Source organism: Oryx dammah, unplaced genomic scaffold (assembly GCF_014754425.2).
Source record: "Oryx dammah isolate SB20612 unplaced genomic scaffold, SCBI_Odam_1.1 HiC_scaffold_12, whole genome shotgun sequence".
Lineage (NCBI taxonomy): Eukaryota > Metazoa > Chordata > Mammalia > Artiodactyla > Bovidae > Oryx > Oryx dammah.
In genome coordinates this window covers 4,806,879-5,043,410 of record NW_024070196.1, presented here as the reverse complement: position 1 = coordinate 5,043,410, position 236,532 = coordinate 4,806,879, and the positions used below count along the sequence as shown (strand labels likewise).

Here is a 236,532-nt window from a genome sequence, read left to right as displayed (position 1 = left end):
TGCTCTCGTGGGGCTTTTGCAGGAGGGAAATCTGTTTATCTGTTTTCAACACCTGGAGAGCACTAATGAAACCTCCTCTTTGACCATCTTCAGCGATGGAGAATTAGTCTGGCTAGGGACAGAATAAGAGAAATCTCATCATCTTCATATACAAACATTAGTATGTTGAAAAAACAGGAAAGTAATATGCTTCTGGATAGACCACTAGAAGATAAGATCCACCAGGAATTAACAGTTATCTCTGGAGGGAGAAGGGGCTTCCCTGATGGCTCAGATGGCAAAGAGTCTGCCTGCAATGTGGGATTTGCAGGTTCAATCCCTGGGTTGGGAAGATCCCCTGAAGAAGGAAATGACAACCCACTCCAGTATTCTTGCCTGGAGAATCCCATGGACAGAGGAGCCTAGTGGGCTACAGTTTACAGAGTCGCAGAGTTGGACACAATTGCGTGACTAACACTTTCAGCTTTTCAACTTTCTAGAGAGAGATGGTGAAAGCTGGGCAGGAGGGGCAAGGAGGAGGAGGAGAAGCCAAGGGGATAGATCTCCTTTAATACATCTTGGTACTATTGGGAAAAAGTGTAATACATGTGTTACCTTCTTAATATTAAAAAACAGAACAAAAAAGATGTGTGAGGGAAACAATGAGACCCTCAATAGGTCTGCAGGTAGGTTGGAAAAAAATGTGTATTTTTAAGGGAGATTGTGTGTCAAACGTAGAATTGTTTAGTAAATAAAGAAGGATGAACGAGAAAAGAGGAAGTGTTTTTGAGTTTAGCACCCAGGAAATGATGTCCTCTTCTGGGAGATTCTGTGGATAGAATCCAGAGAAGCTACTAAGTCTGCACGTGGGTAAGTGCAAAAACATCTTTATAACAGGTTGGCTCAGAGTGGGGAAGGCATTGGATGTGGAATTTTTTAAAGCTCTGCTCATTTGTTGACCACAAAAGCCTACAGACGGGGCTGAGGGAGCAGGGTGGGGAGAAAGATGGAAGGGAGACCAGAACCCAGCTCTGAAAGCTCGCCCTACACCCAGTGCTCTCCCCAGGGATGTTTGGCCGTGTCCACTTTGGGTGGTGCTGATGGCATCTAGTGAGCACACATCCACGCAGGCCAGTGCCCCACCCGCAAAGAATCATCCAGCCATCCGAGATGTCAGTAGCCCTGAGGCTGAAAACCCCTATGCTAAACTAACGTGAGAGCTGAGATTTACTGAGACGTGAATGCCTGTTTTCACTTCCATGTACTCTTCATCCCAAACTCTGAGGAAAGCAGGGCAGGCATCCTTATTCCTCAGAGTCAGCTGAAGAAGCAGAAGTCCGGGACCCGAAGTCTGGGACCAACCCAAGGTCCCTCGGTTTGGAACCCAGGCTCTGGGCTCCAGCTCCATGCTCATCTGACTCTCGTGGAACCCGAGGGACACTCCCAAGTCCTCCTGGAACCAAATGGTTGAGTGAACACATGCTGTCCTCAGGGAACGGGGCTGCCATTGAAGGGCATGGGTGGAGGGTCCCTGTTCCTGGCAGTAATGATTGGAGAAACTGACGGAAAATCATTCAAGTGTCAGTGACGTAACTACAGAGTCTTCTCCTTACCATGGTCCTGAAAGGTTGTTGCTGAATGAAAAGACACCGGGATTCTTGGCCTCCGGAGGAGAAGACTTCAATCGAAGGCCAGAGACGAGGCTTGATCGCTCAGAGCGATAATAATAAAGTTTTTATTAAACTTTATTGTGTAATAAAGTTTTATTAAAGTATAAAGGAGATAGAGAAAGCTTCTGACATAGGCATCAGAAGGGGGCAGAAAGAGTACCCCCCTGCTAGTCTTCAGCTGGATGTTATAGAGTCACTAACAGTCAATCAAAGAAAGGAATGTCTTAAAACTCAGAATGACACCAGGCCCCTCACCCATAAGTGCATTTTTGGATAATCTTGGCACCAGACGATTCATCCCGGGCCATGACATGATTAACTTGAATCTTGTAAAAGGGCAGATCACCATACAAATAGTTTTATTTACACAGATTCGTGAAGTTGCTCAGTCGTGTCCGACTCTTCGTGACCCCATGGACTGTAGCCCACCAGGCTCCTCCATCCATGGAATTTTCTAGGCAAGAGTACTGGAGTGGGTTGCCATTTCCTTCTCCATTACATAGATTAGGGGAACAATGGCAGAGCCTACCTGACGAACCAGTACGTCATACTCAGATAGCACATAGCTTACATAGGGGAACAATATCTGAGTATAACATACTGGTTTGTCAAGTAGGTTCTGAGCCATTAGGCAGAACTGACTTGAAGACAGAGTCTGGGGTAAATGCATAGTACACTAACATAGCTTAAGACAAACATTTCCATAAGAAAAATGCATTGGTTATCTCAAGGTTTGAGAGTAGTTAACTTCAAGTGAAGCCAGGTGTCATTATGGCAACAGAGTATTTTAAGAGAACCCTCCTTTTAAATTTGTATAGAGAAGAAAAAAATATCGCTAGTTTGTTTCCTCCTGCCGCTTAAGAGAGAGAAAAACGTCTTAACACTTGCAGCCTATTTCCTCTGTTGGGAGACCCCTGGCCTTCCTGCCTGTTACTCTCTCAGTCCTTGGCCACACTCAGAGGACGAATATTTTAACATACAGAGATCAGAAAATGCTGGGCTTACTCAGGAAAGGGCAGTCTCAGATGGTCAGAAAGAGGCGTGTACCAAGAGATGTTGGAGAGGGCTGGAGAAAACGTTGGGACGAGGGCTGGAGATGGAGCGGGGAAGAGAACTGCATGCTGTCAGTGACGAGGAACTCTGGACGTTGTTAAGGGCGGTGGTGACATGGCCTGACTGGTATTCAGTCAACCCACTCCTCAGAGAACACTGTCTTTTAAAGCACATTTATTCCTCCTGCCCTGGTACAAAGTGGGTTGCTGTTTAAGTGGCTACATTTGACTTTGGTGGGTTTTCATTGGGGACTGAGTGCTTAGATACAGTCTGGATGAAACCGCTTACCCGAGACTGGAGGCAGATGAAAATAGCCTTGCACAGCTGTCCATCTTCTATTTAAGTACATGGTGAAGTCACCGCACAAACGCTCACATGACCACCGTCATCTGCCACTACCCACACGGGTTTAGTACCTCGATTCTAAATTCAAATGCACCAGAATCGGCTCCAGTGTTTCCAGGGTGTCTCTGCTATCTCCATGTGCTAACCCTGGAATGGAGATCGTCACCCTCAAAGGCACTAGGACGGAAGCCTCTGTTTACTGACGGCGCCATGCTGGCTGCTGCACCAGACAAACTGCTGTCTTTTCCTTTCAGTTGCTTATAATTCATATATAAAATACCACCCTTAAATTTTTCTCAGGTGATACATTCTGACTGTAAAAACAATAGAAAATGCAGATAAGTAAGGGGCAGAAAGGGTCACTCCCTATTTCTTTCTAGAGTACTTTTCAAATTAATATGGATAAGTTATCTTTTGCTTCCAAGAATTTTCTCCTAATAATTCTGAAATTACATGTGTTTTCCTGTCTAAAACTTAAAATCTTCCATTGAAGTGATTATATACACTATCAGGTTAACTCTGCTTCTTCCTGGTTAAGTTCATGCCAGTGTGATCACCTCTCTGGAAATATAACCACATGTCCAGGAGTATCTGACCGTATAAAAACTACAACATTGCCTCATACCTTGCTTTTCTCTTAACTAGTTAATTTAACATTTCCAAGTATTTTTAGTCCTTCAGAAACGATGACACTGTGGGTGATTTGTTCCTATGGAACACGTTTTTCTTCCAGCTTTGATAATTCAGTTTCTATTTCTTTTCCCCAAAACAGGTTAAGAATCATGGATGCTTCTACTAAAAGAGAGACTTTGATTCCATTTTACTTCATGCTGTAAACCTGTGGTGGGCAGTCGTGCGCCTCACTCAGTCACAGCTCTGCAGGACGTGGAGACGCAGGGGGTGCTGGAAGGTATCAGACCGCTGACAGAGAGCCTAACTTCACAGTTATTTTCCTTCTTTCGTTTTTAAAAGTCTTTATTGACCTTGTTACAGTATTGTTTCTATTTTTTATATTTTGGTGTTTTGGCCGTGAGGCATGTGGGATCTTACCTTCCCGACCAGCAATGGAACCCATACCCCTGCGTAGGAAGGTGAAGTCTTCCCAGCTGGCCCATCAGAAAAGTCCCTGGAGTTATTTCTAAGCCATCCTTTTAGAGATCCAGGTCACAGGGCCTTTCATTCCTAAATTCCTCTTATAGTTTCAAGGAAAACACATCAGAATATTTTATTGTCTAGAGACTGTCACTGTCACTCAAATGGACACACGATCTAATGCTGTCCCGTGACCCAGAAGGTAGTGGGCTTGAAGGCTTTGACCCTGTAAAGGTGATCATAAGCTAATCAAACTTTTCCTTCTGAAATCTGGACTAAATGATGTGTGATCTCTTGGTCAGTGGGTAGTGAAAGAAGGAGAATTCACAAGCAGAGAAAGAGAGGCACAAACAGGAGACCACATGGGTCAGATAAGCTGGAGGCAAGGAGAAGATAAACTGAACTGCGAGTGGTCCATCCGCTCGCATCCTTATAAGACACAAACTTTCTCTTTAAAAGGTTGAAATGCCCTGTTTTTGTTTTGAACAATCAAAAATGCTCCAAGCTTGTTTTCATTCTAGTGTTCACAGTGATTAGCATAAGCTCGACACAAAGTAAATCTTAATGTTTATGGAAATAAATAATTCATTTGTTTTCTCAAACAACATTGCATTCAAGACTTTGGAAAAATTCCACATAAAATGTCATGACTCTGAAGATAATCTCAAGAGAATTAGCAGACAAGACCCAGACTGAGAGAAAATACTTACAAAAGATAAAGGATCTGCTAAAGGACTGCCATCCAAAATATACAAAGAACTCATGAAACTCAACAATAAGAAAAGAAACAGCTCAATTAAAAAGGGGGCCAAAGACTTTGACACTTCACCAAAGAAGACACGCAGGTGGCAAATAAGTGCATGGAAGGAGGCTCTACATACGTCATCAGTTCAGGGCAGTTCAGTCGCTCAGTCGTGTCCCACTCTTTGCAACCCCATGAATCGCAGCACGCCAGGCCTCCTTGTCCATCACCAACTCCCGGAGTTCACTCAGATTCATGTCCATCGAGTCCGTGATGCCATCCAGCCATCTCATCCTCTGTCGTCCCCTTCTCCTCCTGCCCCCAATCCCTCCCAGCATCAGAGTCTTTTCCAATGAGTCAACTCTTCCCATGAGGTGGCCAAAGTACTGGAGCTTCAGCTTTAGCATCATTCCTTCCAAAGAAATCCCAGGGCTGATCTCCTTCAGAATGGACTGGTTGGATCTCCTTGCAGTCCAAGGGACTCTCAAGAGTCTTCTCCAACACCACATTTCAAAAGCATCAGTTCTTCAGCACTCAGCCTTCTTCACAATCCAACTCTCACATCCATACATGACCACTGGAAAAACCATAGCCTTGACTAGATGGACCTGGACCTATGGTGGCAAAGTAATGTCTCTGCTTTTGAATATGCTATCTAGGTTGGTCATAGCTTTTCTTCCAAGGAGTAAGCGTCTTTTAATTTCATGGCTGCAGTCACCATCTGCAGTGATTTGGGAGCGTAAAAAAATAAAGTCTGACAGTGTTTCCACTGTTTCCCCATCTATTTCCCATGGAGTGATGGGACCAGATGCCATGATCTTCATTTTCTGAATGTTGAGCTTTAAGCCAACTTTTTCACTCTCCTCTTTCCCTTTCATCAAGAGGCTTTTTAGTTCCTTTTCACTTTCTGCCACAAGGGTGGTGTCATCTGCATATCTGAGGTTATTGATATTTCCCCCAGCAATCTTGATTCCAGCTTGTGTTTCTTCCAGTCCAGTGTTTCTCAGGAGGTACTCTGCATATAAATTAAATAAGCAGAGTGACAATATACAGCCTTGATGTATGTCATTGGAGAAATGCTAATGTAAATAACAATGAGAATCCACTACACCCCTATTAGAATGACCAAAATCTGGAACACTGACAGCACCATGTGCTGGCAAGGATGTGGAGCAACAGGAACTCTCCTGCATTGCTGGTGGGAAAGCAGAATGGCACAGCTACTCTGGAAGACAGTTTCTTAGAAAATGAAACGAACCCTTCTTAGCGCATGATTCAGCAATCATCCTTCTTGGTGTTTACCTGGAAGAGAAAATTTAAGTGCGCAGAGCTACCTGCACAAGGATGTTTCTAGCAACTTCATTCATAATTGCCCAAACTTGGAAGCCATCAGGATGTCCTTCAGCTGGTGAATGGATAAATAAACTCTGGTATATCCAGACAATGGAATATTATTGAGTGCTAAAAGGAAATGAGCTCTCAAGCCATGAAGAGACATGGAGGAACCTCAAATGGTTATCACTAAATAAAGGAGGCCAATCTGGAAAGGCCATTCATACTCTCTGATTCCCACTCTGTGCCATTCTGGGAAAAAATAAAACTATAGAGACAGCAAAAAGATTGGTAGTTGCCAAGGTTTGCATGGGGGAGGGATGAATACATAGAGCACAGAAAAATGTTTAAATCAGTGAAACTACTTTGTATGATACTATTAAATATCATGGTGGACTTATGTCATTTACATTTGTCTAAGCCCATGAAATGTCCCTGGAGAAAGGAAAGGCAATCCAATTCAGTATTTTTGCTTGGAGAATTCCGTGGACAGAGGAGCCTGGCAGGCTGCAGGCCATGGGGTCGCAGAGTCGGATATGACTGAGCGAATAACACACACACACACACACCCATAAAACGCACAGCACCGAGAGTGAACTCTAAGGTGAACTGTGCTCTTTGGGGGATGATGATGGGTCAATGTCGATTCCTTATTTGCCGTTGTACAGTTGGTACACTGTTCCACCTGTAACAGAGGTACCACTCTGATGGGAGATCCTTTAATGGAGGTGAGGGGTATACATGTGTCAGGGCAGGACTATATAGGAAATCTTTGTGCCTTCTTAATTTTGCTGTGGACCTGAAACTGTTTTAAAAAATACAAAAAAAGCATGATTCCCTCTCAAGGAATGTATGAGATACACACACAAATATCTGCAGACAAATAAAAATACAGTAATTTTAAGATGGCTAAAATAACATGTATCATTTAGGATGCTTTTGACTTCAACAAGCAGAAGACCTAGCGTAAATGGCTTGAACAGAGAATCTCACATCCTCAGGATCTGGAGATAAGGCAGGTCCAGGCCTGGTTAGTTCAGTCAGTCTCAACAAGTCTCGGGACCGAGTTCCTCTCATCTCTGGGCTCTGCCACCTTCAAGGCGCTGATGTTGGTCCTGAGACTTGTTCCCTCATGGATCTCCTCCCAGGAGCAAACCTCACACGACAGTCTGAAGACTGGTACAGAGAATGTTCTGAGTTCTGGGAAACTCTCCCAGAGACCACCCAGCTGACTTCCTTTCACATGTATTGCCATTTTTATAGCAGTCACTTGCAAGGGAAATGAAATTACCTTTATTGGTTTAGCCTAATCAGGAGTCACAGCTGATTACACTGTATTATATAATTGAAATTTGCCAAATGAAATGTTCCCTATCTGTCTGTCTCTCTCACACACACAAGATAAATATAGAAGATGACAGATGGTTAATTAACTAGATGAGAACCCTTTCACAGTGTATACGTATATCAAATCATCACTATGTATGCTTTAAGTATCTTACAATTTTACTTGTCAATTATACCTCAATAAAGCTGAAAAGAGACTTCAGAGGAGCTCATGAAGCACTATTGTTGTTTAGTTACTAAGTTGTCCTAAGTCGCTAAGTGCAACTCTTTTGTGACCCCCGCCAGGCTCCTCCCTCCATGGGATTCTCCAGGCAAGAATACTGGAGTGGGTTGCCATCTCCCTCTCCAGGGGATCTTCCCGACCCAGGGATTGAACCCATGTCTCTTGCATTGGCAGGCAGATTCTTTACCACTGAGCCACCAGGGAAGCAACATGCCACGCAGCTAAGCCCGAGCACCTTAACTGAAGAAAGCCCACACGCCACAACAAAGACCCAACACAGCCAAAAAAATTATAAAACTAAAAAGATCAACAGGCAAAAAGAGCAAAATAAAAACCAGCATTGGGACCAGTCCCCGGGTAATGGCCCTCTGAGCCTCTTTAGCAACCCCCGCCCACCGCCCGCCTTTACATCCCTTCCTGATTGATCACCTAATTAGTTGCGCAGCCAAAGCTAAAATCAGTGGCTTTCTCCCTGACTATGCTTTAGAATCACCTGGAGAATATTTAAATAAAGTTTATACTTTGGATCCCACCTCAAGCCAACTAAGTTGGGACCCCTAGAGGTGGGGCCCTGGCCATCTACATTTTTAAGAAATCCTTAGGTGATGCTCTTGATGCCATTGCTTTGACCTACTGGCTTAGAGCCTCTGAGCTGACAGCTGAGGGTCAGAGAGGCGTCCTTCTCTCCGTGGCGCCCATGGCCTCACCTTTGCAGCTCGTATCCCAACAGCCTGGCTAAGAACGTTTAGGAAAAAAGAGCAAGCCAGCACATGTGCAGCTCATTTCTTTAGCAGGTCTACATGTCCTGCCCTACTAACACTCATCTGACCCTCAAATAACCCCATCTGAATCCCAGGTTGCCCTGTGTGGAAAGCACAGGCCAAAGCTGAAGTCCTTGCTGTCCTCTGTGCTTCCTAAACACCTGCTGGGAACACAGCGCCCTCCAGCAATGCAGCATCAGATCAGGGCAGCTGCTTGGGATGGAGGTTGGGCGTGGCAAATAAAAGCAAACTACAGTGGTTGGCAATTCATCCAAGCGCTCCCCCGAAGAGTGCCCTGAGCAGGCTGAGCTGGAGCTTCACTCTCCCTCCAAGAACGCAACACCCCTTTTATCACAGTCCTGGGCAGCTGTAGTAGCCAGTTATCCTTCCCGGCTCATTCTCATCCCCTCTCACCTGATCCTTTAGCCTAAGCTCTGACGCCAGGGTCCACGGCCCACACCACTGACCTCTCATTGATCAGCAGTGCCTACAAGGTAAGACACTTCCTGTTCACCTGGAGAAAGATTCCTGGAGTCCTGAACATCAGACCAGAATCCCGGCCTCTGGTCCTTTCCTGAGTCATTTCCCCGAACTTCAAGACAGATTTCTTCTGCCTGCACCCCTTCCTGCCTGTCTGCCTTACCCACTCTGCCCTGGGATCTGCTGACTCATTTCCCCCACGTGTCCTTCCGTCAGTGAACTTGACCTGCAGGATCCCCTTATCACACATCCTAAATGTCTGAATCAGTGACTCTTGATCATGGCTGGACTCCCTTGAGAAGATTACATGTATATATACGTATCGATAGTGCTTTGTGGTAGTGATGGTGAGTGCAGAGGGGAAACCAAGAAGGGTCTAAGGGAGGAGCCTAAGGAAAAGTAAGGAATTTATTTTATACATATTATAATTATCTATAATATATAATATATTAAATAATTTATATAATATGTATATAATGTATGTACAAAGGAATTTATGCATGTCATGACATGTAATAGGTAAGTTTATATTAAAGAATTCATATATATAATTAAATATTATCTATCATATATAATTTAGTATTATATTGTTTATGTTATATAAAATTCATTTATATATTATATAATCATATATATACATGAGTTTCTAAGAAATTATATATAATGCTTATAAGGTTCTTATAATTAATATAATATGATATATTAATTATATACAATTACATATGTAATTATATATAAATTCCTTTAGATATTATATCACTATAATATTATGGTGACATGATTTCCTAATATTATAATGATACAATATAAATATTATAATGATATATAATATCTAAAGGAAATTTATATAGTATTATAATACAATAAATGAGATATTAATTACATATGATTATATATTATTGTGTATATAAATTCTTTATATAAATTCACTTATACTGAAGGTAATATATAAAAAATTCTAGCTATTATGCTTGTTATTTTATATAGCATATATAAATTATTTTATATTTATATTATATATGTATAAATTCCCTAACTTCCCTTTTTAGAGATTCTGATTTAAGCAGTCTAGGGTGAGATCTGAGCATTCTAGAAGTTTCTCAGGTAATCTTCCTATGCAGCCAGGATTGAGAACCATTGATTTAGAATGAAACGTTTGTAAACTCAGATTTTTAGATAAGATAAATATACATCTTTAAAGCAAAGGGAGGAACACAGCTAACAAAAGTCCCCACGTGATTCATGTCCGGGGAAGAAGTTGTGGCCAGTGGCCTGCTCTGCCCTCACCCTCTGCAGAAGCCTCACAGAGACACTGTCAGCAGCCTCCACAGCCACGCGGATGCCCCCACTGAACCTGCGTCTTCCATCATGGCCCGAAGGTTTTGCTCACACTCCCCAGCCTCAGTAGGGAACCCTTTACACCTGCCCCTACTGCTGAGTCTCCCTGGAACCAAACACGGCTGATGATCCTGAGGCTTCTTGTCTCTAAGGCCAGCTTTGCTGAACCTCCTGGTGCTGGCAAAGTGAGACTCGTAAGAGAAATGCCTCGTGGGCACCAGCAGGCAACCACAGTGGTTCAGCAGAGAAGAGGGCTGGAGGCAGTGACCAGCTGTCCCGGCTTGCTTGTCTCAGTGCTATTACTGGGACAGTCTAGGACAAGCCAGGTCAGTAGGCCACGCTATGGCTTTGTACCCTTCTGGAATGGAAACTCCTGTGGGGCAGTGAGCCTTCCTTAACACAAGCGTATTCTGTCTTCTTTTTGCTCTGTACCCATGCAGGAGTTAATTTTCCAATTTTGTCTTTTTGTTTTTCAAAAAATTAAGCAATTAATGTGTCAATCATAGAAAAATTTAAATATCCAGAGAAGCAAAAGAAAGCAAATGAAATCATGTGTAATCTCATTCCCTAGAGTTAACTGCTTATTAAGATTCTAGCATTTCTCCTCCTCTTCTTTTTGTGCATATGTATTCTAAATTTCTATGCATATATAAATATTAAATTAATTTTTCTATTATATAAATTAAAGATACTAGGAGAATAGAAAAGACCGTCGGGTGCAAATAAAAGGTGGTACACCAAGGAAATATAAAAATGAAAACATGAATGACTAGGTAAGTTAGAGTGGAGTGCATCTGAACCTTGCCGGAGCTGCAGCCTGCCTTGGAAGCACTGGGGTGGTGCTTTGTCCGTGGAGGGAGGTGACTAGAAGCATGAGGTCATGATCCACGCATCCCCTCCAATGGGGACCAGGGTTCTGTGTACGTCCCAGGCTCTAGAACTCAGGGGACTGGATCGCACTTTCCTGAGAGGCTGTTGCCATATATAGCACAGGGCAAAGGCTTAGAGAAGAGAAGCAGAGATGACCCAAGGGAGCACAGTGAAGCCTTTTAACAGAAGCTAAAAAGCAGCCTGGAAAGAGGAGAAGTGAGGAGACGTGAGGAGCAACTTAATAGCAACCTTCATGGATATGAAGGGTTTGCCTCACAGGATGACCTGCCGTTCTCCAGCTTTGCTAAGGACCAAGAAACGAAAACAAATAAGGGTACCTCTCACGTGTAGGGGCTTTTTACCTTGCTCAATGACTTTTCTTTCTTGATAGAGTCCTCAGAACATCTCTGAGATGCTGAAGGAGCTCACACAGGGATTTAGGTTACACAGGAGAAAATGCTGTTGAGGGTTATAAAAGCATCCTGTGAGATTTCCCATGGAGGTCACAGACTCTTCTTTGAAAGGTCAATAAAAATAAAACCATTTTTCATCAAATAGGGGTGCTTTATACACCACCCTGCCTAATCAGAATACTGGGTTGGCCAAAAAATTTGTTTGGGGTTTTCTGGCAAAACCTGAATGAACTTTTTGGCCAACCCAGTATATGCTACATTTTTGTATCTCTTTCACCTGCCTAAGTTCATTCAGTCCATAGAAGAATCATTTGAGGTCACAAAGAGATGTTATTTTCCCATTTTCCAGATGAGGAAAATGAAGGTTGAAGGAAAGGAAGTGACTTGCCCCAGGCCCCCAAGTGAACTGGGAGGTGGAGTATATTCTAGACCTAGTGGCTCTTGGTTTCCAGGCCTCCTGCTACACTAGTGGTTCTCAGCTTTGAGCACACATCAGAATCCCCAGGAGGGCTTGTTAAAACACAGGTCACTGGGCCCACCGCTGCAGTTTCTGATTCAGTGAGTCAGAATTTGCATTTCTAACAAGTTCCCAGGCACAGCTGATGCTGCTGGGTGGGAACCCCACTCACACTGTCCAGCCAGCTAGACTAGCAATAGAAAAAATTTCATAACGGCCTTAGATCCATAGAAGTGGTATTTAACTTGAAACATCATCTCCATGGGAATCATCAGCTTCTGACTGCCTTTACAACAGGCCCCTGGGTGATCAGAGCACAGCAGCACTTGCGTCTGCTCACAGCGCAGGGGGCCACCCTCCTGCCTGAACAGTGCCGCAGAGCAGTACAGCCCGAGGGCCGGAAGTGATGCAGGAAACAGACATTTTCAGCATCTATTCTATTCTTCTCTAAAAATTATTTTAAATTTATTTTTTAATTTTTAAAATTATTTTTATTTATACCTATTCTATGACAGGCACTCTTTAGGTCTTTTATAATTATTTTACATTTGCAGTTACTCTTTGATATAGACACAATTATTCCCATTGTACAGATTTAAGAGACTGAGGTTCAAAAGAAGCTATGCAACTTGCCTAAGAAAAGAATTAGAACTTCCAAGTTCAAAACTACTTTCCTTTGGCATCATAGATTTATTTTAGATTCATTACGTGATTTCTATTATTCTCAGCCTAATTTTTGTTAGGTCCTTTCCCCTGTTATGGTTCTTTCCCCTATTCCACATGGTTAGTTATTTTCCCCAGCCTATGGCATTGTACTTAATTTCATTCTAGTTCATAAAGTTCTTGAAGAAGGAATTCATAGGGCCTGGACTCCATCTTAGGCCTGTTCATGCTGATCATGCTCGGCCACCTTTCCAATGGACTCTGAACTCTGGGTTTAGTGCCTAGGAAAACAACAACAGAAGGCTAAGACCCCTCCAGACTGGGGAACCTTGAAGATCGTATCTAGGTTACTCATTGCCTAAGAGAAAACATACACTAATCACCCCTTCCTCCAGACAGGCCATAAATTTTTCTGTATCTACCAAAGTGTAACCTTAGGTTTATTGATTATTGGCTAATTGTTTGACTGGTTGAGCACATGAGCACATAGCACGTGAATCATGGGGTTATTGGGATTGTATTTTCCTTGGTTTATGTAAGTCTCAAGGAATTTGGAGTGGTGGGTTCAGACACATACACATGGGGTATAAAAGATTTTCACAAATGCTGGTCGGGGTCCTTGGCTAAGAGGAGACTCTGCCTTGGGCCCGCTGGAGTAATAAGCTGCACTCCACTATCTGCATTGTCCTTTTGAGTGAGTTTGTTTCCCGAAACGCGTGGCTACAACATTCTTTCCTGGACTTTGTAGCCAGAATCATCTAGAACTTGTTAGCTGGCTGATTGCTCCTGCTGCTAAGTTGCTTCAGTCATGTCCGATTCTGTGCAACCCCATAGATGGCAGCTCACCAGGCTCCCCCGTCCCTGAGGTTCTCCAGGCAAGAACACTAGAGTGGGTTGCCATTTCCTTTTCCAGTGCATGAAAGTGAAAAGTGAAAGTGAAGTCTCTCAGTTGTGTCGGACTCCTAGCGACTCCATGGACTGCAGCCTACCTGGCTCCTCCGTCCATGGAATTTTCCAGGCAAGAGTCCTGGAATGGGGTGCCATTGCCTTCTCCAAGCTAGCTGATTAGTTTGATGCAAAAGATATACCTAGGAGGAAATTAATTAGGAAATTGTGGTATAGCCATACTGTGATGTCTTATTTAGTACATATTGACAGGACAAGATTGTCATAGATTTGATTTTTTAAAAGCAAGTTATGAAACATGCATAGAAAGCTGTTTTGTAAAAGAAAAATTGTATGTAAACACACATATGCATATGCAAGGGCTGCTGCTGCTGTTAAGTCACTTCAGTCGTGTCCGACTCTGTGCGACCCCATAGATGGCAGCCCACCAGGCTCCCCCCATCCCTGGGATTCTCCAGGCAAGAACACTGGAGTGGGTTGCCATCTCCTTCTCCAATGCATGAAAATGAAAGGTGAAAGTGAAGTCGCTCAGTCGATATGCAAGGGCAAATACTCACATTCCAATATATGCACTTAGAGCAAACGTCAAAATGTTAATTAACTCAGAATCAGAGGATACTGGGTGACTTTTAAATTTTGTCCAATTTGCTTCTCTGAATTTTATAATTTCTCTTCCATGGGTGTGTATTATTTTTTGTAAGAAGGTCCTCCTTGCCAATCCTTAAAATTTCCCTCTTCTCTCTCCACACTAAGTTCTTTATGCGTTCCTGGTGTTTGTTCTCCTAATGAAATATTTAGCTCTGTTATTCTCTATACCAGAAAATGAGTTGTTTTGGGAGCAGAAAAAAAAAAAAAAACCAACCATCCTCCCACCTGTGTCTAGTTAGTACAGACAGTCTTATTTACAAAGCAGAAACGGAGTCGTAGACGTAGAGAGCAAACGCGTGGATCGCAAGGGGAAAGGGGGGTGGGGTGGGGTGGGAGGCAGGGATCAATATGTGCATATGCTATTGATGCTCTGTATAAAGTAGCCACCTAATGAGAACCTGTACAGCACAGGGAGCTCTACTCAGCACCCTGTGGTGAGCTGAGTGGGAAGGAGATCCAAAAAGGAAGGGATATATGCGTACATATAGCTGATTCACTTTGCTGTACGGCAGAAACTAACACAACATTGTAAAGCAACTACACTCCAATAAAAATTAATTTAAAAAAAGAGAAAGCAAAGCAGCCGCCCTTGGACTCCCATTTTGTACATGCAGGGAGAGTGCGGCTCAAGGGCATTTAAGGGAAGAGCATGTGTAATAATGATTTCTCCAGGTTCCAGGGCGGGGCAAGCTATGCGTAAGAATTTATTCATCATTTCGACTTACTTGTAAATCTAAATGATTAACGACAACAGCAAATACACCATAATAAATAGTTACAGGAATCAATGAACTAAACTTATATGTGGCAGCAATGCCTAAACAATGAAGAGCTGGTATTTGAAGCCTCTATAGAATAAATTCTCTAGCAACTCTCCACCCAGGTAACTCTGCTGGAGACCCCAGTACAGTAGGGGCCAAAGCTGTGTAGGTTTGGAGAAGGCAGATTTTGCAGTGTGAAGCCAGGGCCCCTTGAGGAATGAGCCCCAGGTCCAGGCCTCTTCTTTTTTTAGTATTAATTTATTATTTGGTTGCGCTGGACTTTAGTTGTGGTAGGCGAGGTCTTCACTGCGTCGCGTGCATTTTTTGTGGCGGCTCACGAACTCTTTAGTTGCTGCACATGGGTTAGTTGCTCCTCACCATGTGGGATCTTAGTTCCATAATCAGGGTTCAAACCCACATCCCCTGCCTTGCAGGGTAGATTCTTAACCACTGGACCACCAGGGAAGTCCCCAGGCCTTTTCTAATAATGACCATTTTCTGGTGAAACGGGAATGACCATCTGATGCCCTGGGTCAGGGAACCCAGTCACACCTGATCCTCTGGGTTAATCCACCCACCCAGTTAAAGGGCGTAGATCATCAGGAACAGAATCACCTTTAATCACTGAGGTGGTTAGAGCCAGAAAAGGGAAAGAATGTGCCTTCTTTCGTATGAGTTTATAGGAAGGACAGCGTCAGGAAGTGGGGAGTGAGGGGGCAGGGAATTATTCACTGTGCAAAGAGAAATGTTTGAGACTAGGTTGTCTCTAAGCCTGCAAATAAAAAATCTATAAACCTTCAGAACAGGATTATGAGAGTGAAAGTAATTTCTGGCCCAGGTCCCAACCTGTAAGTGCTTCATGGGGACAGTTTTCCTGAGCAAAACAAAGACAGTGAGTGACCCACTAGGCCTGTGGGGCCTGGCCTGGGGGCTGGTTGCTTAACGCTGATTGTCTTATAAAGAGCTCTGCAGAGAGCAAAAGTCTTCTCAAGTTTTCTTCCTGGGAGAGCCAGCCTCTGGACTGTTGCCATTAAACAGGTGCTGTAGGCACAGGGTATACAAAAGGATGACCACAGGCCCTGCCCTGCAGGCTCGGGACCAGCACAACTATCTGCAGGAGGGTGTCTGGTGCCCAGAGCAAAGTGCCCCGCTGCTGCACTTCCACAAGGCAGATCCCACTTGAACAGATTCCCTCTGCCTCCTCTCTTGGCTCTGTCATGGATGAATGTACCCCAGACTCGCTTGCTGTCTGCGGTGATCTTTGGGAACAGATGTGCATGGAAGGCATCCGCTCCTGGCCCAGTCTGCCTGCCTGATGTGAATTAAATCCACATTTCCAGCCCCACTTTAGCAATGCCCCGGGCTGTCCGTGGCTTGTTCCTTCTCCCTGTCCCAAGACTCGGAGGGTCTGCGCAGACTGAGGCCCCAGGAAGGCGGGCTGGGCAGAACAGCAGGGAAATAAGCCACCTGGTGGCCCCCTCACACCCTGAGTCCTCAACCGAAACAGCACTGAGATGTTTCTTGAACAATCTAAGCTAGGACGTAAATGCACAGCAATCATGGGAACGTCTCCGCTTCAGCAGAGAAGCAAACCATCACCTCGAATCCGCCAAGGAGGAGAGAGCTCTCAGAAACAGTCTTTAGGGACCTTGACAAGAAGCTAAATACCATGAGGCTGAATACAATGTCATTTTCTAGCCACATTTTTTGCAGTTCCGTATTTTGCGTTTGTAATTCCTAACCACTCACTTTATCACTGTGCCTCCCACTTCTCCAGAAAGGTCCAAGGAAGTGGAGTCTCACTGAGCTGACTTCCAGAATAGCAGTGTTTCTTGCCATCCATAGGCTAACTGTACATTTCCTCCTCTGCAGAACCGGGACCCCTCTTCTCTACCTGACCTCCTCCACGCAGGAGAGCCACCGAGAACTCATTCCCTCTGCCTTTCTGCAGTTTATCTAAACACCATGGCACTGATCCTTCTGATGCACTCTTCCCTTCCCCACCTATTTCTCAGGGTGCACTGCTATAGTCAGTGTTTCTAAAACCGCTTGCATCGACAGCTACGAGAGCCCTGTTGTACAGAGCCTCAATCTCAACTACTAAGAATGAAACTAGAGCAAAACATTTGAATGGGTCCCTTCAAAGCTAGATGGATGGCAAACAAGCATGTGACAAGGTGCTCAGTACCACTTGTCCTTAGAGAAAAGCAAATTAAAGCCACACTGAGATACCACCATCTATTAGAATAGCTAAAACTAAACTACACCAACAATACCAACTGCTGGTGTGAAACAAGTTGGTTTTGCAACTGAGGATGAAACCATCCTCCAACTGAGGATGTGAAACAACTAGAATGTTCACACACTGCTGGTGGGAATGTAAAGTGGTACAACCATTTCAGAAATCAGTCTGCCAGTTCCTTATAAGGTTAAACACACACCATACGACCCAACAATCCCAGTCTTAGAAATAAAAACCTATGGACATATAACAAACTTGATGTGAATGTTTACGGTAGGCTTATCCAAAACTGCCCAAAGCTGGAAACAGCCTTAAGGGTCCTTTCGCTGGGAATGGATAAACGATGCTGTACCCATGCAATGAACTGTTACTCAGCAACAAAAAGTAAGAAACATTTTTAATAATACATTCTACAACAGGAATGATCCTCAAAACCCTTATACTAATAAAGGTCACAGGGACTTAAGATTCAGCATTCATCTCCGGTTTCTCAAACTATGAATGTTGGTGGTCTCCAAAGGTCTACCATTAATGGTGGCTGAGGAGCAGACAGAGGCAGGTTTGGAAGAGAGTGTTAGATTTGGAACGTATAATTTAGGTTTTAGCATTGTGAAAATAATAAGACTTTATGTACCAATTAAGTGGGACTACGATGACTATAAAAGGCAAAAGTATAGACATAGACCTTTGTCCACACTGAGACATATACCCACACAGGGACAGTGAATGGGTCTTTGATTTGCCACTCATTTTGCAAGACTTAAAGCCAAAACAACAGATTTTCAGATTGTTAAAGTATTATTCTGAGGAAACAAACAGAAAAAAAAAAAAAAACCATTACACTAAGTGAAAGAAGTCAGACTCAAAAGTCCACATGATGCCTGCTTTTCCTCTATTATGATATTTTCATGGGAGTCTTGCAAAGGCAAAACGTTAGGGGCAGAAAACAGACCTGTAGTTGCCAGGGACTGGGGGTGAGGAGAGGGGCTGGCTACAAAGTGGCGTGGGGAGATTCTGGGACTGGTGGAGGGTTCTAGACCCTACTTAGATCCCACTTAGGGTGGTGGTTCCACTACTGTACACATTCCTCAAAGCCCACCAGAACTTTACAGTGAGGATGAATTTTGCCCTATGTAAATTGTGCCTTAAATTTTAAAATTCGAAGCCAGAGATGGACTCTGTCTCTAAGCCGGCTGCATAAACATCCACGATGACACATTCCCAGTCAGCCTCTCCTGAAGGGCCACGCCACTGCTTCTCTCCCCACAACCGGATGAGAAATGTCAGCCTGTCGGCGGCATCTTAAGTGTATGTCTAGTCGTGTCCTGCTCCAGTATTCCCATCCAGGAAATTCCATGAACAGAGAGTCTGGTGGGCTACAGTCCACGGGGTCTCAAGAATCAGACACGACTGAGTGACTAAACTACAACCCCATCAGGAAGCCCTCACAGGAATCGAGATAGAGAAGCTGTCGCCCCCAAAGCTTTCCTGGTGCCCCCTCGGTAGTCCCTCCTCCTGCCCTTGCTGGCCCCTGGGTCTCAAGAGCCACTAACCTGCTGTCGCTATAGGTTAGTTGCATTTTTACAGTTTTACATAAATGCAATCATACAAAATTGCTCTTTTGAGGGGGAGGGTCTGGCTACTTTCAGTAAAATCATTTTCAGATTTATCCATGTTCCCACATGCATCAAAAATTCATTCCATCTCAGCCATGAGATGGTTGGATGGCATCACTGACTCAATGGGCATGAGTCTGAGCAAGTTCTGGGAGACGGTGAAGGACCAGGAAGCCTGGCATGATGTAAAGAGTTGGACACAGCTGAGTGACTAAACAGAAACAAAGGATTCCACCATATGGCTACACCACTATCTGCCCCCGCTGCTAAGTTGCTTCAGTTGTGTCCGACTCTGTGTGACCTCATGGATGGCAGCCCACCAGGCTCCTCTCTCCCTGGGATTCTGCAGGCGAGAATACTGGAGTGGGTTGCCATTTCCTTCTCCGACACCACAATCTAGTTATCAGCTCTTGATGGACATTTCAATTGTTTCAAGGTTTGAAGCGGCCTTTCTCTTGAACCCGTCAGGCTGGCGGTCCTTTAGGAAACACCCAGAGCTCTTCACTCTGGCTCCTTGCCTCGACCTCCTCCTAACCTGCCCCACAGAAACGGCAGGAATCATTCCGAAGCAGCAGATAGACAGGACCCAGGTCAGCCTGCTGCAGCCAGTTTCACGCTGACCCTTGAAGATAAGGATCAGTGGGAATGACGCACACTACTGGGTGAAAGACAAAACAGCCCTCCACAGTGGCCTCAAGTTTGTGGTCGAGAGGATTTCCCAGACTGACAGGTGCACAGGAAGGGTCTTAAGACATCTAGTAACCGTGGTTCCTTCGTAATATCATTACAATATCATTAGTATTGTGGTTTTGACACACACACCCTTGTGGGTTTTGTTTCTGGAAAGGTTCAAGATGGCCCTTGGTGGAAGCCCAAATAAGAAATTATAGATAAGATGATCATAGGGGAGGGGAAAAGGGAGTCACCCTCACTTAAATCCTGGAAGACTAACTCCTTATTAATAACCTAAGCTTCCTCTGTAGGCGTGTCTCACTCTGCAGGTTTGCCAGACCATTATCCCACATGTACTGTACTTCTCATAAACTCCTTGTCTGCTCTGCAATCTCGGTCACTTTAATGAATTCTTTCTTCAAAGCAGATGAGCACCTTCACCTGCAGAAAACAACTCCACAGAGCGTGAGAACGGCAGAGGGGAGCACGGGCATCTCTTTAGGGCCCCTCCGCTCCCTCCTCCTCCCCATTGCCCTCGTTCCAGTGGCCTCTCAAATTGCAACTGCCCCTTGATTTGAGCCAGAAAGAGAGGCGACCCGGTGAGGGCTGGGGGAAATGGGGCAGTTCAGTAGTGACTCCTCCTCTCTGCCTCTGCAGCGTGGCTGGTCGCTGCATTTCTCTACCGGCTCTCAGAACACATTTTTAAGAGCCCAGCATAGAATGTCCAATGGCAGTCTTCTTAAACTTTGATGTGAACGGAAATCATTATAGAATCGTGCTAAAATACAGATTCTGACTCAGGCCTGGGAAACAGGACACAGATTCTAGATTTCTAGCAAGATCCTAGATGACTTGATAAGGTGGGCCTCACACCACCCTCTTGGGAAGGGGTCAGCCACAGGTGTGTAATCATTTAGTAATTGCTTTTTAACAAGAGTTTAAGCAGTACCTGTAAAACTCCACTAAATACAGGCTGGTTGCAGTCTTCCTCTCTCCTGCAGAGCCCCACGGCTCTTCTTATCCAGCCTGGGCTTCCTACTAAACACCTGCTATGCTCCCTCGAAGCCAGGAGGCAGAAGGACTGGATGATGTCAAATTGTAGAGGGTTAAGAACAGCATCCCTTGTTGGCAAAATATCTGCTGCTTCTCTTCTCCTCTGCCTTGTACAATAGTTCCTTGGAAATATCAAGTTCAGGAACTAAGATTCTGTAGAAATGGGTTATAGGATAGGCTGAGAGACAGAAAAAAAGGGGAAAGGAAACCAGGATATTCAGAAGAAAGCCAGGAGGAACTCCTAAGTATGTTCCCAGGCTGATCCAGTGTCAGACCAAGGACCGAACAGGGAATCAGATGTGCTGTGAGTTTAAAACCTCAGTCCTCAACAAAACTTTCCAAACAGGTCTTAACTGCTCCGCTGTCCCCATAAATGCCCCTCCCCTTCCTCTCACTGGCCCTCAATAACCCCCATGTCTGAGCTTCCTTTGGCTCATTCTTTAGATTATATACACTTGGCACACAGAGCCTAATCCTAATGGAATCTTTTTTTCCATAGGGACCAGCCATCACAGACCTATCTCAGGTGGAGGTGAGCTGATAATGGTTACTATGGAAAAATCTCAGATCTCTGGGAGAAAAGTTTCCATAAAGTGATTCACTCAGTCATGCAAATGAACACCCATCTCCTCGAATGTGCCGGGCACTGTGGACACAGCGCTGCCCTCAAGAGAAGACATGACGTAGACTGTGGTATCTCCACTCCTTCGTGTGGGGAGGCACAAACAAGCTTCTTAGGAGACCAGAGAAGAGAAGACTGCTTCGAACCATGGTTACAGGGACGGCGGCCTCGGGCAGATGGCACTTAGCTGGTGAAAGCTAGGGAGAGGGTTTTCCAAGACTGAGTTACCCAGGTGAGAGGCCCGCTGTCTGTGGAGAAAGGAGAGGAGCGGGACAGGGAGATGTGGCCTGAGGCCTGAGGCCTACCTGAGCGCTCAGTCACTTCAGTCCTGTCTGGCTACTTGGGACCCTATTCACTGTATCCCACCAGGCTCCTCAGTCCATGGGATTCTCCAGGCAAGGATGCTGGAGTGGGTTGCCATCTCCTCCTTCAGAGGATCTTCCCAACCCGGGATCAAACCCATATGTCCTGCATCTCCGGCTTTGCAGGCAGATTTTCTTGCTACTCAACTATATTTGATGACTAACTGAGGATACAGAAGTGACAGAACCAAAACGGTTCAAGGTTGATTGGCCCCAACGTGCTTGGATCAGAGAATGGAGAGTCGGGAGGTGAGGAGAGCAGTTAGGAGGCCTGCGTGTCAGTCCAGGTGGAAGGGCCTCAGCCTGGAAGAGGTTCTGAGAGCAGAAAAGTGGTTTGGATGAGCGGTAGCAAAGCAAGACGCCCCCGGATCGGGCGGCTGCATGTCAGATGTAATGGAGAGCAGCTGCGAACTTGAGTCTTTCTGGGAGAATGACCATTGTGAACCGTGAGTTTGGCCTTAGGGACATTGAGACATTTATGTGACTGTGCCCAGTAGGCAGTTAGAAACACAAACCTGCAGCTTTGTGAGCCGCAGCCTCCTAGAAATACACACTTGGGTTGCTCAGGCCGAGGTCCTTCTACAAGCAAGCAAACAACAGGAGAACCTCCAGTACCCCACCAGTGCTGCTCACTGGGGCTCAGAGTGAGTCAGAAAGCTCGTGGAATGCTCGTGTTTGTGGAGGGAACAGGCCCCTCTGCAGTAACAAATCTGGGACCGAGCACGGCCCACAGCGGAGGTGCATGTAAGGCTGTGGGAGCACAGCTTGTGGCGGGGGGAGGGCAGGCTCTTTTCTCTCAGGCCTACTTTTCCCTGGTGCTTACAACGCCAGGCCCTGGATGAAGCTCGGCTAAGTGCAGACTCACCCCAGTGGGTTCTGTCTGCCTTCTGTATGCAGAGCAGAAAAACTAATCCAAGAGGGAAACAGAAGGAAACAGTCCCAGGGGCAGGAATTCAAGAAGCTGAGATGCCCCTGCAGTCAAAAACAAAACAATTTTAAGTGACAGCCGTGCTTACCATTGTCAAATGCTACCAAAAAGTCAGAAAGGAGAAGAACTGAGCAGAGGTGACCAAATTGGGGACTTACAGGCCACCGCGACCTTCGGTAGCAATTTCAGAAAGACAAGAACAAATACTGTATATTAACACATATCTGGGGGAGGAAATGGCAACCCCCTCCAATATTCCTGCCTGGAAAACCCATATACAAAGGAGCCCGATGGGCTACAGTCCATGGGGTTGCACAGAGTTGGACACGGCTGTGCAACAACCCACATATTAATGCACATATGTGGAATCTTGGAGAAGGGAATGGCAACCCACTCCAGTATTCTTACCTAGGAAATTCCATGGACAGAGCAGCCTGGAGGGCTACAGTTTATGGGGTCCTAAAGAGTTGGACTGGAGGAGGAAATGGCAACCCACTGCAGCATTCTTGCCCGGAGGATCCCATGGGCCAAGGAGCCTGGCGGGCTACAGTCTAGGGGGTCGCAAGAGTCGGACACAACTGAGTGACGAAGCACCGCATACGTGGAATCTAGAAAAGCGGTACAGATGAACCTATCTGCAGGGCAGGAATAGAGACAGAGATGTAGAAAAAGGACTTGTGGACACAGTAGGGAAAGGAGAGGGTGGGATGAATTGGGAGAGCAGAACTGACGGAGAGACGCTACGACGTGCTAAATAGATAGCTGCTAGGAAACAGCTGTGTGGCTCAGGGGGCGCAGCTCAGTGTCTGTGACAACCCAGAGGGCGGCAGTCGGGTGGGAGGCTCAAGAGGGAGGCGATGTGTGTACACATAGAGCTGGCTTACTTTGCTGCACAGCAGAAACTAACGCAACATCGTAAAGCGATTACGCTCCAATAATAAAATTAGAAAACCAAAATGTCAGCATTTTAAAAATCATATATATGTGTGTGCATATATGTATTTCTATACATATATGTGTATATAGGAAAAGTCTTCTTTAAAAAGTCAATAAGGAGAGCTGAGCAGAGGCCAGTCCCACCTGGGGACTTAGAGGTCATGGTGACCTTTGGTAGCAATACCAGTTAAGCTTCCAAGAAAGCCACATTCTAAAGAATTAAGGTGGAGGAGGGACATTGCGTGTAGATGTCTTTTTGAAAAATTTTGGTAATAAAAGAGACAATGCGTGCTGGTAGTCAAGTGAGAGCAATGTAGGATTCCTCTTTCTTTTACAATAAGAGAGCTTGGGGCAGGTTGATATTCAGAGGAAGAAAGAACCCACAGGATGGGAATGTTCAAAGATGAAGGAGGTAATTAACATACTAGATTCAAGAATGGAAAACTCTGCCAGACCACCGCCTCTGGCGGCCTTGCCCTGCCCACAGCCCTCAGTGGCAAAGTGGGGCCCCAGCCAGCATCCCTCTGGTTGGACCCCGAGTCCGTTCTGGAGCCACCCTGCGGGTATCTGTGGTTTCTCTCTTCTGCTCTATTTCCCTGGCAGTGAATCATTGGCCTGAAGCCCAGTTTCCTACTGGTATTAATCCTGCGTGTTCTCACCTGCAAATAAACTTCTGCTCAGACCCAAGATCTCAAGAAACGGGTTTTTCTAGTCCTGAACACCAGAATCCCCTGATATCCAGTGACACCTCTTTAAGTGCTGACCACTCATCCACCTCGATCTCTATGAACTCCAGCTTTGTGAATGTGAACACCCAGGATTTGGGACTTGGTTTGGAAATTTTGCTAGTTGTCTTTTTCCCAAGAGACCTCACCTGGAAAAACACCCTTTTAACCCATAACTATCGAATAGCTTGCTTTATTTGCCCCAAATAGCCAGTGTTTGCCTTTCTCCAGCTTGGGCAGCCTGCTGTTGCTTGCCGTTTGGGGTTGAGACCAGGAAAAACTGCTCTAGGGCGTGGGTGGGGGTGGGGTGAGGGCTGGCACACCCCTCCCTCCAGGAAGTTTAAAGGAGGGGAGAGTTCAAGGAATTCCAGCAGGCCAGCCTGAGCTCCCCAAGCTCCCCAATCAGCCATCAGCCTGTCTGTCCTTTAATTCAGACTCTGTAGCATCCACTTCCCTGTTTGCCAGAAAACGTTAGGGAAACACCCGCAACATGCCAGGCTCCAGAAACAAGAGAAATAAACACCGAGAAAGCCTCAGGAAAGACTGAAACTGGCCCATCAGTGACTCAGAGACCTAGACACGCCTGAATCTCCCTGCTTTCAGCCAAAGAGAAAGGGGAAAACCTGTTTTATCTGCAATCTCAGCACTGGGGCTTCCCTTAACCAATAAGACCTCAGGCCTCTCTCACCCCCCCGCCCCCGACCCTAGTCCTCCCGTAGGAGGTGGAGGAAGCAAAGCCATCCCTGGGCATTGCTGCCCACAATAGCCAGCACAGGATGCCAGGCATTTAAACACTGCAAGCCTAAAGGTGAGGGTTAATGAATGCAGCCTGCCTGATCATTCTTGCTGTTCATCATCGCAACAGGAACATAAGCATGTAAAAATTTTTTTATTTTGTATTGGGGTATAGCCAATAACAATATTGTGAGAGTTTCTGGTGAATAGCAGAGACTCAACCACTCATATACATGTACCCATTCTCCCCCAAACTCCCCTCCCATCCAGGCTGCCACATGACAACAAGCAGGTTTTCCTGTGCTGCACAGTAGGTCCTCGTTGGGCGTCCATTTTAAATATACCAGTGTGTACATGTTCATCCCAAACTCCTTAACTATTCCTTCCCCCTATCCTATACCCCAGTAACCAGGTTTGTTTTCTAAGTCCAGAGTCTGTTTCTGTTTTGTAAATAAGGAGCATGAAGAGTATTTTGAATGTTTGAAACTCAACTCAAACGCCTGGCCCTGCTCCAGCAGAAGCCCCATCCCCAGCGGCGTCTCAACCTTCTACTATTTAGCAGTTAGCGAGCAGCAGGGGCCCCCACATCGGGGTCCCAATAAAACAACCATGAAGAACCATTTCCTTCGTAAACTGCTAAGAAAAAATGAATTGAACATCCTTGAATACACAGTTTTGCACACATGCTTAATTATTTCAATAATTCCTGCTGCTGCTGCTGCTAAGTCACTTCAGTTGCGTCCGACTCTGTGCGACCCCAGAGACGGCAGCCCACCAGGCTCCACCATCCCTGGGATTCTCCAGGCAAGAATACCGGAGTGGGTCGCCATTTCCTTCTCCAATGCATGAAAGTGAAAAGTGAAAGTGAAGTCACTCAGTCGTGTCTGACTCCCCGAGACCCCATGGACTGCAGCCCACCAGGCTCCCCCGCCCATGGGATTTTCCAGGCAAGGGGTCAAAGGAAAAACTTACTTTTGATAACAACTTATATTCTACATATATGAAGGTATGACTTTTTAAAGGATGCTTACCAAAGCCGGGTATTTTTTCTTAGCAATTTACTAAGGAAGTGGTTCTTCATGATTGTTTTAATGTGCATTTCCTGGTGGCTCAGATGGTAAAGAATCTGCCTCCAGTGCAGGAGACCAGCATTCGACCTCTGAGTCAGGAAGATCCCCTGGAGAAGGAAATGGCAACCCACTCCAGTATTCTTGCCTGGAGAATCCCACGGACAGAGGATCCTGGTAAGCTATAGTCCATGGGGTCACAAAGAGTCAGACAAGACTGAGTGACTAACACTCAATTTCCTTGTTTACAAGTTTTATAGAAATTTTTTTTCACAAAATTTTAGCTAATTGATTTTTTCTTATAAATACCCATTTTGATTGTTAACAGGTTTTTTTCTGTTATTCTATTTTGATTAGAAGAGTTTCTTGTATATTAAGATTTTAAACCTTAGATCTGCTGTGTGTGTTGGGAATATCATTCAAGGTTGTCATTTGACTTTTAATGTCGTTTTCAGTGGTTTTAAAAAGATATAGGCATGTTTAGTTTTTACTGTGTCCAATTCACTGCTTTTTCCCCTGATGTTCTGTCTTTAACGTCATGTTTAGAAACCATTTCTCTACCTCAAGAGATTAATGTTCACTTATATTTTCTTGCAGTTCTTTCTGAACAATAACATTTAATGGCTTTATTATCCACTGAGGAAAACTGAAGAGAATCAGAACAACTCTCCAATGACTTGATTGAGTACCCAGCTCAATATCTACTTTGCTGTCATTTAAAAGATGTCTCTCTTGGGAAAGGACAGGATTCCGTGGCATTTCGTGAGCCTCCTGGGACCTGCCTAGCATTCTGACTCCGGAAATTTTCCCGCATCCCCCGAGTCCTCATTTCCCGTCTCAGAGGTTACCCACTTGCGTCAAGCTGATTTCTTTGCTGCTGTTGATGGAAGCCATGGGTTTACCATCTGTGTGCACTTGGACCACTCATCTTCCTCTCCAGTCTCCTCCAAAGAATATGTTTAGGAAAAATAAACACCTAGGGCTCCCAAAGACACTGAAAATTGGTCCAAGGACTGCAGCATTTCCTTTCTTAAAAAAGAAGATCCTCGCCTTTGTAGACCCTCACTAAATCTTCTTCCTGCAGAACAGCCCACCCAGGGGACCGCCTCTATCTGGCTCCGATCCTCACTCGGTAAACTTGTTTTCCAGGCTCTCTAGGGCGTTCTTGTGGAGTGGCAGAAGACTCGGGTATTCAGCAGCACCATCTCAGCAGCCACCGGAAGTGGGAAAAGAGCATCTAAGTGCACGATCATCACGCACTGCGGCACAGAGTGTCCGCCTAGACGAACTTTGCCAGGTGGGGAAATGCCTAAGCAAGAAGCTGACAGTCAACGAGACAGTCAAGCGAATGGACCACTTGTGAGTGAAGAGCCGGGGGATTCCCGAACCTTGTAATATTTCTCCCTCCTTATTGTGAACAAAAATGAAAAAAAATATTTTCTCTGCATAATTTATCTTCATCCCCTCATTTCACCATCTTTTCCCCTTGTATTACAATTATTAAATTACTGCCGTTGTATTTTTTCTCTTGTATTACAATGACTAAAGAAAAATATTTTCCCTGCATAATTTATCTTCATCCCTTGACTTCGCCATCTTTTCACCCTCTGTTACAATTACTGCCAGGGTCTCTCAAGAGTCATCCCAGAGAGCTATAAGGACAAAGGTAGAAAGCAGAGGCACCTTGGCTGAGACAGGGATGAGGGACTCTGTTCAACCCGACCGGATTCTTAGGAAACAGCCTCATTGAGCTAATCCAGGTTTTCTCCCTGCCCTCCTGCACGCACCCCAGGAAAGTGCAGGAGGACAGGGTGTCTGCAGTCCCTGCCGTGGAAACTAGCAGTGGGTCTGAAGCTGGCTGCATCCTGCTCCTTCCTCTGAAACAGAAGAGCTTCAAACCTAGGAGAGAAATAAATGCCTGAGAAATACCAGCTTTCAGGCATGTACCCTTTCTTCTCTCAGAAACAGACTTAAACAGCCAAGGAGTGCAGGACCGCTGGGGGCAAAAGAAGGCTGCAACAGAGATGAAAAACCCTAAGACTCTCAGCACAGCACACTACCACACTAAATCCAACCATCAACAGCTTGCTTTGTCTAAATACACTTTCCTTTTTAGAGTTTACTTTCAGATTTACAGAGTTATTGTGAAGAGAGAGTTCCTGTATACCCAGTTTCTCCTATTATTAACATCTGAAGTTCGTATGGCACATTTCTTACAGTTAAAGAACCAAGTATTGAGACATCATTATTAAAGCCATACATTATTGAGGTTCCTTGGTTTTTGTTTAATATCTTTTTTCTGTTCCAGGTTCCTATCCAGGACTTCTCCCCCAACCATTGCATGTATTTGCCATGTCTTTTTGGACTCCTCTTGGCTGTGGGTTTCTCAGACTTGACTTGTTTTGAGCGCCTTGACAATTATGAGAACTGGTCAGGTATTTTGTAAAATGGCCTTCAGTTTGGGTTTGTCTGATGCTACTCTCAAGATTATACTGAGTTACTCCATTTTTAGGAGGAAGATGACAGAGGCAAGGGCTCTTGCTTGTCACATCCTGTCAGGAGCACATACCATCAATAGCTTCCCCACTGTTGGCATTATCCTTGATCATCTGGCTTGAGGTGGTATGGGGCAGGCTTCTCCACTGCACAGTTGCTCTTTTTCTTGCCCTTTCCATCGACTTCCCTGGGGGTCCGATGGTAAAGACTGTGTTTCCAATGTAGGGGGCATGTGTTCGATCCCTGGTCAGGGAATTGAAATTGTAGCGTGGCCAAAAAAAGGAAGAAAGCTATTATGCTGAGGCCACACTTAAGGAGTGGGGGAGTTGTGCCCTGCCTTCTTGAGGACAGATTGTCCACTTTAATGATTTGGATTTCTTCTTTTCTTCCACATTTATTTATTTTATTTTTATCACTATTAATAAGATTATCATCAGTTGAGTTCAGTTCAGTTCATTCACTCAGTTGTGTCTGACTCTTTGCGACCCCATGAATCGCAGCACGTCAGGCCTCCCTGTCCATCACTGACTCCCGGAGTTCACTCAGATTCACGTCCATCGAGTCCGTGATGCCATCCAGCCATCTCATCCTCTGTCGTCCCCTTCTCCTCCTGCCCCCAATCCCTCCCAGCATCAGAGTCTTTTCCAATGAGTCAGTTCTTCATATGAGGTGGCCAAAGTACTGGAGCTTCAGCTTTAGCATCATTCCTTCCAAAGAACACCCAGGGCTGTTCTCCGTTAGGAGGGACTGGTTGGATCTCCTTGCAGTCCAAGGGACTCTCAGGAGTCTTCTCCAACACCACAGTTCAAAAGCATCATTATAATATATTTAAGTTCTAAGTTACATATGTTATAGTATAACTTTAGGTTATACTTCAATATGACTTTAACCAAGTTTTTTTTGTTTACTTTTTAATTACAAAATATTTTGAATATATATACAAAATTTAAAAAAAAATAGTAAAATGAGCCCTCACATACCAGCCACCCAGCCCCAATACCCTTTAAAAATGGCAATTCTACCCCCCAAATATCCTTAAGTATTTCTATATATATCCCTGATAGACAAGGATTTTTTTAAAAAATAACTATGATACAATGAGCACAGCTTAAACAATTAATAAATTCTGAAAAGCAAATAGTCAAAATTCAAATGTTACATTGTTTCATAATTGTAAAACTTACAGTTTTTCTTGCAAATCAAGATCTGAATCAGATCCATACATTGTGATTCATGTGTGCCCATTAAGTCTTAAGAAATCTATAAATTCCCTTTTTATCTCTCTTTTTTTAAGTTTTGCAATTTATTTGATTGAGAGAACAATTGTACATCCTGAGAGTTTCCCACACTGGTCAGGCTGATGCTATTACTCAGGTGTAGTTAGCGATTCCTTCAGTCTCTGCAGTTCCTTTAAATTGGTAGCTGATGTAAAGCCACTGCTGGTTTTCAAAGCTCCATCAATCTTTAGTGCATAATGAGACAGAAGTTGTCTGTCCTTGTTAGTGAGACCAAGCACACAGAAGCTGGTCCGGGCAGGGTCACCTCTGAGCCTTGAACCCGCGTTGCCTTCAGGTGGACGTGTGCCACGAGCCTTCAGAACCCCATCCTCGCCTGAAGCCCCCTGCAGGATGCCTGCTGGCTGGCTGTGGAAATGGTGGCATGCTACCTTGGCATGAACTGCGACAGAATCCCCCTGGAATTCAGGTTCAAAGTGGTCTGCACAGACCTCAACCTCCTGTTTCTATTAATTTTTAAACGTTTCTGAGGTTCTTTATAGGCAGCAGCTGATACGCTGTTTCTTTTTAAAATTTATTTATTTTTTAATTGAAGGATAATTGCTTTACAGAATTTTATTGTTTTCTGTCAAATCTCAACATGAATCAGCCATAGGTATACGTATGTCCCCTCACTCTTGAACCTCCCTCCCATCTCCCTCCTCATGCACCCCTCTAGGTTGATACAGAGCCCCTGTTTGAGTTTCCTGAGACAGGAAAGTCCCGTTGGCTATCTATTTTACATATGGTAGTGTAAGTTTCCATGTTACTCTCTCCATACCTCCCACCCTCTCCTCCCTTCTCCTTGTGTTTGTAAGTCTGTTCTCTATGTCTGTTTCACCATAGCTGCCCTACAAATAAATTCTTCGGCACCATCTTTCTAGATTCCGTACATATGCGTTAGCATATGATGTTTATTTTTCTCTTTCTGACTTACTTCACTCTGTATAATAGGCTTTAGTTTCATCCACCTCATTAAAATGGTCTCAAATGCGCTCCTTTTTATGGCTGAGTAATATTCAAATTAACTATTTAAATTCCTGTGCCCTGTGATCAGAAAGATCTACTTAATAGGTATGAAGTCTAGGTTTTGAAGAGGTTGGGATCTCTTGTTCAAAAGTAATAAGAATTTCAAGATGGCAACAGCTAGCTTTAAACCAAGTGCTGGGCCCTTCTGAATGGAGGACCCTGTGTGACTCCAAGATCCAAGAAGCCCTTTCTGCCTGAGATAATCCTTAGGAGGTAGATGGGGAGATGGGTACTCTTAGCATCTCGATCCCTTATACAGGCTGAAGGAAAGGCAGCTCTGCAGACAGGCCACTTCCAGCCAGAGCCCTCCAAGTTCTTTGTGGCACACCCAGGATACCAAGACATACCACCCTCCAGGGCAAAACCCTCGTGATCTGACTCAGGGACACCATCAGCAAAAGCGTTGGCTCTGCATCCAGGCAGGATGGAAGAGTTTTGGGGCAGGTTATCTAGCAGACAAGAGCAAAACAGGACTCCATGTTAGATCTATCTCTTTGACTTTAACCTTTGCTTTTCATTACTTTTGTTATTATAATCATACATCATGGCCTGCCTCGGGGAACCCTGCCCTCATGTGAAAGCCTGCGGTAAAGAAGAAATTAACACAACCCCTCCCCGATGCTGGCCAAGCCAGACAAAACTAATGGCCTTTTTACTTTACTTCCTCACCTCCTCTCCCTCTCTGTCCTATAAAAGAAACTGGCATCCAGACCAATAAGATGGCTTTGGGGGACCCTAGTTCGTAATCTTCTCTGTCTGCTGGCTTTCCAAATAAAGTCATTATTCCTTGTCTCCCAATTTATTGGCCTGTTGTGTGGTGAGAAGAGGAACTTAGTTTCAGTAACAGTTACACTTCTTGGCACCAGGGAGTTCAGATTCCAAGAGCCCTAGCTTTAGTGTTGTGATTATGTGGGAAATGTCTCTTATTCTTGAGATAAATGCTTAAGTATTTCGGGGTGAAGCATTAAAATGCTTGCAACTAATTTTCAGGGGATTCAGGATATATCAGATTAGCCAAAAAGTTCACCTGGGTTTTCCATAATATGGAAAAACCCAAATATATATGCTACATACATAACATACACGTAGTAGTAAGGGAAGGCCTCTCTAAGAGTATGTCAATTGGAAATCTGGGGAAAGAACGTTCCAGAACAGAGAACCACAGGAGCAAGCCTTGAGCCAGGGTGTGGTAGCCAGGCAACCAGTGTGGCAGAGCTAAAAGCTTAAATTGAGGGTTTCAAAACCGAACTAGTACCCCCCCCCAGATCCCACTGTATTCCATCACAGCATTTGTCACTGGAGGAACTCATCCTGCTCCATCATCTGCTTGTTCCCCCCTCCCCCATTCAGCTAGAAGGGGAGGCTATTGGCGAAGGGAGCTTGTGTTCCTTACACTCCCTGTCCCACCAGGGTCCCAGCACCCTGAAACTGGGTTGCACCTGGAGGAACTCAAGGTTTGTCAGCTGGATGACAGTGGATGAATAAGTGGTCAAAACGAGCGTTTAACTCAAGAACATCCCTATACCCGTTTCTCTTGTCCTCCCAGCACTGCTGGGAAGAAGGGAATCAGTGATGTCAATCACATTGACCCATCAGGGCTGCTGCAGTGTCTCTGGAGTGTGAGACATTTCAAAGAAAGCTAAGGAGAGGAAAGTGCTTTTGCTAGAATGGCCAACATCTGTGGCAGAGCCGGTTGGGATGGGCGGAAGAGGTGGGTGAACGGGGAGCTTTCCTGCTGCTCAAATCATTCCACATAAACAGAGTTTGGGTCCCTTCCTTCCTTTCCTTTTGTGGACCCTGCTAAAATGTGGGGGGTGGAGGAGTCACCACGCTGTATTTCATCTTTGCTCAGCAGCCCTCTCATATCAGAAACAGGAATTCAAAGGCCCCAGGAATAAAATACCATGACGCCCCCTCACCAGGCTCCCCAGGGCGCTTCACAACCTGTTTGAATTAATCTCCTGATTAGACATAAACCACAGACAGAGGTGACTACTAGAATTTTTCAATCTGGAAAGACACAGAAGCAGGTTGATTTAAAGGGAGATTTACATTGACCTGCTTAGAAAGATCTGGCAGAGTTACAATGGAATTCAGGGCCACATTTTCAAAATAATTTTTAGCAGACGGGTGTAGTCTGGTGCCAAGAAAAAGAAAACAACTGTCTGGGAGATCAAATAAAATGATAATTCCGGACGTTGAGAAGCAGAATTGGGTACACACCATAGAGCTCAGCACTCTCGTTGAACATGTTTTAACAACAGCGGGTTTCTTAAAAACACCCCCACATGCAGTACTGAGCAACCTGTGAGGTTGCTTCCCTGCCTTGTGAAAATGTGTGCACGTATTCATTCTAAAACACCCCGAGCTTGTCAAATATTAAAAAGTAAAAAATAGGACTTGTCATGTCAGACAGGATTTGTGAACCAAATATGACTTGTACATCAGAGAGTAAACAGAAAAAGCATCTGAAGAGCTAGAAGTTTGAAAATCTGAAGTCTTTTTCCCCATCATTTCCCAAAGCCAAGCAAGCAAAATAAAAATTATGCCAGATGATTCCAGTGTTTGTTTCTGTTGGTGAGTTTAAAATCTTTTTAGGGAACAGTCCATCTGTTTAGACAAAAGAGCAGCAGGCCCTTAGCTTTGACACAGGTCAGACTTCTTAAGAGACTTGGCCCTTTGCCTCAAATAAAAGCTAGACACGCCAAGTCCATATCAGAAATAAAAGTGATTCCCTTCCAGAAATTAGTTCAGCCATTTGGCAAATGAATAGGTAAGTGTCTTGTTGGCAGACAGATAAAAGTGGCTTGAAAGTTTCTGTAGCTTCTCTCACAGTCAAAGAATAGAATGCTGGTGAAATGAACCAGACCATTATGGACTAGAAAAATTGGAATTAAGTATTGTATTGCACCAGAGCTTGTATCATACAAATAACTAATCTAACCAATCAATCATCTAACAATAATTAGAGATTTGCTTAAGAAGAATTGTCCTCTAAATCTTCATCGTAGGTCATCATAAGTTTTAAGAACAAACTTAAAAACCACCAGCAAGGTCAAGCAAATCCCTCCAGATGGTAAGCAAGGGTTTAAAGATAACCTAGGAAATAAACGTAAGGAAAGGCCAAGCTCATTGTCTTACTTTTCTTTGGGTCTTTACTTCTGCTTCTTTTGCTTTCATACTGAGGCAAGTCCTTTCTTAACAGCATCCAGCTAATGTCTTACAAACTAAACCAGTAAGAACTGATACAGGGAAACATGCTATTGAGATATTCTCCAAAACACATTGTTTAAATAATAAGTGTTTTTAAAAATAGTTTGAAATCTGAAACTATTTTCTGCAACCTACGTCTAAATATTAGCGAACTTTTTAAAAGACCAACATTTCATGAATTCATTTGGGGAAAAAAGTCTGTTACATATGAATGTGTTAGTCACTTAATCATAGTCTTTGCGACCCTATGGACTGTAGCCCACTAGGCTCCTCTGTTGGTGGAATTCTCCAGTCAAGAATACTAGAGTGGGGATTCTCTCCTCCAGGGGATCTTTCTGACCCAGGGATCAAATCCACGTCTCCTGCATTGCAGGCAGATTCTTAACCATCTGAGCCACCAGGGAAGCTTGTTATATATGTTTACCAAAACAACATCTTTAATTTTTAAATCTCGGTTTCTTTATTCATATAAATGAAGTCCTTATTTCTATCTTATGATTGCTACTAGAGAGGAAAACGATTATATACTAAGATTCTCAGCAAAGAGGGCTGATTATATGATCACGTGTGCAGCTTTGGTCTTTCTTGCCTATAAGGAAAGACAACACTCATCCTCAATTTTCTGAGACTCACTATGTGCACAGAAATGCAATAAAGGCTTTGGTGCACACAGAGATGGCTCAGATGCAGATCGTTTTGCTCGAGGTGTATAGGACAAGGGACACACAGAGTTAATTAAAGGATTGAATTCTTGTCCTAGGTCTTCCGCCCACTACCTGACTCTTGGCAAATCAACCTCTGGAGGTTTCATTTTCTTTATCTGTAATAAGAGAAAGAAACTAGATCAGTATTTCCAAACCTGGGGTCTATGGCCCACCCCCCAGGTGTCCGAGGATAATATTCAGGGTTATTTAACTTGTGCAGGGGGAAAAAATGCATTATATTTCCACTAACTGAAAATGAACGTTTCCTCCCATTGTGAATGCAGGTAACAAGCCAAGGTAGTGTTAGCTATAAATCAGTTGTGCTTTGTCACCAGTAGAAACACAGATATCTTCATTTGGCAATTGTTGCAGATATTTTGAAAAATTGCTTAGGCCCATTATTACTTTGAAATTATGGTAGTTATTAGACCAGCTGCTAGAAGTTTTTTAACTATCATCTTAATAAAAAGCATATATATCTATTACTATATTACAATTTCATTTTTAAAATATGTAGAAAACTCCACTTTATATCCATTAGGATGGTTACTATTCTTTAAAAAAAGAAAATAACAAGTGTTGGTAAGACTGTAGAGAAAGTGGAACACATATGCACTGTTGGTGGAAATGTAACATTAACAAGGTGCAGACACTGCGAAAAGTGGTATTTTAGGGCCTCAAAAAATTAAACTTAGAATTACCATATGATCCAGCAATTTCACTTTTTTTGAGTAGATAGCCAAAAGAAAGAAAGAGCTCAAACAGTTATTTGTAAACCCATATTCATAGAAGCATGATTCACAATAGCCAAGAAATGGAACTCAAATGTCCATCAATGGATGAATGAACAAAGTATGGACTATACTTACAACAGAATATTATTTGGCTATAAAAAGGAAGGAAATCCTGACACATGCTACTACATGGATGAACATTGAAGACATGATACTAAATGATGGAAGCCAGCCACCAGAGGGCAATACTCTCGATTCCCGTTTTTTGAGGTACGTAAGAGCAGTCGACTCATTGGAAAAGACTCTGATGCTGGGAGGGACTGGGGGCAGGAGGAGAAGGGGACGACCGAGGATGAGATGGCTGGATGGCATCACTGACTCAATGGATGTGAGTCTGAGTGAACCCCGGGAGTTGGTGATGGACAGGGAGGCCTGGCGTGCTGTGATTCATGGGGTCACAAAGAGTCGGACACGACTGAGCGACTGAACTAAACCGAAGAGCAGTCAAATATATAGAAACAGGAAGCTGAAGGGTGACTGTTGCTTGGGGCAGGGTTGGGTTGGATGGAGAGCAGAGTGTTTGTTTCATCGGTGCAGAGTTTCAGTTTTGAAGGTGAAAAGAATTCTAGAGATGGATGGTGGTGATGTTTGCACAACAATGTGAATGTACTTAATGTCACCGAATAGAACATTCTATTAAAATGTTTAAGATGATGAATTTTATGTGTATTTTATCTCAATATAAAGAATAATACTATATTGATAACTATATTTCAATGTGGTTGGCATTTCTGGAATCTTATGCATTTTATTTTATGCATTTAAAAATATTGTCCTGAAAGGGGCCAGTGGGCTTCACAAGAATGCCAAAGGGATCCATGACAGAAAAAGACTAAAACCTCCTTAAAAATCTCCAAAGTAGTTGTCAGTCTGGAAACTCTAGAATTCTCTGAAATGGAAAAGGGAGCAAGAGAAAAAAATTAGCTGTTTTATGAAATGAAAGAATGCAGCCCTATAAATATGGAAATCTTCACTATAAAGTATTTTTTCCTAATAAAAATTTTAAGCTGGATTCAGAAATATTTAAAATGTTCTTCAAGTCCCAAGAAAGAACAATCACATTATAAGCTGCCCTTTTCAAAATGCTCACCTTGGGAATCTTGTCAGGTGCTCTATGAATGATTTTAATTATCAATTAGAACTAATCAAGCCAGATTTCTTTTTAGCATTTATCAAGATACTGTAGCAGGCTAAGGACTTTTATATCATTTTGCATGTAGGAAAAAAAAATGGGAAAAAAATCTCCTTTCCCTTTTTTAAAATCTTGACTTCAAACAGGAAGAGGATAGTAATTCAAATCTTTAAGGCAGTTTATCTGCTCATTCATTCTGATGCCACTGCTATGGAAGCTGGCCCTCCCCTTGTCGGGCTCCACTGGTCCCACTGCAAAAAGCAGGCCAATCTGGGCAAAGGTCAAAAGGAATTTCCTTCAGAAGAAGCAAAGTCCACTCTATCAGTTCTATTTCTCTTACCCGGTCGCCAAGGTTTTCTCCAGTTACTGAAGGTCATTTTCAGTTGTGAATGACTTTTATATGAATGGCTCAATAGCGTGTCCTTTGTGCAGAGGTCTGTCCTGCAGAACGTCTATCTTATCTCAGTCATCCTGCTTTTGTCCCCCAGGGGACGCTGGCCACAAGGGTCTTTGATTACTGGGACTTGGGGCGGGGGAAGTACTGACATTTGGTGGTGAATGGGGGCCAAGAATGCTGCTACACCGTGCTGCAACACACAGGACAGCCCATTACCCCCAAGAAAAAGTCATCCTGCTCCAGCTGTTGTTCTTGTTCAGTCGCTAAGTCACATCCGACTCTTTCCGACCTCATGAACTGTAGCACGCCAGGCTTCCCTGTCCTTCATTGTCTCCCAGAGTTTGCTCAAACGCATGTCCCTCGAGTCAGTGATGCTACCCAATCATCTCATCCTCTGTGGTCCTCTTTTCCTCCTGCCCTCAATCTTTCCCAGCATCAGGGTCTTTTCCAAACAACTGCAAAGTTTTGGTGCTCCGTCTTCAGCATCAGCATCAGTTTTTCTCATGAATAATCAGGGTTGATTTCCTTTAGGACTGACTAACTCAAAGTGTCTGTAATGTTAAAATTGAGAAACCCTACTTTATCTGATTTTGTCCTAAAGCAAATTAGTCTCAGATGTGTCTTGGGAGCCGTCTTGGGGGTGAGGCAGTGGGCAAGGAAGGAGAGCAGAAAGTCATACTAAGCACTTTAGGCTTTACTTACAAACATCTGTCATGCTGAGACTGCAATCACGTATCAAATGAAGAAATAGGCTCTGAACAAGCCTCTTGTTGGGGCTGTAATGTGACAGGTGTAGAATGAACTCGGGCCAGGCTGGCCCCAAAGCCTAAGAGTTCTCTATTGCTTGTGATCTAAGTACTGAAAATTCAACTGGAGTGTAATAGGATGAAATCTCAAAAACCCAGGTCCCCAGTCTTTATTAAACCCTTATCATGTTAGGGACAGAGATCTAGGATCTCATACGAGACCCCATCCCATCTAGCCTAAACTTCTGTTGCTAAAGCAGCTTACCAAAGAAGTATTAGATTGTCTGAGTGGGGCAGAAATGAACTGAGGAGGAAAAGAATGAATCCATAGGAAGCTACTAAATAGCGCTTCCTGTGGCTAAGTAGCACCACATATCACAGCATAATGTATTGAACTGAAATAATAGCACAGTGTATGACAAGAGTTGAATTATTTGGCATCAGCAGTGTGTGTGATGGGAGCCGAGAAGGGGCGCCTCCCGTGTGCATGGGTATAGACAGGATGGTTTGGTGAAGGAACGCTTTCAGAGAGCACAGGCTTTGAAGACAGAGTTAAATTCGGGAGAGTAAGGTAATTTCCCTGGTGGCTCAGACACTAAAGAACCTGCCTGCAGTGCAGGAGACTTGGGTCCAATCCCTGGGTCGGAAAGATGCCCTGGAGAAGGGGATGGCAACCCACTCCAGTATTCCTGCCTGGAGAAACCCAGGGACAGAGGAGCCTGGCGGGCTACAGACTATGGGGTCGCAGAGTCGGACACAACTGACTGACTAACATACACACACACAAGGCAACCAGCTACTGTGATGAGTCTGAGGTGCTTTGGCACCAGATCCCGTAGGTTTAAGTCCTTCTTCTATCACTTAATAAGTGGTGTGACCTTGGGCAAAGCGCTGAAACTTTTGGTGTTTGTTTGTGTAGAATCCAAATACTACAAATCTAAACTAGTTTAGATTGCTAAGAGAATTAAGGAAGATAATGCATGTAAAGGCTTAGCATTCTGCTCACCCCATGGTAAATGCTCACTGACTGTTAGCTAAAAAAAAAAAAAAAAGACAGGGTGTGTGTGTCTGTGTGCACACACGTGTGCATGCACCATGCCGACAGGGATTCTTATTTGAAAGCAGCAAAACTCAAGCTAACCTAAGCAGGAACTAATTTTGCTAGAAGGCTACAAGGTCCCTTCAAGGATTGACAGAAGGCAGGAAACCTGGATCGAGAAGCCAAGGGCAGCTGGGTCACTGAAATCACAGCCCCGATCGTGGGGTGACGGCCCTGCCTCCCACCATGACTTACACAGGAGGGCGTCCCTCAAGGAGGAAGGGGACGGGGAAGTGGGGTAGCTTCCCAATTAGCAAATATCTACTAAGGTGGATGTTGTGTTTTGGGGGAAATAGAATAGATTTTAGGGGGTTGATGATGAGGGGTAACAGAAGGAAAGCCTCAAATATTGAATGGGCACAGGGTCGGGGGTGCAACAGAATCTTCCATGGGTGCCTGTAAGAGCAAGGAGAATGAAAGGAGGTGTCAGTGGAGGGAACTCAACTTCACGGCAGGTGAAGGAGAATGAAGTCTTACCTCTGACTGACCAGAGCGAGCAAGCAGAGGGACCTGCCGCAAACGCAGAACTTCTTTTAAGTGTCCTGTTCGGTCTTTAAAGTTGCTATGAATTTAACCTTCTTGTTCCTAATAGGTTGGTTTTAATATATAATATGATTTACCTAAATTTACCTATACTAGTTAAACTTTTTAACGTTTTCCTCCCAAATCTCCGAGTAAAATGAATGTTTACAGGGAAATACATTTTATCCATGTGTCTTCACACATCCGCACCTAACCTGGCCTTTACTCTCCTGGGGGATACTCACAGTTTCAAGCATTCCTTCATCAAACGTTGATTAAGGCCTGCCTAAGCAAACAGACGTGAGTAGTAACCAGCGAGGCTCCCACATGGAGTGATGGTCTAGGTCAGGCTCTGGTCTAAGGAGCACGAATCCTAGAGGGCTGTGAATAAATACAGCTGGAGAAATATGGATGAGGCCGACCATGGAGTTGATCTCAGTTCAATAAACACTAACCCTTAAATAGAAAAACAAGTTTACACCAAACAGCAGTGGCAGCCAGGGAGAGGAGAAAATTAGAATGTGGGCAGAATTACCTAGAAAGACTTGTAAATGATGCAATTCCTGATAGAAATCTCTATAAGCAAGAGAGATGGCACGGAGGAGGCAGAAAGATTCTGCAGGGAAGGAGCTCTTGGCCTTAGTTTTGAAGAAGCTGTCCAAACAGACAAGGAGGGAAGGGCCTTGCAGGTGAGGAAGACTGGCCTAGTGACCCAGCGTGGGGTCTTAGGGTATTTTAAGTGTGAGGGAAAAAATGGAGAGGAGACCAGGGACCAGACAGTGGTCTCTTTGTCTGTCAAATAAACGCTGAGACTTAATCTGAAAGCAGTGGGGAGTCACCGAAAAGTTTTATAACAGGGGAATGAAATGATCAAATTTGTTTTCAAGAGACATAACTATGGAAGCATAGGGCAGGTCCAAAGCAGGACAAGTCAGGGACTGGAAGACAACTTTTGAGACTAGTGAGACAGTCTAGGCAAGAGCTAGTAAGAGCCTGAGATGGCGAGGATGGAGAGGAGAGGATAAATCCAGCAGTGATGAGGAAGATGATGATAATTACAGCAATAAAAATACTGGATAAGATGAATAAAACTACTACCATAGTCCAGACACTGCTCTAAGGCCATTCACTGAATTATTTCATTTCATGAATTCACTCAATAAATATTTATTGAACACCTACTATCTGCCAGATTCAAAGCCAGGCAATAGGACACGGTGATGAAAAAATCAATACAAATGAAAAAATCAATAAAAAATCCTCTTCTTTACAGAGCTTACATTCTACCAAGGGAAACAGGGTGATCAGCAAGACAATAAATTTAGTAACTTTTTAGATAATGCTAAGAACTCAGGAGAAAAATCTAATGAAGGAAAGGGAAATAAAGTATTGTGAGGGTATAAAGATTTTAGAGAGCAGAGCGGGGCAAGGCCTCAATAAAAGAGGAGATTTGAATAGACTTGAAGAAATGAGGAAACCAGGCACAGAGATGTCTGGGGGAGGGCACTGTATGCAGAGCGGACAGAACGTGTGAGACAGAGGCAGGAGCATGCATGGTCAGTTCCAGAAACAGCAGGAAGGCAGGCTGGTCTTAGTCAACAAGGAGAAGAGGAACTGGAGAATGCTGAATGCAGTGATGGAATTCTAATTTTGTTGAGACTTTGAAAGTCATAATAAGGACTTCGGCTTTTACTCCGAGTGAGTTGGGAACTAGAGCACCTGGTGACATGGTGGGGACTTCAACTTTAAAGGCGTCACTCAGGCTGACTTTTGAGACTAGATCGCAGGGATCAGGGCAGACTCAGAGAAACCAATGTGGTGCTGCCATCCAAGACAGAAATGATGGCAGCTCAGGGATGGCGAAAAGTGATCTGTTTCTGATTAGAATTTGAAGGTTGACTCAATAAACTTTGCTGATGAATCAGATACTCTGTGTAAGAGAGAGAGAGAAAGAAAAAGAGAAGAGAGAGACGACAGGAACCAAGGATGTCTAAGGATTTTGGCTAAGCAGCTGGGGGAAAAAATGGAATGACCTTTGTGGGGAGAGTGGCAGGGAGGTGGATCAGCACTTCTGTTTGGGACCTGATAAATTAGCAAAGTCAAGTTAGCATCTGGATGTGTTGGCCTGGACGTCAGGGGCGTGGTCTGTGCTGGAGATAAAAATTTAAGAATGATCAGCACATAGGGGGTGTTTGAAGCTCGATGATATCAACTAGGGAGTGAATAAATAGGGAAAAAAAAGGGTTCAAGGACTAAGCCTTCTGACAATTAGAGGCTGAGGGGCTGAGGAAGAAAAAGAAACTCTTATAGCAGACGAAGATGGAGCAGCCAGAAAGCTGGAGGGAGAATAAGGATGTGTGTTGTCCCGGAAGCCAAGTGAAGAAAATGTTTCAAGGAGGAAGGTGTCAGAAAGATCACCTGCGCGTGACTTGAAACTGCTGGGACTTCAGACAGGGGTAACAGTGGAGACACGGAAGGTGAGACTATCAAAATAATAATAAAAAAAAAAACCCAAAATGCCTGGAGACTCAGTATTCCATCTGAGGACAAGATCATGGCTGAAGCAGAAGGAGGAGGCCTGCCCCACCTCCAGCCCCCGCAGAGGGCGCTGGGGAAGTAGTAACCCCAAAGGACTGAGGCACGGTTCAGTGAGGGAGGGCAGAGACCGCTCAGGAGGGGTGTGGGATGAAGGATTTTGCTGATGATTGACCCAGGTTCCAAAACAATAAAGTCTGTCACTGTTCCCACTGTTTCCCCGTCTATTTGCCAACAAGTGATAGGACCAGAAGCTCATGATCTTAGTTTTCTGAATGTTGAGCTTTAAGCCAACTTTTTCACTCTCCTCTTTCACTTTCATCAAGAGGCTCTTTAGTTCTTCTTTGCTTTCTGCCATAAGGTTGGAGTCATCTGCATATCTGAGATTATTGATATTTCTCCTGGCAATCTTGATTCCAGCTTGTGCCTCATCCAGCTCAGTATTTCTCATGATGTACTCTGCATATAAATTAAATAAGCAGGGTGACAATATACAGCCTTGATGTACTCCTTTCCCGATTAGGAACCGGTTTGTTGGTCCATGTCCAGTTCTAACTGTTGCTTCCTGACCTGCATACAGGTTTCTCAGGAGGCAAGGTCAGGTGGTCTGGTGCAGCACTTTAGCTAAGACAATGAAATTGGGAGTGAGTAGGGGTCGGGGTAAAGGCTCTAAGGTCATGCTGAGGGTTCTGGAGACTGAGGATGGTGACGGGGCATCCCTTTCCCACTGGTTGTTGCTGCTCCCGTGATTCCCTCTCCAGGCCGGCAGCCCAACATCTAGGATGCTGCCTATATGCAGAAGGAAAAGGCAACCCACTGCAATATTCTTGCCTGGTAAATCCCACTTCATGGCAAAGAGATGGGGAATCAATGGAAACAGTAACAGACTATCTTTTGGGGCTCCAAAATCACTGCAGATGGTGACTGCAGCCATGAAATTAAAAGACCCTTGCTCCTTGGAAGACAAGCTATGACCAACCTAGACAGCATATTAAAAGCAGAGACATTACTTTGCCAACAAAGGTCTGTCTAGTCAAGGTTATGGTTTTTCCAGTAGTCATGTATAGATGTGAGAGTTGGACTATAAAGAAAGCTGAGCACCAAAGAACTGATGCTTTTGAAATATGGTGTTGGAGAAGATTCTTGAGAGTCCCTTGGACAGCAAGGAGGTCCAACCAGTCCATCCTAAAGGAGATCAGTCTTGAATATTCACTGGAAGTACTGATGCTGAAGCTGAAACTCCAATACTTTGGCCACCTGATGCAAAGAACTGACTCATTGGAAAAGACCCTGATGCTGGGAAAGACTGTAGGCAGGAGGAGAAGGGGACGACAGAAGATGAGATGGTTGGATGGCATCACCGACTCAATAGACATGAGTCTGAGTAAACTCTGGGAGTTGGTGATGGATAGGGAGGCCTGTTGTGCTGCAGTCCATGAGATCGCAAAGAGTCGGACACGACTGAGCGACTGAACTGACTGACTGGTTGACCCAGGTTCCAGAGGACAGGTAAAAGTGTCTCAGGAGAGGCAGAGGGGGGCCAGATGAGGTCATAAAAGGGATGGGGATTAGACTACCAGGTTTGAAAGATGGCCTGTGAGTCCTGGGTCTTGTGGGGATGGATATCAGTGGGATAAGGTGCATGACAGGGTTAGTCCTGGTGGTCACCAGCAAATAGCAAGGGATCTTGGTGGTCTTTTTTCAAAAAGATTTTTTGATATGGACCATTTTTTAAATCTTTATTAAATTTGTTACATTGCTGCTGCTTCTTTTTTTTTTTTTTTAACATTTTTGGGTTTTTTGGCCTCAAGGCTTGTGGGATCTTAGCTGCCTGCCCAGTGATCGAACCCTGCAGTGGAAAGTGAAGCCTTAACTGCTGAACTTCCAGGGAATTCCTGAATCTGGGGGTCTTGATAGGGGCTGGACAGGTTCTGGGGCTCACCTGATGGCTGCTGGGAAGAGTGTGGAGTCCTGTACAGGGCTGGTCTTACCCTGAGCTGGGCCCTCTCTAGGGCTCTATTTAATCCAAACAACACTGTGATGTGAGTACCTTCATTATTCCGATTTTACAAACAAAGATACGTTCAACATGCAAGGAGGATGGAAAAGCAGCAGGACTTGGTGAATAAAGGCCTCAAATCGCAGGGCGTGTCTGGTCTTAATCATCAGTAAGGGAGTTGAGAAGAGAGGCTATTTGGGTGTGAAAGTGGAGAGAAATGACTGGGAAGTTGATTCCTGTTTAACAGGTTTTGAGTTGAAGCTGCAGGCAGAAATGAGTTGGAAATGAGTTGAAAACAATGGGCAATCTAGAAGCGGGCTTGGCTGATGCATCAGAGCAGGAGAGACTGACTTAGAAGTCATCAGTCTGAGCCAGGGCATGCCTTCCACCCCAGATCTTCCCCAGTAGGGGTCTCACTACCACAGGAAAACAGATTTGTTTTCCAGGGATGAGAAACAAGAGATTAGAAATGGATTTCAGTTTTGAAACGTGATAAAATTTCAGCTGTTGCTCTCAAAATACCCATATAATACCTTCTCACCTGGCATACTCTGAAGAATTTTTTTCTCAATTGTATTGCTGATGTAAGGCTGATGCTTTTGAAATATTGCTGTAACAGTGACCTCTAGTGTTATAAAGAGATCTCTACTAGCCGATGAGGCAGTCTGAACAGGAAAATTCCCTTAACCTAAGAGTCACTGTGAAGATTCGTATTGCCAGAAGGTACCTTCATCAATTATTCAGTTCATCTCTCTGCCTTTAGGGAGGACGTCAGTTGAACAATTCCAGGTCGCTTCCCTTCAAGGCAGATGTAATGGAGCTTGAGAAAGTTCAGAGAATGGCTACCAGAGTAAACAAGGAGAAAAATGTACTTTCCACTGAGAACAGATTTTCTGTAAGATGAAAAAGAATACACACAGACTAGAAAGTTGTCATAGAACAAATGTTCAAGTGTGAGATCTCTTTGAAACCATGAAGAGAGGGCTTTAGGGTAACACCAGCTACCACTTTTGAGAGCCTTTATTATCTCCATTTTACAGATAAGGGAACCAAGGTATAGCAAATTGATTGCTATTGTAATGAACCAAAATGACACAGCTGAAAGGGTGGCAAAATCAGGATTGGAACCTGGCTCCCTGACTCCCGAGTCTGTGCTCCTAACCTGTAGGCACAACAACCCTGAAATAAACGGGAATGCTAATTTAGATATAGGAAGCACGTGAATCGATGAATCAACAAAAGACAAAAATACAAATTTGTTCAAGAAAAACGTGGGTGTGGACACGGCTGTTTGGGAATGACTGGGATGTTCCAGGCATGGATGGTTCCCTTCCATTTCTCACCCAGCTCAGTCCTAGCAAACCCCAGATCTACAGACCCTCAGAGAAGAAACCCCATGCAGACCGAGCTGCGCATTTCAATTTTTTAAAATCCTCATTGGCAGAGAAATTACTCCTGTCTGTCCTCAGTGAAGATGGAAAACACGCGGACAGAAACCTCTCTATCCTTTTCTATATGTGAATACCATTGGTGTCACTCTTAAGCCGTCTGGTCAGCTCACCTTCATGATACACAGGCCCCCATGCATTCCAGAATCTCCATAGGTCTTTGTCTACCCTGAGGCTTTAAGGCATCTTATGGGAGTATTTTTAATCCTAAAAAAGAAGTTTGTGCTTACATACTTAGTAAATCATAAATATGTCTTCCTTCCTAATATTTATGCAGTATTTCTCATTTTCAAAGGACTTCCGTATACTTTATCTTGCTTGATTCCCAAGTGTTTGTCCCCATTTAACAGAAGAGAAAGTAGGGCTCTGGGAAGTGAAGTGATTTGCCAAAAGTCCCACAAAGTTGACAAGAAAAGAGGTTGCATGGTATTTGATGACCACCCCCCCCCAAAAAAAAATCAGAAAGTTTTTTTTAGAAGGCATGTAAGAGTTGGAAAATAACCCTTTTTGTCTGTCTGTTTGTTTTGGTAGCTATTAGCATCTGATAATAGAAATATCTAGCAAGCGAAAGTACAGCCTAACTTTCTGGTCACCCTGGGGGGGTTTTCATTAATATAGCTGGAGCTCAGAGCCTCTCATTCAACTTATGGGATTTAGGTAGCTGCCAACTCAGTGCCACCCAATTATTATTATGGTTCAGGCACTCTATCAACCACCCTCCCTGTAACAATTCATGTGATCTTCACCACAACCCTGTGAGTGAAAGTGAAAATGAAAGTCACTCAGTCGTGTCCGTCTCTTTGCGACCCCATGGACTACACAATCCATAAAGTTTTCCAGGCCAGAATACTGGAGTGGGTAGCGTTTCCCTTCTCCGGGCGATCTTCCCAACCCAGGGATTGAACCCAGGTCTCCCGCATTGCAGGCAGATTCTTTACCAGCTGAGCCACAAAAGTAGAGTAAAATCTGTCTAAATTCTGCTGTAAGCAGTAAGCATCCATCACAGACTGTGATCTGATATGAAGCTGTGCAGACAGGACAAATACGCTTCCTTTGATGCTGGAGGAATTTGGATCTCAGTAAGTTGGTCACACAGCGAGGCAGGCTTCTCCAGCGGCTCAGAGGGTGAAGAATCCACCTGCCGGTCCAGGAGACGGAGGAGGCCCATGTTCAGTCCCTGGGTTGGGCAGAGCCCCTGCAGAAGGGAATGGTTACCCACTCAAGTACCTTTGCCTGGAGAATTCCATGGACAGAGGAGCCTGGTAGGCTGCAGTCCATGGGGTCGCAAAGAGTCAGACACACTGAGCAACTAACACACTTTCACGTTCACGCAGTGAGGCCGGGCTGGTACCCAGTGGCGCCCTCCCATGGTCAGACCAGTTGTCAAACATGCAGGCGGACGATGTCAGTGGACAGGGCTTCCTCCCGTGGCCCACCTGGGAAAGAATCCGCCTGCAATGCTGGAGGCTCTGGTTCGATTCCTGGGTTGGGAAGAGCCACTGGAGAAGGGATAGGCTACCCACCGCAGTATTCTGGCCTGGAGAATTCCATGGACTACAGTCCGTGGGGTCGCAAAGAGTTGGACACAATTTTCACATGCTGGTGGGCAGTGCCGTTGCCTCAAACTCCCCTAGAATCCCCATCACCCCTGCTGCCCAGGCTTCTTCCCTGCAAGCCCTTCAGATCGCGCTACAGTCCAGCGACTCCCCGGCCCCTGTTCCAGGGGTGGTTTTGCCTGGCTCTGGCAGGCTCCCTTTAGGAACTGGCCTCAGGGAGACAAGAGGGGACACACCCGAAGGGGAGGGGACCAGAGAAGAGTCAGGGACAGAAGAATTTGAGGGTTGCCTGCTGCATGGGTGGTTGCATTTCCCCTCTGCATTATTACGTAAAAGACAAAATAGTTCTCGGCAACAGCAGAGGAAGTATTTCTCCTTTGTTTCACATTCCCTGGAGAACTCTCAGAGTCTGAGCACGGAAGCAACCCTGTCTGTGCCCTGGAGGCCTTAGAGGGGAGAGGAGCAGCGTTTGGAAAGAGCCAGAGGGCTGGAAATGAAGACTAAGCGATCCCTCTTCTTCCTGTTAGTTGGATCCATGATAACGTGTCTGTGTGTGCGCTCAGTCGTGTGCAACTCTGTGACCCACGGACTGCAGCCGGCCAGGCTCCTCTCTCCACGGGATTTTTCAGGCCTGAATGCTGGAGAGGGCTGCCATTTCCTCCTCCAGGCGATCTTCCTGACCCGGGGATCGAACCTGTGTCTCGTGCATCTCCTGCATTGGCAGGTGGACTCTTTGTCAGTAGCGCCGCCTGGGGATCATCCATGATATTACACACACATAAAGCCCTCCTGTACCAGGTCACGGAGAAGACAACGGCACCCCACTCCAGCACTCTTGCCTGGAAAATCCCATGGATGGAGGAGCCTGGTGGGCTGCAGCCCATGGGGTAACTATGAGTTGGACACGATTGAGCAACTTCACTTTCACTTTTCATTTTCATGCATTGGAGGAGGAAATGGCACCCCACTCCAGTGTTCTTGCCTGGAGAATCCCATGGATGGAGGAGCCTGGTGGGCTACAGTCCATGGGGTCACACAGAGTCAGACACGACTGAAGCGACTTAGCAGCAGCAGCAGCACCAGGTCAGGCCCTTACCCAGGCCTCCGTAAATGTATGTGTTTCTTTCTTGACTGCGTTAGGATGTGAGTTGTTTTAGAAAGAGCTGTGGGTCAGATTTCAGCCTTGAATTTAGTAGGGGATTACTATAGGTCCAGAGCAGGCAGGCAGCAGCCCGGAGGGGGTTACCAAATAAGGAGATGCTGTTTGGGTAAAATAAGAAGTCTCTGAAATGGGCCAGTCATTATAAATATCAGTGGCATGCCTGTCTGCTGATGTCAGAAGAAGAATAGTAAGAGCGAGGATGTATTAGAGAAGACCCGAGAGTAACTGATTCTTCTAAGCCATCCCTCTCAGTTCGTTCTCCGTCTCCTTAGCTGTTAACATGGAAAAAAGCCCAGCAGATGAGGCATCCACCCGTCGGTACAAAGGCGCTCTCAGAGCACAGGGAGACAGAAGCAAGAACAGAAGCAGATATTGCAGGGCGAGGAGTCCAGATGGTGACAGATGACTGACGAATGGAGCCTGGAAACCAGCAAGGGTTTGTGAGGAAGCGTTCCTTAGCCCACAAAGAGAGTCCACAAAGATTCGCTTGTTGAGCTTAATAACCTGCTTCTGGCCAAGGGTAGAGCAGAAAGAGAATTGAGTCAAAAGAGGCAGAAGATGTTTGTATTACTCCGCTAGGACTGCTAACTTGAGACAACAACAAAATTTTATTCTCTCACAGTTCCAGAGCCCAGAGTCCAAACTGAAGGTGTTGGTGGGGCCGGGCTGCCTCTGACGGCTCCAGGGGACGAGGCTTTCTTGTGTCTTCCAGCCTCTGGAGGAGCCAGGCGTTCTGTGGCTGCTGGCAGCATCGCTGCTGTCTGCCTCTGTCTTCACATAGCCTTCTCCTTTGCATGTTTGTGGGTTTCCTTCCCTCCTTTTACTTTCTCTCTCTGTGTGTGAGCTTTTCTCTTCCAGTTCTATTGAGATATAATTGAAATACAGCAGTGTGTCAGTTACAGGGTCATGATCTGACTTACATAGATCATGAAATGATGACTATAATAAATTGTGAATATCCATCACCTCGTATACAGAATTAAGAAAAAAAAACTTTTCTCTTTGTGATGAAAATTCTTTAGATTTACTCTCTTAACAACTTTCACATATAGCATGAAAGTGAAAGTGAAGTCGCTCAGTCGTGTCCGACTCTTTGCCACCCCGTGGACTGTAGCCCACCAGGCTCTTTTGTCCATGGGATTCTCCAGGCAAGAATACTGGGGTGGGTTGCCATTTCCTTCTCCAGGGGATCTTCCCAACCCAGGGATCGAACCCGGGTCTCCTGCACTTCAGGCAGACGCTTTATCCTCTGAGCCACCAGGGAATACAGCAGTGTTGATTATGTTCATCATGGTGTGCCTTTCATCCCCAGCATTGATTTGTCTCATATCTGGAAGTTCATACTTTCTGACTGCCTTCCTCCAGTTCCACTTATCCACCCCCCCAACCACCACTCCCCACCTCTGGTAAACACAAATCTGATCTCTTTTTCTGTGAGTGTGTTTGTTTGTTGAGGTACGATGAACCTACTATGTCAGTCCCAGGCACAACTTTTCCTCTCCTTATAAGAACACTGGTCATTGAATTGAAGGCCTGCTCTAAATCCAGGACGATTTCATTTCAGGATCCTTAAGTACATCTGCAAAGACTCTCCTTCCAAATAAGTCCACACTCTGAAATTCTGGGTGGATATAAATATGTGCGGGGACACATTGTGAAACTCACTACCATGTGGGACCTATTGCAGAAAATGGACAAAAGGGGAGACTCTGCATTTATAATGGAGAAGAGAATGGCAACCCACTCCAGCACTCCTGCCTGGAGAATCCCACGGACTGAGAAGCCTGGCAGGCTACAGTCCATGGGGTTGCAAAGAGTCAGACACGACTGAGCAACACAAACACACATAGACACACCCACCCACACACACATGCTTTTATAAGATGGGAAATTAATTTCCTCTTTGTGATTAGCCTGGCATTCTAACTATAGCCAACTATCTCATGATCATTGACAGTTAAGGGTAAACTTGACCTTTATCTATATCCTGTAGAACGGAGGTTCCCAAATGCTCAGTGATAGAACAGCACTGATCCAAGGGCAATTTTCACAGGCCAAAGCATCTTTGCCCACAAACCCAGCAAGCCCTGAGTTGAAACCCTGGGGCCTCCAGCTGCCCAGCCTCAGCTAAGGGGAGTCACTGAATAGGGGTGATTTGCATGCAGTGGAGAAGGAAATGGCACCCCACTCCAGTGTTCTTGCCTGGAGAATCCCAGGGACCGGGAAGCCTGGTGGGCTGCCGTCTATGGGGTCACGCAGAGTTGGACATGACTGAAGCGACTTAGCAGCACCAGCAGCATAGGCGCCTGGGGGCTTCCCAGGTGACGCTGGTGGTAAAGAACCTCCCTGCTAAGGCAAGAGATGTAAGAGACAGGGGTTCAGTCCCTGCGTGGGGAAGGTTCTCTGGGGGAGGGCATGGTAACCACTCCATTATTCTTGCCTGAAGAATCCCATGGACAGAGGTGGACTATAGTCCACAGGGTCGCAGAGTCAGACACAACTAAAGTGACTTAGCAGGCACGCGCGCATAGGCACCTCGGTCCTCCCACTCCCGGATTCTTCAGGGTCCAGTGAGGAATAAGTATGGTGTCAGAGCTCTCAGTGAACTTGCTTCAGTTTACACGAAACAGTCCAAATTGAGGGAAATGCCGTGAAGAGTGCTACTTCCATTTTTTGTTAACAAATCTTTGAGAAACACAGATTCATAGTGAATGATAAAGGCGAAATATAAGGATAAACTGAAAATTTCTGCTCTGCTTCATGGTATCTCATTGAATATATACCTACAAGCTGACAAATGTGCGTCACACTAACAATTATATAAATGTAATACCGTAAAATAAAATTTCACGTTGCAATTCTCCTAAAGTCAAACACTAGGTACACATTTGTAAAATTATATTTCACCTGTATTTGTTGTCAGGCTATTCCAACTGACCTTTATGTTATGTCCTTTTTACTTTTTATATGTCAAATTAGTATTTCTTTAATGAAATAATAGCAAAAATATATTTCTACCTCACAGAATTTAGAGAGGGCAACTTTTTGCTGGTCTGTACCTTAAAAAAATACTGAATATATTTTACATTTAATGACTTATTAATCTATTGCTTTGCAACACAAAATAATTACAGAAATAGATTTCAGAATATAAGGGTTTTTCACCACAACGAAACATGCCGTTTAAAGTCAAATTTAAAGGCAATATTTGTTAAAATACTACTATCTGAAATGTTTTGCTTTACAGTTTGCACTTGAGGGAAGGTCCTTTGGATGTCCTTTACACAATCAACTCCTGAAGTGCACTTATAACATGATCCCATTTTACATTTCAATCCAAAACTTCAAGAGCATGGACTCTTTGCAAATCAAATGACAGCCATTGGTAGGCAAGATATTTTATCTGTAGCCCCTACCCATCTAGTCAAAGCTATGTTTTTTCCAGTAGTCAGGTACGGATATGAGAGTTGAACCATAAATAAGGCTAAGCGCCAAAGAATTGATGCTTCTGAACTGCAGTTGTTGGAGAAGACTCTTGAGAGTCCCTTGAACAACAAGATCAAACCAGTCAATCCTAAAGGAAATCAACCCTGAATATTCATTAGCAGGACTGATGCTAAAGCTGAAGCTCCAACACTTTGGCCACCTGATGCAAAGAGCCATCTTAGTGAAAAAGACCCTGGTGTTGAAGAAATTTGAAGGTGAAAAGAGAAGGGGGCAGCAGAGTATCAGATGGTTAGATAGCATCAACGACTCAATGGACGTGAATTTCAGCAAACTCCAGGAGATAGTGGAGGACAGAGGAGCCTGGTATGCTGCAGGCATACTCTCTTGACAAAGAGTCAGATATCCCTTATCGACTGAATAACAGCAAAAACTTCACCTGTCCCGCTCACCTGAGTGCTCCCCAGGTAAAGGCTGGAGAGGTGGAAGCCATCCCCAGACTGGGCATAGTCACCGTGCCCAGGGCATTGGGTTTTCTTTTCCCTGGCCCTCTACTGCAGCTGGCCCGCATGTGACAGCCAACCACGACAGGGTCCCTGGATCGTTCTCCCAATCAGTTTCAGGTGTCAAAAGACCCCAGTCCTCCTTCAGAAGGACACCCGCACCTCCTTGTATAAAGGAACCTGAACACCTACTCTGTCCAAGGTGCCCCAAGGGGCGTGGCTTACGGTCTAATCCTGTCTCATTGTCATTTTCTCATTGATGTTTCATCTGTGTAATTGCTTCTGTGCTTCTCTCCCTGTAAGCTTAGGGAGAAAAGTCAAAGCTTTCAGGTGCTTTACTAGGAACTCACTGCTTTTGTCAGCTACTGACAATTAGAAAAGCACTACATCAGGCTGTCATTTAGTCTTTCTGAATAATTTCAGGTTTTTAGAAACCATGGTCTTATTCAGTTCACTTTAACTGTTTCGGAATTACAACCAGAGGCTTTATTCACCAATCTCTAGTGCAAAGAGATATGTCTGTTTTGTGGCTGACTTGCTTTCCGATTCTAACTTATGGAAAACTAACCACATACTTACCTTTGCCGGTATACGACATACTTACCTTTGCCAGTATACGATATATGCGTCTCTCTGGCTGATTACAGTGAACTCTCTTATTCGCCTCCATGGAGGTACATAGTTTAACTTGATGCATCAGACTGCTTGAATCCTGCATTCCAGAGAAGGAGCTGGTGTAGACACAAGGAGATAAGGAGTCTAAAAAAGATGAAAAGCAGTTTCATCTTGGTCTTTTTTATGCTTCTGCAAATCATACATAAAATATATTATGTCCTTGGAAATGGCCCTTTTCTCTCTCCTCCTACCATCGTGTCACAGTCTAATATATCACAGTGAGAGCCAGATATGAGCACCCTTTTGGACTGAGCTGGCCAGTAAATTAACTTATGCTAAACGGCTGTCTGCCCACGACTGTCAACTCTGTCATCCTTGTCAGCCGCCTTTTCCTTCCTCCAGACATTTCATTTCACTGGGGATGGCATTTCATTTCATTCTCAATACCACTTCATCTCTTTGCAATGGATGAAATTTTTCAGTGAACAGCATACGCGCTGACCCTTCTGAAGCCGACAAGGATACTCATACGCCCCCAACAAGTCCAATAATAAAACAGTTTGGATTTCCTTCCAGTCTCTCCCAAGCTTGTCTACACTTTGGAGGCTGAGTTCTTAAAAAGGAGAACCTCTCCCATCTTGCTCAAATTGCCAAACTGGACTTAAGCCTTCATGATAGACACACACCATCAAGAATAATCTGTCACGTGAAAGTCTTTAATAGTGGGCAAAGGTCACCTAGGAATCAGAGATAAAGATACTTTCTGAGCACTTGTAGTGTGACCTTGGGCGCTGGCCTGGTCTCAGAGTATTCTTAGGAACACGTGATCCCCATGTGTTTTATGACAATAAGAGAAGATCTGTATTCTTGGCAAAGCAAATTTCTCGAAGTCTCCTAGAAATATGCTGGGAACCTAAGTTCCTCCCACCTCTTCAGTCCCGATACACAATCACGTTTTCACACAACTATTTACTGAGGTCCTACAAAGTGCCAGGATTAGATATTGTACAAGGCTGGAAAAGATGGGTATGGCTTAGTTCCTCATTGAGCTTATGGTCTTGGCTGAGGATCTAGACAAGAAAACCATGCAGAAAAGAAGCTGGCAAGTATAGAACACTGTGGGAGCACACAAAAAAATCCCTTCCACAGGTCTTGGGCATCAGGAGGGCTTCCAAGAGGAAGCAATTTTAAGCTGAAACCTGAAAGGTGAGTGGAAATAAGATAAGGGAATGATGAGGGGACCAATCTCCTGTGGGTTAAACATTGACCAGGTTTATTGTAGTAATCACTCACATATATACACACACCATTCTAGATTAACTCTAACTGAAATCTTACTATTTCATGCTTGTCTGAAATGCGAGGTGCAATTTCTGGTGTTACTGCCCAATCTCTACAGCGTGGGCTTGACTAAGTCCTCTCCTGGCATCACAGATCAGGAGCTCCTAGGAGGAGCAACATCTAACTCTTTTGTACAGCAACAATTACCAAAATGGCAACGACTCAAAAATCGACAATAACTCACATGTGTTAGTTTCCAAAGCACTAGCATGTGACATTTCATTCGATTCTTGCAGTTTGACAGATTTTATTATTCCCATTTAACAGATGAAGAAACTGAGGCTCAAAGAAGTTAAATGATTAGACCATAACCACACAACTTGTAAGGAACAAATTGGGGCTCATATCAAGATCTAAGATGCTTTGAACAGTGTCTGGCTCATAGTAAATGATACATGGGTGTTGGTTAAATAAATAACCCCAAATGCTTATAAAACAGGCTTTATGATTTCCCAAACAGAGCTTTCCCCTCAATCACAATGGTCTCTCTTGTGTCCTGTGGAGCAGTAGAGCTCCTTGAGGGTTTATTGGAGGTCACCTTAGGGATTCAAGGACAAGGCTGAGTTACTGGGGCTCAAGGCCACCCTACCCCCCACACATACACCAACCAGAAGGACTCCGCTTCCCCCTGCCCCAACAGTTCATCTGCTTGAAGACTTTCCTGGGGAGCAGGGGCAAGCAGGGGAGCCACTTCACCAGTGACCCAGCACGCATATAGTCTTTTTAAACTGAAGTATGTCTTGATGAAAGTGAAAGAGGAGAGTGAAAAAGTTGGCTTAAAGCTCAACGTTCAGAAAATGAAGATCATGACATCCGGTCCCATCACTTCATGGGAAATAGATGGGGAAACAGTGGAAACAGTGTCAGACTTTATTTTGGGGGGCTCCAAAATCACTGCAGATGGTGACTGCAGCCATGAAATTAAAAGACGCTTACTCCTTGGAAGAAAAGTTATGACCAACCTAGATAGCATATTCAAAAGCAGAGATATTGCTTTGTCGACTAAGGTCCGTCTAGTCAAGGCTATGGTTTTTCCAGTGGTCATGAATGGATGTGAGAGTTGGACTGTGAAGAAAGCTGAGCGCCGATGAATTGATGCTTTTGAACTGTGGTGTTGGAGAAGACTCTTGAGAGTCCCTTGGACTGCCAGGAGATCCAACCAGTCCATTCTGAAGGAGACAACCCTGGGATTTCTTTGGAAGGAATGATGCTAAAGCTGAAACTCCAGTACTTTGGCCACCTCATGCGAAGAGTTGACTCATTGGAAAAGACTCTGATGCTGGGAGGGATTGGGGGCAGGAGGAGAAGGGGACGACAGAGGATGAGATGGCTGGATGGCATCACTGACTTGATGGACGTGAGTCTGAGTGAACTCCGGGAGTTGGTGATGGACAGGGACGCCTGGCGTGCTGCGATTCATGGGGTCGCAAAGAGTCGGACACGACTGAGCGACTGAACTAAACTGATTCTGTTTTATGTATACCACATCTTTATCCATTCACCTGTCAATGGACATTTAGATTGCTTCCATGTCTTGACCCTTTTAAATACTACTTCAATGAACATTGCTGCTGCTGCTGCTGCTGCTGCTAAGTTGCTTCAGTCGTGTCTGACTCTGTGTGACCCCATAGACGGCAACCCACCAGGCTCCCTCGTCCCTGGGATTCTCCAGGCAAGAACTCTGGAGTGGGTCAATGAACGTTAGGGTGCATATATTCTTCAAGTGCTGTTTTAGGGTGATGATGACGTTATTGGGAAGCTGTAACCTAAATGTGAGGAAGAGAAACAATAGCTTCCTAATTTCCAAATACTGTGTCCCATGGGGGAGAAGAGTTTATATTAAGGGAATAGTAGGTCAAAGTAGCATTATTTCCTGTGCATAGTGGGGTGGAAGCCAGAACTTTTGAGAGATTTAAATTTAAACCCTGAACCTTCAACTGGCTAGGGTAAGCCTCAGTTTTATCATTTGTAATAATGGCACCAACACATTCCCTTTCTAGGACTTTCATGAGGATGCCCTCTGTTTTCTTCACTTTTGTATCCTGATGCCCAGAACAGTACCCGGCACACGGTGGGTATTCAATGAATAGTGGTTAAATGAATGAACAGCAACTATGAAACTTTCTATATAACCAGCATTTGACTCTTTGAAGGTGCGTTACTTTTTTCCTGGAAAGAAGAATCAACTGAATGGAGACAGAGAATGTTTTTGGAGAGGAAGTAGAATGAGACAATAATAATAGGTAACCCTTACAGGCTCATACACCAGATACCATTCTACATGCTCGTGTGCCTGCATGCTAAGTCGCTTCAGTCGTGTCCAACTCTGTGCAACCCTATAGGCTGTAGCCTGCCAGGCTCCTCTGTCCATGGGACTCCCATGCCCTCCTCCAGGGAATCTTCCTGACCCAGGGGTCAAACCTGCATCTCTTGCATCTCTTACATTGGAAGGCAGATTCTTTACCACTAGTACCACCTGGGAAGCCCTTACCTGTTCACACATATTATTAAATAATACTGTGCTCTTTGGACAGTTACTTAACCTCCCTCTGCCTTGGTTTTTCCAACTCTAAAGCGGAAATAGTAAAAACACTAACCTCGTATGACCTCATAGCCTTGCCGTGAGAGCCAAGTCAGTTAATAATCCATATACAGTTCTTATAACAATTCCTCGTATACAGTAATTCCTCAATATGTTTTAACTCTGATTAGGTTACGAAATCACTACTCCATGTCTTACCAATGTGCTGTTTTGAGATGGGGTCAAGGTAGGCAATGGGAGCACTTACCAGAGGACATAGGATGTAAGCTGGGCCTTCACTCAGGATGGGTGGGCAGAGTGGAGTGGGAAGGGCCTCCATGAGGAGGCAGGATGTGGGAGACAGAGTTAGCCACCTTTTAAAATTCCTGCCTCCCCGCCTGACCACTTACTAGTTTTTCCCTGCGTAATAGCAGGACCCTATCTGCCTCACAGGTTTGTTGCTGTTCGGGTGTTACATGGGATAGGGAACATAAAATTCTGAGCACAGTGTCAGCACACTGGAAGCCTCCAACATAGGTAGCTTGTGTTACTACTGCTGGGCAGAAATACAAGTTTGTGAGAGACCTGAGAGAGTAGCATTGAAACCTGTATATTACCATATGTGAAACAGATCGCCAGTCCAGGTTCGATGTATGAGACAGGGTGCTCAGGGCTGGTGCACTGGGATGACCCAGGGGGTGGGATGGGGAGGGAGGAGGGAGGGGGGTTCAGGACGGGGAACACATGTGCACCCGTGGCTGATTCATGTCAATGTATGGCAAAACCACTACAATATTGTGAAGTAATTAGCCTCCAATTAAAATAAATTTAAAAATAAAAAATAAATTAAAAAAAAAAAAGAAGTTTGTGAGAACCGTGAGGAAACTCACCACTTCCATCTAGGAACTGAGCTAGCCCTGGCTCCCTAGATCCTATCATTAACTTAGTGATTTTTTTCACCTACATAAGACCTATTATTAGCACAAACCTGGTTTAAGTAGAGCCTTCAATTTTAATGGTTTGGAATAGAGGGGTGGCGAGTGGGACCTGATTTTGACTAGACTATTTAGAATAAATCTCATTCTTAACTTGGTTAAGGTTAAAGTTACTGAGAAACGGAATCACTAGCTAGTAAACCCAGCAGTAACTGTAGCGGGGCAGGGAGTGGCGGGGGAGGCAGGGGGTTGCTCTCTCATCCCACCCTTGCAAGCAGGCAGCCTCATGCTCCCTGTAAGTCACCCTGCTGCTTGGGCAGGAAGGAGTAACACGAGCCAGATGCCTTTCCAGCCACTCCTTAACATACTTGATATGAACTTCAAGCTCCCAAAATAATTTCCCTGACCTCTGCATTCTTCTGGACGCGGGTTTTCCTTACTTGATCTTTCAGCCAACCCTACCCTCAGATTTATTATAGAAGCATAAGCTTAGGTCCCCTCTAACTTTTTCTTTCATATCTAGGGCAGGAATTGCTGTTTTGATCATTGTTTGGTTTCCTTGTGAAGATTCCATGCACATATGGAATGGAAGGGCATTTTCTCCTTGGAGCTTTATTGCACCCAAGGATGGCTTCTTGTAGGTTTATCCGCAACCTTTACAAAGTCCCAGTGGCTTCACGGACCTGTCTTCTACAGTCTACATTTGGAGATACTGTATATGTACACCCTTTCCTTCTTATATACAGCACGTGCATGGATGCTAAATCACTTCAGTCATGTCCAACTCTGTGCGACCCTATGGACTGTGGCCCAGCAGGCTCCTCTGTCCATGGGATTCTCCAGGCAAGACTGAAGTGGGTTGCCATGCCCTCCTCGAAGGGATCTTCCCAGCCCAGGGATCAAACTCACGTCTCTTATGTCTCCTACATTGGCAGGCGGGTTCTTTATCACTAATGCCACCTGGGAAGCCCTATATACAGCACAGAAAATAGCAAATTAAAAATCTCTGCATTCTTCCAGCTTGGCTTTATTGCCCTGTATTTCACCTGTCTAGGCCTAGGACCCTCTGCAGGAAAGCTTCCTGCCTAAAGCAGCTCACACCAAGCTCTTCTCTGTACTTTAGGAATTCTTGTGCTGTGCTGACTTGAAACTTAACATACAATGGCTTTATTATCCAGTGTGTTTCTTCTGTCTCCCCAGCCAGATGGCAAAATCCAAGGCAGGGATGAGATCTTCAACGACTCTTTATCACCTCTCACTACCTAGCACAATGCATCGGCAGAGTAGGCTCTCGGAATATCTTCCTCCAACGTGACAGCCCTCCTTCCAGTTCAGAAATAACTCAACTTATAATGATTCTATGATTGAACCGTTATTTTCTTTGCTCTGAAAAAAGAAAATATGTCATTCTCAAGACATTAGCTCGGGGTCTGTAGGGTTCAGTTTTTAAACCTTATGTTTTGGATGCTTCACCAGATGATAATATCACCATGTGTCAAAACGAGCATTTCCTGGAGACAGAGACTCAGCCAGAGACTAATTCTGGACTCTGTGTTCAGCTGCTAGAGAGCCACGGTCTCAGACAGTCCTATTTATTAGTTGGATTTGGCAAGGGGAGCTAATTCCTTGTTAAAATATACAAGCAAGCTATTAAAAATAACATTCAAAGAAGAAAATTAAAAATAATGTGCAAAAGACCAAATTGCTTAGCTCAAATACAAGTTTAGCGAAACAATTCTACTAAAATTTCTTTAAGTATTTATCGGTAACATTGAAGTGTTTGGCAAAGAAAAGTCAGAGCTGTTGGCTCAGTCTCCTCAGAGACTGAGGGTTTGTTTTTTCTTTTTCTAACATGCTGTGTAGCTTCGAATAACAAAAACTTTATATATGGTACTGAAATTTGAAGCAAATTTTGTGTGCATGTCCTGAAAATCCAAAGCTTTATTTGGATTCTTAGAAGACACTATTAATTAGAAGAGATTTTAAAACTACAGGTAACCTTCCTACATATTACTCTGAGTGTAATAGGAGATGTGTAGACACTTCCAAATTACCTTTATTCCAAGTACATCACAAATGTCGATGCATTTTTTACTTCTTTTAAAGTAAACCAAAAAAAAAAAACCAAACACAAAAAAATTCTATAAATTTACAATCTTAAAATTAAAAAGAAAAAAAAAAGAAACCCCCCACAGGTAGTATTTATCCAAAGTCTAAGCTTTTATAAGTTTCCCCTGGGCCTATGGAACTTGACTAGGATTTCTAGAGTTGCTCTCCAGAGCTTTGAACACCTGCATTTCTCATAGCAGTGGGCCACTTAGTCTTTAAAAAGTGTTAGCTTTTTAGTTGGCCTGATTAAAAATATAGTATCATCTCCCTCAGGTCCTACAAAACCCACTAGAAGTACTTAACGGATTTCCCACGCAGTGAAACCATTCTCTCGGCAGTTAATTAGGAGCTGGGCCTTTCCTAGACTCAGGGGCTTTGGAAGAAAGTGAGTGAAAGTCGCTCAGTCGTGTCCGACTTTTTGTGAGCCCATGGACTGTCCCTGGAATTCTCCAGGCCAGAATACTGGAGTGGGTAGCCTTTCCCTTCTCCAAGAGATCTTCCCAATCCAGGGATCAAATCTGGTCTCCCACATTGCAGGCGAATTCTGTACCAGCTGAGCCGCCAGGGAAGCCTGCAGTGCAGGAGACCTGGGTTTGAGACCTGGGGCTTCAAAGGGGAGGACACAACTGTGCGAATAAGCACAACACAGCACAGATGTTTTTGAGCTGATCGGCAAAGTGTGTCTTTTTCATACATTATTGAAAGTAAAAAAAAAAAAAAAAAAAAGGTTGCCTGAACTTGTGAAGAAGATCCTTAAAGATAAAAATCAAAAAAGCCATCTTCTAACCAGGGGCGTTATGTCAGATAGTTTTTAAGAAATCTGGCTTCTGGATAATGAAATAGGTGGAGGTGGAGCACTATGAGAAGAAAAATTTATTTTCAGTGAATGATTTTAAAGATGCCTGCTCCTGTCAATGTGCTCGTCACAAAGCAGTGAGTGACACTCCAGCTGGGAACTGTGGACACACAAGTGACAACCGAATTTGTTGGCAAGAATGTCAAATAGTTCTAAAAATATATATTCTATCTTTTATGTTAAGGATATCTGCAGAATATGATTAAAACAGCAAAGACTCAAGATAAAAAATTAGAGAATGAATTCTATCTGTTGTGTTTTCCATGTCCTAAAATATACTTTTATTCTACACCTTCTTGAGCCCCAGTCTGTAATATAGACCAACACATCTTGTTACTATGTGTATGTCTGTTAGTTGCTCAGTCATGTCTAACTCTTTGTGACCCCATAGGGTATATAGCCCACCGGGCTCCTCTGCCTGTAGGATTTCTCAGGCAAGAATACCAGAGTGGCTTGCCATTTCCTTATCCAGGGGATCTTCCTCACCCAGGGATTGAACCTGGGTCTCCTGCATTGCAGGAGAGCCACCAGAAAAGTTATATTAGATAAGAAAAAAAAAAAGAGAGAGAGAGAGAGAAATCATTTGTTAGACAATCATTTGTTTTTAAACATTTATTTTGCCTTTTGTCGTTGTTTTTCCCCGCCTCAAGTGTTTTCAAATCCTCCTTTTGAGGCTTAAACTTTAAAAAACATGGCTTTCAAATGGATTATTTACTTCTTTTCCAATAGTATTGAGGATGTTTTATTCCAAGGAGAATGTTTATTCCCAATAAGAGCGTTGGCCTAACATAATTCAAGCTGTCCCTGAAAACCACACCTTGAAACAGAAAATTAGGAGAACCCTGGTTATTATTCTACCTGTGCTTCCTAATTACACACAATAGTTATAATATTTATAGAGAAGTGGCAGGAAGGGAATCAAGAATGTTAATAGGAGACTGCTGAAATCTATTTTGCTTTGTAAAGATGGATGTCTTGCGGCATGACCTTATCTATTTGCTCCATAGACATGCTTTTTTCTTCTAGGTTTATCTTAGCATAAAGGAAATGGTTTCACCACTTTGGGAGGGTGCATTGGGAGGAGAGGGGACAGTTTACAGAGATCTTAGATGAGCTCTGTTTCAGTCCTATTTCAGGAAATGGAAAAGCTCTCGTACCCACCCGCTGCCATCTCAGAAGCGTCTAAGGTTCATCCACCCTTCTCTTGGGCAGTTGAAGGCTAGGCTGCTCCCGTGGGAAAGTGGGTAACATCTGCCAAGGTCTTGGGGCTGAGACTGGATCATTTTTGCAAGGTGGTGTCAACTGAAAAAATATTCACAACCTAAAAGTTGAGAATAATGTTTTGTTCAGTAGAAATTTTGGATACTTCAAGCCCAAGAGACAGTATCTCAAGTGACCCTGAGGGAACTGCTCCAAGGAGGCGAGAGGAGGAGCCAGGTTGTATAGAAGTTTTGCAACAAAGGGCAGGGAGTCTGAACATCTGAACAAAATAACAATATTATTGCTAATTAAAGAAAACCAGATAACCCAAGTGAAGGAATTTAGCACTTTTCTATGTAGGGGAAGAGGCAAGAGTCTGGGTTCACTGAAACCATTCCTTTCTTATGCACCTCAGCTATCAAGACAGTATCTTGTGTTTTGACATCCTGAGCTTCCTCTCCTCGGGGTTCACCGTAGGGAGTGGCTGCAGTCTGACGGCTGCTAGATGGCAGGGGTTCTTCTCCCTCCTGAGTTCCCTGAGGGCTCACTGGCTCACAGAAGAGGGTTGCAATAGGTAATGACTTCGACATCCTTGTTTACTGATACGGCAGGAAATATTCCATTTATCAGTTTCCTCTCTTGGCCCAAAATTCAGCCAATATTTGGGAGATATATCATGACCAATTTTTGTCCCACAGTGCTGGGAGGTTCATCTCAGAGCAAGCAAAATTTCGTATTGATGTGCCATTCCAGGTGCTAATTTTTTGACTAGGCCCAATGATAGTTAATAAAAGATTCTATGGATCCTGTCTTACTAGTCAAGAAATGTTTTCTCTTGTTGTGTTTTCCCGTATCTAGAGTTGCACTATTACAATCACTGATTGCATACAGAACTGTATATCTGATCAACTGCTTCAAGTCACCTAGTCATCATTATTGTTGTTGGAGGCCTAAACAAACTTATAAAATAGACAAGATATAAGTAATATAGCTAGTAACATTGACAAAGTCATAGTGTAGCAGAGACACCAGCATAAACAATTTGGAAACAAAGAATAAATTAAAACAATGATTAGTACAACTAGTTGTAATCCAATTGCAATAAACCATCAAGTCCATAGGAGAGCCAGTTAGAGAAGCAGGATCAGGTAGAGAGAAAAAGATAAATGCTTTATCTTGGCTTACAAAGGTATACTTTATCAACTTGTGCTCACAGTATAAAAGTTTTATTGGAAAACAAAGATTCAATCTAGTTTATTTTCCAAAGTCATAAAGTTATAAATTATATTCATCAGTTTATTCAGTCTCATGTAATTGATTCCTATGTCTACATGAAGTAATCAGCTTTTTTAAAATTAATTTTGTCGTTTGTTACCCAGTTCAGTGGTATTATCTACAGGCTATCAGAAACTTATACTTGTTTCAAAAGTTCTTTTTATGAGTTTCATTGAAAATCTACATTTTGTAAAAGCAATGTAAAATTAAGACTGTCTATAAAGGACAGAACTTAATTAGCATGGCTAATGTAATTAGCAAGAAACTTGTATATTTCTTCAACATACAACATTTTAGGATAATAACGAGAATTATGACTAATAACATTGCATCAGGACATATCAGATGTTAGAGATTCCATTTACATTTTGGAATATTTATATTGATGACATTTATCTATGCACTGCAACCTAAAGTTCACCTTCAATCATTTGACAATATTTCTGAATTTAAAATCCCAAATAAATGTAGGTTAGCATTCCTCTCTGAGATGTCTCAGAGATGTTTCTTTGAAGCATCCAGAGTCAGCTGGAGGCTAAAAGAGCTTTACTTAGATTTTGTCATTTGGGAAGTTTGTTTAAAAAAATCATAAAGTTTGATAATGCAACAGGATCATAAGTCACTGAAACAATACTTTTTCATTTAACCAAAGTGACAAAACAATTAAAAGAAAACAAACAGAGATCACTTGGGGACACAGAAACTCACACCATCTGTTATCAGAAAGAGGCACTTTTAACAGAGAGAGAAATCAACTTTCTGTCTTGCATTATTAGCTTACTAAACAAAATTTATTTAGTTAACTTCAAACTAAATTTAATTATGTGATTGTGGTTTTCAGTCTGTCTGCCCTCTGATGGAGAAGGATAAGAGGCTTATGGAAGCTTCCTGATGGGAGAGACTGACTGAGGGGGAAATTGGGTCTTGTTCTGATGGGTGGGGCCATGCTCAGTAAATCTTTACTCCAATTTTCTTTTGGTGGGTGGAGCTGAGTTCCCTCCCTGCTATTTCAGCTCAGTCACTCAGTTGTGTCTGACTCTTTGCGACCCCATGGACTGCAGCACACCAGGACTCCCTGTTCATCACCAACTTCTGGAGTTTACCCAAAGCCATATCCATTGAGTCAGTGATGCCACCCAGCCATCTCATCCTCTGTCGTCCTCTTCTCCTCCTGCCCTCAATCTTTCCCAGCATCAGGGTCTTTTCCAATGAGTCAGTTCTTCCCATCGGGTGGCCAAAGTATTAGAGTTTCAGCTTCGGCATCAGTCCTTCCAATAAACACTCAGGACTGATCTCCTTTAGGATGGACTGGTTGGATCTCCTTGCAGTCCAAGGGATTCTCAACAGTCTTCTCCAACACCACAGTTCAAAAGCATCAATTATTCAGCACTCAGCTTTCTTTATAGTCCAACTCTTACATCCATACATGACTACTGGAAAAACCATAGCCTTGACTAGACAGACCTCTGTTGGCAAAGTAACATTTCTGCTTTTTAATATGCTGTCTAGGTTGGTCATAGCTTTTCTTCCAAGGAGCAAGCATCTTTTAATTTCATGGCTGCAGTCACCATCTGCAGTGATTTTGGAGCCCCCCAAAATAAAGTCTGAAACTGTTTCCATTGTTTCCCCATCTATTTGGCATGAAGTGATGGGACCGGATGCTATGATCTTCGTTTTTTGAATGTTGAGTTTTAAGTCAACTTTTTCACTCTCCTCTTTCACTTTCATCAAGAGGCTCTTTTCACTTTCTGCCATAAGGGTGGTGTCATCTGCAAATCTGAGGTTATTGATATTTCTCCCGGCAATCTTGATCCCAGCTTGTGCTTTATCCAGCCTGGCATTTCGCATGATGTACTCTGCATATAAGTTAAATACGCAGGGTGACAATATACAGCCTTGACGTACTCCTTTCCCATTTTAGAAACAATTTGTTGTTACATGTCCAGTTCTAACTGTTGCATCTTGACCTGTATACAGATTTCTCAGGAGGCAGATAAAGTGGGCTGGTATTCCCATCTCTTGAAGAATTTTCCACAGTTTCTTATGATCTACCCAGTCAAAGATTTCGGCATAGTCAATAAAGCAGAAATAGATGTTTTTCTGGAATTCTCTTGCTTCTTCTATGACCCAATGGATGTTGGCAATTTGATCTCTGGTTCCTCTGCCTTTTCTAAATCCAGCCTGAACATCTGGAAGTTCATGGTTCATGTACTGTTGAAGCCTTGCTTGGAGAATTTTGAGCATTACTTTACTAGCATGTGAAATGAGTGCAATTGTGCAGTAGTTTGAACATTCTTTGGCATTGCCTTTCTTTGGGATTGGAATGAAAACTGACCTTTTCCAGTCCTGTGGCCACTGCTGAGTTTTCCAAATTTGCTGGCATATTGAGTGCAGCACTTTCACAGCATCATCTTTCAGGATTTGAAAGAGCTCAACTGGAATTCCATCACCTGTACTAGTTGTGTTCATAGTGATGGTTCCTAAGGCCCACTTGAGTTCACCTTCCAGGATGTCTGGCTCTAAGTGAGTGATCACACTGTCATGGTTATCTGGGTCATGAAGATCCTTTTTGTATAGTTCTTTTGTGTATTCTTGCCACCTCTTAACATCTTTTGCTTATGTTAGATCCATAACACTTCTGTCCTTTATTGTGCCCATCTTTGCATGAAATGTTCCCTTGGTATCTCTAATTTTCTTGAAGAGATCTCTAGTCTTTCCTATTCTATTGTTTTACTCTATTTCTTTGCATTGATCACTGAGGAAGGCTTTCTCATCTCTCCTTGCTATTCTTTGGGTATAATTCAAATGGGTATATCTTTCCTTTTCTCCTTTGCCTTTCACTCCTCTTCTTTTTTCAGCTGTTTGTAAGGCCTCCTCAGACAACCATTTTGCCTTTTTGCACTTCTTTTTCTTGGGGATGGTCTTGATCACTGCCTCCTGTACAATGTCACGAACCTCTGTCCATAGTTCTTCATGCACTCTATCAGATCTAATCCTTTGAATCTCTTTGTCACTTCTACTGTATAATTGTGAAGGAGTTAATTTAGGTCATACCTGAATGCTCTAGTGATTTTCCCTACTTTCTTCAATTTAAGTCTGAATTTTGCAACAAGGAGTTCATGATCTGAGTCACAGTCAGCTCTTGGTCTTGTTTTTGCTGACTATATAGAGCTTCTTTCTCCATCTTTGGCTGCAAAGGATATAATCAATCTGATTTCAGTGTTGACCATCTGGTGATGTCCATGTGTAGAGTCTTCTCTTGTGTTGTTGGAAGAGGGTGTTTGCTATGACCAGTGTGTTCTCTTGGCAAAACTCTGTTAGCCTTTGCCCTGCTTCATTTTGTACACCAAGGCCAAATTTCCCTGTTACTTCAGGTATCTCTTGACTTCCTACTTTTGCACTCTAGGCCCCTATGATGAAAAGGACATCTTTTGGGGGTGTTAGTTCTAGAAGGTCTTGTAGGTCATCGTAGAACCGTTCAGCTTCTTCAGCATTACTGGCTGGGGCATAAGCTTGGATTACTGTGATATTGAATGGTTTGCCTTGGAAACAGAGATCATTCTGTCATTTTTGAGATTGCATCAAACATTTTGGAGTCTTTTGTTGACTTGGAGGCATAGAGAAATGCAAGTTTCCCTCTAGAAGGCCTTTGTTTAAAGTTTCACCAAGCCAGCTTTTTTTAACCTTAATTTAATTGTGTACACAATAGAAGAGCCCCTCATTTTTAGGGCTTGATTTCCTTTAACTTCCAATTAAGCAAATACTTGTAATTTTTGTACATATATTTACCCAGTTGGGGTATTAGCTGTGCTGTGCTTAGTCACTCAGTCGTGCCCGATTCTGTGTGACCCCATGGGCTGTAACCTGCCCAGACTCCTCTGTCCATGGGGTGGGTTGCCATGCCCTCCTCCAGGGGATCTTCCCAACCCAGGGATGAAACCCAGGTCTCCCACATTGCAGGCGGATTCTTTACCAGCTGAACCACCAGGGAAGCCCTGCTGTTAGCTAGAGGCCGGCAGTCTGTTGTTCTTTTTTCTTTTATTTTCGAACCTTTATTTCCCACTGTGAAGTCAGTTTGTCAAAGTAAAGTTGCTAGTGACGATTGTGTGTGATGGGCCCAGTGCGGTGCTTGAGAGTTTAGCTTTTCTGGTTTTGCCCGAGTTGTGTTAGCCCCCTCTTACGTGTCTCAGATGATTCCAGTGCAGTTAAGACTTCCACAGGTGCTCATGTCGCAGAATGGCCAGTTACCAGGTGAGTCCCCTGGCTGAGCCGGTTAATTAAGTGTATGAGTTTCCTTACAGGGATAACTGCGAAGCAAGAGGTCTTTCCTCTTCCACTCCTGCGTGTTTTCCTGAGAAAGCCATTGCCAGCCAGGAGGAGAGAATCCCTTGTCCAGACCTCAGAGCCTCTCATAAGATTTCAGTTTCTATTAAGGTAACCAATTCTAGGAAAAATGACAGCCAATCTTCCCCCAATAACTCCGTGTCACGTTACTCTGTTTGAGCAAAGTCTTCCCAGTCGGTAAACTGAGGATAACCCCTCAACATTCAAACTAAGTCTTCCCAGTGCCTTTTTCACTGAGGATAACCTGCAGAGGATAACCACTCAGTATCCAAACTGAGTCTTCCCAGTGCCTTTTTCACCCAGGATAATCTGCTGGAGCAAAATTTTTCCAGTGCCTTTCACTGAGTTTAACCTGCTCAGCCACCTATACTGAGCAAAATCTTCCCAGTCCTTCAGCTGAGGATAATCCAGTTACTTCTTCTTGAAAGCAAGTTTCAAGGATAATTTTTCCCCAGTGAATAAAACTTCAGATCCTCAACCATTATGGGAGATCCTAGAACCAGGAGACACTCATTCAAATTCATTTGGACTCCCTGAGGAGGCAGACAGACACAAAAGTATACCTTGATACCTCTATGGGTATCAAGGCTCTGCATCCTCGTAGAGTTCAGGCAGAAGAGAGGAATACGCTCTGGTCCCTTTGTGATTGCTGTAATTGTTGACTTAAAAAATATTCACAACCTAAGAGTTGAGAGTTATGTTTTATTCAGTGGGAATTTTTAGCACGTCAAGCCCAGGAGACAGCATCTCAAGTGAAATGACCCTGAGAGAACCGTTCCAAAGAGGTGAGGGGAGGAGCCAGTTCATTTAGAAATTTTGCAACTAATAGCAGGGAGTCTGAACCTCAAAAGACTATTGTTAAAGAAAACCAGATAACCCCAGTTAAGGAACTTAGTGCTTTTCTACGTATGGGAAGATGCAAGAGTCTGGGTTCACTGAAATCATTCCTTTCATACGCACCTCAGCTAGCTGGGGCCGGCACTCTGTGGCTTCACACCCTGGGCTTTCTTTCCTCCGAGCTCACCACAGAGAGTGGCTGCAGCCTGACGGCTGCTAGCTGGCAGGGATTCTTCTCCCTCCTGAGTTCCCTGAGGGCTCACTGGCTCACAGAAGAGGGCTGCAGTTGATAATGACTGTGACGTCCTTGTTTACTGATATGGCAGGGAATATTCCATTTCTCCGTGGTCACCAGAAAAGTACTGGCTGCTGTCAAAAGAAGATGCCCCAGGATGCCACAAGGAGGGAGGGGTGCTGATGATGCTGCTCCCTGGCTGGGGCAGTAGACACTGCCCACCCCAGGGGCGCTGGGCTGCCTGCAGAGCCAACTCCGCTCCCCTCATTCCTTGACCCTCAAACAATGTCCCTCTCAATGGCCTGGGCTGTAATCTTCCTCATTCCTGTGTGGCTTGCAGGGCCTTTGTTTTCTCCCCACACCTGGAGGAAATCTTTTTACATCTTGAGAGGACACTTCACTTTCCTCACACTCTCTCTTCTCTTACATGGTTCAAGCTTTGGAAAACAAAGATGAGACAACTTCTCCTTTTACTCTTTTTTTTTTTTTTTAATTAGAGAGTGAATGCTTTCCCAGGCCTGCCTGGCAGGCTTGCCCTCTACCTGCCTCATGCCACTTTTCCTCGCCTGAGAGCCTTTCTTCCAGTTCTTTAACCTACTCAGGTCCCTTCCCTCCCAGAGCCCTTGCCCAGACGTCTCCTTTCATCTCCTTTACCTCACTGACATTTATTAGACAAACTTCAGGTCTCAGCTGACACTTCCTTCTTGACCTTGAGATTAGGCCAGTTTCCCATATTATATGATTTTATAGAAGCAGGTACTACTCCTGCAGAGTTTTTAGCATGGTTGCAATTTTATATTTTGTGTGTCATTATTGAGTATAGTCTGTCCCCGTCCCCCCAACCCCACTAGCCTGACAGTTTCATAATGGCAAGGATATTTTTCACTCTCACCGTTACATCCTCAGTGCCTCACATAAAGAGTGTGACAGATTCTTGTGGAATAAACAGCCTTTTTTTTTCCCTTTGGGAGTCACTAGGCTTGAATTGAGTCTATTTGGAAAATTCTCTGAGAAACAAAACAAATTAGGCAATATCAATCTGGACTTTCTGGACTTCCTAGGATTTTGCATGATTTCTCTAACAGAATAATTGAATATGGCAGATAATGATCAAATGCAGGGGGAAAAAATGACAAAGGCTAAGTCTCAGTGGCTGTTGTGAAAGGTTATTAGCCTTGTAATAGACTTAAACTGTGCAATTCAGGAATGCAAAAACATACTTTTTTTTTTTTTTTAAACAAAATTAAACTTTACTTGTCCACAAGCCCTCATTCCCATTAAGTAGCAGGAAGACAACAATCTTTCCCCTTAAATATTAACTTTCTTCTGGTTTAAAATTTAATTTAATTTTAAAATTACTCAGACATTGTAGGGCTTAAACTGTTCAGCACAACCTCTCAAAGAGGGTGCAGGAACTTATTATAAATAAAAAAGGCATTACCAAAGAGTAAACTAGTCAGCAGAGGGTGATAACTTTCCCTTTAAGAAAGTTAGATTAGATCCTTGCCTCTACTACACACAGGATAAATCCAAATATGAAAACAAAACTTATAAGCTACTAGAAGAAAATCCAGAGGACTATTTCATGGCCTTCAAGTAGGGATGAGAAAAATAAAACAGTATAAATTTTAAAAAGCACAAGAGATTTCAATTTTAATAATAAAATGATCTGACTAGAAAACATACTTGAGTTAGTAAGAAACCAATAGTCCTGGAGTGGCTTGCCATTTCCTTCTCCAGGGGATCTTCCCAACCCAGGGATTGAACCTGGGTCTCCCGCATTGTAGACAGACGCTTTACTGTCTGAGCCACCAGGGAAGTCCTTTATGATATGACTAGATATAGTCAAAAGACACTCACTAGTCTCTATACTAGCAGTAGCGCTTCCCTGGTGGCTCAGTGGTGAAGAATCTGCCTGCAGTGCAGAAGAAGTGGGTTCAATCTCCGGGTCCAGAAGACCCCCTGGAGAAGGAAATGGCAACACACTCCAGTACTCTTGCCTGGGAAGTCCCATGGACAGAGGAGCCTGGTGGACTACAGTCCATGGGATTGCAAAGAGTTGGACAGGACTTAGTGACTAAACAATAACAACACAATAGCAGTAATCAGAAAATTAAAAGGAAACTATTACGTTCATAGTGGCCATCAAACTATAAAATATTTAGGAATAAATTAAGAAAATAAAGGACATATATGGTCATCTGAAGCCAACATCATATTATGTAAGTTGGTAGATATTTATATATACTTCCCTATACTTTTATTTATTTTTTTTTATTTTTTTTAATTTTTACTTTACAATTTTGTATTGGTTTTGCCATACATTGACATGAATCCACCACAAGTGTACATGCGTTCCCAAACATGAACCCCCCTCCCACCCCCCTCCCCACAACATCTCTCTGGGTCATCCCCGCGCATCAGCCCCAAGCGTGTCATATCCTTCCCTATACTTTTAAATTAAAAATTAGAGTATATCAGATTAGTGATTACTCTCTTATGAGACTGCATATGAGTCTTCTTTTACCAAGTTTATTGTTGGTTAACTTTATAGCAATTAAAATAGTTGCAGTGCATAGGTCTGAGTCTTTTTTGTTATTATTTGCTTTATTTATCTTAATTTTTGGTAACTAATTTGCTTAATTTAACTTGGTAATTGACTGTTCATTGCACAAACAGTATGAGATTTTCCTAGATATTTAGAGTGTAGGGGTGGGGCAAATATCTCTGCAAACCACTCCAAGTGTTGAGAGAAGTAATTCTGAATCTTTTTTTGGAAGTGGTTGCTCAGTGGGGCAGGTAGTAACATGAAAATGACTCTTATCTCCAGGCTGAGTTATCTATTTTGCAATATGGAAAATAAGGTGTGGCATCAGCCAGCAACACTAGTGTGACTTTGCATTAACAACAGGGGAGTTTAGTGGCATTCAAAGAGGAAGTTAGAGGAAAACAAAACCAAACCTGGTCTTTATGCCTATTACAGGAAACAAGACTATATGTAATATCACTGAGTTCCCCAATTGAGCAAATATTAATCATATCAACAACCTGCTTATATTTAATAGGCACTCTTGGAAAGATATAATGGGATTAAACAGCAGCCCTTTAAAAAGCAAAACATGATTTTGTTGGGATTTGATGACTCAGAAAAAAAATAAGTAAAAGTGGAATGAAATAGGGCTCTTATTCTTTTTATTTTTCTCCCTGATACATTGGCCAAGAGTTCTCCGATCAAGGAAGCGATTTCTTTGGACTTATATTGGGCTAATGCCCAAAGATGAACATGTATTATAATTTATAGTACGTTAAACCAGTAAGTCTAGTTTTTCACCAATTCAATACTATGTATAGTTTCTGTTTTACTTGGCAAGGAATTTCCTAGCCTTGTGGTGACAGTATGATGTTCAACAAGGAGAATCAGAAGATTTTAGTTCCAGAATTTGAAATTTAGAAAAATTTGAATTTAGAAAATATTCAGTTCATGCAAGCAAATTCGCAAACACACACAGTAAAAGAAATTTCTTAAAGTTTAGATGTTGATATTTCATCAGTGTAAACATATATTTAATCAGTTCTCTTAGAAACATTCAGATAGTTTTCAGTCTTTTGTTTTCTTATAGGACTGCAATCTGCTATCTGCATTCTGAAACATGAAAAGCTCTGAAAACCTTTTTGTAGCCTTGTGGTGGTAAAAGCTGACTGACATGAACTTATTTGGCAATAAAAACTATGAAGCTACTAAGCTATTTATAATCTTTACATATCTGACTTCAAGTGAATATGTTTCATTGCAAAATTATTAATGTTTGGTTGTGGGATGCTACCCTAGTATTCCCAAGGGTGCTATATAATAGAAGTATATGCATATATTCTCTTTTTCAAACCAGAGAAATTCTGAAACGCAGATGCCTCCAAGGTTTTGGATATGGGACTATGGCCCCGCATTGCATGTGTGCCCAGTCAGTCAGCTGTGTCCAGCTCTGTGTGAACCCATGGACAGCAGCCCACGAAGCTCTGCTGTCCATGGCGTTTTCCGGGTAAGAATACCGGAGCGGGCTGCCATTCCCGTCCTCCGGGGATCTTCCTGACCCAAGGATTGTCCAAGTCTCTTGCGTCTCCTGCAATGACAGGGGAATTCTTTACCATTGAGCCACCTGGGAATCCCATGGCCCTGTATACACACCCCAACAAATATTCTTGTTATATTCTGTTTTGTTAGGATAAATTTTTATCATGTACAACATATTTCTCAGTCAGGTTTTTAATGTTTAAATCTTCATTTTGTTATTTATTAGCTGTTGTTGTTGAGTCACTAAGTTGTGTATGACTCTTTTGCAACCCCATGGACTGTAGCCTACCAGGCTCCTTAGTCCATGGGGTTTCCTGTAACTGTATCTATACTTAAATTTTCTCATTGGTAAAATGGGAATGATAATAATTGGAATTATTCTGAGGATTGAGCAAGGTAGCATGTGAAACACTTAGAATAGTTCGGTAATTAGTAAGCATTTAATACGTCAGCTATAATTATAGTAACAGTGTATCAATTTTTATTTCTGACAGCAGTGTATCCATTTTTCTATCCTGTCTCTATTTAGTATTATCATTCTTCGTAATCTTTCTAATGTGCTAAACCTTCCCCACAAAGCTATCCCATTTTGCTTGTATTTCTTTGATTTCTAGTGTTGTTGAAAATATTTTCATACGCGAGTGTTTTCTTGACTGTCACATTTTTTATAAGATCTTCTCTATTAAAAGATTTACCTTTTTTGCCCTTAGTGTTTACAAGTTTCTTTCCTTTCTCTCTTCACTTTTTTCTGTGTCCTTTCTTTTTCCTTTCCTCTCTTCCTTTCCTTTCTTCCTTTTTTGCTTTCTTTCCTTCTAAGTCTTTAATCCTTCTAGGATTCATTTTGAATACGACTTTAAAAATTCCTTTTCTCTTAGCCAATTGCCTCAGTATCAGTTACTGAATAATCCATCTTTTTCACCACTGAATAAAAACCATTTTTATCATGTGGAAATTCTTTTTTTTTTTTTTCTAGACATCATATGTCATTCTTTTGATTGACCTATTAATTCTCTTGCCAACATCATATTGCTCAAACTTTTGGTATAGGTAAAATACTACCTATTTTTATTTTTCAAGAATTTCTTAGATATCGATACATTTTTATTTTTCCAGATACAAATCAGAATTATTTTTTCAAAAATTTCAAACAATATTTTGCAAAATTTTCAACAAACCTGCAATGGGATTTTGTTTGAAATTAACTTGGAGGAAATGGGCACATTTCAATATTGAGTCTTCCCATTTGTTCAAGGACATGAAATATGTCCCCATTTCTTCTTAAAGTTTCATAAGCTTTAAAGTTTTTGCTAATAGCTACTGCTAATTAATTAGTTCTGAAATATGCATGTCCTTTTAGTTTATAGCAAATTGAAAATGAAGCTGATTAATATGTGAAAAGTTAACCCTTGAACAATGTGGGGGTTAGGGGCACTGACCCTCCAGGATGTTGAGAACATGTGTATAACTCTACAGTGTGCCCTCTGTATACATGCATTCAACCAATGGAGGGCCAGTGTAGTACTGTAGTACATATTTAGCAAAAGGAATCCACATCTAAGTGGACCCTTGCCATTCAAACCTGTGTTTTTCAAGGATCAACTGTACTTTCATTGGTACAGGGTAGTTGGATGACTCAGAATTCATATGTTAAAGCCCTAACTCTCCAGTGTGATGGTACTTCGAGACGGGGCTTTGAGAACATAATTGGGGTTAGATGAGGTCATGAAGATGGGCCCCTCACAATGAGACAGTGCTCTTACAAGAAGAGACATCAGAGGGCTAGCACTTTCTCTCTCCCTGAACTGACAAAGCAGAGGTCACAGGAGCATCTGGAAGATGATGACTGTCTGCAGCCCAAGGCAAAATTCCTCACCATAAACTGACCAGCTGGCACCCTGATTTCAAGACTGCTGGCCTCTAGAACTGTGAGAAAATAAATTTCTGTTGTTTAAGCCACCCAGTCAGTGGTATTTGGTTATGGCAGCCCAAGAAGATTATAATAGTAGTGCATTTATTAGTCTTTCCCCGGACTCTGAGTTACCCTCAGACACACAGCCCAAGGAAACAGGACAATTCAATTAGCTAACGACAGGCTACTTAGAAAGCTACTTCGCAATGAGTACTTATTTTATTGAATTGCTTTCCATGAGGATCAAATTTTTTTTAAAAAATGAAGCTAAGTCATTCCCTCATTCAAAACAGAAATAATTTTTTATTTCTACAGATAAATGGCATATTTCTAGAAATGTTGACTGTCCTATTTTACTGCACAGAAGAAATTTCAATGAGAAAATTCTCATTGGTGTTTAGTGAGCACAACACCAATACTTGGGCATATCTGGGAGTAGTAACCTGGAAGCACCTTTCAGTCATTCGCTATAGCTGTGGAACACTTCTGAGTTTGCTGAAAGCATTCACATGCAAATTTTTCTTTCATCTGCAAAATAAATTCAAATGAAGTGTCAGTCTCATTTTATGAATGAAGGAAACTGAGATTCAGAGAAATGAAACGTCTTTTGCAAGACAGCATAGGACTATGACTAGATTTAATATATCCGGTGACTGAAATGTTTTCTGAGAACTTAATTGTATGCATACTGTGGCCCCTTTCTCTCAAGAGATCTCCTCCCAGCAGCTAGGGTAGCTGCCTGCACTTAGCCTGGAAAACCTTTAGTGCTGACAAAGATGCAACCCACCACTGGACTCTGAATCTCGGAGCAGACCTGTGGTGCTATCTTCCCTGAGGGCAAACTTCTGTCTGCCAGTTTCTACGGAGCCCCTGCTGGAAGAGGGACTGAAAAGGCTTCTTTTAAAATCTGAGGCATTTGTGTTGCAAGCTCTCCTTTGACTCTTCCTCTCCTACTTTACTTCCCCTTCCAATTTTTCTGCTTTGTATAAGTTAAAAGGGAGGTTTAACATTTGATATTAGGTCCAAATAAGAAGCCAGGCAGGTACCATAAAACCCAACAGGCCTTGATTTGCTCGTTGTCCTCTTTTATCCTGAACCAAACCCCTCACTGATGGAGTGCAACAGTGTCCCAAGTTCAACATAAAATGTATTGCTTGATGAAGTAGAAACAGGCAAAAACATTGTTGAAACAACAGGAATTTGTAAGGAAGAATAATGTCATATTTAATTGAAAAACTAATGAATTGTAAATCAAGTTCTTCTTTGAAAAGACAAGTGACATTTAGTCCCAACTCTGTACTGACCGTGTGTGTGTGTGTGTGTGTGTGTGTGTGTCAGTGGCTCAGTCGTGTCCAACTCTTTGCGGCTGTGTATGGAGAAGATAGATCAGGAGTGAGGCAGACAGTAGTGACTGTCTTAGGGAAAGTGACTTTTTCGTTTTGTTCTGAAAATGATCTAAATCTATATATCTTGTATACTACGTGGAATTGTGTACACCGTCAACAATTTAAAGTTTATCTTTGATTTAAATCTCGGGCACCTTTTTCTTAGTCTTCATAGGAGCCTTGTTTCATTTTATCACCTTGAGGTTTATTATGCCCAGAAGTAAAAAATGGATGATGTCATATAGAGGAAATGAGTAGGTTCTTTCAACACTTTGGGAAGATGAAAGTTGTTTTTAAATATTTTCATTAGAACTCCACCGAACTTCTGTGTTAAAATGGTACAGAGTATCAAATCAGAAAGCCCTGGTATTTCATTAGCAACAATGTCCTTATGAGAGAGGTCTCAATACAGCTATCAGCAAAGACTCAGGTTAGTCTCTGAAATACTTTTGACCTCAGAACCCTAAGTTCAAGGGGAAAAAAACCCATAGAATTTTCTTTTATAGAGTACAGAAAAGAAGTATTGTGGTATATAGTTAGCAGAACACAGGACTAGGTGACGGGCAACTATTGCGTTTTAGTTTTCGTCCTGAGATTTTAACCAAATCACCGTTTCAGGTTTTAATTCCCTCATCTGTAAAAATGGAGATAATAATTCTTATGTTATCTGGAATCATTAAATAAAGTATTTGATATCCAAATGGTATGAAGTGGAGAAAGAGAAAAAAGTTATTGAGGGCTCAGTATTTACCGGGTACTTTAGTTTCAAGTGGGGCTCTTTAAGAGAGATCAAGGTCCACGATTTAGGTCCATGATTCCATCACTTTAAAATTTTAAATCAAGTCATTAATAAAAATGCTTTTAATTAAATATAAACAATCTATATTTTACTCTAAAAGAAACTTTAATATTAATACATTTTTCAGGCTTAACAACTACTAAATCTCAATGCAAAGTAAGTCAACAGTGGAAAATAAAAATACTTTCTATAAATAGTCACTTCCAAATGTGTCTTGTGTTGGCAGACTAATAATTCAGAATAAAAATCATTGGTATAATGTTTTATACTCTTTCAAAATACTTTTCAAAGCGGACACTAAATTAGATATAATAACTTAAATGTATTTAAAATTTAACAACAAAAAAGTCAGACACATTGTTATATTTTTCTACTGTTTAAAGACTATTTTATAGAATATAAATAATTTCATACAATATTTTAAAACATTCTGAATACAAAGCTTCCTCATACAGAAAGTTAATCCAAAATGCTACCCACTGAATTTGAAAAAAAAAAATCAAAATATGCTGAAAGAACAGTTTGTTCTGAAAACAAAAATCAGTAAAATAAAAAAAAATCCAATGACTGTTTCAGCTTTTAAAATCAGAAAACTAAGAATTACATATTTTCCTTTTTAGTAACCGCATATGTTTCTTCACATTTTTAAAGAGTAATCTGACTAAAATATAAAAGAATTTAACACATATTTTAATAATATAATTTTCTGTTAAACACACACACATATACATACAAATATTTAGGAAGAATCCATACCATCTTCTGGTTATAGATGATTTAAGAAAACCTGATAAGGTCATAGTGTTTCATTTGACCTTATATAGAAATAATTTTAAAGTTAGATGCATATTTTTAATCATCTGGGTTTATAATTGGGTCAAATTTTTTTCCAGTAACTTTTCATAATTTTTATTAGGATGATTAGCTAGTCATGAGAAAATAATTTAAAATTAGCACTTGATACTTGAGTCTACTTAGTATATGTTTATAAAAATAAATATCTAACCAATAGATAGATGTTTTGGTTCTTAGACGAGGTAGAAAAATTAAAATATCTTACAACGTGATCTGAACTTGAAAAAAATAGAAAACAGCAATCACCAATTCAACCTGTGTGAATCAAATAGTTGGAGAGTTCTTTTTGTTTTTGACATATATGCCATATATTTCAAATATAAGGCCTGTGAAATTTATTTTCTGCTCCCCAAAGTCTTACTAAATTGAAATTCATGTTTTTCATTTACTTACTTATCATTTAATCTACCTAGGGAACTTTACTCTGCAGACAGACCAAAGACATCTGCAATTAAACCAAAAATTATTAGTTAGGCATTTTTTAGGTTTAAGAGGTATTTTCCCTTTACATACCTTTCCCTTTAATAATAAAATACATTATAAAAAGCTCTATTATCTTCAGATGTTGTACAATAAATAATTACTTAGATGATAAAGAGTTAATAAAAATTTCAAGGTCTGCTAAAGAATTATGAAGCTCATCATTTATATCTTGACTTCTAAGAAAAGTTTTCAGAGTATCTAAAGCAGTTATTGCCTCATTTTTTGATGGTAAGGGGAGTTCGCTTTCCAGAGATCCACCATCATCCTCCTCGTCAGAAGTATAAAATCCAGTTTCATCTGATTCACTTTCTTTGGGGCATACAGCATCACTGCTTGGAGAGACTTGTGAGGCAGCAGCCTCACAAGTCTCTAAGTCATCATCCAGGGCAGCATATTCTTCTACAGATAAGCCTTCAGGAAATTCCACTCCTGCCGCCTGGGCATCGGCAACCAAATCAAAGCCAGTGTCTGTCTCTGCCTCCTCACTTTCTCCCCTTTGAGATTTGAATCCTGCCTCTTCATAGCTCTTAACAATAGTCTCTGGGGTGACAGCCCTCCAACAGAGATGCAACGTATCAACTGCATCTAGAAGGGAAAAAGTAAATTCTTTGCTGCCTTCAACAGAGCTCAGAAATTTCTTAATAAGACAATGTCGATATTTGATTTTAAGGCTTCTAATAACACCTTGTTTCATAGCTATAAATTTGGAAGATAAACATGATGGAAAGAACGCTAATTCAATGGACTTCAGGTTTTTTACCTCTGGGTGTACAGGAGAAGATTCAACAAAAATCACCACTCTTCTTTGCTGAGCTTGAAATCTCTCATCCAGCTTCTGCATCCACTGTTCAAACACATCTGCAGTCATCCATGCCATTTTGTTAGCTTCATAATACACAGGCAATGATTTTATGCCTTTGAAGCAATGAGGATTTCTGTTTTTTCCAATGAGAAGCAGAGGAAGTTTTTCTGAGCCGTCCATGTTTGTCCCAACCACCAGAGTTATTCTGTCTTTGCATAACTTGCCAATTGAACAGGTTTCTCCTTTAAATGCAAAGGTATTTGTAGGCAACATTCGATAAAGCAGCCCAGTCTCTTTTACATTAAAAACATTTTTAGGATGATAATCATTTAAATAATAAGGAAGTATGTTTTGGTGCCAGACAGCTGAAGGGTCTGCTGATACACCTGTGGCTTCTACAGGCTGAGCTCTAAATACTAGACCATACCTGGATTTAAACCGATCCAGCCAACCATTGCTGCACTTAAAATCATTATGTCCCAGTTTCTGGGCAAAATCATTAGCTTTTAGCCGCAACATTGGGCCATTAACTGGCACATTCAGACACTGAGCGATTCGGTACCACCTCATTAGCGCCTCTTCCAGGTCTGTGTAAAAAGCAGTTCTCAGTCTTTTTCTCTTTGGATCAAATCTCAGTGATTCAAAGGCTTCTAGAACCTTGTCTTTATTCTTCATAATAGAAGACAACGAATTTTTCTTTATTCCATATTCAGCTGCAATCTCTGCTTTTTTCTTACCGCTTTCTACTGCATTTATGATGTCGATCTTTTCTTCAATGGATAGACTTTTCTTTTTCTTCACAGTTACAGGCAGAGTTGAGGCATCTACAGGAGCTTCGGCCATCTCACCCTGAGCTTATGTAGAGATGTTGTCTCTCTCTGGGTCTGTTTCTTTAGGAAAATTTATTTTCCAGTATGATACAAATTGCTTTTGAAGCCACTGCATATATTCAAAGTTGGTCAGTGTCTAATAGTCTTATTTCTGTGCAAATGGATGAATAAATACATTTCTTCAAAGGATCTGAATAAGAAAAATATTATCTGCAGCTAGAATATTTTAGAAGAGAAACCTCCTCCCCAGGACCTTGTGCAGTTCAGTTTATTCGGAGTTCCAGAAGTCAAGCTAAAATAGAAATCTCATTATGTCAAACCTGTCCAGTCCTGCTGATGTATTTTTGGAACTTCAATCCTTTAAGATGATCCATTTTATCCATGCGCGCATTCAACCTCCTCTTAATTCTCCACAGAAGCCCTCAGAGATAAGAAGAAAAGCATTCAGAAATTTCATGCAAAACGTCAGCCGCTAATTTCCAAGTCTCTTTAGGGTGGAGAAGAAAATGGTAGAATCCTTCTAAGACTCGACAATATCCTCCGTCACTTGAAACGTTTAAAAAAAATAAAGAGGAATTTTAGCGATGATATGTCAATTTACTATCAAAAAAATATTTGTACTAATTAGTTATGCTTTTAATAATCATGAAAAGAATGGGAACATGTTTCTAAAAATACAGTAACTGAAGCTTCCAGAAGAAATGCTTACCTCCCAAATGGTGTCTCTGTGAAAAGCTCTCGAGCTCTGCTCTGACCCCTTGAGTTCTCACTTGCCTTTGAATGCTTTGTAATATATACTTCTGGAATAAATCAGACAAATTTAGTCTCTTTTAAAAATGTGAGCTTACCAAAATTAAAGAACTAAAAATGATGCTGGGTAGATCTTTGGTGGCTGTTTTCCCCATGAAGTCACAGGCTGCCCCTCTGACTTCTCCAAAAGAAAAACATAGTCAGACAGTGGTCACAAGGTCCAACTTTTAATAGCACATGGGAGACAGTGTCTCCCTTGTAGGAGTCTGGTAGAAAATGCTTCACTAAAAATCCCATCAAGTGATTCCATTACAAATTTTAAAAACTGAAATCTTATTCTAGTTGCTTAAAAATCTAGTAAGTGATTTTTAAAATCTAGAAAGCGGTAAGAAAAAAGCAGAGATTGCAGCTGAATATGGAATAAAGAAAAATTCGTTGTCTTCTATTATGAAGAATAAAGACAAGGTTCTGGAAGCCTTTGAATCACTGAGATTTGATCCAAAGAGAAAAAGACTGAAAAGCAAAGTGATTTTATCACTTTGACACATTGGCCAGATGCACAGAGGCCAGAAAATACTTGACAAAACGCATGGGAATAAACAAATTACTGAGAAGATATAATGTAGAAAAAAACAAAAGAAGGAGAGAGATTATGGTCTCAACCTCTCAGGACCTCTACTTCTTTATCAGTAAAATAAAGGGCTTATCACAGTGGGAGAAGATGGGCCTTGGTGCCAGACACACCTGAATTGACCAGTGACTCCTAGTTAGCACTTAAGGTGATCCTGGGTAGTTCGCTTAAGCCTTTGAAGCCTTGGCCCCCTTTTCTGTAAAATAAAGGTAACTACAGCATGTGGAGTAATGGCACATTCAGTGAGATTCACTGAGAGCGTGTTAAGCACTTAGCACAGTATTTAGCACCTTATAAAGTATTCAATAAATATTTGATGACCTCATCATCATTTTGTGGCTCAGCCGGTAAAGAATCCGCCTGCAGTGCTGGAGACCTGCGTTCAATCCCTGGGTTGGGAAGATCCACTAGAGAAGGAATAGGCTACCCACCCCAATATTCTGGCCTAGAGAATTCCATGGACTGTATAATCCATGGGGTTGCAAAGAGCTGGACATGCCTGACCGATTTTCCCTTTCACTGTGACCGCTGTGTCAATCTATAAAATTCTGAGATTTCATGAAATCCTTCTTCAAATGATAGCAAGAATCCCACCTTAAATATACACTGAAGGCAGAACTCTTCTTAAGCCAAATAGGGCAGTGAGAATGGTCACCCTACATGGGCTGGTCGCAGCCTTCCCAGGTAGCATCTCCCTCACTAGAATCCACAGGCTTTGGGCCTCCTACAGGCCAAGGAAACAAGCTAATCTGATGAACGGGAGTGGGGAGGGTTTGGGCGGGAGGGTTACTTCTTTCCCTGTGAGAGAGTAGACACTCCATTCCTCTAGTTTTCCTCTCTGTCCTTGGAGGTTTCAAGAGAACACATGCATTCTTTTTTTTTTTTTTTTGCACAAAACTTTATCAAAATTCCTCTGCCTTTGTTGTCCAAAACAAAGAAGTAATTTTATTATAGGAAATAAAACCAGTAAAGGAAACTTTTGTTGTTGCTATTATTGCAAAAAAAGATCTTAATAATAATTATGAGAGCCTAGGGTGTTAATTTCCAAACTGCTTTACTTCCTGTATTCCAAACAACTCAGGAGGAAGGTAAAACTGGATTTCAAAGCTCATATGGTTATAACATGGTTGAATGCAGTCCAGAATCCAGGCTTTCCAAGGTCAAGTCCACCATTCTTTTTACACATGGCATGGCTCCTCTAACAGTTACACATTCTATGCCTCCAGCACCAAGCTAAAGATAGAGTTTCCAATGCTTTCCAAACCTATCCCCTTCCACATATGCCCCAAAAGGCAGTATAATGTTTCCACAGGAGAAAAGCCATTATGAATGGGGACATAAACAGAAACTATACCCCATATCCAATTTTAGGGTGAGCTTACTTTGTAAGTAAATAAGATTTGACCATTCAACTAAAAAAAATTCTTATATATGGAAACTACCTGCATATTTTTCTACTATATCCTAAAAATATACCATTATTTCAGAATAACAAATTAAAAATATCTTCCTCTTATTAGGAAGGATACCAACCTGCAGAAACTCAGGGAGCAAGAACCAATTTTTTAAGAAAAGTCAAAACCAAGGAAAACTATTCTCCAAGAGTAAAAGGGACTCTCTTCCTTCTTTCTGTTTGGTTGTTTTTGTTTTTTTTCTTTCTTCCTCTTCTTTCCTTCCATTTTATTTCATTTGTCATGTATAAACCCTATCACCTCAAATAATAAGGATTACAGAAAAAGTGACTTGAATTTTCTCCCATATCCTATCGCAAATAAAGCAATATAATACATACAATCAGAGATGATTATCTTGATCAAATTGAAAATAGTGATACTTTTTTTAGGACGATAATAGGATGTTTTTCCTGAGAGTTCAGTTCAGTTCAGTCTCTCAGTTGTGTCTGACTCTCTGCAACCCCATGAATCACAGCATGCCAGGCCTCCCTGTCCATCACCAACTCCCAGAGTTCACTCAGACTCACATCCATCAAGTCAGTGATGCCATCCAGCCATCTCATCCTCCGTCGTCCCCTTCTCCTCCTGCCCCCAATCCTTCCCAGCATCAGAATCTTTTCCAGTGAGTGAACTCTTTGCATGAGGTGGCCAAAGTTTCAGCTTTAGCATCATTCCTTCCAAAGAAATCCCAGGGCTGATCTCCTTTAGAATGGACTGGTTGGATCTCCTTGGAGTCCAAGGGACTCTCAGTTAACAGTATATATTTCCTTCTAAAACAGTTGTCAAAGTTACAGTTTTCCATGGTAAGATGCAATACATCTTTATTCCTGAAACAACCAAATTTCCAACGCCAAATCAGACAAGCTAGGCTTTTTCCCTAGCAAAGTTAGGCAATACTGCCTAATCAATGAAGCTGAATTCATTGAGAATGGGAATTTTCCATTCTCCCACAGTCCAGTGGCTGGGTTTTCTGGTTTTTGTTTTTTTTTTGCAGGGAATGATGGCAGCAGCTAATACTTCTTAGAAGTAATAATTCTCTCAATCATCTGCTCCTTGAAGATGGGCATGAATTTGAGCAAACTCTGGGAGACAGCGGAGGAAAGAGGAATTTGGTGTCCTGTCGTAAAGAGTCGGACACAACTGAGCGACTGAACAAAAACAACAACCCCTTGAAGATATTACAGCAGAGAAATGCTGTACTACTTACTAGCAGGAGATATTACAGCAGAGAAATGCTGTACTACTTACTAGCAGTTAGGAACTACTTTCTCTGCACCAACGGTAAAGCTAACTAAAGACTAAGACTAGGCAACTCACTAAAATAGACTTACCAACCGAACTCCAAATAAAGAAAACAATTGTCTATTCTACTGGTAGTAAGAGAAACGCCAATCTTCCTTCAAAACAGGAGCTACCCTTTTGTTTTTGCTTACCAAAACAGCAATATCTAGGGTTTGCCAGGATTCAGTAACATACATTGCCGGGAGGCACATAAATTGGTACAAAGCTTGCTGAGGGCAAATTAGCAATATAACATGAAAACTTTAAAAATGTGCATAACTTTTTATCCAGCGAGTCCATACCTACCATTTTATTCCATCTCCCTCAAAATTATAGATGCAAAAATAATCTATCTTACAAATATATTCATTTTCTATTGCTGTGTAACAAATTAACAGACGTTTAGGTGGGCTGCCGTCTATGGGGTTGCACAGAGTTGGACACGACTGAAGCAACTTAGCGGCAGCAGCAGCAGCAGTAGCTTAAAACAATATCCATTTATTATCTCACAGAACTAGCCAGAAGTCCAGGTGGGCTTAACTGAGTCCTCTGCTTAGTATCTTAGAGGGCTGAAATCAAGATGCCAGTCAGGCTGGGCTCTATCTAGAAGCTGGGGGAGAATTTGCTTCCAAGTTCATTCAGGTTATCTGTGGGGTTCCCTGATAGCTCAGTTGATAAAGAACCCACCTGCAATGCAGGAGACCCTAGTTTGATTCCTGGGTCAGGAAGATCCGCTGGAGAAGGGATAGGCTACCCGCTCCAGTATTCTTGGGCTTCCCTTATGGCTCAGCTGATAAAGAATTTAGACTTCTGTGGTTGTAGGACTGAGGTCCCTGGTTTTTTGTTGACTGTGAGCAGAGATTACCCTTAGCTCTTGGAGGCCTCTCTCAGGTACTGGCCTGGGGTCCTCTTTATTTCAGCAACAGAGAACCTTTCTCACGTCAAATCTCTCTCAAGCTTTAAATCTCTCTAATTTCCTCTGCTGCCATCAGCTAGAGAAAACGCTATGCTTTTAAAAGGTTCATGTAACCCAGTTAAACTTGAAGGCTTTTGGACTGCAAAGGAAACCATCGACAAAATGAAAAGACAGCTTACTTGAAGAATGTTGTGACCAAGAAGGGGATAATATCCAAACTATATAAATAGCCCATACAACTCGATATCAAAAACCAAACAACCCAATTAAAAATAGGCAGAAGATCTGATCAGACATTTTTCCAAAGAAGATATACAGACGGCCAATGGGCACATGAAATGATGCTCAACCTCATAATCCTCAGGAAAATGCAAATCAAAACCGCAGTAGGATGTCCCCTCATACCTGTCAGAAAGGCTGTCATCAAAACAATAACAAACGCTGGCAGCAACGAGGAGAAAAGGAAACCTTTGTACACTGTTGGCAGAAATGTAAATTGGTGCAACAATATGGAAAATAGTGTGGAGGTTCTTCAAACAACTAGAAATAAACTACCATATGATCCTGCAATTCAGTGCTGTGTGTATATATATATATATGTGTGTGTGTGTGTGTGTGTGTAGAAAACAAAAACATTAATTTGAAAAGATACACACACCCCACTGTTAATAACAGCATCACTTACAATAGCCAGGATATGCAAGCAACCTAAGAGTCTATCAACAGGTGAATGGATAAAGATGTATATTATGTATAAATACATAATAGAATATTGCCCAGCTACAAAAAAGAACGAAATTTTGCCATTTGCAAAAATGTGGATGGACCTGGGGGGTATTATGCTTTGTGAAATAAGTCCGGGAAAGACAAACACTCTCTTAACACGTTCATGTAGAATCTAAAACAAAGGAATGTATATAACAAAACAGAGACAGACTCACAGATACAGAGAACATACTAGTGATTACCAGTGAGGAGAGGGAAAGGAGGAGGGCAAGGTATGTGTATGGGATTAAGAGATACAAACTACTACGCATAAAATAAATAATCAATAAGGATATATTGCATAGCACAGGAAAATGTAGCTATTATTTTGTAATAACTTTAAATGGAGTCTAATCTATAGAAATATTGAATCACTATTTTGTACATTTGAAACTAATATTGCAAATCAATGATACTTCAATAAAATAAATAAAATATAAGATTCATGTACTCAGTTTAGGACTAGCCAGATTAACTTCGTTTTGAGTAACTCAAAGTCAATGAGTAGTTACTTCAGTTACATCTGCAAAATTCCTTTTGCATATAATATAACATAATCATAGAAAGATATCTTACCATGTTCGCAGAGGAAGGAATTATACAAGGTGAAAGTCATTGGAATTCATCTTAGAATTATACCACACAAGACTGTTTCCTACATAGTTGTTTTATAATTATAGAGAAAACTTAAAGTAATCCAAATCTGTAACAAAAAAGATTAGATAAATAACTTAAGGAATATCTATATGTTAAAATAGTATTGAGCCACTGAAGGAGAATGTTTAATGATATGAGGTAAATTTCAGAATATATCAATATTGTGGGAAAAGCAAAATACAAAATTGCATGCCAACAAATACAACCTATATTGAAAGTTCCTTGAAGGCAGAGGCTCATGGCTATTCCTACAGTGCTTAGTGCCCAGCTAACTGTAGGTTCCCAATAACATTTGTTAAATAAATGAAGAAAAAAATTTGCATAAGATATTGACCAAAATGTTGATGTTAACTGTAGACAATGGAATTATGTTTTTTTCTTTGTAGTTAAAACAATTTTTACTTTATGTTCTACCCATTCTACTTTTCATGGTGTTATTTAAATATTGCATTAATCAGTACCCTTTAATAAAGGGTTTACTTTCAGGGAATTACACTGTGCAATCAGTAACTAAATATGTCTTCATGAAAAGGAAGCTGTCGATAAAGTGATGAAATTACTGTGACACTACCAGAATTCCTCTAGAAAAGACCTGAGGGTCACACCTTCTTCTCTCTTTTGAGGAAATAACATTGATGAGCAGAATACAGTACTCAACATCATAATCCTCAAAGCAAAGAGAAAAGATTATGCCCATTGAATTCACTTATAAAGGGAAAATAACAATATCCTTTAACCCATTGCCTGCTTTTCTTCCTGGTCAATAAATAAAAAATAGGCTGCTATAGTTCCCCTATAAGCCAAGCAAATAAATGTTACCTGATTTTTCTAAAGCTGAATAATAGCCAATAGCAGTGCAAAGGTAAGTGATTAGATAAGCTCCCTGTCATAAGCATATATGGCATGCAGCTATTCCCTTCTTGTTATACTTCTCCAAACACAATGCCAATTAAAAGAAAAATAGTAATCTTCTATTCTTCCCAAGGAGAATGGGCAGGAAGAATTCCCCAAGCTGTAGGGAAACAGGGAGAGAGAAAGCGAGGGAGGGGGAGGGAGGGAAGCAAAGAGTGAGAGAGAATCTCCATCTAAGCCGGATTCGGTTTAAAATAGTCTTTTGAGTCAGCATGAAAAAATTTCCCCAAACCCAAGAATAATAGCTACTACTTCCTTTTTCCCCAAAGAAAGTGCATAGACATTCACTGTTTTCCATCACCAGCTGAAGTAATTTCCAGTGTATCCTTCAGGCCTTCCTACTTTCTAATTTTCCTGGGGGTAGCAAAAATCACAGGAGGATTAATCCTGTGTATAGCCTTGCACAGCATAACACTATGTATTAACACAAGGATTAACTGTGCACACTACCAGAATCACACTGGACCAGAGAGTACCTAAAATGATTTACAGCACCCTCACCAAGTAGAAGTTAGCATTAGTTCCAACCACATCTGAATTTCTATCAAAACCAGCAGCTGCTAAGAAAACGATCCATCGAAGGACAAATAACTAAACCAAGTGTCTACCTTTTTAATATCAGAAATACTTCTGAGCTTAACAGTCTAATAGATAACTTTAGTTAAATGTCCCCAAACTCAAGAGACAGCTGGCAGGAGTCCTTACAGCCCCAGCCAGCCCAAACAGTTAAGTACACATCTTTCTAGCACCACTGAGCACTGTCACCCACCTCTTCCTAGTCATCCTTCTGAAACTCTGATCCTTGTACTTGCTACTAAGTCCTATTCTGTTCCTATATAATAAAAGCAGTAATTATTCTAGATGGGGATCCTTCTCTTATAATTGAGAAGACTAACAGGAATGCTTCGAACCAGAAAATCCACAGTAAACTGTAGAACTAGAGCTAAATGAACGAATATATATATTCATCCATTTCCCCTGGAGGAGGGCACGACAACCCACTCCAGTATTCTTGAATGGAGAATCCCCATGGAGGAGGAACCTGGCGGGCTACAGCACATGGGATAGTAAAGGGCTGGACATGACTGAAGCGATTCAACATGCAACCACAGATTTATGTTTTGGGATTTCATTACGGTTTTTGTCAGAAAGGTGTCCTGGAAATGTCAGACAATAAATATTGGTATTTATTTTTGAAATATTTGTAGTGCATTTACTCTTCACAGATATGGGATAGGTATTTGTACAGGGATGTATGGTTCACTATGCTGAAACTCCCTACAAATCCAGAGAGGCAGAATTCTGCCTTCGGGCACTTGGCCAATAAAAATGTCTTGTCAGCTAATTTGACAAGGCAGGTGAGAAGTCTGGTCTAGAGGGGTAGATTCCACGGAGTGCGCTGTTACCTTTGGCATTTCTGCAGGTGACAGGGCTGTCAAAAGCAGTCTAGAACCTGGAAGGGAGACTAGCGCGGCTGGAATACCGGTACGTACTGTATGCAAATAAGCTTCAAGTGTCTAGCACCACTGCTGAGCCGTTCTGTGAGGGGACAGGCAGAATAGCCGAAGTGCAGGTTGGGGCCTTCACTTAGGAGACTACAACGGGATCCGAGAGGACTGTTCGGAGGTCTCTGTAGACAGGGCAGTGATCTATTAAGCAATGGGGCAAGCAAAGAAAGCAGAAACCGGTCATCTGAGTAAAGAGGATCACGAGAGAAAAGTATCACGGATCCACTCTCTGCGAGCAAGCAGAGCAGAAAGTGATCACAAAGACAGCAAATCATAACTCAGGGATGCTGAACAAGGGAGTCTAGTCTGGTCGTCCAGAAGTGGGTGGGCGTGAGTGGACAGCGGGGAGGTGGCCCTGGGGAAGGAGAGTGAGGCACCCGCATCCCGTCTGCTCCCTAAACCCCGCATTCCCTCCACCCTCTCAACGCCCGCGGAGTTGGAATAACCTTCTGCGTGCTCTCAGGCAGTTGAGAAAGAAGCTTTGGCTCTCCTGGGATTGCGAGGCGCCCTCCCGCCACCGGCTCACCATCTGTTGGGGGAAAGCCTAACGCGTGAGACTGAGGTGTGTGAGTGAGAAAGTTATGCTAAGGGCTCCTGGACCGCCCTGGGGCAAGCTCGGGCAGGTGCATCTGTACCCGGGCTCACACCCCTCTAGGACCTGGCCGCAGCCAGAAAATTACCCGGGCAACGGCGCCGGCTGAGTCCCGGATGTGGTTGCTAGGGCCTCAGTGGGCGGGACGGGGCCCGCCCCCTGGAGAGGGGACCTCGCGGAAGGTGCGCTGGCACCATCGAGACGTGGCTGGGCTGGCCAGATTGAGGGAGAGAGAGGCCGTCCAGGGCCACGGACAACGCTACTTCCGGTCCCCTCACTTCCGGCTCCGCTGCTCCGGGTGCAGGAGCTGTAGGCCGCCGCCGGTGGAGAGGCTGCCGGTCCGAGTAGCCTCGGAGGTTGGTCAGTGTGAGGCTGTGACAGTTGCAGTTGCTCCCCGCCCCGGAGGAGCCGAGGTGCGTGGCGGGAGGGGAAGAAGGAGAAGGCCCAGATCGCGTTTCCGCTCACTTCTGGCCAGGGCTGAGGCGACTTCAGAGAGCAGAGGCAGGGCTGATCCTCGACGTGAGTGCTGCCGGCTTCCCTGCAGACAGGTGAGGGCGGAGCTGCCGGGCTGGGAAGGAGGCGGGGTAAGGCTGCTTGGAGCCGGTTGCCCGGCCGGACACGTTGCCTCTGGGGTTCGCTCTTCCGTACTCTCACAGGGCAGTCCTGTCCTTAGACTGTGTGTGCCATCTGTCTCTACCCAGGTACTCGGCCTTGGATTTCTACCCCCTCGTCCCTCTTGTCACCCTGAGTGTGCCCCCGAAACAGCCGGGTGAAGAGGTAGGACCGGCCCTCCCGGGGCGGCACCCTCCCGGTTGTGAATGCCTTGAGTGGGGAAAGGGACTGCAGGATCCGAGTCTTCTTCGACTGAGTCTGCGAGGGGGCCACCCTCAGGTTTGGTGTCCAGCCTGTATTGCCGAGCTTCTTTCCCTGCATCCGCCACTTCCTCTCTCCCGCAGCGATAGTCCCTGCTCAGAGGTTCCTCAGGCTGTGGTGCAGGGAGGAGCCTTGCCTAGGAAATGTCCCAAGCCTGACTGTGCTGGCGAGGACGTCCGAGGAATGCTGGAGTTTGGGAAGGAAGTTGTGCTGTCGTCTCGTCCGTTCCTCTTTGCCAAGTTACTACTGTTTACGTGTCTAGGAAAAAGGAAAGAGGTTTTTGTTGTTGTTGTTTTTTTAAGAACAGTTTCTAGACGCTTTTCCCTTTTACTTTATTTTATTATTACTTCCTTTGTGTTCTTATTCGCCCTGTTGAGCTCTTTGATCTCAAAAAGTTTGTACTTTCCACTTCCTGCACATCCTTTTTACCATCCCCCTTTTAGGATTTCTGTCCCCCTCCCTTCCTTTTCTCCTAGATTAAAACGTGTAATTTCTGAGTCGGTTCTTAAGGAAGAAAAAGATGGAAGATTTGAAGGGCTTTTGTTAAACTTGGGCTTTCACCTGCTAAAGTGGCAGGTGTGTGTGTGTGTTCCCATTTGCTGTTTTATTAACCTCACTGGTGTGGGAATGTGCACAAGAATTGGTTATGTTAAATCCTTCCTGTGTTAAGGCTGTAGGAGTTGGCCCTTTTCTTGCTGCTCTTTCGATTTGAAGACAACAGATTACATGTCAGTACTTTTTTAATCCCACTTTTGTTTTTCCTTGCTCAACCCTCCCTCCCAGCCACCAGGTCTAACGCTTCTTAACTGAGAAAACAGCAAGTATTTTATTTTTTGGATTAAAATCTCTGCCTCAGTTACTTTCCTTCTTTTTCAAATTGATAAATTAATTTGCCTAAATCCTGGGTCATTCCTTAGGGAGTCCATGGTCTGTGAGTTTCGGGGGACTTCCTCATCCCCACCCCCGAAATTATGGGCAGAGTTTTGTTTCAGTGCATTTTCTCCCCTCTGAAGAAAATTCTTAAATGAGATATATAACCTCCAGTAGATTAAAAACCACTCCTTAGGCAATGTCTTCTTGAAGTTAATGAAAACCTTTTGTGTGTGTAGCTTTTTTTTTTTTTTCTTTTCAAACTCTACATAGCTAGTTTGGGCACCATGGAGAGTAGAATGCAGAGATTCTAGCTTTATAGTGATGAAATCTCTAGGTACCTCCGAATTTCAGTGTTTCTAAATTCCTTTGTAGACCTAGAGAAGGAAGTAAGGCTGCCTACTTATTTAGTTCCTGATTTGTGGTTTTGAGGTTTCTTTTTAGGGATAGCTCTTTGTGGCCAATGTTGTAGAGATCCAGTGGACTTATAAATTGATATGTTTATGATTATTGAATACATATTAAATATCACGAACCCACTGGGTACAGCTCAGTAAAAGTTTAAACTTCTACTGTACTTTATTTTCATTTTCTTATTTTTCACTTAAGGTATCTACTTCGGCCTTCAGCTTATTTAGAAAGGGCAAAGCAGTTTCACTGGTGTGGTCCCTAAGTCTTCTTGCTGCTCATCTTGACATCTCCTTTCTCTCCATATTACCTCTAGATTAAGAATTTAATGATAATTCTCTTTTGTGAATAAATTAGTATCCTTCTAAACTTAATGTAAGTTTAGAGTGCATATTGAAATTTGCTGATTTGATGAAGTGTTTGTTGATCAAGGGTTGACCTTCTAAAATGTTTGACGCCTATTTTATAGAATGTTTAAACTTGAAGAGAACTATACAGCTCATCATAGTCCATACAGAGTGACCAGTGTCTTCTGCTCAAAAATTTATTTTCCCTCTATCTAGCATTCTTACTTTGGGGCGGGGGGGACAGAAAATGTACCTGTATAAAAAAATCAACCATGCTAAATTGGTTTCCTTCTAAGGTAATGAGGAAGCCAGACGACTGATACCTGGCGCTGTACGTCTATCTGCTTGCTGTGGGCCGGGCATCGTGCTGGGTGCTTTGTGTGACCACCCACCTCATCCTACCCTCGCAGCAGCCGTGTAACTCAGCTAAGCTTTTCATTTCTGTAGGTTAAGAGGGGCTTCTCAGGTGGTGCAGTGGTAAATAATCCGCCTGCCAGTGCAGGAGACGCAATAGACACAATCCCAAGGTTGGGAAGATCCCCTGGAAGAGGGCATGGCAACCCACACCAGTATTTCTGCCTGGAGAATTCCATGGATAGAGGAGCCTGGCGGGCTACGGTCCATAGGGTTGCAAAGAGTCGGGCACGACTGAGTGAGCACGCACACAGATAAAGAAATTGGAACTAAATGGTTAACTGAAGCTAATCTGCTCAGAATTACACTGGTGGAGCCCGGGTTGAACCTGGGTTATCTGAATCCAGACTGAGCTACTGAATCCAGACAACAACTGCTCCAGACTGCTTCTAGCATGTTTTGTTTACATCTCCTTTGGTACAAGTTGGAGGTATCTCACCTGATTTTCTCTCAGACATTAAGAAGGTCTCTTCCTTTATTAATTTTCAACAGTTGAACACCTGATTTCATATCAAAAAGTATGACAAAAAGAAATGAGTTTGGAGGAGGCCTATGGAGTGTTATTTGATAGTTTTCCTATGGGGTAGATATAAATCTGTGTGTGTGTGAGATGACATATGAGGAGTGGAAAATGTGAAAATAAGGCTTTAAGTAATAGACTTAGCATTGTAAGAGTCTGGAGGTGTATTTGGGATGGGATAAGAAATAAATTGAGGATGGAGTAAGTAAATTTAATAGGGCATTTAAGAGAATATGGTTATGGATGAAAAACTAATGATATATGTACAGACTGGAAAGAGTAGTTCCACAAAATATTCATGATGATGACTTAGGCACTATAACGGTCTAAAAGTCAGATATTCACCAGCATTAGTTCTAGGAAGTATGAAAAAAAAGACTAAAACAAAGGAACTTGAAAATAATCTTGTTCTCTTTAGTGTCTCCTACTTTAGCCAGTCATGGAAGCCACTGAACAGCTCTTAAAAACAAATCCTCAGCTGTTTTCTACAAAAGTACAGATTTTCGTTTTCTCTTTCCTTTGTGACTTTCTCTTTCACCTTTCCTCCATTACTCCTAAACTTCTGCCTTAAAATAGTTATAGGCAGATACTGCTAGAAATTGCTCAAATGTTTTGTGAAAATTTGGTAGCGTCTCTGCCATACTGTCACCTGAGAGTTTTTGTTTCACTTTTTGTGTATCTGTGTGGCGTTGGACTCGCAGCTCCTTGATGTTCAGGCTTGATCCTTTGTGATCTTTTGGGAGAACTGTGACACCACTGTCTTTGAAGCAGAATCATGAGAATGAGAGAGTTGGTGGTGAGACCTAGATCGTCTAGAGGAAGGAAGCTGCCAGCTCCAAGGTTCTGCCAGCGTGAGATAGTGTGTTAGAGCAGAGTTTCCAAACTTCATTGCATCGTGGCACACATAAAATGATTATTTGTATGGCAGACTCCCTGGCTCCCTGAAAGCTGAGGGGCCAGGGAGTGGGGCGGCAGCGGGGGGTCAGTCAGTATTTCAGCACATCCATAATTCATTCTTGGCACGTTGGTTGGAAAAGCTTTGTCCAAGAGAAGAGGAATATGGTATTCTGGTCAAGTACTTTGTAAAGTACCTAATAAGGGATGGATCAGGAATTCACATCCCAGGTAGAAAGAGTCCCTGGGCTTCAGCCAGGGGAATATAACCTCTAGGATGGCTCTGTGTTTTGTTTCAGAGCTCTACATTAAGTATCTAGGATAGCCCCAGGGTGTAGAAGTCCATAACAGGCTAGGCATTATGCTTTATAGATGCTTTATGTGTTTTAGGTATTCTTATTTTCTGTTAAATGAGGAAGTAGGTGTAGAAACCAGTAGAAGTAATTAGTCCAACGAATTGGACTAATTAAAGGAGACTCACAAAGTTGCTTGACTCCAAAGCATGTACTCTCTTTCACTGTAGTGACTAAATGATTTCATGACATTGTGGTTTCTGGTTAAAGTGTGAGACATTGGTGGCAGAGGGTGATGGTGGTGAAAGGGAGGTAAGCAAGAGGACTATTAAGTGTTTGTTTTTGGCAGCCTTGAAGTGGAGTTCTAGAGCTGATGGCTTTCTCCTAGGATTTCCAAAGTGTTGGGAATGGGGATGGGGGAGAAGAGAGCTGTGATCAATCTCAGAGAGTAGCTGGGGCCATCGGTGCTCCTCCTAACAGAAGGGCTAAAAATGTAGACCCTCTTCATGCTTGGCTGAATGTGAATTGTAGATTGTTTCTTAAAGGTGCGCTTATAGATTACTTTTGTTTTCCTGTATTTCCTCATTTTTCTGTATAGTGTATTATTTACTTTTAAAATTAAGCATATTTTCAGCATTACAACTAAGATATATTCTTGAAATAAAAATTCAGATAATGAGCAAATGGAATGGAAGAGTCTACTTCTTTAATCCCTCTATCCCTCACACCTGCTGTCAGTTAATTCACAAAGTAGACGTTGGGGATTGGATGAAATTCATGAGAAAGCCCTCAACTGCTGCTGTCTGATGGAGTAGCCACTTGCCACATGTGGCTGTTTAAATTAGTTAAGATAAAATAGGGTGGGTAGTCTCCACTTAATTGCCCAGCGCAGGTGTTGAATATTTCCAAAGACATTGGCCAGCCCTGCTAAAACTTTAAAATACTGTATGGTTGGGGACATAATAAATATACCATTGAAATAAGATTTTTTAAAATATCTGTTTCGCATGCTGTGTAGTTTTTGTTTTAGCTGATGAAATATTACTGCCATGTTTTTTTCTCAGCTTTTTGTTTTAACTAAATCCAGATGGTCAGAGTCTAATATTTTCCTTGGATGTTTGGGGATTATGGTTAGCTGCTTTTCTAGGATAAAGATGTCAGCTTTTCTAAGGATGTGAGTGTTTTCTATCTCCTCTGAGCTCTAGATCTGTATATCTTACTTTAAGTTGGCACATCTCTGGAACATATTAAAGATATCTCATATGCAAGGTCTGGAACTAAACTGATGTCTCCCTCATTCCCAACCCCCGCCCCAATATGTTTTTTCCTCTTTCTTTGTTTTTTATTTTAGTGAATGACTCCATTATCTTTCCTGTTCGAAACTCCCGGAAAGTAGGAGTGACCCTTCACTCTCTCTCGCTGATATGTCCAGTCTGTCAACAAGTTTTTATTAGTCTTCCTTTCTAAATATCTCTTAAATCTGTCTAGTGTTTCCCATTTCCACTACCACCACTTTCCTTTGTTACCGTAATCTTGCTTGAAATTTCTACAGTAGCCTTCTTTCTTGCTTACCCACTTCTCCTTCAGATCATCTCTAATCCATTATCCATCCTAAAGGCACAGTGATTTATTTTGAAACACATATCTGATTGTCAACTCTTCCCTCCTCCCTCCCAGTCTTTTTACGGCTTCTCGTTGCTTTTTGGGTAAAAACAAAGCTCCGTAACAGCGCTTAGCCCTCCAGCCGCAACTCTCCGTTTCACCCGCACTGGCCGTCACCAGTCCTTTGCACTCATCTTGCTTTTGCATTACACGGCTCTTGCACATGCTTTTCTCCCTGTCTACACCACTCTTTCTTTACTTTGTTTCACTTACTGGCTTCTATCCTTCACACCTCAACTGAAGTTTTGCTTCTTTAGGACATAATCTAACCTCCCCAATGAGACAGTAACATCGTACATTTACCACAGTTGCAGTTTACATTTATATGTGTGATTGTGTGGTTGTCTTTCTCTTCCACTCTCTACATTTCCATGCACACAGGGACCACATCTTATTTTCTTTGGCTCATTGACTCCCACGGACCTGTCTCAGTTCCTGACACCTAAATATTGATTGAATTTCCAGGTTGATAGTCTGAAAGAGTTCAGTTCATGGAGTTTTGTAATATAGGATTTTAAATATAAATATTTATAAATATAACAGTTAAATTGCCAGTTATATTGTTTTTTCCAAGTGCATAAAAATATTTTAATAGCAGAAGTTTGTATTACTATTAACAAAACAATACATATTATGTAATAAGAATACTATAGCACAATATTCTTTGATTATTTTATAGTAAACTTATTTTAGAATAGTTTTAGACTAACAATTATTATAGAAATAGTGTACAGATTCCTGTGTACACTATTCCCAGTTTCCCACATTATTAACATATTACATTAGTATGGCACATTTGTGGCAATTCGTGAACCAGTATCTATACATCATTACCTAATGTGTGTGGAGATGCCTCAGTTTTCTCCGAACGTGCTTTTTCTATCGTAGGATTCCACCCTGGAATAAATCCAGAGCTTAGTTGTCTTGTGTCCTCTTAGCAGTCTCTCACGAGGACACCTCGTTTTTGACGACAGGTGACAGTTTTGGGGATATCAGGTCAGGCGGTTACAGTGCGGCGTGCGAGCTCAGTTGCCTCAGTCGTGTCCCACTCTGTGACCCCGTGGACCGTGGCCTGCCAGGCTCCACTGTCCATGGGCTTCTCCAGGCAAGGGCACAGGAGTGGGTGAGTGTAGATTGTGCCTCGGTTGGGGTTTGTGTGATTCATTTCTCATTATTCAACCGGCTAACGTGCTTGGGGAGAAAGACCACTGAAGTGAAGCGCAGTTCTTGGATCAAGAGTAGATACTGTCAGTCTTCCTACCATTGTTGATGTTAACTTTGATCACCTGGCTTTTGACAGTGTCAGCTCGGTACATTGTAAAGTTACTCCTCGCTTTTTATATTGTACTTTTTAGAAAAAAGTCATTATATGAAACACACTCTTAATGCGTGGGGTATTATGTTCTACCTCCTTAACCGTGGTATGTACATAAATTTGGGGGATTTTTCTGCAAAGGAGATTTGCCTTTTTTCTCATATTATTTATTCAATCATTTATTTACATCAGTATTGATTGACTCTTGGGTATTTTATACTTTGCATAAAATCCAGTCTTACTTTATATGGTAATATAGTATATAATTTAGTATTTATTAATTTTGTTGCTCAGATTGTTCCAGTTTTGGCCTTTAGAAGCTTTTTCAGTTGGTTCTTATATTCTTTTGAGATTTTTTTGTTGTTGTTCTGTTCTGGTGGGTTTTTAAAAAGCACATTCTTCTTTCTGGCAGTATGAGATGCTCTAGGCTCATCTTGTATATATCCTGCCCCTAGAATCAGCCATTTCTCCAAGGAGCTCCGGTGCCCTTTATTGGAGAATGGTATTAGAAACCAAGATCTGGGCACTGTGTGTGCTCACTGTTGCTAGGGTTGCTTCTAAGAAATATGCACTGATTCATGTAAACACACATATCTATACATATCTATTTCTTTTTTTTAATTTAAATTTACTTATTTTAATTGGAGGCTAATTACTTTACAATACTGTATTGGTTTTGCCATACATCAACATGAATCTGCCACGGGTGTACATGTGTTCCCCATCCTGAACCCCTCTCCCACCTCCCTCCCCGTACCATCCCTCTGGGTCATCCCAGTGCACCAGCCCCAAGCATCCTATATCTATTTCTATATAGCCATCTGTATCTATATTACTGAGCTGTACCTTGATGCTGGGAAAGGTGGAGGGCAGGAGGAGAAGGGGACGACAGAGGATGAGATGGTTGGATGGCATCACCGACTCGATGGACATGGGTTTGGGTGGACTCTGGGAGCTGGCGATGGACAGGGAGGCCTGGCGTGCTGAGGTTCATGGGGTCGCAAAGAGTCCGACACGACTGAGCGACTGAACTGAACTGCTTCTTAGATTATTTACTCTGAGCTTTTTCCCACTGAAAAAATTACCTGTGAATATTGAGTGGTCTATTTTATATGGTGTTGGAAATTAATAACAGAACTAAAGGAACTCTTCAATTCTCTTGCTTCACTTCACTGCTAGTGTTCTCGACCTTAGCTAGCCATCTGTGAAGAATGAGGCCACAGTACATTGAGTAATTTAGAGTTTATTTACAACTAGTTTTCTTTTCAGGGAGTAATTTAGCTTTGAAAGTCTTATCATTTGACTTCTCATTAGTTTCGCTTTAACACAATCTGAATGGGGCAAATAAAAAGACTTCTTCAAACTGTTAATTTTGTCACTTGGTTAGAAGTTGGTGATAATGATGAGGATGAAAATAGTTGAATCTCTGTTATGTTGATTTTTAAATTTTCTCATTACTATATATAATTGAGAATTAACTATATTTTGTCAGAGTTTTCTACTTTTGAATTGGCTAGACTGTGTGTTTATCTTAATGAGCAACATGAACTGAATTTATTACTACCTAAAAGGACTAATGAGTGTCTAACAACATAGCTTTTACAGATACCAGATAGTTATTGAAATAAAGACAGCAGTATAATACATATATATATATGATTTTTTGAATCTTATTTGATTATTCTACTTATGAAAGAAAGTGTAATATACTTTGAACATATTGTATGGTAAACCGCTTTGAGTTCAACATCATTTGAGTTGACTGTAGGGAAAAGGATGCTATCGTCATAAAAAAAAAATTACTATTTTAGATTGTTTTGACTAAGAAAACTAAGTTTTTAGCTTTATAATTTTTTTATTGTAAACCAGTCAGTGCAACTTAAAGATTAATATTGAATTATGAAATAAAAACAAATCTTAACCATTCTCTTTTATTTATCCATGAACAAGAAAAGATAGATATATTTCAATAGATTCTATCTAGAGCAAAAGAAATAGAGCCACTTTCTTTTAATCAGTAACCAGTCTCTGAAATCAGTGACATACTCTATCTAGAGAAGTTAAAGCAAGTTCAGACAAAAGCCCAGGTTTTGCTACTGATTGCCCTCAATTTTCTGTTACCTACCTCTCTAGCATTGTCCATGAGTTCCAGCAGAACTCCTTCATAATTATTTATAGTACTTCTCCAACTTTTTCACTAACGTAATCTACAAAGAATAACTATTCAGGTAGTTCTTTGGAGACTCGTATTTCATCATAAAAATTCAAGAAGTACCTTAGACGGCTTGTATGTATTTTATTCAAGTGAATTTTGTTTTAGATTTCGTAATAGCATACTTATTTTCATTCCAAAATGTAAATTCTCATTCTACTATGCTGTGCTTGTTTATCCAGTTTATGTCTGCCGTGCTTATATTTGCTTTCCTGTGCCTTGAGCATACCTTTTCAGATGCCCTGTGATATGTGAGTACCTTAATTTCAAATGTTCATGTTATAATTTCTGTTCAACTTTCTTTCTTTAGTATTATACTTCTAAATCTTTAACTCCTCAGCATCATGGCAATTGTAAATGCAGTTTTTTCTTGTCTGGTATCCATGGAGTCTTGTGTTTCTTTTTATCTTCCAGGGTCCTGGCAAATCTCTGCCTTCCTGTCCTCTCTTTCATGGGTCCTGAGAAAGATCCTGAATGCATTTAACAGTTGTAGGATATTGAATTCTCCCTCATTAAACTCTTCTGCATTGGGACAGGTCCTTTACCACTGAGCCATCAGGAAAGCCCAGACATAGAACTGGTCTATTCAGTTTGTAGAAAACAAAATGTGATTGTGATAATAAATTAAAAGCAACTCCAAACAGTGGGATGAAGTGTAAACTTTATGTAATATTAATTATGCATTTTTACGGATGCTAATTAGTAATTCACTTTATAGGTCACTGGTTCTTACACTCATTAGTTAATGAATACTCTGGTCAATTTATAGAAGTAGAACCCCAGAGATGACAAGATATATTTGGCATCTAGTATAAACCAGGCTGTGAAGCTTCAATGTTGATGGTAGTTTTGAAATCGTGATTTATCATTTTGAGGATCACTGTTAAATATAACTTTAAATTCATGTAAAGATCAGAAAACATATATCTTAAACAGCACATATTGCAAGTCACTTTTCCCTCCCATAGTCGTAAGTTTATTTTTCCCTCCAGCTTTTTTGAGATATAATTGACATAAAGCACTGCATAAGCTTAAGTTGTACAGCATAATGATTTGATTTACATGCATCATGAAGTGATTGTCACAGTAAGTTTAGTGAATGTCATTATTTTTAAATCTTGTCATTCTCAATGTTGCCAGTTATTAAAGTTATGAACAAATGAACTTCTAAAAAATGTGAAGGTTGGGACATTTAAATAATATGAATGAAACACAGACATCGTACCTGTCTCTGTAATTCTCAGAAATTTGATTCCCCCTTTCCCTATCTGCCAGGAGTTTTTTTTTAAATACTTAGCAGTTTATTATATATTAATAATAAAGGGTATGGTAAAGGACACAGATAGATAGCCAGATGAAGAGATATATTGGACAAGATCTGGAATGATTCTGAGAACAGGAGCTTCTGTCACTGTGAGTTAGGGTGTTCCATGATTCCAGGACATGGATGTGTTCACCACAGAGTTTCTCCAGACCGCGTAGTTCAGGGGTTTTTGTGGAGACTTCCTCAGCAAGCCATTTTCAGCTGTTAACTCAGTCTCAATCTCCTCTCGCCTCTGAAAGTTCCAAACTTCTAACCATGGCGTGGTCATTCCAGTAAGCAGCCCCTATTCTAAAGCTATCATTTGGTCTTCTGAGCTGAGTAATAATGATATGTTTTCCCATTTGGTGCTACTGGTTCATACACGGGAGCAGACAGCAAAAAAGAGCTCCCCTAGCTTTCTTCTGTTTTCCATTCCACGCGTCACTATCTCTGTGGGTTCCTTCCGACTTTCATTCTTTCCTCTCTGGAACAGGTTTCCTCCTTCTGTCTGAGGGTAATTCCTCTAACTTTGCTCAGGCTTCTTTACTGTTCTTAAAAAAATTTTATTTTGATCTGATTTTAGACTTGCAAAAATAGTAGTTTCCTTATACTTTTTACCTTCTTCCCCTGATGCTCACATAACCGTAACATAATTATCAAGAATAGGAAACTAACATTGGTATAATATTATTAACTAAACTACAGCCATTATTAGAATTTCACCAAATTTTCAACGGACTGTCCTTTTTTTGTTTCAGGATCCTGTCTAGGAACCCGCATTGAAATTAGTCATTTCTCCAAAGTCTCTTTCAATATGTACATTTTTCACACTTTCCTAGTCTTTCATGACCATGTCACTTTTGAAAAGTACTGGTCAAGTATCTTCTAGAATGTTCCTCAGTTTGGGTTTGTCCAGTGTTTTCTCGTCATTAGACTGAACTTAATGCGTTTAGGGGACGAATACTGCAAAAATGATGATGTCCTCAGCTCAGCATCTTAGGGATTATGCTCTTGGTATGTCTTACTACTGGTGATTACTTAATCACTCTGAGAGAGATCTGCTGAGTTTCTTTACTGTGAACTATGAGTTCTACATTTACAGTCGTTCTTTTTTCAGTTGAGTAGTTATAGGAGATACTTGCAGATTATGTGAATTCTGTTTCTCCTCAAACTTTTGCCCTTTTATTTTAACATCCGTCTGCAACACTTACTACCCAGGGGACAAAGCTAGGAGGCCAGGACGTCCATGCGTCTGTGTGTATACACACACATATATCACAAACAGTACTGACGGCTGTTTCCAGTCCCGTACAACAGTGCTTATTTAGCATTTCTCCTTTCTTTGTGATTTTTCCTCCCACAGTGAGAAACTTAAGCTTTTAGTACCGACATTCTATTCACATATTTGTTCTGTTCTGTTACACACGTAAAGTAGTTTAAGAATTATTAACCTGTACCCCTGTGAGAAATACTGTATTAATAGGCTTTGTATCTAATTCTGTCTTTAGCCTCATAGTGTCCAGGCAGGATATTCTTTTGTCCTGCCTATCCTTTCTCTCCGCCCCCCATTCTTTCCCTCCCCTTTCTCCGCTTTCTTCTCCTCCTCCTCCCTTTGCCCATCCTCGTTTCCCCCTTCCGTTTCCTGGGTTATTCTTTTTTAATACAGTTAGTTTCATTTGTTATGATTTTATGCCATTTGAATTTCTCTCAAAATTACTGTGGTCCTAAGAGTCAGAATTATTTAAAATTAAATATTCAGATATTCAAAGGAGTGTCACTTGTTCCTTATTCCTGCTACCCTGCTCCCATTTCCTAGTTTTTCACACTCCTTTCTCACCTGTTCCCTGTAGGTAACCTACCTCCGTAGTTTCTGGTTTATTGTATTTTTGTTCCAGTGAGCAGAAGCATGTATTTTCATGTATCCTTTCTGTTCTTACATTGAGACAGCATATCTGTAGGTACTTTTTGCCTTTTTTGACTCATCACTGTGTCTTGGAAAGTGCTGCATATCATAGAGATCTTCATTTTTTTCTACAGTTGTACAGTACTCCATTGTCTGGATGTGCCATAGGTTGGTCAGTCACCTTCCTATATGTAGACGTTTAGGTACCTTTCCCCCGATACTTTACATTTATGAAGAATGCGGCAGTGTGTATGTAGTTTTATATTGCTGGTGATGTATTCTCAGGATGTATTCCTAGAAATGGACTGCTGCTAAGTCACTTCAGTCGTGTCCGACTCTGTACGATCCCATAGACGGCAGCCCACCAGGCTCCCCCGTCCCTGGGATTCTCGAGGCAAGAACACTGGAGTGGGTTGCCATTTCCTTCTCCAAAGCATGAAAGTGAAAAGTGAAAGGGAAGTCACTGAGTCATGTCCAACTCTTCCTGACCCCATGGACCGCAGCCTACGAGGCTCCTCTGTCCATGGGATTTTCCAGGCAAGAGTACTGGAGTGGGGTGCCATTGACTGCTGGGTTCAAAAGTAAGTGCGTGTGTGATTTTGTCAGGCATTACCAAAGTTCCCTCCAGAATGAATGTGCAAATTTGTATTCCCATCAGCAGTGTACATGAGTGCCTGTTTCCTCACATCCTCAGTAACAGAATGTTTTGTTATTTAAAAAATTTTGCTTATCTAATAGATGAGAAATGGTATCTCAGTGTTGTTTTAACCTGAATTGCTCTAACACGAGTGAATTTGATCACTTTTTATATTTTAAAGGCTATTTTAATCTTTTTTTTGTGAATTGTCTGTTCATGTCTTTTTCCTGCTTTCTGTTTTTTTGTTTTCTTCCCTTTGTTTTTAAGAGTTCTTTATGTTAGGACTATTAACCTATTGTTCAATTCAGTTCAGTCGCTCAGTCGTGTCTGACTCTTTGCGACCCCATGAATCGTAGCACTCCAGGCCTCCCTGTCCATCCCATCTCTAGGAATGTACTCAGACTCAAGTCCATCGAGTCCATGATGCCATCCAGCCATCTCATCCTCCGCCGTCCCCTTCTCCTCCTGCCCCCAATCCCTCCCAGCATCAGAGTCTTTTCCAATGAGTCAACTCTTCGCATGAGGTGGCCAAAGTACTGGAGTTTCAGCTTTAGCATCATTCCTTTCAAAGAACACCCAGGGCTGATCTTCAGAATGGACTGGTTGGTTGTCCTTGGAGTCCAAGGGACTCTCAAGAGTCTTCTCCAAACACCACAGGTCAAACGCATCAATTCTTTAGCACTCGGCTTTCTTCACAGTCCAACTCTCACATCCATACTTGACTACTGGAAAAACCATAGCCTTGACTAGACGGACCTTTGTTCGCAAAGTAATGTCTCTCCTCTTCAATATGCTGTCTAGGTTGGTCATAACTTTTCTTCCAAGCAGTAAGCGTCTTTTAACTTCATGGCCGCAGTCACCATCTGCAGTGATTTTGGAGCCCCCAAAAATAAAGACTGACACTGTTTCCACTGTTTCCCCATCTATTTCCCATGAAGTGATGGGACCGGATGCCATGATGTAGCATATGTTATAAGTATTTCCCTAGTTTTTCAGTTGTCTTTTGTCTTTTTAACACGTTATTCAGTTTTAAAATTATTTAGTCAAATTTATCAGTTTTTAAAATTGTCTCTAGATTCTTTTTTTTTTTTTTGATTAGTACAATTTTTTTTATAATTTAACTTTACAATTCTGTATTGGTTTTGCCATACATTGACATGAATCCACCATGGGTGTACATGCGTTCCCAAACATGAACCCCCCTCCCACCTCCCTCCCACAACATCTCTCCGGATCATCCCCGTGTACCAGCCCCAAGGATGCCGTGTCCTGCATCGGACATAGACTGGCGATTCGATTCTTACATGATATTACACATGTTTCAATGCCATTCTCCCAAATCATCTCACCCTCTCCCTCTCCCTCTGAGTCCAAAAGTCCGCTATACACATCTGTGTCTTTTTTGCTGTCCTGCATACAGGGTCATCATTGCCATCTTTCTAAATTCCATATATACGTGTTAGTATACTGTATTGGTGTTTTTCTTTCTGGCTTACTTCACTCTGTATAATCGGCTCCAGTTTCATCCATCTCATCAGAACTGATTCAAATGTATTCTTTTTAACGGCTAATACTCCATTGTGTATATGTACCACAGCTTTCTTATCCATTCATCTGCTGATGGACATCTAGGTTGTTTCCATGTCCTGGCTATTACAAACAGTGCTGCGATGAACATTGGGGTACATGTGTCTCTTTCAATTCTGGTTTCCTCAGTGTGTATGCCCAGCAGTGGGATTGCTGGGTCATAAGGCAGTTCTATTTGCAATTTTTTAAGGAATCTCCACACTGTTCTCCATAGTGGCTGTACTAGTTTGCATTCCCACCAACAATGTAGGAGGGTTCCCTTCTCTCCACACTCTCTCCAGCATTTATTGCTTGCAGATTTTTGGATCGCAGACATTCTGACTGGTGTGAAGTGGTACCTCATTGTTTTGATTTGCATTTCTCTAATAATGAGTGATGTTGAGCATCTTTTCATGTGTTTGTTAGCCATCTGTATGTCTTCTTTGGAGAAATGTCTATTTAGTTCTTTGGCCCATTTTTTGATTGGGTCATTTATTTTTCTGGAATTGATCTGCAGGAAGGAGTTGCTTGTATATTGTTGAGATTAGTTGTTTGTCAGTTGCTTCATTTGCTATTATTTTCTCCCATTCGGAAGGCTGTCTTTTCACTTTGCTTATATTTTCCTTTGTTGTGCAGAAGCTTTTAATTTTAATTAGGTCCCATTTGTTTATTTTGGCTTTTATTTCCAGAATTCTGGGAGGTGGATCATAGAGGATCCTGCTGTGGTTTATGTCGGAGAGTGTTTTGCGTATGTTCTCCTCTAGGAGTTTTATAGTTTCTGGTCTTACATTTAGATCTTTAATCCATTTTGAGTTTATCTTTGTGTGCGGTGTTAGAAAGTGATCTAGTTTCATTCTTCTACAAGTGGTTGACCAGTTTTCCCAGCACCACTTGTTAAAGAGATTGTCTTTACTCCATTGTATATTCTTGCCTCCTTTGTCAAAGATAAGGTGTCCATATGTGTGTGGATTTATCTCTGGGCTTTCTATTTTGTTCCATTGATCTATATTTCTGTCTTTGTGCCAGTACCATACTGTCTTGATGACCATGGCTTTGTAGTAGAGCCTGAAGTCACTCAAGTTGATTCCTCCAGTTCCATTCTTCTTTCTCAAGATTGCTTTGGCTATTTGAGGTTTTTTGTATTTCCATACAAATCTTGAAATTATTTGTTCTAGTTCTGTGAAAAATATCGCTGGTAGCTTGATAGGGATTGCATTGAATTTGTAAATTGCTTTGGGTAGTATACTCATTTTCACTATATTGATTCTTCCAATCCATGAACATGGTATATTTCTCCATCTATTAGTGTCCTCTTTGACGTCTTTCATCAGGGTTTTATAGTTTTCTATGTATAGGTCTTTAGTTTCTTTAGGTAGATATATTCCTAAGTATTTTATTCTTTTCGTTGCAATGGTGAATGGAATTGTTTCCTTAATTTCTCTATTTTCTCATTATTAGTGTATAGGAATGCAAGGGATTTCTGTGTGTTGATTTTATATCCTGCGACTTTAGTATATTCATTGATTAGCTCTAGTAATTTTCTGGTGGAGTCTTTAGGGTTTTCTATGTAGAGGATCATGTCATCTGCAAACAGTGAGAGTTTTACTTCTTCTTTTCCAATTTGGATTCCTTTTATTTCTTTTTCTGCTCTGATTGCTGTGGCCAAAACTTCCAGAACTATGTTGAATAGTAGTGGTGAAAGTGGGCACCCTTGTCTTGTTCCTGACTTTAGGGGAAATGCTTTCAATTTTTCACCATTGAGGATAATGTTTGCTGTGGGTTTGTCATATATAGCTTTTATTATGTTGAGGTATGTTCCTTCTATTCCTGCTTTCTGGAGAGTTTTTATCATAAATGGATGTTGAATTTTGTCAAAGGCCTTCTCTGCATCTATTGAGATAATCATATGGCTTTTATTTTTCAATTTGTTAATGTGGTGAATTACATTGATTGATTTGCGGATATTGAAGAATCCTTGCATCCCTGGGATAAAGCCCACTTGGTCATGGTGTATGATCTTTTTAATGTGTTGTTGGATTCTGATTGCTAGAATTTTGTTGAGGATTTTTGCATCTATGTTCATCAGTGATATTGGCCTGTAGTTTTCTTTTTTTGTAGTATCTTTGTCAGGTTTTGGTATTAGGGTGATGGTGGCCTCATAGAATGAGTTTGGAAGTTTACCTTCCTCTGCAATTTTCTGGAAGAGTTTGAGTAGGATAGGTGTTAACTCTTCTCGAAATTTTTGGTAGAATTCAGCTGTGAAGCCTTCTGGACCTGGGCTTTTGTTTGCTGGAAGATTTCTGATTACAGTTTCAATTTCCGTGCTTGTGATGGGTCTGTTAAGATTTTCTATTTCTTCCTGGTTCAGTTTTGGAAAATTGTACTTTTCTAAGAATTTGTCCATTTCTTCCACGTTGTCCATTTTATTGGCATATAATTGCTGATAGTAGTCTCTTATGATCCTTTGTATTTCTGTGTTGTCTGTTGTGATCTCTCCATTTTCATTTCTAATTTTATTGATTTGATTTTTCTCTCCTTGCTTCTAGATGAGTCTGGCTAATGGTCTGTCAATTTTATTTATCCTTTCAAAGAACCAGCTTTTGGCTTTGTTGATTTTTGCTATGGTCTCTTTTGTTTCTTTTGCATTTATTTCTGCCCTAATTTTTAAGATTTCTTTCCTTCTGCTAACTCTGGGGTTCTCCAATTCTTCCTTTTCTAGTTGCTTTAGGTGTAGCGTTAGGTTATTTATTTGACTTTTTTCTTGTTTCTTGAGGTATGCCTGTATTGCTATGAACTTTCCTCTTAGCACTGCTTTTATAGTGTCCCACAGGTTTTGGGTTGTTGTGTTTTCATTTTCATTAGTTTCTATGCATATTTTGATTTCTTTTTTGATTTCTTCTGTGATTTGTTGGTTATTCAGAAGTGTGTTGTTCAGCCTCCATATGTTGGAATTTTTAATAGTTTTTCCCCTGTAATTGAGATCTAATCTTAATGCATTATGGTCAGAAAAGATGCTTGGAATGATTTCGATTTTTTTGAATTTATCAAGGTTATATTTATGGCCCAAGATGTGATCTATCCTGGAGAAGGTTCCATGAGCACTTGAGAAAAAGGTGAAATTCATTGTTTTGGGGTGAAATGTCCTATAGATATCAATTAGGTCTAACTGGTCTAATGTATCATTTAAAGTTTGCGTTTCTTTGTTAATTTTCTGTTTAGTTGACCTGTCTATAGGTGTGAGTGGGGTATTAAAGTCTCTCACTATTATTGTGTTGTTGTTAATTTCCCCTAGATTCTTAGAATTAGAAAATTTAAAGTACAACTCATGTATGTTTTCTTTTAGCAATTTATTTGAGTTTTCATTCTTTATATTTAGATTCCTAATTCATTTGGAGCTTATTCTTGTGTGTGGTGTGAGATATGGATCTAATTTTGTATTTTTCCAAATGGCTACCTAATTTTCCTGGTATTACTTATTGGTAAGCCCATTTGTAATTAAGTGATTTAAGATGTCACCTTTGTTGTATATTAAATTTTTCTGTGTGTATGGTCTAACCTGGCTTTTTTTTCTGGTCTCTCTGTCTCTTCTTGTGCTGCTTTAATTATAGATGCTTTGTGGTGTGTTTCAATGTCTGACAAATTTAGTCCTCTTGTGATGTTCCTTTTTCATTGTTTTCCTGGCTATTATTGCATGTTTGATTTTTCTGTATCAGCTGTAGTGTAGCTTGTCTAACTGTATAACTTGTTATATATTTTTCTTGCATTGAATTTGTAAATTAAGTAAGGAAGAAATGACTTCTTTTAATATCATCATGGGCTTCCCTGGTAGCTCAGTGGTAAAGAATCTGCCTGCAATGCAAGAGATGTGGGTTCAGTCCCTGGGTTAGGAAGATTCCCTGGAGAAGGACATAGCAGCCCACTCCAGTATTCTTGCTGGGACAATCCCGTGGACAGAGGAGCCTGGAGGGCTGCAGTCCATGGGGTCACAGAAACTTGGACACAACTGAAGTGACTGGCATGCATGCACATATGACATCATGGCTAAGAATACGGTATGTCTTTATGTTTGCTCAGTCTTTAGGATCTTATCAGTTACGTGTTGACATTTTTTTATATAGACTTTATGCAGTGTTTAATTTATTCCTAAGTTATTTAATCTTTGTTGTTGTTATTGTAAATAGGATTTTTCTCTGCCATTAAGTCCTCTGATTATTACTTTTCAATATTATTTCAAAAATTATCTGTTTTATGTACAGTAGTGTGTATATGTTAACCCCAAACTCCTTTTGTAAGTTAATTTTATATCCTACTTTTTCACTAGATTATTCTATTTTTTACTTAGTTTTAGCATTGATTTTTTGGAGTTTTTCAGGTGTACTATTATATGATCTGCAAAAAGAATGTTTACTTCTTTACCTATCTTATAATTGATTTTTCTTATCTCCTTGGATTGGCTAATACCTCTACTTCAGTGTCGAATAGTAGCAGAGATGGTGGGTTTTTGCATTGTTCTTAGTCTTAATGGAAATGCCTCTGTTATTTATTAACTAAGATAATGGTTGTAGGATTAAAGCCTGTATCGTGTTGAAGATGTTTCCCTTAATTCCTTCTTCCTTGATTATTGAATTGTGAATGGGTGTTGAATTCTGTCAGTAGATTTCTCATCTGTGTAGAAAACCATGTTTTTCAGCTTAGATTAATGAATATATTATATATTAAAAGATATTCTTAATTGAACAGTCTTGCATTCCTGGGGTAAATCCCACTTGTTCATGTTGCATTATTTTCTTAATGTGGTACTGGATTCAGTTGGCAAGCAGTAACATTGTTTTAAGAAGGAAATGGCAACCCACTCTGGTATTCTTGGCCTGGGAAATCCCATGGACAGAGGAGATGGAAGGGCTACAGTCCATGGGGTTACAAAGAGTCAGATATGACTGAGTGACTGAGCTTGCACAAAAATTGTTCCCTCCATTTTGTTTCATGAGTTTTTTTGTTTCTGTTTCTCTGTGTTGTGGTACCTGATGTGGTGTTTTGTGCTTATTTATCTATCTCCTTGATTAGACTCAAAGTATGGTCACCCTTGGTATCTGTGGGGCATTGGTTCTTTCACACTCTCAGATAAGAAGGCCTTTGTATAAAATGGTACAGTATTTGCATCTAACTTATGCACATACTCCCATATACTTTAAATCATCTCTAAATTACTTATAATATGTTGTTATTGTTTAGTCGCTAAGTCGTGTCTGACTCTTTGTGACCCAGCGAACTGCAGCATGCCAGGCTTCTAATATGTATTTAATATGTACATATGTATATAATATGTACACATTTGTAGTATATAATGTAATGCAAATCTAAATGCTATGTAAATATTTGCTGGTGTATGGCAAATTCAAGTTTTGCTTTTTGAAACTTTCTGAAGGGTTGTTTTTTTTTTCCTTTTTTAAAAATATTTTCAATCTTTGTTTGAACCTGCAGATATGGAGGACTGACTACTCTTTTAGCTTGAATTAGATTTTACTTTTCTATCTCCTTATTGCTGCTTTTCAGTAACTAAGTCGTGTCTGACTGTTGAGACCCAATGAACTGTAGCACATCAGGCTTCCCTGTCCTTCACTATCTCCTGAAGTTTGCTCAAACTCATGTCCATTGAGTCAGTGATGTCATCCATCCATCTTGTCCTCTGTCGCCCTCTTCTCTTGCCCTCGATCTTTCCCAGCATCAGGGTCTTTTCCAGTGAGTCAGTTCTTCACGTCACGTGGCCAAAGTCTTGGAGCTTCAGTATCAGTCCTTCCAATGAATATTCAAAGTTGATTTCCTTTAGGATTGACTGGTTTGATCTCCTTGCTCTCCAGGGGACTCTCAAGAGTCTTCTCCAGCACTACGGTTAGAAATCATTAATGCTTTGGTGCTCAGCCTTCTTTATGGTCCAGCTCTTATATTCATACATGATTACTGGAAAAACCGTAGCATTGACTCTGCGGACTTTTGTCAGCAAAGTAGTGTCTCTGCTTTTTAATGTGCTATCTAACTTTGTCATGGCCTTTCTTCCAAGGAGCAAGCATCTTTTAATTTCATGACTGCAGTTACCATCTGCAGTGATTTTGGAGCCTAAGAAAATAAAGTCTATCACTGTTTCCTCCCATCTGTTTGCCATGAAGTGATGGGACCGGATGCCATGATCTTTAGTTGAGTTTTAAGCTAGCTTTTTCACTCTCCTCTTTCACCTTCATCAAGAGGTTTTTTAGTTCCTCTTTACTTTCTGCCATGAGTGGGGTCCTCTCCATATCTGAGGTTGTTGATATTTCTCCTGGCAATCTTGATTCCAGCTTGTGCTTCATCCAGCCCAGTATTTCACAGGATGTACTTGTACTCTGCATATAAGTTAAATAAGCATGGTGACCATATATAGCCTTGTTGTACTCCTTTCCCAATTTTGAACTAGTCCATTGTTCCATGTCCAGTTCTAACTGTTACTTCTTGACCTGCAGACAAGTTTCTCAGGAGACAGGTGAGGTGGTCTGGTATTCCTATCTCTTTAAGAATTTTTCAAAGTCTGTTGTGATCCATACAGTCAAAGGCTTTAGCGTAGTCAGTGAAGCAGAAGTAGATGTTTTTTCTGGAATTCTCTTGCTTTCTCTCACTAACAGATGTTGGCAGTTGATCTCTGGTTCCTCTGCCTTTCTTAAATCCACCTTGTACATCTGGAAGTTCTCGGATCATGTACTGCTGAAGTCTACCTTGAAGGATTTGGAGCATAATCTTGCTAGCATATGAAATGAGTGTGATCATATTGTAGTTTGAACCTTCTTTGGCATTGCTTTTCTTTGAGATTGGAATTAAAAGTAATTTTTTTTCTAGTCCTGTGGCCACTGCTGAATTTTAATTCTTTATTTGTAGTTGGCATTCTCTAATGTTGTTGAACAAGTTAGAAACAGAAATAGCCTCTTAAAGTTGTATTGAATGAAATCTGATTTTAGTGTTTGATTTTGACAGTGAGCAGTTACATTTGTTACAGTATTAAAGAGCACTGGCCAGGGAACTGGAACATGTCTAAGTTCTAATCTGAAACTTTGATTTTATGTAGGCCATAAGTAAATAATATTTTGGCTTCATCTTTTGATATCTTGACATCTTTGGATATCAGTTTTTTCATCTGTCAAATCAAGTGGACACTCTGATCTTTTGACTTGTTTCATATCCAAAAGGATTAAATGAAATTATTTTTTAGTCATTGAAGTATGTATTTTTGCATTTTGCATAAAAACTTTTCCTAAATTTGTGTTTGTTTTTAGAATCACCTGTTACAATCAATAGATACTCATATGATTGTAGATAGTTTTGCAAAACAAATTCTGACTGCAAATAAATAATTTATGTTGTGGAATGTTTGTAAGAATATCAGTGAAGTGATACAGTTCTCTTAACTAAATTATTTAATGTGTGCTTAACACATTTTACTTTTAGGTATGTCTGACTGCAGCAATGATACTTCAACTCTTGGTACATCTAAACGAGCCACAGAAGAAGTCAAGTCTATTTCTGAGGTGATTGGGTGATATTTATATTGTTTTTTAAAGTCAACCCATATCAATCAAGTTTAGACTGTCCAAATTGAGTTAGTTTGTCTAACCATGTGCCGTTCTAAATAAACTCTTCGACACACATAGACACAGGAAAGGCGTGGGAAGAAAGAGAGCCATTTCTTCATAATTGTAAGTCAATTATCATTTGCTTTTGGGCATATGAAATTCTACAATATACCTGTCCCATAAAAATGAAATAAAAGTCGAGTCAAACTGTAGTTTTAAATTTAAATATGCAGCGAAGTTTCTGTTGAAGTAATACTAGTAATTGGTTCATGTTTGTGCTCATCTGACCCTGTATTGTCTCTAGTTAATTATACATCAGAATCTAAGTGTAATGTTTAAAAAAAAACTGAGTTCTGGACTTTACCTCAGACTCACTAAATCTGAGTGTGTAGTGCTAGATACTGGGCTGTATGTTTTTATTGTGGTTGTTGTTTTAAATTCTATGGGTGATTCTGTATCACCTCAGAACCACTGTTCTAGCTCATTAGAATACAGAAATATTAAGACATTAATCTTACATTGAATTCAAGTAATCAGATATTTCTTTGAACATTTAATCCGAGTAACAGCTCTCAAATTTATAGTGGTTAAAGATTTACAGAGTAGCACTTTCATATTTTTCTACCTTGCCCCTCAGACTGATTTGATATAATCCAATTAGGTAAGAAGAACAGCCGTTATTTCCCTCATTTATTTGTTGAACATATTTTAACTTTTAGAGAGGTAGTAGCTGACTTCGGGTAACGGGCAGGTCTGGAGCAGGTCTAGGTTCTTCTGACTCCAGTTGCACTGTTAAAAAATCAGCTTGCTGTCTATGTAGGTGGCAGTGCGAGGCATGATATTTCGTCATCGTCCCAAGACATTGAGTCTGTATGACAAGCTTTAATGTAGGATTTAGAGCTAGATAATTTACTTTTCGCTCAAAAGTCAAAGATGAGCTCTGGGTGGCAGAATATATATTGTCTGTGAGGGATTCGGAATTCTTTGTGATTTAAAATAGTTTGGCTGTTTACCATTTGTCAAAGAAGTGTTGTAGTTATATTTAGTTCTGAGAACCTAGGGAGTTATATATACCATATTTGTCTTAACTCGTGTTTTTTATTTTTTACGATCAGATCTCTGAATCTGTACTGTTGAGAGATGATCAGAAGTTTGACACCTGTGAACTATAGGGAGGATTGGCAGCCCAGCCAATGATGGGGCTTATAATTGTGAATAAAATTATTCTTTTTGTGGTTTACCGCTGTGAGTTTCAGCTACTTGAATGTCACCCGGATAGATACCAAACTAGAAATTTCCTGCTCAGTAGAGAGTTAAACCTGGATGGCAGTGATCTGAAGGAATCCACTGCTAAGTAATTGTTCAGAATTTGTGTGTAAATTCGTATTAGACATTCTCTGTATTTTTAGCCATACCCAGGGATATTGTACTTGAAAGAAGAAAAAAGAAAAACCAGGTGTGTGAATATAATCTGAATTTATACCCCAATTTAAAAGGTTTGTATGAGTTTATTACAGTTAACCAAAGTTGGATTTAGGAATATTTTGTGACTTTGAAATTGCTCATTTATTAGACTTCTACTAACTTAAATATTCTTTTTTTCAGTATGCTTGATGAAAACATTTTAGGGCTCAAATTTGCTTATAAGAATTCTTCTTTTATGTACTATAACTCTATTTGTATTTTGGCCATTAACTCTTAAATGTTCTATACATCAAACTTTTCAGTAATTCAGGATAATCATAGCAGAGCTTGGCACATAAACTGATGGTCAATTTGATGAATGAATGAATTCTCACTCTACTAGTAAACGATATATGGATACTAGTTTCTTAGAAATAGAATATGATGACCTGAATTATAGTTTTCATTTCTTTAAAAGCAAAACAAAACAGCAAAAACTCTCAACATTTTGAACTGAGCCAAAAACATCAACCCTGCAAAGTAGAGACTTAAGGTTCATGTAGGTTCTATATGACAGTACTGTGTGGGTCACAACAAACTGTGGAAAGCAAACTGTGGCAGCAGAGACCTGGAAGTCTTAACATCGATAATGAGGAAAGAGCTGAGATTTGAGCATAAAGAAAACTGAATAAACTTAAGAAACATTTAATAGGGAAAAATTATATAAAGACAGAAGCAAGGAAGTTGGGAAAACAGGTGTATTTTTGCCAACAACAACAAAAAGGGAAAGCAGAGTGGTTGCATTAGGTATTTGTTAGTGTGTTTTAGGGTTTTAGCATTACTTTTCTGTCTGCCCTTTGATATAGTAACAGTAATGCATATATTTAATTCTAATATCCAAAAAATAGATATACAGATATTTTCATTCCTTCTTTACATAAGTAACTCAGAGGTCTAAAAGTGAATTTGTTCAGATCCTGCACACAAACTGCATGTTATTAGGGGAAATTTTAAAATAAGTAAAAGAGAGTGTAGAATAATAATGCCTTTGGAGTGGTTCACATGAAGAATTATAGCAGTTCAGGAGGTGTCAGCCAGGAATATCCATGCAGGTGGTCTTTAAACTGTCTTACAGTGTGGGGTAGCATTTGAGCATGTGACTGGTGATGGTCACTACCTGGGCAGAGTCTTAGAGAAAGGAAACAGACGTGTGTATGGGGAAGCATGAGTAAGTTTGATTTAATAGGGTATCTGAAGAAGCATAATTGGTGTTAAGAAGATAGTTCAGGTCATGGAAAGATTGTGTCAGGTGGAGTTGGCTTTTATGTTGTAAATATATTGGGGAGGAAGACAGAAGTGTTAAAAATATATATAACATATACATAAATTATAGACAACAAAGGTCCATCTAGTTAAAGCTGTGTTTTTTCCAGTAGTCATGTATGGATGTGAAAGTTGGACCATAAAGAAAGCTAAGCGCTGAAGAATTGATGCTTTTGAACTGTGGTGTTGGAGAAGACTCTTGAGAGTCCCTTGGACTACAAGGAGATCCAGCCAGTCCATTCTGAAGGAGATCAGTCCTGAATATTCATTGGAAGGACTAATGCTGAAGCTGAAACTTTGGCCACCTGATGCAAAGAAGTGACTCATTTGAAAAGACCCTGATGCTGGGAAAGACTGAAGGCAGAAGTAGAAGGGGATGACAGAGGATGAGATGGTTGGATGACATCACTGACTCAATGGGCATGAGTTCGAGCAAGCTCCAGGAGTTGGTGAAGGACAGGGAATCCTGGCGTGCTGTAGTCCACAGGGTCGCAAAGAGTTGGACATGACTGAGCAACTGGACTGAACTGCAATTATAATCTTTACTGCTGTAAAGCAGGATAAGAGGCTAAAGAGTGATGAGTGCTTATTTGCATGAGTTGGTCAGGAAAGGCCCTTTCTAGGTGAGCAGATACCTCAGTGAGTTGAGGGAGGGGCGTGTGAAAATATGGGAGGAAGAACCTTCCAGAAAGAGGAAACAGCAAGAGCCAAAACAAGATTGGTATGTGTGAAGAATAGTGGTGAGGACTCTGGCTGGAACGGAGGGTCAGTGGGAAAAGAGTGGAAGGAAATGCAGTAGCTAGCTGCTAAGGTTTGCTTGGCTCAGAAATGAGAATGACCGACAGATGATTAGAAGCTTGGGAGGCCTGAAATGCAGGATTCAAGTAGCAAGTGGTTGGAAAATATAAGACAAATAGGTGTTGATACTAGTATATTAAAACATTTGTTAAGAAAAATGTGCAACATAGGAAATAAAAGTGAAGTAGTAAATGAACTCCCATAGACTTATCATCCAGATTATCATTATTTCGACCTGACCACATTTGCTTTACCCATTCTTATGTAGGATCATCTCCCTTTTAAAAACCATGAAATTGACAATGACAAGATGGAATAAAAACAAAAAGAAAGAACTTGGCCAAGACAATAACATTTGTAACCTTATTTCAACTCTGTCTTGATACTGGTCTGTTTTAGAGAAATGTAGTTAGGGTACTGCTGCTGCTAAGTCACTTAAGTCGTGTCTGACTCTGTGCGATCCCATAGACGGCAGCCCACCAGGCTCCCCTGTCCCTGGGATTCTCCAGGCAAGAACCCTGGAGTGGGTTGCCATTTCCTGACAAAGTTAGGAGTAACTGTGCTGGAACTCCAGTATTTGTTCTGTTGGTCCTTAGCTAAAATCAGTGTGCTAGAATTACAGCATCTTTACATAATATTTTTAATTTCCTGAGCTATTTCACATTTGATTCTTTTAATAGCTGTATGAGGTATAGGTGAAGTTAAGAATCTTGTTTTATAAAAGAGGAGATTGAGACCTAGGGAAGGACAAGTGACTTCTGTACAGTTATAAAAAGGGGTAGAGCCAGTCCTTAAATCTGTGTCTCCTGATAAGTTGATTAGTTCTCTTGAGATATCATGGGTGGGCTTATTCGCCTAATGCTCTTGAACCATGTTAAATTAACTTTGCCATAAATACACTAACCATGTTTTCAAGGTCATATTTTTACTGATACAGATGGAAATTTCAAAGACTTTGAATTATGATTTTAATAGAATTGCTTTCTCTTTTTGTAGGCAAAAAAAAAAAGAATCTAATTTCATCTGACACAGAAGGCATTTGTGGTTTTTGATTTTAGAACAGAATATGGTCTCTGTTGACATGCATAATTAGTTCACTGAGCACTTCGACCTTCACTGTCTGAAGCCATAACTAGAGCAATTAGAGCTGAATATTTGTGACTTCTTTTCCTTATTTTCCACACTGCTTGCTTTATTCATTGCTGTTTTGTTTAGGTTTGACTGAGATTAAGAAGTTAATCTTTTAAATTAGAAGAAAATATAACTACTTGATAGCAGAACAAAATACCTACTGATCATTAGAAGTATTTCACAGTGCTTTTATAATGAATTTTCAAATGACATTTAAAAATGGTAGATATAAGAAACAGCTGAAAAACTTGAAGCTTATTATTGTACTTTATTTTTACCTGCTCAGTGGCAAATTAGATTAAACAACAATGTTAAATATATGTGTTTTAGAAGAAGTAATGTCTTGTATTGTTCCAGAAGTCTAACTAAGGCTAAGACAAGTTCTTTTGTATCCTTTCTAGAAAGTTTCTATCTTGTTTCTAATAAGCATTTTAGAAATTAGGTTTTACTGTTCTTAATGTAATACATTGATAACATCAAGAAACTTATTTCCAGTGTGCCTTCTGTTACATTATTAAGATAGACCTTTAGTCTTTGGGTGAATTTTTGTTACTGTTGCATCTTTGATTTTCTGTGAAGTGCTTCCATCATCATAAATTGTTGTTGATTTAGTTGCTAAGTTGTGTCCAGCTCTTCTCAACTCTCTGAACTGTGTAGCTCCTCGAAGCTCCTCTGTCCATGGGATTTCCTAGGCAAGAATACTGTAGTGGGGTGCCATTTCCTTCTCCCAGGAACTTCCCGACATAGGGATCAAACCCACGCGTCCTGCTTGTCAGCCAGATTCTTGACCACTGAGCAACCTGGGGAGCCCTTTTTTTATAGTTTTTGCTTTCCTGTTTTTTTTTTTTTTTTCATGATGTTTGTTTGGTTATTTTGTTTGCTTTGTTCCTCAGGTGGCACTCTACTTTGGTCTTGTTTTGTGGTTTAGTTTTGTTTCTGATTGGTGGATACCTTTTTGGTTTTCTTTGCTCACCGAGTCACTCTCTCGTCCTTCATTTTCTTTGGGCCGTTTTGGTTTCGTTCGTGTGTGTGTGTTCCCTTGTTTTTGTTTTCTGTCTGATTTTGCTTTTAACATTTGTCTGCGTTTCATTTTTTGTTTCTTGGTTGTTGGTGTAGTATTTTTGGAGGCTTTTTGTTGTTTCTGGGGAGCTTGTGTGTGTGTGTGTTAGCTTGTTTGTTTTAATCCCCTTTATTGCCATAACAGATGGCTTGTGGAATCCTGGTTCCCTGACCAGACGTTGGGCTTGAGTTGCTGGAGTGGGAGTACTAAGTCCAGGACACTAGACCCCCCGAGAATTCCTGACCCCAGGGAGTATTAATCAGTGAGCACTCCCACGAAGACCTCCACCTGAATCCAAGACGCAGCAGCAGCAGCACCCAACTGCCCGCAGCACCCAGCGCTGGATGCCTCACCCGAACAATAAGCAAGGCAAGGACATGAACACAGTCGTCAGCAGGCAGGCTGCCCACAGACACCCCAAAGCGTATCACCGCACACAGCCCTGCCTATCAGAGGGAAAAAACTCACCTCCTCATCAGTAGTCATAAATGCTGACTCCAAATGTAAGGCCTTTTACAGTGTTAATCTCAAGGCATATTTTCAGGAATAGAACATATAAACAGTGTGAGAAAAAATTACGTGAGCTTTTTCTTTCAGTTTTGGTCTTCAGCAGCTACAGAAAAGACTATAGACTGGGGGTTGAATTTATAGGAAGAAGAGTTATTGCATCAACCACAGGGGTGCAGATGCAGTGAGCAGGCAGGCGTTCCGTGGGCCGGGATGGAAACCGTCAGAGGAGAATGGAGTCTGAGCGGTGACTGCACGTGGGTAGGGGTCAGACTGTCAGCAGCTCTTTGTTTTTGTTTTTTGTTGTACTGATTTCTGGCTGTGCTGGATCTTGGCTGCTGTGAGGGCCTTCTCTGGCTGTGGGGAGCGGGGGCTGCTCTCTAGCTATAGTGCACGAACTCCTCGCTGTGGTGCCTCCTCTCGTTGCAGAGCACGGGCGTCGATAGTTGAGGCCAGCGGGCTTGGTGATTGTGGCTTGTGGGCTCTGGAACTTGGCCTCAGGAGTTGGGGTGCACAGGCTTAGTTGTTTCACGGCATGTGGGATCTTCCCAGATCAGGGACGGAACCCAGGGCTCCTGCACTGGCAGGCAGATCTTTAACCGAGTACTAGGGGAGCCCCATCAGCAGTTTTTTGAGCCATATTATAACATTGGAGAAGGCAGTGGCACCTTGCTCCACTACTCTCGCCTGGAAAATCCCATGGACGGAGGAGCCTGGTGGGCTGCAGTCCATGGGGTCGCACAGAGTTGGACACAACTGAGCGACTTCACTTTCACTTTTCACTTTCATGCATTGGAGAAGAAGATGGCAACCCACTCCAGTGTTCTTGCCTGGAGAATCCCAGGGATGGGGGAGCCTGGTGGGCTGCCGTCTATGGGGTCACACAGAGTCGGACACGACTGAAGCGACTTAGCAGCAGCAGCGGCATAACTAGGTAGTGTTGAGAAAGTTCGCTGGAGTGATGAGTAGTCTTAAGGGCCTCACCAAAGAAGGGCATGGGGGTGTTATTCTCCCCCAGTGTGGTTAGTCTTATGCTATGAAATACATTACATTTATGACCTTAAAGTTGTATTTTGTTAAAGTATAGTTGACTCACAATGCTGTGTTAGTTTCTGGTGTGCCGCAGAGTGATTCAGTTATATGTATACACACACACACATTCTTTTTAATATTTTTTTCCAAATGGTTTATTGGTGGTAGTGGTTTAGTCGCTGAGTCGTATCTGACTCTTGCGATCCCATGGACTGTAGCCTGCCAGGCTCCTCCGTCCCTGGCGTTCTCCAGGCGGGAATACTGGAGTGGGTTGCCTTTATTACATGATACTAAATACAGTTCCCTGTCTGATACAGGAGGACTTTGTCATTTATTTTACATATAGTAGTTTGTATCTGCTAATTACAAACTCCTGATTTATCCCTCTCCCAGCCCCTTTCCCCTTCAAGAGCCATAAGTTTGTTTTCTGTGTCTGAATTTGTTTATTTTTTTGTAAATATATTCATTTGTGTCGTATTTTAGATTCCACATATAAGTGATATCTTATAGTACTTGTTTTTCTCTGACTTGCTTCACTCAATATGACAATCTCTAGGTCCATCCATGTTGCTGCAGATGGCATTATTTCATTCTTTTTGTTCTGGCTGAATAGTATCCCCTTGTGTGTGCGTGCACACACATACACACACACGTCGTCTTTGCCCATTCATCTGTTGATGGGCATTTAGGCTGCTTCCATGTCTTGGCTATTGTAAGTAGTGCTGCCATGAAGGTTTGGGATGCATGTAACTTTTTGAATTATAGTTTTCTCCAGATATGTGCCCAGGAGTGGGGTTGCTGGATCATATGGCAATTCTGTTTCTAGTTTTTGAAGTAATCTGGTGCTAGTGATAAAGAACCTGCCTGCCAGTGCAGGAGACATAAGGGACACAGGTTTGATCCTTGGGTTAGAAATATCCCCTGGAGGAGGGCATGGCAACCCACTCCAGTATTCTTGCCTGCAGAATCCCATGGACGGAGGAGCCTGACAGGTTATAGTCCATAGGGTCGCAGAGTCAGACATGACTGAAGCAACTTAGCAGGCACACACTCATCCTGTGTTCCATAGTGGCTGTACCAACGTACAGTCCCACCAGCAGTGTAGGAGGCTTCTCTCTTCTTTATACCCTCTCCACACTTGTTTGTACACTTTTTGGCGATGGCCATTCTGACTCATGTGAGGTGTAGTTTTGATTTGCATTTCTCTAGTAATTAGCAGTGTTTAGCATCTTTTCACGTGCCTGTTAGCCATCTGTGTGTCTTCTTTGGAAATATGTCTACTTAAGTGTCTCCTTGAGAGTCCCTTGGACTGCAAGGAGATCCAACCAGTCCATTCTGAAGGAGATCAGCCCTGGGATTTCTTTGGAAGGAATGATGCTAAGCTGAAGCTCCAGTACTCTGGCCACCTCATGCGAAGAGTTGACTTCTTGGAAAAGACTCTGATGCTGGGAGGGATTGGGGGCAGGAGGAGAAGGGGACGACCGAGGATGAGATGGCTGGATGGCATCATGGACTCAATAAACGTGAGTCTGAGTGAATTCCGGGAGATGGTGATACAGGGAAGCCTGGCGTGCTGTGATTCATGGAGTTGCAAAGAGTCAGACACGAGTGAGCGACTGAACTGAACTGAAGTATCTCCCCATTTTTTGTTTGGGTTGTTTGTTTGCTTGGTTATTGAGTTGTATGAGCTATTTGTATAGTTTGGAGATTAAGCCCTTATCAGTCACATCATTTGCCAATATTTTCTCCCAGTTCATAGATTGTCTTTTCCTTTTTTTTTAATAGTTTCTTTTGCTGTGTGAAAGCTTCTTTTGATTAGGTCCCATTTGTTTGTTTTTGCTTTGGTTTCTTTTGCCTTGGGAGACTGACTTAAAAAATCATCTGTACAATTTATGGCAGAAAATGTTTTGCCTGTGTCTTCTTCTAGGAGTTTCATGGTGTCATGTTTTATATTTTAAGTCTTTAAGCCAGGGGTTCCAGCTTCCAGACTGAAGACCAGTACCTCTTGTTAGATCAGCGTCCTTAGATTAGAAATAAAGTGCACCATGTAATGTGCTTGAATCATCCCCAAACCATCCCTCTCACACCTGGGCCATGGAGAAATTGTCTTCCATGAAATTAGTCCCTGGTTCCAAAAAGGTTGGGGACCACTGCTTTAAGCCATTTTCAGTTTATTTTTGTATATGGTGTGAGGGTGTGTTTTAACTTCATTGATTTACATGAGGCCGTCCAGCTTTCCCAGTACCATTTGCTGAAGAGACTGTCTTTTCCCCATTGTGTATTTTTGCCTCCTTTGTTAAAGATAAATTGACTGTAGGTGTATGGGTTTGTTTCTGGGCTCTTTGTACCTGTTCTATTGATCCATATATTTGTTGGTTTTTTTACTCCCTCCAATACCACACTGTTTTGATTACTGTGACTTTGTGGTATTGTCTAAAGTCTGGAAAGGTTATGCCTCCAGCTTTGTTTTTTTCCTTAGGATTGCTCTGGCAATTCTGGTTCAATATAATTTTAGGATTATTTGTTCTACTTCTCTGAAAGATGTCATAGGTAATTTGATAAAGTGAGTATGTATTAGACCAATAAGTTCTGCTATTAAAAGAAGCAGTATGTAGCATCAGGCTATTTACAGGGTTTTTCAGCCTTAACAATATGACATATTTTGCTATAAAGTTTTTTATTGTGGGACATTATCCTGTGCATTGTAGGACCTCTAGCAACATTCCTGCCCTGTATCTTCAAGATGCCAGCAGCATGCCATCCCCAGCTGTAACAGACAGAAATGTCTTTAGAGTGGGGGGATGGGTACTAAAATTGACCCCAGTTAATAACTATGGAGTTATCAGGATCAGTAATAACATGCATATTTTCTGGCAGCTGATACTATTTGCAATAACAGGCTTAGTCCGTGTCTGGAAGCCCCTGATTCCCAGACATGCTAGTTTAATTATGCAGCCTCCCACAACTAGGAGTAGGAAGTCCTAGATGCAGCTGTCTCTGGGGCTCTGGTATTAGCAAAAGGCAGCACCACTGATATGATTGGAAGCTGATGCTTCAGTCTTGAATTGTTGACAGTGAAGGGTCAGATTAAGACAAGTGCTACTCTAACTGTGTAGGATGATACGGAAATAGAGAAAACAGCAGTACAAGTGGTCAGCATCAAGGAAACAGTCCATTTGACTCATAAATGTCTGAAAGCATATATATTGGCTGGCATGACCCATTGATGTGTTTCACTCGCCTTTGAGAGTCTGTGTAATGTTGAGGTTAAAAATAAGGCCTCTCAAAGCCAGTGTGCCAGATTTGAATCCCATTTCATCACTTGGTAGCTGCATGTCATTGAGAGATTTCTTAATCTGTTTTCTTACCTGTAAAATAGATAGAATAATGGTTCCTAAGTTTGAGAGTTTTGTGGGTTTTGAAGGAGATAATGCACGTTGAGCAGTTAGAATTAAATCAGTTAATACGTGAAAAACACATAGAACAGTACCTGACACATAGTCAGTACTCATTGTTTTCATTGTAGGGCTCCATTTGCGAGAGGATATGTTATTTAAATTATTTTAATCCTTTAACCGACCTAGTCCTCAGCTTTCTTATCTGTTAAATTGGGAAAATCTTATCTCCCTCATGGGCTTCCCTTGTGGCTCAGATGGTAAGAATCTGCCTGCAATGCAGGAGACCTGGGTTCAATCCCTGGGTCAGGAACACCTCCCGGAGAAGGAAATGGCTACTGACTCCAGTGTTCTTGCCTATAGAACCCCATGGACAGAGGCCTAGAGGACTGCAGTCCACAGGGTGACAAAGAGTCGGTCACGACTGAGCGACTAACATTAACTCCTCACAGGGCAGTTGTAAACGTTAAAGGAAATACTTCAGGTAATAAGCTTGTTAGCATGGCACCTGGCGTATATTGATAGAAGGCAGTTAAGAAAGGTCAGCATTCAGTTATTACTGGCAAATTAGGGAACCATGCAGCTATCAAACAGGTTTCATAGGTAATTCATTCACTAGCATTCTGAAAGGTTTCTAGAGTGTTTCATAGTTATCATTGATACTCAAAGCACTCACAAAGATATCATAAGACTTTTTCCCATTTATCCACTTCTTGTAGTTCAGCTTTCAGTGTCTTATGTTGCAAGCAGATGAAACCAATTCCAGGTCACTTACATAGAAAAGACCTTTACTAAGAGGATCTGAGGTAACTTACAAGGAAGTTGGAAGCCAGAATCCAGGATCCCTATCGGGGAGTATGCCCCAGATCCCGGTTCAGCACGGTTTCAGCGCGGGCACTGTGCTGCCGGGGCTGGGCAGCTGGCACTGCCAGGACTGTGGGTACTGGCTGTGGTAACTGGCACTGCCCCCTGTAGTGGCAGCTTGGTCTCACCGCAGTTACTGCCACCCCTCAGTGAGTTCTCATCACTCCTCTTGTCACTAGTTTCTGATCTCAGGCCTGGGGCACGTGCCTTCACAGAGCCGAGGTCGCATGGCAGTTCCCCAGAGCCTGGGAACAAACAATAATAATGTGACTTACATAGAGCTTAGTGTATGCCAGACACTTTTCTAAATACTTCATATTTCATTTTATCCTTACAACAACTGAGGTAGGTACTAATATCATTTTACTGATGAGGAAAGAGAAGTTTAGGAACTTTGGGACTTTTTAGGAAGTTTACATAATATGTGGAGGAGCTAGGGATTGAATTCAAGTAATCTGGCTGCAGGTATTTGCTTGAGTATCAGGTATTTTGAGCTTTTATATAATAAGAAGCAGGTTCTGCCTTTCCCCAGCCTTATGTGGAAGCTTTCCCTGATATTAGAAGGGGACTGTGACTGGGCAGAAGAATAAGGTATAGACTCAGTACTTGGCTAAAGTCTGACTTGGCAAACCAGTCATTGCCTCTGTTGCTGTTTTAAAAGGATGAGGGACACTGAATCTGAGGATCAGAGGGATTTTTTTTTTTTTTAAATGCTCTGCCATTTTTTTGTTCACTTAGAGGAGAATACTTGTGAGATTTCAGACTCTGGATCAAATAGGGACTATATGTCTCTAAATAAGACTTAGGATTGTGTGACGTTTTTACAGTGAGAGGGTATTGGCCTAGTTTATTTTTGTCATGAAGACCAGTTTTGGAAAACTGGTAAACTTTATTTGCTGCTGGGTCGTAGAGCCGCAAGTCGGTCCTTGCTGGTAGGTGGGCACTATATTCAGGACCATGCGCCTGCCACCACCAGACTGGTGGGGTCTCCCTAGGGCTGGATTTGGGGCTTTCAGGAAGAGCAGATCCTCTCCCATTAGAGGTGGTAGAATGGAATTTCACCCTGTAAAAAGCTGACTTTATTGAGGTAAATTTTGCATATGATACAACCTGTTCATTTAAAATGTACAGTTGGATGAGTTGTGACAAGTGTATACATTTGGGAAACCATAACCTCAGTGCAGATGCAGACAGAGCTTCTTGTGCACTGTTGCAGTCAGCCCTCCTGTATCCACCTTCCTCCTCAGGCAAGAGCTGGGCTGTCATGATACATTAGTTTTGTGTGCTCTGTGTGTGTGCTCAGCTGTTCAGTCATGTCCGACTCTTTGTGACTCTGTGGACTGTAGCTCTCCAGGCTCCGCTACCCATGGGGTTTTCCAGGCAAAAATACTAGAGTGGGTTGCCTTTTCCTTCTCCAGGGGATCTTCCCAGCCCCAAGATTGAACCCCCATCTCTTGCATCTCCTATGCTGGCAGTGGATTCTTTACCACTGGGCCACCTGGGAAGCCCTTCTTCACAAAAATGAGAATTTTGTGTTCTGCAGTTCTGGTATGTATTCTTTTTGTGTCTGGATTTTTGGCTCAGAATGTTGAGATTAAACAACAGTTATTGTATACATCAGTAATTCACTCCTTTTTATTGCTGAGGAATATTCCATTATAAGTATAAACTATAATTTGTTTATCCATTAACCTGTTGATGGACATTTTTTTCTTCTCATTTTGGCCTCTTATAAGTAAGCCTGCTATGAATATACATATACAAGCCTCTGTGGGACGTTTGTTTTTATTTTTCTGGTAAATGCTTAGGTGTAGAATGACTGAGTCATATGATCAAGTGTATGTTTAATTTCATAAGAAATTGCTAAGTGAAGTGGTTTTTTACATTTCCTCCAGCAGTGTATTGGAGAAGGAAATGGCAACCCACTCCAGTATTCTTGCCTGCAGAATCCCATGGACAGAGGAGCCTGGCAGACTACAGTCCATGGGGTCGTAAGGAGTCGGACACAACTTAGCAGCTAAACCACCAGCAGTGTATGCAAGTTCCAGTTCCTACTCTTTAGCCAATACTTGCATTGTCAGCCTTTCTGAACTTCAGCTGTTGTATTGAGTGTATGCTTGTGTCTTCTTGTGAAGGAAGACAAATTGCATTTCCTTGATGATTAGTGATGTTAAACATCTTCCATGCACTTAGCATTTATTTGTTTTCTTTAGTGAGGTGCCTGTTAAAGTTCTGTCCATATTTTATTTGGGTTGTTTGTCTTCTTATTGAATTTTATTTATTTAAGTCAGACATATATATTTTTTAAAGGAGGCTTCCCTGATGGCTCAGTGGTAAAGAATCTGCCTGCCAGTGCAGGAGACTCAGGTTCAATCCCTGGGCCAGGAAGATCCCCTGAAGAAGGAAATGGCAACCCACTCCAGTATTCTTGCCTGGGAAATCCCGTGAACAGAGGAGCCTGGTGGGCTACAGTCCATGGGGTCGCAAAAGAATCCAACATGACTGAGCAACTACACAGCAGTTTATTTTGAATACCAGTCATTTGTCAGATACATATCTTAGATCTATTTTCTCCCAATCTGTAGCTCGTCTTTTCATCTTTTAAATGGTGTCATTTCGAAATGAAATTTTTAATTTTGATGAAGTCCAAATTATCAGTGTTTCTCTTATTGTTTATATTTTCCATTTCCTAAGAAAATATTTGCCTACTCCAAAGTCATTGTGAAGTCTACCAATAAACCCATCAAAGGCATTCTTCATTTCTGTTATAAGTGATTTTTATCTCTAGCATTTCTGTTTTGGTTCTTTCTTAGTATTCATATATCTCTGTTTATGTTGTCCAGCTGTTCAAGCATGCTGTCTGTTTTATCCATTACAGCCTTCTGAGCCACCGGGGAAGCCCATATTACTCATAGTTGTTTTAAATTCCTGGTCTGGTAATTCCAACATCTGTGCCATTTCTGATTGTGATGTTTGCTTTGTGACTTCAAATTGTGTTTTTTGCCTTTTGTAGACCTTGTAATTTCTACTTGTTAATCAGACATGATGTATTAGGTAAAAGGACCTGCTGTAAATGTGGGCGTAAAGTGTAGGAGGAGGGGAGCGTTATATATCCTATGATTAGGTGTCAGTCTTCTAGTGAGCCTGTGCCTCTGGATTGTGACTTTCTCGAGTGTTTCTCAGTTTTTCTCTCCTTTCCTTAGGTGGCACAGGATAGCTGGAATGTACTGGGTGTGGCTGTTTCCCTGCTCAGCCCTGTTAGCTGCTGGTTATGCCCAAGCAGGCTAGGTTCTCATTTCTCCTGAGGGTAAGCTTTGTTAAGAATAGAGTACTTAGGGACCTCCCTGGTGGGGCAGTGGATAGGAATTCTCCTGCCAGTGCATGGGACTCGGGTTCAATCCCTGGTCTGAGAACATTCCACGTGTTGTGTGGAGCAGCTCAGCCTGTGAGCCACACTGCTGAAGCCCACATGCCCTCGAGCCTGTGCTCCAGAAGAGAGGAGCCAAGGATGGACTGCTGAGTGTGTTTCACAGTGGTTCCAGTTCTCACCACTTGCTGGAAGAATGAGGGAGTTTTTCTGTGATATTTACTGGGGTAACCTGGTCCCATTCTTGAAAGCATTGTGGGTGCTTGCTTTTGACTGGGTTCCTCTGGAGTCTTTAACTCTCAAGAGTTGTCCACGCTGAGCCTCCAGCAACTCATTGATTACAGTTCAGATTTTCCTGCCACAACGTTGGTTACTGAGGTGGTTTCCACTGGTTTTTGTTTTAGTAAGCTGTGACTCTTTGCATTTGCCTCTGTCCAGTTTTGGGAGTAACTGTGTGCTCTGTATCCTCCCCTCTTTTATGAATCCAAGAAGACTTGTTGATTTTTTAGTGTGTTCAGTGTACTTGTTAGAATGAGATGGTGATTTCCAAGCTCCTTACATGCAGAAACAAAAGCAGAAGTCCCCACCCCAAGATAACTGCTGTTCTGCCTACCGTCATCATACCTTACTGGCTTTCTTCTTGAATTGAATCATATAGTAGATACTCGTTGGGTCTGGCTTCGGTGGCTCAACATGGTCTGTAAGAATTTTCTGTTTTAATAGCAGCAGTTCTGTTTTATTGCTGTTCTGTTTTATTGCTGCACTACTGTAGCGTTCCATTGTTTGATTACACTGCAGCTTCTTTCTCTGTTCTGCTGTTGATGGACATTGAGTTGTCTCCGGTTTTCAGCTGTCTTATGGGTAAAGCTGCTGTGAATAGTCTTGTACTTGTTTTATGATGGACAGATGCACCATATTTCACGGGTATGTTTCCTAGGAGGAGAATTTCTGGGTTGTAGAATAGGCACATGTTTAATAGTATTGCCAGAAAGTTTTCAAAGTGATTTTACCAAATTTTAGTTGCACCAGCAATGTATGAGAACCTACATACTTGCTAACACTTAATTTTGTCAGTCTTTCTAAATTTGGCCATTCTAATGGGTGTTAGTAGTATTCTGATCTGTGGTCTTAATCTGCATGACAAATTAAACTGAATGACAAGGCTGTCCCGGTGACTCAGATGGTTAAAGAATCCGCCTGACCCGGGTTCTTTTCCAGGTTCAGAAAGACCCCCTGGAGAAAGGAATTGGCTACCCACTCCAGTATTCTTGCATGGAGAATTCCATGGACAGAGGGGCCTGGTGGGCTATAGTCCACGGGGTCCCAAAGAATCAGACACAAATGACTTGTGGATCTTTCCTAATACTGAAATTTTATGTTTGCTTGAAGAGTCTAGTGCATGCTTATAGCAGTAGTTCTCATTGCATTTTGAATGAAACATTCTGTGCCTCTCGGGACTTTGCTGTACCCTTTGGTGAGTGACATGTTTGTCTTTCTCAGTGCCCAAGCCAAAAATTGGGTAGGGAGCAGGGAGAAGGCCTGGGTTACCCTACATTTCTCCTCTACTCTTGAACCCCACAATCTAGTCACTCTGTAAGGCTCTTACGTTACCTCCTAAAGAATTCTCAAAAAAGAATTCACCTTTTTCTATTCCCACAGCCTTAATTTAGATCTTTATTATTTCTTACTCACACTGTAAAATGCTTCCTGAATGGTTTTTCTACTTCTAGTCATTCCTTCTTTAACTTCCTGTCAGGCTGTTCACTAAATAAATTGATCAGATTTTTCTACTTCTTCATATCTCTTTTAGAAGTTCACAGTTCTTGGTCTAGCATTTATAAAGTCCATCATGATAGTCTCCTACATACTTTGCTAGCCTCCTTGTCATTTTTATTTTTAAAACCTAATTTTGATAAAATTTCATACAGAAAAATTAAACTCTTTACCCAGATCACCATTGTTTTGTCCTATTTACTTTAACATTTTCTCTTTAAATACAGAGTTTCTTCTCTTTTGAAGAGAACAGAAGAAACCACTTCTCATTTGAGAGTGGTTTGCAGACATATGTCCATTTGTTCCTAAGAACAAGGACTTTCTCTTATATAATCTAAGTACTTTTATCAAAATTAAGAAAATTGTTAAGGAAATTGATATAGTACTATTATTTAATCCACAGTTGTTCCAATAATATCCTTTACAGCTATTTTTTTTTCCTGTTTTGTGATCCAGTCTATAATATATATCATATTTAGCTGTCTTTTCTCTTGTCTTCTTTTATCTGCAACAGTTCATCTACTTTTTCATGAACTTAAGCTTTATCAAGTATAGGAGCCAGGTTTTCTACTATCTGCTATCTATTTCCATGATTTTTGGTCTTTATTATTTCCTACCTACATCTTACTTTTTAATTTGCTCGTTTTCTGTTTTCTTAAGGTGCAATCTTAGATTGTTGGTTTAAGATCTATTCAGATGTAAGCATTTAAAGCTATAGATTGCTCTCAGCGATGCTTCCTTAGGTGCATCCCGCAAATACTGCTGTGGTGCATTTTCATTTTCTTCCTTTTTTTTCCCCCTCCTCCCCTGCATTTTCATTTTCATTTAGTTAAAAAATATTTTCTTTCTCTTGTGATTTCTTTGTTTTCATATTTAATGTTTTAGATATGTTGTTTAGTTTCCAATTTTGAGGGAGGTCCCTGCATGTCTTGTGTGAGTTGATTGTAATTAAATTTCTCTGTGGTCATAGAACATTCTTTATATGGTTTCAGTCTTTTAAATTTATTGGGTTATGTTTTATGGCCTAAAATTGATCTGTTTTGCTGAACACAGCATGTTCACATGAAAATAATATATTCTGCCATTATTGTTTCCTATTCTATAAGTATGAGTGGTTGATGGTGTTCAGATCTTCTGTGTTTATGCTGGTTTTCTTTGTCTAGTTCTGTCAGTTGCTATAAGAGGGATGGTAAAGTCTCCAACTGTGTGGAATTCTGTTTCTTCTTTTAATTCTGTCAATCTTTGTTTCATTTATTTTGAAGCTCTGTTATTGCAACCAACATAACACATTTGTGATTGTTTTGTATTCCTAATGAATTGATCATTTTATCATTATGAAATATCAGAATGATACTACCCTCTTTATCTCTGGTAATACTTAAAAAAAAACTATTTTATCAGATATTATTAATAATAAAACTGTGCCAAATTTCTTATGCCTACTCTTTGTATGGTATATCTTTGTTCATCTATTTATTTTCAATCAGTACTATTTATACCTTTGTCTTTAAAGTGCATCTCTTGTAGGGTCATTAAAACTATGTATACACACACATATATTCAGGGGCTTCCCTGGTGGTCCAGCGATTAGAGCGCTGTGCTTTCACTGCCAGCGGTCTGGGTTCAGTCTTGGTCAGGGAACTAAGATCCTGCAAGCCTCGTGACAGGGCTTGCGATAATGATTATAGTGCACATATTAAACTTTTCATATTTCACTTACAATTAATAATGTACTGCTTTTCTCTTAAAACAGAAATTTCGTGACCTTTTAGGTCTGTATTTCCCTTTTGTTGTTCAATCCTTAAGTCACGTGACCCCATGGACTGCAGCACGCCAGGCTTCCCTGTCCCTCACCATCTCCCAAAGTTTGCCCAAGTTCATTTCCATTGAATCAATGATGCCGTCGAACCATCTTATCCTCTGTTGCCCTCTTCTCCTTCTGCCTTCAACCTTTCCCAGCATCAGGGTCTTTTCCAGTGAGTCAGTATTTCCCTTACCTCCCTTCTTGTTTTTTGATATACTTGTTTTATATATGTTACATCTGGATACGTTGTAAACCACAGAAATGATGTTATCCACATTTGCTTTAAGCAGTTATATGGTTTATAAAGAAACTGAGATGACTCGGTAAAAACAAAATGGTTTTTGCGTTTACCCAGGTAATTACCATTTCATTTCTTTCTCATTCTTTTCTGAACGTTCATTTTTTTTCTGTCTAGTTTTATTTCCCTTCAGCAGGAGAATTTCGTTTAGCATTTTGTATAGTTCTGGTCTGCTGGGGATGAATTCTCTTAGTTTTGTTTGAAAATACCCTTAGCACCCTCTGTAATTCCTGATATTTTCCCTGGATATAGAGTTCTAGGTGGACAGTGTTCTTTTTACCAATGTTCTACTCTCTTCTGGCATTTACAGTTTTTGATGAGAAATCAGCCATTTGTTGGAATTTTGTTTCTGATAGTAATATTTTTTTTTCTCTTGCTGCTTTTGAGGTTACCTCTTTATCTTTAAATAGTTTGACTGTGATGTACTTTGTGTTTATTCTGCATGTTGTTCATTAAATATCTTGCATCTATAAATTTTTGTCTTGCATCAGATTTGGAAAAAATTGGGCCATTAGTTCTCCAAATACTTTTTCTGTACCCTTTTCTTCTAGCAGTTTACTTACACATAAGTTGGAATATTTAATAGTGTCTTATGGTTCCATGAAGCTTTTCTTTTAGTCTTTGTTTTTGCTCTACTCTCTACCTTGGGTAATTTACATTTATTTACTTTAGTTTTACTTACTGTTTTGTATGTCATCTTCATTTGGCTAGGTCCATCTAGTGATTTTTTTCTTTGAAAAATTGTGGTTTTCAATTCTATAATAGAATCCATTTGCTTCATTTTTACTGTGCTGAGAGAATTCCTATTTTTTTCACTGAGATTTTTGATTCACTGAAAATGTTTCACTTATTTGCAGGTTCTGTAGCTTCATTTGAATCTGTTTCAGTTCCAGTCTCTGCTTCATATCAGAGCCAGACTAAATTATTTTTCTTTTCTCCTGGGAATCCTGTGTCATTTTCTTGGTTCGTTATATATTTGGTAATTTTGGGTTGTATCCTGAGCATTTTGAACACTGAGATGCGAAGATCGGAGATGGTCTTATTCTTTTCCAGTGAGTATTACTTCCTTTGTTTTGGTTGCTAATTTTCTTGGCTGGGCTTGCATTACAAACTCAGTTTCTTGTCTGTGCAGGTACATTGAGGGGTTAGAGATCCCCTTTCTGGACCTTTCTTTTTCAGTATTAACCCCTTCCTTTTACTTTTGTCAGCTTAACTTTTCCCCAACTGAAAAGACTAGTTTTCCACTGGGTGCACAGCATGGATAGGATTTAGTTTTTGTCTGCAAGCCAAAGAGATGGAAACTTCCTTGCATAGCTCCCTGTCTCCCCTTCTCCAAGCAAGCATGCGCTCTCCACTAGCTTCTCTTTGCTCTCCAGTGCCTTCAAATAATTGCGTTTTAAATTGTGTTCAGCTTTTGCAGTTGTTTTCTGTGCAGGGTTGGAGGGGTTTAGTATAGTTCTAGAAACACAAACCTGCCTTCTTTTTTACCTGTTCTTAGAAGCCACCTGTTGTGGTTTTTCCTCCTACCTTGCTTGCCGTCCCTTCTAAGTTTCCTTTGCTACTTCCTCCCATGTCCAGATATTGAGGCGTCCTAGAGCTCCGTCTGCACAGCCCTCCTATCTGCATTGACTTTCTAGATCAAAAGCCAAGCCAGATCCGAGTGTGTGTTCAGTCCCTCAGCTGTGTCTGACTCTCTGTGACCATATGGACTACAGCCCGCCAGGTTCCTCTGTCTGTGGGATTCTCCAGGCAAGAACACTGGAGCGGGTTGCCATTCCTCCTTCAGGGGATCTTCCCAACCCAGGGATCACACCCGTGTCTCCTGTGGCTCCTGCATGATTCTTTACCACTGAGCCAGTCCCGAATCCATGGCTAGTTATTTACGTATTTTCTTTGGCTGCTTTGGTCTACAGCATCAGAGTTGACAGCAAAGTTGAGTAGTTGTGTAGGCTTACAAAAGCCTATAGTGTTTGCCATTTGCCCCTTTATAGAAAATGCTCGCTGACCCCTGATCTAGGTAATCTTATGTAGTCCAGGAATTCAAATGCCGTCTACACCACCAGTGACTTATAAATTTCTTAAACCCCAGCTTCAAGCGTTCTTCTGGACTTCAAGCTCATACACCCAAAAGCCTAGTACCCTTACCTATACAAACCTTAATATGTCCTGATCTAAACTCTGGTTTTTCTACCTTGTGCTCCACCCTGAGTCTTGCCTAGTTCTATTAACAGCAGTTCCACTTTTACAGCTGCTCGGGCCAGAAACCTTTGTAGTTGTCCTTGACCTCTCTTTTTCCCATTTCTCACATCTGTCTGTAAGGAATTCCAGTTTGTTCTACCTTCAGACTGTGTCTAGAATCTAACCACCTCTTACCTCCTCAGCCACTGTCACGCCACTCCAAGCTACCATTATCTCTTGCCTAGATTATCCCATAAAATTATTCTCCCTGCTTCTGCCTTTTGCTCACTTATAGCTTAGTGCACCGCAGCAGGAAAAGAGTGGTCCTTGAATGTAAGTCAGATCATTTCACTCTAAAGTTCAGAACCCTCCGCTGGTTTCTCATTTCACTAGGAATAAATCTGGAAGTCTCGCCAGTGTCTTTAGCACCTCACGTGGTCCTGCCGCCTCTCACGTGTCCTTGCTGCCTCTCACGTGTGCCTGCTGCCTCTCACGTGTCCTTGCCGCCTCTCACGTGTTCCTGCTGCCTCTCACATATCCTTGCCGCCTCTCACGTGTCCTTGCCCCTCTCACGTGTTCCTGCTGCCTCGCTGACGTTTCTCTGTTCTCCCCGGCCCACAAACTGCCTCCTGCTCCTGGAGAAGCTGGGCCTGTTCCCACCTCCTGTCTTTGTGTTTACTGTTTCCTCTGCCTGGGGCTCTGTACTCCCTCACTTTACTCGTGTCTTACAGAAATATGATGCCTCTTTTAAGTTTTTCCCTGACCACCTTGTTTAAAACAGCACATTCACGAACAAATGTGTTTATATACATGCCCATTAGCATTTAGGACTGCATAATGTGTGTATTTATTTGTTTGTTTTCCCCAACTAGGATATAAGCTCTTTGAGGGTAGGACATTTTCTCTGTTTGGTTCACCACTGTGTCCTAAGTATCTGATATCCTGCCCAGCACATCAGAGAGCTCAGTTGAATCCATGAATGTATGAATGAACAATCACCATTCTAGCTAAATTGCTTTACTTGGGTTTCTGGAATATACTAGATTCTATTCCGCTCCTGTTATTCTTTCTATTTAGAATCTCTCCTTTACTGTGTTCCCATCTGTCATCCTACAAGATTCAGCTTAAGTATCCACCCCTGATTAAGTTTTCCCTCTGAGTGCTTACCGTATTAAGTGCTTCCCTCAGGTGCTCACAGCACTGGATTGTAACTGCTTTTTGCCAGCACTTCTAGTTCTCAGAAGCCTAAGGTCTGATTTCTGTTTCTGTTTTATCCCGTGCATGTTGCATAGAAGATAGCAAGTGCCTGTTGAATCACCAGCTGGTGTTAGGAGGGAGATAGCAAGAGCATAGCTTATGATTTTTGGAAGAGTGATAATTATGTAGATAACAAACCTTAGTCTTTCTGGTTGGATTAGAGATCAAAGTATCTAGTTAGTATCTGTGTTGGTTTAGTCACTCAGTCGTATCCGACTCTTAAAACCCCATGGACTATATAGCCTGCCAGGCTCCTCTGTCCATGGGATTCTCCAGACAAGAATACTGGAGTGGGTTGCCGTTTCCTTCTCCAGGGGATCTTCCCCACCCAGGGATCAAACCCAGGTCTCCTGCATTGCAGGCAGATTCTTTACCAACTGAGCTATGAGGTTAGTATCTTTGTATCTCTTATTTGCAAGAAGTAAAAACTTAACTCCAATAGCCTCAGATAATCTGGATATATTGTAAGGGTGCAGTGGCAGTGAAGAAAATAGGGCTCTCAAAAGTATCCAAGATGATGAGACCCTTCCAGGGAAAAGGGAAAGCCTCTTTAACAAATGGTGCTGGGAAAACTGGATATCAACATGCAGGCTGGACCCTATCTTATACCATACACAAAATCAGCCCCCAAATGTATCAGAGACCTAAGTGTAAGGCCTGTAACTGTAAACCTGAGAGGAAGTGCTTATGATAGTAGATTTGGCAAAGATTTCCTGAACATGACATCAAAAGCACTAGCAACAAAAGCAAAAATGGACAAATTGAACTACATCTAAACTAAAACCTTCTTATATATCAAATAATTATTATACATCAAAACGTTTATACACAATCAACAGAGTAAAAAGGTAGCCTACAGAATTGAGAGAAAATATTTACAAATTATACATCTTTTGAAGTTAATATCCAGAATATGTAAAAAAAAAACTCCTAGAAGTCAAGAAGTAAAACACAAATAACCCAATTAAAATATGGACTAAAGACTTGAACAGACATTTCTTCAAAGATGATACATAAATCGCCAGCGAACATGAGAAAAAGTGTTCAACATCACTAATCATTCAGTTCAGTCGCTCAGTCATTTCTGACTCTTTGCGACCCCATGAACCACAGCACGCCAGGCCTCCCTGTCCATCACCAGTTCCTGGAGTTCACTCAGACTCAGGTCCATCGAGTCCATGATGCCATCCAGCCATCTCATCCTCTCGTCCCCTTCTCCTCCTGCCCTCAATCTTTCCCAGCATCAGGGTCTTTTCACATGAGTCAGCTCTTTGTATCAGCTGGCCAAAGTATTGGAGTTTCAGCTTCAACATAAGTCCTACCAATGAACACCTAGGGCTGATCTCCTTCAGAATGGACTGGTTGGATCTCCTTGCAGTCCAGGGGACTCTCAAGAGTCTTCTCCAACCCCACAATTCAAAAGCATCAATTCTTCGGTGCTCAGCCTTCTTCACAGTCCAACTCTCACGTCCATACATGACTACTGGAAAAACCATAGCCTTGACTACATGGACCTTAGTTGGCAAAGTAATGTCTCTGCTTTTGAATATACTATCTAGGTTGCTCATCACTTTTCTTCCAAGGAGTAAGCGTCTTTTAATTTCATGGCTGCAATCACCATCTTCAGTGATTTTGGAGCCCCGCCAAAAAAACTCTAACACTGTTTCCACTGTTTCCCCATCTATTTGCCATGAAGTGATGGGACCAGATGCCATGATCTTCGTTTTCTGAATGTTGAGCTTTAAGTCAACTTTTTCACTCTCCGCTTTCACTTTCATCAAGAGGCTTTTTAGTTCCTCTTCACTTTCTGCCGTAAGGGTGGTGTCATCTGCATATCTGAGGTTATTGATATTTCTCCCAGCAATCTTGATTCCAGCTTGTGCTTCTTTCAGCCCAGCATTTCTCATGATGTACTCTGCATAGAAGTTAAATAAGCAGGGTGACAATATACAGCCTTGACGTACTCCTTTTCCTGTTTGGAACCAGTCTATTGTTCCATGTCCAGTTCTAACTGTTGCTTCCTGACCTGCATACAGATTTCTCAAGAGGCAGGTCAGGTGGGTCTGGTATTCCCATCTCTTTCAGAATGTTCCACAGTTTATTGTGATCCACACAGTCAAAGGCTTTGGCATAGTCAATAAAGCAGAAATAGATGTTTTTCTGGAACTCTCTTGCTTTTTCCATGATCCAGCGGTTGTTGACAATTTGATCTCTGGTTCCTCTGCCTTTTCTAAAACCAGCTTGAACGTCAAGGAGTTCATGGTTCACGTACTGATGAAGCCTGGCTTGGAGAATTTTGAGCATTACTTTACTAGCATGTGAGATGAGTGCAACTGTGCGGTAGTTTGAACATTCTTTGGCATTGCCTTTCTTTGGGATTGGAATGAAAACTGACCTTTTCTAGTCCTGTGGCCACTGCTGAGTTTTCCAAATTTGCTGGCATATTGAGTGCAGCACTTTCACAGCATCATCTTTTAGGATTTGAAATAGCTCAACTAGAATGCCATCACCTCCACTAGCTTTGTTCATAGTGATGCTTTCTAAGGCCTACTTGACTTCACATTCCAGAATGTCTGGCTCTAGATGAGTGATCACACCATCAGGATTATCTGGGTCATGAAGATCTTTTTTGTACAGTTCTTCTGTGTATTCTTGCCACCTCTTCTTAATATCTTCTGCTTCTGTTAGGTCCATATCATTTCTGTCCTTTATCGAGCCCATCTTTGCATGAAATGTTCCCTTGGTATCTCTAATTTTCTTAAAGAGATCTCAGTCTTTCCCATTCTGTTGTTTCCCTCTGTTTCTTTGCATTGATCGCTGAAGAAGGCTTTCTTATCTCTTCTTGCTATTCTCTGGAACTCTGCATTCAGATGCTTATATCTTTCCTTTTCTTCTTTGCTTTTCGCCTCTCTTCTTTTCACAGCTATTTGTAAGGCCTCCCCAGACAGCCATTTTGCTTTTTTGCATTTCTTTTCCATGGGGATGGTCTTGATCCCTGTCTCCTGCACAGTGTCACGAACCTCATTCCATAGTTCATCAGGCACTCTATCTATCAGATCTAGGCCCTTAAATCTATTTCTCACTTCCACTGTATAATCATAAGGGATTTGATTTAAGTCGTACCTGAATGGTCTAGCGGTTTTCCCTACTTTCTTCAATTTGAGTCTGAATTTGGTAATAAGGAGTTCATGATCTGAGCCACAGTCAGCTCCCGGTCTTGTTTTTGTTGACTGTATAGAGCTTCTCCATCTTTGGCTGCAAAGAATATGATCAATCTGATTTCGGTGTTGACCATCTGGTGATGTCCATGTGTAGAGTCTTCTCTTGTGTTGGAAGAGGGTGTTTGCTGTGACCAGTGCATTTTCTTGGCAAAACTATTGGGGAAATGCAAATCAGAACCACAATGTGATATCTCCTCACAGGAGATATCTCCCCTACTGTGAGGAGATATCTCATTGTTAGGATGATTACTATTTTAAAATTGTAAATAACAGTTATTGGTGAGGATGTGAAGAAACTAGAACCTTTATGCACTAGTGGTAGGAATATAAAATGGTGAAATTGTTAATGGAAAATAGAATAGTGTTTCCTAAAAACATTAAAAATAAACTTGTTACCAGAAGAGTTTGGGGTCTGGCTGCTTGCTACTGAAAAGTCAATAAACAGCCTAGGTTGGTGAAAAGGAAAGTTTGCTTTAATTCAGATGCTGGCAACTGGCTGGGAGGATGGACATCTGTCCAAAGGCTGATTCCCCTCTACTGGCAATCAGTGGGGCAAGAGCTTTTGTAGACAGAAGTGAGTGGAGGGGGAGCTTCATGCAGAAAGAACGCAGTCATCTCTGGCCCTCATCTTCAGATTGGCCATCAGTGGTCTGACCAGTGACATCGTGATTGTTTTAGGTACAGTTAATCTTCAGTTCCAAGGTCCATTTGTTCTCATTTCTTGAGGCCAGTTCTCAGAATTGTGGCAGCTTATGTCATGAGTACAGTCTGGTCATCATATAGCTAGCTTCTTTCACCTGGGATTTCAGTATCTATAAGACAGCTCACACAGTATGGCTCAGGATATCGTCTGTAGTCTTGAGAAGGAACGAAGAGTCCTTGACTATGCTTAATGACCACATTATTATTATTTTTCTCTTTTGACTGTTCTCCTTTGTTTCTGCATTTCTCATTTATTTGATTAAGCTTATTCTTCAGCTAAAGTTTTCCACAGACAAAAGGCAGGCAAAGGACATGGGACAGAGGGACAAGGACCGTAGGGTCTTGCTGTGTTTCTGAATTACCATGTAGTCTAGCAGTCCCACTTTGGAGTATGTTTCCGAAAGAATTGAAAGCAAGATCTTGAAGAGATACATCCAAACCCATGTTCATACAGCAATAGCGGCACTATTCATAATAGCCAAGAAATGGAAGCAACCTAAATGTCCATCGGTGAACTGAATAAATGTGGTATATACATGCAGTGGACATCAACTTGAGCAAACTCTGGGAGATAAATAGTGGAGGACAGGGAAACCTGGCGTGCTGCAGTCCATGAGCTTGCAAAGAGACAAACACAACTTAGCAACTTAACAACAGTATTGCAGCCGATTATTATTCAGCCTTAAGAAGAAGGGAGACTGACACATGTCCAGTATGGATGAATTTTGAAGACATCATGTAAAGAAGGAAGCCAGTCACAAAAACTCAAATACTGTATGACTGCACTGATGTGAGGTGTCTAGAGCAGTCAAGCTCATAGAAAGTAGAATGATGCTCACCAGGGGCTGAGGGGAGTCGGAGGACGATGGAAATGGAGTCATTGTTCAATGGGTATAAAGTTTCAGTTCTGCAACATGGAAAAATTCTGGAGATGGATTGCACAGCAGTGTAAATATATGTAACCCTGCTGAACTATACATTTAGAAATGGTTAAAAGGGTAAATTTTATGTTATGTGTTTTTTACCACAGTAAAAAAAGAATATAAAAGCAAGGTTATGATTATAAGGTCATAATTTGGAAACAAAAGATCTAGACACAGATAACACTTTGTCAGCAAACTTTCAAAAGTTTGCTAACACTTGTCACGTAGAGTTTGTGAATCTTTAAGCTGTAACTTCTCATCAGTATAATTCTACTCTTTACTCTTACTGTGCTTTCATTTGTCTTCCCAGTACCCTAGTTGGTTGATTCACTCAGTATCCCCAGTTCAGAGCTTCAGAAATAGTTTGATTGCCTCTGGAAATTCCTCTTTTCTGTATTGGCAGTAATTTTCTAACCAGGCCCTGTTGTCACGCCTGTGATTGCAAGGCCTTGTGTCAAGGATTCTTTGGCTCAATCAGTGGCCACCTCTTAACTGGGGACTGTGAAAGAGGCAGTTTCTCTTATTGGAGATCAGTGAACGTCCGTAAATACATGTGTTCAGTTCAGTCAGTCCATCGTGTCTGACTCTTCGCAACCCCATGGACTGCAGCACGCCAGCCTTCATACATGGATAAAGGTAGCCAGATATAATTTAAATAAGACATTTCAAATCCTTTTAAAGTAGATACTACTTTAGAATAATCATAAGGAAGATACATTGGATGCTATGATGAGGGACTCAGTTACCTGCTTTAGGACCAGGGCCCTCCTTCCAAGAGTGGTGCCTGCTGAGGGCTCATAGCTGAGTCTCTCCAGGAATTGCCTCTGCGAAAGAGAGCAGCGTCGTCCACAATTATACCCCTATCTAGCGGATAGCTTGCATCTAACAGTCGGGTATGGATGTGGGAGCTCAAAGGCCTGGTCCTGTTGCCTTAATTTGGAACAGCTTAAAGAGCTCTGTGTAGGGTGGGCCGAGCCTTAGGGCATAGCAGCACTGCAGCTCTGGGGGCCTTCCTGCCCTCACTCACCCTCGGGGAGGAGTCTACAGTAAGCCTCAGGCGCTCAGAGACTTTCCCAGAGTCCAGTCTAAAGCAGAGGAATGTTTTGTTTTCCCCCCTTCAACTTTTTGAAATCTTCTCTCTGAAATTTCTTTTTTTCAATTATCAAGGCTTACATGAGATGTTCAGTTTATTAATTCCGTCACTAGTTTCAAGCCTGTGGTATGATAGACTCTGAAATATGGCATTTTTTTAAGCCAGTATTTTTTATAAGATATTTTAAGAATGCAAGAAAATAAGTTTTCTGAGAAATATTTTAAGTGATATTAATAGGATTTGACATTATTTTGAAAGTTCTTTTTTCATTGGCTTAACCAATTAGGATTTCAATTTGACATTTTAGTCTTTTAATAAAACTGTCACCAAGTAATTAAAGTACACTGATTTTGAGGTACTTGATAATTCACTTTTTTTTTTTTTTTTTTGGTTTTGTTACTTCAGACGTTTCCCGTTAGTTTGTCTTCCTGCAGTGACATTCATAAGAAGTAACGAACATATGGCTCCATGCTCCGTGGGTGGGACAGAGGAGTGAGTGTGGAGCCTGAGTGTATAATGATCAGTCTAACACCTTCATAACCGTGAATCAGACTTTTGATGTAACTCATGTCCTTTTGACTCAGTAAGCGTTTGTTAAGAACCTCTTGCTTGTCGGACCCTGGGCCAGTCTGATGGCTCTGATGTCTGTGTCCTCAGGGGCCTGACCTGAGGGAATGTATTGATTTGCTTAGATCTGTGTTCTGTTGCCCTGGGGATACAAAGATACAGAGATAGTCTAGTCAGTTTTGTGTCAGACATTAGAAACACTATTATGTATTAATATGAAATTTGTCATGGTAAAGAAAGAGGTTTGTATAAGGAGTAGAAGTGTAATTAAAAGAGGATCTGTTGAAAGTAGAACATTTCTAGAGTGGCCAAGAAATAGAAATCTGGCCTAGGAAGACCCTACGATTTACGTAATCTATAGCTATTCCAAAAGTTTTAGAGGATCCTCAAGAAAAAGGGACAGATACTTAACTGTCCTAGGTGTTTACTGAAGAGTCCAGTCAGTCTCCCACACGAAATCAGCAGTTCTTTTCCCTAGAGCAGTGACTGCCTTACTTGTTTTTTATATTCTGTAGAGTCTAGTAGAGTGCCTTGCACATAACAAGTTTCACTAAGTATTGGTTAAATTTGTTTGTGCTAGCGTACTAAGTCGCTTCAGTTGTGTCTGATTCTTGTGACGCTGTGGCCGGTAGCCCACCAGGCTCCTCTGTCGATGGGATTCTCCAGGCAAGAACACTGGAGTGGGTTGCCATTTCCTTCTCCAGTGCATGAAAGTGAAAAGTGAAAGTGAAGTCACTCAGTCGTGTCCGACTCGTAGCGACCCCGTGGACTGCAGCCCCCCAGGCTCCCCCGTCCGTGGGATTTTCCCGGCAGGAGCACTGGAGTGGGGGCCGCTGCCTTCTCCAGATAAGGATTAGGTAGCCTATAAATGGTGGCTTTCATGTGCTATAAACACAAATATAGTCTTTTGAATATTTGCCTTTTGTGATTTGGTGTTACTTATGACTGTCTCTTTCCTCATTTTTTTAGGAGTCTACCATGGCTCAAGAATCTCCGAAAAGTTCAGCAGCAGAAATCCCGGTAACCAGTAATGGGGAAGTTGACGACTCTCGTGAACACGGCTTTAACAGGGTAAGAACCCTTCTGTCTCTCAACACAAAGACTCGTGATAAGCCCTTAAGTGCTGAGATGAAAGTAACAGAGTCTATTCGTGACATAGGAACGTGTTCTTCGATTGACTGTATTCTGGAATCTAATATTATTATGGAGGGATGACTAGGTGGGTCATGTTAGCAATTTGTCCCGAATAAGCTTCTGGCCAGTAAAGCATTTAGTCTTTGATGTTAGTATCTGTAATTTTATGGTATAATCAGAGCAAGAGTGTCTCTAATGATTTTGGCATATAACTTTATTAAAAAACTACTTTATTCTACTTGTGATAAGAAAAAATATTAACTATAGGTTATCCTTTAAAACGTTGGTCTCTTTTCTTAGTACATAATTGCTAAGTAGGTGCCTTTTCATTTTGCTGTTTACTTTCTAGAGTGACATATTTGACTCAGTGGAAAATGAAACTTGGGATCTGTTTAATTTTGATCTGCCTCTCATTTGAAATTGAAATTTAATGCATTTAAATGGAAACACCATGGGTTTAGAGATAATGTGGGTTCAAATTTCAGCTATGCCTTTCCTAGCAATGTAACCTTGGGCAGATATTTACTTATTCTAATGTCTCTAAATGAGAATTTTATTTTTACGGTAATGTTAATGTTAAATGATATTAAAATAAGTAATATGCCTAATATAGTCCTAGAAATGAGAGTGATGTTAGTTATTTCTGGAGATATTTCCTTTAAACATTCGTTTTGACACGTGTGTGTCAAACACTTGACACGTGTACAACGTTAAATAACTTGAAAAACACAGTTTTCATATTCATGAAAAAGTAATGGTTGAAAGATACTTGAATTATTTTACAGCTTAAATTGGACTCTTTTACTTCATATGTTTGAGAATAAAGTTCTTTATTTTAGTTTAACAGAAGATAATATTTTACTTTTAATTTTTAAAAATTTAATTATTTTTTAAAATATCTATTTTTGGCTGCATTGGGTCTCCACTGCAGCACATGGGCTTCTCTCTGGTGGTGGCACGGGGCTCTGTGGCGTGGCATGGGGCTCTGTGGCGGTGGCACAGGGCTCTGTGCTTGTGGCACGGGGCTCTGTGGTTGCAGCACACAGGCTCTCTAGTTGGGGTGCAAGGTCTTAGTTGCCCCACAACATGATGGATCTTAGTTCCCCAACCAGGAATTGAACTCATGTCTCCTGTGTAGGAAGGCAGATTCTTAACCACCGGCCCATCAGGGAAGTTCCCAGAAGGTGATATTTTAGATCACAATTTCTTGTTCCTAGCATCATTGACATTTGGGGCCAGAAAAATTCCTTTGTGGAGGGTTGGCCCGTGCATGTAGGGTGGTAGCAGCATCCCTGAGCTCTTCCTAGCAGATGCCAGTAGCCCCTCCAGTAGTTGCCAGTAGCCCCTCCAGTAGTTAACAAGCACAAATGTACCCAGACATTGCCAAATGTCAGGGGTAGGGTGAAACTTGCCTCTGGTTGAGAACTGCTTTTTAGATAGATTGTTTTAATGGACTTTTGGAAAATTCCACTCTATTTCACTTATTTTTGGCTCACGTCATTTAGAAGAAATAGATGTGTCTTCAAGCTTGGGATGTGTTTTTATTTTAATTGCAAGTGTTTTAACTTGGTTTATAAGGACCCACGGGCCAATACCGAGTGACTGACAGAATTTGCACACCTGCGACTCACACAGCACTGTAAATCAGCTGTGTGTGTACTCACTCAGCTGTCCGACTGTTGGCAACGCCATGGTTGCCAGGCTTCTCTGTCCGTAGTATTTCCTAGGCGAGAACGCTGGAATGGGTTGCCATTTCCTCCTCCAGGGGAGCTTCCCGACCCAGCGATCAAACCGTCATCTTTTGTGTATCCTGCATTGGCAGGTGGAAATTCTGAGCACTCGGAGGAAATTTTCACTTCAGATTTTAGTCTTTCTGGTATTCGAAAACACTGAGATATGCTTGCATATTAAGGAAACTCAAGTTACCATCATTAGACACTCTATATCAATAGCTTTATAAACTTCTATTGATTTAAATAACTCATTATACCAGGATTTTGGTTAATGACTGCTTTGTCTTATTTTTGGTAACAGCCCCTTTTTGCGAATCTGTCCTGCAGATATTTATTGCGTGTATGTTGTGTACCAGGCACTAGGGATGACAGTGCCTGGTCCACAACAAAATGACAGAGAAGCCTGCCACCAGAGAGTCGGTGTCCTTATAGACAGTTTGATGAAACTTTCTATCTAAGAAGAAGGCAGCACATACCAAATGCTGCATTGTTTTGAAGATTCACCTGCCATCGTTAGCTTGGGGTGTGTTTTTTGAGCTATAGCTTTTGCATAGTAAAAAACGCACATGTTGAGTGTGCAGCTCTGTGGAACCAGCGCCCACGCCAATATGGAGAGCATCTCCAGGTCTTTCCCAGCCCGCTCGCCCTCTTCTAGGCAGTACATCCCCCGCCCTTCCAGAGTCATTCCTGTCATTGTTCTGTCACCACTGATTGCTTTTGACTGTCCTGAACTGCATGTAAGTGGAACTACACTCTGCGTACTCTTTTCTGACTGGCTGTCACCCAGCATTGTATCTGTAATGTTGTTGTTGTTGCTTTGGCAATATCTAATTCTTCTTGTCCCCTGGAGAAGGAGATGGCAAATCACTCCAGGATCCTTGCCTGGAAAGTCCCATGGACAGAGGAGTCTGGCGGGCTATAGTCCATGGTTCGCAAGAGTCGGACACAGCAACGGCTGAACCACCAACTTCTTTTTCACTGTAATACGATTTTCCATTGTGTTAACACACCAGAGTGTGTGTTAATAGGCCCTGATTTGTTTATCCTTTTGGTTTGTTTGTTTTGTTTTTAAATTTTGTTTTTTTCTTTTTCTTTTATTTTTGTTTCTGGTGGTTTTGTTTGTTTGTTTGTTTTAAAAATGTATTTACTTTTTAATTGAAGGATAATGGCTTTACAGTTTGCTGTTTGTTCTGTCAAACATCAGCGTGAATCAGCCATAGGCGAGGCCTAGGCTGTCTCCAGTCTGCGCCTGCTGTGGCCGTTCTGGTACAGGTCTTTCGGTGTACACGATCACCCGCTTCTGTGGGATATTTTCCATGGAGAGGAATTGCAGATCATGGGTACGTGATGTTTGGCCTCGGTAGATTTTGTCAACTAGTTTGCCAAATGATCAAATTAGTTGGCAGTCCTGCCAGCGGTGAATCAGTGTTCTAGTTGTTCCACATCGTTACCGGTTTTTGGTGTTGTCATACTTTTAAGTTTTTGCCATTCTGATGAAATCATAGCAGTTACCGCTTAGCTTTAACTTGCATCTCCTTGATGACTAATAACGTCGAGCATGTTTTCAGACTCTTACTGACCATCTGAATCTTATCTTTTGTGAAGTGCCTCTTCAAGCCCTTTGCTCGTTTTCCTGTGAAGCGTATGCCTTCTTCTCGTTCATCTGCCGCAGTTCTTTGTATGTTCTGGGTACAAGTCATCTGTATGGATGTGTGTATTGCAGATGTGTATCTCCAGTCTGTAACTGGCTTTTGTACTATATTAATGGTATCTTTAGATGGCCAAAGGCTAATTTTAATGAAGTCCAATTTATTAGTGTTTCTCTCCCTTTAGTGATTTTTGTGACCCTTGTATCTTTGCCTGTCCCCATATCATCAAGATACTCCATCTTCTAAAAGTTTCTCTGCCTTACTTCTTGCACATAGGTCTATGATTCATCTTGAATTTTGTGTATGGCATGATGTAGAAGTCAAGGCTCATTTTTTTCCCCACGTGCATATCATGTGATATACATCATTAATTAAAGGAAATTCTTTCTCCACACCGGGGCCTTTGCTGGTGACCAAGTGATCATATATGTGTAGCTGTATTACTTGGCTGACTGTGTTATTTCTTGGTCTTTTTGTCTATCCTTGCAGTAATACCACACTGTCTTACCCACTTACTAAAGTAATTAAGTCTGAAATAAATAGTAGCTTTAGCCTTGGTACCTGGTAATTCCTCTAGCTTCCTTCTTCTTCAGGGTTACTTTGTATCTTAAACCTATTCATGAGTCTTTAGTTGAGTACCTTAATTTGCCTTTGAGTATCATTGAAAAGGTTTTTTTAATCCTTTCAAATTTTAACTTCAGAGTCTTTTTAGAGTGAAGTGAATTAACTCATATATCTGTGTAAGTTCTTTGCTTACATAGTCAAAACCAGTTAACTTGCTGCTTTATAAGTTAACTTCTTACTTAATGTCTAATTCTCTTTTTGGAGATTCCCCTATAATGTTTCATTTTCTGTTGAGGGATAGAGAAGGGAAAAAGGAAATGTTGTTCTGGAGGTCTCCTCTTAATAGATATGAACTTTACCGGTAGGCAAAGTTCTTCCCTCATACCTCAGTTGGTAAAGAATCCGCCTACAGTGCAGGAGACCCCAGTTCGATTCCTGGGTCAGGAAGATCCACTGGAGAAGGGATAGGCTACACATTCCATTATTCTTGGGCTTCCCTTGTGACTCAGCTGGTAAAGAATCCACCTGCAATGTGGGAGACCTGGGTTTGATCCCTGGGTTGGGAAGATCCCCTGGAGAAGGGAAAGGCTACCCACTCTATATTCTCGCCTGGAGAATTCCATGAACCGCACGCATAGTCCATGAGGTCCTAAAGAGTCAGACGTGACTGAGCAACTTTCATTTTCACTTCACTTACCAGTAGGCAAGACTCCTTGGAAGCAATAATTCAGTCAACCGGTACACCCCACTTTACCTCCATAAAGAAGTTCAACATCATAAAGCTTGTTTCTCTTTGTATCTGCTCTTATGAAAGAAAAAATATATCATGAGAGTTTCTTACATATTTAATATTTTAGAATAAAAATCACCTCTATGATCCCTTTTACTGAGTGAAAATAGTATTTCAATAGCATCTTTTGACTCTTTTAAATAAATTACACTCAAAATCTGTTAGGCATATATTTACCAACATTTTGGCACACTCGTTTATTTTCCTGAGCAATAAAAGGGAAATTTTATCAGTATTTAACATTAAATTCATGTTTCTGTTTTCAAATAGATAAAAGTTCATAGAGAAAGTGGGTATAATGTACTAAATATTGCTTAGCATTATATAGACTAGTGAAGAGATTGTATAAAAAACTACCTCATAACTGGAGTTTTCTAGTTTTAAAAGCATGTTTTACTAATACACATCTTCTTTTATATGTACTTGATGTCTAAAATTATATAACTCACAACACTGTAAATGAAGTATCCTTCAATTTTAAAAATTAATAACAATGAATAAATCATATAATGGCTTTTATTTAATGCATATTACACTTTTAAAAGTATAAAGTCTTATACAAAATTTTTCATATATATATATATATATGATATGAACGTGTTAGTTGCTCAGTTGTGTCCGACTCCACGACCCCATGGACTGTAGCCCGCCAGGCTCCTCTGCCCATGGAATTCTCCAGGCAAGAACACTGGAGTGGGTAGCCATACCCTCCTCCAGGGGCTCTTTCCGACCCAAGGATCGAATCTGGGTCTTCTGAATTGCAGGCAGATTGTTTACCATCTGAGCCAAAAGTTAAGATGGCTTATTAAGTTGCCATAACTTGGCTGGCCAGTCGGTGTCACTGTGGCCCAGGCAGTGAGAGAGTAGATGCTTCTGTTCTCTCTGTGTCTTATTGCCACTGATTGCTTTTTCATTTGATTTCCCTTCTTAGTCTCCTATGAGAGGCCCTGGTGGACTGTACCTCAGCATTCACATTGAAATAGAGGATATAGTGGGAGAATTTGCCCTAGAAACTCCCTGGTAGCAGCTTAACATCTGTTAATGTTTCGAGGTTTGTTACTTGTCTTAGAGGGGCAACAGCTATGTGAAGAGAGAATAGGATAATAATCTTAGTATTTGCAGTTCTTTACAGCAAAACTATTTTTTCTCCTAAATAAAAAGCAATTGGTATTTTTTAAAGAGTAGTGTAAAGTTTAATCTCTAAAGAATACAAATGATTCTTTCACTTATAAGCTACATGCTATATATAATTTATTCTGTTATATTGTTCAGTCACCCAGTCATGTCCGACTCTTTGTGACCCCCATGGACTGCAGCACACCAGGCCTCCCTCTCCCTCACCATCTCCTGAAGTTTGCCAAGTTCATGTCCAGTGCATCGGTGATGGTAGCCAGCCATCTCATCCTCTGAAGCCCTCTTCTCCTTCTGCCATCCGTCTTTCCCAGCATTAGGGACTTTTCTAGTGAGTCAGCTATTTGTATCACTTGACCAAAATACTGGAGCTTCAGCAACAGTCCTACAGTGCTGGTCAAAATATTAGGTTAGAAATGTGCAATTTGTACCATGAGTTTAAAGAAGCAAATACTTGCTCCTTGTGAATTAAATGGAAACTTCTTATGAATTAAGTTATATTTGGCAGATTTAGAAAAATTACCTTAGCTAAAATAAAACTTTTCCTCTGCTAGGCCCAAAACTAAAATTCCTAATTTAGCTTTTTCCACCTATGGACCTTGTCTCTAGAAAAACGTACGCATATACAAAACTGCCAAACCTTGTGTTCAGTCTCAAGGAGTTTAGGGTCATTTGAATTATGCCTGTGGATCCTTGGGTTCCCTACGTCTTAAATATTCCTGGTCTACAAGTTCTGAGTTAAATCACACAATGTTAATTCAATAGAAGTACCTCGAAGATCCGTGGATCTCACTACTTTAGTTTACAACTGAGGAAAGGGGCCTTGAGGTTATGACGGAATTGCCTACATTGACTAGGTATACCAAAAACTTAACGTGATTGGCTATAAGTACAGTGTCGTGAGGCAGGTTCGTTCATTACCTTATCTCCAGGGCCTGGCAGCAGTGCTACACATAATTGATAATAGGGCTTTCATTAGATGTTTGGTGAACGAATGAACAAATATTAGAATGAGAACTAGAAACACAGTTTCAAGAGTTCCCTGGAACAACAGGAAGAAATAGACTTTTAGACTGGACACATCCTGTGTCCTTAATTTCCCAGCATGCATCATGATCGCTGTTGCTGCTGCTGGAGATTTTGTTGTTTTGAAAGGTTTTATTGTTATTTTTCTTTGACTCTTTTTTTGTTGCTGTTTTGTTAAATTGTTTCTCCATTCCCCTGTACTTATCAGTTTGGATCATGTCCTTTAGCAGTCTAAAGACCTGAGAAAGAAGAGAAGAAGAGGAGTTACAAGAGCCTGTTTGAACGTATTTCCTCCCCTCACCTTAATAACATAACTGTCCATTTATGTATCTGCTTTTCCCAAGAGCTTGCAGTTACATTTAGGACAGAGATAGTATATGCACACTGTATAGCTTATGGATCACAGTGATTTTTCAAGAAAAGATTGAGTTTTAGTTTGACTTAAATCTAACATATTTTCTACCTCATTCATCCTACCCTGGAGTTTGAATAGCATGTGATGAATGTTTCTGCGTTACCTGAAAAATTTAGTAGCTCGGTCACATTTGATGAGGGCTTTTCCCTAAGGCCAGTTTTTACACTTTTAAAGGTATGGCAAATGTTTTTCAAGGATTGTTTAATCCTTGCAAATATAGATTCATTTTAATATTTTCTTTTTAAAGTATAGAATATATTCTTAGTACTATTACCACAAATTAAATTTTAAAATGTGTTTATTATATATACATCTATTAAATTAACTCTGGATTTGTATTCCTGTTTGGGAAATAGAAAATTGTGAATAAACATAAGTTTTAATGAAAGGCTGAAGCCCTGTGTATCTTAGTTATCATTTTTAGATTGTGCCTTTATAAACAAATGGTATCATGGACAACTTTCACTATCTAGGAGAAATTGTTTTGAATGTAGTTACATAAAAATATTTCCACAGTAATAGTTTTTGAATGAATTCGGAATTTTCTTGATGCAAATTGGTACATGATTTCATTCTTATCAAACTTCAGTGCTACTTAGAATCGAGACGATAGTCTGGACGCAGGGGTTGGGGTGGGACCAAGAGAACAGACAGTCAACTGTCAGATTTTCCACCTTTAAATTCTTGTTAAAAGTTTGTTGAGTGACTGAGAGGGAAGTGGGCAGGGAGAGAGAAGTGAGATTGAGATTGTGTGTGCATATATCTGTGTGTATGTTGATAAAATGGGGAAAGCTGGCAAGCCAGGAGATTTGCTGTCTGGATCACGAGAATTAACAGATATGAGAGGAGACTGTGGTCATAAAATAAGTTGTTAGGTTTAAAATTCCAGAAGTGTTGCTTCCTAAGCAATGACAAGGTTCAAAGAGTGGGCCTGGGAGTCCCAGGTGCGTAAGTAGAACTGGGCGTGAAAGATGAAACGCATTGTAGCTGAGACGTAAGTGTAGGTTGGGTGTATTGTATTAGTTGAGTGTATTTTTTTATCTGCCATTACACTTTTTTGGCCCCTTGTCTAACCACATATCACCAAATCTGAATCAAACTACCTACCTTACGCTTTCTACAAACATACTGAGGGGGGAAAAATTATACATCTTTACAGACTGTTATTACTACAGCCCATCATTCTACATCAGTGTAGGTAGACGGGCTCATGCAGTAGACTTTATTTCAAGTATTTCAGAATTTATATTTTTTAAAAATGCAACATATTACATGCTGTATGTACCATGTAGAATGTTTGATGAGCTGTGAAAACTCAGCTTAGATGCCTTATATATCGCTTTGGAAGGATTGCAGACTGAACACAGAATCATTCCCTGAAAGTGCCCAATGCAGCGTGCAAAACGTTGGGAACACCCGGGATAATAGTAGGAGTTGTGGATAGAACAGAAAACCTGGGTGTGTCGGCGCCCTGGACTGGCTGAGAAGAAGGTAAGTGACGGAGTGGAGTAGTTTGGGCCATCCACAGGGCGGTGAGGGGTGGAAGTGAGCTGCACGAGGACAGAAAGTGGTTCCCTATGGCAGAGTTCCTCAGGACGCAGACAGAGGGTTCCCTGCAGCAGAGTCACCTGGCTTACTTGTTTGAAATTCTGACTCCTGGGCTCCACACTCCAACTTAACAAGAACTACAGCAGGCAGCTAAGAAGAACTGCATTTTTAGTAGTTTTCTCAGATGCTTCTTACCCAAGCTAAAGTTTGAGAACTGGTAGTTTACCATGGAGAGCTGAGAGCATGCTGCCCCTCCCTCTGCCCACTTGATAAGCAGAATGTTGGAGAATAGCCCGCTGTGACCCAGTGTAATTGTCAGTAGAGGACACCATGAGGAGGCTAAGGATGTTGTAGTATGCTTACAGCCGGGTTGGGGGTGGGGTGGGGTGGGGTGAAGTCGCTCAGTCGTGTCCGACTCTTTGTGACCCCATGGACTGTAGCCTACCAGCCTTCTCCATCCATGGGATTCTCCAGGCAAGAATACTGGAGTGGGTTCCATTTCCTTCTCCAGGGGATCTTCCCGACCCAGGGATCAAACCCGGGTCTTCTGCATTGGAGGCAGACGCTTTAACCTCTGAGCCACTGGGGGTGTGGAAGTCTGGTGAACCACAGCTTTGCTTCTGGCACACTCTCCTTATAAGTAGCTAACTGTCAAAACAACAAAAGGGGATTTTAAATTATCAGAGTTCATAAAATATTTAATACAGAATTTTCTAGCTGTTTCTTTTGAAATTATATAAATGCTATGGAAGGTTTTATCTGTTTTGAAGAATGAGATGTGTAAATTGAGAAAATTAAGTTAAGTATTAGTATTATATATCTGCTACTGCTGCTAAGTCACATCAGTTGTGTCTGACTCTGTGCGACCCCATAGACGGCAGCCCACCAGGCTCCCCCATACCTGGGATTCTCCAGGCAAGAACACTGGAGTGGGTTGCCATTTCCTTTTCCAATGCATGAGAGTGAAAAGTCAAAGAGAAGTCGCTCAGTCGTGTCCGACTCTTAGCGACCCCATGGACTGCAGCCCACCAGGCTCCTCCATCCATGGGGTTGCTAAATGCTATTAATGCCAGAAAGGAATAAGATAGATGGTCTTAGGGAGCTTGCTGTCTTCAGGAAGAGAGAATACAGACAAATACTGTTGATGCCGTGTGAGAGGTGATGTTCTTAGCCTGGTATGGCATGGTGTGAGAGAAACGGTATGAATGACTAGGGAATTGCTCTCCAAGCCAAATCTAAAGGATGAACTAACCAGATGAAGAAGGATAAAGAATAGGCCCATCAGTAGGAGACCGTAGAATTGAAAATTCACGATTGTTGGAGTTGGGGTATGGGGGCAGAGGCGTGCGAAATGCACCTGAAGAGCTAAGTAGGGATAAGGTTCTGTAAAACCTCAGAACCATGTGGAGGTTCTGACCCTACCTAAAAGTGGAGGACCTCAGACTTTACCTAAAATGATGTAAAAACTTGAAGGGCCTCATGGCGTTTGCATTTTAGAAGGTTGTTTCTGCCTACTGTTAGGGAATCTGTTTCAAGGCTGACAAGACTAGAGACGAGGGAGACGTTTCAGTTAGGTCACCACGGGAAGAAGGAAAGTGAGACTGTGGACTCTGCTCTCAGTAGAGAAAGTAGAGCCTGTAAAGGACCCCGAGCCATTTTTAAAGGTGCAGATAGGAGGAAAACCTGGAAGATGCAGCGTGAGGAAACTAGAGGGAAGAGAGTCTGTAGTTTATAGACTGCTTGGAGAATCCGTACTGATGGTTGCTGCTTACAATGCATGCCTAGCAAATTCCTCCCTCTTAAGCTTTTTCCTCCTCTCTCTGAGTAAAAACGGAATTTTCATTAATCTCTAGTTCTGCTTCATTGTAGTGTTGTGCATCTTATTAAGGATGTGTATTTTAAAGCAAATATGCCAAACATTTGGTTTTTTGTTAATTTTGCACTAACTTTAGTTCAAAAGTAGATTACTATGCTAAATTATAAGATTACATTTTTAACCTCATACTTACTCTTACCTCTGTTAAAATATGCAAATGGAAACAAGTCATTTTGGTTGAAAATGAGCCACCCCTTCACAGCTTTATGGAAGCTTAACTACAAGTATTAACTTATGTCCTTTGAAAAGAAACTATATGTGAAACTTTTTTTGACAGGAGATTATATTTTAATTGTTTGAAGATTTATTTTTAAAAACTATTAAATACTCCAGTATTACAGTATTATCCTAGTAGCTTGAATAGAAAGTTAACTTCAGGTTTATATTATTTTATTGTACAGTTGTTAAGCATGACTTTGCAAAGTCTTAAACCTTGAGTTGAGTGTAAGCAGTATAAAAATGCGAAGTAGGGATTTTACATTGTTGGTTGCAAATAGGCTCATTGTCTCCCAAGTATGTTCTGGAAATTATAGAAGGAAATGCAGTAGCAGCTATTTTTAAAGTTACTAAGGTAGTCACAGCCTTACCAGTGAGACATTTAAAAAATTTAAGAGTTACGTAAAAACACATTTTAAAGTTCTTGTGAACTGTGGGGCTAAATTATGTTACTTAGAGAATGTGTGTTTTACAGAGAGCATTCAACAAGCTCGTAAAATACTGAGTGTTTTCTGACAAGCCATGCATTCGTCTCTCAGAGCAGATCGCTCTGTGTTGGAGCAGCCTAACAGTCAGACAGCTATCAGAATGGTAATTCTGTTCACACTCTGAATGGCCCTGTTGGTGCCACTCTGGTTAGGCTCCTTCTGTTAGTAGCAGTCTAAGCAAACGAGCCTTAGTGCTTTTTGGATGCTACAGCTGGTTTACATAAAGGACAGCAGGCTCTTCATGGAAGAACTTCTTGTTTGTTGAGTAAAGGACTCTTGGGAGACCATTGGGAGGGGTTTGAGTGAAATGTAATATCCTCAGAAAGCTAGCAGTTGTTTCTTCCAGAAACCACGCATGACCAAATGGAAGCATCCCGTAACTTCTTGAAAACTTAGTGGGTGAGAGGTATACATCAAACTTACTATTGAACCTGTTACTGTCTCCTCCCTTCCCAACTACTACATCTCTTTTTTGGGAATTTGCACACTATTTTGTGACAGGACAGATGATTCAAATGAGTAGAGTTCTTTCAGTTAAGTTCTAAGAATACAGTAAACACAACTCTCTTGGACCTCTCTTCCCCCTTGTATGTTGTTTACAGTTTTTTATCCCTCATATTTTGAGAGATGTCTTCAACACTTTTTTACTTACGGAGAGCTGAAAAGCTGTCAAGACTTGAAGCAAAGCAATATCTAGGGAAACCACTCTATAAATAATTGACCTTAATAGCCAAATTCACAAAGTTTAAGAAATATCTTGGTGCTTTGACATTATTTATCTTGTAAGTGATGATTATCTGGTTTTTAATATGTGGTTTTAATGTAAATACAAATAAAAGGATCACTGATATTTAAAACTAGAAACCATTAATTTAGTACATTAGTATATTAAAAAATAAACTGGGAAGGTAAAGATGATTTATTCAGCAAAATGAACAGACTCAGAGATTGGTTTTAAAATAGGAAGTAAGTAAAAGTGAGGGTAAAGAGTGTTTTTAATTCGAAGTGCTCCCTCAAAACACTGCACAGATGAAAAAGATGTCCTGTGACAAGAGATTTTAAGTGACACTAGAATAAAAGTGAAACAGAATGACAGATGTTGTCTGTTTTGTACCAGTAGGAAATTACAAGTGGAGAATGTATTTGCATTAGTATGTTTAAACTTGAGCAGATTCTGAAATAATGAGTTTTAAAAGGTATTTCTTAACTAAATTGTTTAAAGAAAACATACTAGGTAAAATAAATTCTGAGTCTCTAATAAACTGCTAGTAGCTATTTATATTTATGATAAGTTAATTAATATTTTTTTTGATGCTTAGTCCTATTTCTGTGTGGCCTTTTTCCCATTTGTAAAATAGTAGTGATAATACTACTAAATGAGGTTATTTTAGGTAGTTCTTCCTTGTATAGTTCCGAATGTATTAATTTTGGTTGCTGCTGCTTTTGCTAAGTCGCTTCATTTGTGTCCAGCTCTTTCCAACCCCATAGACGGCAGCCCACCAGGCTCCCCCATCCCTGGGATTCTCCAGGCAAGAACACTGGAGTGGGTTGCCATTTCCTTCTAATGCATGAAAATGAAAAGTGAAAGTGAAGTCGCTCAGTTGTGTCCAACTCTTAGCGACCCCATGGACTGCAGCCCACCAGGCTCCTCTGTCCATGGGATTTTCCAGGCAAGATTACTGGAGTGGGGTGCCATTGCCTTCTTCTAATTTTGGTTGCTGTGGTTTAATTAAATAATACCTGTCCCCTACACCACAGCTCAGATTGCTGTCACCACATTGTATTATATTGTATTAAGTGTAATTGTATAAAGTACATGGAAAAGGCAATGGGACTCCACTCCAGTGTTCTTGCCTGGAGAATTCCAGGGACGGGCAAGCCTGGTGGGCTGCCGTCTGTGGGGTCTCACAGAGTCGGACACGACTGAAGTGACTTAGCAGCAGCAGCAGCAGTAGTATAAAGTACAAACTTAGACTATAAATGGCCATGTGAATACCAACGCACACCATGATTGTTGTGTAATCATGTCACTTTCAGAGTCTTTTGGTGATGGCCACTGTATTTGCTATTCATTTCACACACAGATAGCAAATCATGTGGCTGTGTTATCACCTTGTATCTTGCTCATAAACCCATGTGATATTTTACAGAAGTGGATAAGCAAAAGGGCATGGGTGAACAAAGATACAAGTGCAGCAAAGAAGTAAAAAAGGGTCACAGTGGAAGGAGTGAAATTCAGATCAGACCTAAATGAGTCGTAGAGGAAATAGCTGACCCATAGGTCTGTTGGCACTGCTGCACTGTTGGAGGAGCTCTAGATTTGAGCCAGAGGAACTTAGTGAAAGCTCACTTAAAAACATAAGCAAGGAAAGAATCTTTAAAGTTTTGAGATGAATTTTTGAAGTTCATGGAATGATCGGCTTTTCCCATTAACCACTTTGCATGGTTTCAGCCTGCTTGTTTAATTTTACAATCTTAATCTTGCCCTGTCATGCAGAGTGAGGACTGACTGTATGTAAAGTGCTTAGAACAATCTCTGGCACATAGTAAGTTCTCGAGAAATGTTTGCTATTGTGATTATTACTGATAGCACTGATTAGTTGTAAAGATGACTTTAACAGAGGAGTGCGATGGCTAACTTCAACTGAGTGCCCCAAAATATGTACTGGTTATCTTGCCCATGTTATCTTACGTTTTTTTTAATTTTGTGTTTTATCTTTGTGACTACTGCTGGGACTTGGTTCCTGGGCATAGGCTTTCTCTTGCTGCGGTGAGTGGGGCTCCTCTCTCCAGTTGCAGCACACGGGGCTTGTCATGGTGGTAGCCTCTTCTCGAGCTCTGGAGAAGCGTGGGCTCTTGGGCAGGCAGGCCAAGATGCCCTGTGGCCTGTGAGATCTTCCTAAAAACTACAGAACATCGTGGAAGGAAGTTTAAAAAGATCTAAATAAATGGAAGGGCATCTCACATGCAGGGATCAGATGGGAATCTCCCCAATTTGATCAAATTCAGCACAATCTCTATCAGAATCACAACTGGCTTTTTTTTTTTTTCTTTTTGTAGAAATTGACAAACTGATCAGATGTAAACACAAAGGATGTAGAATGCCCAGAGAATTGAAGAGCAGAGTTGTAGGGCTCATTGCTTGTGACCTCAAAACTTACTACCACAAAGCCGCAGTAATCAGAACAACATGGTACTGACTGAAGGATGGCCTACAAACCAGTGTAACAGCATTGAGGGCAGAGACGTAGACCCTACGTGTATGGTCAGCTGAGTTTCAGCAAGGGTGCCAAGGCAGTGTTCAGTGTGGAAAGAATGCGTGTATGCTGAGTTGCTTCAGTCGTGTCTGACTCTTTGTGACCCCATGGACTGTGGTTCTTCAGGCTCCTCTGTCCATGAGATTCTCCAGGCAAGAGCCGTAGAGTGGGTTGCCATACCCTCCTCCAGGGCATCTTCCTGACCCAGGGATTGAACCTGCATCTCTTACATGTCCTGAATTACCAGGTGGGTTCCTTACCACTAGCGGCACCTGGGAAGCCCGTGGAAAGAATAGTCTTCAACAAATGGTTCTGGGACAACTGGATATCCCCATGTGAAAAATGAAGTTGAATGCAGACCACACACCATCACCCTCACCATAGTTAGAAATTAACTGAAAATGGATCTATGACTTAAATGTAAGAGCTAAAACCATAAAACTCTTAGAAGAAAAACTTAGTGGTGAATCTTTATAACCTTGGATTAGGCATTTTAGTTTCTTAAATATGATGCCAAAATCATAAGCAACAAAAGAATGAATAAGACTTTATCAAAATTTAAAACTTTTGTGCTTCAAAGAACACCATGAAGAAAGTGAACAGCCAAGAAAGTGGAGAAAAAATATAAGTCATATGAGTGGTAAGTGATTTTTATCTGTATCAGTGAAATGATAGATGCCCCAATTAAAAACGGGGCAATAGATTTGACAAGACATTTCTCCAGGGGAGATATTCAGATGCAAATAAGCACACATAAAGATGCTCAACACCATTAGTCATCAGGGAAATGTAAATCTTCACCTCAGTGAGATACTGCTTCACACCTGCCTCGATGACTGCAGTCAGAAAGACAGATATCTAACAAGTATTGATGAAAATTTGGAGAAATTAGAACCTTCATACATTGCTTTGGGGAATGTGAAATGGTACAACCCTTTCAGAAGACAGTTCTGACAGTTCCTTGAAAAGTTAAACATAGAGTTACTATCTGACCTAGCCAGGAACATAGAATAATGTCCAAAACTGGTTTGAAACTCAGCATTCAAAAAACGAAGATCATGGCATCCAGTCCCATCACTTCCTGGCAAATAGATGGGGAAACAGTGACGGATTTATTTTCTTGGGCTCCAAAATCGCTGCAGATGGTGACTGCAGCCATGAAATTAAAAGACACTTGCTCCTTGGAAGAAAAGCTATGACAAACCTAGACAGCCTGTTAAAAAGCAGAGACATCACATTGCCCACAAAGGTCTGTATGGTCAAAGCTGTGGTTTTTCCAGTAGTCATGTATGGATGTGAGAGATAGACTGTAAAGAAGGCTGAGCACTGAAGAATTGATGCTTTCAAATTGTGGTGCTGGAGAAGACTCTTGAGAGTTCTTTGGACAGCAAGAACATGAAACCACCTATTCCTAAAGAAATCAACCCTGAATATTCATTGGAAGAACTGATGCCGCAGCTCCAATACTTTGGCCACCTGATGCGAAGAGCTGACTCATTGGAAAAGACCCTGATGCTGGGAAAGATTGAAGGCAGGAGAAGCGGACAACAGAGGATGAGATGGTTAGATGGCATCACTGACTCAATGGACATGAATTTGAGTAAGCTCCGGGAGTTGGTGATGGACAGGGAAGCCTAGTGTGCTGCAGTCCATGGGGTCGCAAAGAGTTGGCCATGACTGAACAACAACAATAACAACTAGAGTAAGCAGTACACTGAAAGTGTGTTAGTGTTGGTGAGGGGCTGGGGAAAGGTGGAAATGGGAAGTGACCTCTAATGGGTACAGTTTCTTTTTGGGGTGATGAAGATGATTAGATAATGATGATGTCTGCACAACCTGTAAATATACAAACCCCACAGAATTACATACTTTAAAACGGTAAACTGTATAACAGTGAAGTGAATTCACAGTACAGTGGATACTGTGTGTCTGTCATTCAGTCAAGAAACAGAGCATCATTGTGACCGTTTACATCACTGCTTTTTCCCCACAGGAGCCATATGGCTCAGTCCCTCATTTTGTTCAGAATTCTGCACACATTTTACCTCTTCAGATAGACCTTCTCTGAATATCCCATCCAAAATAGCACCCTTTGCTTGTCACTCCGTATCCCTCTTCAGTTCAGTTCACTATTTTAGTCCTGTCCGACTCTGCAACCCCGTGAATCGCAGCACACCAGGCCTCCTTGTCCATCACCAACTCCCGGAGTTCACTCAGACTCACGTCCATCGAGTCAGTGATGCCATCCAGCCATCTCATCCTCCGTCGTCCCCTTCTCCTCCTGCCCCAGTCTCTACCAGCATCAGGGTCTTTTCCAATGAGTCAGCTCTTCACATGAGGTGGCCAGAGTACTGGAGTTTCAGCTTTAGCATCATTCCTTCCAAAGAAATCCCAGGGCTGATCTTCAGAATGGACTGGTTGGATCTCCTTGCAGTCCAAGAGACCCTCAGGAGTCTTCTCCAACACCACAGTTTAGAAGCATCAGTTCTTCGGCGCTCAGCCTTCTTCACAGTCCAACTCTCACGTCCATACATGACCACAGGAAAAACCATAGCCTTGACTAGACGGACCTTTGTTGGCAAAGTAATGTCTCTGCTTTTCAATAAGCTATCTAGGTTGGTCATAACTTTTCTTCCAAGGAGTAAGCGTCTTTTAATTTCATGCCTGCAGTCACCATCTGCAGTGATTTTGGAGCCCACAAAAACAAACGTCTGCCACTGTTTCCACATCTATTTCCCATGAAGTGATGCATCCCTCTTACCCTGCCTTAAAAAATTAAACTTACTACTTACTGCAGTTTATGCTTGAACTGTGGGTTGGGTGTCCACCCTACTTACAGTCAAACTTTTGTATAACTTTTCCTTTGGTTCTCTGTATCCACAGTTCAGCCTCTGAGGAGTCAACCACCTTGGATCTTGTAGTACTGCAGTACAAGCATATTTATTGAAGAAAAGAAAGGGACATGGTTGAAACCTGTGCTTTTCAAGGGTCTCCTGTGTTTTTACAGAGTGCACTGTCCCTGAGACACGTTTATTTACTGTCAGTCTCCCCCTCCCATCATGCCTTAGGTGCATCTGGTGGACAGAGGGGGTCTGTTTCCTGCAGCGCTCCATATGTAGTGTCTAGAGCAGTGGCTGTCGTGAACTTGGAGCTCAGTAGATGTGGATTGAAGGAATAAATAAATCCTCTATATTTCAGAGCTCAAGAAGTACTTTTTCTTTTCCCATTCAGTTCTCCTGGACTTAGCCCCTATTCCAGATTCCTCTGATACTGTCTTTATTTTGGCACCAGGTTCAACTTTTATATTAATGTTTGTGTATCTTGTCTCTCCCTTATGTTATCTTTTTCTTTTGCCCAACAAGTCTAACATAGCAAGAATAAGCAGATACTCAATGAGTTTTAAAGTGAGCTTGTTGCTGTAGCAGCTCTGTTGGCTGGTCTGGGGATGTGCTGGGTCTTCGCCGCTGCGCAGGCGTTTGTCTCGTGGCGCATGGCCTTGTCGTTGCAGTGGCTTCTCTCGTCATGCAGCATGGGCTCTGGGGCCTGCAGACGTCAGGGGTCGTGGCTCGCAGGCTGGAGCGCACAGGCTCAGTAGCTGTGGCACATGGGCCTAGTTGCTCTGCCGCAAGTGGGATCTTCCCAAATCAGCGGCCAAGCCTGTGTCTTCTGTGTTGGCAGGTGGACTCCTTACGTTGAGCCACCAGAGAAGCCTGCAGCTGCTTAATCTATATGATGTTCCCCTTAGTTTATTTAACAAATTCATTTACTTATTTGTCCAACAAATATTTATTGAATATGTTAGTGATAATCACTATGAGAAAACTAAAACTGGATAATCAGAAAAGAAGTTCCTGTGTGAAGGTTGCTGGAGTTTCAGATTATAGCTGTACTTTATATGTGGTGGAATAGGGCCTTAAGGAAGAATTTCAAAGACATCTTTTAGTGTATGAAGAACCAGTAGGGTCCAGTCCGAGACTGATGATGAAAATCGGGTAATTCCTCATGTCCAAGCCAGAGGCAAGAAAGAACTTTTAGTTGGAAATCTGTGTTTCGTGGCTTTCTCTCCTTTCTTTTACTCTAAGACTGAATGTCAAATATTGTATTTATTACAGTTACAAGCTAAATTGCAGTTAGGTTGGCAAATATCAGTAGTTTAAACTAAATCTAAATCATAAGAAATTTTCTTTCCCTCACACTGATTGAAGCCCTGTTTACCTAGCTAACCTGCAAATCAAAGGAAAACTTAATATTGCAAGTGAATGATTTATGTTAAACATCACCGAAGGCTCATCAAGATGATATTAAACATCAGTGAGCTTTTTAATATTAGACATGACTTTTTAGTCATCTTAATTCTTGAAATGATTTTCCTTATGTATCAGAAGATTCAAAACTTGACATTGAATCTTAATATGTCTGATGCTTAAGTCTAAACTAGTGAAACTATTTTATATTTGGCATACACTGTGTCTCTTATAGCAAACCTTGCTTAGTTTGCTGCAGATATACATCATCTGGGACCTCCATGACAGCATAAGGGAATACTACATAGTAGAGAGAAAAATAGTTCACCCTGTGATTAAAAGGACATAATTATGCTGAACTGCTATGTGATGGGAGATGTTTTACAAGATTTTCTCTTTTATTCATATGTTGCTAAGGATTTGAAGCGTTCACTACCAGCTGGACTTGGTCTCTCAGAAACGCAAATCACATCTCATGGCTTTGACAGTACCAAAGAAGGGGTTATTGAAGCAGGAGCATTTCAAGGTAAGGAACCCATTATTTTTAAAGATGAGTGGGGTAGAACATGGGAGAAGATCACCAAATGCTACCTTTATTAGAGTTAAGAACTTTGATTTCATGATAAAACACTGATTATAAACATAATCCTTTTTTCTTTAATTTAATTTAGGAATTGTTTTAATAGTTGTCTTTATATAAACAGCTCAGTGTGCATAATAATTTCACTGATTACTACTTGAAAATTGGTTTTAAAATACCAAAATAAAAACTCAAAAATTATATCAAGAATACAGATTTAAATTATTTTAGTGGTAACCACAAAACTTATGTCAATATTGATTTGTATAAATACATATTTCTTATTTCAAAGCAATTAGAAAATGAAACTTTTATTTTTCTCACTATATATGCTGTGCCAGAGGTCTCCCAAGAGCACCCTCCAATAAAGTAATTTTCAAAGAGGACTAACAGGACTCAGTGTATAGTCATAATTCAGACTGTGATTGTAGCAGAGGTATGCCGAGCACAGTCGGCAAAGGCAAAGGGCGCCTGCAGTGAAGACTGGGGTCCTTTCCCAGACCAGTCACAAAGGACATGCTTAACTCTCCCAGCAGAGCTGTGACAACAAATGTGAAATGTTGCTACCCAAGGAAGATAGATTAGTGCCTTGGGTTCTTATTGGAGATTGGTCACATAGGCACCCTCTGCCTAGCATGTGCCAGATTCCAGACTCCCAGAAGGAAAGCATAAACCACATTGTTTGTATAAACAGTTTAGGCATAGTGAGCAAGTCTTACAAAACTCCGGGAATGGCGAGAGTCACTCTGAAATTAAAGTTCTCAGATGCCAGTTGAGGGCCAATCTTTTGTAAACTGGTCTTTTCAACGGTAAATAGTTAGACCTAGTATGTTAGCTCTTTTCTGCATACATCCCATGTATGTGTTTTTTTTCTTTTTTAATATAAAGAAAATACTTCCTTTTTAAATACTCTTGCCTATAATAACCTTTTTAGGTATTTTTTCATTTTACACAAGTGAAAGAAAGTAAAATCATGTGGATGTAAAAATGATTGTTTTCTTGACAGAGCTCTAGTAAAGTAGCAATAGTTGGATGTTCAGTGAGGTATTTTAATTTTAATACTGCGTTAAGTTCAGTTCAGTTGTTCAGTTGTGTCCAACTCCGCAACCCCATGGACTGTAGCACGGCAGGCCTCCCTGTTCGTCCCTGACTCCTGGAGCTTGCCCAGACTCAGGTCTGTCAAGTAGGTGATGCCATCCAACCAGCTCATCCTCGTTCGTCTCCTTCTCCTCCTGCTCCTCCTGCCTTCAATCTTTCCCAGCATCAGGGTCTTTTCCAATGAGTCAGTTCTTTGCATCAGGTGGCCAAAGTATTGGAGCTTCAGCATCAGTCCTTCCAGTGAATATTCAGGGTTGATTTCCATTAGGATGGACTGGTTGGATCTCCTTGCAGTCCAGGGGACTCTCAAGAGTCTTCTCCAGTGCTTCTCCAGTTCAAAAGCATCAGTTCTTCGGTGCTCAGCTTTCTTTATAGTCCAACTCTCACATCCATACACGACTACTGGAAAAACCGTAGCTTTGACTATACAGACCTAGTGTCATAGCTTTTCTTCCAAGGATCTTTCTTCCAAGCATCCTTTAATACTGTATTATAATTTCACAACTTGAAAGAATATCTCCATGCCTTTGTACTCCTTAGCCCTCTTGCAGTATTCTATATTTTATTATACTAATGGCCAATATCTTAGTGAGAAACAACTTATATTTTAAAATATATTCCTTGCTAAATGGATCCTAGAAATAGGCATTTAGTGTAACCCAGTATACTGTCTTCTACAAAATGAGTGGGCTCTCTCCTGACATGGTTTTTTTTTTTACCCTTTTCATTCTTATGTTCACAAAAATAAAGATATAGAAAAGCAACACGTGCATCAGTATCTCAGTAGTCGTTGCATAGCATTGTGCTGGTGTTCTCTAGGCTTTGAATAACTTTGAATAACTTGAATAACTTTGAATTTGAGAGGGTTGACCAATTGCCTAAGATTATGAACCTTTGAAGACACAAGGCACACTTTGCGAGACAACATTTTCCAGCCAGTCACCAATTTCCAAATTTAAATGCCAACATAAAATTAAAAAAAAAAAAGACTTTTATAATTAAGATATTTGAAGATTTTCAGTGAGATTATTTAGCTGACATTTGGTTTTATCCTTTCCCCCTTAACCAGAATAGTATATACAGTGATCAAAGTCGGCGGGCATTGTAACCTGTTGTACGTGAACATGAAAGTGCCAGTCAGTTTCACTGGCTTATACATCCATTGTAGTCCCTCAGATTGGAATAAAAAATATGTTTTGTGGTAATGGCAGTAATTTATGTCTCTTTGAATTGACTTTATAAAACACTTTTTAAAACAAGCTACATAGTTAATCAGTATGTTAAAAAGATAATCATTCGGTCATACTCAGATTTGTTAAGCATTTACTGGAAAGTTGTAGTTAAGTGTCCTTGTTTTGAGGCATGTATACATAAATTAGAATGAACATGATTTTCTCATGTTTAAAATTTAGAATATGTTCTTATTGTTGTACACCTGTGGTGGATTCATGTCAATCTATGCCAAAACCAATACAGAATTGTAAAGTAAAAATTAAAAATAAATAAATAAATTTAAAAAAAAAAATAAAATAAAATAAAATAAAAAAAAATAAAATAAAATTTAGAATATGTTCTTATTGTTGTTCAGTTGCTAAGCCGTGTCCAGCCCTTTGCAACCCCCATAAACTGCAGCATGCCAGGCTTCCCTGCCCTCCACTATCTCCTGGAGTTTGCTCAAACTCATGTCCGTTGAGTCAGTGATGCCATCTAACCATCTCATCCTCTATTGCCCCCTTCTCTTTCTGCCCTCAATCTTTCGCAGCATCAGGGTCTTTTCCTCTGAGTTGGCTGTTCGCATCAGGTGGCCAAAGTATTGGAGCTTCAGTTTCAGAATCAGCCCTTCCAATGAATATTCAGGGTTGATTTTCTTTAGGATTACCTGATTTGGTCTCCTTGCTGTCCAAGGGACTCTCGAGAGTCTTTTCCAGCACAATTCGAAAGCAACAATTCTTCAGCGCTCAGCCTCCTTTATGTCCAGCTCTCACATCTATACATGACCACTTTAAAACCATAGCTTTGACTATATGGACCTTTGTTGGCAAAGTGATGTGTCTGTTTTTTTGAATTTTGAGTTTTAAGCCAGGTTTTTCACTCTCTTCTTTTACCCTCATCAAGAGGCTCTTGAGTTCTTCTTCACTTTCTGTCATTAGAGTCGTATCGTCTGCATATCTGAGGTTGTTGATACTTCTCCTCGCAGTCTTGATTCCAGCTTGTGATTCATTCCAGTCTGGCATTTAACATAATGTACTCTGCATATAAGTTAAATAATCAGGGTGACAGTATACAGCCTTGTCATACTTCCTGCCCAATTTTAAACCATTTCATTTTTCCATGTAAGGTTCTAACTGTTGCTTCTTGTCCTGCATGCAGGTTTCTCAGGAGACAGGTAAGGTGGTCTGGTATTCCCATCCATTTAAGAATTTTCCACAGTTTGTTGTGATCCACACTGTCAAAGACTTCTAGCATAGTCAATGAAAGAGAAATAGTTGTTTTTCTAAAATTCCCTTGCTTTCTCTGTGATCCAGTGGATGTTGGTAATTTGGCTTCCGGTTCCTCTGCCTTTTCTAAATCCAGCTTTTACATCCAGAAGTTCCAATTCACATACTGTTGAAGTCTAGCTTGAAGGATTTTGAGCATTACCTTGCTAGCATGTGAAATAAGTGCAACTGTGTGGTAGTTGGAACATTCTTTTGTATTGCCCTTCTTTGGGATTGGAATGACCTTTTCTGGTCCTGTGGCCACTGCTGAGTTTTCCAAATCTGCGCATATTGAGTGCAGCACTTTAACAGCGTCATCTTTTAGGACTTGAAATAGCTCAGCTGGAATTCCATCCCCTCCACTAGCTTTGTTCGTAGTAATGCTTCCGACGGCTTCCCTGCTGGCTCAGAGGTTAAAGTGTCTGCCTCTAATACGGGAGACCTGGGTTTGATCCCTGGGTCGGGAAGATCCCCTGGAGAAGGAAATGGCAACCCACTCCAGTATTCTTGCCTGGAGAATCCCATGGATGGAGGAGCCTGGTGGGCCACAGTCCATGGGATCGCAAAGAGTCGGACACGACTGAGCGACTAAAAAGCTTAGAAAGCCTAAAGCCTAATGCTTCCTAAGGCCCCCTTGACTTCACACTTCAGGGTGTCTAGTTCTAGGTGAGTGTCCACACTGTCATGATTGTTCAGGATATGATAGTTCTATGTATTCTTGCCACTTCTTAATCTCTTCTGCTTCTGTTAGATCCATACTATTTCTGTCCTTTCTGTCCTTTGTTGAGCCCATCTTTGCATGAAATGTTCCCTTGGTATCTCTAATTTTCTTGAAGAGATCTCTAGTCTTTCCCATTCTGTTGTTTTCCTCTATTTCTTTGCACTGCTCATGGAGGAAGCCTTTCTTATGTCTCCTTGCTATTCTCTGGAACTCTGCATTCAGTTGGGTATCCCCAAGAAAACGAAGCGCAAGAAGATAAAAGTCGTCTGAGAAAGCCTTAAGAATACCTTAGGAAAGAAGAGAAGTGAAAGGCAGAAGAGAAAGGGAAATATATACCCAACCAAATGCAGAGTTTCAGAGAATAGCAAGAAGGGATAAGAAAGCCTTTTTAAGTGAACAGAATTTAGGATATATGTCTCATGAAAAAATGTTAGGAGTTGGGGCTCTGTTAGCTTTCTGGGAAAATGACTGAATGATAACTTTATAAGGACTCTATTACCATTTATTTTTCCATCTCTGGGGCAAATTTAGAAGAAATTGTGCTTAAATTCAGTGTAACAATAAATATTGAAATCTACCCAAGAAATACATGGTAGAATCAATAACAGTGGAAACCATGGATAAATCAAAACTCTTAAGAGTGAGTTGTTCTTGGTATCTGAGTTTTGTTTTAGTGGGGTTTTGATCATTGCATACACATTATTCATATTCTTAGACTTCTCCTGTTGAGAGAAAGCTGAGCTAATTCTCCAAATTTCATCAATTAGCAAGAGCCCTAGAGTTTTAAGAATTATTTCTGTTGGAATGATTTACTTATTATTTGTGAGTGATTTTAGTAACTAAATTAGTCTGACTTAAACAGAGAACAATTAACCCTTGAAAATAAATCAAATAGTTGAAGGTATCTACTTACCTCAGCACTACGTCTTTTTGCTACTGTAGTTTGGAAAGTTCTGTATCACTTGTGACATATATGTTATACATATCTCATGTTAAATCATGGGGTTATTTCTTATGCAAGATTAATAAATAATAATAGCCAGAACAACAGAGCTCTGTTCCTGGGATTATCACGAAATGGAATTATAGTAGTCATCGTTTATTGAACTCTTCTTTATGTAATAGTAGAGATAGAGTTTTTGTTTTAAATAGTGATTGCATTGGATAATCCATTAAATGCCTTCCAGCTTAACAAGTAATTTATGGATTGATGTTTTTGTATTGAATTTAATAATAGAGGTATTATGGTATGGATTCAGAACATCTGAGAATCTAATAAGAAGCTGTTCAAAGCTCTCTGAGCCTCTTTTTTCCTGTAGTTAGCATCAAACTAGTTGATTTCTGTTGTCCCTTCCAGTTTTAAAATTTTGTGGTTCAACAGAATTTTTTTTTATGAAAGACAGGTATCTCATTTTGAAAGGTAATGCCGTTCTATTTAGATACATTGTGTGTTTTGGATTTTAATGTTAGATTCAGTCCAGATTGAGTATTCCATATTATTAAAACTGGTGACTGTTCCTGATCAGAACTTAGTATATCTGGGATATGAGAAAGTTGACATTTGATATGTTATGTGAAAACCGGAAAAGAGTATAGTTGTAATTATCTTAGAAACATTAAAATATATTCAGCTAAATGTGAAGGATGTTAATAATCTTTTCAGTTTGTTTTCAGCGGTCACTTCCCTAAAGACGTACAACCTTTAGAATTTAAAAATAGTCAATTGAAGCTGTACAGTTTTATGCTGGACATTAGCAACAATGTTGGGTACTCAGTTTTTCTTACTTTTTAAAAAAAATTAAGGCTCAGAGATGTTGAGTAATTTGCCAGGGTGTTCCTGATACTATTTGATAAATAGAGCCAGAATTTCAAACCCAGAGTTAGAATTTTAAAACTCAGTGTGTTTCATTCCAAAATTGTATTCTTTCCTCAGGTTCTCAAACTTAGCTGTGTTTGAGAATAAGTAGCTTTTAAAAAACTACTGTTGCCTAATGAGTAGCATGGTGACTGTGGTTAATAATAATGTATACTTGAAATTTGCTGATAGATCTCAGGTTTTCTCACCACACACACAAAGATGGTAACTATGTGAGGTGATGGATGTAATCATTTCACAGTGTATACATACATCAAAAAATCACTTTTTATACCTTAAATATATGCTATTTTTACTTATCTAATAAATAAAAGCAGAAAATCAATCTAATAAAAAAGCTAAAACTCCCCCCCGCCTCCCAGAAAAGCTCTAAAGATAACCTGTTTCAGTGATAATCAGTAGATCTTGTGGAATGTCTCAGGTATATTTTAAAAGCTTCAGAAGTCTTATGATTAATCAGAATAATACTCTGTATTATCACTTCTCAGGCTTCAAAACACGTACAAATCACCTAAAGATCTTGTGAAAATGCAGATTCTAGTTAAGTAGGTCTGTATTTCTGATGAGCTCTGAGATGACATAATTGACGGAAACCCCTTGCATCCATACTATGAGTAGCAATAATCTATACTAGGTGACACTTGATTTATGATTTGAAATTTTTGGCTATAATTTCTGTGAAGGGTGAGTCATTCACATTTCTGTGAATGTTAATGATAAATTTGATACAAGTGTTATATGCCTTTGGATTTCTACTTGAGCTTTCCTCCCTATGTTAGAGTAGTAAGTTATAAAATGTTGAGTTAAGCTTTAAAACCGTCAGCTGTGTCCTTTAATCACATACTTTTAATTGATTTGAAAATAGCAAAGTCCAGGTAAAGTACTGATTAAACATGATCTTACCAAGTTTCTTCTTACAGTTATGTGTTTTGTTTGGTTTTAATAGTTCTATGAAAAGTTTAGATAAGAGCTCATCCTGGTAGCATCCATTTCTGCATGACAGCAAATATATTAGTTCCCAGCTTTTAATCCTTTTTTTGAATATTTTAAAGGAAATGTCAGTACAGCTATATTCAGAATGTATATTGTGGAGGAAGAGAAGCATTTTCACATGAAATGTCTGCCCTTTTCAGGTTCCCCTGCACCGCCTCTGCCATCTGTTATGTCTCCTAGCAGGGTGGCAGCTAGTCGACTGACTCAGCAAGGAAGTGATTTAATTGTTCCTGCAGGTATTCACTGTCCTGATTGGATAAAGCCCTTCTTGATACTGCTGAAGCTAAACTAACTCACTCAGTTTCAAATCGCTTGCTTTATATTCTTAGGTGTGTGCTATTCTGGCTTTTTTGGTGGCTGCCCCCCCCCCCTTTTTTTTTTTAGCAGGAAAGTAATCTCTCTAGCCATAGCTTATCTTTCTGGCTTTTCAAAGTTTATTAGGCACAATCTCAAACATGAAATGTAATTAACTTTACAAGAAAAAAACACATTAAAGTTTGATTCATTTTTAATCTACCTTTTTTTTCTTTGCTCTGGAAAATGTTGCTTTACTTGTTTGATCCTAAACTCTTGGCTTTGCAGCTCTGCCATCTGTTTTCACTTAAATAAAAAAGGACTTTCAACAGTTGGGTTGTTCATGATTTGGAATGAATCAAGTGGAAAAGGTTGTGTCTTCCTTTCTTCAACTTTGACTTAACAACTAGTTGTCAAATTGCATCAGAATACTACGTAATTTTCCAGTTATGCCAAGTGAAAAGTACTGGGAAAAACCTATTTCTTTGCATTGGATTTGCTTTTCACTTTAATATTGCTGGACTATAAAAACAGGGCAGAAAGTAAACTCTGTGTTTCTTTTTACATGAAATGTTAATATCTTATATTTTGTTTATGTGAGAATTTTGTAAACTCTTAAATGCATTTGATTTTATATACTGTTCTCCTTCTTAGATAATGGTAAAACTGTGGTAAAGCCTGGCCTGGCTGTAGGGGTGAGAGAAGAAATTTTTGCTGACTCTAACCTTTTAAAACCATTTTATAAAATATTTTCATTTGTCTTTTTAAAAACTTGTTATTTTAAAATTATGATGTTTCTATCCCAAGTTATTAGCATCATAAATGTTACTAAGTATGTTCTTCTGTGAAACATATTTTACTGTGAGGAACTGTATAGTTGTGGAGTTGCTGTTATGTCAGAATTTCTTAATTGTTGGAGTAATACATTATCAGGGCTTTATACTGCCTGTATTAATTATGGCTTTGGGGGATGTGCTGAGTTTCTTGACAAAAAAATGAAGCACAATGAAGGTCTTGTTTTAACAAAACCTCTTATACTACAGTAAGCTATTTTTGATGACTATCTAAAGTTACAGTATTTTTAAACCCTCCAAAATTTTGGTAACATTGTGTTGTTGCTCTCTTCTGTGTAGTATAATGAAAGGAGATCACTGTGAAGAGTGTGAGCCTTTCAGATTTTTAATAACAATTTTTTAAAGAATTATTAGGTTATAAGATAAATTGTGGAAATTTTATCTTCCTTGAAGTAAATAGCAGTTTAGAGAAGAAGGCCTATTGCAGCATTTTTTTTTTTTTTTTAAAGAAGATGGACAAACCAAAGAATTTTTTTTTTACAGTATCAGAAAATCATCCTTAAAATGATTCCAAGAAGTTCTGGTCCTTTACTTTGTGGGAACCTTCTTATTTCTTTAAATGCATAAGTAGTTTAATTTGAACTGCGTCAGTATTTTGTTTTCTTCCTACTTGTCTATGTGGCTTGCATTTTTATCTTTTGTTCTGACGTTACAGGTGGCCAGAGCACACACGCAAAAAGCGGTCCAGTTCTTCTAGCAGACGAGACTAAGAATCCCGCAATGGAGAAGCTCGAGCTTGTCAGAAAATGGAGTCTAAACACCTACAAGGTGCGTCAGTTTTTAAAATATTTCCACCCCAAGTAGCTCTAAGAATTTCATTTGAATGTTACTCAAGTTACTATTTTCCAATTATATAAATGTATAGGAGAGAATCATGCTCTTTAAACATAAATATACAATTAAAAATAAAGTATTTTGTCTTACTGATCTTTGCATAAATGTAGTTTAACAAGTCAGTAGGTTGAGTTCTAAAAAGAGCTACTAAAGTTCTTACTAACTGACAGATAACACATAATTAAAGAAGAGATATGTTGTCTGGGAGCACATTTAGCTATAGAACTGCCATAGATATGTTTGTCACAACCTCCATCTTTTTGATACTTTATAGCAGCAGAATGTCAAGAGAGGTATATTAGTTTTCCAGAGTTTGAAATTCTCTGATCTTACTGTAATAACTAAGCACTAAATTGTACAGACAGTATATGAGTTGGGTTTCAAAGCTTTATTGTTGGTAAGTGTATTACTTCAGAGTAAGTATTGATTAGTTTTCTTACATTCTCCTAAAGCAAATAAGCAAAATTTACTCTAAAGCAATACAGCTAAATTTGATGTGTTACAAATAGATAGCTCAAACCCCAGGTTCACTTAGTGCCTTTGAATCTTAACAGGGATGAGACAGTAGAATTTGTAGAATAGTTACGTGGATGGAAACCCTAACAGTTCTATTTAGAGCATCAGCGTTAACACTCGCTCTGTTTTTGAATTGGTAGTGGGCCTAGTGGTTTGTGAATCAGGAATTGTCTGTATTTTTATACAGGAGTCTCTTATGTATCTTCTAAAGAGCAATACAGAAGTGCATTTATCTTTTCAGTTAGTATTTTTTAAGTATGATCTGCAATTTTCCACAAAAGTACAGGTTTTCTTAAGATGATAAAAGTGCCCTGAAACTGCTGCATGAAACTTTCCAAAAATCATTTAGCTCATGTCAATGTAGAACTGAGAAATGCCAGTGGTAGCCATCAAAACTTGATGCCTGCTGAACTGTTCTTATTCAGGATATTCTATTTGCCCACTGACCCTTTTGTTCTCAAGGATGTGGATTCTCTCATTCCATGAACACTGTTTTTTCTTTTGTACTCCTTCATATCACAGCAGTTCATCCACATATTCAGATGTCTACTTCATCTTCTCACTGATTCCACATGCCCAGTTAATTATTAAATGGCCTCTGCCTCTTTAATATTATTTGACTTTATCCTTGTCTCCATCTTAGCCTTCACAGCCATGTGATTATTCTCTTACATTACTGTAGTAGCTTCTCAACAAATTCTCTCATCCTACAGATTCTGCTCTGCCTGACACGGTTCGGTTTGCTTAATTCCTTCCCTCAGTCCCCATCTACCTTTCCATTTTTATCCTGCTGCTGCTCTCTTCCACCCGCAGATCTCATGGTCCCTACCAGCTTATCCAGAGATTTCCTAACCAAGCTGGGCTTTCTCACATCTCTACAGCTTTGTTCTGTATTTGCCCACTGCCTGAAATTCCCCTTCATACTCCCTATCATTTCACTTGTTTATCTTTCATACCAGACTGAGTCTCACTTATTTATTTATTAAATTCATTTATTCAGTCATTCCTTTGTTCATTTATTCCTAAAATTTAGCCACACATCTTGAGCCTAAGGAGTACAGGTCTTATTTTTGAACAAATCCTAATAATCCTAATTTGACAAATGATCAAGTTTAATTTTTTGTCATTTTGGCCTTCCTCTCTTCTGTGTTTTCCTGTTGCTTATCTTTTTTTTTTTCCTGTATGTGTGTGTTTATCAACTGTTCTTTTCTTCTTTTACTTCTACAGTAATCAGAGTTGAATCATTATTAGTTTATAGTTATCTCTACCTTAACATGGGGCTTCCCAGGTTGCTCAGATGGTAAAGAATCCTTCTGCAATGCAAGACACCCAGGTTTGGTCCCTAGGTCGGAAAGATCCCCTGAAGAAGGGAATGGCTACCCACTCCAGTATTCTTGCCTGGAGAATTCATGGACAGAGGTGCCTGGTGGTCGGTAGGAGTCCATAGGGTCGCAAGGAATCGGACACAACTGAGCAACTAACACTTTTACTTTTTTTCTACATAAATATACCACATTCACATTTTCTGTTATTGAAAATAACCAGACTTCATAATGTATACACATGGCATAGTACGGTGTGAAGGAGTTATCATTCTTTCAGAGTGATCATTTTATTTTTAACTGAAAAATTTTTTTCATCAGCATAATTTGTGTATCTCAATCTAAGTCAAAAGAGAGAAAGTCCTAGCTTACATGATTTTATGGAGTTTGTAGCTCAGTGTGTCTGGACTGACATACAACTCGGTTCTGTCTTTTTAACCTTTTTAGTCCAAATTATGAGCTGACATAAGACATTCATTGTCATTAGGATAATCCTTCAACTGTTGATTCTGATTCGTGCTTATTATCCATGGTACTCTGAGGAATTTGATTCTGGCTATGACTTTGATTCTCTTTCATGGACTTAGTTTCTTCATGATTTTGGTTTTTAGTTTCTTCTGTTCTCTTGCAGACACTTTAAAGCTTTCACTCAAAGAGAATATTAGCACTTCTTTATTGGTGTTTAATAAATGAAGTGCTAATATTGGCTCCAAGGTTAGTCTGTTGATTAAAACCAAATATGTAATAGAAGTGATTTTAAGTTTAGGCCTTGAACCTATTTTCTTAAATATTATTTTAATCTACCTGATCTTATTCCAGTTTGAATCCAAAATTTATTTATTTTCTTATTTTTTCTCATCTGCAGGAATCAGTGTGAATAATAAACTCTGGTTTATCATTTTTGTATTTTGCAAATATAGAATGTAGGGTACTTGTAGAAGTCTGTCTTGTTTTTTAAAGAATAACCTCAGTTTTAGCATTCAGACCTATTTAATGTCTCTTCCAAACATTAAATTCTTTTTAAAAGTGTTTTAAGAACTTGCCACCAGTGTTCATACCTTTAGCAAACTAATATTTGTTGGCTTAAAGCCAGTATCTTTTAAACTTTCATTCCTGGCTTTCTTACCGTATTGTCTTATTTATTTACTAGTTTATCTGTTTCCACTGTTCAGGTTCTGATATTTACTTTTATGCTCCCTTCTTCCCTATCCTTCAGTCTTAACAACTTTCTTAATATCGTATCTGTCTTTTGCTGCCATTAGCTTATTCTTTTCCTTGTACCTCATTATTTTATTCTGAGCTCTACGTGCTGTTTAAATACTAATAGTATCCAGTGACTATCTTGTAAATTCATGACCTGTGCGGTGCTGATTCATGGTATTTTATACCCTATTTATCATTATTTTATCCTCTTCCAAGTAGGAAATCTCTGTAGAGCAATAATTTACTTTTGCTTTTTCCTGCCTGTTTAACTTTGCCCCATTTGTCCTTTTATCCTCAAAATAAATCATTAAGTTATATGGAAAGCTGATCCATAAGGACCACAGATCATGGTAAGTCATCTGCATTTTCAGGGACTTTGGGGTAAAGAACTGAGAATTTTTAATTGTCTTCTGTTTTAAACTTGCTTTATAATATATACTACTACTACGTCGCTTCAGTCGTGTCTGACTCTGTGTGACCCCACAGACAGCAGCCCACCAGGCTCCCCTGTCCCTGGGATTCTCCAGGCAGGAACACTGGAGTGGGTTGCCATTTCCTTCTCCATTATACCGAAGGTATATAATATATACCTTCGATTTTACACTTCAATTTCAGTATTTACTAGGAAGCAACTTAAATAAAATTCTATTCTTTGGTGATCCTATGAGAAACTTGCTCTGGGACCCTGATGAGTGGGGAAATGCCTCTCAACTTTGTTTTCTCACTGCAGCTTTCTTTACAAAGGCCCACAGAGGCTGTCTGTAGCATTCTCACCTCCAGATTACTTAGATTTCCTTGAGAGTGGTTAGTTATCTGTATTGGAATATAAGCTCTGTAAGTTCAGTTTCAAAACTTGTTTAAGGTGTCCAGATTTGATGCCTTATACTCTTGCCTTACTTTTCCCATTGCCATAGCTTCCTGGAAACAAAAAAAAAATTTCCTCATTAAACTTTTGACCTTACTGTCTGCTTATCACCATTATTTCTGTAAAAAAAAATGACCACTCAGACAAAAGTAGACATTTCTTTCATTCTGCCCAGTCTGCCAAGTTCCTTCAGTGAATTCTGGCTTCTTGGTTTTCAGCAGACTATTATATCTGGATAGCTATGGAAAGTACCACATGCTTTGGCTTCAGTTCAGTCGCTCAGTCGTGTCCGACTCTTTGCGACCCCATGAATCGCAGCACGCCAGGCCTCCCTGTCCATCACCAACTCCCAGGGTTCACTCAGACTCACGTCCATCGAGTCAGAGATGGCATCCAGCCATCTCATCCTGGGTCGTCCCCTTCTGCTCCTGCCCCCAATCCCTCCCAGCATCAGAGTCTTTTCCAATGAGTCAACTCTTCCCATGAGGTGGCCAAAGTACTGGAATTTCAGCTTTAGCATCATTCCTTCCAAAGAAATCCCAGGGCTGATCTCCTTCAGAATGGACTGGTTGGATCTCCTGGCAGTCCAAGGGACTCTCAAGAGTCTTCTCCAATACCACAGGTCAAAAGCATCAATTCTTCGGTGCTCAGCCTTCTTCACAGTCCAACTCTCACATCCATACACGACCACAGGAAAAACCATAGCCTTGACTAGACGGACCTTTGTTGGCAAAGTAATGTCTCTGCTTTTGAATATGCTGTCTAGGTTGGTCATAACTTTTCTTCCAAGCAGTAAGCGTCTTTTAATTTCATGGCTGCAGTCACCATCTGCAGTGATTTGGGAGCCCAAAAAATAAAGTCTGCCACTGTTTCCACCGTTTCCCCATCTATTTCCCATGAAGTGATGGGACCAGATGCCATGATCTTCGTTTTCTGAATGTTGAGCTTTAAACCAACTTTTTCACTCTCCTCTTTCACTTTCATCAAGAGGCTTTTGAGTTCCTCTTCACTTTCTGCCACAAGGGTGGTGTCATCTGCATATCTGAGGTTATCGATATTTCTCCCAGCAGTCTTGATTCCAGCTTGTGTTTCTTCCAGTCCAGCGTTTCTCATGATGTACTCTGCATAGAAGTTAAATAAGCAGGGTGACTATATACAGCCTTGACGGACTCCTTTTCCTATTTGGAACCAGTCTGTTGTTCCATGTCCAGTTCTAACTGTTGCTTCCTGACCTGCATACAGATTTCTCAAGAGACAGGTCAGGTGGTCTGGTATTCTGATCTCTCTCAGAATTTTCCACAGTTTATTGTGATCCACCCAGTCAAAGGCTTTAGCATAGTCAATAAAGCAGAAATAGATGTTTTTCTGGAACTCTCTTGCTTTTCCGTGATCCAGCAGATGTTGGCAATTTGATCTCTGGTTCCTCTGCCTTTTCTAAAACCAGCTTGAACATCAGGCAGTTCTCAGTTCACGTATTGCTGAAGCCTGGCTTGGAGAATTTTGAGCATTACTTTACTAGCATGTGAGATGAGTGCAATTGTGCAGTAGTTTGAGCATTCTTTGGCATTGCCTTTCTTTGGGATTGGAATGAAAACTGACCTTTTCCAGTCCTGTGGCCACTGCTGAGTTTTCCAAATTTGCTGGCATATTGAGTGCAGCACTTTCACAGCATCGTCTTTCAGGATATGAAACAGCTCCCCTGGAATTCCATCACCTCCACTAGCTTTGTTCATAGTGATGCTTTCTAAGGCCCACTTGGCTTCACATTCCAGGATGTCTGGCTCTAGGTGAGTGATCACACCATCGTGATTATCCGGGTCGTGAAGATCTTTTTTGTACAGTTCTTCTTGTATTCTTGCCACCTCTTAATATTTTCTGCTTCTGTTAGGTCCATACCATTTCTGTCCTTTATTGTGCCCATCTTTGCATGAAATGTTTCCTTGGTATCTCTAATTTTCTTGAAGAGATCTCTAGTCTTTCCCATTCCCTTGTTTTCCTCTATTTCTTTGCACTGATCGCTGAAGAAGGCTTTCTTATCTCTTCTTGCTGTTCTTTGGAACTCTGCATTCAGATGCTTATATCTTTCCTTTTCTCCTTTACTTTTCACTTCTCTTTTCACAGCTAGGCTTCCCCAGACAGCCATTTTGCTTTTTTGCATTTCTTTTCCATGGGGATGGTGATCCCTGTCTCCTGTACAGTGTCATGAACCTCATTTCATAGTTCATCAGGCACTCTATTATTATTCCTATATTAATAGTCCAGTATTCTTAAATCAATGCTAAGTTTGTCAGTTGTTTTAAATCATCTACCAAAATGCACAAAGTTTGAAATATGATTACATGAGAGAACTCATCTGGCAGTATACAAATTAGCTAGGTAAGTTTTGAAAATCTCTCTGATTAGTAATAGTTAATAAGCATAATTGGTAAATTTACTTTCTGAGTCCTGATGAACGTCTAAAGGGGACTGAAAGTTTGCAGTTTGTTAGGCTAGCTTGTTTGAAGCTAGAAATGGTGTATACCCTTTGCTTCAGTGTTTGCACTTTGGATTACTGCTTTTATCTTTTTTTCTTTTTTTCCTAAACAAAATACATCTTTCTACTTTTAGTGCACTCGACAAATTATCTCTGAGAAGCTGGGCCGTGGATCAAGAACTGTGGACCTTGAACTTGAAGCTCAGATTGATATATTAAGAGATAACAAGAAAAAATACGAAAATATTCTAAAACTGGCTCAGACCCTGTCGACCCAGCTTTTCCAGATGGTGCACACCCAAAGGCAACTTGGAGATGCGTTTGCTGACCTGAGTTTAAAATCACTAGAACTCCATGTAAGATTATTTGAAATAACTATCGGAGGGGAGAGGGGTGAAAATGGCAATAGGAGTGTTCTAAGAGGCAATTTGTTACATTCCTGATTTGTTGAACTCTAATAAAATTGGAATCTTGTGGTATTCTTTATGATATTTCAGATAATTTTCAAGAAGGCTCAGCTGACTTTTCTTAAAATACTGATCCAAAGAAAATGTCAGCTGGAGATTTCAGGGAAAGGGAACTTGGTTAGAGGAAAGGAAAAACAGTACTCAGCCTGCTTGAGCCTAGAAAGAATCCTATATAATCATGTAAATAACTGGTGGTGGGTAAAAAGTAAATTCAGGCACCTGTTGAAAATCTCGGGGCTTCCCAGGTGGCGTTAGTGGTAAAGAACTTGCCTGCCACTGCAGAAGACACAGGTGTGATCCCTGGGTCAGGAATATCCCGTGGAGGAGGAAGTGGCAATCGTATTCAGTATTCTTGCCTGGGAAATCTCCTGGACAGAGGAGCATGGCAGGCTGTTGTCCATTGGTTTGCAGAGTCGGACACAACTGAAGCAACTTAGCACAGCAAGTTGAAAATCTCTTACCTAGTCTCTGAATGTGCTAAACAATACTTGCTGCTAAGTCACTTCAGTCGTGTCCGACTCTGTGTGACCCCATAGACGGCAGCCACCAGGCTCCCCCATCCCTGGGATTTTCCAGGCAAGAACACTGGAGTGGGTTGCCATTTCCTTCTCCAGTGCATGAAAGTGAAAAGTGAAAGGTGAAGTCACTCAGTCGTGTCTGACTCTTAGCGACCCCATGGACTGCAGCCTACCGGGCTCCTCCATCCATGGGATTTTCCAGGCAAGAGTACTGGAGTGGGGTGCCATTGCCTTCTCCGAAACAATACTTAGTTGACTTAATTTGTGATACACGTTTTCATTAGTATAAATTATGAATTTTAGAATGAAATTATTTTTCTGTGTGTATCTGTATGAGTATGCAGCAGAAAGCATTATTAATTTCCTATGCTCTCTTTTTTTTGGCTGGCTCTTTGTCGCTGCATGTGGGTTTTCTCCAGTGGCAGCAGGCAGGGGCTGCTCTGTGGCTGTGGTGTGCTGGCTGCTCACTGCGGCGGCTTCTCTTACTGGGAGTATGGGCCCTGAAGTGCAGAGGCTTCAGTAGTTGCAGCCTGTGGGTTCACTAGTTGTGGCAAACGGGCTTAGTTGCTCTGCCACATATGAGATCTTCTTGGACCAGGGATAGAACCTATGTCCTCTGAATTGCAAGATGGACTCATAATCACCAGACCACCAGCGACGTCCCATCTAATGATATCTTAAATTACTCCTTTTATGTCTTTTTTTCCTCACCTGGAACCAAAAAATGTAGAAATCCCTTTTCTACGAAAATCCCCTATAGACAAATAACTTGAGAAGTTAGATCATTTAGAGCATTAAATTATTTGTTAAGAATCTAGAATCTTGGACAAAGAAAGTTTGGCTAGAGATGACAATATTGAGATAAATATTGAGATTCAGTTCTAACTGAGTCACTAGACAAAAAGAAGAATGAAACTAATATTTAGGAAGCTGAGTTATCGCAGCTGTTATTACTGAGTATCCACAATTTCAGTGTGATGGGCGGAGTGCTTTTTAGCCATTATATCATGTAATTTCTCTAATAACACTGGAAGAAATGTTATCCTGATTTTATAGATGAGGAAATGGAGGCCAAGATGGTTAGGTAGTTTTTATAAAATCATGAAAAACAAAAGATGGAAGTGGAATTTATATTCAGGCCTTTTTGTCTCTTCCTGATCTCTGCCTGTCTCTTTAAGTGAGAGCTTTTGAAGGTGTGACCCAGAAAAAAATCCCCACAGTATGGAAAGAGATGATCAGAGTATAGGGTCTGGGGAAGTACAGCAGTGTTATCAGTGAAGCTACATTGAGTAGAGTCTATTAATTATAATACTTAACGCCAACTGGGGACTTACTATACATCAGATACAGCTCTAAGTTGCTTACATGTGTGTTAGCTCCTCTAATGCTCAGTCTTAGTAGTACTTGTATTACCTTTCTTTTACAGATATGAAGTCCTTTAAAAAAAAAACCTGGGAGTATTCAGGTCCATCGTTAGTTATTGTTCAGTTTCTAAGTCATGTCCAGCTCTTTGCAACCCCATGGACTATAGCACACCAGGTTCCTCTGTCCTCCACTGTCTCCCAGAACTTGCTCTAATTCATGTCCATTGAGTCAGTGATGCTGTCTGACTGCCTCATCCTCTACCACCTGCTTCTCCTTTTGCCTTCAATCTTTCCCAACATCAGGGTCTTTTCTAGTGAGTTAGCTCTTCCCATCAGGTGACCAAAGGATTGGAGTCCTTCCAGTGACTATTCAGGACTTATTAGGATTGACTGGTTGGGTCTCCTTGTTGTCCAGGGGACTCTCAAGAGTCTTCTTCAGCACCACAATTCGAAAGCATCGGTTCTTCGGCTTTCAGCTTTCTTTATAGTCCATCTCTCACATCCATACATGACTACTGGAAAAACCATAGCCCTGACTATATAGATCTTTGTTGGCAAAGTGATGACTCTGCTTTTTAATACACTGTCTAGATTTGTCGTAGCTTTCCTTCCAAGGAGCAAGCATCTTTTAATCTCTTAGCTGCAGTCACCATCCATAGTGATTTTGTTGTCCAAGAAAATCAAGTCTGTCACTGTTTTGACTTATTCTTCTTCTGTTTGCTGTGAAGTGATGGGACTCCATGCCATGATCTTAGGTTTTTGAGTGTTGAATTTCAAGCCAACTTTTTCACTCTCATTAAGAGTCTCTATAGTTCTTCTTCACTTTATGCCATTTGAGTGATATCATATACATATCTGAAGTTGTTGATATTTCTCCTGGCAGTCTTGATTCCAACTTGTGATTCACCCAGTCCGGCATTTCGCATGATGTACTCTGCATCGAAGTTAAACAAATAAGGTAATATACAGCCTTACTCCTTTCCCAATTCTGAACCAGGTCACTGTTCCATGTCCAGTTCTAACTGTTGCTTGAACCGCATACAGGGTTCTCAGGAGACGGGTAAGGTGGTCTGGTATTCCCATCACTTTAACAATTTTCCACAGTTTGTTGTGATCCCCACAGTCAGAGGGTTAAGTGTAGTCAGTGAAGCAGAAGTAGATGTTTTTCTGGAGCTCCTTTGCTTTCTCCACAATCCAATGAATGTTGGCAATTTGATCTCTGGTTCCTCTGCCTTTTCTAAACCCAGCTTGTACATCTGGAACTTCTCAGTTCATATACTGCTGAAGCCTAGCTTGAAGTAATTTGAGCGTAGACTAGCTAGCGTGTGAAATGAGTGCAATTGTGTGGTAGTTTGAGCATTCTTTCGCATTGCCCTTCTTCGGGATTAGAATGAAAACTCGCCCACTGCTGGGTTTTCCAAGTTTGCTGGCATATTGAGTGCAGTATTTTCACAGCATCATCTTTTAGGATTTGAAATAGCTCAACTGGAATTCCATCACCTTCACTAGCTTTGTTCATAGTAATGTTTCCTAAGGCCCACTTGACTTCACACTTAAGGATATCCTGCTCTAGGTGAGTGACCACACAATCATGGTTATCTAGGTCATTAAGACCTTTCTTGTATAGTTCTTCTGTGTATTCTTGCCACCTCTTTTTAATTTCTTCTACTTCTGTTAGGCATGATAAAAGACAAAAATGGTAAGGATCTGTCCTTGTATGAAATGTTCCCTTGATATCTCCAGCTTTCTTGAAAAGATTTCTAGTCTTTTCCATTTTATTGTTTTCCTATTTCTTTGCATTATTCATTTAAGAAGACCTTCTTATCTCTCCTTGCTGTTCTCTGGAACTCTGCATTCATTTGGATATATCTTTCCCTTTCTCCCTTATCTTTTGATTCTCTTTCTTTCCTCGGCTGTTTATAAACTCTCCTCAGATAACCACTTTGCCTTCTTGCATTTCTTTTTCTTTGGGATGGTTTTGGTCACTGTCTCCTGTACAGTTTTATAAACCTCAGTCCATAGTTCTTCAGGCACTCTATCAGATCTAATCCCTTGAATCGATTTGTCACCTCCAGTATATAATCATAAGGGATTTGATTTAGGTCATACCAATCTTCACCATCAGTAGTTGCGGCATAGACTTGCCTTACTGTGATGTTGAATGGTTTCCTTGGAAACGAACCATGATCATACTGTCATTTTTGAGATTGCACCCCAGTACTGTATTTCAGACTCTTTTGTTGACTGTGAGGGCTACTCCGTTTCTTACAAGGAATTCTCGCCCACAGTAGTAGATATAATGTTTATCTGAATTAAATTCTGCTGTTCACATCCATTTTAGTTCACTGATGCCCAAGTTGTTGATGTTCAGACTTTAAATCTCCTGCTTGTCCACATCCAGTTTACCTTGATTCATGGCCCTAACATTCCATGTTCCTATCCAATATTGTTCTTTACAGCATCAGACTTTACTTTCACCACCAGACACATCCACATCTGAGCATCATTCTGGCTTTGGCCCCGGCACATCATTCTTACCGGCACTGTTAGAAATTGTCCTCCAGTCTTCCCCAGTAGCATATTGGACACCTTCCGACCTAGGGAGCTCATCTTCCAGCATCCTGTCTTTTAGCCTTTTCATGGGGTTCTCCAGGAAAGAATACTGGAGTGGTTTGCCATTCCCTTCTCCAGTGGACCACAGTTTGTCAGAACTCTTCACTATGACCTGTCTGTCTTGGGTGGCCCTGCATGGACAGCGTAGCTCATAATTTCATTGAGTTACACAGCCCCTTCTCTGTGACAAGGCAGTGATCCATGAAGGGGATTCAAGTCTGTTGGACCCAGTTTTATTTTTTAATAACTTTATTTTTTTCTTAACTTTATTTTTGTGTTGATTTTTTACTTTTGGTGGCTCTTCATTGCTGCGTAGGCTTTTGGTGGCTTCTCTTGTGATAGAGCACGGGCTCTGGAGTCCTCAGGCTTTAGGAGTTGCCGCACATGAGCTCAGTAGGTATGGCTCCTGGGCTCCAGAGCACAGGTTCAGTAATCGTGGCACACAAATTTAATTGCTCTGCAGCATGTGGGATCTTCCTGGACCAGAGATTGAACCCATGTCTCCTGCATTGGCTGATGGATTCTTTAACCTTCCACCAGGAAAGTTAGAGGACTGAGTTTTAATTTTTTGAGTTTCTTATTTGAGCATTTCTCTTTGTGAGGATTGATGTTTTATGACTTTTATTCTTTCTTAGAGATCTTCTAATGATAAATTTACTAATTTTTAAAAATAGAATAAATGTTTTATCTTGCAACTACCATATGAGTTGAGTCCATTGGAGATCAAATACACAGTATGGGATCTTAATGATCTTGTTTTCCTATATCCTAAGACATTTTGCTGTTTCCTCATCTTAGGAATTATTTCATTATTACTCATCAGTTTTTCCCTACTATGTTAAAAATGAGTAAGAATAAGAAGATGAAAGAATGACAGCATTGCCTAGAAGAATTACGTAATAGTGAGATAAACACTTTTTGTTTGTTTGCATTACCAAAAAGAAATTTGGAGAAACTATTTACATTGTCTTTTTTTTTCCACTTGAAATTTAACAGTATTTTTTAACAAGGTCAGAATTCTCAAATAATATACCTCATATATTCAGTTCTAAAATTGATATGATCAAAGTTTTTATTTGTTCAGATATGTTCCTGATAATCAGTTAGTGAATCAAACTTAGACTGGAAAGCTTTCCCTGCTGAAAATCTAGTTAGTCCTTGCTGTCCATATGTAAAGGAGTTGTGTATGATGTTTGCTAAGCCAAGACTCAGTTTATTCAGAGAGAATGAACTAAAACTGGTGTTGAGTGATCTTTCCTCAGCTGTTTGTCCAGATAGACCTGAGCTTGTGAGTCAGTTGGTCACTAGGTTTACAAAGAAATGTGTATTGTTAATATTTATACTTTGAGGAGATTCAGTCAAAACACAAAAATTGTAGTCTATTTTATGTCTGAAAGTTTTAGCCAATTGTTACCTAATTTGGTTGTGAAAGTTAAAGCCTCTCTGATTAATAATCTGCTATATTTTTCTTCTTAACAGCTGTGCTTACAGTATAATAGAAACAAAACGTGGAAATGAAAATATTCTTTCTAGTACAAAGTAGTTTAACTTCAAAATTATTTGATTTTAGCTGTACATCTAAGCTAATGACAGTTTGGTTTACTAGACTTTTTCTGTAATTGTATAGCTAGTTGTGATTTAGATTCCTATTTATTTAAACATTGAAAGAAAAAACTTCTATAGCTAGATTTCTAAATCAAATATTTTCCCAATAGTGATGTGTTTGAGATTTTCTTTAGTCACATATACTGATTTACCGCTGGATAAATTAAGGTGACTTTTTTTTTTGTTTTAGGAAGAATTTGGCTATAATGCAGATACCCAGAAGCTGCTAGCTAAAAATGGAGAGACTCTTCTAGGAGCCATTAATTTTTTCATTGCCAGTGTAAACACTTTGGTGAATAAAACAATTGAAGATACATTAATGACTGTGAAACAGTATGAAAGTGCCAGGTATGTATAGATTTTCATTATATCGTTTGTTTTACAGATAATACATAATTCAGGTAAGATTTGGGGTTGCCAACAAGAGAAACCAACTCTGGTCAATATGAGCAGAAAAAGAATGTGTTATTAGAGTGTTGTAGGAGAGCCCACATTGGAGAAGGAAATGGCAGCCCACTCCAGTGTTCTTGCCTGGAGAATCTCAGGGACAGTGGAGCCTGGTGGGCTGCCGTCTATGGGGTTGCACAGAGTTAGACACGACTGAAGCGACTTAGCAGCAGGAGAGCCCACAGAGCTAATAAAAAGGCAGGAGAACAGTTCTAGAAACGAGCAAGAGCCAAAGCCAAAATAATGCCTCAGAAGAATCTCATTAGGGTTCTGACGCCTGGGTACCTCTGGTACTAGATGCTGCTACAGCTCACATAAATAAAAATTCCAAAGGCTCCTGAATACTTTGCTCATTGCCTTGAGGGCATCCAGCTGAGCCTTGGTCATGTGCCCGCACCCTGCCCCTTTGAATTAGGAAGGTGGGGGGTCCCCGCTCCAGCTTTCTTGGCAGAGCGCAGGGCCTTGTTCTCCACCAGGCTGCCAGCAGGCGCCCCGTCTAATCGGCCCGAGCCTGCCTGTTCAGCCATGCTGCTCCCCTGTAAGCGGCACAGTGCTTCTGCTACAGCCAGATGCATAGTTTCAGTTGCTTTGAATACAGAAGCTCATTTCTGCCTCCATAATTTTATGTTGGTTATTCAGATTATAACCAGTCTTCAGTCTTCCAGATTTTATTTTTTACATAAATTATCTGCCTTGTATTTCCATGGTGGTTTATAATACAGTGTTTTCATACTTTTTTTACACACCTCCACACACACATGATTTCTTTGTCTCATAACCATCCTATTAGGTAAACAAAATACATATTAATAGATGCTTAGAAATGTCTAAAATGCAGCAGATCTATGATAGCATTTTTCAGCTTCTGATTCCAGACCCAGTTTTCTTCCCCCACTCATTTTTGTCCCCTTTTAGATTCTTTCCTCTGAACACTTGATTTCTTTATTTTTTGTTATACTTTTTATAGCATAGCCAAAGATAGTACAAACTTTACCTTTTTGGTGTATAACTTTACTTTTTGGCCTCTTAGTCTAGTTTAGTGATATGAGAAGTGCCTGTGAAAATGGTAGATATATCTAGTCTTCTTGCAGTTGAGTGCTTATTCTTAAGTATATATGTGCTTATGCTTTGCATAACTAAAAGCCCAAACCACATGGAGAGTTAATTGGTTTTTGTTTTTTTTTTTAATTGATAGTAGTTGCTCAAAACATTTTTATGTTATAAACATGTACATAGTTTCAATTCAAGCTTTAAAAAGTTATTACCATGTTCTTTCAATAGCTTATCTTTTTACACACACCCTCTTTCCTATGGAATATAGTTCCCTGAGCTGTGCAGTGAGTCCTTGTTGTTTATGTACTTTATACACACACACACACACACACACACACACAGATGTGTATCTGTTAGTTCCATACTCCCAATTTTTCTTTCTCCCCAACTTTTCCCTTTGGTAACCATAAACTTGCTTTCAGAATCTGTGAGTCTGTTTTGTAAATAAGTTCAATTGTATCATTTTTTAGATTTCACAGATTAAGTGATATTATTTGTCAAGTAAGTGGTATGTAATATTTGTCTTTCTCGGTCTGACTTCACCTAATGTGGTAATCTCTAGCTCCATCTATGTTGATTCAAATGGCAGTACTTCATTATTTTTTATAGTTGAATAATAACTTGAATTTTTTTAAGGAACATCCGTAGTTCTCCATAGTGGCTGTACCAGTTTCCTTTCCCACTAACAGTGTAGGAAGGTTCCCTTTTCACCACACTCTCTCTACCATTTATTATTTGTAGAATCTTTTCTTTGCGTAGACTTTTTGATAATGTCCGTTCTCACTGGTATGAAGTGATACCTCATTGTAGGTTTGATTTACATTTCTCTAATAATTAGAGATGTTGAGCATCTTTCCCTCACCCTGTTGACTATCTGGATGTTTTTGGAGAAATGTCTGTGTAGATCTCCCCACTTTTTTTTATTGGGTTGTTGGTTTTTTTGTTACTGAGTTGTATGAGCTGTTTGTATATTTTGGAAATTAAGCCCTTGTCAGTCACGTTGGTCACCAGTATTTTCTGCCAGTCTGTAGATTGTCTTTTCATTTTGTTTATGGTTTCCTTTGCTGTGCAAAAGCTTACAAATTTGATTAGGTGTCATTTGTTTATTTTTGCTTTTATTTCTTTTGCCTTTAGACACTGACCTAGAAGACATTGCTACAATTTATGTCAGAATGTTTTACCTGTGTTCTCTTTTGGAAGTTTTATTGTGTCATGTCTTATATTTAAGCCATTTTGAGTTTATTTTGTGTGTGGTATGAGGGTGTGTTCTAACTTCATTGATTTACATGAGTTTTCCCAACACCAGTTTGCTGAAGAGACTCTCTGTTCTCCATTGTATATTCTTGCCTCCCTTGTCAAAGATTAATTGACCATAGGTATATGCATTTATTTCTTGTTTCTCTATTCTGTTCTATTGATCCATGTGTCTGTTTTTATGCTAATACCATGCTGTTTTGATTACTGTAGCTTTGTAGTATTATCTGAAGCCTGGGAAAGTTATGCTTCCTGCTTTGTTCTTTTTCCTCTGGATTGCTTTGGCAATTCTGAGTCTTCCGGAGTTCCATATAAATTTTAGGATTGGTTTGTTCTGGTTCTGTGAAAAAGGTCATGGATAATTTTAATAGCAGTCACGTTAAATCTCTAGATTGCATTGGGTAGTATGGCTATGTTAACAATCCTGATTCTTACAAACCAAGAGCGTGGAATAGCTTTCCATTTCTTTGAATCATCTTCAGTTTCTTTATCAGTGTTATAGTTCTCGGCGTGTAGGTCTTTCACTTCCTTGGTTAGGGTTATTTCAACTCTGTTTTTCATGGTTTTGTTTGTTATTTTTGACAATTTTAAATGGGATTTTTTTTTTCTTTTTAAAAAATTTTACTCATTTATCTTTGGCTGTGCTGGGTCTTTGTTGCTGTGTGTGGGATCCCTCTGGCTGTGGCGAGCAGGGGGCACTCTGGTTGTGGTGGCTTCTCTTGTTGCAGAGCACAGGCTCTAGGGAGTGCAGGCTGCAGTAGTTGCTACTCATGGGCTCTCTAGTGCACGCTCAGTAGCTGTGGCGTATGGGCTTAGTTGCCCCATGGCATGGGGGAGCCTTCTGGACCAGGGATCGAACCCATCACCTGCGTTGGCAGGTGGCATTCCCAACCACTGGACCACCCAGGAAGCCAAGGATTTTTTTTTTTTTTTAAAGTTTACTTTGATCTTTGCATAAGAAGAGACACTTCTATCCTGTGTTTGTAGCTCTCATTTTAGTATTAACAAATCAGATTCTCAATGACTTGGAAAGGAAGGTCAAGACAAGTATTTGTGGTTGTCTGGTGGGAAAAGGGCACAAATAGATCTGTGTGCCTTATTTAAGTTTTGGACTTGGTTTTTTTACTTTCCTCTATTGTTTGAAGAATTTAGTAATATAGTATTAAAATCAGAAGATGGGAAAAAATGAAGAAATCTATCAGTATGGTTTTGCTTAGTAACACTGAAGGGATGTCTCAGTAAAATATCCTTCAGTAGGACTTCCTTCAGTAACATTCCCAGTAGTTGGTTTTCTAATCTCTGTTTAAATCCTTTCATGGATATTGCCTGTATTTTTTAAAGGATATATGTTTATTATGTATTCTATAAGCTATTTCTTCTCCAAATCTGTCTATTCATTTTCATAGCATCCTAATTTGTTCATAATGAATGTTCTTCCTTTTATCTCATAATCATTTCCAACATTCTTATTTTCTAATCTAAAAATGATTGTTCTAATATCTGTAGTTTTGAAGTTGAAATTTCTTTTGTTCTGAAAGTATCCCAGTTAAGAACTATGTGAATCTAGTTTCTATCTCTCTACTTTGTAATTGTCCACCTATCCTGATTTTTAAATATTAAGTATATTTTATTTGAAACATGTAATATCTTTCTCTTCAGCATTTATTTCTAACATGTTTTTAAAAATATTAACCCATATTAAAGAAAAATACATTAGATGTCACTTATCATACACAAAATATTTTATATTTAATTTGCAAAGGAGAAAAATAAGCCTCTAGAGGTTAAGTGGGTTATTTATTTGGAACAGATTTCAAAGTTAAATGAAAATCCATGGGCTGCTGCCTTCTGTTTTTGATCATCAGGCCTCAAACTTGAATTGGACTCATCTCAAATTTTCACATCTAATTTTAAAAAGTAGCTTTCACATCTTATGATGAGGAATCTGACTTAATGTATAATGTCATATAAAAAATCTCAACTTATCCAATAATATAGGTTCATTTGAAATTTTTGAACAGAATTATCAATCAGGTTATATATACTGGATAGCTGGTTGTCAGGAAACCTTTACACAACCTCTGTATATACTTTAAAAATCAACAACAATAATGACCCACCCCATAATTTGTTCTTGTATTGAAATTTCAATATATGATTTTATTCACTAAGCTTAGCTTGGTGGTTAACTCTTCCGTGCCGTTTTTGGAGTAGCTGAGGCATTGACCAGTTGTAACACTAAAACATTGCCTACTGAGGGATAACACTGAAAAAGAATCCCAGACTGAAAGTTTCTCAGCAGTTGAATTTTCTCCTCTGTCAAAACCAGAATTTATTGACTTTGAGGGCAAGGGTCAGCTATTTGATCGGCACAGAAAGTGGCAGTGTAGGCGGATGTCTGGGTGGCCTTTTAACGCTCCCTATTATGCATTGCACAAGTATTTCCTAGCTGTCTGGGGCTTCATGCATAGAAAATCTTATAACAGCCTATCCAAGACTTCCCCAGAGCAGCACCAACAAGGGAGCCAATTGTGGTCAAAACTTTTCAGATGTGGACACCTGTTTCCTATGTTTTACACAAGCCATAAAGTAACCAACTATCACTGACTTTATTGGTAGGGACTCAGTTCAGACTGGCAATCTTGAAGTGAAGAGTTGCATTTTGAAAACTTAGTATATTTCTCTTCCTGGTGGTAGTGAGCACTTTTAGCTCTAAGGGAAAGCTCTTAGGGAAAGTTTTACTTGGACATCATCCACAAACTGGGTATAAAAATTAATGTCAGTATTATAACTTTGACTGTTTTTAAATTAACTGCTGTTATTTAAAGGTATACCCCATGGCAATGAAGAATATTTGTCTTCACATTAAATCACCATACATTGCTGTTTATTTTTGTTCTACTTATTTCTCTCTCACTTCTTACTGATTTTAGTATGTTTGCTTCAGTCCATCCCTCTTCTAATTTGGCTGAAATGATAAAGCACTCTAAAGATATTAGTTATTAGCAGGTGTCCTAGTACTTTGTATATATGGGTTTTGGTGGGGGAAAAAATGTTTTTAGATTATTATTCCCATTTCTGAAGCAGAAAATGAGAGCAAGAGAAAAAAAAAAAGCGTAAGACACTTGGAGCCAGTGAAGGACAGAGTGGTCATGCACTTTGACCACTGAATCCGTGAACTTTAACTAGCTATTACCATGTCAGTTGCGCCTCTTCAATTTTTAGTAACTCTTCACCTCTATAGCTTTACTGTCATTGGTCACTGTCTTCTGAATCCAGTGACTCATTTCTCTTTTGCCCACTGTCTTCTAATTGGTTTCCTTCTGATTTCTTAACCTACTCTAGTCCATCTTCCATGCATGACTTTACCACTAAAGTCATCTTTCTGTCCTGAGCAAATAGAACATGCCACTTTCCAAATCCAAGTTCTTCCCTGGCTTTTTATCACCCGTCCCTTGGTTCAGTCTGATCTCTGTAGTAATGGCCTGCATTGTTGCTGTTCACTCAGTCACTCAGCTGTGTCTGACTCTGCATCCCCATGGACTGCAGCACGCCGGGCTCCCCTGTCCTTCACCATCTCTTGGAGCTTGCTCAAACTCACGTCCATGGAGACGGTGATGACATCCAGCTATCTCATCTTCTGTCATCCCCTTCTCCTCCTGCCTTCAGTTTTTCCCAGCATCAGGGACATTTCCAATGAGTCAGCTGTTTGCATCAGGTGGCCAAAGTGTTGAAGCATTAGCTTCAGCATCAGTCTTTCCAATGAATGTTCAGGGTTGATTTCCTTTAGGATTGACTGCTTTGATCTCCTTGCAGTCCAAGGGACACTCAGGAGTCTTCTCCAACACCACACTTCAAAAGCGTCAATTCTTCAGCATTCAGCCTTCTTTATGGCCCAACTCTCACGTCCATACATGACTACTGGAAAAACCAAAGCTTTGAGTTTATGGACCTTTGTCGGCAAAGTAATAGCTCTGCTTTTTAACATCCTGTCTAGGTTGGTCATAGCTCTTCTTCCAAGGAGGAAGCATCTTTTAATTTCATGGCTGCAGTCACCATTCACAGTGATTTTGGAGCCCAAGAAAATAAAGTCTGCCACTGTTTCCATTTTTTCCTCATCTATATGCCATGAAGTGATGGGTCTGTATACCATGATATTACTGTTTGAATGTTGAGTTTCAAGCTAGCTTTTTCACTCTCCTCTTTCACCTTCATCAAGGCTCTTTAGTTCCTCTTTGCTTTCTGCCATAAGGATGGTGTCATCTGCATATCTGAGGTTAATGATATTTCTCCTGGCAGTCTTGATTTCAGCTTGTGATTCATCCACCTGGGCATTTTGCATGATATACTCTGAATATAAGTTAAATAAAGCAGGGTGACAGTAGATAGCCTTGACTCACTCCTTTCCCAATTTTGAACCAGTCTGTTGTTACATGTTTGTTTCTTAGAGTATGGCCTGTAAGGTCCTGCTTAATCTCAATTCTGCCTTCCTGCCTGATAACTAATTCCTTTTGTAATCTTACTCCAACTTCAGGTTGTAAGTTACTGAATTACTTGCCCAGTGTGTCATGGTATCTTACAGATCTATGCCTTTATGTATACTGTTCTCTTCCTGAAATGCTCTATCAATTTCCCAGCCCCAATCCACCTCAAAAACTCTTAACTATCCTTTAAAACTTGTTTTAATTTTCTCCTGAGATGCTTGTTCAGATACCTGATTAAGTAATTCTTCATCTTGATTTCCATCTTCCTTTCCCCATGGCGGTATCCCTTATCTCATTTTGTTGTAGTTGTTTAGGAGCTTCTCTCAGTCTAGACTGTTAACTTCTTGAAGATAAGCTATGAAGATGGTAGATAAAATCTATTGCTAGCACAGTGCCTGAAACTTATAAAGTTAGCACTTAGTATTTGTTGAATGAATTGTATCATGAATGAATCAGTGATATGCTTTTGACCTTGAAAGGTGAAATTTATTAAATTCAGTATGAGTCAAGAATACATTGGGCTTGGTGTGAGGGACTCATTGACCCTTTCTTGAGTCATATATACATTATGCTGCTGCTACTGCTGCTAAGTCGCTTCAGTCGTGTCCGACTCTGTGCGACCCCATAGACGGAAGCCCACCAGGCTCCCCCATCCCTGGGATTCTCCAGGCAAGAACACTGGAGTGGGTTGCCATTTCCTTCTCCAGTGCATGAAAGTGAAAAGTGAAAGGGAAGTCGCTCAGTCGTGTCCGACCCTCAGCGACCCCATGGACTGCAGCCTACTAGGCTCCTCCATCCATGGGATTTTCCAGGCAAGAGTGCTGGAGTGGGGTGCCATTGCCTTCTCTGATATAGAGTATGTTTAATTCCCCAAATAGATACAAATTGTACTATAGATAGTTTAATAAAGAGCTTTAGTTTTAGGGCATAAGTTTGTGGTGTTGATTTTGACTGAATTGTGATCACTGTCTGGTTGCTTAGTCGTGTCCAACTCTTTGCGACCCCTTGGACTGCAACACACCAGGCTTCCCTGTCCATCACCAGCTCCTGGAACTTGCTTAAACTCATGTCCATCCAGTCAGTGATGCCATCCAACCATTTCATCCTCTGTTGTCCCCTTCTTCTGCCTTCAGTCTTTGCCAGTATCAGGGTCTTTTCTAAGGAGTCAGTTCTTCCCATCATATGGCCACAGTATTGCAGCTTCAGCTTCAGCATCAGTCCTTCCAGTGAGTATTCAGGGTTGATTTCCCTTAGGATGGACTGGTTTGATCTCATTGCAGTCCAAGGGACTCTCAAGAGTTTTCTCCAACACCACATACCAAAAACATCAGTTCATCAATTCAGCTTTCTTTATGGTCTAAACCTCATACATGACTACTGGAAAAACCATAGCTTTGACTAGTTGGAATTTTGTCGGCAAAGTAATGTCTTTGCTGATTAATATGCTGTCTGGGTTTGTCATAGCTTTTCTTCCAAGGAGCAAGCATCTTTTAATTTCATGGCTGGAGTCACCATTTGCAGTGATTTTGGAGCCCAAGAAAATAAAGTCTGTCACTGTTTCTGTTGTTTTCCCTTCTATTTGCCTTGAAGTGATAGGATCAGATGCCATGATCTTCGTTTTCTGAATGTTGAGTTTCAAGCCAACTTTTTCACTCTCCTCTTTCACTTTGATCAAGAGGCTCTTTATTGCTCTTCGCTTTCTGCCGTAATGGTGGTGTCATTTGTGTATCTGAAGTTACTGATATTTCTCCTGGCAGTCTTGATTACAGCTTGTGCTTCATCCAGCCCAGCATTTCACATGATATACTCTGCATATAAGTTAAATAAGCAGGATGACAATATACACCTTTGAGATACTTCTTTCCCAATTTGGAACCGGTTCATTGTTCCATGTCCAGTTCTAACTGTTGCTTCTTTACATGCATACAGATTTCTCAGAAGGCAGGTAAGGTGGTCTGGTATTCCCGTCTCTTTAAGAATTTTCCATAGTTTGTTGTGATCCACACAGGTGAAGGCTTTAGCATAATCATTGCAACAAATATAGAGGTTTTTCTTGAATTCTCTTGCTTTTTCTATGATCCAGTGGATGTTGGCAATTTGATCTCGGGTTCCTCTGCCTTTTCTAAAACCATCTTGAACATCAAGAAGTTCATGGTTCATGTACTATTGAAGCCTAGCTTAGAGAATTTTGAGCATTACTTTGCTAACGTGTGAGATGAGTGCAATTGTGTGGTAGTTTGAACATTCTTTGGCATTGCCTTTCTTTGGGATTGGAATGAAAACTGACCTTTTCCAGTCCTGTGGCCACTGCTGAGTTTTCCAAATTTGCTGGCATATTGAGTGCAGCACTTTCACAGCACCATCTTTTAGGATTTGAAATACCTTAACCGGAATCCCATCACCTGTGTTCGTAGTGATGGTTCCTAAGGCCCACTTGACTTCACATTCCAGGATGTCTGGCTCTAAGTGAGTGATCAAACCATGGTGATTATCTGGGTCGTGAAGATTTTTTTGGCTAGTTCTGTTATTCTTGCCACCTCTTAATATTTTCTGCTTCTGTTAGGTCCATACCATTTCTGTCCTTTATTGTGCCCATCTTTGCATGAAATGTTCCTTTGGTATCTCTAATTTTCTTGAAGAGATCTCTAGTCTTTCCCATTCTATTGTTTTCCTCTGTGTTTTTTTTTTTTTTTTTTTTGCATTGATCGCTGAGGCAGGCTTTCTTACCTCTCCCTGCTGTTCTTTGAAGTCTGCATTCATATGGGTATATCTTTCCTTTTCTCCTTTGCCTTTAGTTTCTCTTCCTTTCATAGCTATGTATAAGGCCTCTTCAGACACCCATTTTGCCTTTTGGCATTTCTTTTTCTTAGGGATGGTCTTGCTCACTGCCTCCTGTACAGTGTCAGGAACCTCCATCCATAGATCTTCAGGCACTCTATCAGATCTAATCCCTTGAATCTATTTGTCACTTCTACTGTATAATTGTAAAGGATTTGATTTAAGTGATACCTGAATGGTCTAGTGGTTTTCCCTACTTTCTTCATTTTAAGTCTGAATTTTGCAATAATGAGTTCATAATCTGAGCCACAGTCAGCTCCCAGTCTTGTTTTTGCTGACTGTATAGAGCTTCTCCATCTTCAGCTGCAAAGAATATAATCAGTCTGATTTCAGTATTGATCATCTGGTGATGTTCATGTATAGAGTTGTCTCTTGTGTTGTTGGAAGAGAGTGTTTGTTATGACAAGTGTGTTCTGTTAGCCTTTGCCCTGCTTCATTTTGTACTCTAAGGCCAAATTTGCCTGTTACTCCAGGTATCTCTTGACTTTCTACTTTTGCATTCCAGTCCCCTATGATGAAAAGGACATCTTTTTGGAGTGTTAGTTCTAGAAGGTCTTGTAGGTCATCACAGAACCATTCCACTTGAGCTGCTTCAGCATTGGTGGTTGGGGCATAAACTTGGATTACTGTGATATTGAATGGTTTGCCTTGGAAACAGAGATCATTCTGTCATTCTTGAGATTGCTCCCAAAAACTGTATTTTGTACTCTTTTGTTTACTATCAGGGCCAATCCATTTCCTTCTAAGGATCTTGCCCACAGTAGTAGTAGATATAATGGTCATCTGAATTAAATGCACCCATTCTGGTCCATTTCTAAAATGTTGATTGATGTTCACTCTTATCATCTCCTGTTTGACCACTTCCAATTTACCTTGATTCATGATAAGAGTGAACCTGGTTCCTATGCAATATGGTTCTTTACAGCATTGGACTTTACTTACATCACCAGTCACATCCACAACTGAGTATTGTTTTTGCTTTGGCTCCATCTCTTCATTCTTTTTGGAGTTGTTTCTCCATTCACCTACTGAGCTGGGAGTTCATCTTTCAATGTCATATCTTTTCCATACTGTTCATGGAGTTCTCAAGACAAGAATAGTGAAGTGGTTTGCCGTTCCCTTCTCCAGTGGACCAAATTTTGTTAGAACTTTCCACTATGACCCATCTGTCTTGGGTGGTCCCACACGGCATGACTCATAGTTTCATTGAGTAGACAAGGCTGTGATCCATGTGATCAGTTTAGTTAGTTTTCTGTGATTGTATTTCCTGTCTAAGTACTGAACAGTTGACACTACTGCATAAGTCGCTATTTAATGAGCAAAGTAATGCTATCGCTACTTGGCTGCTATGACAGAGCGCTTGTGAGGACTGGGATCGTGCAGTGGCCGTGTTGGGGTGATTGTGTCAGCTTTAATGGCGAGAGAGCATCAGGGGAGGGCCTCTCAGGGAGCGTGAGGTGATGAAGTGCTCCATAGGAGATACCGTGGTCATATTCTGAATACTAATGATATGGAAATCCACCTAGAGTTGTGCTGTGCATACGGTAGCCACTCAGCACAGGTATCTGTGGAGCACATGAAGTGACTAGCTTGAATTGAGATGTGATGGAAACTTAAACAGTGGATTTCAGAGACTCAGTCTCCTGCGCCCGCAAAGTACAGTAGCTCAGTAACAAATTTTTTTACACTGATTATGTATTACAGTGATAATATTTTGGATATATTGGGTAAAATAAAACATACTGTTAAAGAGATGAAGTTAACTTTTTTTTTTGGCTCTGCCTTTGTGGCAAGTGAAATCTTAGTTCCCTGATGGGGGATCAAACCTATGCCCCCTGCTTTGGAAGCAAGAATTCTTAACCACTGGACCACCAGGGAAGTCCCTAACCTGGTTTTTAAATTGTGGAAATTTTACTTGCCAGTTGATACTGTACTTGAAAAGGAAGAGTTAATGAGATTAAGAGACAGTCCCCCCTCCCTCTAAAAAAAGCAGCAGCTCCCCCACCACCATGCTTATATTAAGAGCTCTTTGTAAGAAGATACTTGATTTTAAAAGCATCAAGTATCAAATATGTGTGAGGATTACCATATATTAATGTATAATATGGGACTGTTGGGTGGTTCCACTTCACCTCCTGAATGTCCTTCACACTGTCTTTGTAGCGTGCTTCACTTACTCTCCTCTTTCCAGAATTGAATATGATGCATATCGAACGGATTTGGAAGAGCTGAATCTTGGACCACGTGATGCAAACACGCTGCCAAAGATTGAGCAGTCACAGCATCTGTTCCAAGCACATAAGGAAAAGTACGATAAAATGCGCAATGATGTTTCTATCAAGTTAAAATTTCTAGAAGAAAATAAGGTAAATGTATTCTTTACCTTCTGAGATTTTTTTGTCTCTGTTAACTCCTTCATTATAGAGTTGACCCTTGAACCACCTGGGGATTGGGGGTACTGACCCTCCAGTGCAGTTGAAAGTCCACGTGTAACACACACTTGGCTCCCTGAATCCAGGGTTCCCCTGTGTCTGCAGCTCCGCATTTGCAGACTCAGCCCACCATGAATCAAGCAGTGCTGTAGCATTTACTGTTGAAGAAACCTCACGTGTATGTGGACCTACACAGTTCAAACCCATATTGTTTAAGGGTCAACTTTGGAGTTGCTGGAAATGAAATTCCATTTATAAACAGTGTTTTCATGTCTATAAGTACATAAAGTATATTTACCTTCACCTTTCTATCATTAAAGTCATCATCAGCTGTGCTGTTCCAGTCTTTCACATGTAACAGTTGGCAAAAAACACTTGATGTTGATCTTCAGACTAGTGTTGTTATCAAGTGCTTTAAAAAGTTACATAATGGTATATTCTGTTCTGACTATTTTGAAAACTTTTTATTAATGATAGGTACAGATTTCAGGAAGGGAACAGCATTCTTCTCAGTACCTAATAAATAAGGAATAACTGAAAGGTTCTGATTAGGGCTGCAATTAGCATAACCTAAAAGAAACAAGCCAAGAAATCAATTTTCCAGCTTATTTTCATGTAATATGAACACATCCAAAACCTAGAGCAATGAGAGGTGATATGGACCTATTGTTGCTTTTGTTGGAGGTGGAGTCATGTGATAACAGGCTAGGAGCTCCGGTTTAAGTAGAGAATAGGTCCCGGTGTTTTAACGTCACATGCACACTGGGATCGGGGAGAAGGATTGCAGTTCTCCTCCCAGTTGGGAACTCCACACAGAAGAGGTGTTGCATCCTGTGGAGATAGGGTCTCATACTGCACATTGGTGGTTCCTTTCCTGACCTTTTCACACCCTCTGAGGTCATAATAGAACCTCAGCTCTGCTTTCTCCCAGGTACCTTAGTATTTTTCAGTTCTGTCTCTTGATATCTTCTTGTCTTGTTTAGTATTTCCTTAGAAACTCTTCTGGCTGCTATAAAAGCTGCATAGGTTTCCTTGAGACCAGGACTGCTCTTACCTTTTTTTTTCTTTTACCCATGGTGCATGAAAAGTGCCGATTTTCCATTACACTGAAACCATTATGTTGTCAGTAAAGGAAGTCTCAGCAGAGTCATCAGACAGGTTGCTCAGCACTACTCAGACAAGAGCACAGTGAGCCTTTAGTTTCATTAGCTGAGCACATGCTGTGGCACTCATTTTGGTCATTTGGTTTAATATTTTGAAGGATAAGAATATGTCAGTACTTAGATATAGGCATATATTTTAGAATCAGCACTGTACAGCATAGTGCTGCATAAAGTGTGCCAGCGTTTATGGGTTCTACCTGAAGCTGATTTGAATGGAAGAAAAGGAATTCATCTAGTTTGAGGGTCCAGGACCTCTGCTAGTAGAAGAAATGATTTTAGGGAATGTTTAAAATGGTAATTGTGTTCTCTTGGAACCTAATGCTATTTGCTGTGTGCTAGTCTCTGAATAGTGAGATTATGGATATTTTTTGTATTTTTCTGTATTTTAAACATTTTCTATGAAAGGTTATGTTGCCTTTATAAAAAGGGAGATAAGCTTATTTTGAAATAATTAATGTCCCTAAACCACCCATGCATATATGGTTCTTGCCAGCAAATTATACAAGGATAAATAATGGCCGTGTAACTATAACTCTCTTACTGGATAGCTCTTTTTGAAACCTGGCAGTAGATCTCCAGATTTATTCATGAACCAGGGAAGGCACTTGTTATTTACTAGGCATTTTACATTTATTCTCTCACTCATTCATCAAAACAGTCTTCAGACTCAGGAGACACACTGAGTAGTGAGGAAAGTTGGGAATAATAGAAAATTGTGACTTAAAAACACTCTTCAGGCACCCTTGTAAAAAGCCTGGACTAGGATAACTACATTAGCAGAGAAAGGAAAGAGCAGTGGTTTCGAGGCTGCATGAGAGGAATTGGGAAATTGACAGAGGAAGCTAGTTTGGCCTGAAGGTTATGAGGGATGAAGGTTGGGAACTTGTTCTACTTAACTCAGTGTTTAGTTTGAAATGACGACAAAATACTCACATGGAAACAATTGGTAGGAAGTTTATGGTGTGGGTTTGCAATTTGGATGAACAGGGTCAGAGTTCCAGAGATTAAAGTTTAGACGTCATTACTGTGACAATAGTATTGTCATGGTCTCACCTTCTCTTCTTTAGACCTTTCTTCAGTCAGTCGGTTCAGTCGCTCAGTCGTGTCCAACCCTCTGCGACCCCATGAATCACAGCAGGCCAGGCCTCCCTGTCCATCACCAACTCCCGGAGTTCATTCAAACTCACGTCCATCGAGTCGGTGATGCCATCCAGCCATCTCATCCTCTGTCCTCCCCTTCTCCTCCTGCCCCCACTCCCTCCCAGCATCAGAGTCTTTTCCAATGAGTCAACTCTTCCCATGAGGTGGCCAAAGTACTGGAGTTTTAGCTTCAGCATCATTCCTTCCAGAGAAATCCCAGGGCTGATCTCCTTCAGAGTGGACTGGTTGGATCTCCTTGCAGTCCAAGGGACTCTCAAGAGTCTTCTCCAACACCACACTTCAAAAGCATCAATTCTTTGGCACTTGGCCTTCTTCACAGTCCAACTCTCACATCCATACATGACTACTGGAAAAACCACAGCCTTGACTAGACGGACCTTTGTTGGCAAAGTCTCGTCTCTCCTTTTGAATATGCTAAGTTGGTCATAACTTTTCTTCCAAGGAGTAAGCGTCTTTTCATTTCATGGCTGCAGTCACCATCTGCAGTGATTTTGGAGCCCCAAAAAATAGTCTGCCACTGTTTCCACTGTTTCCCCATCTATTTCCCATGAAGTGATGGGACCAGATGCCATGATCTTCGTTTTCTGAATGTTGAGCTTCAGGCCAATTTTTTCACTCTCCTCTTTCACTTTCATCAAGAGGCTTTTGAGTTCCTCTTCACTTTCTGCCACAAAGGTGGTGTCATCTGCATATCTGAGGTTATTGATATTTCTCCCAGCAATCTTGATTGCAGCTTGTGTTTCTTCCAGTCCAGCGTTTCTCATGATGTACTCTGCATAGAAGTTAAATAAGCAGGGTGACAATATACAGCCTTGACATACTCCTTTTCCTATTTGGAACCAGTCTGTTGTTCCATGTCCAGTTCTAACTGTTGCTTCCTGACCTGCATATAGGTTTCTCAAGAGGCAGGTCAGGTAGTCTGGTATTCCCATCTCTTTCTTACTATAAACTAAAAAAAAAAGTTGCGTTTATTCTCAAGGATTTTATTTATATTCATAGAGAACCTAGAAATACTCTGTTTGGGATTTTCCACAGTTGTCATCAAGCTTCAGTTTCAACTCAGTCAGCTTTGTCTAAAATAAAATCTGTAAAGAAACTCTTAACATTTTTATCTTTTGTGTTTAATTCTTTAAAACTATAAAGAGATAATGTTCCTGGTCTCAGTTAGTTCAAGCAGTAGACAGCTGTGATTTGGCTGAAGACTTCAACTCATAAGAAGAGCTTTTGTTTTCTCGCTTTTGCTGGAGCAGCTTCTGGATAAAGCAGCCCTCAGAGCTGCCGCCAGCCCTGCTTGCTCTCTCAGCAGTCTGCAGTGCCTCACGTCTGGGGTTCTTCTGTTGTGAACTGCAGCTGAGTTTGTTCCTTAGTATTTCTTTTATATGCAGTTGTCATGTAATCTGATCAGTGCTTGAATGTGAACAATACATGAGCTTTCTATTTTTTAAATATCATATGTTGAATTTTTTTTTAACATAAGTCATCTTAAACATTGGCGAGTGCTAATTTGTAACTTGATGATGTCCTAAAGGCTATTGTTTTTTTCTAAAGCTGTTTGTGCACCTCCTTTTGCCGGGACATTGCGGGGAGAGGGAGGGCCGGAGGGGAGGGCCTTTTGGTTATCCTGGCATTTGGAGTATCCTCCCATAGCAACACTCCTTTATAAAATGGGAGGCCAGATAATCAAACAGCTAGAATAGTGCAAAATTGAAAGCAAATAGTCATTGAGTATAGGACTAAAGATCGTCCTGTGACTATTGTAATAAGTTTTAGTGGCCAAACATTGTGAGAATATTTTTGTTTATTTTCAGAATGTAAGGAAAAGAATTGAGAGTGATTGGGAGGTAGATTCTTTGCTATTAGAAAATTGAGGTGTTTATATGTACTTAGTCTAGCCTTTTTTCTCTCTGGCAAAACAAAAGGAATAGGTATGTATTAAAAATATCTGTGTGTCCTTACCTGGGTATGTATGTGCATGCATTAATGCTGAGGGTTGTGTACATATGTCCATTCTTGTCATTTACCCTTAATGGGAAAACTTAAATTCTTCTAATGTTTACAGTCTATACTCTGTCCACCCCCTTACCCTATCCGCCACCCCCCATATATTGTGTTTACCTTTAACCTAAACAAACCTCTGAATTCTCTTTCCTATTTACTAAACAAGATTGAGTTGCATAACAATAAGAACACAGCTAATTAGGCTCTTATAGTGTTTCTGTTTTCATCAATATTTCTTTTTTCCTAGACTTTTAAATAATGTAACTTGAGCTATTTTCTGACTTAAGGCAGTTTACCTTTTACTGTTCATCTCAAGGTTCAAAACAAAACATAGACTAAAAAATATAGTCAAGGTAAAGAAAACATCTCTGGCGCTTTGTAGACTTTGTTGAAATAGGTGCCATGCCTTCTTTTACAGCCTCATGATGCCTAGCAATGGTGTTAAATGTATAGTAGTCATTTAGCAAACACATGTTTGCATTTCTTCCCAAAATTTGAGGCATGCTGCGGGGAAGGGAGGAGATGGAGGTGAGTAAGAATCAACTAGGACAGAGTAGATGCTTACCTCACTGTTTGATTTAATGAGGCATAGCGTGCTCTCTCAGAAATGCTTCTGTTGTCTGCAATATGTACTGCTTTCATGGAAAGAAAGCAAACAATTAGAGGAAAATAAACACATCAATGTGAGAAGCCCATGTTTACTTTCTTTCAAAGCTTTTCATGGCTTAGAACCATGTAGAATGTGAAAAAAGTAATTGAAGATGATTAACATTTCCCTTAAGATAATTGTAATTTAAGAGTACAGGTAAATATCTTTTCAGGTCTACTAATATATTGTGGGGAGGACCCTGAATGTATCAGAGATTCAACAATAGTTTAGGGTATAAGTAAAGACTAAAAATCTCATTAATTTTGTTATATTCTTACTTTAAGAAGGATGGAATATGCTCTTACTTTCAGGTAATGACAGTTAATTAGCTATAACCATTAATTGCACAGTTTTTTCTGTTATTATAGGGAGTTGGGGGTTGGGAGGCTGGGAGAAAAAAAATGAGCCAGACTTGGGATCTATCCTAGGCACATGTTTGATTAATATACTTAATTTTTTTTAATCTTCTTAAAAATTCTAGTCATTCTTAAGATTAGGTTGATGAAAAGAACTTCACTCACATCATGTTTCATATAGAATTATAATACAGTGATAATCCTGTATGTTAGGATTTCTTTTCTAAGATACTACAGATTTAATTCATATGTGTGTTATTATGAATTTAACTTATCAGAGACAAGTCCAATAAACAAAAGAGATGAGACAGAGAAAGAGGGGAATACATAGAAAATAAAAACAAGACACATTGTAAATCGACTTTACTTCCACTTTAAAAAAACACAAAACAAAGTAAACGCGGATGATGTGAGGCAGCTATGTACGCAGTTTTGGTGACCCAGTAACTATATACAGATATGTTCTGTTACAGGAAATACTCAAAGCCTGCTGCATTTTTGTAAAAATGTGCTGTAAATGCTGGGAAAGGCTAGGAGAGCAAACATATTCTTCTCTTTTAGAGGATATGAGCCTCTGAGTTTAAAAAATGGATATCTGTTGCCAAATTTTAAGAAGCATGTTAATCGTTACTTAATATGTACAAGCAGATACATTCTTGAAATCTTTTTCCCCATTCTCAAAAGAACTCTCATTTTTTACTCTTGATATTTTTAAAAGATTCGTGTCAGTGATTTACTGTCATCTTTATTTCGGTAACTGTAAGTATAAACAGTATTCTTGGTATTTGCTCCTAAATCATGTGAAGTTATTATATTCTATAGGTAAAAGAACCTGGTTCTAGATAAAGCGTAAGCCTTTATGGATTGAAAGGTAGAAGTATAGTAAGCAGCCGCAACACTGCCAAGTATGGTCACCTCCATTTGGATCCTGTGAAACAGTCCCTTACTCCTGCAGCTTTATTTCCAAACGTAATTCCTGAGTGGATTTAGTCATGTAATTTCATGTTGTTACTGTTTTTTATTTATTCAGCAGACATTTATCGTGTATTATATACTGTGTACCAGAGGGTGTTCTGGACGTTGTTCTGGACCCAGTGAGCAAAAGTGAAAAAAATTCTACCGTCCGAGTTCATAGCCTAGTAAAACAAACAGGGAAGCCTGGCATGCTGCAGTTCATGGGGTCCCAGAGTCAGATACAACTTAGCAACTGAATAGCAATGAAAGAAGCAACACTGATCAAATCACACCAAAATTCATGTATATATAAACTGTGGCTGTGACCAGTGAGTGGGCAGGCTTCTATTAGAATGTGATGTTGAAAGTTCACCAGGTAAACTGAGCAGCAAAGAGTATTCCAGGTAATTGGAACAGGCTGTGGGAGGTAAACGGGCCAAACCAAGCTGGCGTTATAGGCCACGTTAGGGAAGAGCTTATTTGAGTGTTGGTGGGAATCCATTGCAGGAATTCTTGGCAAATGACAAGTCTTAAAATGGTTCAGAGGCTGTAGGAGTTTAAATAGGATGATGGGAGCGAGGACTGGGGTAGTGTTAATGCAAGTGGAGTGAGCTGAAGATTTCAAGAGATACTTTAAATGGTAGAACAGAAATACATGTAAAATATGAAGAATAGATTGATATATAATTGGCACCTTTGACTTTTTAAATTCCTTTATTCAGCAAATATTCAATACTTGTTTCAGTCACTGAGTTAAGTAGTAGAAATATAATGGCCTTGCTGTCATAGAGTCAAGTAAGAGAAATAGACATTAACCAGCTAATTATAGAAAAAATACAAGCTGTGATTGGTGCTGTGAAGGGAAAATAGAGGGATCTTATGATCTGATAGATACAGTGCCTGATGAACTATGGAATGAAGTTCATGACATTGTACAGGAGACAGAGATCAAGACCATCCCCATGGAAAAGAAATGCAAGAAGGCAAAATGGCTGTCTGGGGAGGCCTTACAAATAGCTGTGAAAAGAAGAGAAGCAAAAAGCAAAGGAGAAAAGGAAGCATATAAATCTGAATGCAGAATTCCAAAGAATAGCAAGAAGAGATAAGAAAGTCTTCTTCAGCGATCAATCCAAAGAAATAAAGGAAAAGAACAGAATGGGAAAGACTAGAGATCTCTTCAAGAAAATTAGAGATACCAAGGGAACATTTCATGCAAAGATGGGCTCGATAAAGGACAGAAATGGTATGGACCTAACAAAGGCAGAAGATATTAAGAAGAGGTGGCAAGAATACACAGAAGAACTGTACAAAAAAGATCTTCACAACCCGGATAATCACAATGGTGTGATCACTCACCTAGAGCCAGACATCCTAGAATGTGAAGTCAAGTGGGCCTTAGAAAGCATCACTACGAACAAAGCAAGTGGAGGTGATGGAATTACAGTTGAGCTATTTCAAATCCTAAAAGATGATGCTATGAAAGTGCTGCACTCAATATGCCAGCAAATTTGGAAAACTCAGCAGTGGCCACAGGACTGGAAAAGGTCAGTTTTCATTCCAATCCCAAAGAAAGGCAATGCCAAAGAATGTTCAAACTACCACACAATTGTACTCATCTCACATGCTAGTAAAGTAATGCTCAAAATTCTCCAAGTCAGGCTTCAGCAATATGTGAACCGTGAACTTCCTGATGTTCAAGCTGGATTTAGAAAAGGCAGAGGAACCAGAGATCAAATTGCCAACATCTGCTGGATCATGGAAAAAGCAAGAGAGTCCAAAAAAAAACATCTATTTCTGCTTTATTGACTATGCCAAAGCCTTTGACTGTGTGGATCACAATAAACTGTGGAAAATTCTGAGAGAGATGGGAATACCAGACCACCTAACTTCCCTCTTGAGAAATCTGCATGCAGGTTAGGAAGCAACAGTTAGAACTGGACATGGAACAACAGACTGGTTCCAAATAGGAACAGGAGTATGTCAAGGCTGTATATAGTCACCCTGCTTATTTAACTTCTGTGCAGAGTACATCATGAGAAACGCTGGACTGGAAGAAACACAAGCTGGAATCAAGATTGCCGGGAGAAATATCAATAACCTCAGATATGCAGATGACACCACCCTTGTGGCCAAAAGTGAAGAGGAACTCAAAAGCCTCTTGATGAAAGTGAAAGAGGAGAGTGAAAAAGTTGGCTTAAAGCTCAACATTCAGAAAACGAAGATCATGGCATCTGGTCCCATCACTTCATGGCAAATACATGGGGAAACAGTGGAAACAGTATCAGACTTTATTTTGGGGGGCTCCAAAATCACTGCAGATGGTGATTGCAGCCATGAAATTAAAAGATGCTTACTGCTTGGAAGAAAAGTTATGACCAACCTAGATAGCATATTCAGAAGCAGAGACATTACTTTGCCGACTAAAGTTCGTCTAGTCAAGGCTATGGTTTTTCCAGTGGTCATGTATGGATGTGAGAGTTGGGCTGTGAAGAAGGCTGAGTGCCGAAGAATTGATGCTTTTGAACTGTGGTGTTGTAGAGGACTCTTGAGAGTCCCTTGGACTGCCAGGAGATCCAACCAGTCCATTCTGAAGGAGATCAACCCTGGGATTTCTTTGGAAGGAATGATAATAAAGCTGAAGCTCCAGTACTTTGGCCACCTCATGGGAAGAGTTGACTCATTGGAAAAGACTCTGATGCTGGGAGGGATTGGGGGCAGAAGGAGAAGGGGACGACAGAGGATGAGATGGCTGGATGGCATCACTGACTCGATGGACGTGAGTCTGAGTGAACTCCAGGAGCTGGTGATGGACAGGGAGGCCTGTCGTGCTGTGATTCATGGGGTTGCAAAGAGTCGGACACGACTGAGCGACTGAACTGAACTGATGAGCATACAAAGGGAATATGTTTGACATGAGAGAGGAAGTGACACGGGAGCTGATATCCAAAGCGATGGAGAGGAGGTAACCAGGGGTGTATAGGGAAAGGAATGATGCGTGCATGCTCAGTCGTGGCCTGGCTCCGCTGTCCATGGAATTCTCCAGGCAAGAAAACTGAAGTGGGTTGAAGATCCCCCTCCTCCAAGGGATCTTCGCAGCCTAGACCAGGGTTGAACCCAGATGTGGGATCAAACCCACATCTCCTGTGTCTCCTGCATTGCAGATGGATTTTTTATCTCTGAGCCGTAGGGGAAAGGAATAGAATATGCAAAAGCCAGTCAAAGGTCAGTAAGTCCAGAGCATGCTGAGAACCAGGGAGAGTAGCTCTGGATGAAGCTGGACAGATAAATCTGGCCAACACAAGGATGAAGTGACCTACATACAAGGTTGTTCATCACAGTATCCCTGGTAACATCAAAAGATGAGGAACAGCTGAAACAGTTCAGCAGTAAAGAACAAGTTGAATAAACTATGGTTCATTTCTACAATGGAATACTTTTCAGCCATTAAAAACAAAAGACGGGATGTAATTAATAGAAAGATCCTCAGAGCATACTGGGAGAAGGCAATGGCAACCCACTCCAGTACTCTTGCCTGGGAAATCCCATGGGTGGAGGAGCCTGGTAGGCTGCAGTCCATGGGGTCGCTAAGAGTTGGACACGACCGAGTGACTTCACTTTCCCTTTTCACTTTCATGCATTGGAGAAGGAAATGGCAACCCACTCCAGTGTTCTTGCCTGGAGAATCCCAGGGATGAGGGAGCCTGGCGGGCTGCCGTCTATGGGGTTGCACAGAGTCGGACACGACTGAAGTGACTTAGCAGCAGCAGAGCATACTATTAATAATAAATGAAAAGACCAAGGTGCACAGCAGTGTATGTGGTACAAAACCTTTTGTATAAGAAAGGAAAGACTTAAGAATATATAATCTTATTTTCTTGTATTTGCATAAAGAAAACCCAAAGGAATTAACTAGTTAACGTTTTTTTTTTTTTTTTAAATCTGTAAGGGAAATAGAGTAGTTGGAGACAGGACTGAAAATCTTGATATATACTTCTATCCTTTCCATTTTGGTCCTACCTATTCAAAGGATGATTTTGATTTAAAAGAAAAGAAAATATGTATAGTTAGAAAATGTTTGTTTTTAAATAGGATACCTTCTGTTTTCAAAAAGAATCAACCAGATTTCTATTTTTTAAACATAATTTTATTACCTGTGACCTATAATTTTGCTCATAGCTTAAAATCAGATGATTGATTCTGTGTTGGAAAGAATAGAAAAACAGTTCCGTCTTAAGTGTGAGGTTAGAAATGATATGATAGTGCCTTCCATATACTGCCATGCTTGCTGCGTTTAATGGTTTGACTTCCAGGTCCCTTTAAAACTTTTTGAACACACATGAAACAGGATAAATTTGCTTGTGATTTGCGTTGGCTCCTTTCCCTTTTTACAAAATAGATGGAAGTCAACTATCTTTGCATCAATCATGCAACTAAAAAGAATTGAGAGTTGTGGGTTGATTTTAAAATTAACAGCATCCAAGCCATACCTGTTGGTTGATTTTGAAATTAACAGCATCCAGTTACCTGTCTTAGTGATTTGCGGTCCTCAGCTGGTGAATGAGGGAGAGGGTACCCCTAGCCAGCCCGTGCTGGTTTCCAGCAGGCAGTGTGAAGGAAAGACATGTTGTACACTAGATTTAAAAGCCTTCCCAAGGGGTAGCTCATGAATTGCTGTTTTTATATATTTGACTGTGTGTGTGTGTGTGTGTGTGTATGGCAGTTATGTTTAAAGTACTTGTGTTTTCGTGACCTCTTCTGGTCAGAAGTTCATGTTTCTGTTGCTTATCAGAGGGGAGGGGATTGTTCAGTGCTTCTCCTTTGAGTGTATAGGATTCACTTCCTAAAATTTAATTCTCGACCGTTACTGCTGCATTGTCTCTGTTCTGTTAAATGGTTGTGCTTGTGTACACCTCAGATCCACAGTTCTCTTATTTTGCCAGCCTTGATTATTACCCAAGTCAGTTTGCCGGTTTGTCAGTTTGTGATAAAGGTGAGTTTTTAAGTCTGCAACCAGTGTGAGATTTGAACAGATCACTGGTATCTACATTCGTTTTAGTTACAGTAGCATTACTGCATTTTTTTTTTTTAGTTCTTAGTAGTTACTGTCTTGAGATTTACTTAAAAATAAACCCTTTAATTAGTGTCTCTGAGTGAAAGCTCAGACTAGACCAGCAGTGTTTAAGAAGGTGACTTTGCGTTGTTCTTTTTGACCTTTCCTTGAAGTTGTCTAATGACTTGGTCCTTTCCTGTTGACCATATGTATATTTCTTCCATGACTCATCTACACTTTGCTTTCTTAGATTTGAAATAATCACTTTATAACTAGATTTTTTTTCTTGATTCCTCTTAAATCTTGTAACATTCTGGTTTCATATTTCTTTAAATTTTCAAAAGATCCCTTTTAAAAATTATTCAATACATTTTTAAGGTGCTTACTTTGGGCTGAATCTAAAGAAATATTGTTTAATTCTATTATGACAAACTCTCTGCTAACAAGCAACTTACAGTCTCATGGAGAACATTTCTGTTTTATTCAAAATGGTGACTGAGGCATGAGGAAGAAGAAACCTGGAATTTGACAAAGAAAACCTCATTGAGGGCTGGAAGAGGCGGTGTGGCTCAGTGAGGGCTGGAAATGGTGGTGTGGCTTGAGCCAGACAACAGAGTAAGGAACATGAGCACTGGCAGAAAGAGGCCAAAAAAAGTCTTTAAGAAATCCTGGATCATATGTTTCAATGATTTGTAAACTTTTGTTATATTTTCTGTTCTCTTCCTAAAGCAAAACACTTATGGATTTTTTTTTTTTTTTAAGAAAACTAATGGTTTTATTATAACAAATTTTGGTAAAGATTTTTCAAGTTTAAACAGTTGTTAGGTGCCTCGGATGAGAATTTTGCAAGCTGTTTAAGAGGAAAAAAGTTAGTTTTCCAAGATAAAATACAGAACCACACTATGAAGGAAAACTATCTTGTGAATGTAAAGATGAGTTTGAATGGACCATTAGTTTATCTGTAAATTCCTGTTGCCCAGTGTCCAAAAGGCCAGTGAGAACAGGATCACCTATTTAATGAAAGGAAATACCCAGTGCCTTAACTAGGCTCATGGCCCTAAATTAATTTTAAGCTAGGAGTTCATATGCTAACTGGAAAGATTTATGCTATAAAATGTGTCCTCGAGCAACTTGAAAATTTCTTTCTTCTTCTGTGTATTATCATAGCATCCAGGGCTTTCTCCAGTCAAAGCACCAATCATACTGTGCTGTGAATGCCTGTTAGTCTGTTTCTTCTCCTAGACGTGAGTGCTATGGGTACATAGTTAGGGCATTCCCTTCCTATAGTAAGTGAACTGATGGACACGGATCTTTGAGTAATCTGCATGTAGAGGAAAGTCTATCATCTTCTCAGCCAGCCAGCTTTCCAGTTAAAGTCGTATTCCTTGCCTTAAAAAAAAAAAAATTAGAGGGAAAAGGTTGGAGATAACCTTGGAAAACAGAAGCCATATTGGTCACCTCTAAACCTGGAACCTTTGGAGGGAAGGGTGAGGACTGGGAGTTAGCTAGCTTAGGCCTTTTTGCTAAAGGGGAGAAAACTTCCGCGAGTCTGTTACTGGGGCTTACAGACTGCGTTTCATCAGTTATCTTCTTTTCAAAACAGGACTGCCCTTTTTTACTTCGTGGCCTTGGGCTCCACTCAGTCATGTCCAACTCTGGTACCCCGTGGGCTGTGACCCTCCAGGCTGCACAGTCCATGGGGTTTTCCAGGCAAGAATACTGGAGTGTGCCATTTCTTCAGGGAATCTTCCTGGCCCAGGGATGAAACCCAGGTCTCCTGTATTGAAAGCAGGAGCCACGAGGGAAGCCACTTTTTACCTCATAGGATGCTTTTTTTTTTTTTTTTTAACCTAATTGTCAATGATTTGTTGAAACCCATCCCAATGAGTCAGAAAAATGAAATCTGTTCTTCCACCTCCATATTTGTCTTTCCGTCTCTCCCTCCCTTCCCAAGGTCCACACCCATATTTCTGATAGTGCTTTTCTTTTTCAGCTGGCAGTTGCTTTTATGACAAGCCATTTCCAAAGCTATTACAAATAAAAGTATACTTTGCAAACCTAATAAAAGGCCAAGACAGGTATATATTCCTGCTATTACTATTCTGGTTTCTTACTTACTGGAAAAAGATCAAGGATGCACAGAGAAAGCACATCATTATACGTTTTTAAATAGTTGAGAAAAAAGAAAGGAGCTAATACCTTACATATTAGTGGTTGGAGACTTCTTACTAAACAGTGATTTTGGTCCAGCTTTTCCTTTCATGTTTAAGCCAAGCTACTGCCCCCAAATTACTGTGCACTTAATATAAAACCCTATTTTATAGAATTACTATGAAGGAGAGCCAAATAAGTTTGAAGAACTTAACAATTGTAAATAAAATTGTAAACTAATAACTTATTTTAACTAGAAATTACCACATTAAAAAAAATTACCTCAATGTCTCTGATAAGAAGGTATGTAATTTAAATTTGATTTGGAAAAAAATTCATTTGGTAGAAATAAAGTACTTTTTTTATCGTTTGATGTCTATGAAGTAATACTTTAAGTTTTATAGTCAGTAACTTTGTAAATGGTATTTATCTTCTATTGACACATGCTGTGTAGGCAGGAGAAAGTTTTTAGTGTTATCCACTTGGTATCATTGAGTTAGACAAGTCTGCCTAGACAGCATATTAAAAAGCAGAGACATCACTTTGCCAATGAAGGTCCATCTAGTCAAGACTATGGTTTTTCCAGTGGTCATGTATGGATGTGAGAATTGGACTATAAATAAAGCTGAGTGCCAAAGAATCGATGTGAATTGTGCTGGAGAAGACTCTTGAGAGTCCCTTGGACTGCAAGGAGATCCAACCAGTCCATCCTAAAGGAGATCAGTCCTGGGTGTTCGTTGGAAGGACTGATGTTGAAGCTAAAACTCCAGTACTTTGGCCACCTCATGCGAAGAGCTGACTCATTGGAAAAGACCCTGATGCTGGGAAAGATTGAGAGAAGGAGGAGAAGGGGACAACAGAGGATGAGATGGTTGGATGGCATCACCGACTCAATGGACATGGGTTTGGGTGGACTCCAGGAGTTGGTATTGGACAGAGAGGCCTGGCGTGCTGCAGTTAATGGGGTCGCAGAGTTGGACACGACTGAGCGACTGAACTGAACTGAACTTGGTATCATGTATCAGTTCTGCTCTTAAATTTTTCTTACCCAATTTCTATTTAAAACCCCAGCTTGTCTCTATATGTTAGCAGTCAGTGTTGAAGTTTGTTTTGCCCTTTAACAATTACAGTATCGTATGGTATATTTTAGGTCATTCACCAGATGTTGCTATAGTGGTTTTCCTTTTGTCTGGTCTGGGTTGCTCTTTGGGAGATCTTTATGAAAGTTCTCTATGATTGACTTCACAATGATTTAGTGTATTTCTAAATTACTGTAACTGTTTCTGATGTTATGTGTTGAAAATTGATCAAATCTTTCATCATCCCACAGGCAGAAAATGTTGCTTCTGTCTTCTATTTTAAATCTGGTTTTCTGTTGTGTTTTATTTAGCCCTATAACCACTTTAAGTTAGGAGATACATACATAAATAGATCAATATAGATTTTATTTTCCTGCTCTGTAATTATGGAAAGATTATATGAAAGTTTTTTATTACATGAATATTTAATATTGCATTATTCTTGATAACTTTAGAAAGAATTCAGTTTTAGGGGCTCCAGCCTCTGCATTATTTCCTTGTCCTGAGGCTGAGTGCGTGCAGCTTGAGGACCAGAGACAGAACAGAAAGAAGGTTAAAGTGTCTTTTCTCCATCACTGCCCTTCCTTTAGTTGGTCTGTTAAACCTGTCCTTGTTTATTTTGAACTTTGTTTAAAAGCTTTCTCAAATGCTTATCGCCTTATGAATAGAGGCAGGTTAGAACAGAGGAAAGAAGCCAGTCTTGGAATAGACATTTCTAAGTTCCCCAAATCCCGTCTGCCTCCTGGATGTCTAAAACTTAGGTGAACTACTTAACTTTCTGAGTCTTTTTTTTTTTTTTTTTTAATGATAACATGGAGAGAATAGAAGATTGCAAAGAGCAGATGTAAGGGTCACATTTATCTGTTAAACAGAAAGTGCTTCACAAAAGTTAGTGTCACCTACTAAGAATAGTCTACCAAAAATTCTTGGCTGTTTCTTTGATACTGTATGCTCTTAACTTCTCATGATTTTATAGCACAAATGTAGAAGTAATCTGAAAAAGTGTAATAACCCTAAAATATTTCCTTCAGCATTATGGCTTTTTGACTCTTCTTCTAAAAGTAGGGTTTGATCATTTCCCCTCATTTTACTTTCTTCACGTCTCTCCACAAGTCAGTTCTAATTGAGAAGCCAGAATCTTGCCCAGACTGACCTTTATAAAGTGAACCTGATGAAAAAACCAAATACTTAAAATAATGCTTTTGAGTCTTGTTAAAATTGCTTATATACAGTGACAACAGCATAATATCATTACCATGGTTGCAAAAATTATCTTTAAAATTGTACCACAGCTGCTTTTCTAATAGTTGTTAATTTTTCCCTCTGTTGGTAATGGTTTATATTTATTTAATAACTAAAACATCCTGAAGATTCTTTGTAGCTATCATAGCTTCATTGAATACACTATATGAGTGCATATCCTAGTGCAAGTTAAAATTAGTCAAAAATAAGTAGAGAAAGAATAGAAAAAAAATTTATAAGAAAAAGATGTAGTAAAAGCAAAATATTTTGTTTTTAATTCATTTAATTTAGAAGGTGTATTCTTATGATAATTGATTTATTAGTTTAATTTACCTTTATTTTTGAGTTACTAATGGTTGTATTAAAGAGTCAACTTACTATTCTTATTTAAATTTGCATCTGATTTGAAGACTTAGTACCAGAATCAAAACTTGCACTAGAATAACACAAAATCAGTGCTAATAGAAAAGTGAGATAAGTTATCTGTTTTGGTATAAAACAGCTTCTGAGGTTAAAGTGACAGTGAAATTTTATACTTTATTTCCATAATTATAATTGAAAAGTTGTGAATCCCCAGAGCCTCTCTTTATACTAGAAACTTTTCTGAAGTGTGAATACTTTAAAATGCTTTTACACATCAACCTTCTCACAGTTACCAAAAGAATGTTTTTGTGAAAATGAATATTGTCTCATTTTGTTACGAAAATTAGAATTCAGTCCTAAAAGCATCCTCTTTTCTTTCTGGATTAGGTTTCCCTGAGGGGTGGGGAGCCATTTTAAATACAGCTAATGTCCCCGTTTTGGGGCTCGGTTGGAGAAGGAAATGGCAATCCACTCCAGTACTATTGCCTGGAAAATCCCATGGACAGAGGAGCCTGGTAGGCTACAGTCCATAGGGTCGCAAAGAGTTGGACACGACTTACACTTATCCCTTAGGGTGTCTGTTAGGTTGGTTGACTGTCAGAGGGTGGGGACCGTTGTGTCGACATCAGTAGGGCTAACTAAAAATTGTCTGATGCCCTTCTCACTTTCTTTTTGACTCTCTCCTAACTTTTGAGATTGTTGTAAGAGCTCTCTGCAGTTTAGTATTTGAATCAAATCCTGTACTCTTTTATTGTCTTCTCCAGTTCTAAAACATTGGCAATTAAAATTCAAACCCAGAATTTTTTGTGGCCCAAAAAAACAATAATTAGCTAGACCCTATTTCTAAAAATTAGAATTTCACACTAAAAATACAGAAGCCTTTTAGTTTCTCTGTAATTCCAGGAGCCAAGGGTCATCTGAAATTGGAAAACAAGAAAAGCGAAATACTAGAAGAGCAAGGCAGAAATATTACTTTGTGACTCAAGTAGGTTTACTAGTGTGAAAACCTTAAACAATAACTCAAAATAGGGAAGAACGTTCATAAACTTGTACATAAACTTTCAGCTGAATTTAATACTTCTCTAATGGAAGTGCCAGTTTCTGTCCTTTAAATAGAAATAATGTTTTTCTACTGAAAGAAAGCCTTTCAACATAAAGGTTTTCCAGAGCCATGTGAGTTTCCAAATATATGTATACTTCTATTTAGAAAGCAACTTTATCAGAAAGTTTCAGTAGAAAGGAACCATAAAAGTTACCTGAATCTCAGTTTCTTCATTATTCAAGTGAAGAGAGAGTTCGCATGGTAAACTTGGGACAGAGACGGGAATGAAGCCCAGTTTCCTTGAATCTGTCATTCTCATTCAACTGTATCACCCTCCTTCTGCAGTTAACGAGTCTCTAAGGGCAAAGAAAGGGATTATCTACTTCATGGACAGAGAAAATGGAAAATTAATAAATGATTTATTTGTAGTAAATTTGCTTTGTTCCTAATCTGGTAAGTGGCATTTTTAGTGAAGGAAATTTTACTTGCGTGCTTTTGCAAAAATTCAAAATTCGTCACATAGCAGTTTGTAAGGATTGTAACATGATGTTTTAGAGACAGAAGTTTTCCTTGAATTCTCTGAGGTGTATTACTTTAGACTCTACAAGGAAAGGTGAATGTCTTGATTATAAACAGAATTGATTTGTGGCTTTAGAGAGAATTAGAAACTAGAAAGATTATTTGAAACATTCTAATTTAGTTTCATTTTTTAATCTATTGATTTATAGTCTTTATTTTTTATGCTATAATTGGGTCATGAAGCTTCATTATTGTCCTGTTTTTTCCTTTGCTTTTTAATTTAATTGGTGTATGTGTACGTGTGTGTGCTTGTCATTTAGTCATGTCCAACTCTTTGTGACCCCATGGATTGCAGTCTGCCACCAGGCTCCTCTGTCCATGGAATTTTCCAGGCAAGAATACTGAAGTAGGTAACCATTTCCTCCTCCAGGGGATTTTCCCTACCCAGACAGGGATCGAACCCATGTCTCTCTCCGGTGTCTCCTGCATTGGCAGGCAGATTCTTTACCACTGAGCTACCTGGGAAAGTCCCAGTTGGGCTACACATAGTTTTTTGTTGTTGTTGTTGTTGTTGTTTTAATTTTTTAAATTGGTATGCCCACAAAATACATACCCTTGGGCTTCCCAGGTGACTAAGTGTTAAAGAATCCGCCTGCCAGGCATGAGATGTGGGTTCAACCCCTGGGTCTGGAAGTTCCCCTGGAGAAGGAAATGGCAATCCACTCCAGTATTCTTGTCTGGGAAATCCCATGGACAGAGGAGCCTGGCGGGCTACAGTCCGTGGTGTTGCAAAGAGTCGGACACAACTGAGCGACTATATACATGACAAAAATCCAATGCAATGCATCCTCTTGCATCCCTCTTAGGTCAGTACCTAGTTGTGGAATAGCTGGGCTGTAGGTACAATAACATGGCAATAGTAGGTGCGTGTTTAACTTTTTAAGAAATTGACAAACTTTTCCTCAGTTCAGTTCAGTTGCTAAGTCATGTCCGACTCTTTGCGACCCCATAAACTGCAGCACTCCAGGCCTCCCTGTCCATCAACTCCTGGAGTTCACTCAAACTCACATCCATTGAGTCAGTGATGCCATCCAGCCATCTCATCCTCTGTTGTCCCCTTCTCCTCCTGCCCCTAATCCCTCCCAGCATCAGAGTCTTTTCCAATGAGTCAACTCTTCCCATGAGGTGGCCAAAGTACTGGAGCTTCAGCTTTAGCATCATTCCTTCCAAAGAAATTCCAGGGCTGATCTCCTTCAGAATGGACTGGTTGGATCTCCTTGCCGTCCAAGGGACTCTCAAGAGTCTTCTCCAACACCACAGTTCAAAAGCATCAATTCTTTGACGCTCAGCTTTCTTCACAGTCCAACTCTCACATCCATACATGACCACTAGAAAAACCATAGCCTTGACTAGACGGACCTTTGTTGGCAAAGTAATGTCTCTGCTTTTCAATGAGCTGTCCAGGTTGGTCATAACTTTTCTTCCAAGGAGTAAGCGTCTTTTCATTTCATGGCTGCAGTCACCATCTGCCGTGATTTTGGAGCCCCCGAAAATAAAGTCTGACACTGTTTCCACTGTTTCCCCATCTATTTCCCATGAAGTGATGGGACCAGGTGCCATGATCTTCGTTTTCTGAATGTTGAGCTTTAAGCCAATTTTTTCACTCTCCTCTTTCACTTTCATCAAGAAGCTCTTTAGTTCTTCGCTTTCTGCCATAAGGGTGGTGTCATCTGCATATCTGAGGTTATTGATATTTCTCCCAGCAATCTTGATTCCAGCTTGTGCTTCTTCTAGCCCAGCGTTTCTCATGATGTACTCTGCATAGAAGTTAAATAAGCAGGGTGACAGTATACAGCCTTGACGTACTCCTTTTCCTATTTGGAACCAGTCTGTTGTTCCATGTCCAGTTCTAACTGTTGCTTCCTGACCTGCATATAGGTTTCTCAAGAGGCGGTTTTAATATTTGACATTTCCACCAACAATATATGAGAGGCCAATTTGTTCCACGTCCTCACTGGTTTAAGTCAGAATTTCCCTAATAACTAAAGACATTGGTCATCTTTTCATGGACTTATTTCCCATCTGTTTTTTGGTTTTGGTGTTTGGTGAAATGCCTGTTCAGACTTTTCCCCTATTTTTTGGTTAGGTTGTTTGTCATTTTCTTATTCATTTGTAAGAATATTTTGTATATATTTTATGTATATCAGTTCTTTGTCTAATAGGTTTTGCAAATGTTGTCTCCAATATATGGCTTGCCTATTCCTTTTTATAAGTGTCTTTTAATTAATTTTTTGGGGGGGAGTGTTGCCATGCTGGGTCTTCGTTATTACATGGGCTTGTCTCTAGTTGCAGCAAGTGGGAGCTAACTCTCTAGTCGCAGTTCGAGGGCTTCTTATTGCATCGGCTTCTCTTGTTGCAAGAGCATAGGCTCTAGGGCGCACGGACTTCGGTAGTTGCGGTTCCAGAGCACAGGCTCTGTAGTTGTGGCACACAGGCTTAGATGTCTCGTGACATGTGGGGTCCTCCCAGATCAGGGGTCACACCCATGTCTCCTACACTGGCAGGTGGGTTCTTCACCACCGAGCCACCAGGGAAGCCCATAACAATGTCTTTTGAAGAGAAAAACATTTTAATTTTGATCAAGTCCAGTTGATTGTTTTCTTTTTATCATTTATTCTTTGTGTGAGCTGTTTTAAAATTTCTGCCAAACCCAACATTAAGATTTTTTTCCTGTGTTTTCTTCTAAAAGGTTTACAGTTTTTAGCTCCTACATTTAGGCCTGTGTTCCATTTTGAGCTGAATTCTGTATATGTGGTAAAGTATAAGGGTCAGGATTCATGTCTCATGATTCGTTCCTTGGATGTCTTTTCCGTCTCTCCATTCTCTTGAAGAGCTTTATCTAGCCATGTGGCTTTGAATATCATCTGAACATTGTTGTATACTGACTCGTAATTTACATCTCCAGCCTAGACTGCCGTACTGAACTCTCTCCAGTCTCACAGTTGTTGTTGTTCAGTTGCCCAGTCATGTCTGACTCCTCACGACCCCATGGATTGCAGCATGCCAGGCTTCCCTCTCCTTCACTGTCTTTCAGAGCTTGCTCAAACTCATGTCCATTGATGATGGAGTTGGTGATGCCATCCAGCCATCTCATTCTCTGTCACCACCTTCTCCTCCTGTCCTCAGTCTTTCCTAGTATCAGGTCTTTAGTCCACTGCGTCGGCTCTTCACATCAGGTGGCCAAAGTATTGCAGCTTCAGCTTCAGCATCAGTCCTTCCAATGAATATTCAGAGTTGATTTCCTTTAAGATTGACTGATTTTATCTCCTTGCTATCCAAAGGACTCTCGAGTCTTCTCCAGCACCACAGTTGGAAAGCATCAGTCTTCTTTATGGTCCAACTCTCACATCCATACATGACTACTGGAAAAGTCATAGCTATTACTGTACCGACTTTATCGGCAAAGTGTTGTCTCTGTGTTTTAATATGCTGTGTAGGTTTGTCATAGCTTTTCTTCAGGCAGCAAGGGTCTTTTAATTTCATCGCAGCAGTCACCATCCCCAGTGATTTTGGAGCACAAGAAAATAAAGTCTGTCACTATTTCCATTATTTCCCCATCTATTTGCCATGAAGTGATGGGACCAAATGCCATGATGTTAGTTTTTTGAATGTTGAGTTTTAAGCCAGCTTTTTCACTCTTCTCTTTCACCTTCATCAAGAGGCTCTTTAGTTCCTCTTTGTTTTCTGCCATTAGTGTGGTGGTGGTCTCAAAATTACAGTTACCTATTGAACATTTCATTTCATGTTTACTTGAAAAGTATCTCGAATTTGTCCAAAACTGAGCTCCTAATGTCCCCTTTCCCTTCCGCCACACCTGCCCCTCTCATAATCTTTGCCATGTAACTATCTGTCAGCTTCAGTTGTTCAGGGCAAAATCTTCATGGCCTCTTTGTCCTCTTTCTCTCGCACCCCACCTCTTGCTCTTTCTGTTGGCTCAGCCCTCAAGTCCCCCTCTTCTCACCGCTTGCTTGTCACTGCTCTAGTCCAGGCCACAGTCACCTCGCCTAGGCTGCTGCTGAAGCATTCTAACGGGTCTTCCCAGTTCTACCCATGCATGTGTATTATCTGAGTTAGGTATTGTCGTTTTCTGCTCAGGATCTTCTAGTGCCTTCTCATCTCACTTAGAAAAGTAGCCAGAGTCTTTAATGACATCTGAATTCTCACACCATCTAACCCCTCATTACCTATTTGACTTCATCTCCCACCAGACTCACTCAACTCCAGTCGCACTGGCCTGGTTAGTGTTTCTCAAACAATCCACTGGCCACTACAGGACCTGTGTACTTGCTCTTTCCTCTGTCTGGGGTCTTCTTTTAAGTATTTTAAATTTGGTTCATTTTCTTACTTCCCATGGCTTCCCTGATAGCTCAGTTGGTAAAGAATCCACCTGCAATGCAGGAGACCCCGGTTCAATTCCTGGGTCGGGAAGATCTGCTGGAGAAAGGATAGGCTACCCACTCCCGTATTCTTGGGCTTCCCTTATAACTCAGCTGGTAAAGAATCTGCCTGCAATGTGGGAGAAACTGGATTCGAACCTTGGGTTGGGACGATCCCCTGGAGAAGGGAAAGACTACCCACTCCAGTATTCTGGCCTAGAAACTACCAAGGACTGCTTAGTCCACGGGGTCACAAAGAGTCAGACACAACTGAGCAACTTTCACTTCAGTTCAGTTCAGTCACTCAGTCCTGTCCGACTCCTTGCGATCCCGTGGACTGCCCCACGCCAGGCTTCCCTGTCCATCACCAACTCCCAGAGCTTGCTCAAACTCATGTCCATCCAGTCGGTGATGCCACCCAACCGTCTCACCCTCTGTCGTCCCCTTCTGTCTGTTCATATGATGAGCTTCCCTCTGTGCATTGCAGCACCGCCCCCGTACACCCCGCTCAGATTCCCCTTTGCTGCGTGGTTTTCCTTTGTAGCATCATCTGACACGTGTGTGTCACCATCTGACATACTGTGTGCTTCCCTGATTGTATTTCTCTTTAGTCCCCAAATAGAGTACAGGCTTTTTGAGAATTGTCTGTTTTGTTGCTTGCTTGCATTCCAGCCCCTAGACCAGACCCTGGTAATATTTACTGAGTGAATGAATGTAAGTAACATTTTAGGTGCAATATTTTTTTTGCTCTGAATACAAAGTGGAGACATTATCTTTTTTAACCTTTCCTTTATTTTAATAATAAAAAATGTTAAACACATTCAGAAGAATGTTTCAACATACAGGCAAGATATAAATAGTAATGACAGCAAATAGCAGCCACTTTCCTACCACCCAGGTTAAGAAACAAAATGTCAGTACTTCTGACGCCTCCTTGTTGCTTTCCCTTATCTCACTTTCCCTCATCTGCTCCCTCTGTAACCCTTGTTCTGAGTTTTTCTTATTGTTGTTGGTTTTCTGAATAGTTTTACTACATGTGAATGTCTCATTCAGTTACGTATGTTTCTGAACTTTATATAAATGGAATCCTGCTGTGAGTGTTCTGTCTTGTTCTCTCTGATCTTCCTGAGAGCCTTCCGTGTTGATGCATGGAGCTCTAGTTCATTTATTTTCACACCTATATATTAATAGTATCCCCATTGTGTAAGGAAGCTGTACTTTATCGGTTTTCCTGTAATTACAAATTTAAGGTTGTTTTCTTGCATTTTTATGCTAAAAACAGTGTAGTTTTGAACATATTTGTGCCCATCTCATGTAAAAGTGTTAGTCGTTCAGTCGTGTTCAACTCTTTACAACCCTATGGACTGTAGCCTGCCAGGCTTCTCTGTCCATGGAATTCTCTAGGCAAGATACGGGGGTGGGTTGCCATGCCCTCCTCCAGGGGATCTTCCCAATCCAGGGACTGAACCCAGGTCTCCTGCATTGCAGGCGGATTCGTTGCCATCTGAGCCGTCAGGAAAGCCCCATGTCTCGTGGAACACATGAGCAAGTTTTTCTAGGCCATGTTTTTATGAGTCAAATTGCTATTCCATAGGGTATATGCATCTTTAATTTTACTGGTTAAGGCCAAACTGTTTTCAGAAATAGTTGTACAAATTTATACACCAATTGGCAGTGTACAAGAATTGCTATTAAGTTTCCCTAAGGTAGAAGATACAAAATAACATCTCACCTCAGTGTTAATGTGCCTTTTCCTGTTTTCTTGTGAGGCTGGTGTCTTTTCAGATTTAATTGGCCACTTCCGTTTCCTCTTCTGTGAGACGCACATCCATGTTACCCGCTCTTTTTGACTCGGTTGTTGATGTGTGGGAGTCCTTCACGTTTCTGCATATGTATCCTTTGTCAGAGCCTGTAATGCAGACCCCTTCCCCACTTTTGTAGCTTGTATTTTCACTGTCTTTGGGTGAATAGGAATTCCAGATTTTAAAGTAATTGAATCTAACAGTCTATTCTTCATAACTTATGCTTGTTTACCTTTAAGAAGTTCTTTGATACCTGGAAACTTTCCCACCCTTCTGTCCCAGTATACTGCCCTCAGAGCTCTCCTCTGACCGGTCCTTGACAGTCTCCAGAAGAGATCTGAAACTCAGTCACACTGGCAGAGGTGACTGAGAACAGGTCAGTTTTAGAAAATTTTTACGTAAATAGGAATCAAATGAGAGCTAGCCTGTAATGTTTTGTTTCACCTCTTTTTTTCTAGCTGTGATTTTCACTGTGGCATTCCTGGTGACTCAGTGGTAAAGAATCCGCCTGCCAGTGCGGGAGATGCAGGTTCTATCCCTGGGTGGGGAAGATCCCCTGGAGAAGGAAATGGCAGCCCACTCTAGGATTCTTGCCTGGGGGATCCCAGGGACAGAGGAGCCTGGCAGGCTGAGTCCGTGGGGTTGCAAAAAGAGTCGGACATGACTTAGCGACAAAACAGCAACAGTTTTCGTTGATTCTAGTGGCTTACAGGGGAAAGATTTGGCCCTGAAATCAAACTCCACTCATGTAAGGTAAACCTAGGTTATAACTTTAATAATTTGACCTTATCTTAGCAGATACGTAGACAAATCAGTTTTCATTTTAAAGCTTGTTTTTAAAAGTGGTTGCCATGCAAAATTTTTCTATCTAGACATAGAAAACGAGATCAATATGGATTAATTAAAGTCTGTATTAAGAATGCGTAAACAAATTTTTAATGTAATACTGTTAACTTGAATGTTGTTAACCAAAGGATAGTTAGGAAGAAATTAAGTGCCTTCTTGGTGCTTGAAAAATGTGTTCATTTCAGAAGTGCAGAATCGTGGGATTATAGAGGGACCTTTAGAGGTTCTTCTGAGGTGAGCCATCTGGCAGAGGAATTCCTTCTACAGCATCTCTGCCCTTGGACTGAAGGCCTTGTCAAGGCAGGCAGTGTGGATAAACCAATTGTGTCCATGCACTCCTGTCAACAAAGTTTATTTGCTTAGCACACACCTTTTTTTCATTGTGCTTGGGTAAACTTCACATCACTTTCTATCTTTGAAAAGTAAAAAACTGATTCTTGTTTCACTTACAGCACTTTTCTAACATCAGTTGTATGTGGGTATTTTTCTTCCACACAGACAGTTCTCTGATTTTCTGGACACTAGCTGGGTGTCCTGAAATTCAGTTGACTTCTGACCCTGTGGCACGCCCTTCAGCACCACCTGTGCACACAGTTGGAAACTCTGGGGCATCACCTGTGCTTGTGACTGGTGAGCTGTAAAGTGGTTCCCACAGCCCCCTCAGGAAGCTCAGTCATTTGTTAGAGCAGCTCACAGAGCTCAGGAAGCCATTGACTTATTACATCACCAGTTCATTACGGAAGTATTAAAGATGAAGACGTCCATTGGGCAAGGTCTGGAAGGGGCCTGAACACCAGTTCCTGGGCCCGTGGGCACCATCCTCCTTGTTTGTGAATGCATCAGCCAGCCCAGACATTGTCCAGACCGGCTACTGCAGGGATTTTCACACAGGCTTCTTTGCGTGGGCACGGCTGATTAAGTAATTGTCCAGAGGTTGGGGGGTGAGGGTGAAAATTCCCACCTAGTCACAGTTTAGTTCCCCTGGCAACCAGTCTCAAGCAGTGGTTATCTAGGGGCTTTCCAGGAATCTTATTAACATAAAGGCTGTAGTGGTTGAAAAGTGCTTGTTGTGAATAACAAGAGACTCCTTTCACCTTTAATAGCTCTGGGACTATTTCAGGAACTGAACCGGAGACCAAATATTACAACTAAAGATGCCTCCTTGGCTCTTATTACTTAGGAGATTAACAGGTTTTAGGAGCTCTGTGCCTAGAATGGGACCAAAACACTATATGTATTTCTTATTATAAATCACAGGATCACACTCTTACTTCTTACAAGTTCCAAATCAGCGGGTTCTAAATAAAGGAACTTTTATCTCACTAAAAAAGTCCGTGTCATGTGGAGGCTTAAACCGTCAAATAGGTAGATTTAGATTCCACTGAAATCAAAGGAGTACTTACTCTGTGTCAGACAGTGTGCTAGGCAGTATCTCGTTTCATTTAACCTTTCAGCAGCACTACAAACGCAGTTCTTGGTAATGGCAGCCCTAACAGACAGATGAAGACCTTGGCCAGTGAAGTTAGAAGGACCCTGTGCCTGGTACCACTGCAAAGTGGGACAGCCGGGCCTGGCACACATGCTTCCTGATTCCAGAGCTCCTGGTAATTTCTATAAAAGAACAGTACTAGTAATAGGGATGTTTTACTAAGGATCTAGATAAATAACAAATACCGATTTGGGGAGGCTGTGCCCAGTATCAACTATACCTAATGCAAGTCTGACCAGAAGATTGGAAATAAAAGTTCTCAAAAAATCCATATTCCATTTACTCATAAACTGCACTTAGGTCTTGAGGCTGGTTAGTAGCAGTTTTGAAACTGTGTGACTCAGATTGGGACTTTCTTTTAGACCCATGTTCTTTTAGAATCACTCACCTGGTGACTGGACTTACTGAGGCCCAGGTTCTTTGTGTCTCAGCGCAGAAGGACTCCAGCAAGAGGCAAAGTAATAGGCAAGAACTAGTAGATGTATTGATAGAGGATGCTTGTGAGAGATGCGGTCGGGCAGTCAAGAGGCCTGTGCCCCAGAATTAAGCAGCTGCATTTTTATAATCAAAGGAAATCAGCAGAAGGATGGTAGCATTTTTTCTTTCACTTAATGACGTGGGGCCATATCTCATGCTTTTATGGTTAAGCAAGCTGCTCTGTTCCACGCTGTTCTGAGAGCTTTCTGGGGCGATCATTAACTTATAGCAGCCTCCCGAAGTTCCCTAAGTTTCCCTCTGTTTGCAGTCCCCTGTTGGGACTTCTCCAGCTACCTGTGTAACTGCGCTATTCTATCCATATCAGTTTTGCCTTCCTTGTTTGAGTATCTGTTCCACAGCTGCTTTCTCTCGTAGTTTCTCTCAGGTATCACAACCACCCTGCTTATTAGCTTTTCCTCCTCCTAGGCCTATCATTCTGCCTGATTTTCCTCCTTTTCACTGTGTTTTTAAATCCTTATTAATTCCTAGGAGAGCACATTTTTGGCCTTTTTCATGATGCATCTCTTTTGCTGCCTAACGAAAACGCCCACAACCTGGTGACCTAGAGCTCTGTTACTTCCCACAGTTGCCTGGTGGCTTTCAGCTGGAAGGCCGCCTGGGCTCTGGGAGCGGCTGGAACCGCTGGGCCTCTGTCCCGGTGGGCTTTCATCCAGGAGGGAGGCTAAACAGGGCTTCCTCACGCTGCAGCAGCGGTCATCCCACATGGCTGGCACTTGTTTATTAGGCCTCATTTTCCAGGCTTTATAGGCTCAGCTCATTGTCACTGTAGAAGCCTCCCCAAGGGTGTGGATTGAGAGGGCTGACTGGAGCCATTGTTGTGAGTTAATTACAACAGTATACTTTGCTCACCTCCTGACTGCCTTCTGTGTGCTTGGGCGCTCAGTCGCATCCAACTCTTTGCGACCCCATGGACTGTAGCCCACCAGGTTCCTCTGTCCATGGGGGTTCTCCAGGCAAGAATACTAGAGTGGGTACCCTGTCCCTTCTACAGGGGATTTTCCTGACCCAGGAATAGAACCGGAGTCTCCTGCCTTGCAGGTTGCTTCTTTACCGTCTGAGCCACCAGGGAAACCCAGTTGCCTTCTCGGAACCTGCACTTCCTATGATCATACTGTCTCCTGAATAGTTGCCTCTGAGTGGAGGTCCGTCAACGTCCCCCTTATCTCAGAACCAGAGGGCCAGGTTCTGCCATCCCAATGTTCCCGTTCAGCCTTTCTGGAAAAAAAAACCCTCTTCTCCCCACAAGTGCCTTTAAGTTAACAAGATGTACTTTTACTACCCGTTTATCATATTAATCATTGTTTTCTACTGCCCCCTGCTCCAGTTACCCTTGTATTCTTGCATCCCTAGGCCAGCACCTGATACACAGTGTTAAAGGTTTTGTGTTGTCTTTATACGTGGTACCAAAGCCTTTCATTTAGGAAGGTTGCAGGCCTTAAATTTCTGACCAGGTGAATTCAAGGTATTTTTTTAGTTGTCATTATTTCATGCTATCTGGCCCTGTTAAACTATCTCCTTGCCAGAAACCTTCTTATCTCTGTCAGAGAAAAAGGAAAAAAATTCCTTTTATTTTTTTTAAACAACTTCAGTTGAATCGGCAGCTTCAGATGCCCTGAATGTTAACCCATCTTCTTCTCAAGGCTTGAGCTATTCATTCCCTGGGGTCAGTACTTATTTTGTTTCTTACCTGCCTCCTACCTTCCCAATCCCTTAAGAATGTAAGCTTGGAAGAATGCATTTGAGTCAGTTCTAATGAGGTGGATGAAACTGGAGCCTATTATACAGAGTGAAGTAAGTCAGAAAGAAAAACACCAATACAGTATACTAACGCATATATATGGAATTTAGAAAGATGGTAACGATGACCCTATATGTGAGACAGCAAAAGAGACACAGATGTTAAGAACAGACTTTGGGACTCTGTGGGAGAAGGCGACGGTAGGATGATTTGAGAGAACAGCATTGAAACCTGTATATTACCATATGTGAAATAGTTCGCCAGTCCAGGTTTGATGCATGAGACAGGGTGCTCAGGGCTGGTGCACTGGGATGACCCTAAGGGTGAGGGAGGTGGGAGGGGTGTTCAGGATGGGGAACACGTGCACCCATGGCTGATTCATGTCAATGTATGGCAGAACCACTACAATATTGTGAAGTAATTAGCCTCCAATTAAAATAAATAAATAAATTTTTTTAAAAAAGAATGTAAGCTTGGGAGGGAAGGAATGTTTTTCTGTATCTCCTAGAACAGTACCTGGCATTTAGAAGGTACTTAATCTCTGTTGAATGAATAAGTGAATGAAATAAAAAGTTTTCTAAGATACTTTAAGTAAAAATCTGTTACTGAAAGTGTGTGTAGAAAGTGAGAGTGTTAGTTGATCAGTCATGTCCAACTCTTTGCGACCCCATGGACTGCAGCCCACCAGGCTCCTCTGCCCACTGATTTTCCAGGCAAGAATACTTGGGTGGGTAGCCATTCTCTTCTCCAGGGGATCTTCCCCACCCAAGGATCAAACCTGGGTCTCCCGCATCACAGGCAGATTCTTTACCTTCTAAGCCACAAGGGAGGCCCTAAGTGTGCATAATACAGTCCATTTGTGTTTTTAAATATTGTATATAACCCTAGAAAATTTCTCAACGGGTACACAATAAAATGCTGACAGTGATTCTCTTGGGTGGGAAGAAGAGGAATAAATGCAGAGTGGAAACTTGACTTTATAATTTTGAGCATATGCCATTTTTACAATACTTTAATCTTAAAAATAAAGGCTTTACAAATCAAAACTGTCCAATATAAACATATTAAGTGTTTTCCTTTATAGAGGTACATAGACAAAGAAATGGCTAGAGACTCTGCATGTGTGTTAATAGTGAATACAGATATCTTATCATATATGTTATATCCTATTTTTTCACTTAGCATCATATATCAGATGTTTTTACATCATTAAAAATTATTATTAAAAGTGCAGTTTTAGTGAATATTGGACTGGATGGGTAAATTTTATACTTTATTGTTGAACAGTTTGTACTTATAAATAAGACTTGAGGAAATACTTAATTCATAATATCTTTGTGATATTTTGCTGGTACCTTTAAATAGAAGAATCATAGAAATAGTGTTACCTGGTTAAAACATACTCATATCATTTGAAATAATAAGCAGTTGAAAATAACTGAGGGGTATATGAACTTTTAAGTAAATTGCCTTTCGGGGCAGCTCTTGCCATCACTTCTTCAATCTTTGCAGAGAATAGCACTAGTGAAAAGTATCCAGCCTTTTAAATACTCAATTTTCACTTAAAGTGTAGCCTTAATGATGTCCATACTTGGCACAGATCATATATCATATAGTAGTTATTTATATATAATTTTGCTTCTTTGACTTTGAACATACTTAAAGAGGGACCTACTGATACTTCTAAATTAAGGTATGCTCAATAATGTTTGAATATGGTTAGCATCTTATTAAGCTGATCTGTTCCCTTCAGGGAAGGTAAAAAGCTATGAAAGGCTCAGTGACTTTGCAAAGCAGTGTACAGTTGGGGTGTGTGAAATACTTCATCAAAACAACTTTTCCTCAGGAGAGAGATGCTCTTTCATTAATACATGTAACAAACCACCTTATATTTTATTATCATTGGTGTTAATGCTCGGTCTTATAACTCTCCTCTGTTCACAGGTTAAAGTATTACACAATCAGCTGGTCCTTTTTCACAATGCCATTGCCGCTTACTTTGCTGGGAATCAGAAGCAGCTTGAACAGACACTTAAACAGTTCCATATCAAATTGAAAACCCCTGGAGTTGACGCCCCATCTTGGCTTGAAGAACAGTAAAATCCACCTGGAGACAAAGAGAAAGTCACATTGTTATATTTCTAAACAAACCTAGTAAGAATTAAGCAAAGTTGGGGAAGAGGGAAGGGGTGACAACCATTGTAGTGATTCTTGCACAAACAGCTTTAATTTTTCCCTTTTTCATACTTTAACAATGGAGCTGTTAAATTTAATGGGAAGGTGGGTGGTTTTAATGTAAACATAATTTCTATAACCTCAACACAATAATCTTCCTTTTTGAGAAATCCTTTTGTATTATGAGGGTTGATGGCTATTTCTGTAGTTTGAAAACACCTAATATAGATTTGCACTGACAAGATAAAAATTCAAGGTTTTTGGTCCTGCAAATGAGGACCAGTTGTAACTTTTCCAAAGGAAGGTTTACATGATTTGTATCAACATCAGATATTTTATATAAGAATATATTAAACATCTTTAAGAGAGTCATTTTCATGTATTGTCTTAAAGAGAAAAAGAGACTGTTTTGCAGAGTAATATTATATGGTGTTCCTGCAGCACCCACACAGAGGCGGCAGCTCTGATGAATGATTGATTGGCTTGTGGAGTTGTGGCAGATACCTTTTTAAAAATGAATCTCTACCATTGTAATTTCGTTTAGACTTTTTCTTCAAGACGCAGGAATCACACTGTCATTTCTTTGAGGCTTTTGAACTTAAGAATTTGCATCACCCAAAGTCATGGAGCGGTTCTGTTAGCAATTTCTTTTGATTCATAATGAAACCTGATTGAGAAAATTTTTTTGACAGATGGATCTGGAAGTAGAAATTCTGAATGGTTTCTAGAGTGGAAATCTGTGCTTATTAGAAAGTAGTTTTTGGGTAAATTCCATTTTGACAGAAGTGAATTCCTAGACAGCTTTCATTAACTTCCATATGTAACAATACCGGTTAAGCCTTAAATCACAGATATGTGCCTTCTCAGATATAGTAATTCTCATTCAACCAATGTACATAAATCCATAAAGAAGCCCCTTTCAGATAATGTTTGATGTGTCTGTTCCTTCCTTGGAAAGGAGCACTGTGTATAAATGTTGAATTTCTTTATATTCATTGAGCACATTTAAGGTTTATGGAGAAATCAACTTTTGAATTTGCCGTTTGGATTTTCTTTGTTCTTTTTGCGAAAGGGGAAGACGGAGGACTTGTTTGCCTTGAGTAAACGAAAAATAACGTGGGTCAGTGTGGTGGCAGCAAGAAGATGGGGGCTGGAAAGGCCAGTACTGTTTCAGTTGCTCAGCACTGTTGGTCTTGTTTTATGGCCTTCTGTGTGGTTTTATCAGTAATGTAACCCTTTTTCAGTATAAGTCCTCTTGATTTTTGTCATAAATTAATATCTTGAGATGCATCTCTTCACCTGTTCATTTCTTTTGTGTTGAAATGAAGTACTTAAAATTACTGTTATACCAGAACTTCATGGACTGTAAGATTTGTTATATATGTTCAAATGCCATTTAGCTGGCTTTTTAATTAATATGCTTGTTTTCAATGCTTAACACAGTGTAATGTGACTGTAAATCATAAACCTATTTTAAATCATTCCCTCCTGTATATTTGTACTCTGAGAGAGCCTTATTTTATTGTTCCAGCAGAATTACTACTTGTGATAGTTCATTTACATTCCCCAGAATGTGCCTCTGGTGTGAATTTTGTATTCTTATTAAAAGTGTTTGCTGCAGTACCTCATATCTCTCTCTGCCTCTTCCTAATTCAGAATAAGGAACAACTCTTTGGAAAAAGAGAGGCCGTATGATTTGCCTTTGGAAACAGGGACAATGACCAGAAAACGGTGCTTCTATCCCTTAGATTGTATTATTTCAGTAAGGTACTCTTCCCTCAGGGGGACTCTGCAGGGAGCAGAACGTGTCCACTCTTACATACTTCAATGTAGCTCAGTAATTAAATCATCTCATTTTCAGAAGAAACCAAAATTTTCAGTAATGTTAAGCAGTGAGTACATGTGCCAAAGAAATAAGTGAATTAATATGTGGTTTAGTCGCTCAGTTGTATCCGACTCTTTTGTGACACCACGGACTGTAGCCCGCCAAGCTCCTCTGTCCATGGTGTTTCCCAGGCAAGAATACAGGAGTGAGTTGCCATTTCCTTCTCCAGGGGATCTTTCTGACCCAGGGACCAAACCTTCCTCTTCTGCATTGGCAGGCAGATTCTTTACCACTGAGCCACCAGGGTAGCCAGATTAACATATTAGCCAGTGGTTTATTTACTTTGTTAGGAAAGCAACTCATATTCATTGTATTAAGTAGAAAAAAAATTAGAAAATCTCAAAAATTGAGGATAACTTCCCAAATCATTAAGTACTGCATGGGACCCCTTAACTCCCTCTGATGTTAGATACTTTAGTTACCAGTTGTTTGTATTATAGGCTCTAGTTTGAATATCCTTTCACACACATGCAAACCAGGTTATTACCTTAGGTTAGATCCGTAGAGTGAATATGAGCCCTCACAAAGTGTATGAGTTTATTATGCATTGCCGGTTGTCTTTCAAGAAAGATTTTGCCAATTTATACACATGTGCCTGTTTAGCATATTTTTTAAAGCCAGTACACATAAAGGACATCATGCATATAATCAGCAGAGCATCATTTTATAAATATTTAAGTGGAAAGGGAAAAACTGTCAAGAAGGTAAGGGCTGAACCATCAGGATTTGGGGAATTGTGGGGTGTGAGGCAGGGGATGGATAGAAATGTCTAACTTTTCTCTCATTAAAATAGAAATTATTCAAGAAATAAAATGCACTGAAGAGCAAGTCTGTGAAATTGAACTCTTCATCCTGTTAAAAGGTAAATGGAGGCATGTTAAAAATTGTAAGGGTTTATATTTAAAGTTGATTGGAATCAAGCAGCACCAACCCGAGACCTGGTTATCCCTCCACCAGCAGGAGCTGGGGTTGAGGGAGACCATGGAAGAGAAGGGGGAGGTACCAAGGAGGAAACGTATTTGACCAGCTGCAGCTTAAGGGTTGCTTACTTGGGAAAGCCTAGTTGGCTGTTTGTAACTGGTTGTCTTGAGTTTTGATTTGGTTTTTTTTCTTTGTCAGTTGGCATTGGGATCTCAGTTCCCAAACCAGGTACCCAGCGGTGCACTCCCTGCACGGGAAGCATGGAGTCTTAACCACTGGACCACCGGGGAAGTACCTTCATCCTAAGTTTGAGACACTTCTGACTTAGGTGTTGGTTTGCTTACATAGACTACTAAGTCATTAAAGCCACCTCAGTCTAAAGGCCTCCTTGTCTGTTAATTTAACAATCCCAAAGCCTCCAGAATGTTAGGGCCCTGGAAGGACCTGGACTTAACAGAAGTAGTTTAGCTGAAATGTAGACTTTAAGAAGCATCTTTTCAATATTCAGAGCATATTGATAATATTACTGAAGTGTAGCCCATAGAGTAAAACTAGGAGTTTCCTTAGAGATACCTGTTTAAGGCCTCCCTTTTTTTTCACAAAGGCCCCAAAACATCAAACTGACTTAGCCAACTCCCATCTCCAAATGTAATGCCCCTGAATTCCTCTTTAAATCCTTCCAATTTCAGCTGCAACTGTATAACTGATTCAGTGTCAGCAGTGTCATTTCTTCTGTGCTTAGTCGCTCAGTCGTGTCCAACTCTTTGCGACCCCATGGACTTAACCTGCCAGGCTCCTCTGTCCCTGGGGAATTCTCCCGGCAAGATACTGGAGTGGGTTGCCATGCCCTCCAGGGGAGCTTCCCCACCCAAGAATTGAACCAGAGTCTTCTGTATTGCAGGCAGATTCTTCACCAGCTGAGCTACCAGAGAAGTCTGAGTTACCGGGGAAGCCTGTCGTCTCTTCTACTAAAGCTCTATATGGATGAATGTCTTCTCAGTTGGAAAAAATAATGCACCCCCAAACAGATTCATATTAGATATATTTCAAAGTATATACAGTCCACTGATCTTTAACTTAAAGCATTCTGAAATACTGTGAACCCAAAAAGGATTACATTAAGTAAAACTATACATATTGTAAAAGCTAAAAATAAATCTTTTAATCATGGGGCTGTTAATTTGAAGAAGAATGTGATACCTCACGTGCCCACCCTCCTTTACCCTTCACTTGAGATGACTGTAAGATGTGAAAAATAAACGTGTATTTATCTAAACTGCTACTTCGGTATAACATTTGTAGTTAAGTCATACTGTTGTGAAGCACTAAGAATGCCTGTATTTTGTAGTAGTATTCCTTAATATCTTTTGCCAGTAGCTCTTGAACCTTTCTGGGAGGACTGAGACTATCTGAGATCCTTTATTGTAATCAAATTTAGGCCTTTTAAAAAAAAAAGGTATTCTCCCTATAAGACTGCAAATTTTTATACTGGCTAAGATTGACTGTCCAGTTGTGAATAGGCTATTTTCTGACCAAAGGCCAATTATATTTTGCATTAGTCCCTAACTAGCTGTACAACAGAGCAGGACCTGTTAAAATAGAATGACAGTGCAAACAGCTTACCACTGTTAAGGGCTTGCATTCAATTCTCTTCTATGTTCCCACTTGAAGGTTTCCTGCTCGACAGGTTTCCTGACATAAATGGGTCTTTATAATAAATTGCCAAGTCGTTCTAATGTACGGAAAACTATGAAGTTCAGCTTTGTTTTTTGTGAAATAAAGGTGAACTCTTGGCAGTTTCTGTATATGAAATGAGAACTGTTTTTTATTCTGGTCATGACTCTGCTATGGGAAGAGCGTGTGTGTGTGAGTCATTTAGTCCTGTCCGACTCTGTGCGACCCCATGGACGGTAGTCCACCAGGCTCCTCTGTCTGCGTGATTCTCCAGGCAAGAATACTGGAGTGGGTTGCCATGCCCTCCTCCAGGGTCGGGGGATCTTCCTGACCCAGGGATCCAACTTAGGTTTCTGGCATCGCAGGCAGATTCTTTACCATTTGAGCTACGCTCCACATGAGGGAGGGAAATTGGGCCCAGTCTGACAACCATAACTCTGTTCCTGAGTAGTTAATTATGTTAGTTAATATGCTAGCAGATCTGGGAATGTCAATGATATTTTTGCAAATGAAACTTCCATTTAAAAAATAGCATTGATATATTTACACTTGTGTGTGAAATAGATACCTAGCGGGAAGCTGTTGTATATCACAGGGAGCTCAGCTTCATGCTCTGTGATGACCTACAAGGGTGGGGGGGCGGGGGAGGCTCAAGAGAGAGAGGATATTTGTATACACATGGCTGGTTCACTTTGTTGTACAGCAGAAACTAACACAACATTGTAAAACGATTGTACTCCAATCAAAAGTAATAAAACCACAGTTTGGTTTGTGCCCAAGCTAGGTTTTGCCAGAAGTGTCCTCTGTCAAAGAGTGAGCTTTCTGCAACTGGTTCGTCATGAGTTGTTGATTCATAAGAAAAATGATAGAACCAGACACCACCTTGTTGGCCTTAGACAAAAATAACTTCCTATAATACACTTTTGCTTTGCTTTTTGGTACAGGTATGTGTTTGTATAAATATCTTAGAAGTGAAATGTACATCAGGTTGTCATGGGGCACATAGGGGAGAAAAATGTAAACACTACTGATCTTCAGTGTATGTTGGAGCTTTGATTTTTGAATTTCTACAGAAAAAGCAAAATCTCACTTTAAAAAAAGAGTGGAGGGTATTATGGGGTACAGAGAGGGAGGGTAACTTTAGTCCTCTTGGCCTTGCTGAAAAGTTTTTAAATTACAAATTTTTTAGAATAGTGAATTAGGTACTGTATATGTGGATATATATATGCAACTTGGCTTTGATCCTCCCCTTCCCTGACAGCTCAGTTGGTAGAGAATCCTCCTGCAATGCAGGAGGGCCTGGTTCGATTCCTGAGTCGAGAAGATCGGCTGGAGAAGGGATAGGCTGCACACTCCAGCATTCTTGGGCCTCCCTTGTGGCTCAGCTGGTAAAGAATCTGCCTGCAATGCGGGGGACCTGGGTTGGATCCCTGGGTTGGGGAGATCCCCTGGAAAAGCGAAAGGCTACCCATTCCAGTATTCTGGCCTGGAGAATTCCGTGGACTAGTCTATGGGGTCTCAAAGAGTCAGAAACAATTGAGCAGACTTTCACTTCACAAGTGACTTCTAAATCTGTTAGGAAGCTTTTTCTGAAAGCCTTCCTAAAGTTTTATGCAGATAATTGTGCTTCTCTCCTTTGAGGGATATATATGTACTTATTATGGCTAGGCTCCAAGCTCTTGGGAAAAGCAGAGGGTGTTGTTTTTTATCCACTCTGCATCCCCAGCTCCTTGGATAGATTTTAGCTCAAAGGAACCATGTAGTAAAAAAAATGTGTCTGCTTTTTGATTTAAAATTCTAATATAGAAAAACATTCGGAGGTTGCACTGCCATTTCATTTGAATGAATTATAAATAAGGTGGTACATTTATATCAGTAACTTATTCTGAATCAACATCAGGGTGTTAACTAAGGTACTAGGATGTTTACAGATGAATGGCCAGCTTTGTTGTTTTTTTTTTTTTAATGAAAATGTAGAGATATTGGCAGACTTAGAAAAATCACCATTTTACAGCCCCTACTGAAATACTGTTTCACACAGGGATCACCAGTGGAATGTAAAATCATTAGAGATTGAAAGAAAACAGATTATGTCCAAAATACAAAGCATTGCTTCACATATTACTCAATGTGAATGGGGGGAAAGGTGCCATTCCTAAGAGTTTTGCGCTTAGCATCTACCTCAAGAGATCAAAAGTTAACATCGCTAATAACCAGATAACCAGGTACCTCCAGGTATGAAGTGGAAGTTACGCAACATCGCTTGTGAGATGAGATAGTCCCGCTGGGATTGTTTGGCCTACATCTCATCAGGACTTTTACCTTAAATTCCAGTGAACAGAAAGTACAAGGGGATAAAGAATAAGTTAAATACCATAAGGAATTAATTGGACAAACCCAGAATCTGGGGCTTCCTACGAGACAACTGGTATAGTTTCTTCAAAAAGTCAGGAAAGAAAAAATATTTTAGAAATTTGTTAGAAGATAAAAGAGACTTTAGATTACAGTTCAAAAAATAGCTATTGGCAGAGTTAGAAAAATCACTTGAAACACCAGGGGAACAACTGAGCAATTTGTATTCGATACAACTAGGGACTTTTCATTCACTTTCTGAGGTGTGTTCTTGTGGTAAGGTAAGGGAACAGCCTTTTGGAGATGCAGGCAAAAAAGTACTGAAAAGTGAAGTGGCCTAGTGTCTGAAATGTACTCAGGTGGCTCGACAGAAATATACACATCTCTACATACATGTTTGCAGAAAGCTGGAGGAAAGAGAAAAGGAAGAGAAAAATGTCTTTAAATATGACCCCTGCTCAATCTTATGTATCACTGTGGATGGAGGAGAGGCTGGGGGAGAATGGATACATGTATGACTGAGTGACTCTGCTGTGCACCTGAGATCATCACAACATTGTTAATTGGCTATACTCCAATGTAAAACCAAAAGTTTTTAAAAATAAAGAACAAAATAAATATGGCCCAAGGTAATGGGTAGGTGGATGTGTGGGATTTCATTGTACTAGTCTTTTAACTTTTCCTCTTTTGAACTTTTTCATTATAAAAATTAGCAAGAAAATATTTAGGGTGTTTGGTCCAGAAATGCAAGTGGGCTTCTATTAAGGCCTCCGTCTTGCAGCAGCGTGGCCATCAGGGGCTTCCTTTGGTTACAGCCAATGACAGCACTTGTTTCACTCCTGCAGCTATCAGAACCCCTTCACCAGCATGTACAAGAAATTGGTTTGTACTTGGAAGCACAGAAATTCAAAAAAGTATAAAGTTGAACAGTTTTCTGTTTGTCAGTAAAGATTACAGAAACTTGGGACAATTGAAGAAGTAGAAATAATTTAGCATATGAGGCTAGTTAGAAAAAAACTCATGTGAGAAAACATGCATTCACTCAACTAGACATTTTTCTCATCGGCTTTCTAAATTGCCATGTGAAACTGTAAGAAACTGCGTGCATGCATGCCAAGTGACTTCAGTTGTGTTCTGCTCTTTAAGACCCCGTGCACTGTAGCCCTCCAGGCCCCTCTGTCATGGGATTCTCCAGGCAAGAATACTGGAGTGGGTTGCCATTCCCTTCTCCACGGTATCTTGCCCACCCAAGGATTGAACACCGCATCTCCTACATTGCCAGAAGATTCTTTACTGCTGAGCACTGGAGAAGCCCCATAAGAAACTGTAAGGGAAGTTAGTCCCAGAATTAAATTGTAACTTGGTGTTAATACCGATTTCTCTTCTGTCTCAATTTTTTCTGCTCGTAAGCAAGCATAGATGACAGGCTCAGTGTACTGAGACGCTATTTCTTAAAGCTTAACTTCTTACAGTTTCACTTAAAATAACAACTTAGATTGCTTACTTTAAGGTAGATTACATTTATACATTGGTATAACTTATTTTCAGTCTGAAAGATATCTAAATAGTTGGACAAATTGTCCTTAATTCACACTTGTTCATAAAATAGCTTAAATCTTTAAAGAACTCCCCAGATAATGGATATTTACATTGATCTCAAATTCTTTCTCCTTCCTCACCCCTACCTTAGGTTGAACAAGGAAAATCCTATGGATTAAAAGTCTCTAACTAGAAATAGAAGCAATAAAAAAGCGCAGAGGATGTTTTGAGAATTTGAGTTTTTACCATGGCAATGGTTACTACATAATCACTGGTATGATCAAGTGAGTAAAAAGGAAGAATATGTGTAGATTTAAACAGTCATGAGTATTTGCTGAACAAACCGGTTGGCCCGTCCATGTTGCCTTTCATCACCTGATCCCACTAACACCCTCAAAAGGGCCAGAGAGCCCATGAAGTGGGTCAGGCAGTTCCTTCTTGGACTGGTATTGGCTACCAGAGAAGGCCAGGCCTTTAGTCAGTTAGATTCACTTAGATTTCCCACAGTATGAACTTTAAAAAAAATAACCTCTCTTCATGTTCTCTAAACATTTTTTATGTAAAAAAAACTCACTACATTTTCCTCTTTAAAAAAAAACCAATGTGTTTGTTTAGGCTGTCCTGGGGCTTCCCTGCTGCACGGGCTCCCCTCTAGGTGCGGTGAGCGGGGGCTCCTCTTGTTGCTCTGTGGGGCCTGCTCTTCTTGCAGAGCAGGGGCTCGAGGGCTTGGGGGCATCAGTAGTTGCGGGTCCTGGGCTCTAGAGCACAGTCTCAATAATTGTGGTGGATGGTCTTTAGTTGCTCCAAGGCATGTGGGATCCTCCCGGATAAGGGATTAAATGGGTGTCTCCTGCCTTGGCAGGTGGATTCTTCTGAGCCACCAGGGAAGCCTCCCGCCCCCACTACATTTTCTTTGTGAAGTTCAGCATTTCCCTCCAGTTAAGGCAGCCATAAAATAAGATAAATTAGGAACTGCAAATGAAGAGCTCTAAGTCTAAGCTCTAATGATGACACTTTGGTTTATATATGTGTGTACATATACGGGTTTCCCTGGTGGCTCAGTGGTAAAGAATGCGATGCACAAGCCACAGGAGATGCAGTTAGTCCCTGGGTCAGGAAGACCCCCTGGAGGAAGACACGGCAGCCCACTCCAGTATTCTTGCCTGGAGAACCCCATGGACAGAGGAGCCTGGCAGGCTCAGTCCATAGAGTCAAGACGCGGCAGACACGACTGAAGCGGCTTGGCATATATATGACCTCTAAACTCACAAGGGAAGAGAAAGTATTACCCTTCATAGGAGGCTCTAGTCCTAACTTGCCTCTTTGTCCTTTAAAAATAAAAACAGTGACGACATAAGAGGCTGCTAGGCTGTCTTTGGGCTTTCAGGCTTTGGAGTCATGATGTGTGCTAATGACTAAAGCAATGAAAACAAGTCTTTTTTCCCCAAGACACAGTAGCTTCAGTCCAAGCCACTCCACACTTCCTTGCCTTTGACCTCAACACTGACCTTGACCTATCCCGGGAAGAACTCTGTTTAGTTCTTTCCGCTCATTTTTATGTGAATTTCTGTTCGCTAGAAGTGAACTGGATCACCCAATTAATTCAGAAAAACTTCATTCATGAATCACTTAATTTCGAGTGTGCTGGCTCTTCATCGTTACAGCTTCTCATTTCCTCACAGTGGCCCTTTTGGGACCTTGTACTCCTGGCCTACAAAATGAGTTTCCAGAA

At 40.8% G+C, this 236,532-nt stretch overlaps 2 protein-coding genes and 1 non-coding gene across 11 annotated transcripts; 1 reads left to right on the top strand and 2 right to left on the bottom strand.

The window, feature by feature from the left end:
- Nucleotides 1-49,336: 49,336 nt before the first annotated feature.
- TRNAF-GAA lies at nt 49,337-49,408 on the bottom strand. Its single transcript has one exon. It is a non-coding gene; the product is annotated as a tRNA-Phe (tRNA).
- Nucleotides 49,409-76,605: 27,197 nt separating this feature from the next.
- Nucleotides 76,606-89,077, bottom strand: TIGD4 (tigger transposable element derived 4). Of its 2 annotated transcripts, XM_040251441.1 has the most exons (3): nt 88,812-89,077; nt 80,201-80,291; nt 76,606-80,037 (listed from the first exon to the last, which is right to left on the bottom strand). In XM_040251441.1, exon 3 carries the CDS (start codon nt 79,502-79,504, stop codon nt 77,957-77,959), a length of 1,548 nt encoding a protein of 515 aa, XP_040107375.1. In that variant the 5' UTR covers nt 79,505-80,037; nt 80,201-80,291; nt 88,812-89,077; the 3' UTR covers nt 76,606-77,956. The 2 variants fall into 2 exon arrangements, with proteins under 2 accessions (XP_040107375.1, XP_040107376.1); XM_040251442.1 differs by lacking the exon at nt 88,812-89,077 and having other exon boundaries at nt 80,201-80,598.
- Nucleotides 89,078-89,214: 137 nt separating this feature from the next.
- ARFIP1 (ADP ribosylation factor interacting protein 1) lies at nt 89,215-228,057 on the top strand. 8 transcript variants are annotated; one of them, XM_040251432.1, is made up of 10 exons: nt 89,220-89,505; nt 111,645-111,724; nt 141,436-141,537; nt 160,955-161,063; nt 168,423-168,518; nt 170,086-170,198; nt 176,778-176,999; nt 183,401-183,558; nt 195,478-195,652; nt 226,199-228,057. In XM_040251432.1, the coding sequence occupies exons 2-10, from the start codon at nt 111,647-111,649 to the stop codon at nt 226,352-226,354; spliced, it is 1,209 nt and encodes a 402-aa protein (XP_040107366.1). In that variant the 5' UTR covers nt 89,220-89,505; nt 111,645-111,646; the 3' UTR covers nt 226,355-228,057. The 8 variants fall into 8 exon arrangements, with proteins under 8 accessions (XP_040107368.1, XP_040107366.1, XP_040107373.1 ...); XM_040251435.1 differs by lacking the exon at nt 111,645-111,724 and adding an exon at nt 89,659-89,734 and having other exon boundaries at nt 89,231-89,505; XM_040251434.1 differs by lacking the exon at nt 111,645-111,724 and having other exon boundaries at nt 89,215-89,505.
- The last annotated feature ends 8,475 nt before the right edge of the window (nt 228,058-236,532 follow it).

Coding starts and splice junctions, on each gene's coding strand:
- TIGD4 (XM_040251441.1), bottom strand. CDS start 79,504: ATGGCCGAAGCTCCTGTAGATGCCTCAACTCTGCCTGTAACTGTGAAG.
- ARFIP1 (XM_040251432.1), top strand. CDS start 111,647: ATGTCTGACTGCAGCAATGATACTTCAACTCTTGGTACATCTAAACGA. Junction 111,725..141,435: donor AAGTCAAGTCTATTTCTGAG/GTGATTGGGTGA, acceptor TCATTTTTTTAG/GAGTCTACCATGGCTCAAGA. Junction 177,000..183,400: donor TAAAATCACTAGAACTCCAT/GTAAGATTATTT, acceptor TTTTTGTTTTAG/GAAGAATTTGGCTATAATGC.